Source organism: Cololabis saira, chromosome 5 (genome assembly GCF_033807715.1).
Source record: "Cololabis saira isolate AMF1-May2022 chromosome 5, fColSai1.1, whole genome shotgun sequence".
NCBI lineage: Eukaryota > Metazoa > Chordata > Actinopteri > Beloniformes > Belonidae > Cololabis > Cololabis saira.
In genome coordinates, this window is record NC_084591.1 from 11,603,388 (window position 1) to 11,847,180 (window position 243,793).

Here is a 243,793-nt window from a genome sequence, read left to right on the forward strand (position 1 = left end):
ACGTTGTTGACATCCCTGGCACAGCGTGGCATGTTTGTGCGTTCCTGTTTGAGAGAGACACATGAAAGAGGACGGAGGATTCCTGAGCCGTGAGCTCATCGGAGGCGAGTGTTTCAACACGAGTCTGAAAAAAAAAGGACTTTTTGACATTTTGTAGGAGTCACATATCGGCTTCAAGTCAGTCACGATTACACCGGTTTACAGTCACGTTAATGTACAAACTTCATCAATAGCTTAATTTCTCACATTAAAGATGGACTGTTACGCGTTATTACAGCAGGTAAACTTTATTTTTTAATATCAAAGCCAGAAGTTGTTCTTTTAATCTAAAAATTTGGGAAATTCCTCTTTATTAATTTAAAAAAATTTACGTTTTGAAGAATAAAAATACATGCAAATATTTCATTCATTTTTTTGCAAAAATTTGAGCTAACTTGCAAGAAAAAAATAATGAATTTGCAAATATCTGAGCTAATGGGCAAGCACGTTGGCTAAGTGGTTAGCATTGTTGCCTCACAGGAATTAGGTTCATGGTTTGGCTCCCGGGCCAGGAGGGGGTCTTTCTATGTGGAGCTTGCATGTTCTAGGTTCATTAATTATCCTAAATGGGTTCAAGTGTGCATGGTTGTCTGTGCACATGTGGCCCTCTGATGGACTAGCAACCTGTCGGGAGTGAACCCCTGCCTCTCAGCTGTACTGAGCTGGGATAGGCTCCAGCAGACCCCCGTGACCCTCCAAAGGATGGATGTGAGTTCATCTTTGAAGTGTTTAAAATAAATCTTTGCCAGAGAAACATTGGGAGAAGCTCACATATGTCTCCTTCCATGATATCATTGAACATGTCAGGGAATCTCGAGGAATCTCAGGGCGTAGGAGGAGGGTGCAGGACCAGGCTGGAGCTCCGGGAGCTGTGAACCCTGCAGGAAGAGGTCACTTAGAACTGTGCTGCACAAAATAAAGAAACTTTATGTTTATACTTTCCAGAGGCAACGTCTCTGGGCTCGGAGGCGACGTCTCTGGGCTCGGAGGCGACGTCTCTGGGCTTGGAGACGACGTCTCTGGGCTCGGAGCGACGTCTCAGGGCTCGGAGGCGACGTCTCTGGGCTTGGAGACGACGTCTCTGGGCTCGGAGCGACGTCTCAGGGCTCGGAGGCGACATCTTTGGGCTCGGACGCGACGTCTCTGGGCTCGGAGCGACGTCTCTGGGCTCGGAGACGACGTATTTGGGCTCGGAGGCGACGTCTCAGGGCTCGGAGGCGACGTCTCTGGGCTCAGAGCGACGTCTCAGGGCTCGGAGGCGACGTATCTGGGCTCAGAGGCAACATCTTTGGGCTCGGAGGCGACGTCTCTGGGCTCAGAGCGACGTCTCTGGGCTCGGAGGCGACGTATCTGGGCTCTGAGGCGACGTCTCTGGGCTCAGAGGCGACATCTCTGGCCTCGGAGGCGACGTCTCTGGGCTCAGAGCGACATTTCTGGCCTCGGAGGCGACGTATCTGGGCTCAGAGCGACGTCTCTGGGCTCGGAGGCGACGTCTCAGGGCTCGGAGGCGACGTCTCTGGCCTCGGCGGCGACGTCTCTGGGCTCGGAGGCGACGTCTCTGGGCTCGGAGGCGACGTCTCTGGGCTCGGAGGCGACGTCTCTGGGCTCGGAGGCGACGTCTCTGGGCTCGGAGGCGACGTCTCTGGGCTTGGAGACGACGTCTCTGGGCTCGGAGCGACGTCTCAGGGCTCGGAGGCGACATCTTTGGGCTCGGACGCGACGTCTCTGGGCTCGGAGCGACGTCTCTGGGCTCGGAGACGACGTATTTGGGCTCGGAGGCGACGTCTCAGGGCTCGGAGGCGACGTCTCTGGGCTCAGAGCGACGTCTCAGGGCTCGGAGGCGACGTATCTGGGCTCAGAGGCAACATCTTTGGGCTCGGAGGCGACGTCTCTGGGCTCAGAGCGACGTCTCTGGGCTCGGAGGCGACGTATCTGGGCTCTGAGGCGACGTCTCTGGGCTCAGAGGCGACATCTTTGGGCTCGGAGGCGACGTCTCTGGGCTCAGAGCGACATTTCTGGCCTCGGAGGCGACGTATCTGGGCTCAGAGCGACGTCTCAGGGCTCGGAGGCGACGTCTCTGGGTTCAGAGCGACGTCTCAGGGCTCGGAGGCGACGTCTCTGGGCTCGGAGGCGACGTCTCTGGGCTCGGAGGCGACGTCTCTGGGCTTGGAGACGACGTCTCTGGGCTCGGAGCGACGTCTCAGGGCTCGGAGGCGACATCTTTGGGCTCGGACGCGACGTCTCTGGGCTCGGAGCGACGTCTCTGGGCTCGGAGACGACGTATTTGGGCTCGGAGGCGACGTCTCAGGGCTCGGAGGCGACGTCTCTGGGCTCAGAGCGACGTCTCAGGGCTCGGAGGCGACGTATCTGGGCTTGGAGGCGACGTCTCTGGGCTCGGAGGCGACGTCTCTGGGCTCAGAGGCGATGTCTCAGGGCTCGGAGGCGACGTATCTGGGCTCGGAGGCAGCGTCTCTGGCCTCGGAGGCGACGTATCTGGGCTCGGAGGCAGCGTCTCTGGCCTCGGAGGCGTCTGGGATGCGCCGTCACACAGTGGAAGCATATGCCATGGTCAGGTGAGTGGTATTGAAGAAATGGGTTTCGTTTTCACCCAACGAAACACAAAAAGGACCACCGAGACTGTTATCAGCAACAACACTAAGGGCCAGGTTCTCTGTTTGTAATTAAGAGAACCACAGTAAATAAATGCTAATAAATTAAGGCAGCGTTTAAAAGTTTGCTCTATGATCCAAACCCAGTTTTCATGCAGCTCGCCGCCTGCCAGATGTGAAACTGCAACAAATATGTGGGTAGTTCTGTTCAAATCAGTCCCAGATAGTTTTGGATGGGGCATCAAATTATGAAATGGGCTCATTTTATTTTTCTATTATAAGGCATTAAGACGATAAGGGATGGCAGAAAGCCTGGAGGCTTTCTGTTTTAACATCATGATGTTAAAACAGATTTGGGTTTAAAACAACTCAAGAATGCTGCCATCAGAGGCTTTACGTTAATAAAAACGTTACAGGAAGAAGTCTGTCACCAAGAGGACAGATTACAGACTCAGATGGATTTAAAAAATCATCAGTTTTACACAAAATTGGTGAAATGTGTTCCTTGTTTCGGCCTCTGATCCCTCGAGACTCCTATTTTAGACTTTTGTTTGGGAAAAATGTGCTTTTGGGTTGGAAGTGAGGCAGAATCTGAGATGTGAAGTGTAGACATTTGGTCCAAGAATAGCCGCTATGATGCAGCGTTTGGAGCAGAGCATCGGGGCCCGAGAGCGCCGCGGCTGCTGGGATTAATTTCTGGATGACTAAGGCAGCAACTATGTCTTCTATAAAAGGAGCTGAATGTTTTAATTTACGGCTGTTTTAGCTGAAATATTCAACTTGAAATTCAACAATCCCTTTGAAGAATTACTCTAGAGAGTCCTAGAGAGTCCTTCTGGTTTACGTCAGATTCTCTGCTAGCAAACAATTATTAAGTGCGCTCACATCAAAACATATCAATGCGTATAAACTTGGAAGAGTAAAGGTTCTAAAGGCACTTAGGAAAGTCAAGTGACTGTTTTCTCTTCCAGTTAACAGCAATTTCTTGTTTGTGTACTTCAGAGTTTTTGGAGGCGTGGTTTTGGGGCGTGACTTAGGGGGGGTCTGCAGGAAGGGCGTTGAACTTTTTAAATGTTTTTAAAATCCCGCTGACTCTGACAGGTTTTTCCAGCATCCCCAACCCGACCTTTAAATCACTTTTTTTTAATTGCAAGACTGGTTTTTTTTTTGATTCTTTTATTGGTGGCGAAAAAAATGATTACAGTGAACTGGAGAGAAGTAAAACCACCAACTATAGCTCAATGGACCCAGAGACTGAAAGATGTAGCGGATGGATGTAGCGGATGGATGGAGCGAATGGCAGCTAGTCTACAGCTCACAATGGACACTTTCCTGCGGAGATGGACTTGCATTTCAAGATACCTGAGGGTTTGATGGATGGGATGATGTGAGGGAGAACTTTTGGGAGTTCCTCTTTATAAAATCCTGCTCAGCCACTATTCATTGATATTTGCTCTTCTACTTATCGTTGTTACCGTTAGTATTTTTATTATTACAATTATGTGGTTCTTTAATTTACCTTGCTTTTGACAGATTCATTTCTGCTCTGCTCTGTAGTCATTTATTCTGTTTGATGTGAAGTCATATGTCAGGATATGTTCTGTAAAATGTTTAAAATGTTTAAATAAAAAGTAAAAAAAAAAAAAAAATTTTTATTGATGTATTGTTTTATTTTTATATTTTCTTTCCCTTTTTTACTTCTATGCTCTTTTTTAAATATGTGTATTCCTTTTTCCAATTTTTTTCCCGACTTGCTATGCATTGACGGCCCTCAGAGACCACAAATAACTCTGTTTCTGGCAACAATGAAAGCTGAGTTCGTCGTAAAAGCTGTCTAATGTGAAAATGAGAAAGCAACTAACCGCCTTTAGTTGAATAAACGATCTGTTCGTATTCTAGCAGATGAAAAGGAAACGCTTTTTTTTCCTCCCACGCTCGATTTCTCCCACCGTCTTGTGAAAAAAAATCTCTGTGTGCTAATAATCAGCCAGTAGGTGAGAAGATGACCCCATGACACTCTTTCAAAGACTTTCCCCCCAGTTATATCTGCAGAGCAAGAGACTCAAAAGATCTTTTTATACGTGAAGCTTGTTTCACCTCTGAAGCACCTTCATTCTGCCTCACTGTTTTGAGTGAAACACATGGAGTGAAACATGTGACGGCCGTCCGCCGGGTCGGTGTGTCCCGGCCTTAAGAGACGATCAGTCTAAAGATGCAGCAGGGCTGGTCTGGTGAGGGCTGGACTCATCATTTTTATCCCATTTGAAACCATCTGAACAGGAACTATGGTCTGGTTCAGGGCACCTTGGTCTCCCAGTGGAGCAAAAACGCACCCAGCAGTCTTAAATCTAAGGCAGAACCGCTGGGTGAGTCCATGGGACCGCCAGGCAGAAGTACCGTTGGTGACGACACAAAACCGCAGAGATGAGGAAGGTTTGCTTTGGCTCTGAGAAACGGCAGCTGTGTTCATGGGACCAGCGGCGGCAGATTGAAGAGGGGATCTCCAGCATCTTTGTAGTCTGATCCCTGAAACCTCCATGAATCTGTGGGTGGACTCTCACATGAATCACATCCTCACTAAAAACCTGATCCAGACTCATAAACATGGTGTAAAAATCTGCTCTTCCTAACCAGAGGAGTGAAGACCTGCGTTTAAATCTTCTTCTTCACCGCAACATTTAATTTCTCACTTGTGATCCACGACCACTTCCTGCTAACGAAGAGACATGTCTACCTCCTGGGATTTCTGCGGTAATTTAACTGAAGCGGTGCAATCATTCACTCAATTTTCAGTTAAACGAAAACGAAAAACTCTTTTTTGTGTGAATTAGTATCAATTCCTTCTTCTGATGTCTTAGCTACTCCTGAAATCCCCATAAATTAAAGTAAACATCATTCTTGTAATTTCTTCTCATGGTTTTCAAGGTAACTGAATATTGTGTAATTTATGTCGTATAACAGCGAGCAGTGTTAAAGTGTACCGCTCAGTTACAATCGCTCTACAAGTCACGTTTAGTTATAAAGCACTTTAAAAACAAGAACAGCTGACCAAAGTGCTGGACAAGCGATAGGAAAACAAAAATAAAACAGGACAAGGTAAAAAAAACATTTAAAAAAATGAATTAAATGCTAGTGAATAAAAATGAGTTTTAAGAAGGGATTTAAAATCAAACATAGAAGGAGCCAGGTGTATGTGCAGCTCAGTCCAGAACCAGGACCGGTACTGCAAAGGCCCGGTTCCCCCTGCTCTTTAGCCTGGAGTTGTTCAGCTGACCTGAGAAGGACATTTAAAAGACCTACAAGCGGTCAGAGGAAAGAGATAATTGTTTTTATGTCTTTGAAAGATTCCAAAGAAATATATTTTTCTTTTAATCATTATTAAAGGCGCAAAATCAAAATTTTAGGGGGAATTATTAGTAAATTAAAATGGGAGAATTAAATATTACATCAGCTAAGAATGAAAGAAAATGAATCAAAAACGTTTTGTAAAATTTAAATACCTCAATAGAGAAATATGCAGAAGGAAGGCATGAGGTTTCTTCAGAACAGGGTTCAGTGCTAGGGCCAATCTTGTTCAGTTTATACATGCAGCCATTGGGAAGTATAATCCAGAATCACGGCATACACTTTCATTGCTACTGTATGCCGATGATACGCAGCTCTATTTGTCTATGAAGCCGGAAGAAACAGAACCGTTAATTAAACTTCAGGCATGTCTTAGGGACATCAAGGACTGGATTTCCGGAAATGTCTTGCTTCTAAATTCAGATAAAACAGAGGTTATCATTCTTGGTCCAGAGCATCTTAGGAAGGGACTAGATGGTGTTGCGATGGCTTCCAGTGCAACTGTGAGAAACCTTGGTGTTGTTTTCGATCAGGATTTGTCGTTTAAACCATATGTTAATCAGGTTTATAAAATAGCATTTTTCCATCTCCGTAATATTGCAAAGATTAGGAAAATTCCCTCGCAGAGTGATGCAGAAAAACTAGTTCATGCGTTTGTATCTTCTAGACTAGATTACTGTAATGTGTTGTTAGCAGGATGTCCAAGTAATTTGCTGAATAGGCTCCAGCTGGATTCAGCCAGGAATCAGCAGGAGAGACCACGTCTCTCCAGTGTTAGCGTCGCTCCATTGGTTACCCATAAAATTCAGAATCCAATTTAAAATTGTATTACTTGTGTATAAAGCCCAAAACGGCTTAACTCCGCATTATTTGCATGACCTGATAGTGTCTTATGTTCCTGACAGAGCTCTCTGTTCTCGGAGTGCAGGTTTACTCGTAGTTCCTAGAGTATCTAAATGTAGATTTGGAGGGCGGGCGTTCTGCTATCAGACACCACTACTATGGAACCAACTTCCAATCTGGGTTAAGGAGGCTGACACCACCTCCACCTTTAAAACTAAACTTAAAACCTTTCTGTTTGGTAAAGCCTATAGTTAGTGTTTAGTAAACCTCTAGCTGGTGTTGGTAAATCTCTAGGTAGTGTAAACTCTAGTGTGTTAGAGTCAGTAGTCATAGTTGCAGCTATAGAACAAGACTATAATAGTTAGTCTCAAATATAGCTTCGTGGTAGATATGCTGCTATAGGCCTATGCTGCAGGGGGGCACCGACATGATCCACTGGGCGGTGCCTCTCACCCTTCTTCTCCTCTTCCCTTCATATCTTCTTCTTGAATTGAATTTAATTGAATTCTGAACCTTCATCCACCTGCAGAATCCAAGTCATAAAAATTGACATTGACATGTCCCATCAAATTTAAAGTTATGTCGGCGTTTCCCAGGGCAATCAGAAGTTAAGTCAAGCCGCCCGACACCTGCACAGATAACAAATTACTGCGGTGCTGCAACGAGACGAGCCTTCTGTTTTTGTTGGCTCGGACCTCGCTCCCAGACTCGTTAGCGCTGCTGGTGCCAGGAAACGGAGTTGATTTCTGCCTCGTTACAGGTAGAAACCAGCTCCTGAACTCCTGAACCACAGTTCGATTGTTTTTGTAAAGCTGTATTTTCCGACAGGGGTGGTCCTCCACGGGGGGGGGGGGGGGGGTTTGCACCTGCAACTCTTTTACTCATCTCCCTCTCCCGTCTCCAGACAACCTCCACGCCCCTAAAAGACGTTTTCTCCACAGCAGCAAACTTCTCCTCCTTCTTATCCTCCTTCTTATCTTCCTCCTGTGAAAAGACAACATGACGGCTTTTGAACTCTGAGCCGCGCCCATCTTCCTCCCGTTGCTGTTGCCAGCGGTTCGGGAGTGACCTGCCCTCTGCTACTCTCTCTTACGCTGCTCTCTCTCTCTCTCTTCCTTCAGGAATGTCTTTTTCCAGGCGTGTAACAATGAAGCCCACAAGTCCATGGTCCTGTCGCTCAAACCCAGACGACAGCGCAGTTGTTATTACAGTACCATGACTGTGCTGGGAAAATGTTCTGACATCAAAGATATCTAACAGCAGTAATCAAAATATATGTAAGTATTTTAATATGTAACATAATTGAAAACAAAGGCAGCTTAGTGGTCAGCACTGTTGCCTCACAGCAGGAAGGGTCTTGGTTTGTTGTTCTCCTCTATAAATCATACTTAATGAGTCTTTTCTTCAGATGTGACACGGCCGCTGAGGCCTGAAGGGTCCGAGGCGTACTGAAACTCTAGGGGTCTCTTGGGGCGTGGGCGATGCATCGTGAGCGATTGTCATGAATGCTCTCCGCCTGTGGTTAGTCTTGGACTCCTCATAGCCTGGAAATGGTTTTGTAACTCTGCGATGGGCAGCAAGGATCACTTCCTGATTGTGTCTTTACTTCTTGGAATTGTGTTAGCCCACACTTCAACGTCCCAGATCAGGAAAGTACCCAAGACAACGGCTTTTACAAAGCTCCGCACACCTCCAGCAGGAGGGTCCCCCCTTATGATCCAGGTCCTGGTCCAGGTTTCTTCCCTCCTAAAGGGGAGTTTTTCCTTGCTACTGTTTGGCTTAAGGTTTTTCTCGCACTAGGGGAGTTTTTACCTGCCATTGTTTATGCTGTGTTATGTAATAATTGCTCGCAGGTCATGTTGTGGGTCTCTGGAAAGATCCCAGAGACAACTTTTGTTGTAATAGACGCTATATAAATAAAATTGAATTCAAAATTGAATGGAAACCTGCTGGTGATCACTTCACCGAGAGTTGATGATTAACCAGAACTGCCTGCAGTGTACTGGTACCCCTTTTCCACCAAACTGGTTCTAGAGCTGGTTCTGGGCCAGTGCGGATTTTGGTTCACAATTCGTTCAACTTGCAAACAAGCTGAGAACCGGTTTGCTTTTCCACAGCTCGGGTGCTAAGGGGAGCCACGTCATTACGTCACTGCAAACGTCAGTTACATTGCTGCGTTTGCGTGAAAGTTGAAGCAACACCATATCTGCTCTAAAAGACTGTTTGTCTCCTCTTCAGACCCATGATGCTTTGCTGCATCCAGATTCATTCTTGCTTGAAAATGTCTCTGTCTCCCAGTCTTGCTATTTCGTTGGTCTTAATAACTCTACCCCCTCCGCTTACGTAAGCCGTTCTTTCCTCTAGCCCAGCAAAGAGTTGGTGCTACCTTGGAACCGGTTCTTCTGGCCTGGAGCCAGTTCTTTGTCCATGGAAACAAACTCAGCACTAGCGCAGAACCAGTCCTGCAACCGGTTTGGTGGAAAAGAGATATGAGTTACATCCTACGAAGGCCGGAGGTACTGCTTAGTAACAGCACAACAAACACAAGTAACGAGATTGTCATTGCTTTGCTGCCATTTAAATATACAACCATCTCGTCCTCTGAACCTCAGCATCCTTTACTCCAGGACCTTCAAGCCCTCTGGTAGCACTGCATCAAAAACAGACATGGTATCCTTGCACTGACTCAGGAACAGCTCCAGAAACACCGTCTGAGACCACAGGTGAGCACGCCGTCCACAGATGCATGACACCTGTATCTCTGATGGCAGGAAGATGCATTAGCATCTATGTGATAGGGTACGTTTACACATCTGGAACAGGAACAATAATGTTGAAGGGTAAATATGGGTTTCAGAGCGATACGTCCTCCCATCTTGACAACGTCTGGTCTGTGAGGACCGAGCGTAGACCCTCCACCAACTGGAAACATCTGATGGATCATGGAGGGAACAACATGACAGACATGACCCAGGACTGTTGGACAGCGTTAAACCTATATATCAGAGACTCCTTATTTTAGTCTCAAGATGGTACGTTTCATTAGTTATTTCACGTTTTCTATGTTCTCCTGTGAATAAATTGCAGATTTCTGACATTTGCAAATCTTTTTTTATGAACATTTTGCAGAGTTGGTGCTTTTTTTAAATTAAAATTGTAGTTTTACACATCTGTCGTGGTAATCTGAGATGTTTCCATCCCAGGGAGCTTTTGACTCAGGCAATGTTTCTTATACACGAGGATCATAAACAGATGAATGTTCAGTTCACATAGATTGTCTTTAAACATGACACTGCTCCCGCCGATCCCATCCTCGCCCATCCTCGCCCATCCTCGCCCCGGCATCTGGTCGTGGGGAGCGTAAACTAGCTGCATTTGCTCAGCAGGCCGAGCTGCAGATGCCAGACGGGGTCGTGATGTGTGAGTGAATTGACTCTAACTTCTCCTGAAGTGGAGTGAAGTGCTTGTTTGTGGAACAAGGTGGAAAGAAAATGGGGAGGGGGCAGCCCCCTAAAAATATCACCAAAGCCTTTTTTTTTTCCTCCCTGAAGGCCGACTGATGGCGAGAGCGCGACGGTAACAGAGCAGCCTGTGTCTGGCCGGGATCGCCTGCCCGAGGTGAGAAACAGAGAGCAAAGGCAGCGCGCGAGTGAGAAATCCGGCGTAATTACAGAGGACTTGGGACGATTTCAGCGAGGGAACTCCGCGGTCTGCCGAGGGGAGGGGCGGTGTGGCGGGGGAGGCCGGCCCGTGACTCAGAGAAGGGATGTTTGTTTGACTGGCCCTGTGGTTGTTTCCTAACATGGCAACCGCCTGTTTGCAGCGTAGCAACCACTCCTTCCAGTTCTCCATTTGGGGTTTACTCAGCTCAGCGCAGCATTTGGGATAAATAGGAACCAGATATTTGCCCTATCATCAGTGTTGCCAGGGCAACCAACTCAGCTGCCAGGGCACCCAAAATATATGACTTAGGATAAATAATCAGTAGGTTCCTGCTGCTCTGTACAGTCATGTGCAAAAGTTAGTGCCCCGTCTTTATTCCTTTATATGGCATAAAAACTAAATAAAAGTTGCATGATCACAGATGGTCTTAGTATTAGGAAAAAACTAACAAAAATGAGGACACTTTCTTCTCCATCCCATTATTTATTTAATTAAAAGTAAGCCAGAAAGAAAAAAAATATGGGCAATACCAAGCACCCCTTTACTGCGGCCAGAGGATTTACGAAGTGAAGTCGTAGCCAGGTGCTGCCAATCATCAGCCTTCTTCGTCATAGTTTGCTGGTCTGCAGCTGCCAAGTGCACATTAACACAGTGCCAAAGGAGAAAGACATAAATTATGTCCCCAGACAAGCAATATGGAAAGGGTTATAGATGCCATTTCTAAATTATTTGGCATTCAACATTCTGCAGTGACAAAGATTTGACATCAGTGGAAAACATTCAAGATAGCTGCCAGTCCTCCCAGATGTGGATGTCCCGCCAAATTCACCCCTAAGATCAGACCAGGAAATTCTCCAAGAAATACAAAAAAAACCCCACGAGCTAACAGTGAGACCTGTCAGGCCTCACTGAGCTTGTATAATGTTCAACTCCATGACATCAGAAGTCGAGGAAGACTCAATAGTATTGGTTTGGAAGGGTTGTGAGGGGGAACCATAGTAAGCAATCTTGTTTTGACAATGCCCCTGCCTTAACAGAGGGGTCACCCCAGTGCAGCTTCAATGGCCTAGTCACAGATTTGGGATATTTTTTGCACCAGATGCCCTCCTTGACACAATGCACATGGACAGCCTCACGCAGCTGGGAATTGAACCAGGGAACTTCTGAATCGGAGATGGGGCTACCACAACAAGGACCGCACCGAGAAGAAAGACTTTTTATGGTCTGGCCAAAGGACAATGATCGAAGGCACACCGCCGAATCTTTATCAAAATGGATGAAAAATAAAAGAATCTAGGTTTGAAATGCTGTGACGGGGGTTTAAGAGAGCTGTGCGTAAGCACATACTCACATACCCCTAACCGCTAACTCTAACCCTAACCCCTAACTCTTACCCTAACCCCTAAATCCTAACCCTAATCCCTAACTCTAACCCTAAACCATGAACCTAACCCTAAACACTAATCCCTAACTCTAACCCTAACCCCTAATCTAAACCCTAACCCCTAACTCTAACCCTAACCCCTAATCTAAACCCTAACCCCTAACTCTAACCCTAACCCCTAACTCCTAACCCTAATCCCTAACTCTAACCCTAATCCCTGAACCTAACCCTAAACCCTAAACACTAATCCCTAACTCTAACCCTAACCCCTAATCTAAACCCTAACCCCCAACTCCTAACCCTAACCCCTAACTCTAACCCTAACCCCTAATCTAAACCCTAACCCCTAACTCCTAACCCTAACCCCATGTCTGTCTTATTTATTATAGCACTTTTTCCAGCACTTACCTTTTTAGCATTTATTCCTATTGTCTTATCTGTAATGTATTATACTAATCCCTTGGTTTTTTTCCCCCTCTTGGTGCCATCCCCTCGGTCTTAATAGGAGAAAACGTACGCCCATCCAAGACACAAGTCCCTATTAAATTTATTATTATATATTTATTATATTTATTATATATATATATATATTTTTTTTTTTTTTTTTTTTTTTTTTTCTCTCAACAAAAGTTATTTTTCAATAAAAAGATACAGTTTTTACGTTTGTTTGTTTTCTTCTTGGTTGGTTTTTGATCCTTGCCACGGATCCCCTCTGTCCGTCCTTCTGGTTCTGCTTGGGGTTCGAACCCTCGGCACAGGTGTGGAAGACAACCATGCTCCCACTGCTCTATCCCTCTTCCCAGTACAGTAGGCTCGTGCACCATATTTAAAATCACAAAAACCTAACCCTAACCCCAACCCCAACCCTAATCTAAACCCTAACCCCTAACTCCTAACCCTAACCCCTAACTCTAACCCTAAGCCCTGAACCTAACCCTAAACAGTAATCCCTAACTCTAACCCTAACCCCTAATCTAAACCCTAACCCCTAACTATTACCCTAGACCCTAACCCCTAACTCTAACCGTAACTCCTATCCATAACCCAAACCTCTAACTCTAACCCTAACCCCCAACCCTAACCCTAACCCTAACTCCTTACCCTAACCCTAACTCCCTACCGTACCCCTAACCCCATTATTTTCTGTTTATCTTATGTAAGTCATTGCTGTTCAAGGGAACTTAGCAAACAAGACACACAAACAATGTTTTCCATTTCATTTTAACCTCAATGCACAAACACAACCCCAGAAAGACGCAGCCCGAAGGACACCAGCTTCAAGGGATCAGTAGTGGGAAGTGGATGCTTTGCAAGGTTTATCCTTGAACTGAACCCCAAACATTTATAATTGCTAATCTGCTCCCACAGATTCAAAGCTCTTGCTTATAAACTCCATCCACAAACTGCCGACAGTTTTCAAGGTCTGAAGGTACCGAGAACTCTGTCAAACATATCAACTTCTAACCAAAGCGAATTAATTGCACGTGTGTAAACTGGAAGAGCATGAAAGGTAAAGTTAGCACGCAGAGGCTAACTGCATGCAAGACAATGCGATGCTACGTTTGTGAACACAGCTCTATCTTTGGGAGGGACGTGCCACGAGTTCCCCGTCAGTGTTGAAGGAAATCTTTGTGCTGTTTTGAACGCCGGGGGCCGTTTCAAGTAAAAGCATCATTCACATCCGAGGGTTAGATTTCTGTGGAAAACTACCAGAGGCTCTGTGAGCGTGTTTGTGTGTCAGCGAGCCAACATGTCTATTGACTCCCGGCTTCTCAGTCTGCCACACCCTCCATATGTGTTTCAGGTGTGGATGTACCTCAGGAATGAGAGCACATCAGCACAGCGAGAGCAGCGAACTTCACACAGAAAGGGTGTTGATGGTTTCTCTGAGCCGCTCTCCAGCTCCCGTCAACAATGAACATTTTTTGATCCATCTGATGCGTCTTTTTGGAGCTGACAGCATCTGTAAACGTTCATCTGTATCACTGCACACCACGTGAGATAGCCAGCCATTTCACAAAGGCAGCATTCTTCATCACAAAGGTCCCACAAACATATCAGCATTGCTTTTGGTAACTCAATACAAATGCCATGTGGAGGGTGGCGCTTCCCGTCGTACCCGAGGATCTTTGTTTCGTCCTGGATGTTGGTGTTGTAGCTCCCCAGTCCCCTTCCTCCCAGCGGTCTAAGAGAGCTGGACTTCAGAAGAAACCAAGCATGCATTGTGAGCAGCTTTTCTTTTCTTTCCTTTTTTTTAAATCAGTGGCTTCCTTCTCCTTCTGTGCCTGGTTAACCAGCCACCAGTCGTTTACATACAGTTTAGATGAACACACATAGTCCAAGCTTCTTACAGTGTTCAAAATTAGAAGCTTCTGATAATCTGAATTGGAGGCTTAAACATTGATATGTTTTAAAGTAAGACCTTAAAACAGGGAAAGAAACAAAGATGTCACAAAGATAACTGTTGCTTAAGGATGAACCAGACTAGGGAAGATGCCTGAAGGCCCCACGCTGGTCTGTTCAAACAAGAATAAACAAATATAAATGCCATGGCAGCAGAGAGCCATCAATCTGCTTAGATAGGACACAGCTTCTGTTTTTCATAGATGAAGTGCTTCGTTGCAAAATGTGTAACAGAACCACAAGAACAACAACAAAAGACCATGTAAATAAGCTGTCTTAAAGTATAAAGATAGTATCTTTAAACAGACTAAACTGTTCTGTATCAACATGAGCTGAAAGGCCGCCCAGTGAAAAGAAAGCTACTGCTCCAATACCACCGTAAAAAAGCCATATCACAGTTTGCTGATACATGGTTGGCAAAGATCTTCATTTTTAAAGACGTGTCCTTTGGTTTGATGATACCAAAACTGAACATTTTTGCCGTCATGATCATCTCTATGTATGATTTTATTCTTTTTTAACTGGGGGACGTTTGCAGAAGTATGGGAGCAGCAGCATCATGATGTGGGACCGCTTTGCTTCAGGAGGCTATTTGTGCCACTCAAAAGCTGCCTGGTTATCTCAGCTTCACCTTTCTGAATCCAAACACATGACATCAACGTAAAATTGAAATCCTTGTACTTGTGGGTATAAGTATGTAAGCGGTATCGGTCTGCACTGAAACGGGTTCCTACAATGATACTACACAATGATGCTAAACACGATGAGCCACATTCTTATCTGCAGTTTAATCATCTTATCTTTTTGCCAGTTTTAAATAAAGAATCACATATGAAATTGAAAAAAAGCACATCATATCTGTCATGAAAATGATTTGGTGTTTACTCGATTCATCAGTTGCATTTTTTTTGACAATTTTGTTTATTTTCCGAGAAGATGCCAAGCCCTCGCATTCCTCTGGCTGACGAATGTTGAAGAAGCGCTGAGGGTTCAGGAAGAAAAGGGGAAAAAAAAAGAATCTGACATCTTTAAACAGTTATTCGGAGCTTTCCGTCAACGCCGCTGTGGTTTGGGATACGGTTCGTGGGCTGCTGCAAGATGTGCTGCTGCTCCTGGAGGTGCTGGGCGTGTCCGCCCAGCCTGTGTTTGTTTCAGGCCTGAAAGCATGAGTAAGACTTCAGGGCTGGAGACGCAGGTACTTCCTCAGTGATGAACATGGAAAACATTCACTGCAAGAGCATCGTATTACTAAACGTGTAAACATGTGGAGACAGTTCTCTTTTTTTTTTAATCCAACTATTCACTTCTGCTTTGGTGGACACCAAGTTTACGGCATCATTTCACTGCTGCGCCAGTTGACCTTCAGTTGACTAATGGCGCTTTTCCACTACTACCTACTCGGCCCTCCAGGTTCTACATCTTTAGTGTTGTTGTCTTCTTTGTTTAGACCACACAATCAAATACGTCACAGCAGCTTCGCTCCAACCTCCTACTTCTCCAGGTGCTGAATTTTTATGGAAAAGAAACCAGGCCGAGTTGAGTCGAGCCAAGTAGGTACTAGTGGAAAAGCAACATAAGTGCATTCACATGTCCTGGAGGTCATCTGCCCAAAGAATAGCAAAGCAGCATGAAAACTGTAAAGTCACATCTCCAAAGCGCTGCCTTAGATAGAAGAGCTCAGCATGAGAAAGGTCTGAAAGGTCTGAAACCTGTATTGATCATATCGCTCATTGTGTAAACCGAGCGAGTGACCAGAGTCACTGATTTCTGTCTCATTTAATGGGACTTAAACATTCGGTTCCTATCTGTTTACCTGCTATGTTCCTTTGGCTTTTCAGCTGATCCAGAACGCTGCTGGCCGGGTTCTCACCAGAACCAAGAACGTCCGTCACATCACTCCGGTTCTGCATTCCTCACACTGGCTCCCTGTACCTCAGACTTTAAAATACTTCTGTTAGTATATCAATTACAGGATGGTTTAGTACTAAAGTACATCAGAGACGTGTTGCCATAGCAACCATCCACACATCTCAGGTCTTGTGATTCAGGTCTGCTCCGAGTCTCCAGAACCAGAACCAAACATGCAGAAGCAGCATTCGGCTTCTATGCTGCACAGATCTGGAACAAACTTCCAGAATCCTGCAGGAACGCTGGAACCCTCACTTCCTTTAACTCAAGGTTAAAATCTTATGTGTTTATAGCTGTCTTTGATTAATTATTTAAATCATTATGAATTTAAATTCAGGACTAAACTGTAACTCTAACTTTTTGCACTGTAACTCGTCTTTTTTCTTCTTCTACTCCTTACTTTTCACGTTTTTATTATGTAAAGAAGCTTGAATCGCCTTGTTGCTGAATGGTGCCAATAAACTTGCCTGGCTTTGCCTTGCCTTGTCGAATAAGGAGAAGAAGGTCTGGGCTTCTCTGTCTGGGCTGCAGACCCATAAATCCTCCCACCAATCCAGATAAGTGGAAGTTAACGGATGTATTAATGAGCGGATAGTATAAATACTGCAGATAAGACAGAGAAGTGAGTGAAGATGAATATATATGTATATATATCAGATGCAGGGGGCAGTAGAGTTAAGGGATTTATTGAGTAAATAAGTGGTTTCTGAGATGCAAGAATTGTTGGCACCGTTCGTGTCGGCTGTGTTGTGAAAATCTGCAGCTTCACCACCGAGTGATTTCATAAACAGCTTCACCTCTGAGCCACTTTGCACAAAGCTATCACTTTCTGGAGAAATTTAGTCTGATGAATTCAGACTTTTAACGGCTTTTCTGGTGGACCAGAAAAGGAAATATGATTGCAGTGTTGGGAACTTCAGGGACACATATTACACCTCATTTTCTCGGGGTCTCACTGAAAAACTGATGTGTTTTTGGTCAAGATACCACAAGAAGAAAGTTTCAATAAATCAGGACAGGGGTCGGTAGTGGTCAGCACTGTTGCCTCACAGCAAGAAGGTTCCTGGTTTGACTCCCGAGCACAACAGCAGTCATTATCAGTGGAGTTTATATGTGTGAATTTTCTCCTTCCACAGTCCAAAAACATGCATGTTAAATTATATTAGTAGCCCTGCAATGGACTGGAGAGCCGTCCAGCACCCTGTAGTGAGACGGGATCGGCTCCAGCAGATCCCTGTGACCCTGTTATAGGATCAAATAAATCCCGAATCAACAGTCTGGAAGTATAGCAGAGTAAAGCCGGGGATACACTGTGCGATTATCGGCTCGTGACTCGTGCAGTGTACGTAGGGTAACGACGAGAGAGTAACACCTCACGTCGAGCTCCCGATCACGAATCGTGTGCTCGCAAGAAAATCAAACGTGTTTGAAATCCTGGTCGCTCCTCGTGAAGGAATCGCACAGTTGAAGCAGCTACGACCCGACTGGCCTCATCCTTTCGCAGAGAGCATGCGCAATCTCTGATGTCACGTCAAAAACTATTATTTGTAGTTTAAAGTGTTGCAAATTCACATTACAAATCATGTTTTAATAGCAGAAAAAAAAAGACCGGATTTCCCACGTCTGCCCAGCCAATTCCTTGTCCATCACCACACAGAATTGCACAAATTGTGGCAGCGCGTTTGTTTTTGCTGATCATCTTTGGTGTTTCCCACTTCGGGGTTCCTCCGATTCCACTTCTTTTTGACGTTGCAGTGCCAGTAACACAGAAGTCCAACGTGAGTATTATGAACGTATAGTGTGAGCAGACGGGTCGTATCAGAGCATCGGGTCGTACAGTTTGAGACTCGTGGGCTGCGAACTTGAACTCTGCGATCTAGACGTGCAGTTTGAGATGGGGCTGAATCAAACGATTTAAAATATCGCACAGGGTATGCCCAGCTTAAAAGGAGCACGGTTGAAGTCTCCAGGGATGAACTGGGGCGCTGTGTTCGTAACCTGGCAACAAGGGGACTGATGATGTCACGTGAAACGGAAGCCGACATGGAGGGAAACTCCCAGGCAGCAGGTCTCTGTTCAGTATCCAGGTGTAGAGATGCTCCTTCACAGTTACATGTCAACTGAATTATACTTAATTCACAGTTTTCCTGCTGTTTCCTTCTGAGCTCATCTGTTATATTGATCCCAGTGGTTCATTTATCTATTTATTTTATATTATATGCCATCGCTGAAAACTGCTTCGTCTACCCGTCTTCAGTCCTGATGAGAGAACATTAAAGACGCATTTACTGGAAAGTGAAAAACGCCCCAATCTCTAAGTAATAATTCCCCCCTTTAATTTTATTCATTTATTAGTTCTATAAAACCTTTGAAGGTGTATTTGTTATCTCCTCGCTGCATTTAAAGGACATACAGAAATATCTAAATGTTTCTTTTACAAGTCAACAACAAGAAATGATGAAAATAGAAATAAAAGAAGCAGTTTAACTTAATAGACAGTGAAGGAACGGTAGGTGAAACCTGCGTGCAGCAGGTGACAGAGAGATATTTGTGTAAAAATGTTCTCATTCCCACATTTCTGTCACATATTTGTGCCTTTCTTTCTTTTTCGCTGAAACAGCTACAAGTGTTGCAGCTCTGGCCGACTCGCCGTGAGAAACAGAGCGTGACCCAGCAGCTGCTCTGCATACCTTCCAGTTCTGTCATCTTTGGTGCTCGCGTGATCAACAAACCAGAAAATGTCTCAAAGGATGGAGGAAAACCTCGCTACCGTCCACCTGGCTGCAGCCGACGCTCATCCCTGAGGGGAGCGCCTGTTTTCCTGCCGTCCCTGACAGGAAGCTGCATCGCTTTGGCAGACGGCGTGGAACCTCTGTCAATCCTGGGATGACAGGCTGTTAACCAAGGAGATTAGTGCGGATTATGTTGTAGCTGTTTTCTGTTTGCATTAGTGTTGTTGAGGTTTCACGCGATAGAAGCTTGTCAAAAAACACACGCTGGGTTTGTATATTTCAGTCAGGAAGGTCAAATCCTTGATGACTCTCAGTTAAATTTACAATACAAATAAAAGGTTGTGTGCAGGATTAATAGCCGCTAAAAGAAAATGCTTGCTCTTCGATGGAAACCACCACATCATCTACCAACATGTCACTTGTTTAATCTGTTTATGGACATTTTACATATGGAACTTTCAGTGGCAAGAATTCATGGTGCGGGACTCAGGACATTAAAAATATGGACACATGTCATTGAAAAACTGAAAGAACTGAACAATGACTGAACATTTATTTAATTTTTTTTTTTTTTTTTTTTTTTTTTTCTTGTCTTGCTTGTTTTGTCCTGTTGTTGTTATTGTTGTCTTGTTGGATCGCTACAGGGTGGGTGGGGGGACGGGTGATTTATAGGTTTTTGCTATACAACTGCGTGCATAATTGTTCGATTTAATTGTATGCATCCACAAAATAATAAAAAACAGTTGATCACAAAAAAAAGCAAGATCAAAATCCTACCGTTCTTTTTTAAAGCAACTTTTTCCATTTTTGACCTCAAATGTGATGAAATGAGGAGCTGGTTACACAAAGGGGGCGGGGCTTGTCCCATGTTTGATGTGTATAATCCTCTGAACCCCCGAGGGGAACTTGGTCAGCGTGGACGAGCAGCTAAAGAGGCGCTGAAGTTAGATGTTTTCATCCTGAATGAAGCCTCGGTGGGAGCAAAATACAGATATAGAGTTTAAAAGTCAGCCAGTTTCATCCAGATTGGAGGCAGGTTTATTTATCAGGCCATGTTTACACTGCAGGTCATAAGGCTCAGTTCTGATTACCCACAATTCCAACGTTCACACCGTGAGACACTCCTGAAGGTGGATGATTTGTTCTTCGTGGTAGGTCTGGTTTATTACTAATAAAATAATATATTTATTTGTCAGTATACATTGACATTTGTCTTCTGCTTTTAACCCATCACTAGTTACACTAGGAGCCGTGGGCTGCCATTTTTCCAGCACCGGAGGGGCAATTAGGGTTAAGGGCCTTGCATGGGCCCAAAGTGGTTTATCTTGTTTGGTGAAATGGGGGCCTGAATCTGGGTCCTCCAGACTCCGGTCCACTTCCGTAACCAGTGGCGGTCCTAGCCATTTGGGGGCCCCAGGCGAAATTATCTAGGAGGCCCATCGAACCCTTACTTTTAACAATGAGTTTCAGATAACACACCATTGTATATCAAAAAGCAAAGTATTTATTTAAAGAATATTTTAAAAGAGAGGTCTGAGTGAGGGATAGATATCTGAGTGTGTGTGTGAGTGAGTGAGTGAGCCTTTGATTTGGCCTCTTCCTTTTTCTTCCTTTTGGAAGCACCACTTTCATAGTGGCGCTTCATTTCGCTAATTTCAAAAGTTTGTTCAACTTCTCACAACTCGCTTCCCCGCTAGCTTGAGTGTAGCATTTCACTTCCATCTTTCAGAAACAGCACGTTCGCGGTGCCACCCACTCCGCAGATGTGCGCAGCCACCACTGAGGGATCACAATGCATTCTGCATTGTAATTGCGGCGTGCGCAGATATGAACATCGTGAACATGGGGAATGTTTTGGAACAGTTGTCTCGCGCACATGATGGCATGATGCAGTGCTTTAAGTGAACAAAAATAAGTGCCGATACTCCCCTTATTCAACTGATGTCAGGTAAATTAGGCGGTGGGTAACAGCAGATGATTAAGTGATATATTTAAATACTAGGACATTATCCTGATTTTTAAAAAGAAAATTGTTTTATTGAATTTTCCAAACAAATTATGTGTACACAAGAAAACGCTCACATTCACTGGTAGACAGTACTGGAGTTGTAAAAAAAAAATCAGGGGGGATGGTGGATTTTATCATATGGGGACAGATAATTTGTGCTGATTACAAATAATATAATATATTACAAATAATAGCACTGACCAAAACACCTGCAGAAATACTGCAGGAATGACATAGCAGCAGTTAAATGCAGCCTTCTGTAAGCTTTAAATATCCACTGGGCTTACATCAAATACATCAAAACACAACAATAAAAAACAGTTTTCTGAACTTATCAATATGACTCTGTCCTTCACAGGATAAGTAAAATGGATCACTGCAAAAACTCAAAATCTTAACGAGAATATTTGTCTTATTTCTAGTTAAAATGTCTTATTTTAGTTAAAAAAAATCGCATTGGACTTAAAACAAGACTCATCACTGGAAAAAACATCAATTTTCACCTGTTTCAAGTAGATTTTCACTTAAAATAAGTAGAAAAATCTGCTTGAAAATTTACTTGAAACAGATGAAAATTGTCAAATAAGTTATTTTTCTGGTGTTATTTTTCTGGTGATGACTCTAAATGCTGAAAAAGCAGTAAAACCACATTCATTTTTATTTCAGGGGGGATGATTTTGACCGTTTTTATTTCAGGAGGAGGGGGGTGATTTTGATTTTGATGGACAGCTTTTAGCAGAGGTTTCTCCTCCTCTCCACTTTTAAAGAAAGATTAAAATATGTTCTTCGTTCTTCGCGTTCTTTGTATTGCTTTCTGGCACACTCTCGACTCCCGGGACCTCCGTAAACTGATTTATGGTTCTGCGTTACACCAACGCAGAACCACGCCGTTGTTACGCGGCGACGCGCTGGTACGTTGCGCGTCGCCGCGTACCTTACGGCGCAGGCTCTGCGGCGATTTAACGCGGAACCATAAATCAGGCTTTACTCGTGAACGTCTCACCAGGGGCAGTCGCGTTGCGACGCCACTGTAGCCAAATCACAAGGAGAGAACAGTACAGTACTGTGAGCTCATGAGAAGTCCCGGTACACCGTAAAAAGTCCCGGTACCCCAGAGGCTAAAATTGAGAAGTGGGGGTACTCCGTACCGCTGCGCACCAGCCCACTTAAAGCACTGCATGGATGGAATATTCCATTTTAACGCGAAAGGGAGGGGGTGTGCACGGATTCTGTATTTCTCTGTATTTTATTGTGTTGTTTTTGCTTGTGATTTAAACATACAAAATGACAATTTATAAACACATGGAGGGGGCTCACTCCACACTCCAGGGGCCCCCAATTAGACAAACAGCTGTACGGGGAGTGTGTGGGCAGCTGCTCTGGGGGCCCCTATGTATGGGGAAGTTTAGTGGGGCCCCAGGCGGTTGCCTACCAACGCCTCAATACAAAGACCGCCGCTGTCCGTAACCACTAGACTACCTCTACCCAGCCTAGTGGTTGATTTGATTTGATTTGAATATTTTATTTCGAACATGCATGTTATATACCAGGTATTGAAACCCTACTGGACCACCCCCCTCCCGACCTCTATGTTGCTAGGATGCCAGGCATGGACTTACTATGACTACTTTATTTCATTCATGCACGGTTATGTGTTTTGTGCTTAAAAATATATAAATATATGTACTTCAACCTTATGCCAGGCATGGTCTTACTATGACTATTCTCCTCCTTTCCATGCACTGTTATTGTATGTTTTTAAAATAATCAAGGCTATGTATATTTCCCTCAGTATAATACATGCATTGTAGTTTTACTTCTTCTATTCGTTACTTGTCTGCTATTGTGTTGATATATACTTGTGGGTGTTCCTGTCATGACAGAGGTGAGATTAACTTTACAGGCTCACAATTCAACTACTCACTGAGTCTGTCGGCACAATCCCTGGGCGGAGCTGCAAAAAAATCACCACTAGTTGACTACAGCTGCAGGTCCTCTTGCGACCCCCCACTGACCCAGCCGGTGATTGGCTGTCCTAGCTATAGTAGGCCATAATATGTACCTGAAATGTTCTTTTTTTTTTAAATCTCTGCTTGAGAAAGGTCCTGTGGACCGAAACATTGTTTTTGTTTATTTACTCTATTAAAGTCTTTTGCAAGTGACTTAACAGTATGCGGGAAACCCCTTTTTTTCCTTTGTTCACTCCTACCTACTCCAACGCACCTGTTTTACCAAGTCTTTTTTAGGTGTGCATCAGCCTCCAGATCTGAACATGCATGTTAAAAAAAAGAATAAAAAAAAGTAAAAAAATAAATAAATTTAAATAAATATAAATAAATATAGTGATATAATACTCATTTATATGCATATATAAATATTGTCAAAAACAAAACAAATCAAAGCAAACAAAAGAAAACAAAACAATCGCCCAGCATTTAGTTGTGCTACTATCTATGTATGTAATTATAGTAATTATATATACATTATCATTACTTTACTATCACACTACAATATAATAGAGAACAATAGACAGCAATGATATAACAATATACTTGAATAACTATATAAGAGTAGATATGCTATATTTACTGGTTCATATATTTACCTCCAATTATATACGTAAAAATTACTATAAATCTATATATGTACATATAACTATAAATCAATATATATTAATATAGATATAGATATGTAGATGGTTAGATGGTTACAGAAGTTTACATGGTTTCTGTGCAGTTAGATCCCTTATAAACCATTCGTGTGCAGCCGGCGTGCAAGTGCATCCTCATCAGGATCCTGCGGGTAAAATCCACCATCTTGGTGGTTGTGTTTTTGTTTATTTTAGTTTGGTTTTCTTGTGATTGTAATGTTTTCGGTTTTCGGCTGAGCTTTTCTTTGTGGTCGTTGATTTGTTGAGCCGCTCTTCTGTGTTTATTAGTTTCTGTCTTTTTTCTTTTTCTTCTCTGTAATGACTGCACTGGTGTGTCGTCTGTGCTGCGCTTCCATCTGTGCCTCGTTATCAAATTAGAGCGCGCCGTGTTTGTTTTTACTTTTGCCTCTCACTCTATCAAACCATCTGTTTGCTCCTCTGGATTTCTAGATGTTTGAATCTGTCCCTGCTTTATTTCCTTAGCTGCTTGATTAAAGACTCGTTAGTTCATTTGGGTCGTTTTTTTGGTTTTGTTTTTTTCACTGTTTTTACCGTAAACAGTTGCGCCCATCAGTTTTTATGATGCTGATTTCTGTTAATCATGATATCAGATGGCATCTTTGCACTTCCTTCAAAACAACAGGAAACGTTCTCGTGTAAAGAAGTCGAGAGTCAAAACAGGTGACAATGTATGGAGGGAATAAATACCTTTATTCTGTTATCCCTTCTTACAGATGTCAGCTTCAGATCACTTGTCCATCCAAATTTCAAAGTAAAAGACAAGTTTATCTTTCCTTATCGGCCAGTGTCACATGTAAATAAGGAAAAGCGATTTTAAAAGGTTTTGTTGGAAGTTTTGGGAGGTTTTCTCCAGCTTTGAGCGGTTATTACTTTTTATACATACAACATATTTAAGGGGAAGGGATTATGAAAGGCAGCAGGTTTTGGCCATCTGCATACATTAAAAATAACAGTTCACTTACAGCAGACATATTAAAAAGTCACCTATTTTTGTCAAGTTTTTGAGTTGGTCACAGGTTTGGTGTTTAGTTCCTGTTTTATTTTGAAACTCTGTGTCTTTGTGTTTCAGTTTTGACTTCCCTGTTTCCCATCTGCCCTGATTGTTTGCACCTGTGTCTCATCAACCCTTCTGTGTATATCTTGTCTTGCTCCCTGCTGGTCCGTACTGTTTCCTCCCTCCATGTTTCATGTCAGGTTTTCGTATTTTGTCATGTTCATGTTTTGGTTTTTGCAATCCTGCTCAGCTGCGCTTTGGTTTTGTTTAATAAAATATTTAGTTAAAATAAAACACTGTTTTTGGAACTCCTGGTCTCCTGCATCCTTGACAATTTTAGGCTGTAGAGGATAAGTTTGGGCCCCTGAAAGTACACCAAATTAAGCAAAAACGAATTATCTTAAAGATTAAAGTGGATTAATGCAAATGGAGAATGATCCCTCTGTTATGACATGGCTCTGCAGTAACTTCAATCCAGAAGATACTAGTTTACAGTTAGGGATGGGAATCGAAAAGCGGTTCTTGTTGAGAACCGGTTCCCAGTGTTTCAATTCCTTGAAATCGTTTGCCTTTTTTGCAAACGATTCCTTTATCAATTCCAGTGGGCAATGACGTCACCACGCACACTGTGTAGTCACGCAACGTGCGCATTCGCGTCCAACAGGAAAACATGGCAACAAAGCGGCATAAACGCTCGAAAGTTTGGTTACATTTTACCAAAAAAGGATGACAACAGGGCGACAATACTTGCAATGTGGACATTTCAACAAAGGGAGGAAACTGTTAGGACTCGGCCGGCTGCACTTTCCTCCACAACCCAGTCGCGCTGGGAGCGCGGAGTCGGCCGGTGTGTGGCCAGAAGAGCTGCACGCTCGGCCACGAGGACGAGCCGGGCGCGCTCCGGCAGACTACTAGTCTACCGCTAGCTTCTCCTTTCATCAAGGCAGGGAAGAGTATCAGGCCAGAATAGATGAATGTCACGAGCAGTGACTAAGTTTGTGGTGTTGAACATGTTACTGGACATTCTTGTGTAATTGCCACAGAATAATTTGTTGTATTTAGTTAATTTCTACAGAAGAATATTTAATTCATTGTTATTATTTTATATTTATTTTCAAAACAAATAATTTTTTCTGGGGACCGGCTGGCTCACCATCGAGGAGCCCAAACCTGGCGGCGTCTTAAGACCTCACTGTTGACCTTACTTGTATTTTTTTGTTCAAAGATATAAAACAAAGTTGTTGCTAATCGACCTGTTTGTTCTCCTTTTTTCCAAATGAGAATCAATAAGAGAATCGATAAAGAATCAAATCGTTAAACAGAATCGAAAATGGAATCGGAATTGGAAAAATCTTATCAATTCCCAATGTATCCTCTTATGAATATAAAAGTGTATAAATCCAACAAAACATAACAATTTGATCAGGTTCTCTCTAATGCAAATAAAATGCTTCAAGTTGGGAGTAATTAGTGGCCAAATTCAAATTTAGCTTGAAGCTGCTCCATCAAGACGCCGCCCACAGAAGAAAAGGGGCGGAGTGCAGTGTCTGACTCAACCCCCTAAAAAACTGAACCGTAAATTTGTGTCAAATGTGTTACAAACGTTTAATTCAAACTTCAGGAAATTGTTCTGGCATTACTTTTCTCAACGGTTAAAAAATGCCATAACATGAAATGCATTGCTGTTATTGCTGCGTTGCCTTGTTGTTTTGTTACGTTCAGTATTACAGACCGTTCACAACAAAACACCACACTTCTCTGTATTCAAGAGGCAACAGAAACATGTTATCGTCACACACACACACACACACACACACACACACACACACACACACACACACACACACACACACACACACACACACACACACACACACACAGATGTACCGGGACAGGTGACACTGAGAAAATCCCACAGATTGTCTGATAGACGGGTTATTTTGGAAATGGTTTCAGGGGTTTTTGAAGCGGTTGTGAAATTTTTCCACTGCTTTTTACGAATGTGACAGTCAGTGCCTCAGTATGCCGGGGCCTGTCAGGACATCGCTCCTTCCAAAACCGATATCCTCCCTCTCCCCCCTCTCATCTCTCCATCCTTCCACCACAAGTGAAGACTCAACAGGACGAGAGAGAGCTGCAGACGGAGGTATAAATACCACACCTCCAGCCTATTTCTGATGCTGGATCTGCAGCGCTTCACGTTCAACCTGAGACGTCTCCCACCTGACAAAAATCCCAGGGGCGTCGCTCGATGGATGTGGCGTTGTTGCCAGAAGAATACGTTGCCATGGTTGCACCCATTCAGATTAAATAATTCAGATAATATTCTGTATCTGGATGTTATTAAATATCTCACTGACGTGTCAGCATTCCCGGAGCAGCGTTGCGTTATATCTTATGAAATATTATGCACAAATAAACGCTTATAAGTGTCTGCACGTGTCAAAAACAAAAATGTGGTTACCATTAGTGGTTTATTTAGTTGACTTTGGGCCAGGAGATAAGGCTCTAACTATTCTGCTCCCAACCTGCCACAGATCCACGGTTGGGAATCAATTTGTTTTATTTTGGCGGTCAAAGCACAGGAAACCCGTTTAGTATGGTCTCAAAAGTTTGATAGGAACCCCTGGATGTTTGAACCGGGTGGCTCGAGGTGAAATCCAAAAGTCTCAAAAAAGATTAAGCAATGACTAAAAACAAATAAAATGTCAAGCAAAAGTAAAACAAAATGCAGTAATAACATATCTCTGCAATTCCAGTTCCTCGGCTGGAAGTTGAGTTTCGCAGTGACATGAAAAAGTATGTGAACGTCTTGGAATTTACCGGTTTTTTGCATGAACTTGCTGTAAATGTGGTCTGATCGTGACGTCGGTCGTAATCATAGACGATGTGCTTCAACCGAGAACTCACAAACAACTATAATTTCTTCTGCCATTACTGAATGTGGCCATTAAACGCTCTCAGCGCTGGTGTGAAAAGTATGTGCACTTATACACTAAATACTTCCGTGGCAGCAAATTGGAGGCAGGAGTCTGCGTTTAAGGAAACGAGCTTGGAGATGTGATTGACACTGAAACATTTGAAGTTTGCTGTTCATGGGAAGCGTCTGCTGATGTGGACCTCGCATCATGAGAAGGATGAAGAGTAGTTGATGCAAAGTCATCTCATTGCATCTGGTCAGTCCACAGTTAGACAAACTGTCCATTTCAGCCTCATGACTCTCGTAATAAAGACCTTTTTTAAATGTTTTCTTTTCAATAAAATATTTGAGATTTGACATCTAGGTTCTGATCTGCTCAGCATCTTGAACAATGGGACACACCACCTGCAAACCACACTGGACTCCGACTGCAGCACCTCCAGTCGTAGACTGAGACCTCTGAGGTGCTCCACAGAACTTTTCAACTCCTCCCCTTTTTCTACATAGGACAAAAAACATTTAATTCTGCACTTCAGTAAACTTTTTAAGCTCCTATCTGCACATTATTTGTTGTATATTGTCAGGGGTGCAGATCCGATGGCAGGATTGGGGGGGACACCAACGTGATTTTAATTACGTGTTTATGACAGATAAGACTACACAAATTAGGGCTGCACGATTCTGGACAAAATGAGAATCACGATTTGTTTGCTTAGAATTGAGATCACGATTCTCTCACGATTTTTTTCCAATATAACATTTATTGCACTTATTACTTTAACTTTGCAACAGCTGAACAAAAATAGAATAACAATAAACATCTCTTGTCTTCTTTACACAAACCTTTGAATAATTTAAACAATAATAACAATTTTGAACAATATTTGTTCCTCCCTGAGTTGAACACCCTTTCAGAAAGGGGACTTGTAACAGATCCTGTAGTTCTGAGGCAACAAATTATTCCTCTGGCTGCTTTTTGCTGTAACAGCTGACATTGAACATAAAAACAATAAACATCTCTCTTGTCTTTAAATAATTTTAACAATAACAATTTTAACAATATTTATGTGCAATATGTGTCAGGTGATGAGAAAGGTAGATGTTTCTCCAAATGTAATCCACAATCATTAACAAAATATAACAAACATGACAACATGATAGTTGACCATGACAGGACTACAACAACCTAGAACATAGGCCTAGTCCTTTTTTTATGCAGCCATCTTTAAAAAAAAAAAAAAAAATATTATTATTTTTTTTTTTTTTTTTTTAATCGTCATCATTTGGAAATGAGATTGCGTTCAAGCATGAATCGAGATCGCGATTTTTTAACGATTAATCGTGCAGCCCTAACACAAATACACCCATCCTAACAGGTATATGATAATCCATTGATCCACCCATTGATTATTGAAAAGGCTTCGTTGAAAACAGACGCATACGACCGGGAGGAGGCAGGAAAACAGCGGAGAAGTGAGCCACATGTTGGCTACGGGCAGGTACGAATGTAAACACAACGTTGACAAAAAGTCATTGTCGAGTCCGTCAAAAATTTAAAAAATATTAATTCAGACTAAAAAAAAAAATGTATGGAGTAGCAATACTTTCATTCTGTACACCTCAAAACGCACCGTGTATGTATTATTTTTTTAGAAATATATTTTTAATAAATATTCTACATATTCAACCTTTAAGTCTGAAAATACATTTGTTCAATTTTGAATAATTTAGGGTATTTTTATTGGGGGGGACAATTCATGTTTTTCAGAAATTGGGGGGGACATGTCCCCCCCGTCCCCCCGGGATCTGCACCCATGTATATTGTATTCTGTTACTCTTCAAGATTCAAGATTCTTTATTGTCATTGTTCATATTTCAAAAGAACGAAATTCCAGGTGCTTCATCGCAGGTGCTGGTCCTTATATAAAGTGCAAGATAAGTAAAAAATAATAAATAAATAAATAAATAAATAAATAAATAAATAAATAAATAAATAAATAAATAAATATAAAGTGGAAGATTACCATCTGTATTGAATCCCAGGCACAACAATTTCCTGCAGGATCAATAAAGTTCTTATCTTACCTTATCTTATCTTATCCAGTCAAATCTCCACATGTGTATCTATATCACAATCCTTCCTTACAAGCGAAAGAGATGCAGTTTTAAGGGGGGGCGGGGTATCAGAGGGTATGTTAAAGGCTAGTAAGTGTTGATGTTTACATACACCTATAAACCAAATGGAGTTGTTGGAATAAACCAATCAGAGGGTTGAAAGCGAGCATAAAACCTCTACCTGGGACCGCCTGCTTGAACCAGCTCCCAGGAGTCAGCTTATAAATATATAGAACCTTGCAGTGAGGCTATACTCTTCCGAGGAGAGGGTGTCCAACCACGCTGACTCCAAAGACAGCACAGAGAAAATACACTGCTGCACCCTTGACATTTGCCAAATAAACACCGTGGTACTGCTTCAAAAGAGCAGAGCTTATCAGCAGCAAAACATTATCCGTACAGGGACCAAGGGTGGAGGGAGCTTCATGATTGGGGGGTTGCTTCCGTCCAACATGGATGCATCATGGACGGAGAGATCAACATAACCTCCAAGATAATGTCAGGGTGTCTGTCCACCAACTGAAGTTTACAGTAATAGAAGCTGGGTGAAAGAAAATTGATCCTAAACATGGAATCAAATCCACCAATGGCCTTCTTTAGGTCCAGTCCAGGTCCAGACCTCAGTCCCACAGAGGTGCTGGAGAATGACTTCAGGAGAGCCGTTCTCATCAGACATCCTCAAAATATGAGTTAAGCAGTTCTGGAAAGAGGAATGGTTCTGAAAGCCCTGCTGAACGTGGTGGAGATCAGATCCACAGATACTTTAAGGCCACGTTTATACAAGCCGGGTATTTCCAAAAATTGATATTTCCCCCTCTACATTTTGAAAAATACCATCATTCATCAGATCGTTTTCAAAATCTCTTCATTTACAGGAACCAGCATAAATAGGCTGTTAAGGTGCTATGAGCAGCCAAACCTACAAGGGGCAGTGTAACGAGAAGCATAAAGTCATGCTAGCCAATCGGAATCCTGGAATAAAACATCAACAAATGACACGAGTGACTACAGTGGCCAAACAAATTGTAGACACGGGTCGCACACATGACGCTGGTGACATTTCTGTCGCATAATGTGACGTTCTGAAGCCTAAATGTCCGTTTACCTCTGTTTACCAGCAAACATGAAGACAGAGTTTTTGCAAATCTCCACTTTGGCCGGAGTTTTCAGAAATTATCGTTTTTGGTGACTTTGAGCCTCGTTTTCGTGTAAACGAACAGCCAAAACGTATGAAAACACCACCGTTTTTTGCTACGTATAAACAGAGCCTAAATCACCGCCACCGAAGGAGGATCCAGTAGCTCATAACTCCAAAGGTCCACCGTCTTCTACCTCCAGCATTGTGAATGTCAGTGTTTACTGTTTCTTCAATAAAGGTAATAAGAATCATTTAGGACGAGTTAAGTGAGAAAACCTGCTATTTCCGAGGGGTTCCCACATACTTTTCATCTTGCCACTGTAATTATTACTATTGAGACAAATAGACATTAGACAGAGACGGCAGAAGTAAACAGGCAGAGGACGAATGCAGGCGGCTCTGCAGTTATTTACAGACAAATTAACTGCCAAATTACTGCTAAACTATCACAGGGAGTCCTCTGTGATGTGAAAACTGAGCCAAAAAGCATAAACATTCCTTGAGCTCATCTTAAGACCACGTAAGAACCAGATGACTTTGATAAATAAAGCTTCAGAATTGAAAAAGGGTGTGCTTTCATTTTCACTTTATACCACACGTGTGTGCGCTCACATATATTTGGAACAACCACACCTTTACTCTTCTGCAAGGGAACCCTGTTCTGTCCAATCATAGTTTCGTTAAATGGGACTTGTTTACTTTCCGAAGCTGTGGAAACGTTGGCTTTAAATGCACAGAAAGTCATTTTTTCTCACATTTTCTCACGCAGCAATTCTGGCCTGAATATTTTGGTGACTGAAGTTTATTTTCTGAAGCAAATCAAAATGCAGAACTGTAGGGAAAATGTTCGAGATGATGGATCATCCCAAGTATTCGGTGGTTAAATCAGTTCGATCTCGTTGATGGAGTTGCCTCAGTTCTGTTCTGTTTATATTTTTGGTCTTTCAAACTATTGTATGATGGAAACTCAGATAAGAACAGAACAGTTTTAATGAATGGTGGAATGTAAAAACATGCCTCGAGAAACGGCAACGGGAAGGCTTGATTGTTCCCATTAACTCACTCCTACCTCCAGCGGCGCGTTCATCCGTGGGGCATGCAAACAAATCTACGTATCAGCGCTTGAGTGGAAACTCCAGCCCATATGGTATTCACATAAGCAAACGTCCACACACCTTTTACCTCCGACGTCCTTAAGGTGATGAGGGTTTCACATCGGTGAGATGAGAGTCCTCTGGGTGTAACAGGAAATCCCTGTGCACTATGGGTGCGCTGATATCATTGTTCCCTCTGGAAACTCTGCACAAATAAGCATTTGTTCTTCGTGAAGTCTGCGGAAGCGCTCCGAATCACTCACGTCAAAGATGTAGATCTCCAGGGATTGTTGGCCTGGACGTCCTGTAGCCGTTTGGTGCATCCATTAGTGCAGTTATAACCAGACCTTTTAGATACAGTTTGAAAAGAGACATATAAACAAACTTTTCAATGTGTCTCACAATTTCCTGTTGAGGGATATTTATTTTGTTCAAAGCCTGAACTTTAGATAGAATTGATGGGTATTTGCTAGAACTGCCTAGCATAGGGGACAGAGTTTGGGGCGTGATGATAGCCAATCCAGTGCTTAAAGCCACTTTGCAACTGGTTGTGGGTGGTGCTTGAGCCACTGCCCATTTGGAAGACCTATCCATGTCCATGATCTAATTTTTTGGCTGAAGTGCAGCAGCCCTCCAACAGCAGAGCATCACCCCTGCACCTCTCAGCAGGGTTGGTGTTCTGACCTCTGTTCGGACCAAGTTTCCCATTTTTGCTCCAAACCGCTCCATATTTGTCTTATCAGAACAAAGGACATACACTGTATATTAAAGTTTTAACTATAATCTGCCTTTTATTTTCATAGTGGTTTTCTATTGCTGTATGGTCTCCCATTAGAAGTTACACTCTTTTTTTGGTTTTTGCGAGCATCTTCACATCTTTTATCGCTGTTCTGGGGATTGTTTGCACATTTCATACCAAATAACGTTAATCTATGGGCTCAAGAAGTCATCTCCTCCTGTAAATTATTGTTTGAATAAACTGATGCGGGACCTTGGATGAAAGGATGAACCAGACTTGTGGACTTGTCTATAATTTTTTTCCCTTATGTCGTATTTGCTTTCTTTTAATTTTTCTACAATCTAATGCAATGCAGTCCCTGTCCTTGAAAGCACGACTTTGAATAATCCAAAGGTGGGCCTCCAATTAACTCACATCATGTTAGAAGCTTGTACTGACAAAACAGCATCATGCAGAATGTTGCAAAATGTCTAAAACTGCAAAAAGACACAACTGTAAGACATTGATATAGAAATATTTATGTGTGATAAAAGTTCTAGGCACAGCCAAGGGTCCAGAAGAGGTGGTGTCAGGATTTTATCTCTGCTTTTTGCAGATGATGTGACGCTATTGGCATCATCAGGCAGGCATCTTCATGTCTCACTGGAATGGTTAGCTGCCAGATTTGAAACAATGAAGAGAGAATCTGAGACCACGGTTCTCAGGTCAGAAAAGGGTGAAATGACCTCCCTGTGTTGGGAGTCAATAACTGTCCCAAGTGGAGGATTTTAAGTGTCTCTGGGTCTAAGAGTGGGGGAACAATGGAACAGGAGATTGATTACGAATCAATGCAGCATCTGCAGCAGTGTGACCTCTACATGTGGTGACTAAACTAAGCTAAAAGGCAGGACTCTCGATTACCAGTTAATCTTTGTTTCTACATACGGTTATGAACTGTGGGTCATGACCGAAGGAAGAAAACCAAATATACAAGAAGCTGAAACGAGTAAGAGTTCAATCATCCAAGAGGGACAAGGAGTAGATGTGAGCAGAGAGCATCCTAGCCAAGCACCGGAACTACTTCAGTTGGCTCTTCCACATCATGAGGAGCCAGTTGAGGTTGTTTAGATATCTGGAAAAGGCCTTAAAGGGAAAGTTCGGTTTTTTACAACCTTATTTCTGGCATTTTTTATGGTTGTATACTCACCCAGAGGTGTTTGGTGTCATTTGGAGTCCTTCGGAAGATATTAGGAGTTTTTTGCGAGCCGCTTCTCCATATAACGGTAGCGCATGAGGGCACCGCCGGACACAGACGATGCAGCGTCTAAATAACACATGATTGCCGCGAAACTCTTCATTTCTTTTATGAATCACTAGATCTGCTTCCAGGACCTGTTGTAACATTGTAACATCATCTCTGTGCGCGCGTCCCAGACACAGCTCCGTGTACAGCTGGAGTTCGCTACTGTTAGTTTACTGTTAGTTATTTGAAACATGTCTGAATATTTGTCAAATTCTGAGGTTGTGGACGACGACTTTGAATATGATGGACGTCCTTACCGTTTTGAGCCAGAGTATACGGCTGAAGAGCTCACTGAACGGAGGACAGAGTGCGCGCACAGAGATGACGTCATGAGTTCAGAGGTCTTGTTTACAAACGGATTTATTTATTACACAGACAGCGCCACAATGTTACAACAGGTCCTGGAAGCAGATCTAGTGATTCATAAAAGAAATGAAGAGTTTCGCGGCAATCATGTGTTATTTAGACGCTGCATCGTCTGTGTCCGGCGGTGCCCTCATGCGCTACCGTTATATGGAGAAGCGGCTCGCAAAAAACTCCTAATATCTTCCGAAGGACTCCAAATGACACCAAACACCTCTGGGTGAGTATACAACCATAAAAAATGCCAGAAATAAGGTCCAGGTTGTAAAAAAACGAACTTTCCCTTTAAGGTGGACCAAAGACACACTGGAGAAATTATGTCTCTCGGGTACCTGGGAACACCTTAGTGCCCCCCCACCACAAACACACACCAAATGGAGGGGGCATGGAGCTAGGGTGGAGCTGCAGCAATGTTTAACATCTCCAGATTAGAAGCTTCAACTGATACAATTGTTCTTGAAAACAGGACTACACTAACGAGGCAATCATTTATTTGTGAATGATTGCCTCGTTATTTGTTATTTGTATTTTTAAGATTTTGTGGCACTAGTGGCCTTTATTTAAAGTAGTTAGACAGGCAACCCACTGAGCTATCAGAGCCCTCATGAAGCAACAGATTTAAGTCCTGAAGAGTAACCAGTTTGTTTGCTGAGGGACGGTTTATTGTTTACTGAAGTTTATCCTACAAATTCTGACACTAATCTTATGTAAATGCACAGCTACGCTTCTACATTGACTGATGATGCACCGCAGCAACCGTAGCCTGATAAGCAAAGAGAGATGATGGCACAACCGACTGTTCTGCTCGAAAAAAATGGTTAACCTCTGTCTAATTTTAAAGGACTGAAGGAGAAATGCAAGTGAAATTTGAGGCCCATTCTTGCTACAGCTCCTGTGATGTACTGTAAAAAACTAGTAAAACGTAATTTAAGATGAGGTGAGATCCAAGAAGTCACACTAGATGTCTACGAATGTGGACTTCTAGTTAAAAGAACATATCAGACAAATACATTCCTCCCGCTTCCCTCACCACCTGCCTACACGACATCAATACCTGGATGAGCAATAACTTCTTAAAACTCAACGGCAATAAAACTGAGGCTCTTCTCATCGGCTCCAAATCCACCCTCACCAAGTCACAACCCTCTCCCGCCCCTCCCATCATCATCGACGGCTTCCCGGTACCCTTTTCCCCCCACGTCAAGAGCCTCGGCGTCATTCTGGACAGTACACTCTCATTTGCACCTCACATCCACAACATCACCCGGACTGCATTCTTCCACCTCCGCAACATCTCCAGACTCCGTCCAGCACTGTCCCAATCCAGCACCGAAATCCTGGTCCACTCATTCGTCACATCCCGTATCGATTACTGTAATGCTCTCCTCACTGGCCTCCCAACCAAACTCACCAACAAACTACAACTCATTCAGAACTCGGCCGCCCGGATCATCACCCGCATCAAGTCATCTGACCACATCACCCCCGTCCTCATCCAACTCCACTGGCTCCCAGTCCAATACCGCATCACCTATAAAAACCTCCTCCTCACCCACAAAGCCCTTCACAACCTAGCCCCCACCTACCTCTGTGACTTACTGAAAGAATACACCCCCTCCCGTACCCTCCGCTCAACCTCTGCTGGACTTCTTTTCACTCCCACCTCACACCTTAGCAGCATGGGTGCCCGAGCTTTCAGTTGTACGGCACCCAGACTCTGGAACTCCCTCCCCCCACACATAAGACAAATAGACTCCATCACCACATTTAAAACGCAACTCAAGACTCACCTGTTTAAACTTGCCCATTCACTTTGACCGGTCACCACACACTACCTCCCACCATACTGTTCTGTTATCTGTACTGTTGCTCCTTGATTGTCTATTGTTTGTATTGTGTATGTGTGTATGTATTTTCTATTGTTACTATTGTATTTTCCGGATTTGTCTTGCTTTGTTTTTATTCTGTAAGGTGACCTTGGGTGACGTGAAAGGCGCCGCTAAATAAAATGAATTATTATTATTATTATTAAAGTTAGTTTGAGTTCAGATCAGACACTTGTCTTCTGACAATGAAGCCTAAAGTAAGTTTCATGTAGAGTTTGAAATATAACTGATGGCTTTTGACAATGCTTCATTGGCTTATCATATGTTAATTATGTCTGATACGGCATGCAAATAGTATTTCTTATCAACGCACAGGTTGTAACAGCAGAATTGAGCTGACTCGCGTTGTGCAGTCATGACTTATGGCCATCCTGCACAAGCGAAATTGCAATATGCAAATGAAAGAGATGTTGTCATTGTTTGCCCTGTTAAGGCTCAGTGAGATAAAAGTATGCTCTTAGAGATAATGCCTGGAATAAAAGAGCTTCTAAACCCACATGTTTAACCTGTCTGGAGGGAATGAAAAGGCTCTACAGATGCCCAACTCAAATTTGATGTTGCCATTTGGGCAAAGTTGATGTTGACATACATGCGTCAGGTTCACTGGAACTCAAGCCAATTATAAATAGATTCCGTCCTCTTAGGAGAGTAAACACGTTGAATGTCAGTTATCCAAGCGTTCACATGTGCTTGGAAATACTAATCAGATGAAGAAAAATGAGACCATTAACTAGACCTATCTTTAGAGGTCTGAGAATGTGGAAAAATGATCCATCCATCTATCATTTAACTTCCACCTCGCTGGGGTTGGTTTGTGAGTGCCTCAGAAAGGAGACCAAGACCTCCTTTCTCCTGGGCCACTTGTTCAGTGGGAGAATATCAAGTAATTCCTAAACTAGCTAGTAGATGTAATCTTTCTTGCATGTCCTGGTTACTGTCCCCCACTCCTGGTTAGATATACCCAAAATATCTCTCCAGGGAGGTGTCAGGAAGTCATCCAGATCAAAGCCACCTCAACTGGCTCTTCTCTATGAGGAGGAGCAGCAACTCTATTTTGTGTATCTCCCAAATGAAAAATTAATTTAGAGCAAAATCACATCAGTCATTTCAAGCACTTCAAGGATACAAATCAAATTCAAATTAGACCAATAAAGACAAAGCCTAGCTACAGATACAGTCCCCCATTCTGAGGAAACATAAGGTGACTGTGGAAAGAAAGACAGGTGATCTAAAGAGAGCTGAAGCTTGATGATGTCAACAGAGCCACATCATCTGCAAAAGTCAGAGATGGAAACCCAAATCTACCAAACTGGACCCCCAAATGCCCTGTGCAAGTCCCCAAAGCACATAAGGAATGGTTGGCAAAACTCCCACGACCCCTACAGGACCCTAATGACTGTATAGAGCTGGTTCGGTGTTCCAAAGCAAAGATTAATACATTAGTTTGGTTTAAAGTAAAAATGCTGGAAAATCACCCCAAACATTTAGTTCTTAATTTTTTTGTGTCAATCTTTGCATGAAGTATGGCTACACAAAATTCCTGTTTCAATCTCATTGTGCCACCACAATCTATGTAAGTGTAACCGCCAAAAAAAAGCAATAACTTCCTCTGGTCTTTTGTTTTCATATGCACATACGTCCATGTCATCACTGTCCCTCCACCCTACCCTACATGCTGGCCAAGCCAAGCCCTCTCATCCCCCGACCCTCCACCTCACCCATTGCAGAATGCTTGTCTGTCAGAATCGACCACTGTGTGCTAATCCAGGAGGATTGTGGGGTGGCATTGTTGCCATGATCAGGGCCAGGGATCCCTGCGATTGCCGCAATTGCTCAGCATCCCTCTGTATTGCCTGTTGTTTTTCTGCTTTGCTGTCTCTCAGTGAGTTGGGACACGGTTTTTTCTGTATCTGTGTCCTATTTCCAGGCCCTGATGTTTAAACAAAAGGGTGTGTTGTTTATACTCTGGCCTTGGACAGGCAGGACGCTGAACCTGCCGCATCAACAAATGACATGCAAAGTGTTGGACTCCTGGCAGGTTTGGGGCTTTGGTAAAGCAAGCATTTTGCAGACAAAGGCAGGTTAAAAAAACACAATCAAGGACCAACCCTGGACACAATCTTTATGAACTGGTGCCTTCTGGCCAACGCTACAGAGCTGCCAAACCAAAAACCTCTAGAGTCTAAACTAAACCAAATAATATTCACTATCACTATCACTATATCATGCTGCTATTAAGAGCATCTTGCTCTCTACTTCGTATAATCATGTTTTAGCCGAGAACATGCAGATCTTGGGTAGTCAAAATATACTTAAGCATTTTCATTTTATTGTGATTACACATCTGTCAGGTGTGGTTCAAGATCACTTTACCTTCCCTGGAATCAACCAGGTTTGTTTTGACCTGGTAATCAAGCTACACCAGCCTGGCATAGCAACGTTTAAATGAGCGTCCTGTTATTTTAACAATATTTGGCTTTCTTCAAGTACCCCATAAATGCTCCTGGAGTTCAGATCACGAATGTCCCAGACAGTCTGGACTACTCAAGCTTCTTTTACGTCTTTAAGTAGCTGTTGGAGGCTTTAAAAAGTGCTAGGGTTCACAATGCAGGAATTCGTCTCCACAAAAATGCAAACCAGAGAATAAAGTGGACTTCTTCTTGTGTCTGATGGAGCCGATTGAGTGCAAGGATCCTACCAAGGGTGTAGGTTATGGTATGGACTGGCAGGGACATTCTTTCAACCAAACATTAGTATTGGCAAACTTTTCCCTATCAATATTTAGGCAAACTTGTTTACACTATTTTCCAATTATCAGTATAATGTCTTCAAAACTACCACATATGGTATTCTGTTGTTTTTTTTTAGCTGATGACAGTATGCTTTATGCTTTATAAAGACTCTTTCAGGTACCAAGTGGTGGGCCCTTGTCCCTGCTGTGGACACTGTTCATTTCCATGCAGCAAGCTGAGCGCATCACAAGGACCCACATACCATCCCTGGATTATAGAATTCAGTTCAATTCAAAATACTTTATCTATCCCCAAAGGAAAATTAATGAATTGTGAAATTAATTAATTTAAGTGTTGGGCACAACATTGTGACAATTCTTAAACATCCCTAATTGCAGATCACCTCACTCTCCATAAATACAATAATCAAGAGGCTGATTTTGGCAAAGTCCCGCTTTCCAGAAAGGAACATGAATTTAAAGACACAACGTTAACATTCAAAAATACTTTATTACCCACAAAGGTAAATTAATTGTTGAAGTAGTAATGATTTAAGTATCTTCAGAGATTTAATGTAGAGGTTTATAGCCGTGTGCTGGAAGGATCTCCAGTAACGGCCTGAAGGATCTCCTTTAGCGGTTTGTGTTGCAGCACATCTGAAGAAGCCTCTGATTGAAGGCGTTCAGGTTGTCAATTATCTTCTTTATGAAGTATGGTCTTTTGCACAATAATCCCCAGAGGCTCCAGAACACAACCAGCCTTCTTTATCAGTTTGTCCAGTCTCCGGTTCTGATGCTGCTCCCCAACAAACGACTGCAGATGTGATTGAAATCTCCACAACAGATTTATAGAAAATGTTCAGCATCTTACTGCAAATACTGAAGGACCTAAGCTTCCTTAAGAAGTAAAGTCTGCTCTGTCCTTTACTATAAACAGTATCAGTGTTGTATCAAATCCTCAACAATTTCAACTAATATAAAGTGGCCTAATAGTAATTTAGCAGTAGCGATTATTTTCTCAGTAGAATTAACACTTCAATGTGATTCTTATTCATATAATTCTGTTACTGTGATCAATGTCAGGTTTGGATTCATCAATATATATGATCTATTTTCAAACATTTGGCACCGTTTGTCTTTTAGCAGCATTACGTTATTGTTTTCTGCATGACATTATAAATGTGGGATATTATTGTAGATTAATGTTGGTCTTTTCTTCTTTGCTGCATTGCTTCAGTGCAGCAGAATTCACAGATGCACAGCTTTCAATCTGGTCCACGTCTTAACTTTAATTGGATCATTGGACCAACCTGATCGCTTCTTTTTCAGCCACTCTGTTGTAGTTTTGCTGCTCTGTTTGGGTTCAGTACCCAAATAGAGCAGCATAACCTAGCTGTTGGATGGATAACCTCACATTGACTAATACGAAATACTCTGATACACAGATGAGTTAATGATTGACTCCGTGGCTGCACAACCCCACACCATCATCCCTCCACCACCATACTTGACAGTTGAGGAGTTGGTTCTTATGTGCTTGGATTGGTTTTTACCAAAGATTATGCTGTGGTTTGAACATTTCCACTTGTCATCTGTCAAAATGACATGGATGTTGAAGACTTCCAGATTTTTTAGATGCAACTTTGCAAACCTAAGTCATGCTCCCATGTTCTCTTTACACAGAAGATGTTTTCTCCCGGCAGCCCTTCCATACAGCAGTATTTGTTTGGTCTTTTACTAATTATACATGAACTTAAACATTTAAGATGCTAACTAAAGCCAAGATGTAGTCTGTTAACAATTTCTCAGAGCATTTAATGGTCTAACCTTGTAGTAAACTTAGTACAGCAACCACTTGTAATAACGTAAGCAAGTGTGTTGAATATTTTCCAGTTGCAAATGAACTTTCTGACTGCAGAACAATGCCCCTCAAGTTATTTGGAAATGGCCTCATTATCCCCATAATTGCTGATGTTGATACCCATTGGCATTGTGTTAACACACACCTGAACACTCCAGAGCAGCAAACTGCCAATGCTTCAGCATTTATAAAGGTGTTCACACTGACTGAAGATCGGTTCATAGTGCATTTGATTGGTAGCCCCTGACTGCTTTGGCCTGATAGGTCAAAACTAATATTGAATTATACCTGCATGTAATTATCATACCTTATATTAGTTAACAAGGTTCAAAAACAGCATAAACATGTTGCTGTGGGGCTGTGAAGTGAAACCTCTGCCTTAAGTAACTTCTTTATCTCCCCGTGAAACACCAGCTGCCTGAAGAAAAAATATTTTTGTCCCAGTGCTTATTTAAACACCTGAAGACCTGTGTTTATTCAAAAATGTGTGACTGTTGGTGAGTTCAAAGCCTGAACAGAAGGTGAGTAATATGGGCAGATCAGAAATAATAAAAATTAAAAACAAGAGAATTTGTCATAAATCATTTAATAAAGTTCATTTTGTCTCTGGATTATAATTACATTTGATAGTTCTTTTTGTCGGACAAATAATTTAGTTTTTTTTAATTACCTGACCAACTGATAAATGATGGGTCAAACACACGCGAACGGATCGCCAAAAAATGTCAAGTAATTTAAAAGAAACTAAATTATTTGTCTGACACAAAGAACTAGCAAATGAAAATGTGATAAATCAACTCAGCAGGTGGAGCAGTGAACATTCCTGCTGCAACAATAAGATCCAGGGCTTTTTTAAAGTGATCATTTAATGAACTCCACTAACCACAAAGTCTTGTGGAACCTAAAAAATTGAGTTTACTGGAAGTTGTAATGTTTTTCAAAGCATCACTATTTAGAAATAAAGGAACAACATTTTTGGGGGGAAAAACTTAAAATGAAAAAATTTAATAGATAGAATAGATCTTTATTGTCATTATCACCAGGTACAACGAAATTAAAAGTGTTCTCCAGTCAGTGCATCATATATAAAATAAAATAAATAAAAAATAAATAAAATGAAATAAAAACAAATAAAATAAATATATATCTACACACATTCACCCCTCCACACATACATCAACACACGGACATTACAAGAACTTTCATCAACATACAATTATGTTTGTTATTGCCCGTTAGCTCCTGTTTTTGTTGTGGGTGATTTGATTTGATCTGATTTGATTTGATTTGAAGCTTTTATCTCAAACATGCATGCATTTATCTCAAGTGTACAAAAAAGTAAAAAAACAGAATAAAATATACATATATATATATATATATATATATATATATATATATATATATATATATATATATATATATATATATATATATATATATATATATATGTGTGTGTGTGTACGGCACTTGGGCAGACCTTGCGGATCCACCAACATGCTCGAAACGGACTGGGAATTAAGTAGCCACTTATCGAGTCCCACCCCTGAAACTTACATACATTCTTACATAAAATAAGACGAGTTTCAATAAGCTTACTTATAAAACACCCATACCTACATAAATATAGTCAAAATCAAGGCAAACAGAAGAAAAAAAAACAAACGCCCAGCATTTAGTTGTGCTACTATGTATGTATGTATGTATGTATGTATGTATGTATGTATGTATGTATGTATGTATGTATGTATGTATGTATGTATGTATGTATGTATGTATGTATGTATGTATGTATGTATGTATGTATGTATGTATGTATGTATGTATGTATGTATGTATGTATGTATGTATGTATGTATGTATGTACTAATAGAAGTAATTATAATGCATAGTATTACATTATCATTACTTTACTATAGTACTACAATATAATAGAGAACAATAGACAGCAATAACAATATACTTGAATAACTATATAAGAGTAGATATGCTATATATACATTGGTTCATATATTTAGCTCCAATTATATACATATAAATTACTATAAATCTATATATCGACATATATACATATAACTATAAATCAATAGGATATTAACAGAGATATAGATACACAAATACTGTACGTATAATACAACTCACTATATCCATATAACATATCTATATCCATAATATACATCTATATATATTAATAAATGTACATATCTACATGTTTATTCGCACCTGTATTTTGAATAGAATGTTTCTTTGTATCTTTTTTTAAATTGTGATATGTTTTGACTTTGTTTTAGCTCCATGCTCAGGTTGTTCCACAATTGTGGTTATTATCGCTGTTGGGTAAAAGCTGTGTTTGAGTCTGTTTGTCCTTGTTTTCATGAGTCTGCATCGTTTGCCAGATGACTTTTCAAACAGTTAGTGTCCGGGCCAGGTGTGAACTGTGAAGTGTATTTTATTATATTCTGGGCTTTTTTCCGAAATCCCGCAGGTTTACTGAATACCATGCCTGTGGTGTTTCCAGTTGCCATTAACCCTTGTGGGCTCGTGGCCGGGAACCAATAGCGCGCACAGTGGCGTCTGTCATCACTAAACTAAGCCGTGGAAACGAGAGTGCGCCTGTTGTGCCTGCTGGGCTCGGGCTGCTGCGGGGCGGGACGCGCCAGCCCGGCGGAGCTTGGAGCGCACAGCGCAGAGCGCAGAGCGCACGGCGCACCGCCACCAGCACCAACATGGGGCTGGAGAAGGAAAACATGGACACCAGCGTGATGATGGACCCGGAGGAGTTCAACAGATCAATACAGCCTATTTTATCGAAAAAGGGAAAGGTGTACACAGAGGACCCGGATCGGGATCCGTGCGACATCAACGCGCATTTGAAGGTAAACACCGTTCCGTGTGTGTGTGTGTGTGTGGAACAACTCTTGGAAAATGAAACTACAAAGGGGTTGCGGCTCTCCATTTGAATAAGGGCCTTTTTATCAGCTTGTTTTCTTTCTTTTCTTCTTATGTAATGAATTATTACGTCCTTATGTGATATGAATACCTGGAAATCGCCGCCTGCGCGTTAATCCATCATCGCTAAACGATTTCCTGCCTGTGTTTTGTTTCATGGGTCACTACGGGGGTTAATCATCCACCCCCCTCCTCCTGACTTTTGTGATGTGACAGGTGGGCTTTGAAGATGTCATCGCGGAGCCGCTGTCCACACACAGCTTCGACAGGGTGTGGATAGGGAGCCACGCCACCTTTGAGCTGGTCAAGTTCATCTTTTACCGAGTGCTGACGACGCTGCTGGCGGTTCCCCTGGCGTTCGTCCTGGGGCTGCTCTTCGGGCTGCTCAGCTGCATTCATATCTGGTGAGATAAAGGCTCCTGTCAACCTGCACGATTCTTGTTTGGTGCGGTTTGGAGTCCGACTCGTCTGGCAGTGGGCCCTCAAATAGTTTTTTTTAGACCACGCACAAACAGATGTACTGAAATACCTTAAAAAGGCAGAGAGCAGAACTACAGTTCCGTGCAGAAGTCCCAGCCATCTCTGTTTGTTGAGTTTTATCAAAAGGTAAATAACACCCATGTTTATTCCCAGCCTCTTTAAAGGCACGGTATGAAATAACACCGTTCCAGACCAAACCAGGGGAACACAATGTGAAAGTTGACATGTCAGCCCCTGATGTAAGCAAGACATTTTTTTATTCATTTTCAAAAAAAACAATACAATCATGCCATTGTCCAACAAATTGTATTAGTATAAATATTGGCATATGTTATCAAAAGTAGCAACTGGCATGTAACTTTATTATAAATAGTACCATGCAATTGCAACAAAATTTTAACTAACATTAGATCTTGAGAGACAATAGAGGGAATGCGCATGACGTCACAGATGTGACTTCACAGCGGGTTTCGCCCACTGAGTGGCAGAAAGACTGAGTGGCAGAAAGACTGAATGGCAGCATAAACTTTCAGTTTGAGTAACTGGAAAACATCTAAAATGGGAAAGAGCTGTTGTGCGATCGACTGTGTTCATAGATTTAGCAAGAAATCGGAGTGATCGTTTTACAGACTGACAAAAAATATGTTTAAAAAAGACAAATGTATCGCTGCAATTCGCAGAAACAACTGGATTCCAGGCACCGAAACGTGGATTTGCGGTTCCCATTTTGTATCAGGTAATGTTGGATTTTTGGGTAGTTAACGTTAAACAGTCAAATCCTAAAGTTCGGTGTCCTCATCACTTTAATTTCTACAACAAATCCTGCCTTGAAGTAGGACCAAGCATCAAGACTTTTGTATGCCTTCAAGCTTTGCTTCGTGTATTTCCCCGGCGTAGAAATTAAGTACATATAAATATCAGGAAACTTGATTCGTGGCCAAATATTAATGTCCATGGACCACTGGTTCTTGGGGTAACTGTACGGGTCACTGTCAAGTCCAACTGCCTTTAATTTAAGCCGATAATCGGCTGTTATCCCGTCTTCTCCACTAGTTGCAGCCATTTTTGCTGATGTTTTGCCACTCAGTGCGAGTAAGGGGGCTGGTCCAGTGGGGCAGTGACGTCAATGCATTCCCTCTATACAATTAGGCCATTGTGCGAAACATTTTATTTTTAGTATACATTTGGCATATATTATCAAAAGTAGCACCCAGCATTATAACTTTAGCATGCAATATTACCATGCAATTGCAACAAATGTTTAACTAACATTAGATCTTGAGAGACAGTATCAGCTGGACTGAGGCCAGAAACAGTGGCAGGCTGTTTGAGTGACGATTTGAAAAGAAAAAAAAGTAAACACTTAGGGGGCAGCTTGTGCCACAGAGAGCTAGGGGTGAGTTAAAAAGCATTTATTTATTTACAGTAAGCTGTGGTTTCATTGACGATATACACGTTAGCCCATTTCTTGCTCTCTCATTGGCTGCTTCTTCAACTGGGATTCTCCCAACAGATCCAGATTTTTAACACGCTCAGATATCTCTCAGCTGTCAGAGATATGCTTTTGAGTAGATAGATAGATAGATAGATAGATAGATAGATAGATAGATAGATAGATAGATAGATAGATAGATAGATAGATAGATAGATAGATAGATAGATAGATAGATAGATAGATAGATAGATAGATAGATAGATAGATAGATAGATAGATAGATAGATACTTAAAAGGTTTATCATAGCAACCATGGTTGCCACGCAGTAAAGTACGCCCTCTGCTACCGTAACGTACTCTTCTTCATTTGAATGTACAAACGTGGACCAGACGGTACAATGAACTTATCACCTCTTCTAGTAGTATTACAATGTTTTCCAGATAGTCACCACTCGTCAAACATGGTGAATTTATGGGTTTTACATGTCATAAAGAGGTCGATTGTACACACACGCACACACATATAAATACACTCATTGTGCACCTAGGACGTCAGCTGGTGAGTGTATATGTACACATACATTCACTTCATGGATTTTTGAATATTTAAAGTGTAAATCTCACTTACAGAAGCTTAAAAATAACATAAATCGAACGTTAAACTGACTTTTATTGTGACTACATAGTCACAAACATGTCCACATGACACAGAAACCTATTCTGGGGTTGAAAACCAAAGTTTAAACCACAGTAAAAGCCTCTTTAACGAGCAGCGTGTGAACTGTCCTCGGGCTCCGAACACGCCTGCCGTCTCTCCCGGCAAACACGGGCCCACGTTGTTTTTACATTATCACGTGCAGCGGAGCGAGGAAACAGGTTTATTTTTATTTCTCTTTCAGATTTTTGCTTTTATACTCGTTTGTTTGGATAATTATGTCACCGAGGAGCAGGTGTTTCCTGGTCTACAACCAAATCCTGCGAGCGCATTCCCAACCACAACACAGAAGGTTTATGTTTTAGCACTCGATGAAAACTGCTTTCTAAGCTCACATGTGAGTAATCAGGGGGATGTAGTAGTGCCTTCCACCTCACGCAGTCCGAGATCAGGTTTTTATTGATAATTGATAGAAGACTGAGCTGTGACACAGTGGCGATCAATTCACCAGGAACGTCAGGGTGGAAGATTACACCGAAAGGTGCTGCTTCAAAGGAAGTCGTCGCAATCACAATCTCAAAATACACTGAACCCATTATTATATTATCTGAGGAGATGCAACAGAAGCAGACGAGATTAGTGAACGACCACATGTGGAGTTTAAAACGAATGCTCCCACTAAGAACTGACAGATTGGATTTTACGAGGTTATCAATGTATTTTGTGCTTAAAGCTAAAGCTAAAAGTCTGAAATGAGAGAAACACAAGAAAACACACAACGGGCACACAAACCTTTGGAATATGCAAGGGAGAAAAAAACTAAAACGGAAACAGCCAGATACACAAACAGCAACCATTCCAGGTCTCTAAAACTAAATCAGGACTTAGGCTAAAGTTTTCTTTAATATCTAGAATAGATTTTATTCAGAGGTTTGAACAAGGATTTGAATGGTGTCTCCTTTGCACGGATCCTTTCTCCCGTAAAAGTACTTTGAAAACAATATACAATCTCAAGATCTGTCCATTTGAATACAGTTTATTTGTGAACTGTGACGTCTGTCGTCTATAGCCCCTTTCACACAGCCAGTTCGAGGCGGGAACGTTGCGCCTTTAAGCCGCCTCGCTGTTCTGTGTGAAAGTCACGGAGGCGGAATGGGGGGGCCAAGTGGCCCCACCAATAAGCCGGCAGCGGAGGTAGTCACAGAGCCGAAACGGGGTCTGTGTGAATGACACAGCCGGCATGCCGGCATGCCACTAGACGCTGACGCTGTCGTCACGCCTCTGATTGCGGAACGCCGGCATGCTGTGTGAATTTACAGACGGGAGCGGCGTTATGCTGGCGTTGTATGGTTCTGTGTGAACCAACAAAGGCGGCGTATTGGCAGGACTTCTTTACACCAATATTGCGGAATCTCTGTGTGAAAGGGGCTTATGCTGCTTCTGCAAAATCTGCTGAGTTGAATTCAAGCAGAAACAGCCGTTCCAGTCTGGGTTTGCAGTGCCGGTGGACAAAATCGAAATCCTTATTTGTGTCATAATAAGGGGTCACATGACCAGGTCGTGTGGCCAATGCTCAACTTTGACCTTTTTTAAAAAGTACCTGTTCATAATCAGGAAAACTGGTCGTACACTGGCATCGGATCGTTGCTGCAGGGCCAGTTACATCGGGGGCAAAGACGGGATTACTGTCAGCAATCATATCATATGTAGGGAGCTATTTGAGGAGAGACTAATGACAAGTAATAAAGGAATGATTTAATCAAAGAATGGACCTTTAAACCGAGCACCAGTGGTCAGTGGAGAGGACTTTCTCCTTGCACTGTTGTCATTGACAACAGCAGTAGAAGAACAGCTGTCGGGGGATTTAAATTCAGCACTCAGTGTTTGTGAACGTCGTTTGATGCACTGCGGGAAGCAGCGCCGCCTCCTAGGTGCGTAATTTAAACCGTAGGATTTGTTTGGCCCCTGATTGGCCCCACGTATGGTCATTCTCTCATTTTCACCTCCACCTTTACTTATTCGGCTCCTCCATTCACCACTGCTGGGATGTTCGCAGCTCCTGCAGCTACATCACTGTTGGTGCGTGACACGGTGACGTAGGCAAAGGCCGCCAGAGACGGCCCGGATGAGAGTCTGACTTTACTTTTACTTTTAGACAATTCCTAAAAGAAATATTCCTTCTAATGAAATTGAACTTGATATTTAAAATGAAACAGTCATTTGTGCTTCTGTAAAGGGAATTTTGGCATCTTCATTACACTGGTGTAGGCTCTCGGTCATCCAAAGGCAACTGGACTATTTCCGGGATAGTCTGTAGTGTTTCAAGGCTTTTTTGAGTTTGCATCCTCATTTACAACCAATTTTGATCTTTTAAGTTTTGAAGTATCAGTCACTGGATAAATCCCGTTTGCAGCAACATTTGTAAATGTCCCGTAGTATTTGGAAAAGCCTGTTATGATAGCAAAGAGCATTCACAAACACCAAATATACCCCTTTTCCACCAAACGGGTTCCAGGGCTGGTTCTGGTTCTGGTTCTGGTTCTGGTTCTGGTTCTGGTTCTGGTTCTGGTTCTGGTTCTGGGCCAGTGCTGAGTCTGGAACCAGGCTTTCTACCACAGAAACCCCACACATTCCCCTTTTCCACCAAACCGGTTCCAGGGCTGGTTCTGGAACCTTTTGGAACCGGGCTTTTTGTTTCCACTGACAAAGAATTGTATCCAGGCCAGAAAGACCTGGTTCCAAGGTAGCACCAACTCTTTGCTGGTCTAGAGGAAAGAACCGCTTACGTAAGTGGAAGGGGTGGAGTTAATAAGACCAACTACAACTGGGAGACGGAGACATTTTCAACTAAGAATGAATCTGGATGCAGCAAAGCATCATGGGTCTGAGGAGGAGACAACCTGTCTGTTAGAGATGTGTCCACGGAGGAGATACGTGGAGCAAGTCCTATTATAGCAGATATATTGTTGTGCTTCAACTTTCACACCAATGTAAACACAGCGACATAGGTTTGCAGTGACGTAATGATGTGGCTACCCTTAGATATGGAAAAGCAAACCAATTCTCAGCTGGTTCGCAAGTTGAACAACTTGCAAACCAGCACCAGCCCAGAACCAGCTCTGTCTTTTAACATTTTCTTTTACATGTTGGTTTGGTGGTCTATCTATGAAAGACAAGAAGTGTTTGAATGACATTGTCAGAGTTTGCTCTAAAATTACTGGAGTCCAGCTTAAAGACCTCTGCTCTCTCTGGAAAGCACGGGTGGTGCAGAAAGCAGACAGGATACTCTCCCACCCTGATCATGCTCTGGCCAGTCTCTTTGTAATTATGCCCTCAGGTCGGCGGTATTATGTGCCGGTGCGGAAAACAAACCGCTATGCAAATTCCTTTATTCCATCTGCCATAAGGCTGCTAAATGCACAATGACTCTTGAAGTTATCTTGCCATGAACTATTGTAAACTATGAACCATGAAATATTTGCATCCTGCTCTGCTGTGCTATCACTGGTTGTGGTTGTGGTTGTTGTTGCTGATGTGATCGTGGATATTGGCTGTTTGGTGTATTGTGTTTTGTTGCTATGGACAGGCCGACTGTAGAAATGAATTGCCCTTTGGGACTAATAAAGTATTCTGAATCTGAATCTGAATCTGGAACCGGTTTGGTGGAAAAGGGGTAATATTTACCACAACCTAAGAACACTAAAGTGAAGTTCCTCATTGGAACTCATGTAACAGCGTTACGCTTTGGATGTGGAAGGGGAAAGAACTGGCGGCCATGCTGGCCAATCCCTCCCATCCACTGCACATGGAGGTGATGGGGATGAGGAGCAAATTCAGCGACAGATTTGTCCTCCCCCGTCCGACCACAAAGAGATTTGGATAGTTTTTTATTCCAGCTGCACTCCGACTCTACAACCAGGACCTGCAGGCACGGGGAGACCTGGAGCTGGAGTTGATAGGCTAACTGACTTAGACTCTTATCTGCACATGTTGCACTTTGGCAAACAACTACCAGCACTTCCTGTTTGTTGGACCAGCGGGTCTTTGTTGGACCAGGGTGTTTATATGTATCGTTGCATTGTAGACTGTTTTTCTGTTTGTCTTTCTCTTTTGAATGTCATTAGCTGTTTGCCAACTAATTTTCCCCAGAGGGGGCAATAAAGGTTTCAATCAATCAATCAATCAATCAATCAATCAAGTAAAACCAGAACAAGTGGGCCAACATCAGAACCTGGTTCAAAAGGGTTGAGATTGTGACCAAATTAGCAAAGTTGGGACAGAAATGTGTTTAACCTATGTTGTTTTTTGGTTCCTCCACACAAGTCTGACAAATCTGCCAGACTGTCCCTCCTCTTCTGGATTTAGTGTCGGATTGTTTAAAGACTAATTAACAAACCGAGTTTGTCCTTAAACGGCCCTCTGTTGTCTTTGTCTCCCCAGGCTGGTGATGCCGGCCATCCAGAGCTTAATGATGCTCCTGCCGTCGGTGCAGTTGTTATGGACGAGTCTGATGGACGCCTTCATTACGCCGTTGTTCCTCAGCATGGGAAAGTTCCTGTCCTCCGTACGGGTGCAGACTACAGAAAATTGAAGCGGATATCTCTCTGTCCCTGCGAAGATGGAAGCGTTGAGTCGATGCAAAGCAGCTGGACCGATTCCTGCGGCACACACAAGCTCCTTTCAAGTATAATATGCAAGTCAAAAAGTACAGAGTAATTCTTCCATGATTACACATAACTGGAGATGGTTATGGGACACTTGAAAATCCATTTGGCAGATATTTAAAGATATTTAAGTTAAGCTTTCAACGAATTAAAAGTACAGACGAGATGAACCAGGTACCAGGTAAATGTCCTGCAAGTCAACAAACTGAATCTTTAATTCATGTTTGTTTCAGGGTGCTTTCACACTTTCAGCCTTCAATCCACCTTAAACAAACTTCACACAATCACAGGCGGGTGCAGACCCAAAGAACTGGACGAGACCCTGAAAGAGGTTGTTTCAGTCCAAATCAGTTGGCTCATTTTCATGCAATGCAAAAGAAAAAATAGTTTCTAGAAAAAGTAAAGACAAAACAACTTTGTTGTACTTTTTGTTTTAGGAATATTGGGCTTATTTCTAGAGCGGCTGATTTTGCAGTGTAGTGAAAAAGCTAACAGGACCAAAGGCCTGGAATCTCGTAATTTGGGGCGTTACGTTTGAGATAAACTTTCATTTCTCCAGGAGTAACATTAAGTTAAAACTTTAAACCTTTTGTTGTCGCACCTTTGCTGAAACATTCCTCTACATTTATACCAATGCTTCACTTATGTTCCACTACGCAGCATCTTCTTGTATTTCTGCGCTGATGGAAAGTGTCCAACCGCATCTCCCGGGAAAGGGATCCCTCTCCCATTCACAGCCATTTTCACTTGAACAAAACATAACAATCTGATTGCAACAGTGGCTGCCGGTTATAATAACCAAGATGGCTGCAGAATTGCTAATGACGCCTTGGATCAACAACTTTTTACAACTTTCATTCACTGCAGACTTTTGGGATGCGTTTTTGTCGGTTCCTGTCTGGTTCTCTGATTGGTTGTCTGTCTCTCTGATGGCGACCAGAGGCACTTTCTTCTTTCTTTTCTTCTTCTTCTAGTAAAAATCCAGAGGAACCAGATAACTGGTTATTTGTATCAAAGAGGAAAAGAATGAGGGGGGCCAGGACACCAGTAGGTGGGGAGGACGCTATCATGATCTTGGGATTGGGAGTCTGAGTCTTGCTCATGTCTTCATCTTTTTTTGATCTTAGGCGCTCTTTTGCTTTTGGACACTTGTTTTCCTCTGGTGTCCCGCTTCCTTTGACCTTCTTGATTGTCTCCACCTGTGTCTCTTAGCCCTTGAGTATCAGTCCTTAGCCTCGTCTCTTCCCCTGCTAGTCCCTTTCTCCACCCATTCATCTGGGATTCAACCCCTACTTTCTCATTGTGTCGCCTGCTGATTTGGTTTTGTTTAGTTTTTTGGTCTTTGGATATCCTGCTTTGGCACCATTTTTAGTTTCAATTAAAATACTTTATCCCTGATTACTCCAACCACCTGGCCTCCTTTATCGGGGTTCCCTACCCCATAATCATGACATATAGGTACACACTTACTAGGGCTGGGCGATATGGACCAAAAGTCATATCTCGATATTTTCTAGCTAAATGGCGATACTCGATATATATCTCGATATTTTTTCTGTGCCATAATTGGGGTTTCCCCCAAAGCATTATAGCATAGCATCTCTGTTAGCTTCATTTTTTTCTGAGGCAAACCCTTAAAAAAACAGTCAGTTTTAATACAAAGCCTCGTGCCAAATATCACACAGTTTCCTTTATTAACAGAGGTCTGCACAATATCAAAATGCATAAAACAAATGAAATAAAAATAAACTGCCTGCATATATAGAATAAAAATGCTTCTTGAATAAAATAAAACAAATATCCCTTTCCTGCATAACAATTAAATTAAAATACACTGTACAATTAATACAGTGTAGACAGTAACAGGCAGACTTTTCCACTGAGGTTGACAGTTGTGCAAATAACAAAACATTTGTGCAAATCTCAAATAAAACATTCACGTCAATTTGTCACAAAATGAGCTATATCAAAATCATAAAAAAAAAAAAAAAAAAAAAAAATTAAACCGATATAAACGATATTGTCTCGTACCATATCGTGTTTAAAAATATATCGATATATATTAAAATCTCGATATATCGCCCAGCCCTAACACTTACACTGTAGGTACACTCAGATGTTGGTATTTTTTTTAAAGAAACCAAACCATGGAATAAATCTCCAAGTTTATAAACTCACCAAGTGATTCAGACCCGAACAACCAAAGTAAAGTGTGAAAGCACCCCACGACATCCTGAAGAGCTCATGTTCACCACCAAGACACTGTTTTGTGACCATAAAGAAGCTTTTGTTATTGTGTGACTGATCATCATTTCTTTGTTAAAGTTAAAGTATTGCTAATGTGCTGACAGATGTTATATTTCTGCTTCTTAAATACAGTATATATTTGTATATATTGCAGAGCATTCGGCTACAAGTCGGATGTAATAAACTGAATCGGAGCTGGTAGTTTGTGAGAGAGTTTGGAGATGAAATGCTGAGACGCAGCTTGTTGCACATTTGCAAGCTTAAGTTACTGATATTTGCTGCGTTGTTATCACAGTGCATCGGCGATAATATTGATATTTGCTTTTATTTAAGTATGTCAGACGAGACAAGATCACAGCTCGCCTGGAGGAGGGTTGGGTTGACCTTATTGGCTTCGTGAGGAGGACGCGCCACGTTTTCGGGCCGTGTTTGACTCTCGGCTTGAACCGACTCCGCTGCATGCATTACTCTCCTGTTTGTGGTTCGCTGCGGAGCAGACGGAGAGCCACAGGTGAACAAAGGGAGCTGACCCCTCTGCTGAATGCAGTTAATCCGGAGCCGGCCCAGATGTTCGTCCAACCGGTTTCTCTTAACTCGCTGCTCCGTAAGCGGCTGAGCTCGAACACCGAGCCTCACTCAGGTGATGCACCAGTCGATGCTTTGAGTTCACCTGTGAAGCCTCGCGTTCGGTTTTGCAGTTCTCTGAGTGCCGTGTGTGGCACCATTAACCTCAGATCAGCCCAACGACTCATTCTGCAAATGTCACGCCTGCTTTTTGACAAAAAAGATCCATCTATGAGTGAAAGAGGGTAAAAAGGTTGGGTTTTCTGACTCTGTGGCATCCTCATTTTGGAAGCCGAACGTGTGTTTTGTGACCAAAATAAAGACAAGTTTTCCTCAAGTTCAGTCTCCTGTGCTGTGTGCATGTAAATGTTCTTCCTTCTCCGTCGGCGTCGGAGGTTACTGTGGCTGTGAAATCCAGCTTGCTGCCAAAAGGGGTCTCATAAATCACTTTGTTTAAATTGCTTACGACACTTTCTCATAGCAATATGAGCTATGAGTCGATGGAACAGCCCTCGAGGCTTCGCTGTTGGACTTGCAGGCCTGCACAGCATTTTTCCCTCCTCTGCCGTTTACTTTAGGTGTCTTCACTGGTTATTATCTCTAAAGTTATTATCTCTGATATTCTTTATCACATCTGTCACCCCAAGGTCGTCCCTATAGCGTCTCCCATCGAGTACAGGACACGACCGGCTTGTCGGCGACAACTGAGGGCGCGTTTCTCAGCTGCATACCAGCGTTAACTGTCACTAACGTCTCTAATCTGGAGTTTTAGAAACAGCGGCACAAAGCTGTATAACAGGCCAACAAAAAAGCTTTCTCACTCTGCAGCTCGCGGCGAACTTGCACCCGTTTACAGAAATAGCAGCAAAGGAGTGTCAGGAATATTGATGCTCACAATAAACTTTGACCCTCTGCTGTCAGACTGGTATGTGCTTCTTCTTTTCTCTTTTTTTTTTTTCAAATTTCCCAAATGTAGAAAATTGCACAATTATGAGCACAAAGTGCCCTGATGCTTAAAAAAAGAACTGGAAACAATGAAATGCTCACCAGCTGACCCAGTCCCGTGACAACATCATCCCAACAATCAGGGAACAACAAAACAAAACGTCCACAATCACTCGCTTGAGCTGATAACGGCAGATAATGAAGCCCTTTTGTTTTATTGGTTTGTTGTTGCTGATTTTTGCTCTGCTTCAAAAGGACCTGGACAAGCGTGTGACTGTTATTACCTAATTATTCTGAGAAATCTGTCCTTCCATCCTCCCTTCAGACCCACAGCAGATTTGAGACGAGGGTGTACTCGTGGGGCCTTCAACAAGCCAACGCTTGGATAATTACTCCTGGACTTAAGGGTTCTGGGGGGTTTTCAAAGCTGGTTCTGGTGGTGGTCCAGGCTCAGTGAGTCTGTCTGAGAGGCAGCAGGTCAACTGGAGGGGTTGCTTGTTAAGAGGAGATGCTTTTCCACAGCTAGACGTCTTTCTTGGACCCTTCCAGGTCAACTTATAGCAAGCGACGGCGACAGCAAGCCGTTTAACACCACAACCTGTCACTCAAGAAGCCCCGCCCCTAATTAAGCATCATTCATTTAAACTGAGGATTTTAGGCAAGGCAAATTTATTTGTATAGCACAATTCAACACAAGGTAATTCTAAGTGCTTTACATCAACATTAAAATTGGCAAGACACAATTAAACAGTAAATAACAAATAAAATGAAATAAAATGATAAGAAAAGAGGTCAAATAATAAAAAGCACAAGTTGTTAGAAAGTAATGGCAGTAGAGTACAGCAGGTACATCTCATTCTTAAAATGGCACGAATTACGTTTCTATACGGTCAAAACGTACAAAGACCGGGTCAAATACAGTATTACAAAAGTAATCTGTAACAATTCGTACTGTGAATTAAAATTATTTGACAATTCTATGCCACAATGCCTGTTTCCAGGTCTTATTTCGCACAACTGAGGAGAATTACGTTTCTATATGGTCAAAACGTACAAAGACCAGGTCAAATACAGTATTACAAAAGCTTTACTAAAACTTTACCAGCTGTCATAGACGTCAGCTCTAGCAATGGAGACCAAGACATTTGTTGAAATAGGCTCATTTCTGCTGCAGGGGGTCAAGGTAGGTTGACTCGTATATGGAGCCAGCTCCCAGTGGTCAGTGGTCAGTGATCAAGGAACTGCAGTTTTCTTCACTTCCTGGTTCCGTTCCTACGAGAAAGCCGGACGTTGCTCCTTCTCACCACGCTGTTCCAGTATTTGTCACAGCTACTGCTGCGTGGTTCAATCGAAAACCCCGGTAGATATATTTAAACTGCTTCATCGTAAAACAACAGCCAGGAAGCCTGACCTTGCTGCAACGTGGATGCTGCTAAGTAACAAAGTGATGCATGTAAATATTTATGATCTTGTGATTAATCAGATTAACCAATACCAAGTTGCTGTTGTGTTCAGGGTCATCAAAGTTTCCCCCCAATTCCAAAAAAGTGCACAAATAAATTTGATATTCTATAAAACTTGTCAGAATAATGTTTTTTTAAGCAAAATTATCTCCGCCAGTAGGGTTAGAAAAAATGTTCTTCACCAACAAAATAGTCTGAAGTAGTCCTCGAGTTTTCTTGAAACAAGGCTTTTTAACTTTACTGAATGAGTTTTTGCAGCGTGAGAGATTAGGAGTTGAGTCTGCCCCTCCAGAAGAAGCTGAATGCCCTTTAACCCCACCTCCCAGCTTCCTGTGCTTAGGGGTGAGCGTGATAAGATGATCTATACTTCATGTGACCCTCAACATGAGTGAAGAATGAGGTAGAAGTAAAACTAAGATCAAAATCTGAGTGATCCAGTATCTGAAACAAAGAGTTCAAAAAGTCTTCTCAAAGAGTTTCTGCGGATCAGCTGGTAACCCTGAGTAAACCAACAAGCAACTGAATCTTAATAAAAATGATTTTAAAATCCAGACACATTATCCACATAATTCACCAATATATAATACTTTTTTTCTAACATCTAAAACTGTTTGCATTCATTAAACACTTTCTAAAACCACTGAACAGAGACGGAACCTAGGAAACCTAGATTTTACTACCGTTTATCCTGCATCACAGCTGTTATTTTATGAGTAAATAAATAATGTAGCCGCCTTACCAATTCAGCAAACTGATGTGGATGGTTTTATACGCTACAAGACCACCAACGTGCATCAATTTAAATGTGGACAAGTTCAACTTTACTCAATTCAAGTCACATTTGTTTATAAAGCACTTAAAAAAACAACAACAGCTGACAAGTGCTGGACAAGCGAAAGGAAAACAAAAATAGAACTGGACAACGTGAAACATAAAACACATAAATAAAATCTAACAATCATGGTGAGTTAAATGCTAGTGAATAAAAATGAGATTTAAAAACAGCCATATGGAGCCAAGTGCAGCGGCAGCTCGGTCCAGAACCAGGACCGGTACTGCAGAGGCCCGGACCCCCCTGCTCTGTAGCCTGGAGTTGGTCAGCTGACCTGAGAGCCCTTGGTCTCAAACTATTTGTGTTTGATTTAATGTTTTGGTGCATCTGCATGTGTCTGTATTTAATTACAGTTTTGTGTTCATAACGGCCTTGTTTGAATAAATATATGAATAATATTTGCATATTGTTGTGATTGATTAAGCATCAGGTCAATTTCAGTGATGCTGATATACGGTGTAATCTGATTACTATCATGGTAAATAATTTACCGGTAATTTCAAGTTGATAATTGTGTCATTAATATTTAAGAGAAGATTTTCTCCAAATTAATCTCCAATTTAAATCCGATTTACTATTCATTCCTTTTCTGAGGTGGAGGGGGGTGTTGGAGCTGGTTATTCTGCTAGAGGACTTTGGGACTAGTTAGTAGTCGTGTCAATCCTTAAAAGCACTGGAGTCAATCCTCCAATAGTGTAGAAATAGCGGTAGTGCAGTCGCCACACATATCTGATCTCAGCTGATGGATGGAAACATTTATAGTGATTCAACATCATCATCCACTTCTCTGTGTTATTGAGCTGCAGTTGAATAAAACCTCATATGGAAACTAGCTGAACCAGGATGGAGCTGATGTTCTACAATCACACATGATGATGGAATAACTAGGTTTCTCTTAGTCTCAGTCTTGAGCTGAACTAGTCTTGATCTTGATATTCTCTGGTCTCGGTTGTGTTTATTTGTTTATTTAAAAGGATCCCCATTAGCTGACGCCAAAATGAAAGCTAATCTTCTTGGGGTCCAGACAATAAAATACAAAATCAAACATACAAACTCAATTCATAAAGTACGTAAAAAAAATGAAAATAAAATTACAAATAAGAAACAAAGAAAAATATCATACAAATCGTATATATTTTGATGGATTGACCTCACTCAATCAGATACGTTATATGATGTTAATATCATAACAACAAATACGGTCTTAGTTTTCCTTTCAAATCAGCCTTTCTTTTGATGTCACAAATCTCACCTGGAAGGCTGTTCCAATATGTAACTGATCTAGTACTGTCCTCTTCATAGAGTCAGACTTAGGTAAGGGTAACATGATCCCACCACTATTCGCCCCTCGAGTGTTATATGAATGAATATTTGAAATTTATGTGTCTGAGTGTTAATAATTCTATGGAAATATGTAAGTACATTGGTAGATATCCTATCCTAAACCCTCAGACAGGAGAGACATTCATGCATTTCTGCAACACTTGTTCTTGGAGAACAACCAAGAACAAGTCTTGCAGCCTTCTTTTGAGCCACTTGTAGTTTTTTTAGAAGACTGTTCGATGCAGCAGACCAAACAACTGAACAGTAATCTGAATGACACAAAGCCAATGAACTAACAACTTGACAAAACAAATGTGTGTTGAGAAATGGTGCACATTTACGCCTTACGACAACAGCTCTGCCCATTTTGGCAACAACTTTGTGGATGTGATCAAACCATGACAATGTACAATCCAGCCAAAATCCAAGAAGCTTCACAGTTTTTACTTGCTGAATTGTTTGACTATCTATTTATATATTCATTTTAGGATTATCAGATAATCTATCGCTAGAACCAAACATCATGCTCTTTGTTTTTGATGTATTAAGAATCATTTTATTTGTTTTGATCCAATTATATAATATGCTGATCTCACAAGACAGAACCTGATTAAGCTCTGAACATGTGGGGGCTGCAAAATAAAGAGTAGAATCATCAGCAAACATAGTCAATTTAGCCTTACTGAGTACATACGGCATATCATTTGTAAAAATTGAAAATAAAAGAGGTCCCAAACCACTACCCTGGGGGACTCCGCAGTCCAGGGACTTACTATCAGATAAAGCACCATTAAATAGCACCACAGGTAGCTTTTAAACCACTGAATTGCAGAGAAATTAAAACCATAACTAATAATTTTGGAGTGTCTTGGTCTCAGTTTAGGAGGTCTTGACTACAAGTCTACAGCAGTGTAGCCGGTTTATTGTTGTTGAATTGTTGTTGTCCCAAGATGTTATATGTTATTGAGGTTTGTTTGCACAGATACTTCTCAGGAAACGTTATCTCATTGTACTGTGTATGTGGCTGGAATGACAATAAACCCCTCTTGAATCTTGAATCTCTTCCAGGAGCACCTCCTAACCCAACACTTGTACCTCACTAACCTTTTAAAACGTGCCTTCATGCACTCATAACTGCACTCGTTTACTGTTGCTTGATTATTTTCCTCCGGTTGACCCATGTAAAGGTGTCCGATGATTTCAGTAATCATGTGTTTTGAAACCCATCCTGTCCACCTTGGTTATTATTCAATGCACAATTCTTCACAATGGTTTGTAACAAAGGAGGAGGAGAAGGAGGAAGCTGTCATGGCCATCAGGAGGTATTATTTATAAGTCGTCTGCAGGTGTTGACAGGCACGAACGCCTCCCCATCCTGACTAAACACTGAACACTTGTTCGGGTTGTGAGCCCTATCAAGGCGGGGCACTCAGAGCTTTGTGATTAGCTGAGCGACGACACCCGGACAACAGACAACAACCCACGGATCAAACCTGAATCAGGCTGTTTCATCCAGGAAGAATCAGAGGGTGTGTCTGCAGGTTTGTACCTGCTTTCTGGTGACTGGCTTCTCACATTGTCTTCTCTGATAGATATCTTTAGTTTACACCTCTCAGTGACCTGAGTCTGGAACTAGAAGAGACAACGTCACAGAAGGAGATGTGAAACATTCAACAGCACTGAGACTTCGATTTCTCTCAACCAATCAAGAGATGGCGTCGTAAATGACAGGAGGAGTTCAGGACTCCCACTTTAAGAGCTTGTTTTGAGTTTCAAGTTTCAAGCTTTATAGAGGGTATGCATTGACGTCACTTCCCCACGTGACCACGCCCCCTTACTCGCACTGAGTGGCAAAAATGGCTGCAACTAGTGGAGAAACTGTGGAAAAGATGGGATAACAGCTGATTATCGGTTTAAATTAAAGGCAGTTGGACTTGACAGTGATTACCCGTTACAGTTATCTGAAGAACCAGTGGTCCATGGACATTAATATTTGGCCACGAATCCAGTTTCCTGATATTTATATGTACTTAATTTTTACGCCGGGGAAATATACGAAGCAAAGCTTGAAGGCAGACAAAAGTCTTGACGCTTGGTCCTACTTCAAGGCAGGATTTGTTGGTGAAATTAAAGTGATGAGGACACCGAACTTTATGATTAGACCGCTTAACGTTAGCTACCCAAAAATCCAACATTACCTGATACAAAATGGGAACCGCAAATCCACGTTTCGGTGCCTGGAATCCAGTTGTTTCTGTGAATTGCAGCGATCCATTTGTCTCTCTTAAACTTATTTTTCGGCAGTCTGTAAAACGATAACTACGATTTCTTGCTAAATCTATGAGTACAGTCGATCGCACAACAGCTCTTTCCCATTTTAGATGTTTTCCAGTTGCTCAAACTGAAAGTTTACGCTGCCACTCAGTCTTTCTGCCACTCAGTGGGCGTAACCCGCTGTGAAGTTGCATCTGTGACGTCATGCGCATTCACTCAATTGTCAGATATGCTATATAGACATACGGCAAAAATAAAATTACAGTCCTCTCTGACCCACGGTGCAAAGTACAAGAAATAAAATAGAATAAAATAAACAGTCCACAATTAAAGTGACATAACATAAACTTGAATATTTACAGGAGTGTTACATGATAGACTTGTAGTCAAGACTGACAAAAACAAGACCAGAGAGTATCAAAACCAAGACTAGTTCAGCTCAAGACCGAGACAAAAAACAAATTTCCTGATCCTGCGTGATTGTAGAACATCAGCTCCATCCTGGTTCAGCTGCTTAGTTTCCATATGAGGTTTATTCAACTGCAGCTCAATAACACAGAGAAGTGGATGATGATGTTGAACTCACTATAAATCTTTTCATCCATCAGCTGAGATCAGATATGTGTGGCGACTGCACTACCGCTATTTCTACACTATTGGAGGATCGACTCCAGAGCTTTTAAGGATTGACACGACTACTAACTAGTCCCAAAGTCCTCTAGCAGAATAACCAGCTCCAACACCCCCCTCCACCTCAGAAAAGTAATGAATAGTAAATGTTACTGATTTAAATTGGACTTACGTTAATTTGGAGATGAAACCTGAATTTTAAATATTAAAGATACAATTATCGAATTGAATTTGCATTATTTACCATTATAGTAATCAGATTACACCGTATACAAGCATCACTGAAATGGCATAGACCTGATGCTTAATCAATCACAACAATATGCAAATATTATTCATATATTTATTCAAACAAGGCCGTTGTTAACACAAAACTGTAAATAAATACAGACACACATGCAAAACATTAAATCAGATGCAAAATACAAATAGTTTACAAAATTGTACATTAACAAGAGGAAGAACTGGTCACCAGATTCTGTCACCTTGGTGAGCAACGATATCTCAGTTATCCGAGTCCGAGACAAGACCAAGACCACAAAAAAGTGATCTTGAGAACTACAAGTCTATTACATGATGAAATAAAATAGGAAATAAATATATTTTGAATAACTATATAAAACAGGTGAGGTAGTGCAAATAAAGGAAAGTGAAATGTGCAGTCCCATGAGTACTTGAGGGGGGGTACAGTACTAATCCGTAGTAGGGGGCAGAGGACGGAGCAGGGAGGGAGTTGAGTCTCCTGACAGCCTGCTGGAAGAAAGCTTGTGACTTGACTTGGGCTTGAGGCCTGCAGACTTGCACCCGGGACTCGTGCCATGATTCAGACTTGTAGCCCTCAGATTTTATTTCCTTTTATGTACTAAACCATCAAAATTTAAATTCCAATGTTAAATGAGCAGGAGATTCTGACACGCGTTTATTTAATCTCCAAGTGTTTTACCTGAGGATGTGATGTCAGCAGCAGCACATCTGGACCACATGTTTTTGTGTTTTTATTTCATTGGATTCGTCTTTATTCATTCGTTTATTCACTTTTGTCCCGTAGTTGTGTCTGATTCATTTGTATTTAAGTTTTTATGTCTTTTACTTCGTCTCACTAACGTTTTAACCTTCATGCTGTTTTAACGGCACTAATAATCCACTCTTTTACTTTGGTTTGATTTCTTTTTTTCAGGTTGATTGGTTGTTTTTTTTCTAACTAAACTGGATCTATAAATAAGGCTACATGAGTTTTACAATTTCTAAAAGAGGTTCCCAGAAATAAAAACTGAAGAAAAAACGCTGACCTACAGTAGCTGAACTTCCAGGTTTATTTAACTTCAATTTAATGACGTCAGAGTGTGAAAAGACCAATATTAAACCTTCATAGTAAGTTTACAGTACATGATCAAAATGCAGCTTTTAAGTTTCCACAAGATTAAGAGAAAAACAAAGGGGACAGATGTGGCACCGTAATTATTCAAAGTCTCCTTAGAGAGGACGATGAAAAAAGGAAAAGCAACAGTATATCCCAACTTTTCATCTGTAGTTGTCGGCCTGGATGTAAGAAAGAATCAAAACTAAAAAACAAAATGACACTGATGAGAAAATACCTGAAATATCTTGAATGTTTTGAATACAAGTCAAAGTAAAAGTGACTCACAGGAACGTTGTAAATCAGAGGTATTTCACAACAGAACATGCAGGAACCATCCACTTCTGGATAAGAATGATAGATTATTGATTACAGAGAGGTTTTAATCCTTTTGGACATTTAACCTACTTTAACAACTAACGTTATAATGATTGTTGGCGACATATCTGTATTATTATTATTGTTTTAAACGGACAATAAGCAGCGCAAAGTTGTCAGACAATTACATTCTCTCACACAAGTGATCTGTGGCCACGACTGCGCCTGCGCATAAGAGCTGCTGTTCTGACGCACAAATCCACTGAACCAACTGCACAGAAACATGTGACATAAAGCGTTTTTTATTGAGCACCAGTCTTTGTTTGGTCCTGACCATCAACTGCCCATCATATGTTCCGCTGTGTGCGCTGCTGTCACTCCGGAGGGACGAGGAGCGGCAGGAATGCTGCGCGTCCGGACGCGCGGCGGCTCCATCAGCTCCATCAGCTCCATCAGCTGAGCGTCAACAAGAGCGGCTGACAGGCGTGACGCAACACCGGCCCCAATAGTGCAGCAGATCATGTTTGTGCCTGTTACTTTATTTCTTTTAATGCCTCTTGTTCCCCCCTCTGTCTCTCCCCCGGGAGTAAAGTCTTCACACCTTGCCGTTCCCAATTAACGCCCACTTTCTCCTCGAACAAAGAGGGTTTTTGTGCGAGTTCTGGACCCTGAATAAAGTCGGCCCGGTTCCCGGTTCGGTGCCAGTCGGACCAGGCCTGAGGTGAGACGAGGCTCCTCCAGCCGGCAGGTTTGATCTGCTGGATCTGCTGTATCTGCTGTGTCTGGATCTGTCCTGTCCGGGCTCCCCGGGGACGCGCGTCCTGCTGGATCCACACACTGCGACTCCGGAGGTTTCCCCGCAAACTCCGGCGTTCCGTTTCAACCTGAGCCAAAGGCAGGGACGGGTTCACTATCACTCCTGCTTTCACGCCTCCCACTTCGCTTCCTTTATTATTGTCGTCTTGTCTGCGTGAGCGCATCAAACCCTGCACGCTCCACCAGGACAGAATGACAGGAGAACTGCGGGACGGCGAGGCGGACGAGGTACAGTATACTTACTGGGCTGTTTTTACTCATGCTCATTTCTCCCTTTTTCCTGAGACAGTTTGCCCCACCAGGGTAAATCCCATTTTCTCCCCACGCGCTGTACTTGTCGTGTTTCCCCCTCTCTTATCCCCCTCTCTCTCTGTAACTCGTCCTGTAAGCGTCTCTGACATACGCTGGGGGAATGTGGAGGTCCACCGTGGAGACATTAGCGTGTCAGCGTGACATTTTACCTGTGAAAAAACTCGCTTTTTTAATTTACGCGTCACCTTGCAGGTTGTTTCAGCTCGTAAAAGTTCGGGAGCGGAACCGTCAACCGTTTTTAAAACCTCAGATGATCCACACACTTTGATAAAAAGCAGTTCAATCCACATGCCTGCTTTTATAGTAAATACAATTGAGGCCAACAAGTTCCAGGAGGACAGAAGGGGACAGGTGTGTCTTTACGCATTCAGTTTTTGAAGAATATTGTGGAAAACCAAACATATGTTTGCGTACTTTACTCTCTCTGAACTTGTTTCCACAAAGTACATCAGATTTAAAAGTAGAAACAACACTTTTTTGTAAAACATCACACATTTATTCAAGCAAAACTCTACTTCATAGAGTATAATTTAATGTTCGGCACATGCGCTTTTACGCATTTCTTGCAAGTGTTGCCATCGCGCCAGGGGGCGGCTCCAAGCAAGTGTGTGGCAGGTCGAGATGTTGCAGCTCTCTCTGGGTGGTGAGGACCCCTTGCGGCTGAACGCAGGGGTGTGGTGCTTTACTTTCTGTTCGTTTTTAAACCCATCCCTGTTCGTGGGGCAGGCTGGTAACTCTGCAGCTCCAGTCTCCGCTCCTTCTTAACGCGCTGCGCAACGATTCCCTCCTCGTCCTCCACCTCCCTCCTTCCTCACGCACTTCTCCCTCTGCACTCTCCCGGATCTTCACAGGAGTTTCTGCACTCGCCCTTCGTCCGAAAACAGGGGAACATTTACAAACCCAACAACAAGGACATGGACAACGACAGCTTCAACGAGAAGACGATGGAGGACATCCACACCAAGGAGATCGACCTGGTCAACCGGGACCCCAAACACGTAAACGACGACGTTGTCAAGGTGAGTCGGGCTTAAAACGTTTGTTTTCGAGGCACAAGTCTTTGAAAATATGCATGAATTGCATGAATATATTAAAAAGGTGTTTCATGTGAAGGGAAAAGCGTGAGCTGTCAACCTGGTGCGTTTGCGCGACTGTGCGTCTCCGGTGCGCGCTCAGCGCTGTCACCGCAGTAGCGGCTCCAGTTTACCGTCTTTCCCCTGTTTGGAAGTCGATTTTCATTCGTTGGGAAGTTTATTAGATTATTATCTCCGAACTCAGACCAGCACGGACTGAAATCAGCTCCGGCAGGACCAAACCTTACGGGTTTCCTGTTGTTGGGACGCACTTTTTTCCCACAGTCGTCCTGACGCACGCCTCGCTGTTAGGAAAACAGGATTCTTTCCACCAGAAAGGAGCCGGGCCACGTAAATACCGGGAGTTTATTTAGTTTGAGGAGGTTAGGAGAAGCGGAGGAGTGGCGCGCCGGGAGCCACCTGACGCGCCTGGAGGTTTGGAGGTTTGGAGTTTGGAGGTTTGGAGTTTGGAGGTTTGGAGGATTGGAGGGGAGCAGTCTCAGCTCAGCTGTTACCACATCAGAGTGGGGGTCACGCTGCTCCCCTGGAGGAGGAGGACGGGTCACGGCTTTGAAATGCCGGAGTCCTACCTTTGCTAAAACAGGGAAACACCCAACCAACTCGTGGAGAGGGGAGGGGGCGGGTGTTCCTCACCACTCCCCATCCCTCTGCCTTTCCTCCCATTCTACTCCCCTGCTCCCTCCCTCCCTGCATGCCTAGCCCTGGAGCCGAAGGAACAACATATCTGTTTCCTTTCATCAGCTTGGACATCACAGTTTCCCGCAGGGGTGACTGTACTACAAACGAGTTTGACATCACAAGACGGTGCTGACTGCTCTCCTCTTTAAATGTGCTGCTTTAGTAGAGACACATTCATCAAGTCGAACTTATAAAATGTCCTAAGAGTCTTGAGCAGGCGGTTTTGGCGTGATGGCGTTTGTACGGCAGAGACGTGTCCTCGTGGACTGCTCCAGTCTTCCTCCCTGCCTCCTCTCCCTCCCAGCTCCTCCATTGTGACAGTGACTCAGACTCTCCAGACTCAGAATAGAAAGCAGCTTTATGACCCCCCCCCCTTCCCCCCCCCCCCCCCCCCCCCCCCACTCCCTAATCAAGTCAAGTGACCCCTGCTGAAGCGTTTTGACATCACAAGCAAATGTAAAAAGAAAAATGACAAAATTACAAAGAAGTGCTGTGAAGCGGCCGCTGGTTTGGTTTCAGTCATGACCGGCCCTGGAAAGTATTCCGGCTGCAGTGCAGCTGTAGGTTGTTACACGCAGTGAGACGGCGTTACCCGGCGTGGTAGTGCAGGCCTCGCTGCACAGATCGGAGGATTTCATCCCCTCTCCGCTTGGACCACATCATTCCTGGGGTTGCTAGGGAGGACTTTCAGATGGAGTCTCAGGATGTCTGAGGGAGTTTAAGATGGGAAATGTTGTGCAGAAACAGTCCTGTTTGGGCCAAATTAGTTTACACGGGGAGGTGGGGGGGGGGGGGGGGGGGCAGGAGTTTTAGATCCCATCTAGATCTCGGTAGCCATTACAGACCATGTCAGTAAAGATTACCGGGGATTTCTCTCATCCGAGGGAAGGCTAATCCGTGCAAATAGAGGGAATGGGCATGACGTCACAGATGCGACTTCACAGCGGGTTATGCCCACTGAGTGGCAGAAAGACTCAGTGACAGAAAGACTGAGTGGCAGAAAGACTGAGTGGCAGAAAGACTGAGTGGCAGAAAGACTGAGTGGCAGCGTAAACTTTCAGTTTGAGCAACTGGAAAACATCTAAACTGGGAAAGAGCTGTTGTGCGATCGACTGTACTCAGATTTAGCAAGAAATCGGAGTTATCGTTTTACAGACTGCCGAAAAATAAGCTTAAGAGAGACAAATGGGTCGCTGCAATTCACAGAAACAACTGGATTCCCGGCACCAAAACGTGGATTTGCGGTTCCCATTTTGTATCAGGTAATGTTGGATTTTTGGGTAGCTAACGGGTAGCTAAACGGTCAAATCATAAAGTTCGGTGTCCTCATCACTTTAATTTCGCCAAAAAAAAAAAGCCTTCAAGCTTTGCTTTGTGTATTTCCCCGGCGTAGAAATTAAGTACATATAAATATCAGGAAACTCGATCTTGGCCAAATATTAATGTCCATGGACCACTGGTTCTTCAGGTAACTGTACGGGTCACTGTCAAGTCCAACTGCCTTTAATTTAAGCCAATAATCGACTGTTATCCCGTCTTCTCCGCAGTTTCCCTACTAGTTGCAGCCATTTTTGCCAGTCAGTGCGAGTAAGGGGGCGTGGTCCAGTGGGGGAAGTGACGTCAATGCAGACCCTCTATAGATGTGTGATAAATGTGTGTGGTAATCTCGTGTTCCATCCCGTTAAGAGGTCGTTACCTGCAGCTGAGATGGTTCTTTGAACTTGAAAACCTCTGAAACGTGTGAGAAACCCCGAGTTTCTCCGTCAGGACCGAAGCTCTGACGAGCTCTTGGTTTAGAAGCGGTGGCTCTGAGGTTCTCTGAGGTCCTGCAGCAGCTCTGCCAAGAGGGAGCGTCGTGTGTTTGGTGAGCTGCGGTGAGAAGCGCGAGCAGGGAATCCCTCTGCAATGCATGCACACACACACACACACACACACCTGCACATGCACACAGGCGGCGCTCTGGCGGCGCTCTGGCAGCGCCAGGAACACACATTGTTCTCCTGCAGCAGCTGGCCTCAATCACCTGGCCACATCAAACGGCCTCCACTGCCGCCCGTGCACGTGGAGATCTCCGTGCACGGAGAGCCTTTTCTTTCCCCCTTGTGGGTCTTTTTATAGCGGACATTTCTGAGGGGGAGTTGTGAGGAGTTTCAGCTCCGGCTGCAGAGGAGAGAGTTGTTTACATGAATGTGGAACTACAACTCTGAGGGTGACTTGCTCCTCGGGGAGCAGAGACGTCCCAGTCGCCTCCATCCAAGAGCTCTTTAACAAAACCAGACCATAAAAAGGATGAACTGCATCACATGAATGAAGAAAAACTCCTTTAACAGACTATAACATCTTGAATTTGTATAAATATTTCAGCTGTCAATCATCTTTAAGTATATCCCCCACCCAACCACACACTATATATATATATATATATATAAATATATATATATATATATATATATATATATATATATATATATATATATATATATATATATATATATATATATATATATATGTACAGTATGCGTGTGTAGATATGTGTATGTATTATTGTATTATTGCTTATATAAATACTGTATGGAATTATATTTATTAATGACATTGCGCTAGTTTATAAAAGCTAAAAAATGACATTGCGCTAGTTTATAAAAGCTAAAAATATTTTGTGAAAAGGGTAGGCATCATAAGCTTAGGCTTCAGTCTACACCTTTTGGTCCTTGGCTTTTAGTTAAAATTGCATATATATATATATATACCAAAAAAAATATTTTTTTTTGTATAACACTGACGATTTACACCTGTACTTTGGGATATTTGTGTTGTGGAAATTGAAAGGACCAATAAACTAAACTAAACTAGGCAGTGTCCTCCGGGGACCCGCCTGGCCTCGTCAGGGATGGCCGACGGGCCAAAGATGAACGTCTGGAAATAGCTCATGGCCTTATTTACTCCATAATACGGTTGCCGTGGCGACGGGTCACATGCCGACCCCAAGACTCCATTGTTTTCATGCCGGACCTCCCACGGCACTGCGGAGGTTCAAGGACTCGAATCAGCCACCGCGCGTTAACTTGGTTGATAGACGGAAATTGAGTTAAAGTCCGTCATATGCTAAATAACGACGAGGAGGGTTTGGGTTTTACGTCACAGAGCAAAAAGTTTGGCAAAGACTGCAAGCAGATTCCTTTGTTAATCAGAGGACGACGAAAGTTCTGTGGTACCAGCTGCCGAGCGCCGCCACTCAAGGCTCCTGTCAAGTGTTTCATTACTCTGACATCGAGAGGCTGTTCTCTACCTGGTCGCACGGCTCCCTGGAAATCCTTTCAAGAGGAGCCAAACCATCCATTCAAAACGGGGTCATCGCAAAACTGAATTATGGGTCCTTGTGTGTGGCGGCAGCAGCGATGCATTCAGCTGAAGTTGTACAAGTTTCAACCAAAAACTGAGAGCTAGTCATTGAAATCATATCGGATCTCACCTGTGTCACGACTTAAGATGATCCAATTCAATTCAATTTTATTTATATAGCATCTATTACAACAGAAGTTGTCTCTAGGCGCTTTCCAGAGACCCAGAACATGACCCCCGAGCAATTATTACATAAACATAAACAATGGCAGGTAAAAAAAACTCCCCTAGTGGGAGAAAAACCTTTAGCCAAACAGTGGCAAGGAAAACCTCCCCTTTAGGAGGGAAGAAACCTGGACCAGGACCTGGATCATAAGGGGGGACCCTCCTGCCGGAGGCCAGCTGGGCAGAGCAGGAAAAGAGAAAACAGACAGAGAGAATGAAGAACAGAGAATGTAGAAGGATGATGTCAGAAACACCCGCCGGCTGCGGCCCGTCACACGTGTAAAATCAGCTTCAGCAGGTTTCCTCAGACTTTCTCTGTCTCTTTGAAGCTGTGGACTCCTGCATCTGTTGCAGAGTCTAGTTGTCATTTACTGGACCCAGATCTGCTGCTCTGGCCTCACAGCGAGAAGGTTCCCGGGTACCGTGACGTTTGCATGTTCTCCCTGCAGCCCTGAGGGCTCCGGCTGTCTCCCACGGTTACAAGACCACAGAAATGACAGTTTAAAGTCTGACAGGAGTCGCCATCGATCGAATGTTAAATCAAATGTTTTCCTCCCGATGGCGCGTAAGCAGCAGCAGCTGGACGGCTGCTGCCCCCACACCCTTCCCTCCCTGCCACGGTTGTGTTTGTGCCTCCTCGCAGAAGGGCTCTCATTTAGTCCCAATCAAAGTTTTTTGGAAACTGGCACCGAGTTTTGTCCGCTTCAAGATTTGTAGCTGTGGAAAAGTTAAATGGACGACGGGCGGGTTTTGTGGCGGCGCTCAGAGGTTTTGGCAGTTGCTCCTCATGAGTGGGGCTCTGTGCTGCAGCTGCTGCTGCTGCAGCTGCTGCTGCTGCTGCTGCTGCTGCTGCTCTCGAGGGCCAGAAACAAACAATGAACTTCAGGGAGTCACCTCCACAATCGGCATCAGCAGCAGAGCAACACCGTCATTGATCCGTTGGGGGCGGACTGGCCCGGTACCAGCATTGTCCACCTCCTCACTGGTCGTTGTAACTGCACCGATGTGCAGGACGACCCTGAAGAAGAGTAGAAGTCTAGAGGATGTTTCTGCGTTTAATCTGCCGTTGCAGATGTGGAAACTACACCAAGGACACCCATACGACCACAAGCTGTAACAGAACTGGGTCTTTTGGACCTTTTGGCTTGTTGCTTATAAAACACCAGATGTTTGTGGGTCCGTTCCGCCTTTGGTCTGAAATAAGGATGTATATGACCAGGCTGCACGTTTCCAGGGTGTAACGGCCCATCACAGAGACGCCTCTGAGCCCAAAGATGTCAAAACAGGGTCACCGCTCCTCAGTACCAGGCGGTACCAGGTCCGAACTATGGTGCTTCCCCAAAGTAATCCATTCTCCTCAGGTTTGCATCAGCTTGGATGGTTCATGTCTGTCCGTGACACATTGGGTCTAACTTCTTCTTCTAGCTTCTAATCCTGGTTTGAAGATCGCTGATCCGATGGATCGGAGATCACTGCAGCTAAAGCTTGCAGATTGCACATTTCTTCAACTGTTAAATTACATTTTGCACCGGACAGAAGAGATAAGCATGTCTATTGTGCCAAAACAATAGCAACAACAATGTAATCCTGATAACTCACTTGGTTCTGCAGAAGGGATGTAATCAGGGTTGGTGTCATCAGCAAGTTATTTTAGTGTCATCTTCCGGATGTCGGCTCACTTAGAAATGACGTATTTCAATTTTCCATTTCACTGTCGCTGCGCTGTGCCGCTGCTGGACATTATCTGCCTGACTTATTGATACCGGAGCCATCGTGGCCGCGGCAGCTCCGGCGCTGTGTTTGAGGAGGCCTGGTCTCCAGGGAGCTGTGATACAAACACTGACTCAGACGCTTGTGGAGGGGCGAGAGATGGGGAGGGAGGGAACAAGGGAGGGAGGGAAGGAGGGCGATGCCACTTCTCATTCCAGCCGGGGTCAGGTCGTGGACACCGACGGCAGCATCCCGTTAAAGGCCTGAGAGGTGTATTTGTTGGGCTTTGGGAGCCTGTGGAGGCGTGAATCCTGTCTCTCTCTCTCTGTGTGTGGAAGTATCAGCTTTTCGAGGCGTGGCGGATGCCGTACCAGCCGCGGGAGGAGAGAACATAAATCTTGCCAGATCCCCCCCCAAACCCTCCGCCTTCCCGTTAACGGCGGAGCGCAGCAGCTGATTTATGTGGAAATGATGAGTTCAGGCCGTCAGAAATGTTTCAGCGGTTTCATATCAGGGCGCTTGTGAAACTCTGGGCGGCAGACGGCGGCTGACGAGTCGTAACCGTAGCAACGAGTGCGACTTCTCTTTCTCTCCATGGTTTATTATGCCCAGTAAAGGGCTATTAGTTGTGATGGTGTAACCCGTGTAGAAGTGGTTTAAAGAAGAATATGTTTAAGAAAAGAAAAGCTTCTCCTCGTCTGTCTCGTGATTTTAAATGAACCAAAAGGTGGATTTAGCGCTACGATCGCTTCCTGTTTGACCCGTTCACACTTGGTCGTGACTGGCAGTGTGTGTTCCGTGATTATAAAAGGTCATTCTTAACCTTAACTTGACATTAAAGGAGAATTACACCGTGTTCTTTAAGTGGAAAACAAGTGGGAGATGGGAGAACGACATCACATCCGAGGTCAGATCGGGTCAAGGCGCTCCTGAAGCACAGGTCTGAAAACACAGTCGTGAACGGTACCGGCAACTCATCCTGTGGTATTATGCTCATAAAAGTGTTTTGACCTTGTGACTATCAACACCTTCTGTATAAATATACACAGCCGTTAATAAAATAAAGAAAAGCCTTCGGCTTGTTTGCACAGGGTGCAGCTTTCTTGTGTTGTGGCCTCTAAACGATCCCGAACCCCCCCCCCCGATCCTGAAACGTCCCTCTTTTTTTCTTTCTTCTTTTTTTTCCCCCTTTTCTGCATATATATTAATGGTTAATACCAAGTTTGGTAAAACTTAAAGCATATACAGGTATAGGTACAGGCATACAGGTACAGGCATTATAATCTAAACGGGAACAAGCAGATACACAAACAGCGACCATTCCAGGTCACTAAAACTGAATCAAGACTAGGCTACTGCGATTATCTGTCCCCCAAAACTAAGGGATGAGTATGTAGGTGAGCGAGCAGGTGTGTATGTCTGTGTAACTGTGTCAGTGCAAAGTGAAAACAAGGTTTTACCTGAACTGCAACTATAGTGGAGGAGGGAAGGGGCACAACCACGCCACCCGAGAGACCAGAAGTTGACAAGGAAGATTTTTGAGTTGAGGGGTGCACCTGTTGCAAATCTGAAATGAGAGAAACACAGGAAAACACATTGGGCACACAAGCCTTTGGAATCTGCAAGAGAGAAAACAAACAAACAAACAGAAACGGGAACAGGCAGAGACACAAACAGCAACCATTCCAGGTCTCTAAAACTGAATCAAGACTAGGCTACTGCGATTATCTGTCCCCCAAAACTGTGGGGTGAGCAGGTGTGTATGTCTGTGTAACTGTGTGTGTGAAAAGTGAAAACAAGGTTTTACCTGAACTGTAACTATAGTGGAGGAGGGAGGGCACAACCACGCCCACGGAGAGACCAGAAGGAGACAAGGAAGAAACCCTAAACGATCCTGAAACGTCCCTCTTTTATCCCAGTAGGCCGCCCCCTTACGGTGGGGCGAGCTTTGGCCGCCCCACCGTGGCGCCAAAGGGGCGAGCTTTGGCCGCCCTTTTCAACCGTACAGCCGTAACGGGTGGCTTTAGGGGGCGGAGTCAGGCACTCCCCTCCCCATTTACAGGCAATACCTCTTTTGAAATCGATGTTTGCGCCTGATGTCGTTTGTCTCAGGGAGGACTGGAAGGACCTGGCTCTCTTTGTTTGTTGACGCGGTGTAATCCAGAAATGACTTACCCTGCCTTTAAACAGACGACTCTCGGCCACGCTGCTAACGTTCTCCGTTCTTCCCCTGCCAGGTGGACTTCGAGGACATCATCGCTGAGCCGGCGGGGACCTATAGCTTCGACGGCGTGTGGAAGGCCAGCTTCACCACCTTCACCGTCACCAAGTACTGGTGCTACCGGCTGCTGACGGCGCTGGTGGGCATCCCCCTGGCGCTGGTCTGGGGCATCTTCTTCGCCATCCTGTCCTTCCTGCACATCTGGGCCGTGGTGCCGTGCATCAAGAGCTACCTGATCGAGATCCACTGCATTAGCCGCGTGTACTCCATCTGCGTGCACACCTTCTGCGACCCGCTGTTCGAGGCCATGGGCAAGTGCTTCAGCAGCGTCCGGATCCGCACCACGAAGGAGGTGTAGCGCCCCAGAATCGGGCTGGGGGGGTGAGGGGGGGCAAATTGAGGGAACTCAGGGGAAGAAGGAGAGGTGAGACTTGGGGGCGTGGCCACCTCACGCCCTTACCTGTCTCACCAGCAGTTTTTTTCCCTCTTGGCTGTCATGGTAACCAAATGGGGAGGGCGGGGGTTATTGATTTGGGGATTTGTTGTTGTTTTGTGCTCTTTAGTATTTTTATTTCTTTCCTTTTTTAATATTCTTCACTGTTGGCCGGCTTCACGTCTTTATCGCGTCCTGCAGACTCACCGCTGCTGCCGTTTCCGTGGCGAGCCGTAGATTTATCCGTGTGGCGAGCCGTTGCCACCCGCTGCCTCCTCTCACGCCTGTTTGTGGGGGGTTTTGGAGCCGGAGGGGTTGTGAGGGGTCAAACCGGAGACAAAGAGCGAGCGCTGCCAGGTTTCTGTCAGCCTGACTCAGCAGAAACGCAACAAGCCCCCGCTGCACAACACACGACTCACCGCCCCCCCCCCCCACTCGCCCCTCTTCCCTCCGGCCTGCACCTGCGCCCCTTTTTGTCGTCCGCCACGCCGCCCGACGGTCCTCTGGTCACTCGCTCTGCTTCGCCCCGCCCCCAAACCCCCCCTCCATCACCTCCATCACCTCCATCGCTGCAGGAATGTTCAAATATGAATTTGCAAAGCGTTTTTCTGTTTTTATTCCATCCTTTTTATTTTCCTTTGAGGCTTTTAAATCCTCAGAGCTCCATATGTTGCTGTTTTTATTTTCCTCCTAAGCTTTGAACACGAAGAACTCTGCAGGTTTAGTTTCGCAGCCGGAATGTTTTTGTGCAGAAAGCAGCGGCCTCCTCTTCGGGGAGGTGTTGTTGGTGAATTGCAGAAATTAAAAATCTCCAGAGGTAGCAGCGTGCTAGGGGCGGCGAGCTCTTGTGGAGATCCTTTCGTGCACGTCGTTGCATCAAGACGACGTGAGACGGAATAAGATGTGATTTTCAACCCAGGACACATTATTGCTTTTGTTTTCTCTGCTCTGCTTCTTGACTGTGGGTTTGATGCGGAGCAGCATCAGACGGACACCTGCCCCCCCTCCCGGAGCTGGTGTCGGGTCGGGGTTCTGGTTCATGGAGACACTAAGCTTCAGACACCTTCAGTGGGCCGGCAGTGAAACCAGAGCACCTGCCTCTCCAGAGGAGCTTTGAAGCTCTGAAGGTGATATTTTTGTAAGAGATATGTTTTGTTTTTTTTGTTTTTTTTTGCCTTCCTTGCTTCTACTGTACAATATCACGCTGTGCACATTAAAAAATATAATATGATCCAGTGGGCATTTATTTATTTTCATTATCTCCGGGATGATCGGTTGCACGCGCCTCGCCGCTGAACAGGGAGGCGTTTGTTCCTTTTCACTTGTGGTTCTTAGTCACGGCAAATCTAATTGTGCAGCGACTCGCAGCGGATCCTTGGAAAACGGTTTCCTCCGAGCTGGAAAAGAAAAGATAGCAACAACAGTAATAATAAAGAAGAAATCACCGGGAACTACTCTGCAGCACCGGAGCCCTCGGAGGCGTTTGTGTCTGAGTCGGCGCGGCCCGACGCCTGCAGTCGTGCTCGCGCTGCACAAAGGCTTTTCTTTCCAAGCCTGGCACCACGTTGCCATGGTAACCTGGGCAACAAATAAAAGTGTTGAGTAATGCTCATGGGACCGCAGGCCGTTTGAGTGGAGCCTACTGAGGGTGATTTACACGGGGAGCGTTGGGCCTGAGGGGACTCTGTGATCCGGGGGTTGGAGAGCACCGGGGTTGAATGAGCCGGGCTCTAAATGTGTTTCATTCTGCTGAAAGGTCGGAGGTCAGCGGAGCCATCGGTGGCGAAAACGAAGCTCAAAGTTACCACAAACGATCATTTCTCAAAACTCCATCCAAAGTGGAGATTTTCAAAAACTCTGTTTTCACGTTTACTTGTAAACGGAGGGAAACGGAGATTTAGGCTTCAGAACGTCACATTATGAAACAGAAACGTCACCAGCGTCATATGTGCGACCTGTGTTTACCATTTGTTTGGCCACCGTCAATATTTTCTTGTATTTTACCTGTTTTATATTCTAAAGTCACACTAAAAAGTAACTCCACTTCTCTGTCACTCCAAACGAAAGGCTCTCGTTCCGTATTGGAAGTAACTGGCAGTCAAGGCTGATTTATGGTTCCGCGTTACACCAACGCAGAGCCTACGGCGTAGGGTACGCGGCGACGCACACCGTACGTAGGCTACGCCGTCGATTTAACGCAGAACCATATTATTCAGGCTTCACATGTGTCATTTGTTGACATTTTTTTCCAGGATTCTGATTGGCTAGCATGACTTTACGCTTCTCGTTACACTGCCCCCTGCAGGTTTGGATGCTCATAGCACCTTAACCTTATTCATTCGGGTTCGTGTAAACGAGGATATTTTTCAAAACGTAGAGAGGGAAATATGTGTTTTTGTAAATACCCGGCTATGTGTAAACGTGGCCTAAGGCTCTTATCACGGGGCACCGAACCGATCAGCTGGCCCGGTGACACGAGGCCCAACATTGCCCGCCTGTGTTGCTATAGTTCTTTTCTTCTTTTTTTTTGTTCTGCGTTAAATCGTCCTCCTAATTAGTAATTATTCATCCCAAAAGGGGGAATTAGCTGTTAAGAGGTATAGCAGAAAGGGGCGGGGTTCAAATTTCCAGAGATGGTCATTAATGTGGCCTGACAAGATCCCGACCTGATGATGTCACGTGTACCACCAGCATGCAACAAACCTGTCTTGTTAACTGTCTAAGACATTTAGACAGTAATTCCTCCAGACTGGATGGTCACCGGATCGATAACCTCCCCATCGCCTCCCCGAGTGCCTCGGGGCAGGACACTGACCCCCACTCGTAGGCCAGGTCCCAATTGCTGCATCAAGAAGAGTGTTAATATAAAGACCAAATTGTTGGCAATTAGACGATGGTCTGCTGTGGTGACGGCAGAAGAAAAAAACGTGAAGAAGATTTCCTCCTAGAAGCCCTTCATCCTCCTCTCCGAGGAGCGATGCTCGGGTTTTGGGAAGCTCAGTCAGCTGCTTCCACCCGTAAACAACGGCACTCATTTATACTGTATTTATGTCTAAACTGTAAATGCCAGACACAGAATAGTCAGAAATTTGGGTATTATGCGCTCAATGTAAAACCCAATCAAGTATCTGGAACACGATGATGTGATAATTCGACCATTAAAAGGGAAAAGTTGACTGAAGATGCTTCCAGCGGGTCATCAAACGATTTTGACCCATACACAGTATAAAGAGACCTGGACCAACCCCCTGTGACGTCACTCAGGTCACTTTTGAATCCTCTTCTTTGTCTAACTCTCTTATCACTCAGACAATCTAAATCCAGCTATTGGCAACAATCTAGCTAAGGATTAAACTGGAGTTTCCCAGAAACATGTGCGAGAAGAAAATTGATTATTGAGTGAGGTGCGTTCGACTCCATAACGCTAGGCGGCGTTCTTCCGGTTCCTTCTTTGTTGTTTGTTTTCTTTTTCTACTATCCCACTGTGTTGATATTCTGGCTTTCGCCATGTCGTCACTTCCAGAAGGGGGGGTCCCGGGGCGGTCAGTAGCTCGGCTAAGCGTGGGTTGGTATACATGCCGGAATAACTCGGATTAGGACGGATTATCCGGCACTAAATGCTCGATCTCAAGAGCTTCAGGTCGGTTGGACTACAGCCCAGCTAAGGTGTACACATGGCTTTAAAAACCTTGATATTGGTTGGATTAATGGAACAATTCAACTTTCTGTGGTGCATGTAAACTAGTGTCACGTCTCATGTACTAACTGATAACATCCAAAACATTCTACCTCCTCCAATAATACATAAACGTCAGTATATGTAAAGCTTTGTTGTGTTCTGGGAGGGACTATTTGATGGAAAAACTCTTGCAATTACCTTTTTTAGATGATAAGCCAAGAAAAGTACAGACTTTTGATACAAAGCACCTCACATTCTGGTTTCCTGCAGAGTGGGGATTAGAGGTAAAGTGTAAAAAGAGAGGTTGATGGGAACGTAAACATCCGGAAGAAAGAGTCACATCATCAATCAGGGGGTAGGTGGCTCAGTTGGTAGAGCGTTCGCCCATGAACCTGAAGGTCAGTGGTTCGAACCCTAGTTCCGCCTGTGTCCACCAAAGTGTCCTTGGGCAAGACACTGAATCCCCTGGTTGCTCCCGGTTGTCAGGCCAGCGCCGTTGTGTATGGCAGCTCCGCCGACAACCGATGTGTGAATGTATGCGTGTGTGGGTGAATGTTTACAGTGTAAAGCGCTTTGGGGCTGTAGGAGTACAGCTGGAAAGCGCTATATAAGTGTAAGCCATTTACCATTTACCATCACCGTCACTCCTGGAGGAACGAGCCGGATGAACTTCCGGGAAGAAAAGAAAGAAAGCCTCTTCCATATCTTGGGGTTGATATACAGGACATGATAAAAGTCATATGTCCACTCATTTCCAACCCGTTTGGAGTTTCAAGAACAACAAAACATTATTGACGAGAGCAGAACATGAGATGGTACTGCGGTGGAGGCATGATGATCTGAGCTTTATTTGCTGCCCCAGGACCTAGAGTTCAGTCAGCTTGCATTTTAATTCTGTGCAACAGAGTCTCTGGAAAGCAAATGTGAGCCCATCTGACAACGGAGGTCAGATGAAACACAGCACATATAGACTAGACGGGATGTACCAAAAAGTGAATGTAAGGAGCATTTTATGGGTACAAGTCGGGAACCGGCCTACTTTACATATTTCAAAGGTGCTGAATCCAAAAAAAAACGGTACCCGAGCAAAATTTTGAGTTTTTGACCTTCTAATTTGCATATCAAAATGGCCGCCAAACTGCCTGTCTTGCTCAGTCGTTGGACCAAGTTTTTTTGTAAGTAGGCATTCAAAGATGATGAATTAAGTGTCTAGATCTATAGTCTAGGGTCAGAGCAAGGATATAGTGGAGGCTCAGTGCCTTTTTATGTATATATATATATGCAAAATACCAACTTTTAAGGTGAAATTAAGCATTATTTGTGTCATTTTTAAGGCCGACATAAATATTCAGTCAATATCACTCTTAAATGTTCCCAGTGTGTATATGATATGTGATGTATTCCATATTACATAATAATTAAGAAAAACACCATTGCAAGTTGTCTGAGAATTCATTTTTTTATGCAAACAAAGCATAATGCTCTTAATTCAAACATCGAAAAATGTAAGTGAATAGGGGAAAAAAAACATGAAACTTCCCTTGAACAGTTCTACAGATCAGATCTGGTTTCTGTATATTTTCTTTCATGTTTCTAGCTGAATTGCTTTGCTTTCATCTGTCTTCTTCTGTAAGTTCCATAGGTCACTTGTTTTGGTAAATTGTTTGTATACCTTTCTAGTTTGCTTGTGTGCCATTTGTCTTTGGAATTTCATTTTGATTAGTATTTCTTTCTGCAGTCCTTTTCCAAGTTCTTTGGTTACCCATTGCTTTGGTATGCTTGAGGACTACAACTCCACATTTAAACAAGGACATTGGTTATCACTCTGACATGTACATCTGACATGTAATAGATGAAAAAGGAAACAGGAAGCTGCAGCTAAAGGTGATTATGGGATCAATTAAATAAAAAAACGTACTGCTTCTACCTCATTTCAAGACCTGCTAAAGGACCTGAGGACTTCTTATCCTGATGATACAAAACACCTCACCTTCAAAGACCACATGGTTTTCTTGGTCACATGACTGTAGCTGTAACCTTTGAAGAGTAAATATTGCTCCTTCCTCCATGCTGTGAGTATGAATAGAATTTTTTTTAAATCTATTATATTTTTGACGATGCTTTTTGAAGGGCTTGTTTTTTTCTGCAACGCGCCTGACATATTCTTTTACAGCGCAATGGCTCTCTCTAGTGGCCGAGTCTGGGAAGTGCACCAGGACCACTTTATAGACGCCAGACTGGATGGCAATAATACTACAGATTATCCATCATCTTCATCGATAAAGTTATAAATATTCCATGTCTGGTGACCATATTTAGTAAGATAAAGCTCAAGTGAAGTTTTAAATCTGAAATCATAAAAATTAAGAGTAAAAAAAGCCATAGATTTTCCATTAAGATGGGGTTTGTTGTTGGTTTAAGAATTATAAACTACTTAATTAACAGTTAGTTTCTTGTAACATACATCATTATATTTATGTACAGAGCAGCTACTCTTTATATGTGTAACCTATATTTAGTCTTTTTATGCCTTCAAGGTCTGGACCCCATCAGTGAGCACAGGTGTGCACGTAGGTTTAAGACTGCTACCATGTTCAGAGACCCAGCAACCCCTTGCATTCCTGACACATCCTCTGGGGACGCAAAGCACCGGGACGCTTGTCCTTCCAGGTGCTGTTTCATCTTTATTTCTCATTTTTCCTGGGAGGTTCAGCAGGATTACGATCGGGGCCATTCAGTGATGGTCCATTTTGTCTTGGTCCTCATTCTTAGAGGTCTCATCCTGGTGTTTTTGGACGCTGTCCTGTTGGAGGAACCAGGACTTGTGAGTCTGAGATCCCCAACGCTGGCCGATACGCTTCCCTCCCGGATGGTGATGGCTTAACTGCCAGGGGTTTTCAATTCCAGTCCTCAGGCCCCCCTGTCCTGCATGTTTGAGATGCCACCCTGCTTCAGCACACCGTGATACAAAGAGCTGTGTCATCAACAGAGATGTACAGACCTTGATGACAAGCTAATGAGGACCATTAATTAGAATCATGTGTGTTGATGCAAGGCAACATCTAAAACATGCAGGGCAGGGAGGCCCGAGGACCGGAATTGAAAACCCCTGGCTTAAGCGATCCGTTAAACCTTGCATGGATGCACGGTCTCCCGCGTCAGGTTTGGCCAAAGGACATTCCCCTAAAAACATCGTCAACATGCGTCTTAGCTGATTTAACTTTCCATGTTTTAATGTTAATTGCTGAGTTCTTGGGGGTCTCGTCCTGCGGAGGTCACTGTTGGCGTGTTGGCCATGAGCGGACACAGTGCTGCACCTCCACCCTGAAATCTCTGGATGTTTTCTTGACTCATCGTTGAACATCCAGGCTACCCTTCTGCTCAACCGGGGTCACGGGAACTAACCCTAAACCATGACCTTAACCCCTAACCCCTAACCTTTTGAAATAAGTCATAATTTAAAATAAACATTACATATATTTTATTAAAAGCAAGGTATTGAAGGGGTTAAGATACTAAATCACTTGTATTATCTGAAAAGTTCATGGTAAAAAAGATGGTTAAAAAAGAAGGTTAAAAAACAGAAGGTATAAAAGGCAGAGCCACCAGGAGAGACAACATCTCTGCAGCCACTTTGGGCAGCAAACTGTAAACAGTTTGAGGAAGATCCAGCGCTGCTTTGAAACGTTGCAATTTAATTTGGCAAACCTTCCTTAGTTGTTTATTTTTTTATTTTATTTAAAAAAAAATCTTTTTTAATTGTTTTTCATTAAAATAAGTTAATTCCTTTTATTTTTTATAAAAATTACGTTTTTTTTTAAAACCTCAAATAGCGGATTTTCTCGTTCTTTTTGTAAAGCACTTTTTTATATTTATATTTTATTCATTTGTGATTTAATTTGAATGTTTTTGGTTTTTTTTAAACAAGATTGGTGATGGATGGTTGGACGGTTGTCGGTTATGGCCACAGAGGCCAACGCAACCCTAACCCCTAAACCTAACCCTTAACCCTAACCCCTAATTCCTAACCCTAAACCATAACCCCTAACCCCTAACCCTTACCATACCTCTAACCTTTAACCTCTAACCCTTAATCCCTCAATCTAATCTTAACCCTTACTCTAACCCTTAACTCCTAATCCTAACCCATAATCTTTACCATACCCCTAACCCCTAAACCCCAACTCTTACCATAGCCCTAACCCCTAAAGCTAACTTTACCCCTAACCCCTAACTCCTAATCCTAAACCATAACCTTACCTCTAACCCCTAATTCCTAAGCCTAAACCATTACCCCTAACCCCTAACCCTTATTATACCCCTAACACCTAACCCTAACCCTAAACCCTAGTCCCTAAACCCTAACCCCTAACCTTACCCGTAACCCTTAATCCCTAAATCTAACCTTAACCTTTACCCTAACCCTTAACTCCTAACCCTAACCCCTAATCTTTACCATACCCCTAACCCCTAAACCCCAACTCTTACCATACCCCTAACCCCTAAACCTAACCTTAACCCTTACCCTAACCAACCCCTGACCCTTACCATACTCCTAACCCCTAACCCCTAACCCCTAACCCCTAACCCTAACCCAGTTTTCAGCTGGCTTTTCGGAGCTCTTCGGACAACTATCAGGGATGACAGTATTCAAATAGTTCAAAACATGACTATTGGATAATTTTCAGGGGACCAACACATCTCTCTGGGCGTTTTTAGAATATCGTTCTGAAACAGACAACGAATCCTTTCTCTCCGTGCGTTTATTGGTTTTGTGCATTACACAGCGACGGAGTGCAGGTGTGCAGGGAACAACTGATGTCAGTTTAATCACAAGAAGAGGAGAGGCGTCGTCTCAGTGAGCTGTGTGCATCATTTTTTCTTTCATGGTAAACGAGTGAGTGTTGTGCGGTTCGGTGAGCGAGACAGCAGCCATCGAGCAGACGAGCCAAACGTGAGGTAGACGGGATGTTTTCCGTCTGACCCCCCCCCCACCTGAGGTCAGAGTGACTGAGTCCCATGCGCTCATCGCTGGAAACGCTGAGGGCGTGTGACGTCAACGTTTTGGCTCCCAGCACCTGTGAGAGGAGGGCCGAGGGACCAACAGCCGCCCCCCCCAACAGGGACGCTGAGTGATTTATGTCATTTACTTCCCCTGAAGGTGCACCTCGTCCATGCAGGACACGTCACGTTTCAGTCTTTTACGACTCGGCGCTGTGACGGCTACCTGCTGGGGGGTTTATGGGTCTACTCATCCTTTACTCATCAACTTGTACTTTCAGTCTTTCTGTTCCACGTAGCCTCCGCTCGTCCCTGTTTTTTCACCGTAAACTGCATCAAGAGCAGTTTGAGACGAATTTCTTTTTCAGGGTGATTTCTTTTGATGGTCTCATCAAGGTTGATGTGTTTTTCAGCTGCTGACAGAAGAAAAGTCCAGAGGACGGTGAGACAGTCCGTCCCTGAGGCCTCCGTCGTCTGAAGAAAAGAAACACTAAAGAGAGTAAATGAACCTGGTCAACCCCCAGTCCAGAGCACGAGCAGGGGGGCCCCCCCTTTAACAGGATAGCCGGTCTTGTGAAGGTGACCAGCAAACGTACCAATAACCAGTTTCTGCACCAGTGACTGGACCACGAGGTCCACACCGCCCTGCACCAGTCCCTTACGCCCCCAACAAAGGGTGGACCTCCCGGCTACGTCCTCCCGGCTTCCCTTTGGGTTGGGGACTTGCTAACCCCAACTGACCCCAACCAGTACCTGGTACTAGGGGGGGGGCGATATGACGATGTTAGATCGTGAAGGATAACAACGTGAATATGATTTTTCAAACTGCAGAGATCGTGGGATCGTCACATTCTATAAATTGCAGTTCTATGCTGATGCACCAGACGTATTGACGTCGTCAACCTGTCCAACGCGCTTTCCTACCCGCCTCCTTGTTTGTGTGAGTGACGGTAGCGCATCAAGAGTTGGTCCCAAAACAAATTCCACCTCAATTATATTGTATAAGTTGGGATTTTCTGCAAGTGATCGAGCTCAAGCAAATGTAATTTGCAAAATTTGCATGGAAACCGTTCGCACGTCTAGTGATAACACGGCTAATCCCTTGAAGAGGAAGCACCGCAAGCAGTCTGCTGAGGGCCAAACGGCGAGGGGCCCGGTGGCCCCGCAGGCAGCAATTAGCGTGAGACCAAAACAGACAACATTAACATTTGGCAAGTCAAGCCAGCGATGGAAAAAGGAAGCTGTTACCTTTTATCTCGCAAAGGATATGGTATGGTAAAATACGGTACAAAAATTAGGTGTTCAAATGCCTGCTTAAAGTAGCTGACCCACGGTACGAGCCACCCTGCCATAAACACTTTTCCAATAAAAAAATGTTCTGGTGAAAATTCAGCAGAAGGTTTAAAGTTAATTCAGCTGTCAGAGTGCAATTAAATATTTTCTACACAAACCAGCTTTCTAGAAAGTTGGAATACTGAACAGAATGTAAATAATACGAATGAAAAAACTGGCAAAACATGAAAATTGACAAAACGTCAGTTATTGAAAAAACTATCATCATTCAAGATTTGTTTTTCTGGCCCGTCTCTGCATCGAAGACGACCCTTGGGGTTAGGGTTAGGTTTTTTCTTTTTTTTTTTGTTTGCCTATATATTAATGTTTAATACCAAGTTTAGTAAAACCCAAAGCATATATATGCATTTTAACATAATCTAATCTATAATGCTTTGTTGTTGTTATAATTAATATATGTGAGGGGCTATCCTAGTTTTTAATAACGTTTCGGACGGCTCTAAACACAATTTTAGTGGTCTCTTTATATTATTATCACCCTCAGAAACATGTATTGTCTGTTTTTGATTCTTCAATTTAAGATTGTGATAAAATCAAAATCATGATTTTACTTTCAAAAAATCGTGATATGATACCCAGGGCCGCCGCAAGGGGTGTGCGCTATGGGCCGTTTTTTTTTTTTTTTTCGTTCTTTCCCTTATAAATATCATCAGTCACGTTCCATTACAGACCTAAATGTGTACTAGTCTGTGCATATCAATAAATATATGTGCAATGATGCGCGTGTCCGTTGTTCAATACAACTGCGTCAGACCAAGCGCAGACACAAGCTGCTCTGATCCAGACGGGTGGAGTTGGAACAAACTGTCACACAATGTTGAGAGAACGAGACAGATTCAGGAAATTTCCATCAGGGGATGAAAAAAGAAAAAAACTAAAGAAAATGGAAGAGTTTAATGCCTCTCTGAAAGGCTTGTTTGATAAATTTGTTACAAAAATCACCGATCCGACCGGGTCTCAAGCAGCCGTGGGGCCCCGCGTCGAGGCAAGCCCAGATGATGATGAGGCAGGGGAAGGTATCCAGTATTTTGCTAATTGGACAGTTAAAATTGCGCATATAGACACCCGATCCGACCCGAAAAACCCAAAAATCGTGAGGGCCCCCCCAGCCATTTCGCACAGGGCCTCCCAAATCTCCCAGACAGCTCTGCTGGTACCCTATCTCATAAGGATTTTCAGTTACACTCTATCCAGCGCGTCAAGCGAGACCAGTTTGCTGTGGGACAATCAAACGCCATAGCTCCTGGAACTACAGCAATTCATGGAGGAGTTGGGGTATTTTGGAAGAGCAGACCCTGTTCTGGTCCATCACAGTGGAGCAAACTGGCCCCAACTGCTACTTATGTAACTGGACTGCAGTGGACTTGTTCCGAGCCTTGAGGGGGGGGTTACGCGAACAAACCTGCTGACACAAACCGAGGTGATCCTCTTCTCATCCCGGACTGTCCTTTTATCCTCCACCATCACGTCTTTATGTAGCCTATTGATCACTACCCCTTGGTCCTGCCAGTCCCGGTGTTTCACCATCGGTGGGCGCTGGCGGCTTCCGCTCGCCTCTGCGGTCTGGGGGATCCGGGGGATCTGGGGGATCTCCGGGCCCGTTGACAGACATCTGCAGCTGAGACTTCTGAGGATTTCCATGAAGCATGTTTCTCGAATCAGATCATGCACAATACCCTCTGTGTTCTCAGGCACGTCCTCCCTCCGCAAGCTTTTAAGAAGCCAACCCTCGGGGACGCCGCTGGCGGCTGCTTCCCGACCCCACGCAGAACGACGTCTCGGGCTTGTGTGTGGGTTTTGGAGTCCTGAAGACAAAGATATCACTAAACTCATCATCTTTTTCTTTGTTTTTCACCTCGAAATGCAGCTGTTGGCACTTTTTGCAGGACTTGTCAGCATTTAAGCTGGATAGGGTTAGGGTTAGTCATCGGATGGTATTCAGGGGTCCCGGTACCATATCTGCACGAGCTGGTTCTCAGCATCCCTCAGACCCTCCGCACTCCAAGTACAGAGGCTCCTTTGTACGCGGGCTTGGAATAAAAGCAACACTTCACACAGTCACACATCCACTATTTCAGAGGCTGATCCGAGCGGTTCTTGGCCTGTTGCTCGTCAGCTGTTGCGGCAGTGAATGCCGAGAGCGATGAAGCGTGCCATGACTTCAGGCAGCAGGAAGGCTGGCAGGGATCCACCTCCTCCGGCTCAGAGCCGGCCCCGCCGGCCCCCGCCGGCCCAGATGCTCCTGGCTCCAGCACACCTGGTTCTCCGCACGGCCGTGACGGCTCTCTCTAAGACACGTCACTCTCACCGCATCTGTGTGTCAGCTTCAAGACGACGTGACTTCATGAATGAATAAACCGGGATGGAGCCGGGCCGTCTGGTCTTGCACCGACCGCTCAGCTGATTGGTCCAACAGTGTTGGACAGACCGCGGGGCAGCTGCTGGTGCTCTGGGCCGGCTAATGCCGAGCGAGCCACTTGGCGTGGATGAAGCTCGTTTGTTTGTCACGCCGTTTCTGCACAGGAATCGAGTTAACGTCTCAGTTCCTCCGCTGCCATCTGATCCTGCTTTTACCATCTTATCAAAGCGTTTACAGGATGCCTCGGGCCGCCCTCCAGCTCTCCTGCTGCAGGCGGAAAATCAAACCAGGTGCAGCAGGTGAAGTAACCGGCACATGCACATGCGTGTGCATGTGCCGACTCCCTGCATGGCCCAGAATCAGACCAAACCAAGATGTCTCATCAGCATCGTTTCATTTGTTAATCCATGTTTGCAGCTAGAAGCTGTTCAGTTCTCGCCGGGAGGTGAAAGAACAACGATGATGTTATTTCAAGCAGATGAAGCCAACACTTTGTCAGTAGAGGCATGTGAAAGTCTTAGTTTACTTCCATCCATCCGGCCAAGTCCTGTGTGGGGTCACGGAGGGTTTAGTTTTGAATTCATATCGATTTCTTCTTTCAGTTTGAAGAGGAAATCACTTCCTTTGTTTCCTAATGTGTCTTGATTGTGCAGATGTGTATCCTCGTGTTCACATCTGGCCTGCGGTTTTCCTCCTGCTCCTGAAGGTTGATGTTCATGTGTTCAGCTGTGCTCCCTGCCTCCTTTTTCCACCGTTTACTTGCCAGCCTTGCTTGAGATTTACACTTTGGGAGGGCGTTTTTCTTCAACGCTGAAGGACATTCGTGGGATTTCTGCCTCCTAATCGCAGTTGGAGTCCGTCAAAGTTGAAGGAACTCCAAGAACTGTTTAAAACATCTTTATCAAAAGGAAGAATGCTTTAGATCTGCAAACATTTTTCTTATACTTTTATGGTTTTTCTTTGAAAGAGTGAAGGAATCTGGATTACTTTACTTTTCTGTGCAAAAGAGAAGCTCCATGTTGATCTCATCAGCACCTCCAGGTCTGGAGGAGACATTCCAAACATGCAGAACAACGTCTTCTGTGCAATACATGTGTAGCCAAGTGAACAGGGGTTACTGTGTTTTTTTGTTTTAGCTGAGCCCTAATACAATGCGTACTGTCACTTTAAGGCCAGCCAGGTTGAGAATCCTGTGAGAACCAGGAAGTCACGCGAGACCTGAATGCCCGCGAACCGTCAATGCCCGCGAATCGTCGTCTTTCTAACGCAAACAATGGCAGAGGTGTATTTCTTGCCTGTGAGAGTGTGTGATGGGTTTGAGCCGTGAAAACCTGTTATCACAGAGGAAATACGTGACAGAGTGAAAGAGTTGGAGTGGACCGGTAATTGAGCTGTCTGACGAGTGTGTGTGACTGAGAACGTCTTGTTTACTTCTCGTCGGTCGGGGTTTCATGTATTGTGTCCACGGTGTCGGGAGCCGCCATAGACGACCACGGGTCAGCAGGGGAGACAGAGCCGTGTGAGCTGCATCCAGATGCAGGATGAGGCTCTGAAACTACAAGTTAGAGAATAGGCCACTACTGTTGTTTGTTAGTGTTTGGTTTTGATTTGTTTTTATTTTGTTTCATTGGTTTTGCTTATTTGAGACTGAGATATTCAGAGAGACAAGAAAGAACTTATTTTCATTTTTTTATTTTGACTGTTACAAAGAACATTTCTCTCAAAATTAGAAAATTAATACTGTGCTCGTTTGAGGGCAGTCGGGGTAATAAAGATCCTACTAAAAAAATATTTTTGTGTCCGGTCTCCTCCCTCATTGACCTGGCCACACTAATTGGTGTCAGAAGTGGGATACCCTGTTTAATTTTGAGATTTTAGTCAGATAGAGAAACTACATAGGGCAAACAAACAACAGTAGTGGTGAAGACTGGACCAGCGCGTGGTGTCCCTGAAGTTTCTGTGCGGGCTGGTGATCCAGGACGAGAGGAGCGTCTGCATCGCTGACGTGGATCGCTGGAGGAGCTGATCGTCTGGTGTCCCGTCTCAGAGACTTGGACTGAGAGACATTAAACTTGAACTTTTATTTTCCTGCAATATAGACACAATAAGACTTTTAAAAATGTCAAAAGAAGACAGGGGAGCGGCTGCTCCTGGAGCGTCCAGCGACGAGGAGGCGGACAGCGCCACTGCTTCTGTGCAGGGTGATGAAGGTAACCCTTTGGTACAGCAGCTGCAGTCACAACTCCTGGAATTGAGTAAGAAACATGAGGAAGTTTTGTCCAGTATTGCCAATTTGGGTGATGTTCAAACAAGATCTGTTGTTTACATTCCAAGGGAAAAACATATTGTACCATTTGGTGGTGAACCAGGTAAAGATATTTACACTGTCGATGAGTTCATAGAGGAGGTAGAGAGGGCGATGAGAGCAAGGGGTCTCCGCAGTCAGGATCAAGCAGATTTTGTCCTTTCACTGTTAAGAGGTGCAGCCTTAGAAGAAGTCAAGTTGTGTATGGGGGGACAGGTTTGGGAACCCAGTGACCTATTCACGTGCCTTAGGGGAGCCTTCAGGGAAAAGCGCAGCACCCCACAACTGTTGCATGCGTTCTATGCCCGTAGACAGTTAGAGGGAGAGGACCTAAGAGATTACTCCCATGCACTCTCACAGCTGCTTAATTCCGCCCTTCAACAGTCCTCTGATGCAGTAGCTGACGCACAGTTAGCACTTAGAGACCAGTTCATTGAAGGTGTGCGTGACTCCGCCCTCCGACGCGAACTCCGAAGGCTCGTTAGAGGGAAACCGCGGTCTAGTTTGTTTGAGGTCCGTGAAGAAGCAATTTTGTGGGCTCTGGAAGACCGTCCTCAGAGCTCAAATGTAGCGAGAAGCAGAAATCTAGTTGGCGCTAGGCCCAGTGAGATGACACAACAGACCACTGACTCACCAACTGACTTGAGACTGACCTTGCAGGAGGTAGTGAAGATAATCGCACAGCAGGGTAAAGCTATTGGTGAGCTAACCAATGCAGTTCGTGAGCTCACTACCCAGAATCTCAGTACAGGTGTTGTTAATAAGGGTAGTAGACCCAAAGTGCAGCCTAAATACACAAGCGATGGTCAGCCAATCTGTTTACGCTGTGAAGGGGTGGGGCATATTGCTAGACATTGCACTACACCACGTAGACAAGAGAGCAAGCCCAGTGTTACCGCTTCTCCTGCAACACAGGGAAACGAGATCCCTCCATTGCTATGAGCCGGGCAATGCGAGGCAAGTCAGAAGGCTCAGCAGACACTTTAACCAAAGAGCGTTTTTTTAAAAATGCTGTAGGCGAGTGTCCCGAGGTAGACATTCAGATAGATGGTGTCCCGCTGAGATGCCTTTTAGACACAGGAAGTAATGTTAGCACTTTGACAGAAGGTTTCTTCAGAGACCACCTCCATGGAGAAGAAAATGACATGCACTGCACTGCTAAATGGCTCAAGTTAACAGCTGCAAACAAGTTACCGATGCCATACTTAGGTTATGTTGAGCTTGACATACAGGTAGCTGGACTTACCATCCCAGAGTGTGGTTTTCTCATAATTAAAGACGAAGGAACAAACGAACCAGACTCCTCTCTACCTGGTATCATTGGAATGAACATTGCTAAACGGTGCAGGCAGTTAATGCTTTCAGAGTTCGACACAACTCTACAGGGTGAGCTGGATTCTGTTTGGAGAGAAGCCTTCAACCGGGTGCAAGAGGCAGAGCTCATTGAGAAGGTGTCTGTGGCTCGTGTAGCTGGCAAAAACAAGGTACATGTACCTGCTTCATCCGTCTCCACCGTCCACGTGCGAGGCCGTAAAAACCAGACAGAGGGTGGGGGCGTCACGCTGTTTGAACCGGGGAACTTTCCACTGCCTGGTGGGTTGATAGTTGTTCCTACAGTGATAACATCCAACAATCACATTTTTACTGTTCAAGTAATCAACTTTTCACCAGAAGATGTCTGGCTCTCCCCGAAGAGTAGGCTTGGTATTCTTAGCCAGTGTCAGTGTGTTGAGGGTGACCCTTACGAAGTAAAGTTTCAGCGTATCTCTGCTAACCATGAGGAAGTGGTAGTTAACCGGAAAGAAGAGCAGGGATCTGACAGTGACGCACAGACTTTACTTGACCGCTTGCACTTGGGAGGTACACCAGAGCAACAGAAAGAGCTCGTGGCAGTTTTGATGAAGTACGTGGATGTGTTCGCAGCTAATGATGAAGATCTGGGATCCGCTGATCGGGTGAAACATGAAATCCCGCTACTGGATGAAACACCAGTCTCCCAACCGTACCGCCGTATACCACCTAATCAGTACAAAGAGGTTAAAGAGCACATTTCTGACCTGTTGAGAAAGGGAGTGATTCAGGAGAGTTCAAGCTCGTATGCTTCACCAATCGTTCTTGTGCGCAAGCCTGATGGAAGTTTGAGGCTATGCGTAGATTACCGGAGGCTGAATTCGAAAACAAGGCGTGATGCGTTTCCACTTCCGCGCATCGACGAGAGTCTGGATGCCCTGAGTGGTGCGGCTTTCTTCTCAACCATCGATCTCGCAAGCGGATACCACCAGGTTGTGATGAATGAGAAGGATAGAGACAAAACAGCGTTCACAACACCTTTTGGGCTATACGAGTACCTACGGATGCCCTTCGGGCTAACTAACGCCCCTGCAACGTTTCAACGTTTGATGCAGGCCACGATGAGTGATTTAGCCTTCCAGATTGTGTTGGTTTATTTAGATGACTTGCTTGTGTTTTCTCCAACCTTCCAGGACCACTTGGAGAGACTTGAGACCGTTTTGAAGAGATTGAAAGAGACAGGTCTGAAAGTTAAAGTGGAAAAGTGTAATTTTCTCCAACCTGAGGTTAGGTTCCGTGGTCACCAGGTCTCAGCCCAAGGCATAGACACAGATCCAGAAAAGATAAGTGCAGTGAAGTCATGGCCCATCCCTAGCACTGTAAAAGATCTTAGGTCGTTTTTGGGGTTTTGCAGTTACTATAGGAGGTTCATAGAGGGGTTTTCACAGATTGCAGGGCCTCTTCATGATGTTGTAACTGCATGTGTCAAGGAAAGCAGCCAGGTCAGGGCTAATCAGCTGTTCAGGTCGTCATGGAGACCAGAATGTCTAAGAGCTTTTGAGCATTTGAAAGAAAAGCTAACCAGTGCTCCCACACTAGGCTATGCAGATTTCACTCTTCCTTTTATACTAGAGACAGATGCCAGCAGCCTGGGTTTAGGGGCGGTTTTACATCAGGAACAAAGGGGAAGGAAGACAGTTATAGCATATGCCAGTAGGAGGCTCAGAGGGGCAGAAAAGAATGATCAGAACTATAGCAGCATGAAGCTTGAGCTCCTAGCCTTAAAGTGGGCAGTCACAGAAAAATTTAGGAGTTATCTTTTGGGGTCAAAGTTCACCATCATCACCGATAACAACCCCCTGTGCCACCTCTCCACAGCCAGTTTAGGAGCCATTCAGCAGCGGTGGGTTTCTCAGTTGGCCGTGTTTGATTTTGATGTAAAATATCGTCCCGGCAGGTGTAATACTGCTGCTGATGCCCTTTCTCGGAGACCAGCAAATGGTGAGCCAGAACCCGATAGTGAGGATGCAGAATATGATGGGTGTGTAGCCATATGTAACACTCTCAAGACAGGTACAGCCCTAGACTTAGATCTAGTGACAGCAGGTGTTGAGTGTTGTAAGCTCAGACAGTTAAGTGCAGCTGAGGTCAGCGAGACAGGAGCTAACACTGTGGCCCAGGACAACACTCCCACACTCCCTGGATATTCCAAAGCAGAGCTCCAGAGCTTCCAAGAGTCTGATCCAGCGCTCAGAGTTTTGAGAGGGTTTTGGGATAAACAAAGGAAACCAACTTACCGGGAAAAGAAAACTCTGACAAAGCCAGTCTGCTCTTTGTTTAAACAGTGGTCGCGTCTACAGGAGAAGGATGGACTTCTGTACAGAGTGATTGAAGATGCTCACACTGGAACCTGCCATCAGCTCCTGCTGCCGGACTGTCTGAAGGAGCAGGTTTTCAAAAGCGTTCACGAGCAAATGGGACATCAAGGAATCGAAAGGACGTTGGGCCTGTTGAGACAAAGATGTTTTTGGGTGGGTATGTACGGGGATGTTGAGCAGTGGGTGAAGAAATGTCAGAGGTGTGTGTTAACAAAAATGCCACAGCCAAAGATTCAAGCACCACAGACTCCATTCTTGGCCACCCGCCCACTTGAGGTGGTTGCTATGGATTACACAACACTGGAACGTGCCACAGATGGTCGTGAAAATGTACTTGTAATGACAGACGTGTTTACTAAGTTCAGTCAGGCCTTTGCCACACGTGATCAGAAGGCAGAAACTACTGCTAAAGTCATCCTGAAAGAGTGGTTTCTAAAATATGGAGTACCAGAGCGCCTGCACTCTGATCAGGGCAGGAATTTTGAAAGTGCAGTGATTGCAGAGTTATGTAGATTGTATGGGGTGAAGAAAACCAGAACAACGCCACATCACCCACAAGGGAACCCCCAGTGTGAAAGGTTCAATCGCACTCTGCATGATCTTTTGCGTACACTTCCCCCTGAGAAGAAGCGGCGTTGGCCTGAACACCTGTCAGAGCTTGTGTATGCGTACAATGTCACACCACACTCGACCACGGGGTATTCACCCTATTATTTGCTGTTTGGAGTTCACCCTCATCTTCCCATTGATGCACTGCTGGGCCATGAACAGGAGAACAGTGATAAACCAGACTGGTTGGCTGTACACCAGGAGCGTCTTCAAGATGCACATGCCAGAGCGAGAGAATGTGCTGAACGAAAGGCTGAAGAGAGACTAGCTCAGCAGCAAGAGCGCGTGTACTGTCCAGATGTTGAGGTGGGACAGCTGGTTTACCTCCGCCATCGTCCACCAGGAAGGAACAAGATCCAAGACGTTTGGTCAGCCACGGCGTACAAAGTTATTGAGATCCAAGGGACCACGTACACGGTGGAGCCCCTCGAGGGTGGGCCGGTAAAGAGGGTGCATAGGTCCAACCTGCGGCCATGTGTGGGTCCTGTGCCAGCGCCGAGGCGACGTCGCCAGTCAGCCACGCCTGTGGATGAACCTGCCCCAAGTCACGAGTTGGAGATGGAGTTCATCGAGCCTGAGTTCATTTTGGAGGAGAGAGTGACATATCCTGCAGCTGAGCCGGTTGCAACCCAGGAGATTGAGGATGTGGATCCAGTGGTTGAGACCGAATACCAGAAAGAAACTGAGAGAATAGAAGAGAGTGAGGATGGATGTGAAGAGGAGATGAGTGACGTACCTGAGGAGGGCTTGGAAACGGAAACATTGCCCTGTTCTCATCCACTATCAGGATCTCCCTCTGCACCTGCAGAGAAGCCAGAGGAAAGGCCTGTGCCTGCTCCCAGGAGGAAAAAAGAGGGGTTGATCAGTGGTGACACACCCATTTCCCCTCCACGAAGGAGCCAGAGAACAACAGCTGGAAAGAACAGAAACCTTTTTAACTTACCCAAGTCTGCATGCAACGCAGTGTCCTTTAGTCCAGATCTGCTATCTCAGGTGTTAGCTGGCATGGTCTTTTATTCATCACAACTTAAAGGGGCTATGGATACAAAAGTCACCGAGGACGTTGACTTGTAGCAGGGGAGAATGTAGCCAAGTGAACAGGGGTTACTGTGTTTTTTTGTTTTAGCTGAGCCCTAATACAATGCGTACTGTCACTTTAAGGCCAGCCAGGTTGAGAATCCTGTGAGAACCAGGAAGTCACGCGAGACCTGAATGCCCGCGAACCGTCAATGCCCGCGAATCGTCGTCTTTCTAACGCAAACAATGGCAGAGGTGTATTTCTTGCCTGTGAGAGTGTGTGATGGGTTTGAGCCGTGAAAACCTGTTATCACAGAGGAAATACGTGACAGAGTGAAAGAGTTGGAGTGGACCGGTAATTGAGCTGTCTGACGAGTGTGTGTGACTGAGAACGTCTTGTTTACTTCTCGTCGGTCGGGGTTTCATGTATTGTGTCCACGGTGTCGGGAGCCGCCATAGACGACCACGGGTCAGCAGGGGAGACAGAGCCGTGTGAGCTGCATCCAGATGCAGGATGAGGCTCTGAAACTACAAGTTAGAGAATAGGCCACTACTGTTGTTTGTTAGTGTTTGGTTTTGATTTGTTTTTATTTTGTTTCATTGGTTTTGCTTATTTGAGACTGAGATATTCAGAGAGACAAGAAAGAACTTATTTTCATTTTTTTATTTTGACTGTTACAAAGAACATTTCTCTCAAAATTAGAAAATTAATACTGTGCTCGTTTGAGGGCAGTCGGGGTAATAAAGATCCTACTAAAAAATATTTTTGTGTCCGGTCTCCTCCCTCATTGACCTGGCCACACATGTATGTGTTGCCTTCAAGACAATAATAACACCTGGAACTTATAATTATCCCGTATCCTGGAAGTTTTATTTCTGTTTGTTTACATTTTAACCAGCATCTCCATTTTTTTTCAAAATTGCAGTTATAGGTATTAAACAAATACCTAGCTAACAATCAAAATATAAAACAAAAACCCCCTGCATGTGTGAAAGATTGAAGGTTTTTGAGCCGCAAGAAATGACAATAATGAAGGACAAACACGACTTATAAAGCTGCCATATGTAGCAATACCTCATGGCCTGGTGGGGGCAGTATATCAGAAGAAAGTTGATCTCATCACCGCTAGCAGGGCAAAGTGGTACGAGAAGACACTCTGGAGTAGAGCCCTGCGCGGGACTGTTTTCTTCATCCGACTCCCGCCCGCACCCGCAAAACTCTGAGAATTCATGCCGGCACAATAATAGAGATGCATTGATTTTGTGTCTTCTCCCGTCCCGCAAGAGAAATGTGTCTTAGACAAATCTATCTGATTTAATGTTAACATGATAAGTGTGGAGCTTGATGGATAATTGACAGGTCATAGGTCACCAGACCAAAAATTGGATGCAAATTAATCATTGTCATCATCGCACAAGCTATTTCGCACTTTGCGCATGCATCAATTGTGTGATTGAGGTTATAGCAACGCGAGTAGGGTGTGAGGTGTCAGGGTTTGACATTCCCCCCAGCTTTTCAGTTTCTGTTTTGCCCCGCCTGTGTCCCATCTGCTCTGATTGTCTGCACCTGTGTCTCGTCATGTCTCGTTATCCCCTGGGTATATCTGGTCTTGTCATTCCCTTGTTCCCTGTCGATCCGTATTGTGCTCCCCTCCATGTGCTCCATGTATTCTGGTTTGTTGATCCCTGTTTTTTCCTGCCAAGCAGCACTTTGATTTTGTTTTTTTGCCTCTTGCTTCTTTTGGAATAAACCCTTGTTTTTTTGCAAACTCCTGCCTCCTGCCTCCTCCTCTCCCGCATCTGGGTCCTCACCAAAACCTCCTTGACATGAGGGGCTCAAATAACACTAATAAATAACATAAAATAAACAAAGTTAATGAACAAAACAAATTAATTTAACAAATGAATCACTTGGCCATTACATTGCTGTGGAGGAAGAGAACGCTGCTGACCGACTTCAGTCCCAATCTCGCGCGTCTCTCTTCCGAGATGCTCCACATACACTAAACGCAGTTTCTCCAAATATCCGACTTGCTTTGCTTTGTCTTTGTTTTGTAAAGACCTTGTTTGAGGTTCTTTTCCACAACTTTGATTTCCTTCTTGTCGCTAGACTACATTCAAACCGCCCGCTCCCGTGAGATTTACCGGTTAAATCTCACGGGAGCGGTCCCGTGGGACCCGGCGGGACTCAATCCCAATGCAGCCCTCTACTCTGGAGCATCTTCACAGGTACTTCTGTCACGGTGGCAGATCTATATGCCCCCCAAGTGGTCAGAGATGGTATTACTACGTATACTGGCTTTAAGGGGGGATATTTGCACAGTAAAGCCACTTCCACTATTAAGTCAGGTTGATAAAGGGATAAGAAACACAACTCTTCCTGGTCTCATTCAAGAGTGGAGCAGCTGCATGGTGCTGTGTTTGTAACCTGTTGCATCGTTTGTTTTGCACCTAGAGACACGTGCAGAAGTGCGTCGGCGATGACTCTAAGGCATGTGGAGGTAACTCCTGCCTCTGAGCTGTTTAATACTTCACAGATGATAAAAACACCACCGACGGTAATAAAACAGATGGGGGAGGTCGGGGGTATTGGGCTTTGGGGGAGGATTATCACCAGGACGGCAGAGAAGATGACTGCATGTCTGCGTATTACAGGACCGTGAAAGAGCAGAAGCAGCGCCGCTGCTCCCAGAACCACCGGCGTCCCCAGACACTGAGAAACTCCTGACAAACATCCTGAACGCCATTATTCCCAGCCGCCACGTCCACGGAGGCCCCATACCAGCCACAAGTAGGGTACTCGGGGACGGGGTACCAGGGGTACCAGGGGCACCAGGGGTACCTTCTAGTTGCAGTATTATTGGTCCCAAACGGGAGTCAGCACATCTCCTGATCTCACAGGAGAGTTTTCAGAATCCATGAAGAAGAAAAGCCTCATTTATTGGCTCTTCAGTGGCTGTTTGAGAGGAAGATGTTGTAGAATCAAAGAGACATCAGATAAGGTCAACTTGTGCTGCTGTTACTGGACCGGAAACCGGAGAAGACTCGAGGACAGGCCGCGTTACCTCACCAAGGAAATCTCTTTTTGTTCTGCAGGTTGTTTGATCATTCTCTCGATGAGCGACCAAACAATGAGCCGTCTCTCTTTTACACAGAAAGACAAAATGTAAGGATGCAAATAAAACTGCAATATTCTCAGTCATTCAGCATCAGCATCTATCTATCTATCTATCTATCTATCTATCTATCTATCTATCTATCTATCTATCTATCTATCTATCTATCTATCTATCTATCTATCTATCTATCTATCTATCTATCTATCTATCTATCTATCTATCTATCTATCTATCTATCTATCTATATACAGTGGGGCAAAAAAGTATTTAGTCAGCTACCAATTGTGCAAGTTCTCCCACTTAAAAAGATGAGAGGCGTGTAATTTTCATCATAGCTACACTTCAACTATGAGAGACAGAATGGGGGGAAAGAATCCAGGAAATCACATTGTAGGATTTTTACTGAACGAATTGATAAATTCCTGAGTAAAATAAGTATTTGGTCACCTACAAACAAGGAAGATCTCTGGCTTTCACAGACCGGTAACTTCTTCTGTAAGGCCCCGTTTACACGTAGCAAAAACGGTGGTGTTTTCATGCGTTTTGGCCGTTCGTTTACACCAAAACGAAGCTCAAAGTCACCAAAAACGATCATTTCTGAAAACTCCGGCCAAAATGGAAATTTGCAAAAACTCCATCTTCACCTTTGCTTGTAAACAGAGGGAAACATTTAGGCTTCAGAACGTCACATTATACGTCAGAAACGTCACCAGCGTCATGTGTGAGACCTGTTGGAAGTAACTGTAACTTACTCGTGTCATTTGTTGATGTTTTTTTCCAGGATTCCGATTGGCTGGCATGACTTTATGCTTCTTGTTACTCTGCCGCCTGTAGGTCTGGCTGCTCATAGCACCTCAACAGCGTATTTATGCGGGTTCGTGTAAATGAAGAGACGTTGAAAACAATCTAATGTAAATGATGGTATTTTTCAAAACGTAGAGGGGGAAATATCAGTTTTTGTAAATACCCGGCTATACGTAAACGTGGCCTAAGAGGTTCCTCTGTCCTCCACTCGTTACCTGTATTACAGTAATGGCACCTGTTTTAACTGGTTATCAGTATAAAAGACACCGTTTTAACTGGTTATCAGTATAAAAGACACCTGTCCACAACCTCAAACAGTCACACTCCAAACTCCACTATGGCCAAGACCAAAGAGAGAAACACAATTGTAGACCTGCACCAGCTGGGAAGACTGAATCACTAGGTAAGCAGCTGGTGTGAAGAAATCAACTGTGGGAGCAATTATTAGAACATGGAAGACATACAAGACACTGATAATCTCCCTCCATCTGGGGCTCCACGCAAGATCTTTCCCCTGAGGTAAAAATTATCACAAGAACGGTGAGTAAAGATCCCAGAAAAATCTTGTGAAGACTTACAGAAAACGTCTGACCTCTGTCATTGCCAACAAAAGGTATATTACAAAGTATCGAGATGAACTTTAGTTATTGACTAAATACTTATTTTCCACTATAATTTGAAAATACATTCTTTAAAAATCAGACTGTGATTTTTCTGGATTTTTTTTTTCATTTTATCTCTCATAGTTGAGATATACCTGCGATAAAAATTACAGGCCTCTCTTATCTTTTTAAGTGGGAGAACCTGCACAATTAGTGTCTGATTAAATACTTTTTTGCCCCACTGTAAGTGTGTCTGGCTTGTGGCTCGCATCTTTGCACATTCAGTTATTGAAATTCCTCCAGGATGATTGCAGCATGGCTTTAACAACATTATTCACTGTAAAATACAGGAAAAACAGAAAAATGCAGATCCTTTCCAGCATTCTTTGTGCAGAAAAGTTTTCAAACATTTTAAATGACTCCCTCATGAGCTTTTTGGCAAAGTGGAGACCCTCCGCTCATCCTGTCTCCTCAAAGACACAAACTGAATTTGTGGAATATGTTTCAGGCCTCAAGTGCAAGGAAAAAAAGTATTATCAAATTAAACCTGAAGAGAAAAAAGAGACGTCTCGCTCCCTGCACAGACAGAAAAGTCAAAGCAGGTCCACGGATGACGGTGCTTTATTTCATTTTATGTTCAAACAAAGCTCAGATGCTTCATCATGACTCCACTTGCCCTTGAGTTTATTTTATTTTGTTACAGTCATATTTTCCAAGCTGGAGCTACTGAAAGTCTTCCAGTAAACAGTTTAACGAGACGGCCCGGCAGAGGGAGGTGGCGGCGGAGGAATCCAGACTCTCACATTTTGCAACTTAATTTGATTAAACTGCAGAAAACTGTCTCAAAAGGAGTAACGGGAGAGTAATTTCTGGGGACTTTACTCACACTGTTGTGGAAGAGGAGGAAAACAACGGGTTGAGAGCAGATTGGCATCATGAATATTTATCCTGTAAATGATTTGTTAGACAGAAGGTTTAAATTGGAAGTTGATCCTTGCATATTTTGTTTTTCTGAGGCCGAGACCATTGAACATCTTTTTTTCAATTGCTCTTTTACAAAGTCCTTTAGGTCTGACATTCATAATTGGTTATCTTTAAAAATTTATGAAATTCCTGTTTTTACTTACAATGATGTTGTTTATTATGTGGATAACTTGGGTAAATATCATATTCACACTTGCAAGTGGAGTGGAAATACTCCCTCCTTTACTATATTTTTACATTTTTTTACCAACTACTTTGAATCTATGAAAAAGATTGATAATATGAATAGGATTGCCAAGAAACTGTATTCATCCATAACTCAGTCCTTGCTCTTTTGATTTTATTGTACCTTCCTGTCCTTGTGCTTTTTGTTTGTTTTTGTTTCTTGTGTGAATCTGTTATCTTCACCATTGTTGCTTTAATTATTTCCAAATTGTATACCCTTTTCACCCTGCCTTAATCTGTACATTCTTTGTGCTAAATAAAGTAAAAAAAATAAAAATTGGCATCATGAATGATCCATTTGCACGTTTGTTTGTCGTTCTTTTTAACAAATCTGTGGATATTCAAACTGCAGCTCAGCCTCATTAAAAGGAGGGATGAACTTCAGTCAGTCTTTATCTCAGAGCATCCTTCTTTATTGTGTTCCCGCCTCCGCCGCCGGCCTGCAGTGGTTCCTCGCTGCGGGCCGGCGGCAACGCCACCCAGGACAGATCCTCAGATACCCATGCAGCACACGGCTTATTGGCTGAGGGGGCTGAGGCCCATCTGCTCGAGTATTCATTTCCGTTGAGGAATCAGATTGGAGTCCTGTGATTTCCTCTTTCATCGGGGGCTCTCGCATCTGAGAGGCAGGAAGATGAAGAGGCCTAATCTGCCTCTCGGTTTATGAAAACCTGCTCTCGGCCTCTGCAGATGGGGTTTGGATGGCCAAAGACGTGATATGAGAGACAGAGTGTTTGGTTGTTTGTCTGTGTGATGGACCTGGCGCCCCCAGAGAGGCGGCATCGGCCCCCCTGAACCCTCAACCCCCGTGATCCTGAATGGGAAGAAGCAGGTATAGATCACGGTGGTTTAGCTGCGGCATCAAACAGTACGACCACCACATACTGATGATTTTTTTTTAAATATATTTAATGCAAAACAGGTAACAATACGCATTTGTAATTTGTAATTTATTTATTTCAAAACAGGGACGGTGCACAATAAGACATTCATCTTGTACAAGAGAATATGCATTGTGCCAGGTTGTAGCAGCTTGCTATTTTCCACCTGTAGTCCCTGGGCAGGTTGATGGAATAGTACATAACAATTAGTATAGAAAAAGAAAAAATAAGTAAAAGAGCAGAACAAAGCAAAGAGACAATAGATAAAATATATAAATAGAAACATGGAAGCAGATTCAACAGAGCATGGGATCTGTCAGATGTTGGCACTTAAGATTCAAAGCTAGGTTGCCTCCACAACACAAAACTGTGTTTTCGTGAAAGGTGTCAAAGTGTGGAATTGCTGTGATAAGGATTTAAGAATGTGTACCTTAATTTATGTTTTCAAAAAAATGTTTAAATATAAAACGATAAACAGTTATAAAGAAATCTGTTAATTATGTTGGTATAGCCTATTATAGATTAACATGAAAATAGCACCACTATATACCCCTTTTTGCATTATTGGTATTACTATTTTTATATAATAAAATGCAATGACAGTTTCTCTTTGTTTTCTTTTTATATATTTGTGTGTTATCATCCACCGGATGCCATATTGTGTGAATGATATACACTGCACAGGATCGGCTATAATAAGCTCTTGGCTTCAGCCTACTCCTTTTTCGGACATTTCTATTTACCTTTTATTTTATTTGTGAAATGAACATGTAAATGTTTCAATGTATTCTGTCCGAAATAAACCATTCATTCATTCATTCATTCATTCATTCATTCATTCATTCATTCATTCATTCATTCATTCATTCATTCATTCATTCATTCACAACACACACACACAACACACTTCATAAATGTACACACACTTGTCTTGACAGTAACCAACACTTGCAAGATGTGAGAAGGTGTGGGGACTTGTACATGAAATAATGTCTGTTGGCAGAGTTTTCCATTGAGTCATTGCAATACATGAGTATAATGACTTCCCAAATGCAGTTCTGCGTTGCGGTCCACTACACTCACCCCTGGTAACAGATCTGACTGTTCGTGTTGACTTCTCAGAGCAGAGAGTTACACATTTTTTCAAGGGGCGAGCTGCAGCATTATGGATAATTTTAAAACATAAGCAGACATTTGAGTGCTTTATCAGATTCTCAAAGTTTCAAATTTCATATTTAACGTGGTTTTTTATCATGGATTTTTCGGGCACCTTTGTATAATGACTCTAGTGGTTTTAGAACTGTTTTATTTGACTGAGACCAGCTTGTAATACAATATAAAAAATGTTGTATAATCATAGCATTCAGACACAGGTACAGGATAAGAGGGGACCCTAGAAAAAAACAGACAGACAAACAGAACAGTACAAAACAACAAAGTCAATGTTTTTGCTGATTTCTTGTGGTGTGTATGTGGGTGTGTGAGTGTGTTTATGTATGTGTGTGGTGTGTATGAGTATGATGGTTTTATAGAATGATGGTTATTTTAGGAGAGAGACAGCAGCCAAAAAAATAAATAAAGCTAAGTAAATAAATAGGATAAATAAAATAAATACATTTAAAAAAAAGGGTTTAAAAGGGGGAGTCATTAACGCAGGAAGAAATGAGAGTGAAAGGGATGAGGGGGGGGTGGCAGGGTGGCAGGGTGGGACCGGTCTGGACGGACGAGCCAGAGCAGAGTTACATATTGTTTGTTTGTTTTTTTTGTTTCCTTTTCTCCTTTAATTTGCTTTTTAATTTGGTATGTTTCATTTTCTCACATTTTCCTCTTTTCCTTTTATTATAAGTTCTATTATAATTTCCCCCTCCCCTTCCTTCTAGCTGTCCCTTGCTTTGGGCCGCCCAAACTAAGGCCCAAAGCACATATTGATGATTGATATGGATACCTTGGAACACGAGCTCCTCCATGCTCCAGGCTCAAGTAAAAGCAGCGTTGGAGCCCACAGCCATCACGCTGCTCAGATACGGAGGTGCTTTGGTGCAAAAATGTGCAAACAAACCTTAAAACAACTGACAACTGAAGACCTCGTAAAGATCCCGGCTGAAACAGTGAAACACGTTCTGCACAGACGAGAAAAAAAATCAGATGCAGACACATTTTACAGAAGCATCTTCTGGTTGCAACTGTCAAATATGATGAAGAGAAGAGAAAACATCAGCAGTTATCAGACAGTAGAGACACAGAGAGGCAAGGCAAGTGTATTTGATAGCACAATTCAACACAAGGTAATTCAAAGTGCTTTACATCAACATTAAAAGCGGCAAGACACAATTAAACAGTAAATAACAAATAAAATGAAATAAAATGATAAGAAAAGAGGTAAAATAATAAAAAGCACAAGTTGTTAAAAAGTAAGGGCAGTAGAGTCCAGCAGGTAAACATCTCATTCTTACAATGGCAAGAATTACGTTTCTATACGGTCAAAACGTACAAAGACCAGGTCAAATACAGTATTACAAAAGTAATCTGTGCCGTTTCGTGCGGTGAATCAGACCAATTTGACGATTCTACGTCACAATTCCTGCATTCAAGGCTTATCCATAACTTCGTGTGGTTTTAAAAATGTTTGATGTTTGGATGGACAGAGCCAGGTCTCCGTGGGCTACGTTCACCCCGCTGCAGGCTTTGATCCGCCCTCTGCAGACTCTGGAGCCCAGATGGCTGTAAACCCCCCCGATCCTGCGGAGGAGGGAGGAGGCCTCGTCCACGAGGATGGAGCCGGCCCTCGCTCCATCACCACTCAGTCCACAACTAGAGGAGCGGTGAGGATGAAGGAGTCCGTCTGAGCAGCATCAGTCCTGTTCAGCAGAGATAAATAACCAGTACTGGAGTTGAGGGGGGATGAGGGGGGATGGCATCCCCCCTGAAATAAAAACGGTCCAAATCATCCCCCCTGTAAAACTGCCATCCCCCCCTTTCCATCCCTTATGTCATTTCATCAATGAATGTGGTTTTACTGCTATTTCAACATTTAGAGTCATCACCAGAAAAATTACTTATTTGACAATTTTCACCTGTTTCAAGTAAATTTTCACTTGAAATAAGTAGGAAAATCTGCCAGTGGGACAAGATTTATCTTCTTATTACAAGCAAAAAAATCTTGTTCCACTGGCAGATTTTTCTACTTATTTCAAGTGAAAATCTACTTGAAACTGGTGAAAATTGTTGTTTTTTCCAGTGATGAGTCTTGTTTTAAGTGTATTGAGATTTTTTTTACTAGAATGAGACATTTTAACTAGAAATAAGACAAATATTCTTGTTAAGATTTTGAGTTTTTGCAGTGATCCATTTTACTTATCCTGTGAAGAACAGAGTCATATTGATAAGTTCAGAAAAGTGTTTTTTATTGTTGTGTTTTGATGTATTTGATGTAAGCCCAGTGGATATTTAAAGCTTACAGAAGGCTGCATTTAACTGCTGCTATGTCATTCCTGCAGTATTTCTGCAGTATTTTGCTCAGTGCTATTATTTGTAATATATTATATTATTTGTAATCAGCACAAATTATCTGCCCCATATGATAAAATCCACCATCCCCCCTGGTTTATTTTTATAACTCGAGTACTGTAAATAACCTCAACTGGAGCTCGACAGAAACAGTTCAACTAACTTTTCCTGACAAGGCCTGACTTTTGTTTGTGAGCTGACTGTTTCCACTTTCCGTCGGGGAGCCTGTAAATCAGCCGGGCCGAAGGCTTCGTCTCCAGAGACTCACAAACAAAAAGACTGGGCTCACGAACCAGCAGATGGCGCCACAAGTAGTCGTTCTTGGGGACCATCAGTCCCTTCTGCTGCAAGGGAGTTGTTTTCTTCTTCCTATTAACGACCTTAAGAAACCTCAGAGAACAAAACCTGGAAGTAAAAACACAAAGAACTGGTGTGTTTTTGTGGAGCGGCCTCTTAACTGAGGGGTTAACGCTCGTGTGTTGAGCCCGGAGGCCCCGGTGGGGTCGCAGGTGTCGTGGGAGGCGGGTCGTTCCCGCGCTGACGTTTCCACGTTTCTGTCACGACCGATGTTTTCCCTCTTCTTCATTTCTTCTCTTCCTCTTCTGCTGCTGCCGTTCCCCGCTGAGGTCCAGGGCTCCGGTCCAAGGCTGAGTTCACCACCGCAGGAGCCGCAGAGACACACCCCTGGGGCGCACACACACACACACACACACACACACACACACACACACACACACACACACACACACCCTGACTTAGACACACCCCTTGGCAAATGCAAAACCATGCCCTTGAGGTATGACACACACAAAAAAAAGGCTCGGTTCCTCTAAAGCAACACGAAGCCGGAGCACGAGTCGGCTCTAAAGGTCCCGGCTCATTAGCAGAAAACCTCCTGCGAGGCTGAAATGTGTGACCTTTTCTTTGTTGTTTTAGCGTCAACAACGTCCAGTAAATCCCTCTAATTCCTCCGCTCATTTAAACCTAATGAAGCTGCAAGCGTGCGAGCCTCTGTGTGCTTTCAAAGGCCCTGATTACTGCTGGGATCTGAGCAGCATTCGTGTATTCCTCCTTATTTCTTGGCGCCGATTAAAGAATTGATCAAATTTAGATTTAGACTCTGAATTGGGATGCTCTGGTGGACTGTCACTTTCCAGAAGTTTTTTTAAAACTTTTTCCATCTGATTTTAATTCATATCCAACTAGACACAGTGGCAATCTTGATTTACCCTTCTGTCCAACATCTGGTCATCAATTTAAAATTACATTTAGATCCAAAACTCTGGAATGACTTGAATGTGTCGCTGAAGTCAATGTTATCTTTTAACTCCTTCAGAAAGTTATTAAAAAAACATCTTATTCTGTCTTAACCTTCAATGTCTACATCTTTAATGTGATCCAGACTTTGCATCCATGTTCTCTTTTACGTTTATATTTATAATTTCTTTAATTTATTGTAGATTATCTTTGTTACTTCATCACAGTTGTTGATGGGAGTGGAACTCTGTACAAGTCCTTCGGGCTTCTTTCCCTCCATGCACTGTTTTAAAAAGAATTTGTGTTAAATAAATAAATTAAAATGAAATGAAATGAAAATGACTTATCCGTCCTTTAAGTGAGGAATCCTCATCAGGGCTCCTGGGAGGAGAAATAACGGCAACCGATGGCTCTCTGGTGTGATGTCAGCGCTAACAGCGTGGCCCTCTGGGAAATCAGGGAATAGGACAGTTAGAAAGACCAAGCAAGTGTTTACCGCAGAAGGAAGAGAGAGGACAGTATTTCCGTGTAATGATGTGAAGTCCACTTGTAAACAGAGATAAGTCTGACTTCTGAGCGCGCTCAGACTTGTCGCCAGCGTGCAGCTCTTCTTCGGGCTTTCTACTTCTGCACCCACTCGGTTATCGGGCCGTCCAGTCATCGCTCCGAGTGCCCTCTTTTCAGGAAGTGGGACAAAGGAATTTTTCTGCGCTGCCCTGAGTGATTCATCGCTGACACACACACACTCACACACACACACACACACACACACACACACACACACACACACACACACACACACGAAGGTGGTTTAACGCTTCAACATACCGAGCAGCAGTCTGACTCAGAGTATCTGGAGGACAGTCAGGTGGAAACTGGAGGAGAAGTGACTTTCGCGACCTTGAAGGATCCGAGCACGAGGTTTTGAACGGGTTAATATTCGGACGTAAAATCACGTTTATGTGCAAAACTCAGTGTCTCTTCTTTTAACCCTGATGTCTGTTTGTATTGGAATGTTTGTGCAAGAATTGTCAAATTGGTTTAATTCACCGTACGAATTGTTACAGATTACTTTTGTAATACTATATTTGACCTGGTCTTTGTACGTTTTGACCGTATAGAAACATAATTCTTGTCATTTTAAGAATGAGATGTGTACCTGCTGGACTCTACTGCCCTTACTTTTTAACAACTTGTGCTTTTTATTATTTAACCTGTTTTCTTATCATTTTATTTCATTGTATTTGTTATTTACTGTTTAATTGTGTCTTGCCACTTTTAATGTTATGTAAAGCTCTTTGAATTACCTTGTGTTGAATTGTGCTATACAAATAAACTTGCCTTGTGGGTTTTAGACAAATGCATCTAAACTGAAGCCAAACAAGAGGAGAGTGGACCTAAGGTGGGTACTACTAAGTACCCCCCGAGTCCATGGCTCGTAAACTCACTCTGAACCGACAGAACCTGCAGCGGCTGCTTCCAACATGACTATCACTTCTCTCCTGCAGCCATCGGGAGGAATCTTGGCCCGGTTTTCACGACAAGCATGCGTCAGCTCATTAACATTTTTGGGCCTCGCTTAAGCTCCCACCACAGCATTTCAGCTGGGCTGAGGTCTGGACTTTGACCGAGTCGTTCCAGGACCTTCATTCTCTTATTCCTCAGACATCCTGATGTGGACTTTAGGTTCGTTGTCCTGTTATATGACCCAGCGTTGACCAGGTGTGGACCCGACTACAAGGTGTCCAGGTCCTGCAGCTCCAACAGTCCAGAAGCATCACCACTTCACTGCAATGCTTATGTCTTTCCCTCTTGGCGTTGTGTTGAGACACACATGAATTTCCCAGAGCAACAAACTAACAAAGCATCTGCTTCTGTAGAGGTCTGGGCACTAGTGATGTTCGATAGCACCGATTCCTTTCCCATCTGATATTGAGTAAAATTCAGGCTGGTATTGGCGATACCAATTCAATACTGATACATTATGCAAATACACCTAATGTGCCCAGTAGATCTAAGAAAAAAAATTTGTATTTTAGATAGCTTAAGAATACAAGACATCAGAGTCACTTATTTAGCTACTTATATTAAAGCAGCACTATGTAACTTTTCAACCTTAATATCATATTTCCAGAGTCATTGTGATGGTACATCAACTTCCAACAGGTTTAATGAACCTCTGTCATGGTCTGAGGGGTCTGTATCACCTTCACTGGCACTATGTAACTTTGAGGAGCATGGTAGGAACCCTGCCACACTAAAAAACTACACATTTTTACGGCTTTGACTGCTTTACGGCATACGTCACTTCCCCCTCCTTCCCGATTCGTAGTCGAGACGAAAATGGGCGGGGCTTGAAGCGCAGAGCTCAGCAGAAGCTGGTAACCCGTTGCTGCGTTGTGGCTGCAGCAGCTCCACACACAACAGACGTGGGGAAAAGATCGCTAATGGTTTAACTTTTCACCGCTTTCCTGCTCGGAGGCAGAACCACGGAGGCCGGCCAATTATCTGAGATAACAAATTAAAAGAGTAAAAGAGTCGTCGGCTCGGTTGGATCGCGGCTGTAATGAGTCCGACCAAACATAACGTTCCTCAGTAAACAAACAAACACGCACACAGACGGGCGTCGGATCAAAACACGGGTTTATTAAACCACAAACAAACACTCACAGACCGGGGTCGGATCATTCAAACGGGTTTTATTCCCCACTTCTCCAGCTAAACGCAGTTGCTGGCCAGCTCTCTGCGGTGCGATTAATTTTGTTGAGGAAAAAATATTAACTATTTGATTTGTAGCTGCAGTGGAAAAAAATAATCTCACGAGGAAAAAAAAATATTGCTCACGCCTCGTAGCCTCTTCAAAGCAGTCAAAAAAAAAGAAAAGAAAAGTAAGAGTAATACAAAACATGTACTGTATGTTGTACTATTATACTAATTTATTGAAACACATGGCGAGTCAAACATTTACCAAAGCAGCTGCCAAACACTCCTAAACAAGGTAGCCTAAGACGTGGGTTGTGCAAAACTGCGGCAGTAAATCCTTCTAAAGAGTGGCGCTCCGACGAGGAGCTCCATTCTTTAGTAGGGATTTCATATGGATCCAGACCGTTAATAATCATTATTTTCTCCATATACCGCTCCCTGGCTTCCTTGTTTAAGGTATCCCGGTAAATTCCAGTTCCTTTCCAGCAGTTTAACATCTCTTTTTTTGCGTTCCGTCTGTTCACTTGGTGAAACAGAAAAGCATCCCGTCTCCTCTCATCAAAACAAATGCAGCGACGGGACAGGGGTTTTCCGGCAATACGCGCTGGTGCTCATGGGAAACGTAGTGTTCTTTCTGGTAAAGCACTACCGCTTTTGTCCAAAAGATGCCGCCAAACTCAGAAAAGCTGAAAGTTACGTTGTGCTGCTTTAAAGTCAGAAGTAAACTGAGGTAGCAACCTCATTCACAATACAGCCGAGCAACAACATAAAAACCAGAGTTTGAAAAAGCTGTTTCCATCACTAACAAAAGATCCTGAGTAAAATAATGAAACCATTTAAATAAATAAGAGAATAATAAACAAAAATGATAACTATTATAAAAATGAAAATAAAAAAAGTCATTCCTACCATCAGCAAGTCATTTAAACTAAATCTGAATGTTTTATCTACTTTCCACTGTATTCCTGTTAATGATATAAATCACCACAAATGACTGTAGTATCAAAAGTATCGATATTTTCATTTGAAAATCAATTTTAGGGCATACAGATCTGGTATCGGAAGTATCCATATTTCAGTATTGATACTGGGCACTTACCGATAATCAGTTTTAAGGTCTGTCTGTGACTCACCCCTCTCAAATCCAGCAAGGGGGTACTTAGTATTGCCCACAGGACTTAATTTATTTACTTTTGCGGTTTATAAGGGGGAAAAAAAGCATAAAAGGGTTTGTGAGGGTTATCAGAAAGCTTTTGCACATGACTGAAGTTAAATTGCAAGGATTTGTGAAGTATTAAATTGATTAAAGACATAAATAAAACTATTAAAATAAATAAAAGAATAATAATATAAATAAGAATACAAAATCTGAATAGTTTAGTTACCTCCCACCGTATTCCTGTTAATGATATTGATATTTTCATTTGAGAATCGATTTTAGAGCAGACAGATCTGGTATCGGAAGTATTGATCGGCACCTCACTACTGGACACCTACCGATAATAAGTTTTAAGATCTGGCTATAGAGGGTCTGCATTGACGTCACTTCCCCACTGGACCAGCCCCCTTACTTGCACTGAGTGGCAAAACATCAGCAAAAACAGCTGCAACTAGTGGAGAAGACGGGATAACAGCCGATTATCGGCTTAAATTAAAGGCAGTTGGACTTGACAGTGACCCGTACAGTTACCTGAAGAACCAGTGGTCCATGGACATTAATATTTGGCCACGAATCCAGTTTCCTGATATTTATATGTACTTAATTTCTACACCGGGGAAATACACAGAGCAAAGCTTGTAGGCATACAAAATTCTTGACGCTTGGTCCTACTTTAAGGCAGGATTTGTTGTAGAAATTAAAGTGATGAGGACACAGAACTTTATGATTTGACCGTTTAACGTTAGATACCCAAAAATCCAACATTACCTGATACAAAATGGGAACCACAAATCCACGTTTCGGTGCCTGGAATCCAGTTGTTTCTGTGAATTGCAGCGACCCATTTGTCTTTCTTACGCTTATTTTTCGGCAGTCTGTAAAACGATAACTCCGATTTCTTGCTAAAATCTTTAGTACAGGCTTAGAGTACAGGCGATGGCACAACAGCTCTTTCCCATTTTAGATGTTTTCCAGTTGCTCAAACTGACAGTTTACGCTGCCACTCAGTCGCATCTGTGACATCATGCACATTCCCTCTATAGCTCACCCCTCTCAAATCCAGCAAGGGGGTACTTAGTATTGCCCACAGGACTTAATTCATTTACTTTTGTGGTTTTAAAGAGAGAAAAAAAAGCATTAAATGGTTTGTGAGGGTTAACAGAAAGCTTTTGCACATGACTGAAGTTACATGGGAAGGATTTATGACCCTTTGAAGTATTAAATTGATTAAAGACATTTAAAAAAGGGGGTTTCTGGAGTAAACGGGCTCGGGGTCGGAGGTCTGGTTGGAGACCCCCCCATCAGTACCTGGGGCCCCGGGCCCCTCCTGGAGGAGCCCAGGCAGTGGCGGAGCCAGAACATTTTCAGTGGGGTGGCCAGGATGGAGCCTGAAATATATTGGGGGTGGCATAGAAATCACTATTGCAGGAACATAAAAAAGTTGAAAATGCAGCGCTATATGCTTACACTATACACATTTACAAATGCACTGCGATATAGACTCTTTTAATTAACAGATTATTTATTATTCTATTTTTATATTCATACTTGTTTTTAAACTGTGTAGAGTTGAGTTGATTGATTTTTGCTGACTGTCAGAGGTGGTAACGAAGTACAAATACTTTGTTACCTTACTTAAGTAGAAAGTTTGGTTATACTTCACTGAAGTAATTATTTTTCAGACGACTTTTTACTTTTACTCCTTACATTTTCACGCAATTATCTGTAGTTTTTACTCCTTACGTTTTAAAAACAGCCTCGTTACTCTATTTCATTTCGGCCTTTAAAAAAAACTATCCAGTTAAATTGCTCCATCCGGATAGAGTGAATTTGGTTGTGGTTGTTTCAGATGTTCTTGTCCAGTTTTGTTCTTACATCCGCTCCCTCAGATTCCTGCAACTAAACTTGGATGTACATTCCAATAAATGTTAGGATAAATGATAACATGCCTCTGAAGTTTGACTTTTTGCACCATTACAATACTTATAGGCAACTAGTCATCATATCTCCTGCTCTCTGAAACACATGTTAATGCTCAATAGTACACATATGGTTCTTTAATATATTTACATTATACTAAGATACATTCATTTTCAATGGCTTTTGTCCTTAATGGCTTTTTCCCCCTTACATTACTTTTACTTTTATACTTTAAGTAGTTTTGAAACCAGTACTTTTATACTTTTACTTAAGTAAAAAGTTGAGTTGATACTTCAACTTCTACAGGAGTATTTTTAAACTCTAGTATCTATACTTCTACCTGAGTAATGAATGTGAATACTTTTGACACCTCTGCTGACTGTTGTATTTATGTTGTATGTAGGGCCCGCTACTGGGAAGTAACACAGAATTTCAGCTGTGATGATAAGGAATTCTGTTCCATTCTATAATACAAGTGTCCCAAACTACTGATTATTACTACTACTGGAGTCTCCAGGACCCCCAGGACTCGGACCCGTGTCCGCGGGGCCGCGGGGCCGCGCAGAGCCGCGCAGGGAGGGGGCGGGGCCAGGCGCGCCCCCGCAGCGCGGCGGCGCGTCTCCGCTGGCAACGGCCACAGTTGATCCGCACGCGCTGCAGCAGGAGCGCCGCGGGTTATTATCTGCAACTATTTCTAACAAGAAAACACACCCAGAGAGAGAAGGTGAAGGAGGGACACGGAGAAACTCGCAACACTGTTTTATTTTCCCCGCGCAGAAGAGTTGAAACATTCCTGGTGATATTTCTGGACTTTATGAGAAAGTCAAGGAGCCTCATTCTTCAGGGACAAAACAGAAATATGATTTGAGTCCCGGAGGACGAACAGCAGGTGAGTCCATCTTCATTTCTCTTTCTGTTCTTCTTAAAAACAACTGCATTTTTATCATTTATTAACCCCAGACCTCCCTCCTCCTCTTTAGATATCACAGCCTGTTTTGAATTTTTAGTTGTTTTTTTTTACGCACCCGCAACAAGCTGCTACCAACTTCCCATATGGTGTTTGGTGTTTTCTGAGACCTTTCGCCATGAGTCACTTTCCTCTCCAGCAGAAAGCATTTTCAGCGTGTTCCTCTCGCCTTTTGTCTTCTGGATAAGAAAAGAAAAAGCAAACAAACAGAAAAAAGAAAAATCATGCCAGGTGTTTGTCATTTTTTGGACAAAACAAGTTTTCAAGTCGTTTCCTAAGAATGCCCTTTATCACAGTAAAACCTCTCCAATCCCGCGTCTTACTCAATAATAAGAACCTCATCTGTGACTTCAGACCCTGAAATACATCGTTTTTCCTCTCCTTTTTTTATTTGAAGCAAAGATCATCCTCCTGCAGTGTTGTTCCAGGTGTTCCCACATGTCAGGTCAGGAGCTGCTTTTCTGCTTTGCTTGTGTAAACTCTTATTAAATATCTTATTAAATTCACTCTAAACGTGAGATTAAGACAATGTTTTCTATTTTTGCGGTTTTCCACCTTCATCCTGCACTATCAGCTTGAAATCAGAATCAGAATCATGTTTATTTGCCCAAGTCAGGTCAAAAAAGACATGGAATTTGACTCTTGTGTTATTTTCGCTCACTGTACAGTAAATAGGCAATAGGCAAATGACAACTCTCATTAACATATATAAATTTTTTTTAATTGAAAGGTGCAGCAGTATGAGGTAGAAATACCTTGCACTTGCTGAGATACACTCATTTTTAAATGAAATATGTAATTTCATGTCATCATCTGAAGAAAATTAACTTACTTATTAAGGGGTTAAGTGTCAGTTCAAGCTCCTGTTTGCTCCTTGGGTTGGTTTTATAAATCTATTTATGTATTTTGTCAGTTGCGTCCCTCAGACGTGGTATTTGTGAGCCGCTGAGAGCGGTACGTCGCACGTAAATCAGTCAGACGGCGTCCGCAGGGAGTCCCGGTGAAAGCGTGCATAGCTGTGGGCTTGAATATGAAAGCCAGACCTACTGTGCTGGATGTTATTGCCCCTGCCTCGGTTTTGCATCTGGGCATTGGGTCGAACCACATCCACACGGGCAGCATGCACACGCACTTTGTGCAAATTCTCTGTTGTGGCTCGCCTTTGTTGTGCTTTGCTCTCTTCACTTAAAAGCATCTCCCAGTGGATTACCATTTAGTCGGTGGGGTTATTTATCATTTCGCTCAACGACCCCCCCCCCTCCCTTCACTCCACCGCCTCTATTTGTTTTAATTGAGTTTATCTCCCCTCCCTTGGGGCACTTGCTTTCTAAACTTAGCCCCCCTCCACCCCGGTTGCCTTGCCGTGCAGCGCGGGCTCCTCTGGGTGATTCACTGCATTGCATTGTGGTCACTTGGGAACCGAGCAGCTGCGCACCGCCGAGGTGCTCACCCAAGTTTCTCGTAGCTGCTTTGTCCGGAGTCACATGCAGACGGCAGCATCATGACTGATATTAAGAAGCCCCCAGTCACTCGGGGGGGTGAGTAAACCTGGGTTTTTGCTCCCTGACACACTTCTATTTATGAGTCCGAGAAGGGACTTCAGTGTCCCACTTGTTTCTCCTCATTGTTCTCCGAGCGGCACTTTTTTGCAGCGTTTGTCACAAAAACCACACTTCAGACAATCAAGGCCAACTATTCATAGATATCCCTGATAAATGCTTTTGTTCTGTTTGTTCTTTTTCCCCTCCCAGGAACAGGATGGGTATCTCTTCACTCCACGCCATCGCGTTGCTGATGGGCCTCTGCCACGGCGCCAGGGCCCGCTGCGACAAGTCCTCGGAGACGACCAAGCTCAACCTCACTGTCACATACGAGCTCCCGACCTTCACGGCCGACTTCCCGATCCAGAACATGGTGACACTGGACGGGGTCATCTACGTGGGTGCGGTGAACCGGATCTACGCCCTGGCGCCGAACCTCACCAAGCTGTCGGAGTACCGCACGGGGCCGCTGTTCGCCAACCAGACCTGCGGACGTAGCCGGACGGAGACCAGCGGAACCATTGACAACCGCAACATGGCCTTGGTGGTGGAGAAGATGTACGACAGAGGGTTGTACAGCTGCGGGTCGGCGGACAACGGCGTGTGCCGCCGCCACGTCCTGGACGACGACGGCGTCACCCTGAAAACCGTCGATGAGCACGTCTACTGTTTTGCTGGCAAGGTGGAGCCGGGGAGGGGTCATCCCAGCGATCCCGATGTCGTGGTGAGCCCGTCGGGGTCCCAGGTGCTCAACGTAGAGAGTAACGTCATCAAGTTCTTCGTTGGAAACTCTGAGATCCCCGGTGCCGGGAACATTTCCGCCAACGGGACTCATCCCCACACCATCTCCCTACGGAAGATGAAAACGAGCCAAAACGGCTTCACTTTCTTCTCGAACTCCTCGCACATGGACCTGATCCCGTCCCTACGAGGGAACTACTATCTGCGCTACGTCTACACCTTCCACAGCGGACCTTACGCCTACTTCCTCACGGTGCAGAGGGTGAGCAAGGACTCCCAGGCCTACCACACCCGCATAGTCCGCATGTGTTCGTCAGACTCGGTGATCCGCCGCTACGTGGAAATGCCCCTGGAGTGCATCAGCACCAACAAGAGACGCAGACGCTCCACCGAAGAGGTGAAGGTGTTCAACATCGTCCAGGCGGCTCACGTCACCAAGGTGGGCAATGACGCAGAGCTTCTGAAGCAGGCGAACCTGAAAGAGGGCGACGACGTGCTGTTCGCCGCCTTCGCCAGAGGGAAGCCCGATTCCCCGGAGCCGACCCCCAACTCGGCCGTCTGCGCCATGTCCCTGAAAAACATCAACGACATGTTCAAGAGGTTCATGCATGGGTGCAACACGGTGGAGCCGTATCACTTCACCGGATCGGACAAGAAGTCCTGCTACAATGTGGTGAGTGCTGGGAAGGGTTGGGGTCATTGGCCAACGTTGGTCGTTATTCTTAACTGTGAAAAAAAATAAAAAGGCAAAGGTGACGGGGCAGGAACATTAGTCTTGCAAATAGGCCTGTGTTGAAAACATCGATTTTCCGATTCTAAAACGATTCTTATATTAATTCCTAAACATCGATTTGTATGTCTAAAGATCAATTTCTTTTTCATCATTACATTACAACTTTTGGTATTCTTTTGTTTATGCCCAAAAAAGGAATTTTTTTTGGACACGAGAATAGCTACTGCCATGTTTTTGCCTTTTAATTATGGTTAAAGGCATGAAAACATTAAAGTTTTCAGTTATAATTGCATAAATTGTCTATATTTAATTACTTTATAAACTGTCTTGGGGTTACATTTGCATAAAATGCTAAAAACCAAATTCTCAAAAAATTAAAAACCGAAATAGACCGAAAAGGGAAACAATTCAAATGAAATGCGGGAAAAAATAAAACCTCAGATGTTTCTGAAAGCAGTTTTATCAGCATTCTGGGAGGTGATTGGCCCTTACAGCATAATTAGCTGCAATACTTGCTGTTGAATCTCATGCAACAGCTCACAAAACAGTTTTAATAACGCTAACTCAAATTGATATAGGAATCAAATCGAATCAAATCTTGATAATCGATTCTGAATCTTAAGAGTCAGAATCAAATCGATACTTGACATTTGAATCTATCCCCAGCCCTACTTGCAATTATCTCCACCTTCCTGCAAAAATCCAGATGTTCATGTGGTTTTATTTACAAATAAATACAGTGAGCCTCGATTAGTTCGATTAATGTCATATGTACTTGTTTATTCACTTTTGTAGACTGAATAAGTTCCTGGAGTTTTAGATGAGACTCCTGCTGTGTTCGCATGCGCCGTTGTGGTGTTGCTCAGAGAGTTTGAACAACACGATGATGCGCTTTCACAGTGTAATTTAAGAGACGTGAATTAAGCCACTATCAGTCATCTGCTGTGCACGCATGGCTGGATTTGTATCCTGTGGAGTTACAGATCTTGGCTGTTTCTCTGCTCCAGGCAGTTGGGTTTGTTGGCTGGAGAGAGTGTCTCAGATACTGGGTGGTCTCGGCAGGTGCTACGTCCACGTCCTTTTCAACGTCTCACCAGAGCAGGACCCTGTATGACCGGTACGATCTGCTCCTCGCTCGTCCTCTCGGAGTCCCGTGGTCACAGAGGCGTGGAAAAGTATGCGAACCCCTCGTAGTTTATGAGTTTTCTGCATTGAGTTGCCGTAAAATATGATCTGCTCTTCATCTATCCCACAAACACAGATGGATACAATGTTCTACGATCAAAACAAGTGATTGTAATTTATTGTATCTTTTTTTTGAACATGCACATGAGATGTTGAGTGCTGCTGAAAAACGTAAGTGAACTCATTCATACCGTCAACGAAAGAAAATTAGAGCCAGTAGATTGCGCAAGAGAAGCCTGATCAAACTAGTTATACCCTGGAGTCCCAGTACAGGGGGCAAAGGTCATAGAGAACATACCGCTGGGACCAAGCAGAGCGTAGAGGCTTGAATGAAAAGTTTGGAGGTGTGGATTAGGGGTATTAGGGGATTAGGGGTATTGCCAAGGACGTCACGATACGATACACATCACGATACTTGAGTCACGATACGATATTGCGATATCCAAATTTCATATATTGCGATGTTATACATAGTTCGCTAAAAACTGTAAAAGGCATTATGCATCTTAAAATCTGAGCTGCATCTACATCAGATTATGGTGATAATTTATGGGACAAACTGAGTCAAAACAATGTAATGAAATGATCCATGCTGTTTTTTTGGAACTATACAAGCTAAAGTTACATATTTGCATATGTTTTTCATATTATTTACATTATATGAAATTAACTAACAATATTATTTAAGCCCTTTTATACAATAAAGTCGTACTGGATTTACAAACCGTTTGAAACAGGATTTATTATTTGAAGAAAAAAAATTGATATTCTAATTTTGAATATTGATATTAAATCAGCCGGCAAAGTATCGCGATATATTGCCAAATAGATATTTTTGCCCACCCCCAGTGTGGATTAGAGTTAGTTTGATCGAAAAAAGACAAAGAATGTAAAACCGGTCTAACTTTGCTGTTCACAAGAAGCATCTGCTGATGTGAACCACGTTTCACAAAAAAAGAGATCTCTGAGGACTTACGACTGAATAGCTGATCTGCAAAAGACTGGAAAGGAATGCAGTGTCATCTCAAAGTGTGTCACTCCACAGTTAGACAAACTGTGTATAAATGAAAACAGTCAATTACTCTTCCTGGAGGTGGTCGTCCCGCCAAAGTGACTCCAAACACTCAACTTAAGCACCTAAATGAAGTAAAGTCATAAATAACAATTCTGAAAGCATCACTGGAGCTGGAAACGTCTCTGTTCACGAGTCTACCATACGAGAGTGTCAGGCTGCTCTCCAAAACAAACTGTTGCCCCCCTAAAGTTTGCCAAAGAGCACATTGGCAGTCTGCTGCTGCTGCTGCTCGGAAAAGGTCTCGTGGACTGACGAAGCAAACGTTGACTTGTTTGGGAAGAAAACTTAGAACTATGTAAGTTACATAAAAGGCACACATTACTAGCATTAAATCATCATCTGGAGTATGGAGCAAGGAATATCATGATTTAGGGGTTGCTTCGCTGCCTCAGGGCCTGGACCAATGGCCATCATGAAGGGAAAAGGATTTCCAACATCCTGTCCACCAGCTGAAGCTCAGTCAAAGCTGGGTGATACACAAGGACAATAGAGGGTCTGCATTGACGTCACTTCCCCACTGGACCACGCCACCTACTCACACTGAGTGGCAAAACATCAGCAAAAATGTCTGCAACTAGTGGAGAAGACAGGATAACAGCCGATTATCCACTTAAATTAAAGGCAGTTGGACTTGACAGTGACCTGTACAGTTACCTGAAGAACCAGTGGTCCATGGACATTAATATTTGGCCACGAATCCAGTTTCCTGATATTTATACGTACTTCATTTCTACGCCGGGGAAATACACGAAGCAAAGCTTGAAGGCATACAAAAGTCTTGGCGCTTGGTCCGACTTCAAGGCAGGATTTGTTAGCGAAATTAAAGTGATGAGGACACCGAACTTTATGATTTGACCGTTTAACGTTAACTACCCAAAAATCCAACATTACCTGATACAAAATGGGAACCACAAATCCACATTTCGGTGCCTGGAATCCAGTTGTTTCTGCGAATTGCAGCGATCCATTTGCTTCTCTTAAGCTTATTTTTCGGCAATCTGTAAAACAATAATTCCGATTTATGAGTACAGTTGATCGCACAACAGCTCTTTCCCATTTTAGATGTTTTCGAGTTGCTCAAACTGAAAGTTTACGCTGCCACTCAGTCTTTCTGCCACTCAGTGGGCGTAACCCGCTGTGAAGTTGCATCTGTGACGTCATGCGCATTCCCTCTATAAAGCTACACATGGAAGTAAATCCACCACAGAACGACTTTGGAAAATGAAAAATTCACCTTTTGGAGTGGTCTAGTCAGAGTTCAGACCTTAAACACACTGAGATGCTGCACAGTGAGCTCAAGAGAGCCATTCAGACCAGACATCCTACGAATGTACTTCTAATAATGAGACGAATGTTGGCTCTGTACAGTTAATTTTGTGATGGTTAGTTGTAGTTTATGCTGCCCACTCTGGATTAAAAGAGAGAGTATGACAGCTGAGCTCCAGCCTTACATTGCAGCTATGTCTGTCCATATTTGGTGAACAGTGTATAACTTGTTGAGTCCTCTCGTCTTTGGACAAAGTACCAGAGTGATGGTTTTAAATACACACAGAGGGCAAGCGAGAAGGTTTTTATGGCTAAATTGTGGAATGTTCTTGTCTTGCCAATTCAGTTACCTGACCTACGTTCTGCTGATCATGTGCTCCAGTTTCTGAGGAGTAAAGTGATGCCCAAAAACAAAAAATACAAGCGTAAAGGTCAGGCCTTTGCAACAGAAGACACTTCATCAAATCGTTGACCAGATTCGATTGCTATCTTTCAGCTTAATCTGATTCCTCCTGAATATTTTGTCCTTTATGAAATCTGAAAATGAAATTCTGCGCCTCACCTTTAGTGTTACGGTTTAATTTTTAATCTAATGTGCCGAGAAAGCTCCCTCCTCGCAGTGCTTTTGAGAGATAGTGCTCCGGAGCTCCTCCGCTTTGCTTCTGTTCTCTCAACAATGGCTCCATCAATCAGTTAAATCACCTGATCAATAACGACACGAAGTTAGCATCTGTCAATATGTGCGCCGCAGCTGCCCCTTCTGTGACTTCATCCTCACTTAACGTCAGCATCCGTCAGAGCTCGGCGGTGCGTCCCTGGTCAGGCCAGGGATGACCTCGGCCTCCTCGAGGATATTGCTCGAGGAATAGGGCGTTTGAGGGCGAGCGCTTGCAGGAATCATGGGAAAATACCGTCACACTCCTGACTGAGGAAGGCTCCTATAAGCTCCTGTCAAAATATTGGCTCTGTTTGTGTGCTAGCAGGGAGGCCGCCGTGAGTTGGTTTTGGCTTGTGCTGTAGCAACATTTATTGTTGCTGTTTGCTACAAACCAGAACCATGAACCGTCTGCAGGTTTTATCCTGTGAAGTCTTTCTGAGGTATAAAACAGTTTTTAGGTGTTTTTTTTTTGTTTCTTTGTTGCTTTTTGGATGTACAGGTCATGTGACGTACTCGAGAGAGCCACATGCAGTCTTTTGGGGCATAACATGGAAGGAAAAACTAAATTTATTGCATTGCGTGACTTTGCAAAAGTTTTGAATCAACTGCTCCTCCCTAAAAATCCGGGACCAGGTTTTCCCATAAACCCGTCAGACGTAGGCGGTTCCACATACCACAACTCGTGTTTCGTTAAGACATCTTTTGTGGTTTTGGAGAGAGACCAATCAGCCTGCCAATATTGAAGAGGTTCTGGACATCCATCACCTTTATGAAACGCAACTCTGTCAGCGGAGACGAATTTGTCTCAAAGTTGATGTAAAACCGTTGTGGCCACGTTGTTATTGTTTGCTTCATTGAGCGTTGAACGTTAGAAGGTCCAGGGTTTCTCAGTATTGGATCACATGACATGGAGGTTTTTGAGACTTGAAGGTACTGAAGCAATTTGATTGATACCAGAGAATTTTGATACTCACGATACCTAATAAGTGAAAGTTTGATTACGTTGTTTGTAGCCCTGTGAAGACGGACATACGACAAAACAGCCCATAAAGTTTAGATTTTCTTGAAGTATTTATCTGGCATTTAAACAAAATCCCTCCAACATTTTTGCAAAACCCAATGTTGGTTTCTGTTATATTTGATGTTTCGGGTATTTATCGTAAAGTACTGAGCGCTCGATATTTGTAATTGTATGCAACAGTTGTCTTCTGGTTTGGATAGTGGCCGATGTGCAGAGGCCTCAGAAGAAGTATCAAGTATAGATAAAAATAGATCAAATCAATTGTTATTTAGGAGCTACAAGACACAAAAAGAACATGTTGGCAGTTTTTAAACCAGCTTCACAGGCGATGGGGCGGGTGTTTGTGTCTGCCGCTGCTCACGACTGGTATCAGCTATTGTGGCGATCCACAAGGGAAAGTGATGAATGCTGGGAGGTGGGGGTTCGGGGGGGCAGCGCATATCTGACTTTCAGCGAGCTGTGATGAATGACTCTGGGATAACAGGGCATCAGCAGCTGGGCGGAAGATGATCCCCCCCGACCCGAACCCTCCGTAGGAAACGCTGGCAAGGCCTCCCTCCCGCTCCTCTCCACCTGTGGGAAAGCGGCGGCTGCGGCGGTAAAACCCCATTTCTGGGGCGATGCTTGCAATATTTTGATCTAGACTTGCTTTTTCTTCACAAAAATTTAAGTAGGTGTACTGTTGGCACTATGATAATGAACTGTGTTTAGGCGCGAATATTCCAGATGTGTAACGTTGTTTTGCTAGCGATGACTCACGTCAGTTCACACTTCAAGATCAAAACAAAACAAAAAAAACCATCCTGTTACAAATCAAACAACGCATCGCTTGTACCACGAAGAAGCCAAAATATCTGAGTTTTATTGTGGTCGGTGACGAACGCCGAGCAAACACGAGTCCCTGAACAATAGTGGTTTGTCTTTAGCTGTCACTGTTTTGATCAGTCGAGGTGAGAGTGTCCTGCTTCTTTATATCGCGTTCTTTCCTTTTGACTCACCTGATTATGGGATGAGATCAGGTTTGCTGGAGGCGCAGGAGCATCTCTGTGTCATATAATTACCAGAGATGCTCCTGTACACCTTACGGCTCTCAGCACAGTGTTAATTTGTCTGAAAAATTACTAGATTTAAAAGTTGATTTTTCAAAAATATGCAGACGTCATTATGTCAGGTTGTCTTGCAGCTGCGGGATGATTTACTGAGCTGGCTCTGCAGTTTCAAAACAGTTTATACCATCAAATCAGGTTCAAAGCCGATCGGCTGATGCTGCCAGAAGAGCTTTTATTTTTCGTGAATCCCTTTTTCAGATTTTTCTTTACGGTGCTTTAAATCTTGGCCTTGTCGTCCTGAGCTCAGCCGCTTCGCAGAGATACAAACTCCGCAGAAGAGAAGCTGGCGGACAGCCGTCCACCTGATGTTTGTGCCGTCTGCCTGGACCGTGATGGGGTAATCATAGCACCAGCTAATAGATTTACGACTGGTATCCAGTGGCATATGGCAGGTTCGCTCTCTGTTATCACGAGGTTTAGAAGTGATAGGAGCAGTTGTAAATTCATAAAAGCCGTAAATGCTCGGAGGATGCATACTTGGGCACACGGGAGGCTATTTCGGCCCCACCAAACTGTACGTTACTGATGGAAAACTCCCAGTGGGGTTCTGGACGGGGTTGAAAGCTCAAAGTAAGAGCATGTTTGAAGTCTTTAAGTGGTGGTTGTCAGCTCAGATGGGCCTCTTAACTCCAGTTTAGGCAGTGAGATATGATAAATGTTGTAATGATGAGTGGCTCGCTTGTCAGCTGTCTTTGAGACGGAGCAAATCTGCTTTTTCTTAAGGTTTCTGGGGCCATCTCTGTCTCCGGGCTCTTGTGGAAAACTCAAAACAGAGGAAAGGAGCTTATTTTCACCGCAACACATTTAGCAACTGCTTATTAGAATAAGCTGCTAATGCAGATTTGCATTTATTCTAAACGACGAGACGCTTGCCTATGATGAAGAATTTTGACAGCTTGGCCCCCTGCAGGGGGAGGTCGCCCCAGTCCTACCTCCTGCAGGGCTTTGAACTGGACTCAAGACCTTTTGAGGAAGCTCCAAATTGCTACTCAACTTCCTACCCCCCGGGCAGATCCCGACACCTGGAAGTTGGTTCAAACAGACAGGAATCAAGAGAGCACCCCATGGGGTGATTTGGAGGTCTGTGTCAGTCATGCCAAATGTCTGATAATGACATTTGGCCCGATTCACATCCGACTGTAAATTACTTTTTGTCTCTCGTCCTGATTTGTGTATTCCTGAAACTTCTTGTATAAAAATCTGATTACAACGTCACTCGAGGTCAGCATTTCTACCAGACCTCTGGCCTGTGTAGAGGTGCTCACCGCCGGCTCAATAAAACCTCATAAAAAAACCACAAAGCGGACTTATGAACTGGTTTGATAAATTCCACAACAATTTGGCGCCGTGACCCGGATAACAATAGACTTTCGATGGGAACTCCTTTTTCCAGACCAACGACACAACCAGCGACTTCTATCTAAATTTAATCAGAGGTAAGGGGTCCATTTTTTCAAAATCCCAAATTATTGTTTCTGGGCTGTTGTCGAAAGTCTGTGAACTGGAGTGCCAGAGAAAGTTGACGTTATCTTGAAATTTAGGTAAGTCCGCTGTGTGGTTGTGAAGGTTATATTTTATTATTATTTTGTGTTATTGGGAAGGTTATTGTAGAGATGTTTTTTAGGAATGCTGGCAATTTCATAACACTTGAATTTGATTGTGTTGTGAGAATGTTCTGCTTCTCCTGCCTTAAGAATCTGACTCGCTCTTCTAAAAAAAGGTTTAATATCTCGGGTAACATTAAAGAGAGAAATGGCGCCATGGTTGGTCTGAGTACCAATAAAAAGATAGTCCAGGGGGACTATTCTTATGCATGCAGGACGTGGGGTCCGTAAGTGTTGGAACACTGATATATTTGTGAGAAATAGACATACTGTATGTAGAGAAGCTGTTTTATTTTATAAGTCGGGATGACACGCTCTCCCAAAATGAGGTATATTTCATTTCTGCAAGAATCGACTTGCTCTTCTTGCACCAACAGGAATGATTTGTATGCTCTGTCAAGTGAAGTTTTTCAGTTCTTTAAATACATGTATGGTAATCACGGTACCGATAGTTTTATTTGTTAGTTTTGTTTGTTACTCAGTTAGTATTAAATATTGTTAAAAAAACTAAAAAGCACTTCAAACTCCCTCAGATTTTTGGAGGGATGAAGGTAGACGCCGTAATGCAGAATCTCAAATAGCTTCGCTTACTGATCAAAATAAAAAGCTGATGGCTCTACTACAAGGATTTAAAAACACAACGCAGACGAAAAAGAAATTAGAGAACCAGTTAAATGATAAAATCAAAACCTTTATCCGGTGAAACTGATTAAAGAATCAAATGACGATGACACTTCTGATGACGACTGGATTTTACAAAAATCCAAGATCTGTTGCCTACAAAATTTGGAGCCAAATAATGGTAAGAGATTTTAAATTAATAAACAAAATGGCTAGAGGAAACAGCGGTTAAACTAACTTTGCCACATGATTTGAAAAGTAAAGTACTTGATGCGCAAAGTACTTGATGCTTGTAGAATTCCCTTTTAATCCCACAGCTGTTGCCAAAATCACACCAGAGCAAGCTCAGACCTTTTTTCACAGTATTTATTGCCTTAACAGTTCAAAGGGAAAATTGATAATCCCAGGGAACTTTATGCTAAAACAATTTTGACAGCAAAAGAGAATTGTGGTCTGTCACGAGATCAGATTGATGGATTCCCTCCAGGGTACATGCAAAATATATATTTGCTAATTGCCCTCCACAAAGGGTAGGCCTGGATAACGCAAAAAAAAGAATCTGAAATGTATGAAAATACTAATGTCTTTTTCAAAAGTGTTTCCTACACAGGTTGAGCGCTGAGAGGAGGCGCAGAGGAAACAGCCAATGATCGGCTCCCATTGGGGTGAGCCAAATCAGAGCATCCCAATTTACATAATCGTATCCTGCCTATGGTAACTTCATCATGTAAGTGCATGGAAATCTGTCTGTGGCCTACTACAACGTCTCTGAATGCATGTATAACTAATCTCTAACTAGAGGTGTCAAGTAACGAAGTACAAATACCTCATTACCTTACTTAAGTAGAACTTTTGGTTGTGTATGCTTCACAGGAGTAATTATTTTTTTCAGACGGTTTTTACTTTTACTCCTTACATTTTCACGCAATTATCTTTACTTTTTACTCCTTACGTTTTAAAAACAGCCTTACTCTATTTCATTTCGGCTTTTTAAAAAAAAAAAAAAAAAACTATCCAGTTAAATTGTGCCATCCGGATAGAGTGGATTTGGTTGTGGTTGGATGAGAAGTATAAACACATTTGGTTTGTACGTGTCTGGTCTCTGAAACACATGTTAATGCTCAATAATGCACATATATGGTTCTTTAATATATTTGCATTATACTAAGATGCATTCATTTTCAATGGCTTTTAGCCTTAATGGTTTTTCCCCGCTTATATTACTTTTACTTTTATACTTTAAGTACTTTTGAAACCAGTACTTTATACTTTTACTTGAGAAAAATAAAAATAAATAAATTTTGAGTTGATACTTCAACTTCTACAGGAGTATTTTTGAACTCTAATATCTATACTTCTACCTGAGTAATGAATGAGAATACTTTTGACACCTCTGTCTTTAACACTCGTCCTGACTTTTCCTGTTTTCCTCACTGACGGCTCTGCTTATAAAAATGGAATACCATACGCAGGTTATACAATTTGTGATAATTCTTAATTGTTGAAAGCGCCCTCCTCCTCCAGCTCCACCTAAGTAGATGAAACTATATACTGATCAAAAGGTAAAACTGTTACAATCTATACAGATTCCAGATATGCTTTTGGTTGTGTATATTGTATTTTATAGATTTTATATATTGTGGGCGAACCGAGCATTTATCTCATCCTCGGAGATAAATGTGGTTAATTGATTGGTGAACTGTTACAAGCCTGTCAACTACCTTCATCTATTGCTTTGTTAAATGTGAAGCCCACACCCAGTCCAACCCTGTTTTCACTAGGCAATGCTTCAGCTGACCATGCAGCAAAAGAAACTGCCAAATTTGGCTTACCTGTCTATGTAAAACTTTGCCCTTCTATACCCGCTAACGACCTGGTTTCTCCTAATGATGTAGCTCTCCTACAAGAAGACTACTGAGGTGAAGAAAAAAACGGATTGTAGCATTCCCATGGTTGTAAAAATGTAAATAATTTGTGGGTCAGCAACGACGGCCGCATTGTTGCACCCACATCCTTGTACACGTGAATAGTTGATCACAGTTGGCAATCACAGATGAGAAAAAGGGGGAATGTGTCAGATAGTGTTGAAAGACTGATAAGCTCCAAGATTTGCATCCTATAAAAATATTGCAAACATTATCAACACTTCCCCCCACCGTGATTTTTTTTGAAGCTCTGCAAATAGACATTATGTGAGGGATATGAAATTATTCTTGTATGAAAATGTTCATGTATGAAAATGTTTTTGTATGTGCAGAGAATTTTAAACTGGACTTAAATGGACAATGTTGACACCTGTTAACACCCATTAGGAAGCACAAAACTCACGCTTCATGAAAGGATTATGGGTAGACCTATGACCATACCAAGCAATTCAGTTCTGTATATATGAAGAAGATGGACTTCCATGCCATGGATGAATCCATGATATCATTCTGTTGTACTCTAAACTTTTGCTGTCCAGTCAATCCACAGACAAGTAAAAGCTGTCCAGTCTCCTCCTAGTCACAAACCGTGCCATAACCTCCAACCCGGCAACTGGGTCTGTGTCAGGGAGTTCCGACGGAAAAACGCCCTGAAACCTCGCTGGTCTAAACCTCAACACGTCCTGCTCACCACCAACACCGCCGTCAAGTGTGAGGGGCGTCTAACCTGGTTCCACGCATCCCACTGCAAGAACACAACTCCTCGACCATGCAGCGAAAACCAGCCGATTCCTTCTTCTTCCTGCCCAGAAGTAGCTGAGCTCCAGCACCTGGGACCTCTGCAGAGGAGCAGGGGAGCAGGGGAGCAGGGGAGCAGGGGAGCAAAGGAGCAGCACAGGCCAAACTGTGACTCCACATGCTCTCCTTCTGAAGAACCGCTTGTTAAGCCTAAAACCAGCCAAAATCCACTATTATAGCTACCTTGCTACAATGGTTAATCGCTGTTCCATACCTCTACCAAAGGATGTTTACTGGATTTGTGGCGTGAAGGCTTGTGAATATCTTCCAAACGGTTGGTCTGGAATATGTGGTCTGGGCCATGCGGTACCAGCCATGAGAATCGTTCACATTGTTAGAAGAGAATTGTACACACACACACAAACACCATGGACAAGATTTTTTGGTGCCCTCGTTCCAAATTACGGAGTCATGGCAGCTTTGGAACAGATAAGATATTTATCCCATGCAGTTGAAGATTAGCCAACACCACTGCAAAAGACATGCCTATGCTCTCACAAGAAATGACTGCTTTAGGGATGATGGATTTATTAGCTTCTCAAGGGGGAACTTGTGCTGTCATTAAAACTGAATGTTGTACATTTATACCCGCAATGCCACAGTCCAAGAAATAACGCATCACTTGAAAGATATTGCTAAAACGTTACATACAACTGTCGCAACTAGTTTTTTGATTGCTTTAAAGAACAGTTAGGACACGTTGGTTACTTGATATTTGAATTTGTTTTGTTGGCTTGTTGTTATTTGACTTCTGATCACATGTTTAAGGTTCACTTGCAAAATATGTATCACTACTCCACTGTAATTCAACAAAAAGAAAAAAAAAAAAAAAAAAAATTGTGAATTGATGAAGAATTTTGACAGCTTGGCCCCCTGCAGGGGGAGGTCGCCCCAGTCCTACCTCCTGCAGGGCTTTGAACTGGACTCAAGACCTTTTGAGGAAGCTCCAAATTGCTACTCAACTTCCTACCCCCCGGGCAGATCCCGACACCTGGAAGTTGGTTCAAACAGACAGGAATCAAGAGAGCACCCCATGGGGTGATTTGGAGGTCTGTGTCAGTCATGCCAAATGTCTGATAATGACATTTGGCCCGATTCACATCCGACTGTAAATTACTTTTTGTCTCTCGTCCTGATTTGTGTATTCCTGAAACTTCTTGTATAAAAATCTGATTACAACGTCACTCGAGGTCAGCATTTCTACCAGACCTCTGGCCTGTGTAGAGGTGCTCACCGCCGGCTCAATAAAACCTCATAAAAAAACCACAAAGCGGACTTATGAACTGGTTTGATAAATTCCACAACACCTACTACTTTAGGTTACTCCCCGTTTTTAGCCCTTTTTTTGAAATTGCAGCTCAAAAATGTCCCAACCAAAATAAACAATGTGTATCTCAACAACTATGTGGTGTATTTGAAGAAATGTAACACCTGAGGTTTCCGATTGTTCAATAGGTTTAGACGGACTTCCCATATTGACCATTTTGGCCCATTTAGGGAGAATCTGTGTCCTTGAGACTCTTCAGGCACGAAGCTATAAAACGTTTTATATTTATGTCAATAAATGTGTTGATTTCTTTCAATCACAACTTTTTTAGGCTTCATTCATATTAGCTCATGCACTGAGCTGTTTGTGCAAGGCCATATCTCAGGAACCCCTTACAGGTTTGGGGTGATCAACACCTCCGTAGGACCTTCAAAGCCCGTTGAACCAGCGAGTCCTTCGGAAATCCACATCACTTCAGGGATTGTCTTGGATTATCCTCAGAACAAAGTTCAACAAATGTCCAGCCTTCCAGCCGATAACAGAGAAGATCCAAAAGACCAGATATGGTTTTCGCTGGTCAGAGAGATGAGTTGGCTGGAGTTTTTGACCGAATATGATTTGTAACTGTGAAACATCAACGGTAAGACCGATCTTTTAGCTGGACTAGTTCTTTTGTTGTTGTTCTTCAACTGCTAACTTAGCCTGGTTCATTGGGTCTCTGCGGTGCCTCGAAGAGTGCGAAATCCGTTCGGCATGGGGGTGGTGAGGTGTTCAGACATCGATGTTCAGAAACCGTTGTTCGAGGGCCAAATGACAAGCAAGCTGAAGACCCTTTTACACTAGTACCTACTCAGCGCGACTCCACTCGCCTTTCCCTCGTTTGTTTTTAGACACCCAGATGAGAAGTAGTAGGCGGGTCGGAGCGAAGCTGCTGTGACGTATTTGATTGTGTGATCTAAACGAAGAAGACAACAACACTAAAGATGTAGAACCTGGAGGAGATGATACATGTGCTGCTGGGTCTCTGGCTTGTGTTCCATATCAAGTTAAAAAATGAGAGTGAGAGAAGCTTCAAGCGGCATTGCTTTTTTTTTTTTTTGTTTGTTTGTTTGTCTCGGCGCTGCTGAAAAGTCCGTTGGGAGCTGCGAGCAGCTATGAAGTGACAGATCCTGGTGGATCTGGTCGTTCCTTATCGCCCGTCTAGATCCCTTTTTTAATTCTCTCCTCAGCCACCAGGTTTATGAACATCTGCACCTCAGAGTTGGATCACCAAACAGACTTCTGCGCTGCCATTGCTGGTCGAATAAAATTAAGAAGCCGCGAGACGCTCTTTCGCTGATTGACTTCCCGACTTAGACATCTGACTCCAACCCCCCGACCAATCGGTGACCTGTAGTGTGATGACGTCAGATCCAGGGCCGACTCAGGCAGAATAGATACAGAAAAAGTATCTACTCGGCACGCCTCCACCCACCTCGACCCCTAGTGGAAAAGAGCAAAAACGGGGCGTGGTGAGTCGGACTGAGTAGGTACTAGTGGAAAAGCGCCATTAGATAAAAGATACGACCAGGTTTGGTACCACGGTGGTCAGAGAGGTAGAGATACCTTTGCTACCTGGAGGAGTCTCCACCTCCTGATGCCGGGCCGGTGTCCCCGTCCTGTAGCCACGGTAATGTTTCTTTATGTCAGCACTGCATCACAGAAAAAAGAAGTGAGCGACCAGATACGTTGGGGACTCGCTGCCGACTGTGGACTTCAATCAAAGTAAAAAGAAACGTCTTCAGACTACTGAATGCTCTGAGAGCATAACCTGAGGAGGGAATATTGTCCACCTCATGGGATCGCTAAAAATGCACAGCTGGAGAGTGAAGACAGCAAGCCGCTTTTATATACGCATCTTCATACCATGATCCCTGGATGATCGTGATATAAAACATCTGTAGCATGCAGCAGCTGGTCACCAGGTGCCAGGACTGAGTTTTCATTTAAGCACTTGGAGTTGAACTTTTGTTTATATCCGACCCCAGTAGGGACAAGTAAAAGAGCCTCCTATCAAAATAGCTAAACTAATGTTAGTTGGTTAAAATGGCATTATAACAAATGAGTGATTGCTAAAAGTGTCACGCATACTAATGTTCTGAAATGTAATCAGTCCGTCTCAGTCTATTAAGTAATTGCTCTCCAAACATGAGCGCCAGAAATAAACTAGAGTTGTCTGAAGGTTTAATGTCGTTAGCTCTACCAGATTTTTTTAGAACCTCTCCACCTCCCATAGAAATTCACAAATACCAAAAGCATCCCATAAAATATCGATCTGGCCCGCCGAAGAGCACTTTTGCCCGACGGTATCGCTTTCAAAACAGACATGTTAAGCCATTTCCTCCCCACAGCGGGGATTTTGAGCCTTCCCAACCCTCCGGGCGCCCATTCCCACAAGTCCACAGAGGCAGCGGGCGCTATGAAGCGAGAAATAAAGAACGCCTACATTCAGGGTCAAAATTATCATCAAATTAGCATTGATTTGAGAAAACCCAGCAAATGCTGATTGCTTTTAAATTGAATCATTGGTCTGATTGATTATAGTTTGTGTGTGTGTGTGTAATATAATTCCATGGGGAGGCGCTTTGACTAACGATCATTTTAATTAGCCCGTCCGCCTTAATGAACAAGTTTCCAAGACTGGATTGAAAAAATGACAATAACAAAATAAAAAGCTGCCACAGGGACTCGGGGGTTATATTATACATTAAGTTTGTGATCGTGGAGCAGAAAAAGAATCAACTGATGCAACTTCAAGGAAGCGTTTGGCTTTCCCAGTTAGTTTTGTGGTGAATAGATACGAGTCCACTAAATCTGCCTGCAGGACATTTGCATGCAGCACTAAGACCGCTACAGGTGTGTGCAAAAAAGATATATGTAGGTTCTGTTTATCTAATCTAAGCAAATGATTTATTGGTCCTGATGCTTAAAGCCTTTAAAGTTAAGGAATATTTATTTTTCACTTATAAAACATAAATGTATTACATGAAAAATGAGATGTCTAGTCAGTCAAATGCAACAAAATACAGATAATAGGAACATAATGTTTGTAGTTTGAAGTTAACGCGCATTGCCAAAGACCTCACGATACGATACACATCACGATACTTGAGTCACGATACGATATTGCGATATCCAAAATTTGTGATATATTACAATGCTAAACATAGTTCGCTGAAATTTATAAAAGGCATTGTGCAATAATTAAAACTTAAAATCCAACCAATTATTGTGATAATTCATGGGACAAACTGATTCAAAACAATGTAATTCAAGTTATCCATGTCGTTTTATTGTAACTATACAAGCTAAAGTTACAACATATTTGCAGTTGTTTGTCATATTGTTTATATAATATGAAATTAACAATAACAATATTATTTAAGCCTAATAATACAATAAAATCGTACTGGAAATAAATGAATTAATACATTCAATAAATAAATAAAACAAAAATATCGAATTGGCCATCAAAACATCGCGATATATTGCCATATTGATATTTTTGCCCACCCCTAGCAAGCAATAAAAACTTTTTTTTTTTCCTAGCTCGCAATTAAAGATCTCCAACACTTGCGTCATGACAGGAAGTTTAATTTGATTAATTACTCAAAAGTCTCATTACATTCTGAATTGAAAAAGCACCGACAGCATCTGAGAAAGAAATGAACAAGACACACTAGTGGTCAGGCTGCGGTAGTGATGAAAACAATGGGAAACAAACACCATAAAATGATCAATATTTAGCTTCAGATGTGCTTCTAAAAAACAGCCTTTCACACGTGTTTTGTAGTTTTCCACCGACATAACGAGAGTTTCGGTTGACTGGACCCACAAGCGCCTGACAATAGCGCCTAATGCTCCAGATCTCAGTTGCTCTGCTGATTCAGACAGTTCTGTTGTGGATGTCGTGGTTTTCAGCCCCACATGCTCGAACCTGCTCATGGCATCACTAACCTGGTATTTGTTTGCCTGAACATGAACCAGATGTGCAGAGCAGTTTGCTGTAAGGAGGCTGGGGCACACAGAGTAGCCTCAGGAAGGCCATCATCAGGAAGCAATAACACGTACGACTACTGCATCTGCTACTTTCACCTTTTGCAGGGCATTTGTGATGTTATTTGTAGACTACATGGCAGAATTGGACGGAAAATGTAGGGCGAGAGATCAGAGGACTGATGCAGGGGTGTCCAACAGCTGCTATTAGAACAACTAAGAACACCTGGAATCAACCTTCACGTGGTTTTGAATGTTTTTGTTGATACATGTGTGGTTGTAGCTCTGACTACATCACATGCTTCGTTTCCCTGATTGGTGGTTTGTCTTTCCAGTAGCTGGTAGAGGCAGTTTGTCCTGGAAGTTGAACCCAGAGAAACCAGTTTATTATGGAAGAGGAAAAGAATCAGGATGGCTGGATCATCCGTAACTTGCCCCGAGTTTCCTCTTTTCTTTCAGATGGATTGAGAAGGATGAAGAAGATGATGAGTGAAGTTATTTTTGGCTTCTTTTGCTGCTGTTACTGCTTCAATTTTCTTCAGGAAAGCTGAATCCTCCCTTGTCCTTCTTCTAGACGAGACGACAACTATATATAAACATTTGCCACTGTTGGCAGCCAGAATACACATTATCAGTCACTGGAAATGGACTGTTGTCTTTACAAGCTGCGGTGGATTTAGCTCTCAAAGGATTTTCCATTTCGTTTCCAGTACAGGCAGACACGAAACGGGCGCCCGCAGCCCTGGGAAGTAGAATCACGGTGGCACGAGCATGAGGGGTCGAAATCAGGGAAAATTAGCGCGTTAAAAGGCACTATTGTCCTTTACAAGATCTCTGTTACCACAGATGTTACGGATTGTGCGCGGCGTGCCCGAGCCCGTCCGTGCCATCGCAGGCCGGGCGGCAGAACCCTGCAGCGAACGGGAATCAACAAAAGGATGAAGGTGCTGCGATCGTGTCGGGTCCTGTCCCTCTTGTTTCCCCGTGTTTGTTAAGGAGGACGGTACGCTGGTAGGTGGGAGCCAGATCAGATCTGGGCTGTTCCAGTGGGCAACGCAGATCTTCTGATGTGCGTGTGCGGACACATGCAGCAGAGGAAAACAAACTTGTTGTTTTATTGAGTGCTGATGGCATCGGCAGAGTTACAAATGGGCAGGAAATTACCAGTACGCTTCGGGAAACTTTCCCTGAACTCGTACGGGAAGTTAAACTGGGGGATTTCTGGGACATTTCAGTTTGGGAATTAATGTGAAAATAAAGTGTCATTTATGAATGTAAAATCATTTAGTCATTTGTCATTTGATTTGATATGGGTTTTTTTCTGAACATGAGCACAAAAAAATAAAACAGCAGAACAATACATCAATAACATAAAAAAGAACAATAATAAGATAAGATAAGATTATCCTTTCTCTCAAAATGGGGAAATTCACTCTGTGCAGCAGCAGTACACTCAACACATGCAGGAAAAGGGTAAAAGAAGTAGAAAAATATATAATTACATTGGAATGAAAAATAAAAAAGTAGTGCTGATTAATAATCACTAAATAATAAATGTACCTAATAAACAAAGTAGACGAGAATTAATAACTATAAAAGTATGTTATCCTCGAAAAGAGGTAAAAAAACGTATGAACTCAATACTATTTTTTTTCCGTTGGACCCTCGTTATTAAATATGAAGGAAAAGAAAAACTTGACAGTTTTTTTTTTAAAGATTTTTTCTGGCTGTAGTTGCCCTTTTATTCAAGTTGCAGACAGGAAGGGGGTAGAGAGAGAGAATGGGGATGACATGCAGCAAAGGTGCACAGGCCGTGATTAAAACCTGCAACCGCTGCAGGAGGACTGTAGCCTCAGTATATGAGCCGCTTGCTTAACCCACTGCGCCACCGAGCGGCCCAAACTTGACATAGTTAAAGGTTGCACAAATTAATATAAATTGTGGTATACCTGAGTATTAATCACCTGAGTCATCGGCGACCAGGCATGCAACCTCCAAGCTGCTGCTTGGTACCGTACATCTACGAGATGCAGGGGCGGCAGCTTGGTAACAACAACTCTGCTGCTGATCTTATCTCCAGGGAAATGTGTGCTGCTCATCCCGCATATCCAAATACAGTCACTGCGATGTGTTCGGCTTCAGTTGTAAACTGAATGTTCGTCATAGTGTGATGAAACGGTGCAGAGCGTCGCCAAAGACGTCCAGGGTCGGAGTCCTGAGCTACTCTGCAAGTAAAAGATGACACTTCTTCAAGTTGGTATGTCAAAAGCAGTAGCTACCAACTCACTGAGGATGTATTTGCACTTTTTTTTCTTTATTTTTTCGAGCTTGGAGGTTAAATCGCTTTTAAGGAGTTTCTGATGCAGTCACGCGCTCTCTTCTCTCTTTTGTCATTAGATTTTTCGAGTCTTTAACTTGTACGGGAGACTGCGAGAGCTACACGGCTACAGTAATCCCTCGCTATATGGCGGTTCACCTTTCACGTCTCGCTGCTTTGCGGATTTGTATTATGCATCGTGTTCTGCATTCTGATTGGCTAAACAGACTCCCCGCTTCTTTACTTCCTGTGTCAATAACGTTGGTCACTTAGCAACAATGCTGAGAACGGCCAATGAGCTTCAGCAGCAGCTCAAGAACGGGACCTTTGATGAATCGTTCATTACAGTCTCAGATATAATCCATGGTGGCATGTCGGTTTATAAGAATCTTTTTGCCCAGAAGAAAAAAGAGCGACAACAACTGCCCATAACTATGTTGTTCTCTCAAAAAAACACCCCTGCACCACAAGCTTTAGAAGAAAAAGACGCTACAGAGCGAGTCAGGATGCAGCAGCACAGTCAGAAGAGCAGTGAAATACACTCCAGTCACAATTTGTCCTACTGTACTTATTGTATTTTTTTATGTTTTTTTCATTTTCTCCCGTTCAAATCCAATTAATCAGGTCGCGGTGGGGCTGGGCTGATCCCCGCAATTTGAAGCCTTGTATAATTGTAAAAAAAAAAATAAATAAAAAAAAATAAAAGGTTGCTATTTCGCAGATTTCACTTATGTCGGAATTCTTTTTGGGACGTAATCCAGAAAAAGACCAGGGATTACTGTACTTTAAATTAAATAAAAATCGATATTTTTAGAGGGAAAAAAGTCCTTGTGCGCTGAAAAAAAATGTCCAAATCAGTCGGAGGAAGACATTGATTCTCAAGATGTGTCTTTAATAAAGTGTGAATTGAATTGAATTGGCGCCGTGCTGCCGTTGCTGCCGGTGTGTTTCAGCCTGCAGGCCCCGACTCGGCCCGGGTGGGCTGTGGGCCCCCGTCCGCCGCCCTCAGGTGTGTCGCCCAATACATCTATATTTGACAGCTCATCCGCACCCTCATGCACCCGCACGGCACATTAGCAGCGAAAATCCAAAAACATACACCCGAAGCCTTTAAACAACATGAATGTACTTTGAGCGGCGCTTGTCATGACAAGTCACGGTACACGCTCCAATAGATCAATGTTCACATTACTGAATAACACATTTCCCAATTCTTTGATTGTGCAAGATAAAAATTCTCATAGAAAGACTGTTGCAGCTTTTGTTCCACGACCGGAGCCATCCAGGTCACTGGCAATAGCTTCAGAGCCGGCCCGTTCATGTCTGCACGCATTTCCTGCCGATTTTCTACATGATTTCACATTCGCTCAAACCCACTGTTTGGTTTTGAGTCTGCAGAGTTAATCATTAGCCCGGGAATTGGGGTTCTCGCTCTGCAGCAGAGGTGCAAGTGTGTGTAAATCCTTTTACACAAGTTTTTTGTGTGCACATCTTATCTCTGTTCCCCAGATAAAGGCAGGAGTAGTAAATATGCAAACGGTCAGCGCCTGCAAGCTGTCTTTCAGGGAGAAGTCTGGAAAATGATCACCGACCCATCAACTTCATTTATTTTTTTCTCAAATGCAAAATTAATCTTTTCCCTTCTGCTTAATATCTTTGAATATGCAATATATTTAGGATCTGCAGTGTTTGGCAGATATAACAAGGAATTTCAATGTTCTCAGACTATATTGTGGTTAAAATCATTGTATTCCTCGTGGGACGTCGGTACACACGAGTCGTTTATTTTAAAGTAGGAACACTCTTGTTGCCTTGTGCATAATGTTTGGCAAACTTCGGCAACACTCATCTTTAAAAACGTGGCCTCTGTGCCGGGAGGCCACGTCCAGCTTGCCGGTCGGACACGAATCAGATCGATCTTTAACGGAGCAGCAGCTTCAGATGTTGTTTTGGTAAAATGCGGGTAGATTTGATCAGATGAAATGTAACCAAACGTTAATGGGCATCACAGGTTGCATGAGAAAAGACAAGTTAAAAAAGCTAAGTTGTCGTGACTGAGCTAAATTTGCTGATTTAGCTCAGAAAAATCAGTCCATTTGCTGATTTTTGGATTAACCAGGTTTGCACGGCGTCAGAATCTGCCAAGAAAGGCTTCAGGTCAACTTTCATAACTCATCACGGGATGTTTGTCTGATTCTAAAGGTACAGTCTACTGTATCTCCTCCACTAGGGTTTAAAACGTGGTGTTAAAGTCAGGGACGGAGTTAAGAGTTTTCATTATCTAGAGCAGTGATCCTAGTGGTCTGTGGTGTATATTTTTTTTAAAAGATCCTCTGATATTTATAAAAATACATTATAATTGTATTCAAATGTCACCGAAACCTTTATCTACCTAAACTACTGAGGGTAACATGACCTTCTTTTTCTCTTTCACAATCATCATTCGTTGTATCTTAATAAGAAATCTTGCACCCGTTTGCATTCTTGAAGTTACTGCATGAAACTGTTGACACAAACGTAACACAATCTGCATCCTTTTCAAATTATGAGCTCATTTACTTTAAAATGCTTTTATTGTGAAATATATGCAGGAAACTGTTGGGGGAACGCTCATTAACTAGAGTTCAAGTTAGCGCTTGAAATTGCAATAGTGTTAAAAAAACAAAAACAAAGAAGAACACGATAAGCACAGAAACACAAAGAAGAAGAAAAAAAGAAGTAGACGCTGATGCTCGTATTAAAAAAAGTCTGCTTGTTCCGAACGTAACAGACTCTGAACCACGGGAAAAGAAAAAGAAGACAGATGGCAAAAAGAGACTTTATAAAGAAGAATGGGGGGAGTTGATCACAAGGCTTTCCTTGCTCATTGATTACTAATGTGTTGAAACCATCTCTTCACTCGTCGCCATCAAATACAGTTTATCCATCCTGTGCTCCGGTGATCACTGCAGAGTCGTATCTCTCTGTTTTGACACTTTTACAAATGAGACGCCCAAAAAAGCAGCCGGCTGACGGTCTCATCTCTGATGTGATTTCAGAAGTGCTTTTCTTATCAGGACGGGGTTATTGTGCCAGCAGAGCCAGAAGCCATTCTGGATACACTTGTTTAGTGTCAAATATGGAGGAGTCTCGCTCCGCTGATCTCATGAGTCAAGGCCCCCGGAGCTATTTCCTAATCAGCCGCATGCCTCCCACTCTTCTATTTCATCACATGGTGATATCCTGCTATCGACTGAAATGAGGCATGTGGATGCTTATCTGTCAGCCCCCGTGCTGCGAATGAAGGACTGAAGGAGAAAGCAATCTCCTCTCCTCCCGCTCGTCCGACGGCGGCCTCACCTCGACCCCGGATCGCTTTTATTCCTCTGGCTCTGCGTCCGGCCGGCGAGCTTTGTCGTGAGGTCTGCCGCTCCGAAAAAGGCTCATAATCACAAAGTTCACTGGAGCAGCAAACGACCCCGACAGACCTGCAGCCGGAGGAACCGGGAAACACAGGAGCGATGGCTCATCTCCATATTACTCAGGCTTTGGGACGTGTTGTAGCGGCTGCACGGATGGAAACCGCTCTCCTCTTGGAGAGAGCGGTCCACTTTTAAAACATCGCGAGTGAAAAGAGGAACAGGTGAAATGAGCCGCGGCTCAACTCTGAATCCGTAAGAGGGTCGCTTCACATGAACGGTGTAATACGTCGTCTCCTGCACATCAGTACATGCACAAAGCTTCTGATGTCAGTAGTCCACTTTCTGAGACATATTTTCAGAGATTTCTGCCCCAAAATAGGAGAAAAAAATTTGGGTTTTAGTGTCCGGCGACCATATTATTCTCATTTTATTTCATTCTCTGGTACCTCCAGAGCGGCTTTATGTTCTCTGTGGAATCCATGGAGGTTCGTACCCGTGTTAACACTCGTAAACATGCTGTAACAGTCAGAAAACATCTGCAGACGAGAAATAAGACGGCTCATGATGTCCCCAAATTCATTGGTGTGATGAGTGTGTGTATATACAGGTGTATATATATATATATATATATATATATATATATATATAAAATAACCACAATCATATGCTGTAACAATGCACCTTTCAATAACCATGTTTACCACATACTGCTGAACCTTTCACTTTTTTTTAAAAATTGTATATATGTGAATAAGAGGTGTCATTTGTCTATTTACTGTACAGTGAGCGAAAATAACCGAGTCAAATTCCCTGTCTTGTTTGACCTGACTTGGCCAAATAAACATGATTCTGATTCTGAGTAGTAAAATTGAAAGTTGTTTGATTTAAAACTACAAATATGGCCACCATACCTGCCATACCTGCAACATTTGGAATAAAAACACACAACTCATAAAATGTACTTACAAGCTTTTATTTTCGCACCAACTTTCTGCTTTAGTCGTATATTTCAGTCTTTCTGTAAACCGAGGGGCATGCTGGGCTTTGTTCAACGAAAGAAACACAAATACCCTCATTTTGTTGCTTCCCCCGATGAATAAAGTGCATCCCCTGAGCCATGACCGGGCACGATAAGCCATATCAGATCCACCAGGATGGAAAATATACTCATGACTGCTGGAGGTCTCGCTCTGGTGGACGCCCCGCCCCCTGTGACATCACACTGAGCGGATGTTAGAAAAAACTGTCCAGAAGGAAGTGTTTCCGGCTCCCTGAAAACATCAGGATACTGGATAGGGATGGGCAGTATGGACTAAAAGATTTATCACAATAATTTCTGGCATTTATCCCGATAACGATAAAAATGACGATAAAAAAAATACCAATTCAACTCCATCTTTTTAACTATAAATCTATCACCACATCTGTCTTTGGAGCCCCCAAAACACTGCTCTAAAAGAATACTAAATGGTACTAAGCAGCTGTTATATATAATAATATGTTGTATATAATATATAATGTAAAATATATAATAAATTACTTGTATTGCCATCCTTTGCACTCACAGTTTTTTTGCGTATAATAGATGATGTTTGCTCCTCGTCACTCTTTTTAAATCCAAACCAGTTCCAAATAACGGAGCTGGAGCCTCGTTTAACAACGAGCTCCTCGCTCTCAGATCCGCTTTCCGCCATGTTTGTTAATGCTGATTTAGGGTTCTGCATTAAATCGACGCAGAGCCTACGGCATAGGGTACGAGGTGACACGCACCTTACGTTGCGCGTTTCCGCGTAACCTACGGCGTAGGCTCTGCGTCGATTTAATGCAGAACCGTAAATCAGGCTTTACACAAAAACGTCATCAATGGGAATTTATCGTTTTTACCGCAAGATGACAAATTCTTACCGTGGGGAATTTTTGAACGGTAAAATATCGCCCATTCCTAATACTGGAACTACTTTTTTGGATTAGGACAGCGTGTTTGGAGTTGTCTCAATTCATCCACATTATATAGGTTGTTGTCTTTACTCTTGGGGACTGTTTATCTACGAGGCAAAATCACATGAGCAAAAATAAACTCTCTTAGATCAGCGGTTGTATATGTTAGCATGAATTTACGGAGGTTTGGGGTTTCTTTTCTTGTTTTATTTGATTATTTAGTTTTGTTCTTCTGTTTGTGGCTTTTTTTCCTGTTTTATTTTACGTCCTTGTGCGTTAAGTTCTTTCTTTGACTTCCTGGAGCCCATCAGTCCTGATTTCTTGCTTCTGTGTCTCATTAGCCCCTGGAAGTGTATATTAGTCGTTTTTCAGCTCCCGAAAGAGCCTGGCTGGATTTTTGGCCATGAAGTTTGTACTTAGCAAATATGAGTCAGGAGAACCATGTCCAATTTTTGATACCAGGATGGAAAATATACTCATGACCGCTGAAAGTCTCGCTCTGGTGGACGCCCCGCCCCCTGTGACATCACAGTGAGCGGATGTTAGAAAAAACTGTCCAGAAGAAAGCGTTTCCAGCTCCCTGAAAACACCATCAGGATACTAGAACTTGCCTTTTTTCTGGGCTTTTTGGAGCTTCCAGTCATGTCTAAGATGATAATTCAAATCCTACGACGGAGTATTAGGGCCAAACAAAAAAACAAAAAAAGGAAATTACGAGAATAAAGTCATAATGTAATGAGAATAAAGTCGTAAAATTACGAGAATAAAGTCATAATATTACGAGAATAAAGTCGTAAAATTACGAGAATAAAGTAATATTACGAGAATAAAGTCGTAATATATTATAAATATATAAATATAACTTCACAAGATGCTCAATATTCCTCATTTTAACACAGGGAGATCGAAGCTCTTCCTGTTAGAGTTCTCATAAATTATATTCTCATAATATTACGACTTTATTCTCGCAACATTACGACTTTATTCTCGCAACATTACGACTTTATTCTCGTAATGTTACGACTTTATTCTCGTAATGTTACGACTTTATTCTCGTAATTTTACGACTTTATTCTCGTAATTTTACGACTTTATTCTCGTAATATTACGACTTTATTCTCGTAATATTACGACTTTATTCTATTACGACTTTATTCTCGCAACATTACGACTTTATTCTCGTAATGTTACGACTTTATTCTCGTAATTTTACGACTTTATTCTCGTAATTTTACGACTTTATTCTCGTAATATTACGACTTTATTCTCGTAATATTACGACTTTATTCTATTACGACTTTATTCTCGCAACATTACGACTTTATTCTCGTAATTTTACGACTTTATTCTCATTATATTATGACTATATTCTTGTAATTTCCAATTTTTTTTGTCTTAGTTTGGCCCTAATACTCCGTCGTAAAATCCTGTATACTTAGAACAGAACATTTCGCCCCCCACCAGAGAGATTTAAACGGTTTAAACACCACGGCTAAATGGGCCGCTTGTATTTTGATGGCACTGACCCTCTAAGTGAAGTTAAGCCCACACACAGCCAAATACATACCTACATGTATTCTAGCTGAACAAGAGGGGACGCCGTGTCATTCCACGGGAAGATTTCACCTCAGATGAGGACTAATCCCCCCCCCCCGCTGCCATTCCTCTGCACCAGTAATCCTCATACAATGCAAGTGGAGGATTGTGCCTGAACGTGCACTCAAATAGTGGCGGTAAACTGGGAGTAAACCCTCCTCTCCACCTCCGTCCACACATTTGTGTGGCTTTTATCACCCGACTGTGCTCGACAACAATGCACCTCAGACTGGGGGGGGGGGGTAACGGCCTAACGCAGGCTTTGATCCTGAATCATGCAGCAGGAGGAGATCAGGTAGCTTCTTCTAGAAATTAGAGGTGTTTTTTACGGGTAAAAGCTCAGATATGTCTGTCAAGATGTTTTGGGCATTTTTGGTTTTAAAGCGTCTTAAAAAAAATACCCTGAAATGTACTGTAGTTTCCCAAAAAGAGTTATATTTAGATTTATGTGAGGACAGAACTGCTCGTTGTCAGGTCTGCAAACTTGGCTTAATTGTTGGTTTTATTGTTTCTTGAGGGAGCACAAATTGCTAGTTATCGCTTGGAAGTCGTGCAGCTTGTTATTGTTTGGTCGTGTTACACACCTCCCGGCCCGATAGAAGCAGATGCAGGAAAAATTATCCAAAGCCAGATCCCCGAGGATGTTTTGATTAATGTGTACAACAAGTGTGCACGGAGGCGGAACAACCCTGGCAGAGCCCGATGCCAACTTCCAGGAGAATTTATGAGCGTTGAGGGGGGAAAAAAAGCAGCGAGAGAAGACGCGTAGCTGCGTTCGCGGCCGGCTCTCGGAGGACAGAAGTGATGCTTGTTTGCTCCATAATGCAATCCGGAGACGCTCGGCACAAATGGCCGCCACCTGTAAGCCGTCACGGCACGCCGGGAAATACTTTATGGGAGCCTTCATGAAGACTTGCGTCTATAAAACAAAACAAAAAAAAAAAGTTGCCAGAAGCATTTTTTTTACGAGGTTTTGGCCCCGTTTCAGCGGGTATGTGTCATTATTTTCAGCTACTGGAAAATTTGAAAAGGAGCGAGCGTGAGCGAGGAATAAAAGATAACATTTTCCTCCACGTTTTTGGGTTCTGGCTCTGATCTGAGCTCGTGTCCGAGCCAGCGTGATGCCTGCGGTGATCTCATCTGAGGAGGCCTGCGCGTTTATACTGACCCCCAGGTGATAAGCTGCCTCGCTGCCGGATCGCAGGTCGGCTGTTTACAACCTGAGGTTATCTAGCCGCTCCTCAACGGCCCGGCCGCTGCTCTCCAGCTGCCGTTTCCCTGCACTTCCTGGTGGATTCTGAGGAACGCTACAGAAGGTCCTTCCTCCCTGCAGCTGTGAGACTACACAACCAGCACTGCTCACAGTAGACCACATACAACCTGACAATAAATATACAAACCGGAAAATAATGTGCAATACCATTCTCTGCAACGTGCATAAATAACATCTGTAAATATCCATCTGTTTTTCTTTTTGTATACTAGTATTTTTTATTTATTACTATTTTTATTCTCCTTCTTCTTATTATTATTAATATTGTATATACTGTTTATAGTGTTTTTTTATTATTATTATTATTGTGTGATATTGTGTGATATTGATGCCTCTTGTGTTTTGCACTATCCCCTTTGCTGCTGTAATCTGGAAATTTCCCCTCTGGGGGACTATTAAAGGATTTCTTATCTTATCTTATCTTATCTTATCTTATCTTATCTTATCTTATCTTATCTTATTCACCTCTCTAACCTAAGAGCAGAGAGAGGCCCTGAAAGCCATGAATGTTCTCTGCTGCGAACGGTGGCGAGAAGGCCTGGGGATTTTTTATTTTTTTTACAGTGAAGTGAAGTGATCTGCCAAGTGTCTGCTCTGGATGGATTTGATTATTCCAGACTGCTACAAAGCTGGAATTTTAAGGGAAAAAAAAAAAAAAGAGATTTGGCACGGATACCTTTTTCGAAAAATGTCTGTATTTCTGTTCAGGACGTTTCACCTTAAAGAGCGATAAAGTATTTTGACATTTTCAGTGAAGATGTTGTGTCTTCTCACAGCACAACATCTGCAGTAATCAACCGGAGAAGACCGGTGCTAATAAAGTGGCGCGTATGGATGATTGGTTGCTCGCTCCCCGACGCAGCCTGGACACTAAATCACGCTCCGCTTTACGTTCCCGCGCCTCTATAATTAAGAGCACATGTAGGAATAGCAGCTGCTTCGGTAAATACGACTGATCACCCGCTCAGCTGTCAGAGAGGAGACTGATGCGACCTCAGAAAGACATTAATGCTGTAAAATAACGTCCCGTGTGAGTTATATTGAGGCTGAAGAAGCAAGGCTCGATGTGATTCTCATTTACACCCTGAAAAATGACCCCCTGCCAGTACTCACTTAGTGCAGCCTGACAGCATTAGGACAGCGTGTTTGGAGTTGTCTTAATTCATCCACATTATATATGTTGTCTTTACTCTCGGGGACTGTTTATCTACGAGGCAAAATCACATGAGCAAAAATGAACTCTCTTAGATCAGCGGTTGTATATGTTAGCATGAATTTATGGAGGTTTGGGGTTTCTTTTCTTGTTTGGTTTTGTTCTTGTGTTTGTGGCTTGTTTCCTGTTTTATTTTGAAGGTTGTGTCCTTGTGCGTTAAGTTCCTTAGTGTCTTCCCGGAGCCCATCAGTCCTGCTTGCTTGCACCTGTGTCTCATAAGACCCTGGAAGTTTATATTAGCTGTTTTTTAAGCTCCCAAAAGTGCATGCCATGAAGTTTGTACTTGCAAGTATGCGTCAGGAGAACAGTGTTTGGTTTTTATAACCTTCACTTTATGCAATGTGTCATTAATGGACTTTACTTTGGTATGCCGACTGTGCTCTAAATAAAGTTTGATGGAAAAAAACTCTAGGGAAATTTCAAAATGAAACTTTGCCACTAATATGAAGTTATAACTATTCTCACACGAAAACATCTTAAAACTACTTTCTACTAGGGCTGTGCGATTAATCGATTTTAAATTTAAATCGGATTTATTAATCAAGACGATGTTAAAAAAAGGAAAATCGGAAAATGGATTTTCCTTTTTTGCAGCTGGCTGCATTACAGACAGAGCCCGTCTAGTCATCTTTGTTCGGTCAAGAAAATTGTAAATGTTGTCACTTTACTAAACTCAAGGAGGATTTACAGTATCTTTCAATTGCACTTCATTCCCAATAGGGACATTTGTTTGCTATTTTTCTTTTAAAAATAAAGATAAAATATTTGAAACAATTTATTCCATTGTCTTTTGTAGTTTTACCAAAAAAATCGAAATCGAAAATCGGGTTTTCAGAGAAAAAAAATCGGGATTTTATTTTTGTCCAAAATCGCCCAGCCCTACTTTCTACCAACAAAAATAAAGTTACAACTTTGTATTTACTCCTATCATCTTCTATTACTTTCATGTGTTGGTTTAAAATGCATTCTGAGATACTTTGCCGTCTCAAGTCTCCACCAAGCGCCAACCATCTAACTTTGGGGTTGAGGCTCATACGGGACTATGATTCGTTGCAGTTCCTCCGTTGACCACTAGAGGCTCCACTGACTCCCACGTTAAGACTTTAGAGCAGAATTAAACGTGTTTACCTCCTCGTTCAAGAAACCATTTTGGTCTCAATTGTGGAGTTCACACCTATGACCACTCTAAGGGTGAATGTTTTTGACACATGAAAGGAGGATTTATATAAAGCATATATTTATTTCTATATATGCTTGATTGACAGTCGGCTCAGCCAATGACCAGCCACTATCCGCGTAACATAAGATATGTGGGTGTGTAGAAGGACGTATTATCCCGTCATCTACAGTAGGATAAAATACGCCGGTGTAGTTTTATAAACGAGGATGGATGAACATCGGGATGAGCGGTTTTTGGTCCCGGTTTGTCATTTTTGTGGCTAATTGTTGAAACAACGGACCATCCTTCGTGGTTCCAGACATACGCCGGTTTATGGCGTCCTTGGCTCCTCGGCTGAGCGGCTCCCGGATCTCCTCGTCTCCACAGTTACTCATCTTGCAAATATGGATCCTACCTGTGACGTCCTGCTGCTGTTGTTGCTCTCATCAGCTGTTTCCTTATTTTATTAAGGAAATAAAAACCTCCCCTGGTAGGTTGTACTCAGGTTACCTGATCAACAAATCCCTCCCACGACTCGCCACCCCGGCGTTAGTTCTGTTTACATTAGACCTGACCCGCGGTTGAGTTTACCCTCGGAGGAGGGTTAATCACAAAGGAGGTTTTCATGTTAAGGTGTTAGCTTCAATTGAATTTGAGGAAATATTGTTTTATTTAACAAAAGCGTCATCAAATTCTTGCAGTTTCCCATCCCTACGGTCAGTAAACGTCACTCAGTTGTCTCTTGCATATGGTTTTACAACCATACATGTCACATATCAGCCACGATGAAGCAAGCACCAAAAAATAAAGTAATAACAGAAGAGGAAAACAAGAGATTGAGCAAAGAGGAGAGTAGGTCTTGGACAGTGTTGTAGAAAAGACTCAACCTCCACGTCTACAGAAGAAAAAAGTGCAAAAGTTCCTTTGTTCAGCTTAACAATTATCAGTGTAATTAAAAATATATATCATCAAATCTGGATAATAATGAAAACATTTGCATAAAAGCTGACAAATATGTTATGGGAGCATATTGTTTTCCATCATTATATTGGGATTATTGACAGGTAGAGTTGATGTGCTTTTAATGGCGCCTTCCCATTCCACACCTGTCCCCTGCTGTTGACAGATATCTTTTTATGGTATTGAACTAATCCGGCTGTAGGTAATTATTCATGGATGTCGTGCCCCCGTGGTAAGTTTCTCCCGGCTGACGTTTTTTCATTTTAACAGCCGAAATTTAGGTCCAAATTGAACCTTTCATTACTTATGTTTGGTTCCACAAGGGATGCTCAGACACTCAAAAGTCAATATTATCCCATACCCGATGATTAATGTCGGTAAATTCTTTAGTAAACACATTCAGTTTTGATTTACTGCAGGTCCCGGGTGACGCTAGTCCCATGCAAATAGGACATAAAGAAAAAAAGTAGTGTTCTTATTTCAAACAGATGATGTCCGCAGGTGATTGAAGTGATTATTTGAGGGGGAAAAAAGCCATATCCAAGAAGACTGAGCCTTTAAGGTGCAAAGATGGACAAAAGATCTCCACTGCCCCAAAAACACAAGACACGTTCAGTGAACTGTTTAAGAAAAAAGTGCCCTTCAGCAGAAGATTGGCAGGGTTTTGGATATTTCTTCTGAGGAGTTTCTGTCCAATAATGAAAAAGATGCAAGCTGTAGCTGGACACCAATGACCTTTGATCACTCAGATGGCGATGCATCAAGAACCATCACTCATCCATAACTCGTAAAGCTACAAGGGCAAGGGATTACTGAGGACAACCCTTTGGCAGAGGCTATTCACAAATTCCACTTAAACCACTACCAAACAAAAGAGCAGCCTCACGCAAACCTTGTCCAGAGGTGGAGTCAAGGTCTCCGGGCTCCGGCCGATGTCACAAATATCTCCGTGACCTCATAGGAGAAGTTAAGGAGAGAAAGCTGTGCAGCTTTTTCACTGTGAAAACCTCAGAGGACGTGACGAGCCTGGATTTATGTGGTGAAATATGTCAAATGTCTGAAAGTTTTATGAAACACCTTGGATAAGAGCTGCGTGGATGTTACCATACATCAATCTGGAGGGGAAAGAAAAAAAAAACTGCTAAACGTTTCCAATGTAAATACTTCTGCAACAAGTGTTGTAAAAATATTAGAAATGTTTCCACGTGTAAAAAAAAAAAAAAAACCCTTTTAAATATTTCTTCTCTAGTAATTTGTAAGAATGCATTAAGGAGTGGAGGCTGCTAATTCGCTTTGATCTGCAGACTGAAACTTAAGCTGCTGTGTCAGTCTGACCGAATGGTGCATTTGCAGGAAAACTCTGGAAAGCTCATTTAAAGAATGTGCTGGAGCTTTTTTTTTTTTTTTTTTTTTTTTTTTTAAAAGGGGAATCAAAAGTATTCTCAGAGAGCAGCTGTTTGTTTTGTTTTTTTACTTACAATAATGAAAAAATCAGCAGTTCATCAGTCTTTTGAATCATAAAAATCCCCCCATCTCTTGAAAAGAGGAAACGGTGAAAAAACTATGTTGATTCCTGCAGGAGCAGAAGTGAAAAATCACCTCCGACGGTGTTTAGACCTTTAACGGAGAGGAGGAGACGGAGGATGCAGGGTCGTGGCTCACCGAGCCAGGTTTCATGCCGTTGAGGTGATTAAGTGGCGCTGAGAGGCAGCGCTCCGTATTGTTCCCTTGTGGAGCGTTCACACTCAGCGCACATGTTTGTAGAGGGGAGGTAAAGGAAATATAGCGGAGAGGAAGGTGGTAATGAAAGAGGAATAGGGGGTATAACTCAACTCAGACCTCGGGGTCTTGAGGAACGGAGGAGGAGCAGACAACCTTGTAGACACTAACACGGGCATGAAGCAACAGGGTTTTATTTTCAGTATCTGGCCTAAACAAGACAAACAACTCCCTATGATGTGGGAATGAGTTTCCACTACGGCCCTGGAACTTTTATACAATGAGAATGAACTCTGAAATGTCAATTATTTGTTGTGAGTATGATCAGGGTGAAGTAGAATCTGCCTCGCTTAACGGAGCAGGAATGTATACCTCATTATAAACCCTATTGTCTTCGGCTTTGTTGATGGGCGTAAACCTCCCGAGTGTTTGGTTAAAGTAAAACTGCAGCAGTCTCCTGACTCCGTTTAACCCTGAGGACAGAGAGAACTCTGTATCCAGAGAAAATGGCATCACAAGGTTGAAGGATATCACACAGGTATAAATGCTTGTTTAGAAGTTTGTCTATCGTCAGAAGCTCCTTAACGTAAAACTCTAGTTTGATAAACGTCATTTGTTTTAGGACTGACAGTTGTGCAATCATCAGTCATCAATGGACACGAAAAGACTAAATGTTAAACATATTTTGGGGATTAAGGTAGAGTTAAAAGGATCTGAACACATTATTTTCAAATAAAGCAACATTAGTTGTAGTTTCTTTTATTGAATATACCAATTTAGCATTCACATCACTAAAGAAAAAGTAAATGAACCCTTGGAGATAATAGCAGTCTGAAATTTCTTTTGACTTCTTGAAGTACTTTTGGTATTGCTGGACCAAATCAGCAACGTTCAGGAGAACTTTTGATGACATCACTATGACTACGTTCACACTGCAGTTGCCAAGTGACCCAAATCCGATTTTTTTTCTCATATGTGACTCAGATCTGATTTGTTTATGACAGTGTGAACAGCACAAGTCACATGGAATCTGATCTTTTCAAATCAGATTCAGGTCGCTTCCATATGTGGTTCTAAATCGGATACAGGTCTGATGTTTTGAAATGCGACCTCAGTGTGAACAGCCAGGTCGGAATTAATGTAGACGACCACAAAAGGTTGCCTGCAGCCCAGACAATAGACCTGACAACAGTGCTGCGACCGTTGTCATAATCCTGCGCTGGCGGGGGCGGGAGTCACTCGGGAGCGATCGGAAAATTAAAAATGCGGCTTTCTTTCTCCTCCTTCTCCTCTTCATTAACACTTGCTCACAGTTTCGTCGGCTTCCACCACACAACAACTTCAAAATGTACCCATGTACGCTCACTTCTGTTGCCTCCATGTTTACCGCCGTATGACGGTATGCTGCATGTGACGTCTTTGTTATTGTTCCTCTGCGCATGCGGGTCAGTTCAGAGCTGCGATGCGTTCACACTCCAGTCTGATATAGGACACATTTTAAAAGATAATGTGAACAGCCACACAAAAAAATCGGATATGGGAAAAAATCGGAATTGAGCATTAAGGCCTGCAGTGTGAACGTAGTCTATGGGGTAAAGGTCTGTGCTCTGACTGGACCACTCCAAAAACTGGATTTACTTTCCCTGAAGTCATTTTGTGGTTATTTATGTTTAGGTGTTTAGCATTTTAACCCTACTGCATCACCCAGCTTCTACAAAGCTTCCTCTGCTTGACAAACAGCCAGATATTATCCTGTGGGATATTTTGGTAAACTTGGGAATTTTGACGAAATAGATAAAGTGACAAAAGCAAAGTCCCTGAAACGGAGCCTTGAGGTACACCATCAGCAGAAGATCATATTACAAACAAGCTTAGTAATCAAACATTGAGGTAAACTATTTAAATCTATGTGCAGATTGAAATACTTTGGTAAAATTACTGTATCATATCACTTTGTTAGAACAGTGTCACCTTTTACATGAATACAAATATAGGATAAACATTGAATACAACAAGCTGCAGCCTCCTCTTATGACTTGGGAAGCACCGTTACAGCAGCACGGACTGATACAGAAATGCAAATGTTTCATTTCACCTCTTGTTCCTGTAGCTCAGCCCCATTCCTCTTTCTCCTGCTCACGCCAGAGGCGAGGGTGTATCAGTTCCCTCTCACGCAGAAAGGTAGGGAGAAATGAAAGGATTTCATGTCCCGGTCAGCAGTGATTGTTCATAACCCTAATCCAAACAGAACTTTATGAGAAATGCCCACACAAGTCATCTCATGATAAGAAAACAATGCTGTGAAGCAGCCACATGATTTGCATACACCAAGGGTTAATCCGAACTCAAACAGCAGTCTGTTTTACATACCGCAGGCTGATCTACCACTGTTCCCAAGTGTTGATGTTTACTTTGCTTCTTTTCCTTGGTTTGATGCAGACGACCACAAAAGGTTGCCTGCAGCCCAGACAATAGACCTGACAACAGTGTTTGTTTGCATAAAAGGTCTCAGTGACAAAATGATGGAGCATCGGTTCCCTTGACTGGGGGGAGGGTCCCACGTTGGAGACAAAAGTTTCAGAAATCGTCTCATGTAACTCACTTTCAAGGAAAAATGTGGTGGGGGGGCAATTAGTGGCAGACAATGTGATCTGGCTCAGTCTCCACGATAGGTCTTTAGTTGAAACCAAAGGAATATTGGTGAAATATAAGGAGGAAGGTCTCTGCATAAGTGTCTTTTAGCAGTATCGTATTGAAAAGTGTGTAGATAAAGGCATTACTCTGATAATTCCCTTCCAAGTTTGCAAACTTTTGTGTTCAACCACTTTACAGCATCAGATGGTGGTAAATGAAAATGGTGAAAATCTACCTGAAGAATTTCTACATCATTGTCATCTTCAAAGACTATAGAGGTTATGACAATTCTCACAAAGTATTTTTTTTAATAATTCAGCTGAACCATAATAATATTCATATATTATAGTGGCTACATTAGTACCACAACCTCTGTATGCAGGAAATTGTCAGATTGCATAAAATGAAAATATATGTTCCTCCAGTCTTTTTTTAAATATATTATGTACCGTAATAATGATAAAAGTTAAAATTGGACCAATCAGTGATGACCAATGTTGCCACAGGGCTCAGCACTGTCATAAATGATCAGATATGAAAATGACTGGGTGTGGTGGGTGGACAAAGGTACCACTTTGTGTTTATGATATAGATGTTTTTGTCTAGAATTCTTCCCTGTTTATTTAATTATTCTATTCAGACAGTTTTAAAATGTTGCTTTTACAACAGACCTTATTGATGTGTCTTGTCGAGACACAGCTTTGATATAAAAAGGATTGGATAATGCAATTTTGTTTTTTATACAATTTTGTTGAAATGTTTTTTCTGATTCAAAGCAGAACAAAGTAGTTTATCCATGTAAAAATATTCATTTTGATTTGATTGCTTGCTTGATTGTTGTCGTGCTGTCAGTCTGCCGTCCAAACTGTTGACAAAATTCACCCAAATTAAGGTGTTTACATGAGTTGTTTTTAATAATTTCTTATTCAAGGTTTACATGTTAATGAGTTTAAAAAGTGCCCTACGTCTCTACGCTCCCCCTCGCGAGAATGTACTGCGCTAAAAAGGAAGCTAGCGGACAACATTACGTTTGTATGTCCGTTTTTGTTTTTTATTTCAGCTTTGGCCGTTTATTAATCAATGTTTTGCCTTAATCTGATAAAACCTGGAGTACTGTTGTCCATGTAAGAGCACACAGTACCTATCCTCCAACCCTGTACCACCTGATCACCAGCGACATGTCCCGTGTTTCGAGCAGCCGGACGAAGGGCGAGTGGAAATGAGGCGTTGCGTCTCGTGGGCTGTTTTCTCTCTCTGCGCCGAGGGCCAGCTGCAGTGTGAGCGCCAGGGTCCGTCCTCGCATTATAGCCAGGATTTCACACTCCCTTAATTGTCCCTTACGCCCCGTTGCCCCTCCGCGACACACGGACTGCGAACGCACATTAACACATGACACCACGCGCTCGTTGCCACCTGTATGTGCAGACGCACATGTCACGGCTATTACAGCCCGTCAAGAGGGTCAGGTTGCAAAGTATCGTGCAGCCTGAACCCAGGTGGAGTATTGTAATGGCTGTTCCAGCGTTTCAGCAGCAACCCCCTCCCCTCAAACACAAGCATATGTGCATTTCACATTCTTTTACATTTGGCTTTCCCCTGGAAGGTGCATTTCCACACACCCCAACGACAAGCGAACCTCCCCGTTGCCTGGAGTGCACCACTGCACAAGCAGTCCACAGGTCAGAGGTCTGTTATTCCAGAGAGACAGCCATCCGAGCAGCCTGGAAGGAGACAGACTGGATTTTGTACATGCGTGCCTGCCATCCAACCCGGGGCTAAGCCCCCACAACACCAGGCGTATTTCTGTTCAGTTCAATTCAGTTCATATTTATTTTGAGCGGTACAACATTTTTACAACATAAGTGACCTGCGTGCAACAGAAAATTAAGCAAATACCTTTAACAGTAGACATGCAGGTTCAATATTCAAGCTAATTCATTAACACTCGAAAGGGAGTGGGAAGAAGAAAACGTATTTAATCCCACGGCTGTTTCTCATCAATAATTTGACAGATTTTTAAGGCCTCCTCCTGTCTTAACATTTAAACCAGAACAATGAACAAAAGACCTATATCAAATTATAATTAAATTATTCTACAGTATTTGCATTTCATAACCACAATGTGTGTAAAAGTAGGAACAATGTATATTGTCACCATGAGTGACAGTTAACTGTTAACATTTATAATACATACCAGCAATGGTAAGGACAACAGTACCAGAAGGTAATGGACAATACATACCAACTTAATGAGGAACAAGTACACATCAACATTTCAAGACCAAAGTTGATTTAACATAGTGTTACAACCCACTCTCTTTATACTTTACTTAATCTTTGTACTATATACTCCACCAGTAAGTTTGCTGTAACCCATAGTTTTGCACTTATGGGGAGATAAATATTTGTTCCCACAGCCACTTTTTGCCAGGAACCCGGTCCATGCTTTACAGTTTAGGCATTAGTGTGTTTATTCACACAGGACTCAGGGGCCACAGTGAGAGTAAAAAAAAATGACATTAAGCCAGGAGGATCGCCTTTCAACCCCCTCTTCTCGTTCCCATGTAGAGCTGCAGGCGTCGGGAGCTCCATGGCACCGAAATCCTATCGCAACACCGTTGTTTTGGGGACAATGGGTGCTGATTAAGTATGGGGCAAAAGGTGTACTGTAGCTCACGTATGTGCCCCACGGTAGCGGTCTGCGGCTCAGAGACACATCTACAAAATGGCTGGAAACATGTCAAACATCGGGAGCACTTGCCAAAAACATAAATCTTCCGCTATAAAACTGCAGGTGAAAACATCTTAAACTTCAACTGGAAACCAATTAAAACTGAAAATTAGGGAAGATTGTGCGAGTAACGGTTCCCACAGGTTCTAATCTGCTAAAAACCTGCTTGCGATACAGATTAGTGGGTTTATTCAATTTCAATTCAATTTTATTTATATAGCATCTATTACAACAGAAATTGTCTCTAGGCACTTTCCAGAGACCCAGAACATGACCCCCGAGCAATTATTACATAAACATAACATAAACAATGGCAGGTAAAAACTCCTCTGGTGGGAGAAAAACTTTAAGCATAAGTTTATAAAGAAGGTCTTGAATGTTTATGCACGGCATGGACAACTGGGAGTAAAATGGTCTGTAGTTCATCATTATCCTCCTCACCTAACAAAGCAGATGTATAACAACCATGAACGTACACTCTACAAAGAGAACTGGACCACCTGTTCAGTGATTAACAGTAGGTTTCTGAATGGTTTTGAAGCCCAGTCCCGGGAGCTCTGATACCCCTTTTCCACCAAAGCGGTTCCAGAGCTGGATCTGGGCCAGTGCTGGTGCTGGTTCACAACTCGTTCAACTGTGAACCAGCTGAGAACCAGTTTGGTTTTCCATAGCTCAGGTGCTAAGGGGAGCCACGTTATTACGTCGCTGCGTTTGCGTTGGTGTGAAAATCAAAATAACAACTATGAACGACCTCGCGATTGTACAGCTGCTGCCTCATTGGGATCAGGAAACAGCAGATCCAATGTCTTTATCTTCATCGACAGGTTTTCAGCGCACAGCGCTCATTTGAAAATGTTGCCGTCTCGCAGTCTTGCTATTGCCGTTGGTCTTAAAGGTATTGTGACATCATTTTTAACATGCTTTTAACACTATTAAAAGTCTTGGGCAACATCCCTCAAATGTGTCTAAAAGAGTGTAACAAGAAAAACTTCGCTCTAGTAATCTTTTCCTGGCTTTTTATTACAGTGTTTTTTTGCGCCGTGAAAAATGCTTCCTTTCCCCCCTTTCCTGTCAATCATTGCTCCGCTCCTCCTCCAAACCTCCTACTCCTCCAGCCATACGCTCACAGCGGCGTCGGAGCGACAGGCGAAGCATGCACGGAAAAGCAGGAGGGCGAACCACAGCAAACAATCATAAAAATAAAGGCATGCAAGCAGCACTGTCCTCTTATCTTAAGTCCAGTCAGTGGCCGCGGGTCTTCTTAGCAGTTTTCCTCCGGTGATTAGAACAAAAGAGGCGTGTTAAGCCTCATTTATGGTTCCGCGTTAAATCGACGCAGAGCCTACGCCGTAGGGTTCAGCGTATGGTGCGCGTCGCAGCATAACCCTACGCCGTAGGCTCTGCGTCGGTGTAACGCGGAACCATAAATCAGCCTTTATGGTGCGCTGGAGAGGAGAGGAGGCAGGGAGCTGGGTGGAGGGGGCGGTGATTTAGCGGATCGTTACGTAACGATCCGCCACCAAACCACATGCGCCGTTTTTGCATAGTTATGCGGAAAATCCCAGAAAGCACACAATACACTGAATGTTAAAAGTTTGTTGTTTTTTGGGTGTAATTGATGTCAAGACACCCAACAAAACACAAAAAATCAAGAAAAATGTGTTTTTCATGTCACAATCCCTTTAACAACTCTGCCCCCTCCGCTTACGTAAGCGGTTCTTTCCTCTACCCCAGCAAAGAAGTTGGTGCTACCTTGGAACCGTTTTTTCGGGCCGGGGCCACTTTTTTGTCAGTGGAAACAGAAAGCCCGGTTGCAAACTCAGCACTGGCCCAGAACCAGAACCAACCCTGGAACTGGTTTGGTGGAAAAGAAGTTTGATTGTCTTCACGATCCTCAGTACGTCCACATATAGTCAAAGAGGTAAAACCAACCAAGCTGGAACTCGCCCACCCCAACGTCAAGCACGATTAGAAACTGTAGCTTGGTTGAGATTAGCCTAACCTAGGATAATAATTACTGTACATTTATTCTTATCAAATCTGTCCAAACATCCTGCCAAAAGAACATCTGAAACGAGTGGTACCAGAGCTGAGATGCGGACTAGCAGAGTCCTGCTGGGACCTGTGGTCACTTGGCCTACCGCTAGCAGGGTTAGCCCCCGTGGTGGAGCGACGTGACCGCGGGTCAGAAGGTTCTGGGATGATCTGCCTCGGCTACCGACGCCTTCAGCCAATCCATAGCAGTGGAACTTCAACCAACCAAGTTCTCCTGCTTCAGTCTTGTTGGTAGTATCAGGAACGACCGCTGCTATTGGCCAACTTTCCGTTAGCACAAGTCGGCGGCTTTTAGCTGAGCTTGATCCTCGGACCCTTCCCGCCCAACTTAGAACCAGTCACTATGGTCTGTAAGTAAAATTAGGAGCAGAACAACATATACTCTTTAAGGCATGAATGACTATCTTTGTTTAGGTCTGTATTCAGAAGTCAGAAGTCAATAGAGTTCTAAGCGCTAAATAATGACAGCTAACCATTAGCTGTGCCAGCTGCCAATCAAAAGTGCAGACCACCAATTATATATTGGATTTTCCTAATGTGGCACAAAACCACATGTCTTGGCTCTGAGATCAAGCTATGGAGACCAAAACTTTACCACACTGTAAATATGTTTATTTTTGCAGCAAACTTGGACATTTTAACATGAAGGTCTGTGTTGGAAACCAGAGGTTTATCCGCGACACGTGACGGTACGGAGTTATCTGCAGGGAAGCTCAGTTAAGGACAATTTCTTCTTTTTTTTAATCAAGAGTACACATTTATCTCTTTATCTGTCGTTCTGCCAGAGTTCACCCACTCGAAGGAACCTGTTTTCCTCGGTGGCGTGGAGGAGTAGGGCGCCCTCCAAAGCTCTGCCTCCACTCCATTAAACACCCAAAACAAATAGAAGCAAAGCTTCAAACAAAGCTTGTCAAAACAGCCATCTCACTGTCCAATTTGGTTGATCCTGATCCTGGAGAATACCTCAGCAGAGACGGAGGAATGCCTCCCAGGCCGTCGCCGCTCTTCATCCCGACGCGCTGCTGCGCTTCAACAAACACACTGAGGTTCTGTTTGCTTGCTCTGAAAACAATCGGCCCGGGGCCCGTTTTTTTGATCAGCGTGGCATGATCTCCGCGGCGATGACGCAGTCGTACAGAAGTCGGAGGGGTTTTGGCTGAGTCCCATGTTTCTTATATGTGCTCGGCGCTGGCTGCGCTCTCCGAAAAGTGCAAACAGGTGTTTCTATGCATCAGATTTTGATTTGATTTCCTGAGAAAGGTGGACGGCGTTGAGGTGTCCCTGCGTGTGCACATCACCCAGCTTGGCCCTTTCCTTCAGTTTCTCGGCAAACATTTTCACTTTCTTCACCCGCTTTCCTACGTGTCCATTTTTTCATCCAATACTTAATTAGATTCAGTCACAAAGTGTCATTTCTTCTCCAGTTTGAACTATTTTCTGTCCCTGTCTTTTAAGTAATTCAGTGCAGAGCCTCTGGCTTCAGCTCTGCCCAGCTGGGCGTTTGGCATCCGAGCGTCTAATCTTCTCACCAGCTCTCACTTTTTTTTTTTCCACATCATTCTCAGGTTTTGACTGTTGTCTCTTAAACTGCGACTGGCCTCGAGGACATTTAATTCAACTTAAGTCTTCAGTCGCACGCTTGTCAGCTAGCTGGTTTCTCTGTCGTCTTCGCCTTTCCTTTTTTTTATGAGGCGCTCTTTGTCTCAACTAAGTCACCAAGAAAGGAGAAAAAAAACCTCCCCTGATTTATTACACTACCATTGTTCTCATCTTCAAAGCTTTCAAATGTTCACACAAACCACAAATAATGACCTCATGACCCAGGGAGCTCTTCCAGTCAGAAGCAAGGGGAGATCATGGCTACGGCATTATTAAATCCAAGCTTCTCCTTTTAGGCGGGAAGATCTGATTTTGTCCCTTTTGAGACGATGGAAAAGAGATTTTTCGTGGTGATTGTTCCACCTGTACTCTTACTAGGCCTGTGTTGAAAAAATAGATTCTCCGATTCTAAATCGATTCTCATATTAATTCCTAAAAATTGATTTGTATGTCTAAAGATCGACTTTTTTTCATCATTACATTACAACCTTTGGTATTTTTTTGGTTTACGCCCAAAAAGGAATGTTTTCTTGGACACGAATAACTGGTGCCATGTTTTTGCCTTTAAATATGTTTAAAGGTATGAAAACATTAAAGTTTTCAGTTATAATTGCATAAATTGTCTATATTCCATTACTTTATATACTGTCTTGGGGTTACATTTGCATAAAATGCTAAAAACCAAATTCTCAAAAATTAAAAACCGAAATACACCGAAAATGAAAAAAATTTAAACGGAATCTGGGAAAAAATAAAAGCGATTTCATTTGGCCTCTGTTTGCTGCCCTGGATCTGTTTGGTAATTCTGCCCCACGATGTTTCTGAAAGCAGTTCTATCAGCATTCTGGGAGCTGATTGGTCCTTACAGCATCATTAGCTGCCAATACTTGCTGTTGAATCTCAATATAATACTAGTATTAATATGTTGCATAACTACACAGTCATATAATTCATGCAACAGCTCAATAAACAGTTTTTAATAATACTAACCCAAATCAATATCAGAATCGAATCAAATCAGATCGAATCAAATCTTGATAATCGATTCTGAATCTTAAAAATTGGAATCAAATCAATTCTTGACATTTGAATCTATCCCCAGCCCTAACTCTTAGCATAACTACAGTTATATAATTCATGCAACAGCTCAAAAAACAGTTTTAATAACACGAACCCAAATCAATATCCGAATCGGATCAAATCTTGATGATCGATTCTGAATCTTAAGAATCAGAATCAGAATCGATTCTTGACATTTGAATCGATCCCCAGCCCTAACTCTTACCCCCCCCTCCTGCTCATCTTGTGTCTCCAGTAAAGGGTCATCATCCACTGGAGCTGAGAAAACAACAGCGAGCTCAGGTCTGGTCAAGCGGCCGGGTCAAGGACCTTAAGGGGCCAAGAGAGGCCAGCACCCTTTGGGTCATTAATAATTAATGAAACCTGAGGCCATGACTAAACACAATGAGAGCAGGGCTGGCATGAAGGGAAGCGGTGGGGGGGGTTGGGCGAGGGTGGAGGGGGGTATTGATAAAGAGAGAAAGACCTGGATCCAACCCTGGCCTCACTCGGTGCTTCCACTGTATGCTCCAGAGGCTCCAGACACAACAATCTGCACGACCCAGCGAGGCTTGAAGAGCCGGAGAGAGGGCAGCTGGAGCGAGAGACCGCGGTCCGAAACGTAAAAGCAGAGTGAACAGGGTGAACGTGTAGAGAAAACGCAGGGTTTCCTTATATAGTGAGAAGAAGCAGTAGGAAAAACAGTCTCCTCGCCGTCGGTTCCCATGAAATCCACCCGCGATCCGACGAAATGGGTTTTTGCCCCGGAGGTACGGCAGAGCCCAGACCTCTATTATGAGCTCGCATCGCTGAAAGAGCGGCTAAGCAGGGGCTCGGCAGGTTCCACTCTCAACCCTCCCCGTCGGGTTACAGAAGACACTTCAACACAATATGATGTAGAAGGGTTTTTCTGGGGGAAAAAACTCGGCCTCTGTCTCAGTTTCTCTGCAAATTTAAAGGTTCGATTGATTCGATTCTGATATTGATTTGGGTTAGTATTATTAAAAACTGTTTATTGAGCTGTTGCCTGAATTATATGACTGTAGTTCTGCAACATATTAATACTAGTATTATATTGAGATTCAACAACAAGTATTGGCAGCTAATGATGCTGTAAGGACCAATCAGCTCCCAGAATGCTGATAGAACTGCTTTCAGAAACATCGTGGGGCAGAATTATCAAACAGATCCAAGACAGCAAACAGAGGACGTATGAAATCAGTTTATTTTTTTCCCATTCATGAGAATTAGAGGTTTTTAGCATTTTATGCAAATGTAACCCCAAGACAGTATATAAAGCAATGAAATATAGACAATTTATGCAATTATAACTGAAAACTTTAATGTTTTCATACCTTTAAACATATTTAAAGGCAAAAACATGGCACTAGTTATGCTCGTGTCCAACAAAACATTCCTTTTTAGGGCATAAACAAAAAAAAATACCAAAAGTTGTAATGATAAAAAAAAAAAAAAGATTTAAAATCGATCTTTAGACATATGAATCGATTTTTAAGAATTAATATGGGAATCGATTTAGAATCGGAAAATCGATCTTTTCAACACAGGCTTAGTACTGTCCCAGGAAAACAAACAAGCATTTACGATCGAATACATGCTGCATTTCTTCATGAATGACTTGTACGATCATGCAGAACGCATCGTCGAGGTGCCAGCAGATCCGTCACGATATCGAGCTAACTAGATTTTCGCTGCAGAGCCGCGGGAGTCTACCGTCTGGTCTTGAGAGCCTCTGGCTCTTGCAGACGTGCAATGTCTGGAGAAAATAAGCATATAAGGAAATTCCATCCTTTAAGTGTTGAAAGCATATTTTTTTTGCTCGTTTTTCAAGTTTTCTGGTATAAAAATGTGTAGATACGACATTGGAAACCATCCCATTGCCACGTTTAGTTTTCGTGAACAGGAGGATTGTTTCTATGTTGAAGTTTCTTGGAACTTGTGTAAAATAACCGCCAATGCCCTCTCCCTGGGAGTTTTTTTCTCATTTGTGCCTCTCGGTTTCTGTGCAGACTTCCTCGGACGACTGCGACCCCCACGAAGGAATCCACGAGGGCAAAGAAGGGGTGTACCGCCTGCAGGTGACCCAGTTCGTCCAGCGGTTGGAGTACTGGCACAAGGACTTGACAAACACCTTGGTCACCTCCATTAATGTGGTCCCGGTCCACGGTCGCACCGTAGCCTACCTGGGAACAGCAGATGGCCGCCACATACAGGTAAAAACAGTATTATTATTATTTCCATCAGTGCTTCGCTGTTGGTGTAAAAGGTTTCAGATGAGAGCGCTGTGATGGTGACACAATGTAGGATCATAGATTATTTTTCCGTTTGCACAACTTGCTTGCATTTGAACTATGCTCAGTGAGCGAGTGAAAAAGGTGCACGGACCAGTCCAATGCACCATCTGAACAAACACAGTCCTTTTCAGCCTGTCAGTGCATCAGTGCATCCTCCTTCCTGATCCACTGTTTGCATCTACGGATGTCTTGTGCACGACATGTCGGTGCTGCATCTCCAGTTTGACAAGACTGATCTCACAGAAATATTTTAATAAAGTCAGACAAGGCTCTCGTTTGTACTCTACTTAATATGTTGTGACTGGCTCCAACAGGGATCAAACATGACAGCTTTGCATCTCAGACAAATTTCCTCGACATGTGCAGCCCTGTGGGTAAAACCAGCTTTCACTCATGTGGATCATTCAATGCAAACGATAACTGAAATGTCTTTTTAAAGTAAGACTATTCTCAAGTCCAAATTTGAAGTCATGTTTCATTAAAGACTCTTTTTGAACCGCCGAACTAAGACAAACACTATGAGCTTTTATTTAAGCTTATAATTTGCAGGTCTCTGCTGCCTATGCATGGATTTCTGTGCAGCTTGCGTGCCAAAGTCTTCTGTTTCTTTTAGTGCCAGTGCACCTGCAGTTCAAATAAAAAGCCGGCGTGTTGAAGGCCTGCTGGTTGCTTTAGTCATGCATGTAGTAATTATCAAGATAAAATATACTGATGTAAGTAAAACCTGCAAAGCTGCATCTGAGACTGAATCACTGCAGCTTCCTCGTGGGTTTCATGTATGACATCGTTCTCCCGTCGGCCGTAACAGTGAAACGCTCTGCATGCGAAGGTTGCAGCGGCGGGGTTGAAGCGCAGCGAGTCACGTTGCACCAGAGCTTCAGAAGCAAACTATGACAAATGGGATGAAACCCAGAAAGTAAAAAGCTCAATGACCTCACGTGTTTTTGAAACACAAGAATGAAAAGACACGCATGGAGGAAAAAAAAACAGCTAGAGAGAGACGTGGAAGAAAAAAACAAGGCCTGACAGCTGCATGGACAGGAAGGGAGGGCAGGGATGGTGGTAGAGGGGTGCGGGGGGGGGGGATTACAAGCTGAACGACACGTTAATGGTGAACGGTGGGCTTCGATGACACGTTCCCTCTCACGGCATTTTTCTGCTCGATGAGGGTCCGACGCAGCTGTTGCTGTGCGTTTCAACCAGCAACCCGCTCTGCTCCGCTCCCAGACCGGCCTTAAGTAGGTTTTTTTTCCCTGACAGATCTCGCTGAGGCTCGTTGCTTTAGTTTTGAAGTCTGATGATCAGCCCAGCTGTCTTCAACTGTATAATTCTCCATCCTGAAAATCCTTTTTCCCAAAACCAGTGAGCAAATATGCTCCAGCACCCCCGACCCCCACACCCACTGAAGCCTGGCTCCTTTGGATTCAGCTTTCTCCATAGTTCTGCGGATCCGTGGATCTCCAGGGAGAAGTACCAAGAGATGCAGAAGAAGCTCTTGTGCACCGCTGGAAAGTCGTACAACCAATTATAAAAAAGAAATAACGATGTAGAGCAACAACCAGCTTAAGACATCCAACTCAATTTGAATTTGAACTGTGCTTCATCGATTGATGGATTGTTAAACAGCTCCTACTGGAAGCACAGTCCAAGCACAGAACCCTGTGGAACCCCACGACTGACTTTGGTGTTTTAGGAAGACTCCTCGTTCACATGAATCTACCAGATAAATGACTTTAAACCAGCCTATTCCAACAATATTGTTTCCAGTAACACAATAAAGCCTCTGTAAAAGAATGTTATATTTAAATACAACACTGAGAATGAACAACACATGTATAGAACATTGTTTGAGGCCATTCGAAAAATCATTGGCAATTTTTACCAGTGCTGTTTCTGTGCTGTGATTCAACTCTGAACTGATTCTATTTACCGGTACATTTCTGTCAAAATGGTCACGTAGATCTTCAGAAATAAAAGGATGATTAGGGTCTATAATTGGTAAGCATTCCTGCACCATTGGGTTTTCCAAGAAAAGGCTTAAAAGTATTCGGTACATAACCTGACGAAAAAGATTGATTGGTCAGATTAAATATAGAAAAAGGGTTTTTCAAGGGTTTTTACCAAAACCAGTGAGCAAATATGCTCCAGCACCCCCCACCCCACCCCGACCTCAACCCACTGAAGCCTGGCTCCTTTGGATTCAGCTTTCACCATGGTTCTGCAGATCCGTGGAATACCAAGAGATCCAGAAGAAGCTCTTGTGCACCGCTGGAAAGTCCAACCAAAGTACAACCAATTACAAAAATGAATCACAATGCAGAGCAACAACCAGACTGACATCAACTTAAAGGCTGAAATATGCTTCTGCGTCACACCAACGCAGAGCACACGCCGCAGCCGTGACGCCGTGCTGAACCCTTCGGACTTCTCCGTCTCTCCGTTTGGTCGCGGTGCAGTACCCCCCGCGGCCACTAGTTAGCGATCTTTTTCTGAATGGTTTATCCGACTTTTTCCGGTCACAGTAAATCAAAGAGATAAGGACAACTATTGTGCAAAAAACAAAAACAAAAAAAATCACATATAAACGAAGAAAAGAGCCCTGGAAGTTCACTACTGATTCAAACCGGAAATGCTTCGCTTTCAAACGAACCAATCACAGCCCTCTCTGTCTGCGTGTGGTCTGCGTCTCCTCGACGCGTAGTTACAATTTTCGGGAGGTGCACGTCAGAGACGGCGCAGGTGACGGCGTGTCCTCTGCGTCGATCCAAACCACGTCATCAGGAGGCACGGCATCAATTTTCATAGTTATGCTGACGATACACAACTGTATATCGCTGTGTCTCCTGAAGACAAAACCAATTGATACCCTTCTTAACTGTATTTTAGATATAAAGTCATGGATGGCAGAGAATTTTCTACAGCTCAACCAGGACAAAACGGAAGTTTTAATTATTGGTCCTGAAGCCAAGAGAGAGAAACTTTTAAATCAAATCAAATCAAATCACATCAACTTTATTTATATAGCACTTTTCATACAAATAATGAAACACAAAGTGCTTAACAAAAAAAAACAAAAAAAAAACAAGAAAAACAAATAAACATAAAACTTATTAATGCTGAATTCTGTAATAATTGTAGGTTATACATGTTCTTTTTAGGAAGACCAGAGAGCAGGGCGTTACAATAATCTAAACGACATGAGATAAAAGCATGCATTAGCACCTCCGTGCTGGCCTGAGAGAGAAACGGGCGGACTCTGGCTATGTTCTTAAGATGGTAAAAACCGATCTTTGTTATGTTTTTAATATGTGGAATAAAAGTGAGCTCAGAGTCAAAAATCACGCCCAGATTTTTAACTGATTTTGAGGGTTTAAAATCCTGTAACTTTGGTAAAAGTTTCTCTCTCTGGCCTTCGGGACCGATGAGTAAAATCTCTGTTTTGCCCTGGTTGAGCTGTAGGAAGTTTGCTGCCATCCATGACTTGATATCTAAAATACAGTTAAAAAGGGCATCAATTGGCCCAGTGTCATCAGGAGACACGGCGATGTACAGTTGCGTATCGTCAGCGTAACTATGGAAGCTGATGCCGTGTCTCCTTTTACCAAAACTACAAGATTTTAAACCATCACATTGTGTAAAGAACCTGGGTGTTATTTTTGACTCTGAGCTGGATTTTATTCCTCATATCAAAAACACAACAAAAATAGGTTTTTATCACCTTAAGAACATAGCCATAGCCCATTAATAAGGGCATTAATACGTTTTATGTTTTTTAACGTTTTATGTAAAGCACCTTGTGTTGCATTTTATACATGCATGAAAGCGCTATACAAATAAAGTTTGATTTGATTTGAGCAGGAAATAGGATAAACATGTCAAGACATCAGCCCAAAAGAGGTTTAGGATGGATAATAACCCCAACCCTACATCCAAATTAGATGGAAAACTTATTAACCCCGTTTCCTTAACTTCATCAGCACACATGGAGGAAAAAACACACCTTTCAAGGCTATTCATAAACTTCTGGCTGCAACTTTTCACTTTTCCTTGCAAAGATGACTGAACTGGTGACCCCCTGACCACCTGCTCTCTCGGCCCAAAGCCATGCAACAACAAAAACCTTTGAGGGATGGACGTCTCTGCCTCCGCAGCTCATTTCATTGTTTGTCCAATAAAAAGAACCTGTCAACTTTTCACGTATTTCAGTTTCCTGGTTGGTCCCAACGGACGAAGCAGGAGCATACATGGAGCAGGGGGGGTGAAAGAGAAAGAGAAAGAACTTTGTGCCCCCCCCCCCCCCAACCCCCCCTAAATTGACTCCATTCTGGCTGAGGAAGTGTTTCCCTCGACTTCAGTTGGGCCACTGTGGGAATAACACAGTGACCGTGTTTATAGGCCAAACTTCCCCCTGGCTGGCTTAATACAATAAGCTGTAATTTACACTGCTATTACCTCCAGAGAGATGCCCGTTGTGTGGCCTTGTCCGCAGCGGAAAGCTACCTATTATTATATCCACAGTGGGAGGAGCGTTCCCGAAAAACAAGATGTTTTTATTTGTTGGCCGACCAAGAAAATCACGTTTAACATTTGAAACAATGCAGAGTGGGTCAGATATTTGCTAGGCACTCTGATGCATTGCCAATTGCATCAAGAGGATTAAGCAATCGCCAGCTATGGTGCGTCATGTGGCAACAAGTCACATGTGTACCATAACGCTCATCTCTGCAGCATGTGAAGGCAGCCAGGTATGTGTTAGCCTCTTCTGCAGCGCTGGCATGCAGCTCTTTGCAGAAAATATAAAAAGTGTGTGTGTGTATCTATTTGTGTGTGAATGCACATGGGTGTGTGTATAATTTAGAAGGCCTGGTGTAACTAGAGTAACCACACACCCCATTGGAGACCCAGCGCTCTTTGGTTTCCTCCAAGGCCTGTAATTGCAGCGTAACCGCAAGTGATAAACGCTGTTCCAGGTGTGTTGACTGCATGTGTGTGTGTGTGGGTGTTTGGGACATTCCTCGTGTTTGTCAGTCATTGTGTGTGTGATATGAAAAGCTAAGCTCATGTTTGATCATGAGTATATATGATGTGTGTTCATAAAGTGTGGCATGAGGTTTTTTTTTTTTTTTTAGCAGTAAGCCTGGACGTCACTGACTCCCAAACCTGGCAAAAGCATGCACTTGTAGACGTTAAACGATATTTCAGCTTGCCGGTTGCACTTCCAGTTGCACACAGACAAGGAATTAGTTTAAAAATAGTTATTTTCAATAACTTCTTCATTAATATCCCCTACAAAAAAACAAATCAGTCTGCACACTGACCTTTACACAGGTCAAGCATGGATGCACATAAGTGGCATCTCCAGTGTTGAAGACTATGAGCTGCAGTTGCTCTGATTCCGTACATACTTTAAAGGCTTTAAAAGCATCTGCAGGCTTTTGGAAGTCTTTATTTCCTCTCCAGCCGTGCCCACGTCAGCTCAAACAATGCTTTCCAAGGGAGTGCGTTTTTGGGCCTGAACTTTCATACCAGCAGGACAGAGACACCTAGAATAACTGAGATTCCCGCATGAGTCTTGAATTCTCTATAAACCACCAATTGGACATATTTATGTAACTATCTCTGACTGTGCAAAACACAGTTTATTCCTGGTTTATTTTCTCGGGTCCAAAGACAGCAACTTTTACTTTATCTGAGTGTAGCTGCTAGAAATCAGAAGTCACCCAGGCCTTTAATTGTTAAAAAATATGATTCACTCACTAGAGGCGATTGCTATGCAGACGATACTCAACTGTACCTATGCACCAGATTAAATCAAATAAATGTTTCATCATGCTTCTAAGTAATATACCGACTAGATAGAGCTGGAAATTACAAGTTTTACAATAACATATTACATGGATTAAATGGTCAATGATTTAATGTTTGCTAGTGTCACAAAATCTACCATGACACCATTCTGGTTTGATTCAATTCAGGAGTTAGTGATCAATATTTTAAACGACTACAATCACTTCCATTTATATCAGATCAAGCTAAATAACTTAAATATTAGTTCACTTATTTATATCTGGGTTCATCTAAACAGTTCAATAACAAAAATAATACATTATTTAATCGACTACAAAGGTCTCTTGATAGCATGTATTGATGAGGATAACATTTATTGATGTCTGATCGATATTCTAATTTTGCATTCATGCCATTGGATCTTTCGTCATTAAATCAATGGAGCAACATTGATTGATGGATTGTTACACAGTTACTACTAGAAGCACATGTAATATTAAAAGTATCGGTCCAAGAACAGAACCCTGTGGAACCCCACGACTGACTTTGGTGTTTTAGGAAGACTCCTTGTTCACATGAATCTACCAGATAAATGACTTCAAACCAGTCTATTCCAACAATATTGCTTCCAGTAGCACAATCAAGCCTCTGTAGTATAATTTTATGTTTAAAGGAGCATGAGGCTCTTTTTAAGAAATGAGACTCTCTAGCGCCACCCTTCGCCACGACGGCCGTCGGGGGTACTGCAACCAACAGCGAAGCCGGCACGGTAGAACGGGGAGAACGCGCATGCAGCGTCATGTGACGTCACATCCGCAGCCCAGCGCGGGAAATTCCGGCCCGGAATTGCAGCACATTTTGCAGCACAAAGCCTGTTCAAGGCAACGGAGAGATACACTAGAGGGCTCATTCTTTTTGGTTTGGAACGCTTCATCTGACATTATTACTAGAAAACTTAAAACGTTTACTAATTTTTTTCATAAATCCTGCCTCAATCCTGCCTCAAGCTCCTTTAAATGCAACACTGAAAATGAACAACACAGGTATAGACACGTCCATTGTCTGAGGCCATACGAAAAATCATTGGTAATTTTGACCAGTGCTGTTTCTGTGCTACGATCCAACTCTGAACTGAATCTATTTACATTTTTGTTCAAATGGTCCCGTAGATCTTCAGAAATAAAAGGATGATTAAGGCCTATAGTTGGCAAGCATTCCTGTACCATTAGGTTTTCCAAGAAAAGGCTTAAAAGCATTAGGTACATAACCTGTCGAAGAAGATTGATTGGTCAGATTAAATATAGATAAAGGGGTTGTTCATAAATGTTGTTGAAGAAAAAAGCTTTAAAAAACCTTCCTTGAAAACTCTGATCGGGATGGGTTCTACCAGACATGTTGATAGCTGAGATAATGCTATTGTTGGTCGTTTCCAAAGCTGCTCCATTAAATAACACATCAGAGACAGTTGTGTGAAGGATGCCACAGATTTTCTCTGTAAAAGAAACCGTTTTATTTGTGAGGGAGCTGATGAAGTCATCACTTCTGAGACTCATAAGAACACAGGGCTCAGCAGCGCTGTAACTCTCGGTTAGTCTGGGTCAGCAGAGCTATGACTGCAGCGCTTTGGATTGCATCCTCGCTGAGACTGATGTAGGAGCACAGGGGGCAGTTGTCCACCTGTTGCTGGTTCCGGGTGCGGTGGCCCTCCAGTTTGCAGAGGACTTACTGTAGCCAGCTGCATTATTATGGGACACGCTTTCAAACAATGGCAAGAGGTCTGGTACTTCTGACATGGAAGTAGGGATGGGCGGTATGGACTAAAAAATGTATCACGATAATTTCTGGCATTTATCCCGATAACGATAAAAATGACGATTAAAAAAAATACTTTTTCTTTCTTTCTTTCTTTCTTTCTTTCTTTCTTTCTTTCTTTCTTTCTTTCTTTCTTTCTTTCTTTCTTTCTTTCTTTCTTTCTTTCTTTCTTTCCTTCAGGCTCATTTCTTTCTTTCTTTCTTTCTTTCTTTCCTTCTTTCAGGCTCGTTTCTTTCCTTCTTTCTTTCTTTCATGCTCATTTCTTTCTTTCTTTCCTTCTTTCCTTCTTTCTTTCTTTCAGGCTCATTTCTTTCTTTCCTTCTTTCAGGCTCATTTCTTTCTTTCTTTCCTTCCTTCCTTCCTTCCTTCCTTCCTTCCTTCCATCTTTCCTTCCTTCCGGCTCATTTCTTTCTTTCTTTCAGGCCCCTTTCTTTCTTTCTTTCTTTCTTTCTTTCTTTCTTTCTTTCTTTCTTTCTTTCTTTCTTTCTTTCTTTCTTTCTTTCTTTCTTTCTTTCTTTCTTTCTTTCTTTCTTTCTTTCTTTCAGGCTCATTTCTTTCTTTCTTTCAGGCTCATTTCTTTCTTTCTTTCTTTCAGGCTCATTTCTTTCTTTCTTTCCTTCTTTCAGGCTCATTTCTTTCCTTCTTTCTTTCTTTCCTTCTTTCTTTCTTTCCTTCTTTCTTTCTTTCAGGCTCATTTCTTTCTTTCTTTCCTTCCTTCCTTCCATCCTTCCTTCCTTCCGGCTCATTTCTTTCTTTCTTTCAGGCCCATTTCTTTCTTTCTTTCTTTCTTTCTTTCTTTCTTTCTTTCTTTCTTTCTTTCTTTCTTTCTTTCTTTCTTTCTTTCTTTCTTTCTTTCTTTCTTTCTTCTTTCTTTCTTTCTTTCTTTCTTTCCTTCTTTCTTTCCTTCAGGCTCATTTCTTTCTTTCAGGCTCATTTCTTTCCTTCTTTCTTTCTTTCTTTCTTTCTTTCTTTCTTTCTTTCTTTCTTTCTTTCTTTCTTTCTTTCTTTCAGGCTCATTTCTTTCTTTCCTTCTTTCAGGCTCATTTCTTTCCTTCTTTCCTTCTTTCTTTCTTTCAGGCTAATTTCTTTCTTTCCTTCTTTCAGGCTCATTTCTTTCTTTCTTTCCTTCCTTCCTTCCTTCCTTCCTTCCATCCTTCCTTCCTTCCGGCTCATTTCTTTCTTTCTTTCAGGCTCATTTCTTTCTTTCAGGCTCATTTCTTTCTTTCTTTCTTTCTTTCTTTCTTTCTTTCTTTCTTTCTTTCTCGCTCATTTCCTCAATTTATAAGTTTTACCGCGAGATGACAAATTCTTACCGTGGGGAATATTTTTGACGGTTTATCGTGAACCGTAAAATATCACCCATTCCTACATGGAAGAGGCATCAATTTGATCATAGCTATTGCCTGATGTCTGCAGTCAGAAGGCTTTTTAACAGTTTTTTAACTCACTAATGAAACTGTACTAGAAACTGTAGTGGGAAAACAGTATCTACCTTCATGTAGGACAGCTTTATTCAACTGATATTTTTTAAATATATCAAACTGCAGGCAAGATGACACTTTCTGGATCCGTTTTCTGCTGCAACTTCCCAGTCAAGGTTCTGGCTGAGCACCAAAATCACTCCCCGATGTCTTCCGCCTTTTCTGTTGTTTTCCGTATAATGTTTCCTTCTCATTTGAACCTGGGCGTTTATCATTGTACTCCATCAACAATAAAAATGGGGCAAGTGTACAAAATCCCAGATACCCAGCTGTCCTTGATACTCTATGAGAGGGGAGGGAGGGGCAAGCAACAGATATCTTTGATATGGTCTGCCAGTCACCTTGCAGATTAATGTCTATTCAAACTAACAAACATTTTCTGGAACGAAAGCCATTCAAACAACTTTGATGATCAGGCAAAAAAGCTAAAATCAATACAGTAACTTTCTGGTTTGATAACATTCTACGCACTTCCCACAGACACTGCAGATCAACAGTGACTGTGTGGGGGAAGTTTCTTCTTTAAAGTTTTACACCACCTCACTTCAGCAGTGATTCAAGAGGCCTCGACAGGGACTTCATGTCCTCAGATTGCCACAGAAAAGTCACATAGACGTCTAACTGCTGATGACTCTCTATCACACCACGTCAGAAAGTGTGCTGGCGTGGTGCGTCAGAAAGACATTTAGGGGGTTTCTGGCAAAATGTCAGTATATATAAATCAAATGTCACTGGAAAGGCGATCCCATGTTGTCCAAGGGTGCTCCTGATTAATGATGACTCTGTTAAATTTACATTAAAAAGAAAAAGTTGTGTACCTGGCAGGATTAACAGCCGCTAAAAAAATGGCTTGCTCTTCAATGGAAACCACCACACGATCTACCAACATGTCACTGGTTTAATCTGTTTATGGACATTTTACATATGGAACTTTCAGTGGCAAGAATTCATGGTGCGGGACCCAGGACATTAAAAATATGGACACATGCCATTGAAAAACTTTAAGAACGGAATATTGACTGAACATTTATCAATTATTTATTTTTTATTTTTTTATATATTTTTTTTTTGCTTTTCTTGTCTTGCTTCTTTTGTCCTGTTGTTGTGTTAGATTTTTTTTTTTTTTTTGTAATTTATTTATTTCAGATCCCCATTAGTTGCTGCCTCAGCAGCAACTATTCTTCCTGGGGTCCAACAGTACAAATATACATTTCTATAAAACTTTTACAGTACAATATAAAATGTTAGTTAAACAGAATAAAACAAAGTAGATAACAAGTACGAAGAACAACAACTAAAAAGAAAAACAAGAAAAAAAACAAAAACAAATTACAAACTAAAGATAATAATAAGCAGAAAACAATGAAAAAAAGAAAATGAATTTTCCTAAATGAAAAAAATGAAAATGAAAAAAAAAAACAAATAACAACCAAAAACAGATAGATTAAAGATAAATCCAAGTACAACTAAAGATAAATAAGTGCATACTAAATGAGGCAAATACAAAAAACAAAACAAAAAAAACGTATTTCAATTGAAGAAAATTTAAAAATAGTGAAAATAACCGGAAACGTCACAAAACTTCAGCAAAATAAAATACAAAAAATTTAAATTAAATGCAGAACAAGAAACTATGTTTATTTATATAACACCTAACTCAATTAAATCAATAAGCTAAAACCATTAGACACAATCTAAAACAACCAGTTTCTTTTGAACTTCCTTTCTTAGTCTCCTCTTGAAGCTTCAACTCTGCCACTAGATTTAATTGTATGAATCAACAAAATAATAAAAAACAGTTGATCACAAAAAAAGAAAGATATTTAGGGGGTGATAGGGACAGCTCAGAACATCATCAGTTTCATTGTGACCTTCCTGGAAGACATCATTTGGTGGAAAAGGGGCATCAGACCTCTCACGCCTCTCAGACCTCTCACACCCGGGTCAGAGTCTCCTCCACCTTCGACCCTCTTGCAGGAGGTTCAGGAACAAACCGATAAAAGAACCGCTTTTATTCAGAAGCTGTTGGATTTTAAACTCGGTCACAAGATGGACAAGCGTGGACAAGCATTTTAACTGCACTGATGGGAGTTGTTTCACCACTTTCAATAAAGAGTATTATGTTTTGTTTTGGTGCTGGTGCTGGTCAAAACCACTTTATTTTACGGCAAGTCATGTGTCGTAGTATTGGTGCGACAGCCTGGGAGCATTCTGGATGTTTGCTTATTCGTTCACGTCTGTGTAAATCTGAATCACTTTGTGAGCTTCTCTCACAGATGAGGTGTTTCCTTTCAACCCCCTGAGTGATGATGCTGATGTGTCCTTCTTCCAGGTGATGTTCTCCAGGTTTACGTCTCCTCACGTCAACATCCGCCTGGACTCCAGACCCGTCTCCGCCAGCGTGCCGCTGCTGGATGATGCCGACTCTAACGGAGCCATGCTGGTGGCCACAGGCAACAAGGTCAGCAGAACACCCCCGACTGTGGACGGAAATTCACCCATCCTTGATCGCTCTATTTGTTACTTTTCCAGTTTTCCTAAGTAAAGAAAGAATGGGCTAAATATATTCGGCAGGATTAGCCTGCCAGAAGATAATCCTGTTAAATCGCTGGCATTAGTGAGATGATTGTAAAAACTCATGAAAAACAGCCAAAAATGAGCTCAGTTGAGTTGGAGTTCCTCCAGCAGAAAGGAAGATTGATGCTCTTAAACAAACTCCTAAAGGATTCCTCATTGAAAAGTTTAGTTTCGTCTCATTTTCCTCCACAAAAATCAGAAGATCTGACGTTTGGTTTACCTTCTAGATCACCAAGATCCCTCTGATCGGCCCTGGCTGTGGCCACCTGACCACCTGCACGTCGTGTCTGCTGTCGTCCCGAGTGACGGAGTGCGGCTGGTGCGATGGACGCTGCACCAGGAGGAACCAGTGTCCGTCTCCATCCACGTGGACTCAGGACTTCTGCGCGCCTGTCATCACTAAGGTAACCACGGTGATACTCGGCTCACATCGCGTCGTTTTTATTCAAGGCAATTGCAATGCAAGTTTATTTGTACAGCACAATTCAACACAAGGTAATTCAAAGTGCTTTACATCAACATTAAAAGCGGTAAGACACAATTAAACAGTAAATAAAAAATCAAAAGTAAATAAAAAAAATGAAATAAAATGATAAGAAAAGAGGTAAAATAATAAAAAGCACAAGTTGTTAAAAAGTAAGGGCAGTAGAATACAGCAGGTAAGTATTTAATTTTAGAGTACGCTTCAGTAAACAGTAATGTTTTTTTTAAAGGAGCTGAGTTTTTGTTTCTTTGTTTGTTTATTTCGGTCATTTCCAAAATAAGAATTAAAATACAAATTAAATGAAAGAAAAGAAAACAACAAATAACTATGAAGTTAATGCTAATATTGCATTAGACCAAAATATATAAACAAAACAAGACCGAAAAGGTGTAGGCTGAAGCTTAGGTTATTGATAGTAGGGATGTTAATGATCGATCAATTCATTAATTGATGACCTTATCAATCGATTAACTGATAAGGCAAGGCAAGTTTATTTGTATAGCACAATTCAACACAATGTAATTCAAAGTGCTTTACATCAACATTAAAAGCAGCAAGACACAATTAAACAGTAAATAACAAATAAAATGATAAGAAAAGAGGTAAAATAATAAAAAGCACAAGTTGTTAAAAAGTAAGGGCAGTAGAGTCCAGCAGGTAAGTATTTGCTTCAGTAAACAGTAATGTTTTTAGGCCTGATTTAAAGGAGCTGACAGTTGGAGCAGACCTCAGGTCTACAGGAAGTTTGTTCCACCGGTGAGGAGCAGAATAACTGAACTGCCTCACCTTGCTTGGTTCTGGTTCTGGAACCACAACAAACCAGATCCAGATGAACCTCAGGGGTCTGGGGGCTTCATAGGAAACTATTAGATCAACAAGGGCTGTGCGATTAATCGATTTTAAATCTAAATCGGATTTATTAATCAAGACGATGTTAAATAAAGGAAAATCGGAAAATCGATTTTCCTTTTTTGCAGCTGGCTGCATTACAGACGGAGCTCGTCTAGTCATCTTTGTTTGGTCAAGAAAATTGTAAATGTTGTCACTTTACTAAACTCAAGGAGGATTTACAGTATCTTTCAATTGCACTTCATTCCCAATAGGGAAATTTGTTTGCTATTTTTCTTTAAAAATAAAGATAAAATATTTGAAACAATTTATTCCATTGTCTTTTGTAGTTTTACCAAAAAAATCGAAATCGAAAATCGGGTTTTCAGAGAAAAAAATCGGGATTTTATTTTTGTCCAAAATCGCCCAGCCCTAAGATCAACCATGTATTTTGGTCCAAGACCATTCAGTGCTTTGTAGACCAGCAGTAAAATTTAAACTCTATCCTTTGACTCACTAGAAGCCAGTGTAGTGATTTCATGACCGGTGTAACATGGTCCAGTTTCCTGGTGTTTGTAAGGACTCTGGCGGCAGCGTTCTGGATCAGCTGCAGCTGCCTGATAGATTTCTTGTTAAGGCCTGTAAAGATGCCATTGCAATAATCCAACCTACTAAAAAATGAATGCATAAATAAGTTTTTCCATGTCTTGTTTAGACAGAAACCCCTTAATTCTAGCAATGTTTTTCAGGTGGTACTAGGCAGATTTAGTGCAGTTATCATCCTGAGCCGCAGACATGATACCGTCCAGATCAGGATGGAAATATTCAACCTAATCGTTCCAGGCGGATGAAGGAAGGGTTCACGGCAGACGTTTACCGAGTCCGGCCGACTCCCCCAGTTATCCACGTTTAGACACAGTTCAAACCGTCTTTCCTTTCTCCGCCTGCCAAAAACATCTGGCGTAACCCGCCTGATCTGCATGGGTTTGGACTCGTAGGACATAAGAAGGTGATTCCTGACAGGCAGACGTTTCACAGCTGCACTTCCGACTCAACACCGCTGTTATGATGGAGGCTTCTGCTGATCCAGTGAGCCCGGTTTCCATTATCTCCAACTTTACTGCTCCACCTCACGCAGCTTGACCGTCTTCCTATGAAGAAATGAGTAACATCGGCCTCCGCGGCATTAGATGCCTCACAGAAAAGGTTTTCAGGACCTTGTTCTTGGTAGAGACTGAGAAAGGTACAATACCACCTGTAGCTCTGACTCAAATAAAGATGTCAATAAAAATCGGATTCAGTTCATTCCATATTTCATAAAACCCATATTTTATTCAAAACTGAACATATATGGTATTCAATTCTTTGTGGTACAAAGTAATACTCTTGTTAAGGCTAGCATAGAATGAATGCGCATGACGTCACAGATGCAACTTCACAGCGGGTTTCGCCCACTGAGTGGCAGAAAAACTGAGTGGCAGCGTAAACTTTCAGTTTGAGCAACTGGCAACATCTAAAATGGGAAAGAGCTGTTGTGCGATCGACTGTACTCATAGATTTAGCAAGAAATCGGAGTTATCGTTTTACAGACTGCCGAAAAATAAGCTTAAGAGAGACAAATGGATCGTTGCAATTCACAGAAACAACTGGATTCCAGACACCAAAACGTGGATTTGCGGTTCCCATTTTGTATCAGGTAATGTTGGATTTTTGCGTAGCTAACGTTAAACGGTCAAATCATAAAGTTCGGTGTCCTCATCACTTTAATTTCTACAACAAATCCTGCCTTGAAGTCGGACCAAGCGTCAGGACTTTTTTCTTCAGGTAACTGTACGGGTCACTGTCAAGTCCCACCGCCTTTAATTTAAGCCGATAATCAGCTGTTATCCCGTCTTCTCCACTAGTTGCAGCTGTTTTTGCTGATGTTTTGCCACTCAGTGGGAGTAAGGGGGCTGGTCCAGTGGGGAAGTGACGTCAATGCAGACCCTCTATAGGGAGTTTTGCATTGTCTTGCTGAAATATACAAGGTCTTCCCTGAAATGGGAGCATATGTTCCTCGGAAACCCGTACGTACCTTTCTGCATGGATGTTTTCTTCCCAGATGTGCTGGCTACACCCGCCTCCCGTCGGAGGTGCAGGCTTTGGGACTGGTTGCCGTGGTTTCCACAAAGAATTTAAAATTTTCAATCCATCTGACCGCAGGACAGTTTTTACTCTTCACGCCAGGATTTTTCAGAAGTCGTCCTGAACACATGCCGTGATTTCCATCCCAGAATCGAGTCTGTTTCTGTGCGGCGCTGTCTGAGGGCCGGTAGACCAGCAGCAGACCCATTTTCAGCCTCGGCCCACATGCACTGACTCCTCGAGAGTCTTCCAATGATAGCATGAACTGTGCATGATGACATAACTGCATTTAGATTTTAAGGATGCTGAGGAACATCTGTTCACGATTAACCTCATTAATTGCAAGATGTTGCAAGGTGTTAATATTTACCGCTGCCTTCTCTTCCAGCCCTTTGTTACCGCTGCTCGCGCCAGCGTTTCTCGGTCTCACCTTCGACATTTAATTTGTTTTCATCGGCCTAAAGTGAATAAAATAGGAGTTTAAGAGATTTGGAAATCATTGCCTTTATTACAAATCAAGAAAAAGGCAGTCGGATATTAAAAGTCTTACAATCTTTCATTCTTTCAGGGTGCATTCACACTTGGTCGTTGTTGATTTTTGAACCAGGCAGAAAATGACGTGTTTTGTTTGTGCATTTGGTGTTCGTGTTTGCTTTTCAACATCGAACGGGAGAAAAACAAACCAACAGGAGACAACTGGAAAAAGTCACAACCTGGTCGGACACTTTGAAAACGGGCCGAGACCCAACTCTGGTACCCCTTTTCCACCAAACCGGTTCCAGAGCTAGTTCTGGTTCACAACTCGTTCAACTTGCAAACCAGCTGAGAACCAGTTTGCTTTTTCATAGCTTGCATGCTAAGGGGAGCCACGTCATTACGTCACTGCATTGGCGCGAAAGTTGCAGCAACAACCAGGTATCTGCTCTAATAGGACTTGGTCCACGTAGCTCCTCCACGGACCACATCTCTAAAAGACAGGTTGTCTCCTCCCCAGACCCATGATGCTTTGCTGCATCCAGATTCATTCTTATTTGAAAATGTCTCCGTCTCCCAGTCTTGCTGTTGCCGTTGGTCTTAATAACTCCGCCCCCTCCGCTTACGTAAGCGGTTCTTTCCTCTAGACCAGCAAACAGTTGGTGCTACCTTGGAACCGGTTTTTCCAGCCTGGAGCCAGTTCTTTGTTAGTGGAAACAGAAAGCCCGGTTCCAAACACAGCACTGGCCCAAAACCAGAACCAGAACCAGAACCTAACCAGCCCTGGAACCGGTTTGCTGGAAAAGGGGTATCTGTAAACCGCACCACCATGGCAACCATGACCACGCCCGCCGATAGGGGGCGACAAACGGGTCTGTTGTCCCGGGCCCAGGGTAGGGGGGGGGGCCCCAGAACTGGGCCCTCATTAAATTATGGAATCATTTTTCAAAATGTTTCAAAATATGCCTATTTGTGGAAAAAATATGTAGTATTTGAGTCACATAAAAGCTTGTTATTTGTTTTCTTCCTAATTTCCCTTGTGGTCAAGAACCCCCAACACAAAAATGGTTTGGCCGCTGATCAAAATTTGATGTTATCATTTAATTCAACCATTAGAATGGTCAAAATGTCCGGTCAGCACAAGTCCGGTGCTCAGAAAAGAAGAGAAAAGAGAAGAAGAGAAGAAGAAAATGGAGGCCTCAGAGATTCTCTACACAAATATTTAAAAAAAAGGTGGTGACAGTGAAGCTGGAATTAATAAAGTCAGCGTAGAGCAAGGTAAGAAACAGCGCAGCCAATCCGGGCGCAGGGGGGCCCATCTTAGATTATTTTGTCCCGGGCCCAGGCAAGACTGTCAGCTGGCCTGACCACAACCATAACCGAGCCACTTTGAATGCACCTGAAGTCTTGAAAGAAATGAAATCACCGTTTCTTTTTCACGTCAGGTTCTGAGCTTCTTGGGATTGTGCTTGTCTCTTCTGCATGTCGCCAGGTCTTTCCCGCCTCCGGACCGGTGCGAGGCTCCACGACTCTGACCATTTGCGGGCAGAACTTTGGCTTCGACAAGACGGAGAACTTCAAGGTGTCACTGGTGACCGTGGAAGTGGCGGGCGTTCCCTGCAAGCTGCCCCGACAAGAGAACATCAACAGGTATTAGTGCATGTGGGCTCGTCTCGGAGGGGGGGGGCACCGCTCAAGATTGTGTGCACGTGTTTGTTTGCCACAAGTAAGAGTTTCACTGGTTAAAATAATAATAAATAAAAATTGTCAAAGCAGACGACGCATGATGGATGAGCAAAGTGAGATCTGTTCCAAAGAATCTGAAGTATTAACTAATTATAGCCCAACTGCACTTTATAGGTTGAGTTACACTCCCTGAAAGGGATAGTTTTTTTAGCCTTTTATTTTCCTCCATATGAGGTTAGACATAATTACATGGAACATTTAACTGACCAATGCACTTCTTGTACAATGTTTGTGACGCATATGGTTCATTGTTTTACATTGAGCTGCTTAAAAAAACATTGGCATAAAGCAGCATATTTGCCCTTTTTCATGTTGTCAACAGTATTAAAAACATAAAAAAAATACCTTAAGGTAATTTAGAACAGCAAAAAATGAGTGAATAAATGTGTGAATTAATATGCGATTAATCGCGAGTCAACTATGGACAACATGCGATTAATCGCGATTAAAAAAATGAATAGTTTGACAGCCCTAATGAAAAGCCGCCTCTGAAAGGCAGCAGCAGACGACCCGTGTTGAGTGGCGGGTGATAAAAGTCACCCGTTCACTGGCGTCTTACAGAGGAGCAGTTTTAACAGCGGTTATTGTGTCGGGGAAAGAATGTTAAGAACCCCCCCCCCCAACCCAACCCCTCACATTTTTTTCTGCAGTCTGCCACATTCAACACATGACTGCCTTAACTGAAAAATTGCTGGGAAAAAGAGGAAAGAAAGTCACTGAATCCCAACTCTCCACTCTCCCAAATCCACTGGGAACGTCCAGCAGCCCTTCTAGCTCCAAACAAAGGGGGGCTGGGGCTGGGGGGGGTTAAAAAACACTGCCCACTCAATCCCGCATGAATATTGAGTCTTTGTGCAGCGCTGCCGGGCACTGCGTGGTCATTGAATTAGGATAAACGCTGGGAGCCGTGGCGGGGGATAATGCCTGGTCTGTGTCGTCTTGAAGGGGGGCCGGCTGTAGCTGGACTGAGATGCAGTGTTCCCCGACCTTCACCGGGAACTTCACCCCGTCAGGACACGCGGTGAAGGTCTCCAGTGGCCACAAGGTGGCCGCCATGGAGGGCTTCACGTTCGTGGTAAGGATCGCAGCCTCTCGTCTCCTTCGCTCACATTTGCATGAAGATGTGAAGTTTCCCACGTTTGGTCACATTTCAGACTCATTTCTACACTAGACTTGTAGTCAAGACACTACCAAGACCAGAGAGTATCAAGACCAGGGGTCGGCAACCCAAAATGTTGAAAGAGCCGTATTGGACCAAAAACACAAAAAACAAATATGTCTGGAGCCGCAAAAAATTAAAAGTCTTGTATCAGAATTAGAATGAAGGCAACACATGCTGCATGTTTCTATATTAGTTATAACTGGGGGAAGATTTCTTTTTTTTATTATGCATTTCGAGAAAAAAGTCGAAATGTCGAGAAAAAAAGTATAAACTTTGAGAAAAAAGTCGAAATGTCGAGAAAAAAGTAAAAATTTCGAGAGAAAAGTCGAAATGTCGGGATTAATAATGAAGTACAATTTCGAGAAAGAAATCGAAATGTTGAGAAAAAAGTTGAAATGTCGAGAAAAAAGTCGAAATGTCGAGGAAATAGTCAAAATTTCGTGAAAATTGTCGAGAAAAACGTCAAAATTTCGAGAACAAAGTCGAAATGTCGAGAAAAAAGTCAAAATTTCGAGAAAAAAGTTGAAATGTCGAGAAAAAAGTCGAAATGTCACGAAAAAAGTCAAAATTTCGAGAAAAAAGTTGAAATGTCGAGATTAAAAAGGAAAGGAATATGGAAGAAAAAAGGAAAAAAACAAGAAAAAAAGAAGAAAGGAGAAGAAAAAGAAAAAAAAGAAAAAGAAGAAAGAAGAAGAAAAAAGGAAAAAAAAGGTCAAACATTTTTGAAAAAGGTCCAGGAGCCAATAGGGCGGCGCTAAAGAGCCGCATGCGGCTCTAGAGCCGCGGGTTGCCGACCCCTGATCAAGACCAAGACTAGTTCAGCTCAAGACCAAGACCAAAAACAAACCTAGTCATTTCCTGATCCTGCGTGATTGTAGAACATCAGCTCCATCCTGGTTCAGCTAGTTTCCATATGAGGTTTATTCAACTGCAGCACAATAACACAGAGAAGTGGATGATGATGTTTTTGTGATCAACTTTTTATTTATTTTTCATTTATATATATAGAGAAGCATCCCCACAGTCCAGGGAGAGAAAAAAAAACAACAAAAAACCACCTGCTCAGATGCTTCTTCCCCCTTCCTTCCCACACCCTCCCACTCCCACCAACCCACTCCACCCCAAACCCCATACCCCCCCCAAATAATGGATCCAAATGCAGAGAGCCAAAAAAAACAAAAAAAAAAAACAGAACACACAAAACAAAAACAACAGCAGCAACAAAACACAAAGCACGTACACCACTCCCAACCCCCTCCCCTTGCCATCCAGGAATCCCATGACATTCCCATTCATTAAAAATAAGCCATTCTAAACATAAAACCAAACAGACAAAGATCATGTAAACCATAGACGAGTTGGACCACAAACATTCATAACCTCTCAGAAATTTTCTCTAATAGATTTGACCAGCAATGGATATTTGGTGATTTGGCATGATGTAGGCGAGCTGTAGAAAGCTCAAGCTGTGCAATATCCCGGTAAGCAAAAAGCCATTCCCTCACCGACAGTGCATGTGGTGGTTTCCAGCGACAGGCTATCATTCTTTTAGCGGCTGTAACACCAGCCAACAATAGACGCTTGTTGTTTATGGTTAGTTTTAGAGATGAGGTGTCATTAAGTAAAAGCAAAGCTTTGAGTGAGGAATGGCCTTTCCAGTTAAGTTAGACATGATACACGAGACATTATTCCAAAAACTATTTACCTCCGGACACTGTCAAAAAAGTGGATGATGATGTTGATCTCACTATAAATGTTTCCATCCATCAGCTGAGATCAGATCTGTGTGGCGACTGCACTACCGCTATTTCTACACTATTGGAGGATTGACTCCAGTGCTTTTAAGGATTGACACGACTACTAACTAGTCCCAAAGTCCTCTAGCAGAATAACAAGCCTGAGTGAAACAAATATTTTTAAAATAAGTCTGGAGCAATGAAACGTCAAAAACTTCCATCCACGCAGTGTGCATGGAACATTAAAAAACTACATATCTACCTTTAAAACCGCCCTACCATCTTCATGTATCAGCATTTCGAGTCATGTGCAATAACTATTGGATACATTTGTGTAGCATCGTTTTCCTTTAGCATCTCTTTGTTTTATTAATCTTTTTTATTTATTTATTTATTTTTTTAATCTTTTATTCTTATATATTTATATTTTACCAACCTTACTTTTATTTTGTCTTCATTTATCTATATAAGGACCAGCAACTCGGATAAAGCACCTGTAATTTCATTGTGTATGAACAATGACAAAGAATCTTGAATCTTGAACAAATATTAAGTTAAAGGGCCTGTTTTTGTCAGATTTTCTTTAGTTAATGTTAGTAAATGATTATACATTATTACTTTAGCCATTCTTGGTCTTTTGTTGTTTAACGGAGCAGATTAATATGATACTGTCCAAGACCACGATGGCCTGCAGCCGTACATCCTCACATGTCCTCATCATTCGTACATAGCAGAGCATTTCAACGTTCTTCAGCGTTCTTCTCTGTGTCTAGGACCCCGTGATTGACGAGATCTTCCCCACGTTCGGCCCAAAGTCTGGAAACACCATGCTGACCATCCGGGGATCCTTCCTGGACACTGGAAACAAGCAGGAGGTGACGGTGGGGAAGGGAGCCTGCAAGATCCAGAGGTCAGTACTGAAAACCGCTAAAACGCTGCTTCTCTTCTTCTTCTTGGAAATCGAACTGATAATCTTAGACAAAGTGCTTTGTTGGACTTATTCTAATGTCCCTCCTTAGTTTACTTCGAACATTCATTTCCTCTTGTTTTCTTATTGTCCTAATCTTCCCGCTCCAGCGGGAGCGATTGTGTGGTTGACTAATGTAATAGAAGCTCCTGTATAGACCCTTGTTGTACGCACCAAAAACAACAGTATATTCTGTGTGTTTCCCCCCGATTCTTCTCTCCATCATCAGCCTGTCGTCCACCATGCTGACCTGCAAGACGCCTCCGCACGCCGTCCCGTCGGAGCAGCCGGTGAGGCTGACGGTGGACTCGGTGGAGCGCTACGCCCCGACGCTGTTCACCTACAACCAGGACCCCATCATCGACAGCGTGCAGCCCTCGCGCTCCTTCGTCAGGTGAGAGTCACATGACATCCTGGATCCCACCAATGTTGATGTGCTTCTCAGATTTAATGAACTCCATATGTATTATAACCCGAAACGATCTGATCAGCTTTGTCTTGCTGAAAAATGCAACACCTTCGCTGAAAAAGGCGGGAGCATTAGGGCTGGGGATCCATTCAAATGTCAAGAATTGATTCGATTCCAATTCTTAAGATTCAGAATCGATTATCAAGATTTGATTCGATCTGATTTGATTCGATTCCGATATTGATTTGGGTTAGTGTTATTAAAACAGTTTATTGAGCTGTTGCATGAATTATATGACTGTAGTTATGCAACATATTAATACTAGTATTATATTGAGATTCAACAGCAAGTATAGTCAGCTAATGATGCTGTAAGGACCAATCACCTCCCAGAATGCTGATAGAACTACTTTCAGAAACATCATGTGGCAGAATTATCAAACAGATCCAGGGAGGAAACAGAGGCGGATGAAATAATTTTTATTTTTTCCCACATTCCGTTTAAATTTTTTCCATTTTTGCTGTATTTCGGAGACAATTTGGTTTTTAGCATTTTATGCAAATGTGACCCCTACACAGTATATAAAGTAATGAAATATAGACAATTTATGCAATTATAAGTGAAAACTTTAATGTTTTCATACCTGAAACATATTTAAAGGCAAAAACATGGCAGTAGTTATTCCGGTTTCCAAAAAAACATTCCTTTTTTGGGCATAAACAAAAAAATACCAAAAGTTGTAATGTAATGATGAAAGAAAATCGATCTTTAGACATACGAATTGATTTTTAGGAATTAATATGAGAATCGATTTAGAATCGGAAAATTGATTTTTTTTCAACACAGGCCTAGGGAGCATATGTCCTTTTAGCATTGTTTGTTTTTATTTTCATAGGCACCATCACCCCACTTACCCCCCATCATCAGACACATTTAATCCGGAGGATGTTGCATCCGTGGTTTTGATTTGTCTGCATCTGTCCATCTTAAATGAGCTTTTGTCCGGAGTCTGCAACTTTTATGGTTCATGTTCAAATATGGGTTGTTCTCTCTGCACGACGGCTTAAACCTGCATTTGTTCATAGACATTCAGAAGTTCTCCTGAAGGCCTCAAGACCTGAGGATCATCAGCATCTGTTAAAAATAAGGGTGCACGATAAATATCGATCTGATATTTATTGTGCCGATATCAGGAATTATGACGTCATATCAATAAATCCGATAATATTAAAAATAGCTCAGATATCCGATAATAAAAGTTGCAGTACAGATTGCACAGTTTTTCTTCCATCTGTTTTGTCTCCAGGTGTAAACAAACCACAGGTGAATCTAAATTTAAAAAAATAATAAATATGAATATGTTATTGGTTATCGGTATTGATCTTAAGAAGCAGGAAGTTATCGGTATCTGCTTGGAAAAAAAACCCACATATGGTGCATCCCTAGTTAATAAGTTTTGGTTTTATTCCAAACGTACAGAGATTTCTTCAATTTATCAAACTCTTTTGATAATAATCATGTACGCGATATTCAAAGCCTTAATTTCTTAGAGTTTCTCTCAATGTCTGTTTTTAAGTTACTTACCTTTCCTGCCTTTTGCTGCCGGACTCTTTTCAGAAAAGAAAATTGGTGCAATCAAATTTACGATGAGCTTATTTACATTTTATTTACATGAAATGAAATGTCTCATTTTCGACATTTGATATCTTTCTATATCCCACCGTCGAAAAAATATGGGTTTCTAAGATTTGCAAACCATTGCATTCTGTTTTTAAATGTTAATTTCATGCAGCAACTTCATGTGAAAGCGAGCGAAAGCGTCTGTGGTATCAGGAGTTTCAGCATCGCTCCTCGTAGACGTCACCTCATCTAAACCTGAGCTCTTGTTCGTCTCCTCACCCAAAAGGATCCACAAGAAACGGAGAGGGGGATTTTGTGGATGATCCGAGACAGATTCATGCTTGAGTTTTACAGGAGTAGGAAACGAGTGGGAGGTGACGAGTGACTGAACTGCTAACGCTAGCAGCAGGTCCCTCCCGCTGGGATTCTCCTGTGTCTGGTGCTAACGCCGCGCTGCGCTCTCGTCCCCCTCACTGTAGCGGAGGCTGCACCGTATCGGCTCACGGCTTCTTCCTCCAGTCGGGCCTCCAGCCCCAGATGGTTCTCACCACCGGCCAGGACGCTGTAGTCTTCCACGTGGTCAGTAAAACACACACACACACACACACACACACACACACACACACACACACACACACTACATATAAAACAGAGACATCACTCATTTATGTTACGGGATTAAACTTTCAGCCCTCTTTGAAAGATGCTTCCCTCTTTTCTGTGGGAACTATTTTAAATGCTTTTGCAAACATTTCATGCAGAGTTGATGTGATTCTGCCTCGTATAAAGACGGGCTGCGCACAAAATCATATGTTCGCTGAGACGCTCGGGCACAAACGAGCACTTTCTCCTCACAGCAGGATAAAACTATAGACTTGTAGTCAAGGCCGAGACCAAGACCAGAGAATATCAAGACCAAGACTAGTTCAGCTCAGGGCCGAGACAAAAAACAAACCTAGTAATTTCCTGATCCTGCGTGATTGTAGAACATCAGTTCCATCCTGGTTCAGCTAGTTTCCATATGAGGTTTATTCAACTGCAGCACAATAACACAGCGAAGTGGATGATGATGTTGAACTCACTATAAATGTTTCCATCCATCAGCTGAGATCAGATATGTGTGGCGACTGCACTTGTTCTGGTTTTGATAGTTCCTGTTTTATTTTGAAGCCGTGTCTTTGTGTTTGAGTTCTGTCTTGACTTCCGTGTGTCCCATCTGCCCTGATTGTCCGCACCTGTGTCTCGTTAACCCCTCTGGGTATGTCTGGTCCTTTTCCCGCTGGTCCGTACTGTTTTCTCCCTCCATGTTTCAGGTCTGTTTTTTTCTTCTGCTCTCGTGTTTGTTTGTTTAACCCTGCTCAGCAGTGCTTTTGGTTTGCTTTTTTGAGGGTAAATCACCCTTTTTCAAACTCCTGCTCCCCTGAGGCCACGTTTACACACTTTGTATTTACAAAAATGGATATTTCGTCCTCTACGTTTTGAAAGGTACCATCATTTACACGAACCCGCATAAATACGCTGTTAAGGTGCTATGAGCAGCCAGACCTACAGGGGGCAGTGTAACGAGAAGCATAAAGTCATGCTAGCCAATCGGAATCCTGGAAAAAAACATCAACAAATGACACGAGTAACTTCCAGTTACTTCCAAGATGAACGAGAGTCTTTTGTTTGGAGTGACAGAGAAGTTGAGTTACTTTTAAGTGTGACTTTAGAATATAAAACATAAAAATATTGACGATGGCCAAACAAATTGTAAACGGGTCGCACAAATGACGCTGGTGACGTTTCTGTCTTATAATGTGACGTTCTGTATGCTAAATGTCCATTTCTCTCTGTTTCCAAGCAAACGTGAAGATGGAGTTTTTGCAAATCTCCACTTTGGCTGGAGTTTTCAGAACTGATCGTTTTTGGTCACTTTGAGCTTCATTTTCGTGTAAAACGCATGAAAACACTACCGTTTTTGCTACGTGTAAACGGGCCTGAGTCTGGGTCCTAACCAACCACTTCCTGACTGCACTACCGCTATTTCTACACTATTGGAGGATTGACATGACTATTAACTAGTCCCAAAGTCATGTAACAGAATAACCAGCCCCCAACAACACCGGTCTCGAGAACTACAAGTCTAGTAAACTGATTAAAAGCTGGTTTAAATAACAACAGGGTTCAATCATGATTCTGTTCACAGTTCTGACGCTAAGACTCAACACAAGCATCCCTGGGCCTCAGCCTCCAACATGCCCAGGTCCTGCAGATGGATGCTTGGGGGGGGTACCAAAGTAGTAGTCCCCACATTAACTGTTATTACTATTAATTAACTAAGTAAGCACCAAACAGATGCTAACGAAAAAACTGCTTTTGATTAGTTTTAGTGGATTTTGGCAAAATTTTATTTCAAACATATTCTCATTTTTCATTATTTTACTCTTATTTATTATTTCATTGTATTCTTTTATTTTGTACTCATGCTATTTACTTTATCTTTGTAATATATGCCTTTTATCCAGCTGTTTTTAACTGTGCTTGGTCAACCTCGGTGGTTTTAAACTCTTCTATATAAATACAGATTGAGTTGAGTTGAGACGACTCCAGAGTTGCAGCATTAACGATATTCCTCCTCCTGTTTAAAAGGAAATTACTTGTTACAGTTTTACTTTTATTTGCAAAGTGAGTCACGATGTGCCGTAAAATACACAGACGGAGCGAGCAGGAGCCAGAGGGGATGCTGGGCCGCCTGAACCCGCTCTGGAGTAGATTTGACCTTTTTTAAACGCCATTTAGCAGCTAATGACACGTACGCATGTTTTTATTTTAACTCTTTTCCCGGGTTCGCCGGGTTCCTACAGCGAAATGTTTTGTTCCACTTATTGATTTGGGTCGGATCCACCTCCCGACACAACCCTCCACATCCACACAGCCTCAGATAGGAAACACGCTTACGGCTCAGTTACGGCGCCGACAGGTGCTACATACACCAGACCCGTCCCTCAGCTCATGAAACTGGGCCAAACGAGGGTTTTGGCATGTGGCGTATGAGCCAGATGTGAGTCAGGTGTTGAGAAGAGGAACTAGGCAGAGTTTGTTTCAGTCACCTGAAGTCAAGGGCGAATGAAGGTGAGAGAAACCTGCAGACTTCAAGCAGGAGGCGTAAGGAAAAGGGGCGTTGTGGGTTTCGGTGGTCAGCCCAGGGATATCCAGGCACATGGAGGTCGACCGCATGAGAGAAATGTCAATATTTTAGTTTAAACACTTGTCAGAAGAGGCGTTTCCTTCCTCGTCTCCTCTGAGGAGCCACCAGCTGTAAAAGTGAAACCCTGAATGATGCTGCTGCTTTGTTTCAACACTGCTGTCACCGACTCTGCTGTTGCTGTACGTAGTTACAGGAAGAAGTGAAAATTAGATTTGATTTGGTGCTTTGGAGAAGGACGTCTTCGCCTCCTTATCTTCGCCTCAACTGTCTGCCGTCCGTCCAGCAGCTGTTCAAACATCACAAACAAACCGCCGCTTTAATCTTCCCGCTTTTTCCAGCGACGTCGGAAACACAAACAGGAATGTGTGAAAATCATAAAAAAAAGTTTATCCCTGACTTAGTTCCTGAGTTCAGATGCAGCTTCTCACATCCCGGGTCTTTTGTTCGGGGATAAAAAGGTCCATTTGTAATATCACATGTTGTACGGCGGACGAGGAGGGGAAATAAACATTTCACTACCTCGGAGTCACGCGGATGGTTTTCTCATCACTCGCGCTCACCCCTCCGCAAACAGTTTAGAGCAGAGAGAGATTTCCTGACAATGGAAAAGAGCCGCAGCTTCAGCGAGACACGAGAGGAGAGGAAATGGAAAACCCACCGTCTGATGTGTGGGATCCAGCTGTCACCTCCGACTCAAGTACAGTAGCAGAGGCGGCCCCTTCGGGGCGCCCCGGCTCCCGGCACGCCCGCGGGGAGAACCAGGCATCGTCTGGGCCAGACCGCCTGGATCTGCTTTAGATTATACAACCCGACACTCGCCGCGCTTTCAGCAGGCCCTAAACATCTCTGGAATTGATGTCTCTCAATTATAAAAGCCCTCAAAAGGGTTTTAAATGCACATAAAATGTGATTCTGGTCATAAGTCAAAGGCAATTGAGCTTTTTTTCTGGATCGACGGTGATCATGAGGACAAGTGTCGCCTCAGCTGTAATCATGCAGAAGGTGTTAAACTGTGCAGTTTTTAACATACTTATTCTCACATTTTATTGATATTACACTCACAGACATAATTATTGTCTTGAAACTCTTTTAATTAGGTTTTATCATACTTTGTAGCAAACTTATTACCAGGTTAGAATAGGTGAAGCAAAAATAAAACACTTTTACACTGCAAAAACTCATGTTGTTAAATGTACGTTACGTTGTACGTTAACAAAGCCTTCGTTTCAAGAAAATTTGAGGACCATTTTATTCTTTTTTGCTAGTTTTAAGAATTATAGACAATACAATTTTCTTGTCACATTTGCAGCAATATATTTCTGCTGAAAATGAGCCAATTTTAACAAGATTTAGGGTGTTTTTGCAGTGTAGAGTGCAAAAATCTCTTTGATTCATGCCGTGAAAACCTAAAGACGGTAGAAATCCAGCCAAAAACAGCTTAACAGTTGTTGCACCGAGACTGATTTTAGTTTAGAGGAACAGACTTTCCAAGTTTGTTTTTTTTTAGCACATTTTGGCACTTTTAGCTACTTTCAATATCGAGGTTATTCAGCAAACAAGCTTGCTTTGATTTATTTATACAGTACAGACCAAAAGTTTGGACACACTTGCGCATTTGTTTGAATGAGGTGTGTCCAAACTTTTGGTGTGTACTGTACGTTACTAAATGTATGAATTCTCTTCAAATATGACAGTTTATCTGTATCCTGTGTGGCGCTCCGTGGCTCGATTCCTTCGGCGGTGTCTCAGAAGTTGATAGATTAAGCTGACGGACACCTCCGTGAACCTTTCAAGGCCAAAACCACATCACTTGGGTTGCAGTCCAATCAGAACCAGGAGGGGAATATCTTCTCAAGATGCTGACCTGGTATTTCGAGCTTTTGCTCCCACGACCAACAGAAACTGTCTGACAGATAAAAAAAATGATTGTGATTTAACACACAGACTTGGGATTAGAGGGACCCTAGACTCTAGGAGTCTAGTTTTTCACTGGGAAAAAGGTAAGAACGGATTCAGACTTCTATTTTTCTGCTCTTGTTCTTCGATGGGCTTTTATTGTGAAGTGTGGATTCATACAAGTGTAACAACTGTTGACGGCTTTATGTGGCGTCGCTGTTATTATTATATTATTTTAGGATTAGAGGGTTGTGACATTTTTCAACATTTCTTTTTTGCAAAGAGCCAGAATATCATTTATTCAAGATAAAATTACAAGGAACAGGACTAAAAGCTGAGTAAATTCCATTCATGTACAAGTAGGGAGTGATATTTTCAACATAACACAATCATTGACTTGAGAGAATAAAATCAGGCCTATGGAGCGTGACGTAGTTGACCCAGTTTTCCCAGTATGAGGTGAATTTCTCCAATTTATGATTAATAAATGCCGTTATCTTCTCCATTTTATAAATGTCCATTGTAATTTCCATCCATACCTTTAATGTTGGGCTCTCCTGTGATAACCATTTCCTTGTAATAGTCTTTTTACAGGCCACTAGCAGGATATTCATTAAATGTTATCTCTTTTTGGCCAGTCCTGAGGTATGTGTCCAAAAAACATGGTCCGCCAAAATAAAAGCATAGAAAATTACAAATAAATGCCTGACGCGCAGAACACATGGTCTTACTCTCGAGGGATATTTCGCATTTGAAGATATCCTGTAGGGCTTTGTGTATCTCTTTCCAGTAATTCTTTATAACAGGGCAGTTCCAGAAAACAGTTTCAGACATTTTTCAACATTTCAGATCGATTTTGTTTGTAATTCTGATTGTTTTAAACAAATAAATGGCGTCCAAATTATTTCTCTTTTGGAAATTAGAAAAAGATAAGATGTCTTTGAACCGGTCTGGTTCTGTCTTAGCAGAGATTTCATCCTGGAGCCAGAAAAGTCCAAAAGCAACACTGATCAAACCCCACCGGCAGGGTTCCCTCTGTGCCGACACGGCTCGGGTTTTACCGCAGCTGCTGATGAAACGATACCCCCGTTTCTCTCCTTAAACTAAAGAGAGGAATAAGCGCCATGAAATAATCCCGCTTTGTGGAAGCTGAGCTGAACTTTTTTCTGCTTTCTCCGCCATCGTAACGACATACGAGCATCTTGAACACGCTGGAATATGTTTCCCGTTGAGTCACACGCCAGACAGCTCGCCGTAGTGCTCGGGTCTCATTGTGTTTGTGCGATGTTTGCCTTCGGGAGGCGGTTCGAGGACAAGCAGTGCTTTGTAACGATGCAATCTGTCATCCGGCGGCGCACGTCGCTGCAGGTTCAGCGGATGATAAAGACACTCGGCAAACACACACTAATGGACGACACTTCTATCTCCAGTCTTAGTGAAGGAATCTCCTGTTAAATCCTCTCTCACACACACACACGCATGCATGTGCACACACACACCGAAGGCCGCCCCCTGCAGCGTCTCATCTTTCAGTTTCCCTTTCCCAGGTCGTTGACCTGTGTTCAGGTCAGAGCCTGATGGCTCTCAGGGGACTTCAGGCTTCATTATACACAACCAATAACAGCAGGCGGAGGCCGAACGCCCTGAAATCAGGTTCACGGTCAGAAGAAGTGAGGATTATACCCCTCCAGCTGTTCCTACCGTTGCACATCTCATCGATTAATCTCCACGGCGGGCGAATATTGCAGCACCTGGACGCTTTCAGGTGGGAACGTTTGCATCTGTGGATCTGAGGCGGCACGTTTGGTCGGGATAACGGTCAACAAAACCAGTTAACTACACAGAGTAAACACAGTTTAGCTTTAATATATTACAGCAAGGACCCTGGTGGCGCTAGCTGCGTGATAGCTGCTGTACTGCACAACCGTCCCCGGGTTTTCTCTTCTGTGGCATCTTGTCCTTTGAATTTAGTGAATTTTTGCTTTTTTTAGTTTACATGTACACTGTATATCTCTCAAGGCATTGATATGGTGGCCGAGACCCGCCATTGCTGAAAATAAAAGTAACGCTGCAAACAGAAACAAACGCCGCTGCAAATAAAATAAACGCTTAGCAAATAAAATAAACGCTGCAAACAAATAGAAACGCTGCTGCAAATAAAATAAACGCTTAGCAAATAAAATAAACGCTGCAAACAAATAGAAACGCAGCTGCAAATAAAAGAAACGCTGAAAATATAAAGAAACCCTGCTTCAAATAAAATAAAAAACGACGCAAATAAAAAAGCCACAACGGAAGTGAATTACCCGGGGCTGTTTTTGCCGATGCACCGGTGTTTTTATGTGAGAGGTGTTGTTGTTTTTGTTGTTTTTATCATTAATAATAATGCCAAGAATAATCTAAAGCGTGGGTAACAATAGTTATTTGTATGAATGTGAAGTTGAAGCTGTGTGTGGTGGTCAGGGACTTCTCCTCTCACGTAAAAAACACCGGTGCATCAGCAAAAATAGTCCCCGGTAATTCACTTCTGTTGTGGCTTTTTTTATTTGCGTCGTTTTATTTTCAGCAGCGTTTCTTTTTATTTGCAGCGTTTCTTTAATTTGCAGCTGCGTTTGTTTCTGTTTGCAGCGTTACTTTTATTTTCAGCAATGGCGGGTCTCGGCCACCGTACATTGACGCCTCGGTGACAGATATTCCTCTGTACATCCTGTCCATGTAGCAAATTAATGATAAATCTTTAAGTCTTGTGTATGTGTTCTTCCACAAGGTAAATTTAGCAGGAAATGGAGCAAAAAGAGAATATTTGAGTTTTTTTACGTTAACTTCACACTTGATTTATGTTACAGTTATTAAACTGTGATGTTAGTTTCTTATAAAAAATGAGGTTTGAAGTTGTGGTTTTGACATTCGTGAAAGCTCTTTAGCATTTACTTTTCCCGTCATCGTCTCCTGCCTGTCGGAATATCCGAGTACCAAGTTGGAAGCTTCAACTGGAACGCCCCCAGACCGGGAGTTCCCATCAGTCAAAGCCACGCCTACCCCGACTTCAGAACCCGACTCAGCTGCTTTTACATCATCAGTAGATGAGTTGCTACGTTGTTCGTATTAATTAAATACTGCTTGGAACACTGTTTTAAATTATTGGTGCTAATAATGGCTAGCAGCGGCAACAGCTAGCTTGTGTAGAAAGTTTAACTTTCTAACTTTGCGACTGCTACGAAGTTCCGATCTCCAGTGTCCGAATTTGATGGGACATATTTTCTCCCCATCATCAGACGTAACCTTCCACATGCTCAAGCTAATGATGGTTAGCACACCGCTGTGTGATAGCTTGGTCCTAGCAACTACATTTACATGGCGAATAAGAGTTTTGCACGCAATAGCACCTGTAGACCGCACGCAGGCGAGTGTAATGCGGTGTTCCATTTACCTCGGAACTCGGAACTCGGAACTGGGAATGACGTCACAGCCGAGTTATCAGCGTTCCAGTTACAAAGTAGGTAAACAAGTTTGTAGTTCGCATATACCACATGAAAAATGTAAATGACACTATAGCAGCATATATATGCCGAACAATACTTGTTTACGACTGATTTAGTGTGACCAAAACTAGAATGAAGTGCTACGAATTTTTACAGAGCTCTCTTCTACTGTTTACAACCGGGGCAGCCATCTTGGAATGTGAACTCGGGGGTGGTGAAGACTCTCCCACTTTCCCAGTGGGAAATCCCACTTCGAGAGGCGTTCCAGTTGAAAAATTCAACTGGGAACTGGGAAATCCCCACTTCCGAGGACAAATGGAACGTGGCATAAATCCACGGTTACCTTAAGTGAGGTTGGTTTGATCGGGATTGCGGACACTGAGCATTTTGCTTGCAGATTTAATGCAGGGCGACATCTTTATGGGCGACACAAACGGTTTGGTAGCTGAACCTATCTATCTATCTATCTATCTATCTATCTATCTATCTATCTATCTATCTATCTATCTATCTATCTATCTATCTATCTATCTATCTATCTATCTATCTATCTATCTATCTATCTATCTATCTATCTATCTATCTATCTATCTATCTATCTATCTATCTATCTATCTATCTATCTATCTATCTATCAAAAAACTGACTTGTGAGCGTTTCTGGTGTTTACACTTCAGGTGGTTTAAGCCGTTGGAGGTTGATTGTTTTCCTTCCTGCTGGCATGATCATAGTTATATAGTTGTGGACATATTTGCATAAAAACTGTACCATTGTTGTTGGTCCAACACAGAAATGATCAAGTGGAGGTGCCCTAGAAACCGCATGGTGCCTGACAACCCCCCTCCGCCGGTCTTACTGAGTCTGAAACCCAAGAACCCTGTGGTCCGGCTCATGTTCTGGACGTGTCTGGAGGTTGCAACCAAACGTGCCGGCTGTAATTTCACCTGTAACCTCTGATTAGAGTCAGTCTGGGTTCTACCTGGGGCTGCAGTTCAGACGCTTTACAGCATGAGAGTCAAGGTCCCAACGTTTCTGGGGATTGATGCTTTCTCCTCGGGAAGTCGAGGCATCAGAACGAGAGGAGCCAAAGGCAAAGGAGGTGCTTCTTAAATCAATAAATATTAGGGAAAAGTGTCTCACCTAAATTCTTTAAAGTTTCTTACTTCCCCTAAACCAAACAGAGAAAGATGATCTAATGTTTGTGTGACTGACAGCATGTGGGGAAGTGAACTAAGCCCCGGCCCAGGGCCTTTAGGAGCGACACAGCCCTGAGGCTGTTGGAGTTACGCAAAGAAAGCACTAGTCAAGGGTCTCTGGGTCTGAGGTAGTGATGCACCGATTGTTCGGTAACCGAAATTGTTCGGCCGAAAATGGCAAAAAAACACTTTCGGTGTTCGGTGGAATAAGTGGGAAAAAAACCGAACAATTAATAACGGCGTTGTAATATAAGGAAATAGACTGGCCGCTCCCGTAATGGTTGCGCACCAATCGTTGGCCAACCAAAAACTAACCACATAAGAATTTTACCTAACATTCACCAGCAGGTGGAACCAAAACAACATAAATCAATCTATTACTGGTGCGTTTAGATGACGAAATCAAACAGCGAAGAGCGTGGAGTGAAGTGGTGCGGTGCAAACATGTCAGCAGTGTGGAAGTATTTTAGAGTGGCAAAGAATAATACAAGAATGGCTGTTTGCAATGAATGTTCTGCTCAAATATCTAGAGGGGGCACATCTGCAAAGTCTTTCAGCACTACAAGTTTGATTTATCATTTGAAATGATAAAAAACCCTGAGCGCTTTAATGCATTTTTATTGTTTTAAGGCCTATGTTACAATGTTCAGTCAGTTAAGCCTAACGTAAGCTCAAAGATGGCCAAAAAATGTATTTTGCTAATTTATTTATTTATTGTTTTTTATGTTCAACAAATGTTTTCTACATTGTAATTTTGTAAAAGATTTTTTTCTTTTAAAAGCATGCCTAAATCAAATTTATTTGATTCGTGCAATGGTGAAAAAATTGGCAAAATAAATGAAAAACTGCGAAGAACCATGTTCGGTATTGTTCGGTATTCGGCCAAGTGTTTATTATTATTTTCGGTTTCGGTTTCGGCCACAAATTTTCATTTCGGTGCATCACTAGTCTGAGGAGTCAACAAACAAACACTAGGGCAGGTTGTCCCAGACTGGACCAGAGGTCTGGTTCGGTCGTACTGACAGGTGGGCCAAAGGTAGGGGGGACTCCTGAGGACAGGTACGGCGAGGAATCACAGACGGAAACACAAAGTTGAAGGCAGCAACCATGAATGGCTTCAAGATGAGCAAAAGACGGCATGTCAAAATGAACCTTTGACCCAGTAGATTTCTCAATTTAAACTTGGCCAAGAGACTCGGTAGGAATGGCAAAATCAAATCTTTGTAGCGAGAGTATGAAGCAAAAGGCTTTTGTAAAAAAAAAAAAAAAAAAAAAAAGTATCATTACTAATGATTTAGGAAGGAATTATGTCCCGTAGGGCCACAGCTGTCGCTTGTTAAATTCCTTCCCGTAAATGGGATGAGTTAGTGCTCAGCCCGGGACGGGACAGTATAAGTGTCCTTTTGTGTTAACCCTTCAAGATACCGGCGAGGATCTTTCACAGGCGGACATCCCAGAGGTTTCCATCGCTAGCGTAATGTGAGCCGGTCTGTCCGCCCCCAGAGCTCTGTAAATACACCGATATGAGCGCCGGGTCTTCAGAGGTTGAAAGATGATGTATGCCGTCTACAAATGCCCCCAGAATCAGAAGGACAACAAGGAAGGAATGGCTGCCCAAGAACCCCAGCAATGGTTGGAGGGTCTGGGCTGGGGGAAAGCGTTAAGAAAAACAGCCAGACTTGATATCTGCCCCCCAGATCTGCAGTAAAGCCTGGTCTCGGCCAATCTCAGCTTTCCCACAAACATGAAAGAGATCTCTGTCACGATCCGTCGTGAAACGCTGGCATAGTTACAAAGTCGAAAGGTCCCATATATATGCAGGAAAAAAAAAAAGGATCTGTGAATTTTCACATTGCTGTCGCACATGGAGCAGATTTCACGATGCCAGTTTGGCTTCACGGGGGCTGCACTTTTACTAGAGGCCTCGCCATGGCCAGGCACCTGTTGCCGGGACTCACAAACTGGTTTGTTTCGTGTCAGGATCCTCTTCCTATCTTCTCCCAGAAGGCTAAATCCTTCCAGCTGACACCTGAAAGCCTCCTGAAGCTTCTTTCCTTTCCCATGCCCACCACAGCCGGGGGCCGCCACAGGGCAGGAAGTCACCCAAAGTGAATGAGTAACGGGGTTTTTGTTGTTTTTATTTTCCTCGGGTCATCAGTCAAGGTGCTCCAGAGCACCGAGTGGTTCGCGTAGAGCTTTTCATTGGAGTCTTTATATTTTGACCTCACTTGAAGAGTTACTCATTGGGTTAAGAGGTGTTTACCGCTGTTAAATGGTTATAACCTCCTTTTCAGCCTGTTGGAGCAATTATTCCTCAATAACAGAAAGAAATGAGAGAAAACCTGCCATTAGCCAAGTTGTAAAAATCTTGTATCAATTTTTCTTTCAGAATCTCGAAAACATAAATTTCATTAAAGAAACAGAAGGCAAACAAAAAAAAAAAAACCAAGCAGCAGCAGGTATGAAGGCATTTGATAAGCCTGGAAATAAAGGAATTATTTAGTTTCTGTCGTGTTTAGATTTTGATATAGTGAATTATTCATTATACATCATTTCTATGTCCTTAGTGTGATAAAGGAAAACTAAGTATACCATGTTAAAAGTTATATTATAAACACATTGATGTGATTTAAAGCTGCTAGGATCCAGGGGGTGGGTGGGTAATGTCTGGGGTTATGATTTTATTTTCATTAATTAATTTATTTATTTTTGCTCTTAATTTATGTGTTAATTTTGCATTGTTATACTTAATAATATGGGCATTACTTTTTTATTTTTTTGTTTTTCGTTTTTCTTTTTTTGTTTTGTATTTGTTTTTTTTTGTTATTACATTGATCTATTCATTTTTTGTTGTTATGTATTGGTGTTTTTTTGCACCATGTTGTTTTTTCAGAAAAAGGAAAAAAAGAAATAAAAATTTGATCACAAAAAAAAGAAACATAAGGCATCACTATTAAAAGAAAATAAAAAAGCACATTTAAATGTGTCAAATACTGCCTTTTCCTGTGGGAAGCCCCGAGAGGCTCCAAACTCCAAACGATGATTTTCTGGCTGAAGCTGGATTACTCTGGATCGTTTTAGGCCCCGTTTGTACAAGTGTGCGGCGTCTTTATGATTATTTTACTGCTCCCAATAAATATAGACCTTCCCCAAACTCCATTCGTAAATAACAGATTTGTTTAGTGTTCATGGTTATTGCGTCCTTCAGAATACCGCCGGCAGACGAGCCAGCATCTGTTTCTCAGCCACAAATAGATCTTTTTCTCTTTCTCACGTCAGAACAGCGAGGCGCCAGCATTGATCATCCTCTGTGTTTCCTGGCCTACATTTACATGTGGGGGCCCCCTATGAGCTAAAATGAGCTGCAAAGTGAGTTCCACGTACTGTAGGTTCGTCCATCAAGTCCCAACCTACGTTTTTTTCTCATGAGAGAGACCTCCATGTTGAGGTACCGTTTATTCCACTTGTATCCGTCACGGCCTCCACGTCCCCAAGAAGCCTTTTACGCCATATGGGATAACGTTTGAAAGTGGTCTAGTTTGGCTTTTCCACTAAACCAGAGCCAGTTCTGGTGCTGGTTCACAACTCAGCTGAGAACCGGTTTGTTTCATCCACGTACTGTAGCAACTCCATGGATCATATCACTAAAAGACAAGTCGTCTCCTCTTCAGACCACTGGTCCTTTGCTCCATATTAAATCGTCGCTTATTTAAAAATGTCACTTGTCTCCCAGTCCTCCTATTACCGTTGGCCTTAACATGCCAAGGCAAGTTTATTTGTATAGCACAATTCAACACGAGGTAATTCAAAGTGCTTTACATCAACATTAAAATAGGCAAGACACAATTAAACAGTAAATAACAAATAAAATGATAAGAAAATAGGTAAAATAATAAAAAACACAAGTTGTTAAAAAGAAAGGTAGTAGAGTCCAGCAGGTACATCTTATTCTTACAATGGCAAAAATGCCGTTTCTATACGGTCAAAACGTACAAAGAGCGGGTCAAATACAGTATTACAAAAATAATCTGTAACAATTCGTACGGTGAAATTAAACCAATTTGACAATTCTATGCCACAATGCCTGCATTCAGGGCTTATCCATCACCAGTGTAACTTTGCGTGGTTTTCAAAAATCATAAGTATTTAATTTAAGAGTACACTTAAAGGAGCTTGAGGCAGGATTTATGAAAAAAATTTGTATACGTTTTAAGTTTTCTAGTAATAATGTCAGATGAAGCGTTCCAAACCAAAAAGAATGAGCCCTCTAGTGTATCTCTCCGTTGCCTTGAACAGGCTGTGTGTGCTGCAAAATGTGATGCAATGCTGGGGCCGAATTTCCCGCGCTGTCCTGCGGATGTGACGTCACATGACGCTGCATGTGTGCCCCCCCCGTCTCCCGTGCCGGCTTCGCTGTTGGCTGCAGTACCCCCAACGGCCGTCGTGGCGAAGGGTGGCGCTAGAGAGTCTCATTTCTTAAAAGGAGCCTCATGCTCCTTTAAATACCAAAATAAAATGAAACAACTCCTCCCCCCTCCGCTTACGTAAGCGGTTCTTTCCTCTAAACCAGCAAAGAGTTGGTGCTACTTTGGAACCGGGTTTTCTGTCCCGGAGCCAGTTCTTTGTCAGTGGAAACAGAAAGCCCGGTTCCAAACTCAGCACTGGCCCAGAACCAGAACCAGCCCTGGAACCGGTTTGGTGGTAAAGGGGTATAAGAGGCTCTGCCGTACGCTGTAGATCAGTAGTTTCCAATCCAGGTCTTCGGAGGCCTGACCTCTGCATGTTCTGGATGCTTCTGCGCTCCAACACTCCATCAGGTTATCATTAAGGTCCGCAGAGGTCTTTAAATGTTTCCTTTAGAGCAGTGAGATGCTTGGCCCCGAGGACCTGGAACACAATGATGCTAATAGATGGATATTAATGATGCCAGCGGATTATCCAGGCACCTGCCGAGTATTTGATCACTCTTTCCCAAACAGATGTTCTTGCCAACTTCAGATATCTCAATATGATCCATTCCCTCAGATTCCAGTCGTAGCTGCCCCATGTGAGCGATATCAAGCATACTCTGGGATTTGTCACGTTGCTCCAAATTTCCCAGATGTATCCTGCAAAGGCAGCTGGATTCTTATTAGATTTGCATCATCAAAGTCAACAAGATGAAGAAAAGCCATCTGGTCAAGGCAGTAGTTTTGTTTCTGGCGTAAAGGCGCTGCAGATGGGACGGGTCTGTTGTGTCAGCTATGGTGGTGAGGTGGCGGCTTCTCTCTGCAGATAAGACGTTTTATCTTCCCTGGATTCTGTTGAAACAGATATTTGAAACGTCACTTTTGGAAAAAACCCTTTTTAAAGATGCTCTCCTGGAGAAAAGCGTTGCATTTTAATGCAAATCTCCACGTTCCTCCTGGAGTTTGTTCATCGCAAGACTTGCAGCTTGTGATCGTGGTGACTTTGGTGGCGTCTAACTTCATCAATTTAACCAGTATGACCAAAGTACTCACTATACATGGACACAGGCAGATGTGACCTAATTCAATTATGTTCATATTTATAGCGTCTATTCCAACAACTAAATACAGCCCTTTTCTATACAATTACAGTGAAATCCAATTATATTGCATAATTTCGCCTTTTTTTTTTTCATAATTTCCGCTTTGGGGATGAATAAAGTAGTATTCAGTTCTGGTCTATTGTCTTCAAACTGAAACCAAACAATTCCTATTGTATTCACTTCATAAAAACGTATGTTTTTAAGTGAAAGAGTTTAAAATACATTATACACTGATACAGGCATCGCAAGCAAAAGGGGAAATTATGTAATTTAGCTTCAAATCAATCAATGACACGGTCGACTGAGAGACTTTAAACCCAGGCAGAGGAAGCCTGCCGTGGCGTAAATCATCCTCGATTTGACCGGCACCTTCTGTCCGTACGTGGGAGCTCCGTGCACGACATTTACCGACGTTTACCACTAATGATCCTCCGGGGGGATGGCTGCTTCTCTCATCACCCCACAGTAAACCTCTCAGCCCGCTGGCCGCCCTGCTCACCCAGCGATTGTATTTACAGCTGCTCCCGACATATAGCCCCGCACCTCCTATCCCCCCCCGAACGAGGAGACACGGACCGAACAATGAAACATGACTGAGGTTTCCTCTCATTCACTGGACATTTGTCCTCCGTCGCTGCACCCATCGGGTGTTGCGCTGCAGTCCGGTTCTGGCGGTTCCCTGTGGGTTCCGTGCATCTGGACGCCTACGGCTCGCTGGGGAGCCGCGTTGGCGAGTCCACGAGGAAGTGTCAGCCACACTTCAGCAGAGCCGCTGCTACCGCAGCTCTCCAGGGACGCAGATATTCATCACAGCTGGAAGTCTGGAAGTCGGACCTCAGCCACTCCGTCAAGTCCTTTTCAATATAACACACATCGCAAGGGAGTTTTTTAAAATCGCGTCCTCACGGCTTCGTTTCCTCTCAGCGTGGACAGAAGTGCTCAGTCCAGTTTTTATTTTTTTCCTCAAATGGAAAATTATATGGAAATTTGAACAGAGAACATTTGAAGTCAAATGAGACGAAGCGTGTTTTACATACGACTGACAGCCGGTTGATATTATCAGCGCTCACAAGCGAAGCCACTTGATTTGAGCTGAAAGACACGTTGCAACCACTCCCCTGTTTGTGGAAAACATTGATAATTGCTCAGTCTTGCACATACAGTATATTCATGTATTCCTGCAGTTTAAGCGCAAAAACACAGCTTTATTATCATATATTAATCATAAAGTAGATTACATCCGACAATACTTAATTACGAGGACAGTTATGAGTTTCCTTAAATTAATGGGTTTGAATTTAAAGCCACTTAAATATTGAGTGACTTTAAATTAATAATAACAGACTGTATAAAAAGAACTGGACAAACATCCTGTGATGTCATCCATCCATTTTTTTTCGTCTCTCTGGAAAACGCCATGTTGAGATTATTAAACCCAACAACGGTTGATCTGAAAAATTTGGTCAAATGTGCCCACCTTAACTTAATTACTGCAGGTTAGCCATTTTGACTCGGCTCATGCAGCAGTGATGCTAAATTTCGTAACCTTTCATGCATTGTGAAGTAGTCCGTCCATCCATCCCAGTTTCTAATGTCTAAAACAACATTCAACATGAGTTCTGCTGGAGCTGAAACTGGGACTGGTGGCGCTCTGATCGAGCATCCTGGCTAACTGACCACGCCGTTGAGATGCTCGAGGCTTGGCCAGAGCTCAGTCCCGGGGGCGGAGGGTTCTGGGGAAAGTCAGCCTAAAAGGTTGCAGGGAACCAATGGAGGATGGGTTGTGGAGAGGAGTCAGCGGCTCCAGCTGCTGCCAAGCGAGATGTCTGCTCAGAGTTAGCCCAGGTAGCAGCTTCAGCCCACGTGTTAAGGTACCGGTAACCAGGCCAGCTGACAGTCTTGCCGGGGACCCGGACAAAATAATCTAAAATGGGCCCCCCTGCGCCCGGATCTCTCCTTCTCCTCTTCCTCTCCCTCTGCTCTTCAGGTTTTTATACAAGCTAATGGACGTTAACATTAGAGCTAGCCAGTTAGGTTAAGTTACAAGGTTGGTATATGTTGGCTGCGCTGATTCTTACCTTGCTCTACGCTGACTTTATTAATTCCAGCTTCACCGTCACCACCCTTTTTAAAATATTTGACCGGACATTTTGACCATTCTAATAGTTGAATTAAACGAGCTTGAGGCTCCTTTTAAGAAATGAGACTCTCTAGCGCCACCCTTCACCACGACGGCCGTTGGGGGGTACTGCAGCCAACAGTGAAGCCGGCACGGGAGAACGGGGAGAACGCACATGCAGCGTAATGTGACGTCACATCCGCAGCTCAGCGCGGGAAATTCGGGACCGAATTGCAGCACATTTTGCAGCAACAGCCTGTTCAAGGCAAAGGAGAGATACACTAGAGGGCTCATTCTTTTGGGTTTGGAACGCTTCATCTGACATTATTACTAGAAAACTTAAAATGTATACGGATTTTTTTCATAAATCCTGCCACAATCCGGCCTCAAGCTCCTTTAAATGATAACATCAAATTTTGATCAGCGGCCAAACCATTTTTGTGTTGGGGGTTCTTGACAACTATTTCAAGGACAATTAGGAAGAAAACAAATAACAAGCTTTTATGTAACTCAAAAGACTACATATTTTTCCACAAATAGGCATATTTTGAAGCATTTTGAAAAATTATTCCATAATTTAATGAGAATAAAAAATTTTAAAAAAATACAAAATTTAATGAGGGCCCAGTTCTAGGCCCCCCCCTACCCTGGGCCCGGGACAACAGACCCGTTTGTCCCCCGCTATCGGCGGGCGTACCGGTAACTGCCGCCTCGCTAAGCCTTATCCTCGGACCTTTACGAGCCGGAACAAAGCTGGTCGCGATGGTCCGTTAAAACATATCACGGAGAAGAAAACATGCTGTAAATATGTTTGTTTCTGTTGACCTGGAGGTGGACTTGCTGTCTGATCCAGCCCCTAGTGGTGATTTAAGGAACTGCATTGTTCCACTTGTAGTTGCTCATTTCTCTGGTTGGTTGAATGCTGATCCATCCAGCAGTTTTTCTGCGTTCTTCTTCCTTCTTAGAAATAAGTTAAATCAGGGACTGGGTGTGGCTGGACTGGCTAGTTTTCTACAACTTTGGAAAGAAAATAAAGGACATTTGTAAACCGATTGACCTCCCGGTTGAAGGTTACTAATCTCAGTAATCTCACTTATAAGAACCGTGTTTGTTTGTTCTTAGGGTTTATTTTTTCTCAATCATCTTAAAAGGAGAAGTGGAGGTTCATAGACAACCCTTGAACTTTGTAGATCATCTTGTCACCTGCAGTGTATTTTTATCAAGTTTTCCTGTCCGTGACAACCTGAGATATCTCTATACGATGAACCATGTGATGCACCAGTTTCGGTTGGTCATTACCTTAGCTGTCCCATCTGAATGATCAAGCGTACTCTGGGATTTGTCACGTTGCTCGCAATGTCCCACCCTGCAAAGGCAGCTGGATTCTTATTAGATTTGCACCATCAAAGTCGTCCGAGTGAAGAAAAGCCATCTGGTCAAGGCACAAGTTGTGTCTCTGCAGTAAAGGCGCTGCAGTTGGGACCCGTCGGTGTCAATCAATTACAGCAATTACAGCACTTTCAAATGCGCTAAACTGTGTGGATGTTGCTCTCGTGGTCATGAAGATTAAAATCCTGGAGCCTGCAGAGGTCAGAAAGGAAAGCATGCAAACCTAACAGTAACAGCACGTATAGTCTGACCTCTTGCTGTTTGGATCCTCACAAGACGTAAACAAACCAAAACTCCACACACCATTACGTACACCTCCCTGGAAGTGGAGTTTAGATCAGTCGGGGGTTTTGCAGGGTTCAGCTTTGGCATCATGGGAGGTTTACTTTTGCATAACAGGGATATTTCATAAATTTGCAAAGCTACAATTGTCCAGGACTGCTTGCACATATTTCAGTTTGGCCTCTGCCAGTGAGTCCTTGTTCTCCGTTGATATCCGGTTGAAAATAAAATTCCCAGACTTCCAGAGCTCCTAGTACCGTATTTAACGGACCATTAGCACTGCATTATAAAGGGAAATATCAATGAATGGTTCTTTTTTCATACATGAGGCGTGTGATAAAACATATATAAAGAGAAACAAAACAGTCTGGTAAGTCGAACTTTATTCAACTTGTTCACAATAACTCAGAATGTCATTCAGTTGTAACTAAAACAGAAAAACACTCACATTTCAAATCATTCATCTTCCACGAATAAAAAGTGGTAAAATACTACGTCCTGTTCTCTGATTGGTTCATCGTTGCCAGCGATAGCGGACACTTGAAGTTAGTGTGAGTTTGGAACAACGTTGTATTCCAACATTTGATTATAATTTGTTATGATACAGATATGAAAATTTAAGCTAAAAGCCTAACGTTGGCTTCTAATTACAGTAAGGTAACGTGGACTAGATGATGGATGGTTGGATGATGGTTGCTTGCAGCACTACGTGATTATTTATCCAACGTTGTCTAACGCTGTTTAATGTGTCAGCTGAACCGTCCGAACATCAATCAAGCAGAGCGACTTCATAGCTAACAAAGTCACTAAAATATTTTAACAGATTTTTGAGCTCAGTGTACCACATAAAACTGGTTCTAGGTCAGTAAGCACAATAAAATTCATACATAAGCCCGGATCATAGGGCGCACTGCTGATTTCTAAGAAAATTGAAAGATTTTAAGTGCACCTTATAGTGTGGAAAATACAGTAGTTTTAATGACTTCACTGAAATGTCAGAGTAACTCCTGTCTGTAACTGATGGAAGGGATTCAGCCCATCCATCCATCCATCCATCCATCCATCCATCCAAACGCTGGGCGCCGACTCATCCAGGCGAGTTGTTGTTAGGCGTAACCATGGAGATGTTACTGTGAAGGAGCGTCTCTGCAGCTGGCTGTGAGTTTCCATGGTGGGAGTTTCACATGTGACATCATCAGCTCAGCCGTTGCCAGGCAACAGAGATAACACCTCAGTGCATTCATGGACTTTATTATTTTGTAATATTCTGCAAGAGTATTCCCCCTGTTTTCCTGCACCGCTCTATATTTTGAAAGCTGTCTGTCAGCACCAGAGGTGGAATGCCTACGTTGGGTCCAACATGGGATAAGACCGCCGTGCCCTGAGGCCATGTGTGTAAACACGGCGGCGGCTGGAAACAGGTGTCGTCCCGTATTACGTGCCGAGACTGGAAGACGCTGCCAGACTGGGAATTATAGCAATTCAGATGTTTATATGTGGATGTTACGTTGCTCTAAACAAAGACTTTCTCTCCCTCAGAGCTGCGTCTACGGCGAGAACCGGACCTCCATCCAGTGCACCACGCCCTCGCTGGCCAAGCTGGCCCTGCAGCCTCCGGTGGTCACCAAGGTGGCCTTCGTCCTGGACGGCTACCTGACGGACCAGTGGGACCTGATCTACGTGGAGGACCCGCTGTTCCAGGACCCCAAGCTCACCTCCAAGGACAACAAGAGCATCGTGGAGCTCAAGGTGAGCGTCCTCACACACCTGAACCACCACTAGGGATGTGTATCATTAGGAATTTATCGATTAATAGCAATTAGCAATAGCAATTAATACTCTGACCTTTTAGAAACCGGTACCAAAAATACCGGCTCTCTGTACACGTCCCTAACGATGACTCCTGCTGCTTTTTTCTTTCCTCTTCATTCATGTCTACCTCATACTGCTGCACCTTTCACTTTTTTAAATTGTATATATGTTAGTAAGACTCAAATAAACATGATTCTGATTCTGATTGTGATATAAAACGTTGTTTCAGAGCAGCAACCCCCAGCGTTTCAGCATTTTCAGACGCTCACTGGCAGAAACAGGTGCAATGACCAAAGAACACTGAAGAAAATTGTCAAGTTTACGGATGTTAGGAAAGAAAATCTTTATGCACCGTAGCGAATTTCAAGAGTATAAGGTCCGCCGTGCAGAACAGAGAGCAACTAAACCAGAAACTGAAACCAAACTAACAGAAACACGGGCACCGGCCTGCAGAGCCAGACGGACAACAATCTTTTTCATTTTCTTTTTTGATCCCTAAACTCCCAAACGTGTGAACCTGCAGGTTAAAGTTCATTTCTTTACCTCCTGATCCCGAAGCACATTCACACGTACAGCCGTCCGCGGTGCGGGTCAAGCTGGGGAGGAAACAATACAGAAAGCAAAACAGGACGCGGGACCTGTTTGCCATTGTTTACGCCGCTCCACCTCTCCGTTCATGCTCTCCGATGGCCCGCATTGTTCTCGCTGAGGTCAAAGCTCTTGACATATTAATGCCACTTTTCAAACGGGCCACGGACGTCCCCAGAGCCCCTTTTAGGAACACAATGAAATACATATTTCTCCACTATTTTTTTTTGCAATTTTTTTCTCAACTCCAGTCGGACACTTTGCGGCAGCAGCTGTTGCCGAACCCTTCGCAAGGATCCTGGTCGTTTTTTCTTTCACTCTTTTCCCAGACGTGACCTTGGCCCCAATGTTAAAAACCCCGCCACTAGACAAAAGGGGGGGAGGTTGGGGGGGGGGGGGGGGTTATCCCAGCGAAACAAGCCACATTTAAGGCCATCTGATAACCCTGCCCTGCAGAGTTCTGGGCTCATTTAGCGCCGTATGAGAAGTCCGACCCTGTAATTGCAGCAAACAGCCAAACAAAGGCATGTTTGCCCGTGACTGACAGCTCTGCTCTGGTATACGCCGGCGCATGAAAGGCCCCGGCGGCTGGCTCGGGCTCCCGGCCAGGATCTTATCGCCGCCCATCGCTGCACGCAAGACTGGGAAGAGAAACTGGCCTCCAGTTATGATCCCGACGGTTTAGTTAGCGAAGCTGCTCCTTCAAAAGCCCAAGAAAACACTGTTTTTGATCAACCGAGCCGAGTGGGTCGGCGTGTACTCGTGTCGTGGCGGGCATGCACGAGAAAGAGAGAAAAAGTGAACGTGAAGCAACAGGTGTGAGGCTCCGCTCTGTGTCAAATTGGAAAATCCCAAACTGTCACGCAAGGAATGTGATCGTTTTCTTTATTGCCTGCTGCTACGTTTAAACAACTGGGCTTGTGTGCGTCCGTGTGCGAGAAACAAAGAGGGAGTCGGAAAAGCAAAAAAAAAAAAAACATTTAAAAAAAAAAGCTGATAAAAGAGAAGTCTGAGGGCAGGAAATAAGGAGATACGGATGAGCAAATTAAGCCTTTTGTTATCTAACAGCGTCTCTCTCGCGAGCGCGAACCGCAGCTTTGTGAGCTTCCTGTCAGTCCTCCGAAGGGAGGGGGGGTTTGCTGTCGACGACCCGCGACAAGTTAGACAGTCATGGTAAATCACTCAGGATCGCCAATAAGAGAAGCTCATTTGGGCCTCACTCGCTGTGACTCAATATCGACCCAGAAGGAAAGATCTCACCTCATTTACTTCTGCGTTAGCTCAGTTTCCCAAACCACTTTCTAAACAACCCCTGAATGTGCTGCCGAGGGTCCCCCGACCACTGAACACCGCACAACCCAAACATTTATGTAAGAATAAACGGCCATCGGCATCGATTCCCCGGCAGCATGTTTGAGAAGTCGAGTGATTTTCGTTGTATTTACAGTCTTGTCACTAAAATTAAGAAAAAAAAGCCCAGAAAATGTTGTTATACACGCAGAAGCGGTTGTACAAGCTTGGGAAATCAAGAAAGCGTTTATGTGATTGTTAATTGAAAGAAAGAAAACAAACGGACGCCGGAGTTGGCTGGTAATCTGAGCCGGTATCTGAATTAAAACGTCTGCGGGAATATGGCACTGGGAGAAAAGATGAAGACATAACTCTGCTTTAACAGTTTTAAACATGCACAACTCTAAATACGAGGGTTCTAAAGAGCTCTTTTGATTTAATTATAGTCTTATTGTGATAAATTATCATTTAAGAAGGTGAATATGTTGTCGCATCCCTGAGGCTCGGTCACCACGGTGATGAAAGCGCTTCATTCTGGAAGGTTTTTTTCTAAAATTGGCTCTCTATGATGTCACAGAGGGCAGGATTTCCATATATGGTCATGCTCTCCAGGCTGTGTGCAGCAGGGACCACGTATGTTTTCCTGGTGCTAGTTTTCACAAAGTATTTATCTTTTGTTTTTAAGACGTACGTAACTGAAATGTGTTTTTGGTTGCGAGGGAAAGTCAGCTGATCATGACTCAGCTTGCTCGTTTCTTTGATGAAATAAAGCATTTTGTTGATTCATATTAGGACGATCAAACCTTTTTTCCTTTCCTTGATCTTTGTTATACATCCTGAAATTAACATCAAACCTTTAGGTATTTCACTCTCTTTCTTTCCTTTGCTTCTCAGTACCTTCTGTTTCATCCCTAACTCCTCTCACCGTCTCTGCCCCCCCCCTTGCCTCTGCAGGGTGATCGCATGGACAGGGAAGCGATGAAGTGTCAGGTCCTGACCGTTTCCAACCACAGCTGCGAGACTCTGATTCTGAAAGGAAACACTCTGGAGTGCACCGTCCCGACGCAGCTGCACGCCGCCACCGCCAAGGAGCTGCAGGTGGAGGTGAGGCACATCTGTGTGATGCTTGGCTTCCCGTCCAGCTCCAATCCCTGTTTGCTTTTAGAAATGTCGTAACTCTTCTCGGCATCTGTTGAACGAGAGGCAAGAGGTCGTCTAGAGATCTCCGTGTTTGTGTTGCCAGAATGAGTTGAGATCTGGGAAGCACAGCGATCTCAGTCAATACGTTTACACTTACAGGAAGTAGAATTGTTGCCTTAATAAGAGCCACATTTGTTTATTTACTGTTTGCTACTATTTAAATCCGGGTACAGTGAGCAAAAATAACCGGAGTCAAATTCCCTGTCTGGCATGTTCAAACTTGGCCAATAAAGCTGATTCTGATTCTGATTAATCCGACCGATATCGAATGTTTAACAGCCATGTATACACCTTAGGCAGGCTGTAGTGGAACCGAACTGGAGCTCTTGAGATCGAGCTTTTAGTGCCAGATAATGTGTCCTAATCCGAGTTATTCCAGCATGTAAACACAACTCACACTTAGCCGAGCTAGCGACTGCCCCTTCTGGAAGTGACGACACAGCGAAAGCCAGAATATCAGCACAGTAGAAGAAGAAGAAGAACACGATCAACAAAGAAGGAACCGGAAAAACGCCAACGCAAAGGTGGCGCCACCTAGTGTCGCGGAGTTGAATGCACTTCACTCGATAATCGATTGTCTTCTTCTCGCGCATGTTTACTTGGATTTCTGGGAAACTCTAGCTTAATCCTTAGCTAGATTGTTGCCAATAGCTTGATTTAGATGTACCCAAAAGTCAGTTTGAGATCACGTGAGATCAGTGATGAGGCATGTTGGTGTTGGATCCATCGGTTCATAAGTACTCAGGCCGGCTGGGATGTTCAGATAAGACTTAGGGCCAATCCCAATACACCCCCTACTTTCTACCACTAGTCCTAAATATGAAGCCACAGGGGTAGGGCCCTTGTAATCTTCCCTAGGAATTGGGACACCACTTGCTACGTCACTGTGTGGTTTACGTTCGGGTACGTAAGCGACTGCATAGTTACGTTTGCACATACGTCACACCATATCAGGAAGCCGAAATCTAAAAGCAAACTAGAAGCTGTTTTAATTTCAGCTGTAGTGCTGTTAATATGCCACTTTATTAAGTTTTAATATTTTTTCAGGTGTAAAAGTAACCGTTAAGATCCCCAACCTGGGCTCAGTTTATCCAAATAACGGCCGTTAAGAAATTTGCTCCGATGTTTTCGGGGGATGAGAAAAGCCACCGGCTCAGGAGCTGATTTATGGTTCCGCGTTAAATCGACACAGAACCTACGCCGTAGGTTACGCGGCGACGCGCACCGTACGGTCTGCCTCGCCGCGTAACCTACGCTGTAGGCTCTGCGTTGGTGTAACGCGGAACCATAAATCAGCGAGATCTGAAATGACTTCACAACAACGAGCAAGCGAGTTATTATGTACATTCACTGAGTGAATATTATGAAAGTAAAATATATATTTCTCGCTAGAAATGTAATCGAAACGCATTTTTATGCAGAAAAAAAATATTGATTTTATTCACTAAAAATTAGAAATATCCGCCATATTTTTTGTTTGATTCAGTCCGCAAATGATGACGTAAAGCATTATGGGAAATTTCTCTGGCCCTCGGTCCGCGAGTCAGCATCTCAAAACCCTCGCTGTGAAGGGGTAGATTCATACCCACTAGCCCTTGTTTAGGCAACTACCCCTAGATGCAAAGAGGAATTGGGACACCACTACCCTCACGGGAACGCGCAAAATTTAGAGGTAGGGCTGAAAAGTAGTTTTCATGTGCAGCCTCAGCTTCCTCTTCTCAGTTCCATCTGCTTGTTTGGTGCACTCAAAGATGCTCTCCTGGCTCTATCCAGACCAGTCCAGGTTTTCACCCCTGACCGCTGGCGTCAACAAGGCCTTTTAGCCCAAAGAGCTGCCCAAAGCCTTTTCTGCTTGTCAGACTCACGTCAGCCCAGGTGACACCGGCGACCGGGCCGTGCTCAGTAACTGCAGCTTTGTTGCCTCATGCTTGTTCAGTGTCCAAAACGATGCTTCTTTCTCTCTTTATTGGGGGAAAGTTTGGATTATGTGGTTGGTGCAGATTAAATACCTTTGTTATGATAAAATTAGATTAAAAGTGCATACAAGGGTTAGGCTGCTGCTTCTGATTGTAATGAAAAGGCCAGTGTGTGTGCATGTGTGTGCGCTCGTGTTCATGCTCAGTGATAATAAAGCAGATATGAATCAGCTCGAGCAGATCCGACCGCAGCAGAAGACCCACAAAGCCGCTCATAATGCATTTATATGAAAACCTTCTCCTTGAATCATCCGGCTCAGAGAAGGAATTTCTGGAATCGCGGGACCTGATTCTGAAGGTCCCCGATAAACATGAGTAACGCAGCATCATCCGATGAAAGATGGACCACAAACGCGCATGTTTTTAATCACCTTTACCTCACCTTGCTTTGTAGGGATGCCCACGATCCGATTCTGAAGCTTTTGGTTTTGAGTCTCGATCCGATACTTTCGTAACGCGTTAAAAAAAATTAACAAATGCAAAATAAACAGATCCAGGTTGTCCCCCATTTTTATTTTATTCACCTTATTCTATCATTTTGCACTTAAACAGAGCAGTTCTTTTTGAGGCAGCTTGAACAATTAAGTTATAATAGTGGAACTGTTAACATAGTTCAAAATTAAACATACATTTGAATTAAATAAAAAACAGCAGCTCAACTTAAAATATCCAGCAGGAATGTAAACAAATAAGCCAATAAAACAGCAACAGTGCCATAAAGTAAGGCAGTAATGTTCTTTTTAGACGGTACTATTACTTCTTACTGTCTTTTTCTGGCTTAAAGATTGAAGTTTGAAGTGACCTGCAATCTTTACTATCATTACGTGGACCCGTTGCTTGCTAATACACCAGTTGTTTAGCATTTTTTCCATCATCTGATCAAAATAATTAGAATAAAATATATATCCGATCCTTGATTGGGATGCAACGTCTGATTTCAATCAAGTCGGATACAACCTGATCGGATCGGGACATCCCTATTGCTTTTACATCCATCTAAAATGTTCAGGGTGACAGTCTAGAAATGAAGACTTGACAGTCGGCGTCAGAAGGCAGCGTTCATGGTGCGTCCGGGAAGTTTGTGGAAAACACCACATTCCTTCAGCATTCCCGATCATTCACAGGAAACTTCCATGACGCTCTCTCTTGTCCGAACGCAGTCGTTGGTAGGAAGCAGCTCGGGGAGGAGGCGTTACTCAGCTCGGCCAGCAGCTGTCCGTCTCGTCATCTGACTCTGAATCGAGCTGCTTGGGAGTCGCAGAAAGGGGCTGTTTAACAGCGTGGAGGTGTCAGGGGGCCGGCCTTCGCAGCACAAACGGAAACGCTTCCCTTTCGTGATCAGAAAATAGTGATATATGAAGTTTAAATCCAGTAATTCATATCCTCTGGAGAAAAACACATCTTGAGCAATGAAACACTCAAAAGCATCCTCCCACCTATAATCTAGACCTGCTTTTTGTTGCTATTCAGGGTCCAGGGGCCAGCTGGGGGCGAATCCCAGCTCTGTTGGGGTCAACAGGGTTCTGTGACATCACAGACCCAGGTTACGTCAGATATATCCAGCTTCATCATCGTTATATCTACATCATATCTGACTCCACCCCCTCAAACCAGCCGCTATGAACTGAGCTGAAAAGACGTGGTTGGAAAGGGTGTTTATGTTCCGTCACAGACTTTTCCTTCAGACCTGTCGACTTTGGAGCCAACCAAACATCTTTTCTGTGGAATGCATTAAGATTTAGATCAGTCTTACAGCTTTGTATGATTGTGAAAATGTGAATTTGGACCAGAGGTGGGTAGAGTAGCCAAAAATTGTACTCAAGTAAAAGTACTGTTACTGCAGAATAATATGACTCAAGTAGAAGTAAAAAGTAGTCATCCAAATAATTACTTGAGTAAAAGTACTTGGTGAAAAAACTACTCAAGTACTGAGTAACTGTTGAGTAACGTCTGATTTATTATTTTAACACAACCTTTCTAACAGACAAAAGTACAAAATAATCATCTTCAGGCAAATTAAATCAATAAAATAATAAAATAAATTAAAATTAATAAAAAATAAAAAATAGCTTAAATTAAAATAATCTTAAAGTAAATTCAAGTACTTTAATACATAATAAAATAATAACAGAATAAAAAAATTAATTAAGCACAAGAAGCACAAAATTTCAAGCCTTTGTACTTTTCTTTTTTAACCAGGCAGAACTAGAACAAGCCCATGAACTCATAGAAACTCTGTGTGTGTTTGAGTCTGTGTAAATGTGACAAAACATGCAAAAACAAACATTTTTCCCAAAGAATCACCCAGTGATGTCATGAGATTGACGCGTACGTGGATAAAAGGGATAAAAGAAAAGTAACAGCTCAACGTAGCCTAATGTAGCGGAGTAAGAGGAACAGTTTCTTCTTCACAAATCTACTCAAGTAAAAGTAAAAAGTATAGTGATTCAAAACTACTCCTAAAAGTACAACATTTCCCAAAACTTACTCAAGTAAATGTAACAGAGTAAATGTAACTCGTTACTACCCACCTCTGATTTGGACACAAATGTAATTCAATGACCCATGAAGCATCATATATGCAGTCAGAGAGCGTACACTACCTCACCTGGATCTTCCACCGTCTGCTGTGGAGATCTGATCCCTCCTTTTGAAGGTACAAGGTCTTCATGAGTTATGGTTAGAAAACACAGCAACACACATAGGAAAGCTGAGGTTATGTAACAGCCAACCTAAAGGTATTACACCTGTGATTAATTTATCTGTCAGATAAGGTCTCTTTAAGCCCTGAGATTTGTACAGGCTAACATTAAAAACAGGTACAAGGTATATTGTGTACTAGTGATGTTTCTGGCAGCCTGTTTCAATTTTAGTTTAGTCTAGTCTTTGGGTCAAGCTATCATTTGAGTTTTTATTAGTTTTAGTCACGGTTTTAGTAAAAGTCTGAGAATTTTAGTCTTATTTTAGTCAGAATTGTCCAGGACCATTTTAGCAGAGTTTTTATTTTGTAATCTACATTTTAGTCTCGTTTTTATTCCTCTACAATATTGCATTATCGTTATCGTCACATGACCAGCATTTTCGTTGCGTCTCGGCTCGTTTTTCTCAGGTGATAAACATTCGTTGACGACGATATTTAGTCATAATTTTCGTTGATGAAAGCAACTTTAGTGTGTACTAGGCCTTATAGGCAAAGTGCCAGGTTTACACTGCCAGTGTGTATTATTGTAAATGTGTTAATTCTAATTTATTGGGGCAAATTGATGCGTCTAAATTATTTACTTAAACTGAAGTCTTTACCAGTCTGACAGCTTTAATCCCCCCGGCTTGAGTTAACATCCCCCCAAACAGGTGTCGAAAAGTCGACTGTTTTACATGCAAGCTACGGTTGAGCCTCAGACCCTCCAGTCTCCTCCGGAGAAAAAACACCCAGCGATAACGTCTCCAGACCAAAACGCTATCAGGCTCATCGCTGTTGACTCGTGAACTAACACTCAGAGGAACGCCTTCATCTCAGCGTAGGGTCAGCTGACATCTGCTAACATTACAAAGCTGCACACCGGCCTGCTTCCACACAGCCTAAATTACACACACACACACACACACACACACACACACACACAGATGCATGCATGCATGCATGATGGCTATTAGGGATGGGCGGTATGGATTAAAATATGTATCACGATAATTTCTGGCATTTATCCCGATAATGATAAAAATGACGATTAAAAAAAAAAACCAATTCAACTCCACCTTTGTAACTATAAATCTATCACCACATTTAGTCTTTGGAGCCAAAACACTGCTAAACTGTAATGACTCAAGCTCCTCGCTCTCAGATCCGCCATGTTTGTTACACAAAAACATCATCAACGGGAATTTATCCTTCCTTCTTTCTTTCTTTCTTTCTTTCTTTCTCATATCCTTCCGTCCTTCCTTCCTTCACGCACACGTATGTTGTGTGTGGATTTAACGCAGAACCATAAATCCGGCTTTACACAAAAACGTCATCAACAGGAATTTATCTTTCTTTCTTTCTTTCTTTCTTTCTTTCTTTCTTTCTTTCTTTCTTTCTTTCTTTCTTTCTTTCTTTCTTTCTTTCTTTCTTTCTTTCTTTCTTTCTTTCTTTCTTTCTTTCTTTCTTTCTTTCTTTCTTTCTTTCTTTCTTTCTTTCTTGCTCATATCCTTCCACCCTTCCTTCCTTCACGCACACATACGTTGTGTGTGGATTTAACGCAGAATTTTTTGGGGAATTTTTTTGACGGTATATCGTGAACGGTAAAATATCGCCCATTCCTAACACACACACACACACACACACACACACACACACACACACACACACAGGTGCATGCATGCATGCATGAATGTATCATGCATGACGGCTATTTCTCCTCAAGACTCTTTCAAGTGTCAGCAACGGTTTCAGAAAAGTAATTATTCGGTAAACATTCATAGTCAGAAGTTAACGAGCGTTAACTAAAATGAACCATATCATAACTGTAACTTAACTGTTTCAGTTAATTAAACTTTTCTCTCATGTTTCATGCTCTTAATTTGGGTATTTTCTTCGACCACCATCCCTCCATTTCAAGCTGGAATCTGAGTTTGTGAGGGTCATTGAATGCAGCTCCATTCACGGGACCTGGAAGGTGTTTAAACTGATAAACTGTTGACAGCATCAGCGACAGCTGGCCTCTAATGGTCTTGATGTTTGATGGAGGGGTAACTAGATTTGGGCCTGAGCGTTGAATACCAGCTTCAGACGTTATTGAATCCAACTTCTAACCAAAGTCATGCTTTCCCTGAAAGAAGAGGCGGATAGTTTCACATCCATCAATTCTCCTCTCCTCATCTGGGCTTGAGTTGTGGGGGACGAAAGCCTTGGCAGAAATCCCCAGGCCTTCCTTTTCCCCATCCAGCTCCTCCAGCTCTCCCTCGGGTCTTTACCATCGCCTCCTTCCCAACACTTCTAAACTCTTCATCTGAACCGTATCCTGCCAGGAATAGCCTGCGGACTCTAATCGCTCTCAGAAAACTGCTAATAGCCCCTCGTTACGGCCTCTCTGACCTCCCTGTAACGCTGCATCCTAAAATCTGTCAAGCTCAAACTACAAATTATAAAAATATTTCCGTTAAATGAACAGAAGCGATGCTGAAGCGATCAGGTGAGGTCAGTTATGAATGAGGTCACGACTGCAGACTAGTGTTGTTTCTGTCAGCCTGTTTCAATTCTAGTTTAGTCTAGTCTTTGGGTCAGGCTATCATTTTAGTTGGTATTATTTTATTTTATTATTATTTTAGTCTTATTTTAGTCAGAATTGTCCAGGACCATTTTAGTCTAGTTTCAGTCAAAGATTGTATTTAGCCAAACCCATTTTACAATTCAAACAAGGTTATCTTATTATTATATTATTGTTACCTTATAAACTCAAGAATACATTCATTCCAGATACAGAAGACTCTAATTTGAGTTTACAACATATTTATTTTTCCGCATTTCTCCCCGTCGTTTTCTTTTTCAACGACACATTGAGTTTTCTTTTCCACGTCTATGTAGGAAAGTGTATCCAAAGATGGTCCTCCTTCTTCTTCTCCCAGCCCCAGAGCAGATCCCCGCGTTTCTTTATGTAACTTAGTTTTTAATTGACGTGAACCTAGAGCTCTGCGTTAACGGCATCAGCCTCTAACTCTGCAGCTGCATCTTCTGGATCTGATTCCCCGCTGCAGCGACTGGGATTGAGGACTAACGTCACCCAGCAGAACTAAACCAGAGGAAACTACTGAAAACATGGACATTAAGGATCTTTGTCAGAACATTTCGTCTCGTTTTGGTCAACGAAGATGAAGACACATTTTAGCAGAGTTTTTATTTTGTAATCTACATTTTAGTCTGGTTTTTATTCTTCTACGATATTGCATTATATGTTTAATTATCGTTATCGTCACATGACCAGCAGTTTCGTTGCGTCTCATTTTTCTCTGGTGATAAAGGTTCGTTGACGACAATATTTAGTCATAGTTTTCGTGCCCAGCCAATGTTGGCAAATGTGAAAGTTTAAGGTGCCCGAACTGGGGTCCCCTGACCATGAAGGGTAGGGTGGGAGTATTTATTGCTGTTTTTGACTCCCGTCTCTTCCCGTATCGTCCAGTGGCGCCAGGCGGACCAGATCATGAACCTGGGCAAGGTGACGCTGGCGAAGGAGCAGGACTACACGGGCCTGGTCGTGGGCTGCGTGTGCGTCAGCCTGCTGCTGATGCTGCTGGGAACGGTGCTGATGTGGCGGAGGAACAAGCACATCGACGGTAAGGACAGAGATGCCGGTCTGCAGTCAAGTCGAAGGGGTCCCAGGCCACTTCATTCCCAGACTCTGTTATGTCCCGACATCATTCGGATGTGTGCAGTAATTATGACGGATAGACGTCCAGCGTTTGTTTGAACTGTTTGAATATGAACTTTATGAGTACTGTATGTGCGTTCAGAGCATCTTTTCTAACCTGTGTGCATGTGTGTCTGCTGGGTTTTGCCTGGTGGGTTTACAGGATATTTATGTTTGGGGCACACTGGTGGAAACGCTTTGCCTTTCCCAGTAATTCATCTCCCCCTCTCTCATGTCTCTCCCTATATTGCCCCTTTTCCTTCCACCACCTCCCTTGTCTTTTTCCTCTGTTTCTCACTCTCCTTCGCCTTCCCCTACCTCCCCACCCTTTGCTGGGTTTTTGTTTTCCTTTACCCCGATCTCCCCTCCTTTTATCCCTCCCTCATCCCCTTCTTCTTTCTCTTCCGCTCTTCCGCCTTTGTCTCTAGATCTGTCTGAGGTGTGGTATGATGGCCGGGGTCACATCCAGCATCTGGACAGGCTGGCTAACGCGAGGAGCGTCAGCCCCACTAACGAAATGGTCTCCCACGAGTCAGTCGACTATAGAACAACCCTGCTGGAGGGTATGTCAAGCGGTTAAGCCCCGACCCCCCCACCTGACTCCCTCTGCTCCCACTCCCCCTTCTCCTACCTGCTTCGCTCCCTGTTGGGCTGAGCGCTACGTTAGCAGTGCATGCTTCACTGTACATGCTCCGAACTAACACCCTGCAGACCTGAAGAAACATGCATCACACTACATTTACTCAAAGGAACAAGATTCAAACTTGTGAATTAAGTAATTAAAGATTCATAGATTCATCTATTTAAATGAAATTAAAATATAGAAGTGCATGGCTTTTTGGAAGTGCAAACGTAGTATTAATGATGAGTGTTGGAGATGTTAGGAAAGGAGGTGTTGTCTAAAGCCTGAATTATGGTTCTGCGTCAAATCGACGCTGTGCCTACGCCGTCACCGTGACGCCGTCGTGAACCCTTCGGACTTCCCCGTCACTCCATTTCTCTGCGGTGCAGTACCCCCCGCGACCGCTAATTCGCGATCTTTTCCTGAATGGTTTATCCGACTTTTTCTGGTCACAGTGAATCAAAGAGATAAGGACAACTATTTTGCAGAAAAACAAACCAAAAAAAATCACACATACACGAAGAAAAGATATATAGACTTATATTATGCTTTTTGTGTTCCATAAGTGAGCTCATTCATTCTCTTGCTATTTGGAAAAATGTATATAAGATCCAGGGGTAGGACCTGATTGTACTTTATTTTTTTACTTTTTTGTATTGTTCTTTTTTAATATGCATATTCGAAATAAAGCTCAATAATAATAATAATAAAAGAGCGCTGAAAGTTCATGACTGCTTCAAACCGGAAACCGGAAATGCGTTGCTACCAAGCGAACCAATCACAGCCCTCTCGGTCTGCGTTTGTTCTGCATCGCCTCGACGCGTGGTTACAATTTTTGGGACGTACGCGTCAGTGACGGCGTGTGGTACGCGTCGACGCGTACCACACGCCGTAGGCACGGCGTCGTTTTGACGCAGAACCATAACTCAGCCTTAAGGAGATAAGTCTTCAGGAGATTCGTCTAGTTACAGAGTTATACCCCAGTTCTGAGCCACAACTGAGGGCAGTCTGGACCAAGACTCCCCTGTCTGGGATGGCAGCGCCAGTCAGTGGTACTGAGGAGTCCATAGTAGTGCAGGAGGAGCAAAAGTCCAGAAGATGGAATTTAAATTCCTGGGTCACTTTGCAGACCAGCACAAGTAGTTTGAATCTAATTTAGGCATCCATAGGTAACTAGTGGAGTTCAAGGAGTAATGGAATGGTAAGAGTCTTCTTTGGTTGATGAAACGCCATGTTTTGGACCATCCGTAGACTATTCACAGAGTATGAAGGGTGACATCCTGAAAGATGAGTGTAGTTGTTGAGGTAAGAGATAACCATGGCTTGTTTTCTGAGGTTGTATCGTTCAAACTTGATCTGAGATCTCAACATGATCTGAGAAGGAAAACTAGTCATCAATCCTGATACGCAGCTTTTGTTGGGTTAGTAGTTGAAGAGATTTTTATGTTGATATTGTGTTAGATGGATGGCTTGCCTGATCAACATATGAGTCAAAGGGAAATTTGGTTTAAGGTTGAGTTCCTTTGTCCATGTGGAAATGAGTTTTGAGTTGTAGGGTCATCTGGTTGGATTGAAAGATAGAGTCAGGTATCATCTGCATACAAAATGAGTAGTAAATGCGTTACAAGAAGCCATGCGAATGGATGATTAAAACCAGGGAGGTGATATACTTTGCAAAGAGAAAGTGCCCCAGTATCAAGCCCTGGGGCACCCCAGTGGTGGGAACACAGATGTTTGTCCTTGATATTCAGGGAACGCCTGGAGGGCTTCAGATCAAACTTCCTTTAGGGCATCGGTCAGTGACAAAAGAACCGTCTCAAATCCAGGATGATATGGCTTGAGCATGCCGTCCTGCAAGACGTTGAAGACGTTAATAATAATAATAATAATAATAATAATAATGATAATAATAATAATGATAATAATAGTTTAAACATACATGTAGATCGTGTTTGTAAGCCTTTGTTTTTGAAGATGATGAGCTCCTGAATTTTCATGGTTTCATGGCAGATTCAGCCGACTTAATGTGGGTCTTGAATTACACGTATGAAAGAGCTATCTCAGGGTTTCCCTTTCATATGACGTGATTTCCTTCTCATGTACATCTAGCATTTGTCAAACGTAATGATATTCAGTATTTCTCCTTGTTTAATGGTAATTTCACAGCTGAAATGCAAATTTTAAGTGTTTGTAATAGATAATTAAAACGCTTTCAGTTCCCAAACTTTGACGTGGTCTCGAGAGTCACGTGTTTTTCCTTCACTGGGACCCTGGGGGCCTCGTGGACATGCCGTGTATTATGATATTGAAAGTGATTGGAGAAGCAATTTTTGTGCTGGCTTAAAATGTGAGAAGGTAGACGTAGTAATGAGCTAATGCATGCCTTCGGGGTGTAGGATCAGTTGCTTAGGGTCCACATTTGAGCCTGCTATCTCTGTCAGCTCTGTTTCACTGTTTTTGTTCTGGTTTTCAGATTGTTTTTTGCGTTCATTTTTCCTCTCACTAACACAACCAGAGAAGACATAAGAGGCCTCCTCTTTCCCGCTCCGCCAGCTTCTATCACCGTACAAAATTGCTCTCTGCCTTTGTAACTGTCCCTCTCTGATCACGTAATGCACATTGACCTCCGGAGACCCTGTTGATACACCCGCTGACCTCCGGACCCCTCCTCCTCCTCCTCCTCTCTTTGCCCCTCCAGATCAGGGTGCCGACAGGCCCGAGACGTGCCGGGGGGCTCCTCCCGTCTACGGGGGCAACGGGGAACTGCTGTCTCCCAGGCTGGGAGTGCTGGGAGGTGGGATCAGTCTGGCGATGGACGGTGAGTTGATGTCCCCCCTGCTGATGGCCCAGGTCCACATCGACCCGTCCTGCCTCCACCCAGACCTGCTGACTGAGGTCCAACACGTGGTGATCGCCAGGGAGAAGCTGATGCTCCACCTCAACCAGATCATCGGCAGAGGTCAGTTTCACAAGCATCTTCACTAGGCCTGAAAAAAAATCGATTTCCCAATTCTAAATCGATTCTCATATTAATTCCTAAAAATCGATTCATATGTCTAAAGATCGATTTTTTTTTTTTTTTTGAGGGGCGTTTTTTTTCCTTTTTTTTTCCTTTTATTTATTTGTTTTTTTTTCATCATTACATTACAATTTTTGGTTATTTTTTTGTTTATCCCCAAAAAAGGAATGTTGCAAAAAATGCTAAAAACCAAATGCTCAAAAACTAAAAACCAAAATAGACCAAAAATGGAACAAATTAAAACGGAATGTGGGAAAAAATAAAACCGATTTCATCCGTCTCTGTTTCCTCCCTGGATCTGTTTGGTAATTCTGATCCACACAATGTTTCTGAAAGCAGTTCTATCAGCATTCTGGGAGCTGATTGGTCCTTACAGCATCATTAGCTGCCAATACTTGCTGTTTAATCTCAATATAATACTAGTATTAATATGTTGCATAACTACAGTCATATAATTCATGCAACAGCTCAAAAAACAGTTTGAATAACACTAACCCAAATCAATATCGGAATCGAATCGATCAAATCTTGATAATCGTTTCTGAATCTTAAGAATCGGAATCGAATCGATTCTTGACTCATTCATTTGACTCGATCCCGAGCCCTAATCTTCACGTCTCTTTCCAGCTGAGTCAAACCGATCCCTTCTGCTTCATTTCCGTCCCTCAGAACCAAATGCCCCCAGTCTGGTGAATGAAGCACCAAAACAAATGTTAGTTTGAAATATCGCAAAGACACGATCAATACAAACCACTGCGCCAAAGCTTTTAATGTAAATGCTGCATGCAGAGCAGTGGATTCATTACTGCAAGTGGCAGAGAAGTAGCCGTCAGGGCGACAGGGTCATGCCTGTGATGTTCAGCTGCACTCAGTTAAGAGATGGTGAGGCAGATTATAGACTTTTAAAGCAGCAGATGAATGGAGACGGGTATAAACAGCTCAATAAAACACAATAGACTGTCTGGGGCGCCGGCATTCAGCTGAACACGGCATCACTTTCCCACAGCGTCACCCAAGTAGTACAAAGTCTAAATTATAATGATTTCATCCATTCATGTGCAATATTCTTTCACTCATTAATTTTTATAGTGTATATATATTTATATTGCCTGTTTCTTATTTTGTTTTTACATAACCTTTTACATGTGTGCATTTTATGGAGCTGCTGCTTAATCTCATTATATTATTATAATGACAATAAAGGCTTTCTATTCTATTCTATTCTATTCTATAATGATAAAACAGCATGTTAGTTTCTTGTACCTTAATTGTAATTTTAGCACCAAGATAAGTTTGTGAACCCCTCGGAATTAACAGTTTTTCTGCAATAATTTTCCATAATGAGGTTTAACCAGCTATTAAATGAATGTTTAATGTCTGTTATTATCTGAATAACATTGTATTTGTCTATTATTGTGACTTACATGAAGGCCTGATCACATTTGATGGCAAATCAATGAAAAAAAACAGTTAATTTCAAGGGATTCACACTTTTTCTTTGTTTAAAAAGTTAAAATATTCCCTCCCGCTGTCCTTCTCTGTTCAGATATTTATAATATTTGCATTTCGAGTGATGTTATTACCGAAGCGCGTCCACATGAGTCAGTTTTCGCCTGCAGGCATCACAATCCATGCAGCGTCTTCAGTGTGTTTGTGACTTTAACCTCTATTACAAACGGTCCGTGTGGATTGCCGCTGATGCTGAGCGAAACTATCGTCACGCCAGCTCAGCTTAATCTGTTACGCCGGAGCTAAAGCTGCCCCCAAAGTTTAATAGCCCCCTTTATCAAACCGCAGGCTCGCATGGAGACACAAAGTCACCTCATACAGCTGCTTTTAAGCTCAAACGCACAGATCAAATTCAGTATTGGGAGGAGAAAACACCCCAAACCCTTCAATCTCCCAGAAAACAGCACCAGTGCCCCCCCCTCCCTTGGGCTGAACGCTGCCCTGGAGAAAAGAGGCTTTGCCTGAGTTTTTCAAAGCAGCGCAGGATGATTTGTTCAGAGCTAGAATTCCCAGGATCCATTGTGGAGAGGTGTAATCCAACCCCTTCAGCCATCTGCAGGGACGTGATAGGAGAGCGCCGCGCTCCCTTCAGCCCTGCAGCCTTCCCAGTCCGGGGCCAGCCCCCATGTCTTAAAAACAGATATAATTCAATAAAAAAAATGCACAATAACTCAGGGAGGTTTGACACCAGTTGTTAGTTTTTGTGTGGTATTAATGATTCATATTGGGTTACTTGGGGGGGCGGGTGGCTTTAGTGTGTACGTAACCTGAGAGTTTTGCTGTTTAGGGTGTGAAACATGCAGAAGAGTTGAGGTTTTTGGGGGTGTTTTTGCATACCGACACAAGGACCTCAATCCTACAGCGAAGAACAGGAATATTTGGGTTATGGAAGCGTTGTGATGGTGGAGCTGCCGGCCAGTGCTTGTCATCGTGTTTCCTGAAGGAGGCTTCTGTAATCCAAGATATAGACACAGGATGCTGCATGGACGAGGTCTCGGGGCAAAATATCAGCTATGTCCTTTTCATCCAGTCAAGAATATTTCAAATGCTTCAAATACTGCTTCAGATACTTTAAAGGAGCATGAGGCAGGATTGAGGCAGGATTTATGAAAAAAATTTGTATACGTTTTAAGTTTTCTAGTAATAATGTCAGATGAAGCGTTCCAAACCAAAAAGAATGTTTCCTCTAGCGTATCTCTCCTTTGCCTTGAACAGGCTGTGTGCTGCAAAATGTGCTGCAATTCTGGACCCGAATTTCTCACGCTGTCCTGCGGATGTGACGTCAAATGACGCTGCATGTGCGTTCTCCCCGTTCTCCCGTGCCGGCTTCACTGTTGGCTGCAGTACCCCCGACGGCCGTCGTGGCGTAGGGTGGCGCTAATGAGTCTCATTTCTTAAAAGGAGCCTCATGCTCCTTTAAATACTTGATAAAACTCTTCATTTTTGGCATTTTGGCTCCACTTTAATCATTCCCCGTTGATTAGGTTTTTATAAACCTAACCCCCGTCCCTGGAATCAGACCAGAATCAGGCCTCTGACCCAACTGGAACATGTCAAAACAGACAAACCAAAATAAAACCTATTAAACGCTCTTTATTATGTTATTTCCAACTAGGTGAATAACTGGACTGAAACTGAGTGTCTAAGTTACCAAGAGTAAGACCTGAGAGATGGTCCAGATGTCAGTAGATTTAATTAAACAATTGCATGTAAAAGGGTCAAAACATACATGAGGAATCTCGATGCAGAATGACGATGAAACAAAGGAAGTATATTTTGATTTTAAGGCATAAAGGATGAATAAATGATTGATGAATGATTAATTCTTCTGATTCGAGTAGGAAAAAACATAATTAAAGTCAGTGTTAATCTTTATTGAACAGACTCCCACAGACTGTACATTTAGTTGGGCCAAAGCAAAATTTTCCATCACAGAGGCAATTTTAACTTAGTAAGTGTACAGAAAGTGTTCCTACTTCTTCATTCTCAGTCTATTGACATACTCGTTCCAACTTACACGTAGATTGCAGCAATTAGATAAAGATGTCTACGAACTGTCCTTTTTATAAACGTTTTATACACATACGAAGTTAAAATGACCTCGATTAGACTCTGGGAACCCTTTCCACTCCATCGCTTAGTTAGAATGACGTTTTTTAATCTAGTAATAGGCTCAGAATGGTAACATGCGTCATACATACAGGGTTAATCGGCATTATGCTGCATCCCATAGGCTGTTTTCAATCAAAAACGGCTTCAGTTCACATTATGGTTTTGCTTACGCTCCTTAACATTTAGTAACGTGCCTGGGGTTGATTTAAGTTGGACGTTTTCCCTTTTAAGCACAGCTTGAGATGGCTGTCTGGACTAGCTCCCGAGGGGGCCCTCATTCATAGGCTAAACTGACTGGATCTCCGAGTGCACCAAGCCATGGACAGAAATATACAATCAGTCAAATTCAAGTATACTGGCCTCCTTAGCACAATATAGTATTATGTAAGTACCTGTTAGTGTTTTTCTGTCCTTGCATTGTTTATTCCTTATATTGACGTTCAGAATCATCAAGTTAGCGTCAACAAACAATCTGTATGTGTTCTTGACCGTTTGTCAGGGACTGACAGGTTTATGGGCCTGAACCCGTTGCCAGACCCTCATGTCCCTCATTTATTCTTTATATTGGGACAGAGAGTGATGCGTCTCATATATGACTGTGGAATAAAGACTAATGAAATGTGACGTGGAAGTCCTTCAGAGGTACTGATACCAGCGTTTGAACTCAGATGCTGAATGATTCTGGCTAATGCTCATGTTGTACCCTGCAGGCCACTTCGGCTGTGTTTTCCACGGAACGCTGCTGGAGCCAGACGGGCAGAAGCAGCACTGTGCCGTCAAGTCCCTAAACCGTAAGTACAACCCTCTTTATGTCCACTAAGTTACTCCTGGGTGAGATAAATGATGGCAGTGCAGGGAGCTTTCTTGCCGTTTTACAGCAGTTTTAACAGTTTTTACAGCAGTTTTAACAGTTTTAGTGTCAACGTCAGGCGGTGGAACCTCTCACTTGTGGTATTTTCTGATGAAAGTGGAACACTGAGACGAGTGAACACGTCTTCCAGGTTTCTGAGCATCATCTGATGGTATATAGACTATAGACGATAAGACGTGAGAAATTGGACACACTTCTTTTGATTTTTAAGTCAAAATTCAGAACTACCCTACCCCAAAACTACACTACCCTACTCCTATCTCAGAAATACCTTACCCGTACCCCAGTACTAACCTACCTCTATCCTAAAACTACCCTACTCCAAAACTACATTACCCTACTCCTATCTCAGAAATACCTTACCCGTACCCCAGTACTAACCTACCTCTATCCTAAAACTACCCTACTCCAAAACTACACTACCCTACTCCTATCCCAGAACTACCCTAAAACTACACTACCCTACCCCAAAACTATACTACCCTACTCCTATCCCAGAACCACCCTACTCCTATCCCAGAACCACCCTACCCCAAAACTACACTACCCTACCCCTACCCCAGAACTACCCTACCCCAAAACTACACTCCCCTGCCCCAGAACTACCCTACCCTACCCCAGAACTACACTACCGTACCCCTACCCCAGAACTGCCCTACCCCAAAACTACACTACCGTACTCCTATCCCAGAACTACCTTACCTGTACCCCAGTACTAACCTACCTCTATCCTAGAACTACCCTACTCCAAAACTATACTACCCTACTCCTATCCCAGAACTACCCTACCCTACCCTAAAACTACACTACCCCTGCCCCAGAATTACCCTACCCCAAAACTACACTAACCTACCTCTACCCTAGAACTACCCTACCCCAAAACTACACTACCCTACCCCTGCCCCAGAACTACCCTACCCTAAAACTACACTACCCTACCTCTACCCTACTTCAAAACTACACTACCCTACCCCTGCCCCAGAACTACCCTACCCCAAAACTACACTACCCTACCCCTGCCCCAGAACTACCCTACCCTAAAACTACACTACCCTACCTCTACCCTACTCCAAAACTACACTACCCTACCCCTGCCCCAGAACTACCCTGCCCCAAAACTACACTACCCTACCCCTGCCCCAGAACTACCCTACCCTAAAACTACACTCCCCTGCCCCAGAACTACCCTACCCCAAAACTACACTACCCTACCCCTGCCCCAGAACTACCCTACCCTACCCCAAAACTACACTACCCTACCCCTGCCCCAGAACTACCCTACCCCAAAACTACACTCCCGTACCCCTACCCCAGAACTACCCTACCCTAACCCAAAACTACACTACCGTACCCCTACCCCAGAACTACCCTACCCCAAAACTACACTACCGTACTCCTATCCCAGAACTACCTTACCTGTACCCCAGTACTAACCTACCTCTATCCTAGAACTACCCTACTCCAAAACTATACTACCCTACTCCTATCCCAGAACTACCCTACCCTACCCTAAAACTACACTACCCTACCCCCTCCCCCAGAATTACCCTACCCCAAAACTACACTAACCTACCTCTACCCTACCCTAAAACTACACTACCCTACCCCTGCCCCAGAACTACCCTACCCTAAAACTACACTACCCTACCCCTACCCCAGAACTACCCTACCCCAAAACTACACTACCGTACTCCTATCCCAGAACTACCTTACCCGTACCCCAGTACTAACCTACCTCTATCCTAAAACTACCCTACTCCAAAACTACCCTACCCCCACCCCAGAACTACCTTACCCCAAAACTACACTACGCTACTCCTATCCCAGAACTAGCCAACGCCCACCCCAGAACTACACTACCCCTACCCCAGAACTACCCCAGACCTACCCTACCTTGAAGTTTGGTTTTAAACGTGGAGGTGGTGTCAGCCTCCTTAACCCAAACTGGAAGTTGGTTCATAGTAACGGTTACTGATAGCAGAAGACCCGTCCTGCAAATCTACATTTATTATACATCTCCTAGGAACTTTGAGTAAACCTGCACTCTGAGAACGGAGAGCTCTATTAGGAATATAAGGCATTGTCAGATTCACCGCGTTTCACCACATTTCAATCAGGTGGAAGTTTGGACTTTGATGGGCTTTTGAACCACTGACTCTTTTCTTCTTCTGTTGTAGATTAAAAATCACCCTTGGGTGATGCGGTTTCAGCCAAGGTTTAGATGTCAAACAGATCTCAGACAGATTTGTCTCTAGGATTCAGTATACAGGGGAGTTAGTCAGACCAGATGATTGCCTGGAGTAAACTTGTTGCGATATCCAATCCTGGGAGGATTGGGAAATTTCTTGAATGTTTTCGGCTTCAGAATAATCGTTGTGTCTGTGGAGGGATAGTTTCCAAATTGTCAGGAAATTGCCTTTTTGCCAGCAACAATTGCTTCTTTAAGACCATTGCTGATGTCTTTCCTCCTTGGCATTATGTTAACACGCACCCGAACGCCTCAAGTCAGCAAGCTGCTGAAACCTCTGCTTTTAGAGAAGTCACCAGAGTCGACCATGATGATTTTATGAAGTGGATTTGATCGAGAACAGCTGGCTTCTTTTTTACATTTCTACCTCTGCATATTGGATTAGCTGCTGTCGAACACATAATGGCACGGCTAAATATGTCCTGTGTTATTTTTCATCTGAGCTGTATTTACCTCATTTCTCAGAATCGCAGCTACTTATTTACAGGAATAGTTTATGTAACCAGGTTTCACGTTGCACGTAAACACCATATCCATAATTCAAACTGGGATATAAACACATCCAATCATGATGGACGAATATCAACCTAGGGATCGCTGGTAAAGCAGAAAAACCAATAAGCACATTTTCTTTTTGTCCGAACGTGCTCATGTCCAGACCGCATTATTCAGTCCTTCTTACATTATTACGGTATGATATCATGACATCCCCACGAGCATTGTGATGCTCATCTCAACAGACCCTCGAATCCTTTTCGGCCTGAGATAATGTTGATGAATGAGCGTCTGGTGGTGAAGACGGCATTAGGATCCCATCTAATCGTGTAACCTGCCAGCCGGGGAAGGGAGATTGATGCTGGCCGGTACGGAGGGAAGACCCCTGCGGTCATCAACGGCAGCAGGAAGGTCTGAGCTCAGCATGCTGCGGTCTGGTCCACAGGGATTTGACCCTCTTTTCTTATTCCCGGTGAACTCGCGGGGGCACTGCGTCATCATTTTTGTCTTTTGTTCCATTTGAGTTGATGCTTTTATCCTCATGTGGCCTGCTCCCTGAGTATTAGTAGAAAAGAAAGTGGCTCACTGCAGTGAAATGATTGCAGCGGGTCATTTTCAAAGCTTTTCAAATCAAGGCTCTGGAGTTTAATGTCATCCCGTTCTGTCTTTGGGGCCTGACCTCAGCTGAGGACTAGCCGGTCATCTAAAGAGCTCCCGTCTGTAACCAGATTACAGTGTGAGAGACCAGAAGGAGCGATGCATTTGGAAAATAGGTTCAGTTTTTTTTTTCCTTAAGTTAGGTGTCTGTCTTCCTCGTTCCCAAAACACAGTTACTTCTGGTTTTCTCTTAATTTGTTGATTCTTTTCAAGCTAACAGACGTATAAATGTGATGGTTCTCTTTATTTTTAATTTCAGGTATCACAGACTTGGAAGAGGTGTCCCAGTTCCTGAAGGAGGGGATCATCATGAAGGATTTCAGTCACCCCAACGTTCTCTCTCTGCTGGGAATCTGCCTCCCGCCTGAGGGTTCACCACTGGTGGTTCTGCCCTACATGAAGCACGGCGACCTGCGCAACTTCATCCGTGACGAAGCACACGTAAGGACGCGGGTGGAGGTGTAAAACGTTGAAGCTCCCTCTTTGGATGGAGGAGAACAGTGACGGTGAATCTGTCTTGCAGAACCCGACGGTGAAGGACCTGATGGGCTTTGGGCTTCAGGTGGCCAGAGGGATGGAGTATCTCGCCAGCAAGAAGTTTGTCCACCGAGACCTGGCAGCTAGGAACTGCATGTGAGCTCAAGATTCTTTTTGTCTTTGGAGTATGGAAAGCTTTTTAAAAAGGAACACAAACGGGTAAAAAAAGACTACCAGGAATTTGTTGCACAGCCAGCGGACGGTCGACGAACTGAATTGTGGGATCGTGCTTCAATCAAAACGTTTTCAAGTAGCGGCTAGTGCTATCCATTATAATCATGCATGGGGGTGGGGTAGTTTGAATGTTTTTGTCTTATTTGTGGAGCAAAAACACAAATTAACAGATTAAAATGATGCTTCAGTCACACCAATTTATGAAGTCGACTACAAGACCACAATCAAGCTCCGCCCCATTTAACAAATACACAATGACAGAGTCATCAGTCAATTTGATAACTGATCATGTTGACTTTAGTGTAAATCACGTGTAAAAAAGGAGCGATGGAGCCTTCGGGGGAACCAGTTTTTTTAGTTAATGGTGTTTTATCAGACGGACAAAACCCGGCACCTCACCAGAACTCTTAACAAACCCTGTGTTTAGTAGGGGTGTAACAATATATCGTGCCACGAAATTTCGCGATACAAAAACGCCACGAAACGTTTCATGGAGGTGACAAAGTGTATCGCGATATTGGGTTATTAATATTAATCTATTGTGTTGACTAGTAACGCGCAGCTGACCGCGCGTGGCGACCGCGACTCGACCCGCGGACCAAAATCCTACTACGCTCAGAAGAAAGTAGTACCTTTTTGCGGTCCCGATCACGGGATTCTAGGGGGGGTTTGAGCTCTGAACTTTTAAGTCTGGTGTAGAGTTAAGCCTTACCTTATTAAATTAAACCTTTTTCGGGTCGTGAGTAGGATAAACACGGGAAAACTTCTTCCGAGTTGGAGTGTACTTTAATGTCCGCTCAACAGCGTAGGATTTTAGAACATCAACACAGCAGCTAGTGCCATACTGTGGCGTATCACTCCGCCCAATCTAAAACAGACTAATCAATAGACGAATCCGGCGACCGGTTTGTGTGCGCTGCCATCTTGCGGCGGCGCCATTGCTGCGGTGGCAGGTGTCAATCTGCCACCGCAGCGCTGTTATTGTAACCTGACGCTCTACAGCATCATTATAGCTGGATTGATGATGTTAGACAGTGGCCTTCCATAAATAATGAAGGTATCTTAAATTAATGCTGATGTTAATTTATAAATAATGATTTGTTTGAGCGATAAGCAGGAAAGAATAGAGGAATAGGGAGATAAGGGAGTTTAAACACTGTAATATAGCTCTCTCCACCTCCTCTCCTTACGAGGCACGTCTGCACAATTAAATATTACCTGTTTATGTTTTGTTTTATTTTAGGTATCCAAGAATATTTTATTGATCGCCTGGCGTCCGATGACGAAAAAAAACGCAATTACAGGTCTCTAATTGAAGGGCAGAACTATCTCAGCTCCCGATGATACAGAATACATACATACATAACCCCAATCTGCAGATAAAACTAGTTTGTTGAGGAAAAAATATCAACTCTATTTGTAGCTGCAGAAGAAAAAAATAATCTCACGAGGAAAAGAAAAATATTGCTCACGCCATCGGAGCCTCTTCAGCATAAAAAAAAAGAAAAGAGAAGTAAGAGTAATAAAAAAGATGTAGGCTACTGTATGTTGTTATATTATACTAATTTATTGAAACACATGGCGAGTCAAACATTTACCAAAGCAGCTGCCAAACACTAAACAAGGTAGTAAGACGTGGGTTGTGCAGAACTGCGGCAGTAAATCCTCATCGGAGCTTCATTCTTTAGGGATTTCATATGGATCCAAACCGTTAATAATCATTATTTTCTCCATATACCGCTCCCTGGCTTCCTTGTTTAAGGTATCCAGGTAAATTCCAGTTCCTTTCCAGCAGTTTAACATCTTTTTTTGCGTTCCGTCTGTTCACTTGGTGAAACAGAAAAGTAGTTTTGAAAGTCCGTCCCGTCTTCATTCACTATCAAAACAAATGCACGTGACGGGACAGGAGTGTTCCGATGATACAAATACATTAAGAGAGCCTGGCAGGGAGCGGAGTAATAGATCCATACGTATATATGTCTATGGGCTGGAGCGGAGGAGCGGAGCCGCCACCGCAGTAATGGCGGCCCGCTCGACTTCCGGGTTTCGCCGGATTCGTCTATACAAATAAACTGACTAGTGTCATTATAGTCCCTGATTTACATCAGAATATAAAGAATATATTTATAAAATAATGAACCCTGAATTACCAAAATAACCTTCTTAACAAAAATAAATCTCCTCTTACACTTATAAGGTGAGCATGAATCAATCTTTTTTATGATGTAAAATTGTATGTATTTATTAACTTTTATTTATTTATTTAATTTTAGTTGTTACATTTCTGGAAAAGAAAAAAGTAAAACCATACATGAGAGAAACTATTCAGTTTGTGTCTAAATATTTGTACTTGTATGAAACTGAAGATGCATAATGCAAACCTGACATTTACTTTTAGTTCAGTTTGTGGAAAATGGTTGGCCTGGCTTTCTCTTTAAAACTTAAACAGTTATAAAGCATTACAAACTGTAACAATAGGGCAAATGCACAGCATTGTTTTGTATTTTGTGTCTTTCAAATAAAAGACTATTTTTTCCAGTCATATGTTCCTCATTCAAGGTTGTTAAAAAAATACTGCTATAATATCGTATCGTACCGTATCGTGAGATTAGTGCATCGTTACACCCCTAGTGTTTAGTAGCTCAGGGACCCCGAACACCGAACATATGCAACAAAGCAAGAACATCCCAGAGCGTAACTTCTTCCTCGTCCCCCTACAGGTTGGACGAGAGCTACACCGTGAAAGTGGCGGACTTCGGCCTGGCTCGAGACGTTTACGACAAAGAATACTACAGCGTCCACAACAAGAGCGGCGTCAAGCTGCCCGTCAAGTGGATGGCTCTGGAGAGTCTGCAGACCCACAAGTTCACCTCCAAGTCAGACGTGGTGAGGACTCGGCCACATGTCTGCCTTCCCATCTCCATTCTAGGGGCTGTGCTAACGTCAGGAGTTAAATCCACCTCTTTCTTTCTGTGCAGTGGTCGTTTGGGGTGTTACTATGGGAACTGATGACCCGAGGCGCCCCTCCGTACTCCGACGTGAACTCCTTCGATATCACCGTGTTCCTCCTGCAGGGGAGGAGGCTGCTGCAGCCGGAGTTCTGCCCCGACGCTCTGTAAGTGCATAACAGTTGTCGTTCACCTCGGTCAGCTCAGCGCCACGGCTCAGTTAGCGCCAGTGATTTAGTGCAAAGCTGCACCTCAGTATATCACGAAAAGCGGCTGTGATACCAGCACGGAGCAGCAGGGGAAGGTAGCCAAGGTGGAAGAGCTGTATAAACAATGGAAGTCATAAATAAAAGCCACTCCGAGCTTTGGCCATCGCTCATCTCGAGCAAGAGACGCAAAACAAACCTCCATCTCATCACCTCCGCAGGTCAGATAGGAGTCACTTTTCTCGCTTTAACCACAGGCTTAACCCAGGAAAAGTTTGGCACTTCTCTGTTTGTCTGCTCTTGTTGCTAAGCACTTGATGCTAAAGATGAGCCATTAATCACAGCAGCGTTGGCAGAGGTGAGATTACCTCTCCGTCCCGAATGTTTATGTTTCTCTCGTTTTCTTTGGAGCCGTCCCCATCTGAGTTTATAGGCACGGTCTGCTGATAAGATCACGTCAACCAACCCCTTCGCCAAAAAAAAAAAGGATTTGGACACTGTTTAAAATGTCAATACAAACAGAATTCTGTGATTTACAAACCTCATGAAACCCATTGTTATTCACAATAGAACATAGAAAACATATTGAATGTTTACACGGAGGAAATGTGTAATCTGGAGACAGAAATGAATCTGATGGCAACACATGTCAAAACAAAGTTGAGACACACGAATGATGTCCACCAGCAGCAACAACCGTCCGCATACGTGTGGGAACCGAAACCAGAGAGGACTGTTTGTTGGATATAAGTCAGCAAGTTCTGGGTCCTCGTCGTATTTTTCCTTTCATGACGCAGCAGTTTTCAGTAGGTAAAGTTTCTGGACTGCAGCCAGTTCACCGGACAGACCGGAGGGGTTCAGCACCCGGACTCCCGTGGAACAGATACAGTTTGCAGCATTGTCTTGCTGAAACATGCAAGTTCTTCTCAGGGCAGGACGCTGTCTGGATGGGACTGTATGTCAGGGTCTAGAAAAAGTTGGCACCAGATAACGTGACTGGTAGAGATGGGCGGTATGGACTAAAAAATTTATCACGATAATTTCTGGCATTTATCCCGATAACGATAAAAATGATGATAAAAAAAATACCAATTCAACTCCACCTTTGTAACTATAAATCAATCTCGCTCTCAGATCCGCCATGTTTGTTACACAAAAACGTCATCAACGGGAATTTATCCTTCTTTCTTTCTTTCTTTCTTTCTTTCTTTCTTTCTTTCTTTCTTTCTTTCTTTCTTTCTTTCTTTCTTTCTTTCTTTCTTTCTTTCTTTCTTTCTTTCTTTCTTTCTTTCTTTCTTTCTGGCTCATATTTTTCTTTCTTTTTTTCAGGCTCATTTCTTTCTTTCTTTCTTTCTTTCAGGCTCATTTCTTTCTCTCTTTCTTTCTTTCAGGCTCATTTCTTTCTTTCTTTCTTTCTTTCTTTCTTCAGCTTTACACAAAAACGTCATCAACGGGAATTTATTGTTTTTACCACGAGATGACAAATTCTTACCGTGGGGAATTTTTTTGACGGTTTATCGTGAACGGTAAAATATCACCCATTCCTAGTGACTGGCAGGTTTTCAATTTACCGGACAAAAGTTGAAAATTCCGGTCAAATATTATCTGAAGCTTAAATGATAAATGATTTGCTGGCTGACACTCTATAAGAATAACATCAAGGCATGTCGATTTATAATTTTTTTTTTAAATTGAAAAGTAGGCGGCTATATGAAATAAAACGAGTACCGTCAAATAACTCACTTGCATGACTTCTAAAATAAATAAATAAATATTGCACAAGCGTGCGTTCTTTAAACGTGAATATAAAGAACATATTCACCTGTGCCTGGCCTACACATTCATAACAAAATAAGATCCAGTTTATTAATAAAATGACGTGTAAATTGTCTATTTTAATATATATATATATATATATATATATATATATATATATATATATATATATATATATATATATATTATAAGGCTTTCTTATTCTTGCCCCTTTTCGATCATGGAATGGAACATGTATGTGAACTACCATTTCCATGATACGGAATAAATAAAATTGAAATGAAAAAAAATTGAAAATACAATTCAAATTGTGCTTGGATAGAATATTTTCACCGGACATTGTGACCGGAGGGGTTTAATACCGGACTTTGGCAGATTTTAACACTCAAAGTCCAGTAATTTCCGGATAACGGACACCCAGGTGTATGTTGCTCTTATAGCTTTCAGCGTTGATTTTCCTTCTTCTTTTCCAGACGTTCAAACGGCCCTTTCCATAGACACTAGTGCACCTTGCTACCGTCAGAGATCCGGGCTTCTGAATCGAAAAAAAACCAGATACCAGGTGCTGTCTCTCCTCTTTAGCCTGGAGGATGCAGCGTCCATGGTTTCCACAAGAATTTCCCTTTTCAACGAGTCCGACCGCAGGACGCTCTTTCCCTTTGCCTCTCACCATTTTAAATGGGCTTCGACCCACAGACATCTAACACTGATTTTAGGCTGAGACCGGTGGTTAGAGAGGTTTCTCCCTGGTTTTATGTTCTGTAGATGATGAGATATTCAAAGCTTTTGCAATTTCTTAAACCAAGGAGTACGATTATGAAATAGTGTTTCTTTTGTTCGTATTTTGTAGACATGATTTGGAGACTCGGCCTCTCTAAGATGATCTTTTCAACCACGTCACTGACTGTTGCCAACTAGCCTCCATTATTTTTGAACAGTGCTTCTTTTTGCCTCAATTTCAAAATCTGATATCTTTTGTATTGTGAAGACAAAGGCGTTGAAGGATTTGCAATTCATTACATTCTGTTTTATTTTACAAATTTTACCCCAAAATATATCTTTTGAAACTGTGGTCGTACCCGATGATGACAAGCGCTGGCTTCACAGAGCTCACTTAGCACCACGCTATCTGGGTTTCCTTATCCGCTAAACTCCAACTAAACTGCAACCCGGTGGTACTGTGAATGATCTCACAATGTAGATAACGTCATGGGGGGGGTCAGGTAAGAGGTAGGCAGAGGCCCAAACGAGATGTCGGGAGGTGACACACATCTGCAGACATTCCCATAATTCCTCACTGATGAAAGTGAGTTATGGTTCTCATGGCGTTGTGGGTAACAGCTGCCCTTTGTTTTTTTTTGGGGGGGGAGTTCTAACATTCATAGTATCAAAGAGCTGGTTTTCTGACTCTGGTTGAAAATGATAAAAACCAAATGGGCTAAAACTTTCAATTACATCCTAAAAAGCCTCTCTGGAATCTGGTGTGAAGACAAAGATGATTTAAAGATAATTTTACTTTCAAATTCATGACTTCTGTCAGAAATAACTTCCACCTTTTCTCCAGTACTCGAGTTGTAAAAAACAATCAGGGGGGATGGTGGATTTTATCATATGGGGACAGATCATTTGTGCTGATTACAAATATTATAATATATTACAAATAATAGCACTGACCAAAACACCTGCAGAAATACTGCAGGAATGACATAGCAGCAGTTAAATACAGCCTTCTGTAAGCTTTAAATATCCACTGGGCTTACATCAAATACATCAAAACACAACAATAAAAAACAGTTTTCTGAACTTATCAATATGCCTCTGTCCTTCACAGGATAAGTAAAATGGATCACTGCAAAAACTCAAAATCCTAACAAGAATATTTGTCTTATTTCTAGTTAAAATGTCTAATTTTAGTAAAAATTTGGAAAAAGCAACAATTTTTCACCTGTTTCAAGTAGATTTTCACTTGAAATAAGTAGAAAAATCTGCCAGTGGAACAAGATTTCTTTGCTTGTAATAAGAAAATAAATCTTGGCAGATTTTCCTACTTATTTCAAGTGAAAATTTACTTGAAACAGGTGAAAATTGTCAAATAAGTAATTTTTCTGGTGATGACTCTAAATGTTGAAATAGCAGTAAAACCACATTCATTGATGAAATGACATAAAGGATGGAAAGGGGGGATGGCAGTTTTACAGGGGGGATGATTTGGACCGTGTTTATTTCAGGGGGGATGCCATCCCCCCTCATCCCCCCTCAACTCCAGTACTGCTTTTCTCCAACTACAGAGTGATAAAATGAAATGGTAAATGACCCACACTTTTATAGCTAATCCGATAATTTAGCTCGATAAACTCATACAGCGCTTCCTGTAACACGGTTGTATATGCAACATCTTCACACTGGAGGATCATCCAACATGAGCACAGACTTTTTCTCCAAGTAGACTGATTTGATTGGCTGTCCAAGACTTGTGGGCGTGGTTAACGAGCTCCAAAAAATGGTAGCGAGACATACGTACGTCTAGATCAGGGGTCGGCAACCCAAAATGTTGAAAGAGCCATATTGAACCAAAAGAAATAAGAGAAAAAAGGGAAAAAAAAGAAGAAAAAAAGGAAAAAAAAGGTCAAACATTCTGAAAAAGCTCCAGGAGCCACTAGGGCGGCGCTAAAGAGCTGCATGCGGCTCTAGAGCCGCGGGTTGCCGACCCCTGGTCTAGATGTTTGGACAATAAGATAAAGACGCTGCTCTTTCTGTTGACGAAAAATAAAGAAATTTAACCCAAAATGTAAACGTGAAGAAGCTAAACAGAGAGAGAACACCAAACAAACCAACTGTGCCTATCAAATTAACCCTTTAATGTCTGATTTCTTTTAAAGTTTTTAACATGTAGACAATTTAAACACCTCCACCACCATTTTTTTAACTGTATAAAACTCATTCATTCATTCATTATCTTACCCGCTTTATCCCTTGCGGGGTCACGGGGGTCTGCTGGAGCCTATCCCAGCTCATTTTAGGTGAGAGGCAGGAGTTACACCCTGGACAGGTCACCAGTCCATCACAGGGCCACATATAGACACACAAACCATGCTCACAAAACTGTATAAAACTATCTTTGTTTAATAATGAATTAAGATGGAGAAGCATGTCCTATTCAAACGTGCAGATTTCCTCAGAAGTGGTCCGAGGTGCTCAGAGGTGACGAGAGTCGGAGGTAAACGTTGACCGAAAGTTTCTTCTAAAAAGCTCAAAGTAAACTCTTAAGACAGAAACTGTAGGATTTACCCGTCAGAGGAAGTCATTTGTAGACCGAACCTTGGAACCCCAGTTCTCCTTAAATCTGTTTTGTGTTCAGCTTGTTTGCTGGACTTTGATGTTCCAGCAGCTGGTACTCGTCTGACGCTCTGACGTGGCTCTTCTTCTCCCTCCAGCTACACGGTGATGATCGAGTGCTGGCACCCGAAGCCGGAGCGGCGGCCCTCCTTCTCCGAGCTGGTGTCACGCATCTCCGCCATCTTCGCCAGCTTCAGCGGCGAGCACTACGTCCTCCTCAACACCACCTACGTCAACATCGACAAGCTGAGCCCCTACCCCTCCCTCCTGGCCTCCACGGCTTCCCCTTCCTCTTCCTCCTCCTCCGCCTCCGAGCCCTACACCTCCACATCCCTCCCTTCCCACTCCACGCTTTTTTGTCACGTGGAGCGAGATTGCTGCACCTGAGAGACGAAGGAGCTGATGATGGACGGCAGAAGGAAGGAGGAGACTCAGAAAGAGAGAGAGAGAGAGAAGTTAAGGAAGGAAACATGGGGTGACTTGGGAAGCACTGTATGTACCTGCCAAACACTGGACACTGCTGAGGACGAACGCAGACCGTTGTTCAAGACCGTTCACTCGGTGTACATAGATTGTAGACTTTGGACCAAGAACCTTTTTGACGAAGGGGGTTCCTGTGAACTATACGGCGGACCCCATCGACTTCCCCCCACCGATCCCTGGGGACCACCAGGCCAGGCGTCCTGTGTCTCCCCACTAGACGTTCACAAAGCACAGGACGGCCTCCTTGAAGGTTCACGGTAGCCGAACCGCCTCCACACAAGCACGTCTCAACCACTCGACCAATCCTGCATCCACACTCTGGGCAGCACATCGTTCAAGAAGCAGATGTGGCTCCTCACACTGTTTGTAATGTGAATGTGTTGCAAGTGTCCCTATATTCATGTTGTACAGAAACGACCACACCTCCTGACTTACCATCAGCCTGACCAGACCAGATTGTGCAGCCTGACCAGACCAGACCAGACCAGACCCTGAATGAGTCTGCTTCCTCCCGTGAGGACAATGAGACATGCGGCAGGTGTGTGTGGACAAGCAGGATGCTGCTGTGTGCAGATCACTGGATGCTTTATTTGTGTAATTATCTGTGGATAATTAGCTTCTCATGTGTCACTGTGTCAGTGTGTGAAATCCCCAAGTGTGTCCTGTGATGGTTACTCATTTCAAAAACACTACAATTTTCACACTTGAACGGTTCAAGGTGATTCAAAAACCATGTCTTGGGAATTTCTTCCTTTTTTTTTTTGGTTAATGAACTAACTCAAGTTGCTCACTGTATTTTGAGCCTGCGTCTGTTTTGCTTTGCATTTTTATCGGTTGTACAAAGTTGTCAAGGCTCTGACTTTGCAAGAGAGGTGTCATACCAAACGGTTGTGTGGATGTGTATGTGTGTGTGTGTGTGTGTGTGGATGTGTGTGTGTGCATGAGGGGGAGCTGGAAGGAGGAAATGCACTGTGTTAGACACAACGTCTTCGGAAGTGCATCCTGGGACTTCGCTGTCTGATTGAGTTGTACAAGCGAAGCACTGGCTCTATTACAAGTGATCCCTCCGAGAGTCGTTACAGAGCAACCCAACGTTGACTAAAGGCCAGTGGGAGCTGTGTGTTACTTCGTAGTCACGATGAAGAAATATTTGAACCTTGATACTGATGTGTTTGCAGGTTTTTGCCCTTGATTGTTAATCCTCACCACCAAACTTCCACTAATATCAGTGCCACAGAAGAGTTGTGTAATGTGTCGTTGTAGGAATGGACTCATTAATGCTGTAGTGCTGCGGTACATCAGGGGCTGTCACCAATAACGTGCCCATCGCTGAAGGGCCAAAGCCAATTCAGGAAGTTTTACCTCTTTGCAGAAAGCATGAGCCGGAGATATTTCACGTCAACATTTCAGGCCTGCAACATTTCCAGAGCAGGTGGTGAAGCTTTTACTACATGATAGGAGGATATCTTCAATATCTGCAACAGTACGGGATTGTTATTGTTGTAGTTTTCTTTTAAAAATATTAACAGATTCTATTCTGGTTGGCTTAGAAGCAGATCAATCCAGCATTTGTACCTTCGTCATCCTCAGCCACACTTTTTTTTTGTGCACGGTATTGTTGTGCATCGTCTTGTTGGAAAAGATGTTGCTCCAAAACCTCCTGCCATAATTCTGCCATCACAGAAAAGGGAAATGAGCTTAGCTGAGGATGTTGATACAACCCCAGACCACCGCAGAGCCTGGACTCGTTGGTGATAACTGTCTAGATCAGGGGTCGGCAACCCAAAATGTTGAAAGAGCCATATTGGACCAAAAATACAAATATGTCTGGAGCCGCAAAAAATTAAAAGTCTTGTATAAGCCTTAGAATGAAGGCAACACATGCTGCATGTATCTATATTAGTTACTGTATAACTGGGGAAAGATTATTTTTTTCATTATGCACTTCGAGAAAAAAGTCGAAATGTCGAGAAAAAAGTCGAAATGTGGAAAAATAGTCAAAATTTTGAGAAAAAAGTCGAAATGTTGAGAAAAAAGTCGAAATGACGAGAAAAAAGTCAATGTTGAAAAAAAGTCAAAATTTTGAGAAAAAAGTTGAAATGTTGAGAAAAAAAGTCAAAATTTCAAGAAAAAAGTCGAAATGTCAAGATTAAAAAGGAAATGAAAAAGAAGAAGAAAAGAGAAAAAAGAAGAAATAAAGAAAAAAAAGAAGAAAAAAAGGAAAGAAAAAAGAAGAAAAAAGTATAAAAAAAGGTCAAACATTTTTGAAAAAGCTCCAGGAGCCACTAGGGCGGCGCTAAAGAGCCGCGGGTTGCCGACCTCTGGTCTAGATCGCCCTTTGTCTTTAAAAAATGGTCTGGAACCCCAAATCATCCAACCACAGGACGTTTCAACTTTGTGATGGTCCAGCCCAGGTTCCTCCGAGCCCAGGAATGTGGTTATCATAAGGCTTCTCCTTGCAAAGTAAAGTTTTAAGTGAAATTTTTGACAAAATGTTTAATGTTTTAGTGCTTGATGCAGTAATCACTTGTAGTATGTGGCTCTATCAGCTATTGACGAGTGATGCGGTGTCATGAGGGCTCAGAGATCAAGCTTAAGCCCACTGTGTTTCACTTTTATTCACTGAAATTCCTTCAGATTCCTTGAATCGGGATATTTCATTACAGCGCTGTAGAAGGAGAACAATTCCCTTATAATATTTAATTTGTTGAACAATTTTTAAACATTTATTTTATTATATCATAATAACACATTTGCTGACGATGTGGCTTTCCTCTCAGGATATGTTGCAGGTCTGGACTTCAGAAAAGGGTGTTTTATTTAACAAATGAAATGAAATTAATGAGGAAAAAAACATTATATGTTTTGGGTTCATACTGTCTGCAAAGAAATAATAGTAAAAGCAGCTTTTTTTAATTTGGTCTGATATAAAAATCCTCATCATCTTCTCATTTCCTGGTTCAAATGGTAAAAGTCTGATCTTCAAATGAATAGAAATAATTTACGACCTGAAACAAGACTGGATTTCTAATTTTGAACCGTCAGAACCACCCGTTTGGTCCGTACTTCCCCCGTTTTTGCTCGTGTAGCAGTGTCCGTATGCTATGTGAATGGCTGCTGATGCAATTGGGCCGTTGATGGACAGGTATGAATGTTTGCCATGACAAGAAAATTGCTGTACTATATTTTTGTATTTTGATGAGCCTTGTCTTTTAACATGGGGAGGCTGAATTGTGCCACGAAAACAAAGCCACCTAATCAACGCTTTGTTCAGACAAACCACTGCCACTTTGTAAATAGAGAGAGAGAGAGAGTGCTGTGATCGTTGTAGATACTCATTTAAACTCTCACAAGTAACTGTAAAGCGTGTTGAACCAACTGGAGCCGCCGGAGCCTGGTCAGCCATGCTCATTCACGTCAGGAGAATTGTTTAGTACACCGTCTCCATCCATGCAGAGCACACCAAACCAATCACAAATGAGACGGGGCGACTCTTAAAGGAGCCTCCAAGAACCGCTTCTCTAAACAACCAAGATGGTTAATTGGCTTCTCTGATTGGTTGCCTGCCCGTCTATCTAACGGCACCCGGAGGCAGTTTCTCGTACACCCGACGGTGCTGCCAAAGTCCAAGTCCAAGTTGAATCCAGAGCAACCAGATGAATTCTTTGTATCAAAGAGGAAAAGAAGACTGTGGCTGGCCAGGCTGCAGCCACCTCACCGTACTCAGAGACTGCTGTCACTTTGATCGCGTGATTTTTTTTTTCCTCCACTTTGTCTGTGCTTAACACTGTTTCTGTCTGTGTGTCGCCTCTAAAACAAACCCTGAAGGTACATGTTCCTACATAATGTCAAATGATCTTTGTAAGTGTAATAAAGCTATACCAAGTAGTGTTGTTTCTGTCAGCCTGTTTCAATTTTAGTTTGAGTCTAGTCTTTGGGTCAAGCTATCATTTTCGTTTTTATAAGTTTTAGTCACGTTCATTCTCCTTTTAGTCGTGTCAAGTTTCAGTCGACTAAAAGTCTGAGCATTTTTGTCTTGTTTTAGTCAGAATTGTCCAGGACCATTTTATTCTAGTTTTAGTCAAAGATTGTATTTCGCTAAACCCATTTTACAATCCAAACAAGGTTATCTTATTATTATTTTATTGTTACCTTATAGACTCAAGAATACATTCATTCCAGATACAGAAGACGTTATAATTTGAGTTTACAACATATTTATTTTTTCCTGTGATTTTGTGGCCGCGGCTGGGATTGAGGACGTGACGTCACCCAGCAGCAGAACTAAACCAGAGGAAACTACTGAAAAATGGATATTAAGGATCTTTGCTAGAACATTTTGTCTTGTTTTGGTCAACAAAAATGGAGACACATTTTGAGTTTTTATTTTGTAATCTACATTTTAGTCTCATTTTATTCCTCTACGATATTGCATTATACATTTAATTATCGTTATCGTCACATGACAAGCATTTTCGTCTCGTCTCGTTTTCCTCAGGTAATAAAGGTTTGTTAACGACGATATTTAGTCATAATTTTCATTGACAAAAGCAACTTTACTACCAAGAGTCACTGCCTACTTTTTGTCATGAACTTTTCTGCAGAGCAGTAATTGTGAAAGACAACATAGTGCAACAGTCTGTAACTGGTTATCAATCAGAACTGCATCCCTAAACGCAGAACACGTAGGACCTCATCTTCCAACGGGGGACTCATTTGCACGGTAGCGCATATGAGGCGGAAGAGAGAAAAAAGACCTCTAATCTGACCCCACAATGATCAACGGCAGTCGTCATCTGACCAATCAGAGGGTGCGTGAGCTACAGAAGGTGAGATTTCAACATGTCATCGAAAAGACATCATGAATCAGGAGCGAGAGAAGAAAAAAAAGACAAAACATGGGAAAACTTGTGCTTCACTTGAAGCTGCCACTCATTAGATATGAATCTCTGTCTAGACCATAGGATTTTGTTTTTCCAGCAGCCCTGATTGACATTTATTGAATGCCTTAACATCCTCTGCATTCACCTCTGTTGAAAAAGAGTGGTAAATGACCAGTTTGTCATATATAAATGACAAATATTAGTAAATATATAACATATTGGCTATAGTTTTATATCAGTGTATGCTGTTAAGAAGTTTTCAACCTCATTGTTAACTTTGCATCCAGAAAATAGATGTGCATGTTTAGTTCTGATTTCAGACCTGCTAGACCTGCAGGTTTTTGTGGGGGATTTTGAGGGTGGAAGTAACTTTCTTTTGGTGAGTAATTGATTACTATCTGTGACTCGGACTTGTTCATTTATTTCAGTTTTAAGTTTTTCATTTAATATTTATTTATTTATTTCAGGTTGATTTTTTTATTCAATATTTATTCATTTCAGGTGGAGGTTTATGTAATATTTATTCATTTCAGGTACAATTTTTTTATTTGATATTCATTTCAGGTTGAACTTTTTTCATTTTTAACTTGACTCATACAGCCAAACTACTGTATCTATACTTAAAGTACATTTTTTATTATTGATAAAGGTTGTGAAGTTAAACGGCTTGTTATACGGTCATTTTCTACATATGATACATTTGTGATGGGGAGCTGCATCGGTTTCACCGTGAACAAAAACCAGACGAACATTAATGAGAAACCAGTATGTTTTAGGACCCCGTTGAATTTCAGCAGAGTTTGAAGGCTTTTAAGAAGTCATAGATCAGTTCCACACAACCGTGGTGACCCTGATCTGCATCATTGGCTTCTGTTCAGAGGCGTTCACCCTCATCTGTTCCCACTGAACAGTGGTGACATCTGACCCTTCACCACAAGCCTGTCAACCCCGACGAGAACTCAGGTAAATGATACTTTACTGATACCTAATAGGAAGCAGTATTGTTGCAATATTCATTCTTGCGGAGAAATACATTTGAAAGATCAGTGGACAAGCTGATGGATGTTTGCGAGGGAGGTGATGGTTGAAATCTCCAGAAACCAAAAGCATGGTGGGTTGGTTGTACCTGGAAACAGCTGACCTGCTGAAATCACATGTAACGTCGGCAGGTACACGAGCGAATCATCTCAGTGGAGAGAAACCCAAAGACGAGCGTTCAGGATCCACAGTGCAGAAACGCTCCTTACAGTAACGTATTCAGGATCTGTTCTCATTAGGGGTGGGACGATACAAGTAACTCACGATTCAATACTATGGCGATATGTGCCCCAGGATAACGATAATATCATGATACACGATATCTATGATATTCGATATATTGTAAGAAATTTCATCAACAATATATCACGATCTAAACTGACTGAAAAAGAAAAAATACCCATAAAAAGGAAAACATCTGTAGTTATGCATTTATTCAGTGCCAAAACTTCATACAATGTACAAAGAAAGTGTATTTGTAGAGCCTCACTGCCTCCTAGGATTGTAAATGTAAACACTGTACAGCTGGAAAGATTAAAGTGCATGAACAACAGTGCGGTGACAACTGCGTAAATCCATTATGTGTGTTGTTGTAATAAACAATCGATATTTTCCGTCAGTTTATCGATTATTTATTGCGACAGAGAGCGCAACAATATATTGCACATATACTACTGATATTCCTTCCAGGGTTTCCAAGTTTGTCCATTTTAGCAATTTTCCATGAAGATCATGCAAGAAATTATTGAAACATCTTCTCTCTCCATTCTTTCCTTTCTTGGGTCTAATTCCAGGCATTAATTGGGGTTTGGAAAGCCCTGTCACCTATTCCTACTTATGAACATCTTTTCCGTTGCTATGTTTAATGTAAAAGGACAAAACCAAAGATTGGAAAAAATTTTCAAACATTATAGTGTTTTAATTGGGGGGGGTCACTAGATTTAAAGGAGCTTGAGGCTCCTTTTAAGAAATGAGACTCTCTAGCGCCACCCTTCGCCACGACGGCCGTTGGGGGTACTGCAGCCAACAGTGAAGCCGGCACAGGAGAACCAGCCCCCCAGTCTCGCGCTCAGAAGGTGTGCCGATTTTTCCCAGTGTCCAGCCGCGCTACTGCAACAAAAAATCCCATGGGGCCCAGAAAGCTTTTTTCCCATAGACCGCAATAGTAAAAGAGAAGCCTCTAAAACTGTTCACAGGACACCTCCAGCTGTAATCACTGGCAATTACTAATCTTTGTATTCTATATTTTTAAGTCATGGACTTTATATCCGTCAAAAATGTTTTATAACGGCCAGAAAAGTCAAAGAAAAGTCTCTTTCTGGGCGTGACGTCACGGCCGTGTCGGTGCCATTGATGTTCCCCCGGGGCATGATGGGAAGCCCCAGAGCATCATGGGAGGTGACTCAACTGCGCATGCTCTATGGGCCCGTGTATGCGGAAGTAAACCAGGAAGTCCGAGATTTTTTCGGCACATGCGCTGGCTGAGCAGAATGCATTGAAATGAATGGGCGGCCATTTTGGGCACTGTATCCAGTTAATATTATAGATCCATGGTGAGAACGGGGAGAACGAGCATGCAGCATCATGTGACGTCACATCCGCAGGACAGCGCGGGAAATTCTGGGCACAATTGCAGCACATTTTGCAGCACACAGCCTGTTCAAGGCAACAGAGAGATACGCTAGAGGGCTCATTCTTTTTGGTTTGGAACGCTTCATCTGACATTATTACTAGAAAACTTAAAATGTATACACATTTTTTTCATAAATCCTGCCTCAATCCTGCCTCATGCTCCTTTAAGATTTGGCTTTTTTAGTTTTTTATTTACCTTTTTTTTATTTTAGGTATTTCAGCACAGCCCTGGTGGGTGGTTCTGTTGACTGTAGGCCGGAGTAAACAAGGCAACCATCTCAGCTCAGTGCTGGCCTCATGAGTGTCCATGTTTTAACCATCCATCAA

The 243,793-nt window shown here is 42.8% G+C and overlaps 4 protein-coding genes across 6 annotated transcripts; all 4 read left to right on the forward strand.

Moving 5' to 3' along the window:
* The first annotated feature begins 43,324 nt into the window (after positions 1-43,324).
* Positions 43,325-52,543, forward strand: cav2 (caveolin 2). The gene is made up of 3 exons (XM_061722447.1): positions 43,325-43,601; positions 43,891-44,078; positions 50,685-52,543. Exons 1-3 carry the CDS (start codon positions 43,452-43,454, stop codon positions 50,833-50,835), a joined length of 489 nt encoding a protein of 162 aa, XP_061578431.1. The 5' UTR covers positions 43,325-43,451; the 3' UTR covers positions 50,836-52,543.
* Positions 52,544-63,655: 11,112 nt separating this feature from the next.
* cav1 (caveolin 1) lies at positions 63,656-74,923 on the forward strand. The gene is made up of 3 exons (XM_061720919.1): positions 63,656-63,905; positions 64,841-65,008; positions 73,276-74,923. The coding sequence occupies exons 1-3, from the start codon at positions 63,870-63,872 to the stop codon at positions 73,615-73,617; spliced, it is 546 nt and encodes a 181-aa protein (XP_061576903.1). The 5' UTR covers positions 63,656-63,869; the 3' UTR covers positions 73,618-74,923.
* A 17,350-nt stretch (positions 74,924-92,273) lies between these two features.
* On the forward strand, positions 92,274-103,144 carry LOC133444837 (uncharacterized). Its single transcript, XM_061722738.1, has 5 exons — positions 92,274-93,534; positions 95,794-95,912; positions 96,339-96,494; positions 100,190-100,249; positions 102,944-103,144. Exons 1-5 carry the CDS (start codon positions 92,274-92,276, stop codon positions 103,142-103,144), a joined length of 1,797 nt encoding a protein of 598 aa, XP_061578722.1.
* Positions 103,145-111,498: 8,354 nt separating this feature from the next.
* On the forward strand, positions 111,499-237,729 carry met (MET proto-oncogene, receptor tyrosine kinase). Of its 3 annotated transcripts, none has more exons than XM_061720920.1 (21): positions 111,499-111,733; positions 113,563-114,766; positions 159,075-159,278; positions 170,772-170,900; positions 171,244-171,420; positions 176,419-176,576; positions 177,618-177,747; positions 180,344-180,480; positions 180,767-180,931; positions 183,046-183,145; positions 203,211-203,420; positions 206,316-206,465; positions 214,693-214,846; positions 215,349-215,483; positions 218,241-218,501; positions 222,893-222,973; positions 226,713-226,894; positions 226,977-227,086; positions 229,885-230,050; positions 230,143-230,279; positions 235,529-237,729. In XM_061720920.1, the coding sequence occupies exons 2-21, from the start codon at positions 113,570-113,572 to the stop codon at positions 235,815-235,817; spliced, it is 4,272 nt and encodes a 1,423-aa protein (XP_061576904.1). In that variant the 5' UTR covers positions 111,499-111,733; positions 113,563-113,569; the 3' UTR covers positions 235,818-237,729. The 3 variants fall into 3 exon arrangements, with proteins under 3 accessions (XP_061576904.1, XP_061576906.1, XP_061576905.1); XM_061720921.1 differs by lacking the exon at positions 111,499-111,733 and adding an exon at positions 112,224-112,256; XM_061720922.1 differs by lacking the exon at positions 215,349-215,483.
* The last annotated feature ends 6,064 nt before the right edge of the window (positions 237,730-243,793 follow it).

Excerpts from the sequence above, each read along its gene's own strand:
- cav2 (XM_061722447.1), top strand. The coding sequence starts at position 43,452 with ATGGGGCTGGAGAAGGAAAACATGGACACCAGCGTGATGATGGACCCG. Across the intron at positions 43,602-43,890 it reads ACATCAACGCGCATTTGAAG|GTGGGCTTTGAAGATGTCAT; the intron begins GTAAACACCGTT and ends GTGATGTGACAG. Across the intron at positions 44,079-50,684 it reads CTCAGCTGCATTCATATCTG|GCTGGTGATGCCGGCCATCC; the intron begins GTGAGATAAAGG and ends TTGTCTCCCCAG.
- cav1 (XM_061720919.1), top strand. The coding sequence starts at position 63,870 with ATGACAGGAGAACTGCGGGACGGCGAGGCGGACGAG. Across the intron at positions 63,906-64,840 it reads GGGACGGCGAGGCGGACGAG|GAGTTTCTGCACTCGCCCTT; the intron begins GTACAGTATACT and ends GGATCTTCACAG. Across the intron at positions 65,009-73,275 it reads TAAACGACGACGTTGTCAAG|GTGGACTTCGAGGACATCAT; the intron begins GTGAGTCGGGCT and ends TTCCCCTGCCAG.
- LOC133444837 (XM_061722738.1), top strand. The coding sequence starts at position 92,274 with ATGCCACAGCCAAAGATTCAAGCACCACAGACTCCATTCTTGGCCACC. Across the intron at positions 93,535-95,793 it reads AAAAGAGGGGTTGATCAGTG|ACTACATTCAAACCGCCCGC; the intron begins GTGACACACCCA and ends TCTTGTCGCTAG. Across the intron at positions 100,250-102,943 it reads TCCTGAATGGGAAGAAGCAG|AGCCAGGTCTCCGTGGGCTA; the intron begins GTATAGATCACG and ends TTGGATGGACAG.
- met (XM_061720920.1), top strand. The coding sequence starts at position 113,570 with ATGGGTATCTCTTCACTCCACGCCATCGCGTTGCTGATGGGCCTCTGC. Across the intron at positions 177,748-180,343 it reads TGGAGGGCTTCACGTTCGTG|GACCCCGTGATTGACGAGAT; the intron begins GTAAGGATCGCA and ends CTCTGTGTCTAG. Across the intron at positions 183,146-203,210 it reads ACGCTGTAGTCTTCCACGTG|AGCTGCGTCTACGGCGAGAA; the intron begins GTCAGTAAAACA and ends TCTCTCCCTCAG.